The sequence below is a fragment of the Mytilus californianus genome, unplaced genomic scaffold, assembly GCF_021869535.1.
Source record: "Mytilus californianus isolate M0D057914Y unplaced genomic scaffold, xbMytCali1.0.p SCAF_13, whole genome shotgun sequence".
In the NCBI taxonomy this organism is placed as follows: Eukaryota; Metazoa; Mollusca; class Bivalvia; order Mytilida; family Mytilidae; genus Mytilus; species Mytilus californianus.
In genome coordinates, this window is record NW_026262615.1 from 6,632,558 (window position 1) to 6,920,915 (window position 288,358).

Below are 288,358 nucleotides of genomic sequence, written 5' to 3' on the forward strand. Positions count from 1 at the left end.
GAATAGTAGTGTATAGTGAGATCATTGCATAATAAGAAAGTTTGTTATCGATACTTCAATCTTTAATTAAATATTAGAAAAGATACAGGCAGAATCTTTTCTCAACCTTGGATTGTTTATGTCTTGTTGAGTTTGTTTTTCTTTTCTTTTTTTAAATTTAAATGAAAATTAAAAAAAAAATAAAAACTAAATAGGACAATAAAATACGAAATTATAATTGACATGATTGATTAAGTAAAAAGTGTGAAATCAATTTTTGTTTCGGTGAGAAAAGTTTTATAAATAGTATAGTAGATATTTAAGGTCATTGTGAATCCTCCCTTCCTTATGTTTACATAAACAATGAGAAAAAGACCAATCGGTGGATCGCTACAAAGTCTAGTGACTTGTCAAAAAGAACCAACATAAATATTGTCTTTGTTGAATTGATGCCGCCATTTCAATAACAATAAGTTAATGCTACTTTATGTTAAACGTGTGTTATAAATTATGATATAATGTGTTACATTAGGTAAATATGCATACATTTAAAACATGCAGTAGTATTGATCAACTATTAAGCGAATTTGTGTACCAAAACACACATACAGATTTGTCAAGCACTAAAATTTTCATATCTTTTGTATGCTTTCAGACGTAAATGTATATGCTACTACATTGTACTAGCACATAAAGATTTGTCAAGCACTAAAATTTTCATACCTTTTGTATGCTTTCAGACGTAAATGTATCTGCTACTACATTGTACTAGGGACGTACGGCTAATCGATAAATGTCATGAATTATCAACGTATCAGACACAACAGACCTACAAATGCTGAACTTGTTATGTGCAGAAGATACTATATTGTATTTTAACTTCCCTTCTTCCCTGTTCCACCACTTAAAACAAAATAATGAATAATACGTCTGATGCTTACGAAAAGTGTGTAATATTTCTATGATGTGTGCATTCGTCGAACATTCCTTAAAAAGTGTACCAGCACGCGCATACAGGTCTTTGTTTAAAAAGGCTATTATAAGGATACAATTTTACGATATAATTTATTCCACCTGACATATAGAAATTAAAAAGGATTTAAAATTTAAAGAATGACACAACAATGAATCAAATGAATTAAACACAAACAAAAACAAGTCCACATATTTACATAAAGTATTACGAAACACAACCAACATGATAAAGAGATTCGGACCCATATACTGAAAAGGGTGCCCCCTTGCTTCTGTAGAAATCCTCATCATATCGTCATTTTGTAATAATTGGTAATTGTGAAAATAAGATTATGTGTTCGATAACAACGAGAAAAAGATGCATGGTCGATATACGACAGATCGAATATAACCTATGTCGTCCATAAACCGTTTGAAGAATTGTTTTTAACTTTATCATAAAGAACATATGGTTCAATAGTTAACTGGTAACCAGCAACCCTCTATCAGAGAAATCCTGGTAAATAAAGATTAGTATACCGGTGTTCAAATGAAACACAAACCACTGAATTGAGTATAAAACAATATATATATATATATATATATATACATGGTTTCCATTTACAAGGATTATATTTAAATCAAATACGAACAACATAATGGGAAAATTCACAATGGAATTATCTCAAGTCATAATATTGTCGTACATCTTATTTTGGTGTTGGTTTAACTTTAACTTGGTTAAAAAGATATGACTGAGACATTGGTTTTCAAGTAATACTGGGTTAACAACAAAAAAAAATTATTTGATGCCCACAATATTCCATTGTTAGTAAGTACAGGGATCAAAAGTGAGTCGGTCACTTCATGTTTTGGCATCTAATATCTCGAAATGCTAATGTTTGACGGAGAGAGCTAGATTCACCTACTTATTAATTGAACCGATGTAATATATTTTATAACAATTAATATCCAGTTATTATGATGGTTTTCAATATATAGCCCTTTCATTGTATTCCTGCATTTAAATGACCTATGAGTAGTAACTAATTTTAGTCTTAGGTCGTTGTTTTTTTTTTTATTTTCAACTTATCACTGAAAAAGCAGCAATCATTCTTAACAATTAGTTTGTAATTAACACGCTCATAATATCATATCTATATATACATACTTTGAAAAGTACACGTACTCATAAAGAGCATATCCAACCGAAATAAAATGAGAGGGATAATTATTTTGATGAATAATACATGTACGCTGATTTGCCTTATTAAAATCAAGGCTAAAATACGGAATGTATTAAAATGTTTCGTGTATGTGACTGTGTGCATGCGATTAAGCGCCGGCTGTCGTTTGTGTGATTTTAAAGCAGTTGAGAAGAACTCATCATTAATACAAGGATTTAATGTTGTACGCAAGTGGTATACAAAAGACTCATCAGCGACGTTTGAATCAAAAACTATAAAATAGCCAAAAAAAGTACGAAGTTCAGGAGCTTTGCGGTCACAAAATTCGGACAGGTTTTGCCAAAAAGAGCTAAGATAATCTTTTCCTGGGGGCCGAAAACCCGTAGTATTCAAACAATTCAAAATTCAACTTGATCCGTCAGTAGATTATTTTGATAATTGGTTTAAAATTGATAAAACATTAAGAGTTGTCAGTTTGTCTTTTACTTCTGAGCTTTGAATGTCCAATTGGTGTATTCCGCTTCTCTTTTGTCGCAATATTTGAAAGACACTTATACAATTTATACTTTTCAGCATTTTAATAATATAAAAGTTGATTGAAATCCTGAAGATTCAACACTTTTTTTTTATTAAGCGTTATAATACATATGGTCTTGGAGGTGGTTTTTAATGGATTTTGTTTGTGTTCCTTTTTTATTCCGGTATTTTTTCGTATCTTATAATGAAGAATTTATAAAACCGTTTTGTTAGTCAAATGGTTGGTTACCAATATAACTAAAATAGAACAAGACTCGGAGTAATAATAATGTGTTCGGGTAGGTTGCCATGGCTACCTGTGGACTGTAACCTTGTGAACTAGCACATTCAAAATCCTACTCAGCGTGTTGGTCTAGTACAAAGCAGGGTTAATATTTATATAACATTAACATGTTCTCGTCCTGAATATGCATTTAATTTGCGGAAGGACGTAAATAGCCATTCATCATCATCTTCATGATCATCATGATCGTCATTATCATCATCATAATCATCATAATTGTATGTTTTATTTCGGTTGATGTTACATGAATTATCTGTTCATTAATTAAAGATAATTGAAACTCTTTCATTCCTGAAAACTATAAGTACAATAAAAAAGTACTTATTTTGATCTTTCTATAGATAATTATAGTTTAAATTACAGCGTACATAGATAGAAATGTTAATTTGTGTTGCTATTTACACTAGTAGTTCTAGACAATAAAATAATATATCCAGTAACTACTCACACTAAAAACGATTTAAGAACCCACTTAAATATTTTCGTTCTTGACCATTTACACTACAAACAAATATGACAACCAATCTTCATTAAATTTGATTGCAAAACAATATAATATTTAAATGTATTTAACCATTCAAATTAATAACTAAATGTTTAACATGAAAGAACAAACTGTTCTTCTTTAAGTTTCATGTATGAAGCAGATATAAAGCAGACATTTTGATTTATACAGTATCAGTTCAACAACAGAATTGAGACGGGAGTATTCACAGTATGAATTCTGCTTCATATAAGTATCAAATCTAGTCGGTCGGTAGGGGTGGACAATAAGTACTAACTGGAATACCAAGAAATAAATTCACCAAATTCACCAAATATGTTATCAATTAAGAATCCAGCAAAAGGTGTAGTATATGTTGAAATTACAATTTTTAGATTTTAAATGACCGAAACAAGAGATGTGTATCTATGATTCTTGTTTGCAGAAAAGATATGAGAATATGTACAATGAGGCTGACGATTTTTCATTTGAGAATAGGGAAAAGTAGTATATATAGCGTAAAAATTAAATGGTATCGATATTACTGGAAAAAGCTGTTATGATTATGATTGGTTAATTTAACATGTCATTGACACCAGATGGACGACCTCAATCTAGAACATATGACAAACGTGATGAATTCAACTTCCCAATCGTTAACTTTTCATTCCAAGCAGTAAAATACCCTCTGCGATACCGTATGGCATGCACTTATTTCAATCAATACCATGCACAATATACGTTCCTCATAATTAAGGGTAGTGCTGCGGCAGAGTATTCAGTAAAAGCAACTAAAATCGACACAATATACGTTATACGGTTACCATTACAAATAGAATGACCAATACTACTTGTCTGTGTTTTAACTTACTAGTGGCATGTGTCTGTGGTCTTATAACTATAGATAATGGAAAATGAAAACAACATTTTATACATTTCATGAGTCCGAAGCGCGCTTTGGGATTGTCTTCATCGGGAACGCTCAAGCCCGATTAATAGTTTAATAACGTTCAAACCTATGATTGCGTTAGATAAAAACTGCAATTTTTATACGTGTGCATGCAAAACAAATTTCTTGTTAGAGGGGTCTAAATACAGCACAAACAACATTTTCCAAAAGACCAAAAAAGTGAAAAAGTATATTTTAACAAAACGCATTTGACTAACAGGTCGAACAACAAATGTTCTTAAACCCTGTTGACTGTCATTGGCGATTGCCAAATAAACGGATCACCGATGTAATAAATGGACCTTAATTATAAATTTAATACTAAACAGAAAACAATAAACTTGCGGAAAAGATGGTATACCGCAAACAAAAGGTGCAAAGGTTTTTGTACACCATATCCGGATTTCGACAATTAATGTCTCTTCAGTGATGTTAGGAATTGAAAGGGTATTTGGAAAGCCATACAATTTACCTATATAACTAGCACTTTGCACTCAACCTTAGTTAATGAGTGACTGCTGTAACGAAAGAAGTTTTATAATTCCACAGTTTGGCCGAATCACTTTTTATCACGTGTGAAAAGAGATATTAGAATATCACAGTGAAAACGGGTTCGGTACAGAATATAAACCTGTACAGTCGCGTAACATTAAATTTTTAACTGCCTCAAGAAAAAGGGATAGTAGAAATTATGTTTTCTCTCGCTGTTAGATAATACAATACATCATTTATTAGCTTCATTGTACTAACAGTGGCGAGTTCTTGAAATTCACGTTTAGATATATATATATATATATGATGTACTGTCATTGAGGAAACGGTGCTTCAGCGGCAGGAGTATTGTCGTATATAACGATTTTCCACTATTTTTCGAGTTTTGCCTCTACTCTTAAAAAAATCTATAATGGATATGTAGAAACTATGTACTTAGACTTTTTCAAAGAAACCTCTTACTTGTTACTATTGTCCTTCAGCATGTGTAGTTGATCATATTATACTGTCATAGTGATATGAAAATGTTTTATGGGGGTTATGTGACTTAAATTAGAGCAATAATAAACTTCACTAAACAAGTTGTACGATTACCGTCACGAATTGGGTAAACGATACAACTTGTATGTACAATGTATATGGCTATTAACGATACAACTTGTATGTACAATGTATATGGCTACAGTCCTTGGATGGTGTAAACTTCCCTCTCACACCATACACCATTACACCATTCACCATATACCATTACACCATACACCATACACCATTACACCATACACCTTGTGCCATTACACCATACACGTTACACCTTTGCACCATACACCTTACACATTACACCATACACCATTCCCCATTCTATCTACACGATCCGAAATTACCCATAATGCAATTAAATTTCAAAGAAAGCGTGCGACTACAAAATTATTTATTTGATTTAAAAAACGAATTTTGATCACAATATTGTAAATTAATGTATAAAATTAAAATCTCCGTGGTCATGCCGATGATGGTTATATAAACAATACAGATTAAATATATATACATGTATTTGTAAATAAAGTACGCATAAAACCGCGATCTGCCTATCTATAAATTAAAAACGATATTGGTTACAATGCTATTATTATCGGTTTTAACATGTATCGTAAATCTTATAAACTTGGTTTTCAGATAAAATCGACAAACAATGCCAAAAATGAATACTTCAGGATGACTGGTACATGTAAAACATGTACAACAACATTATTTTAAGCATCAACCAAAACTGACCATATTTGCACTTATAATTATAAAATTGAGAATGGAAATGGGGAGTGTGTCAATCTGTTAATTTATATAGGGTTAAAAAAATTTGGAAATATTTTTGCCCTCCTTTTATTAAAAATATTGTCTCGCTACAAAATTTCAGTAATTTTGATACCTCAGGCTGACTCATATAACAAAACTATTTTAAAGTATCAAACAAAACTGACCATATTTGCACTTTATTATGTAAATCTTTATAGCGGCAGCCGCATAGTAAATCAGCAATATTTTGATGTCAGGATGGATTGTATAATACAAATGACAGCAACATTGCAATACAATGATAACAAAATCTTGTCCGCTTTAATTTAGAGTGCCAGCATTTCATCTCTGTATTCGTTATATAAAACTGTCACTAAAGTCAGTATCAGTATCTGTATTTCCCACTTCCATGACTTCTGAATATGGACGGGTACATCACAGATTCCTTTTGGGCTATTGTGTGATGGGTTGGTCTGTGCATAAATTAGTCGTGCTTGCTGAGGTGTGATGATTTAAACTCAGTAGTTCAGGATGGTTTGCCGGTATAATAAAACTATTCCACCTCATCATCCAACAGTGTGACTGACATGACAGATTTCATTTGTACTTTATAATGAAAAGTATGAGAAGTTCTCTTCTAGGAAAAGTATACTGTTAGTATATTATGTCGGTTGGTTGATTTTGTTGGTGGCTAAATATCAAGTGGCAAATATTTCATTCCGTTTCACATAAGTATATTTTTTCGGACGTTCAAGATATCATTTTATAGTAAAGACAAATCTAACGAAATTGACGAGATTGTTCATAATTATACAACACCTTATGTGCAATAACACTGTACAATTTTCCTTTGAACATTTTTTGGAAAACAGAATCGTAAATCCAAGGCAAACATATATAGGTGAATGACGATAAGATATTTATAAAGAGACTGTCAAAAGTGGGGAAGGAAGCAACTTTAAAAATGATGTTGATAACCCGTGATATAAAAATACTGTTCCGATGCGTGGATAACCTTTCTATCCGCCTTCTAGTTTAAATAAAATCCTTTCTTTTATGATAACTGCATGTGATCACAAGTGTGTAATTTTAGAGCCATTGTTTAATGTAAATAAGAATATGAAAAAAAAAAGATTTTTTAATATGTGTATATTAAATATATATGACATAGAGTCTAACGAGTAAAGTAATTTGCTTTACTGGGAAAAAAGAACAATAGGATTATTATTATTGTTTATGTTTACAATCCGAAAAATTAAAATAAAATGAACTTCAGTTTCAACCAATGAAATGTCGTACACCATTCATTCACACCATTCCCGATCGCACGTTACACAATCACACCATTCCTCATACACCATTACACCATTCCCCTTACACCATACACCATAGCACCATACACCTTCTACCATTGCACCATATGCCATACACCATTACACCATACACGTTATTTTGGGAAGTTTACACCATCCAAGGGCTGTATTAACGATACAACTTGTATGTACAATGTATATGGCTATTAACGATACAACTTGTATGTACAATGTATATGGCTATTAACGATCAACATGTTTTTTGAGGTCTAAGATTGTAAAATGAAAAAAAATTACCATAATTTCTGTACATATATCGATTCTCTCGTTTTCCCCGTCGTGACGTTGTAATGGAATCGGAAGTGCTGCTGTCACCTCTCCTCATAATCGATGACTTCACGGTCTTATGTATAGTCTTTTCTTTTAAAGCTCACTATGTTTCATGCAAAATCTTATATAAATCAATCAATAGGATAACATAAGACCAATTGTGTCCAAAAAAATTGATGGATGAATGGCTGGTAGTTAAATGTCCAATGCCTGCCAAGACGTTTTCTGCTTGAGAAAAAAATTATACGAAAAGGTACCACTAATATTGCATTGTGCATTGAGCATTGTTAAGATTGATGATGGGCCACCGATTCGGAACACATACACAGTTTGCATCAACAATTAAACAAAAGGAATAATACGATATGATGCATTTCATCTAGTACACACCACATACAATCAGTATTTCATCAATAAGATACTTATAAGAATTCGATATCGATGTTATCAGATGTTGATCCAATTGCTATTTAAGAAAATCAAATAACAGCTAAAGTATCAATTATGATACTTATATATCGACATCGATCTAGGTTTTTTGAAATATTATTGACGATTGACTGATTTTTTATTACTGTGTGTAATTGTAATCATTTCTTTCATCTAGTTGTTACGTGGAAAATGTGATCACTAACCTCAGAAAAAACCTAATGCATTGTAACATTTAATGGATCAGTTAAAAATATTTAAAGTTTAAAAGCACAATATTCTTGACATAAACAACACTATGAGAAAACAATCACCAGTCATTGCGTAGTGTGTGTTCGTTTATAACATTTTTAATGCAACATATGCAACATATGTGAGCTCCCTTGCACCATACCTATCAATTTATTGGAATATCTATATCGAGAAAATTGTTTGATATATATGTTTGGTGCTTATGGTTATCATATTGTTTTCACATATCACACCTTTCACCTTTTTAGATTAGTTTTCATGAAAAATAAAGTGCTAACAAAGATATACAAAAAAAGTGTATAAAAGACCTATTGATACCATAATCCTGGTATAAATGATGAGTTATTTACAACCACTTGGTCGATGACACTGCTGGTGGAGTTTTTATTCCCCCGAGGGTATCACCAGCCCAGTAGTCAGCACTTGACAAGAATTATCATTGACATGGTCATAATGATAAATTAACTGTTTACAAAACTTTGAACTTTTGAAATACTAAGGCTTTTCTACCACAGGAATAGATCACCTTAGCTGTATTTGCTAAACTTTTTGGAATTTTTGGTCCTCAATGCTATTCAACTTCGTACTTTATTTGGTCCTTTTAACTTTTTTTGATTCTAACGTCACTGATGAGTCTTTTGTAGACGAAACGCGCGTCTGGCGCAAATACAAAATTTCGATCCTGGTATTTATGATGAGTTTATTGATACATCTACAGAATGACTTCTTTTCCTTGGTGTTTCTGCGCATTAGATAAGAATAATAGGCAGTGGATGATGACATTATTGTTGCACTTTCATAATTATACTTTAATAAATTTGAAACACTCTTCCAAACTTTGACTTCAACCACCATCATGTTTATAAAAAACAGTCCTGCCAGGTCTTATTGTTGGATACTTAATTCACCACTGTACCAATTGTCAAAATATCAAAAACATAAAAAGAAGAAAAAGAAAACACTTAAAATATAAAATGAAACATTACAGGGACCATAGATGATGGAACGTCACTGTATAGATTTAACTCTAAGTTATTAGCTGTTTGGAAAATTTCCAAAGTTAAAAAGATTAGTGGTACCATAGAGTGAAATAATGTAAACATTTTGAGTTGATACCAAAATGATAAGATACTGCTTTAAATATGACAAAAATAGATGAATACAGGCCCTTAGCAAGGAATTTTCAGAGAGGGTAATATAGATGGTTCCCATCCACTTTTATAATATAAATAAATATAAGTTCGACTTTTATAACGTCCTTTAAAAAAAGAAATTCGTACAATTGCCCAATACTCAGTTGTTCAAATGATTGGTCTACTTTCTCGATTATATTGACACTAACGATATTTTCTTCTAAATTAATGTCGGCATTATATAATATCGTGACCTTATGTTGGTATCATTTTTTTCAGGAAATAACATATTATTGCCATACTTTGTTTTTAAAAACACAATACCCTTGCATTGTGTCCTGACATTTTATGATATTTAAATATGAAATATTATTGATATTTTTCAGTCAGAATTCATCACCCTTCTGCATGATCAGATAGCATTTTATAAATGTCATATATATTAAAATGTATGATGCGTATATTTTTATGCATCGTCATCCTTTTTAAATCGTCATGACAAAGCATTGTTGAAAGTCATAAGCAAATGAACATATAAGTATTAATCCAGTTCAATTTAGAACAATTTGTTGACTTTTTTCATCATAACAGCCAAAGTCAAAATTTGATACATATTGAGGATGAGAACAGGTTAAGATACAGATCAAAAAAGAAGGTTGTGTACAGTGGCTGAAAAAAAAATGGCAGGAGTGAATTTTGTCAGAAGAAGGGAACTTAAGATTGGAATACAAATAAGCCCTGTAACGGTTAGCTACAAACATTTTCCCACCTAGATCACTAACACGCAGAACAAAAGGCATTCTCCCAACATTCCAACATGACGTGTTTGCCTTTGGATATACTTTTAGACACACAATGAGAACTTCACCCAAAGCATTGATATATATAACTGTCTGACAAAATAATTCCAAGTAACGAATGAAGTAATGGATTAACTATGATAATCTTTAAAACTAAATACCATTGACAACTCAAATGATATATGTGATGACTTCTAAGGTTAGATTTAAAACCCATTCAATTTTGACAGATCGCATTTGTTTATATATATATTAAGTTATCAGAATATATATTTGCATATGATGTATCAATATTGAAATTGAATACTTGTTTCTAGTGTTAAAAAGCTCAGTTCTCAATGAATTATGCATTTGATTTATTCAAAGTGTTATTTTTCATTGTTACAAGCCTACTTTGCCATAGTTATATATTATCTTTATACATACTAAAGCTCTGTAACAGTTATATATTCTCAGATATTTAATTTACAAGCTAATGTATTACCATACCTTTCAATTAATCTGTCAAACCTGCAATTCAACAGCTAAAGGGAAATTACTCAATTCACAATACAATGTTGTTGACGCTTTTGTTGCATTGGAATATAAGATTCAATATTTAGTACTCGTTTCATAAATGCGATGAACTGAGATTGATTTACCATATTAGCATTTTAAAAGACCCGGGTGTTCTATATACTACGGACACCAGGACTGTTGCAAACATTGGAAACACTAATCATTTCGCACATTTGACAGGAAGCTTTACTAATAACTTAACCTACTGCTTTATATAACATGATGATTGTGGAGGTACATCTTAAATTGTTGAAAATAAGTTTGATGGTCAGCACCATGCATTGACGTGTCAACTCATAAAAAAGAAACGTTTTCGGTGTGTTAGATCTTCAGATACAAGACAAGTCGTCTCATCATTAGTATTACAGGTGGCGCTTTTCTCCTATTTTCCTATCAACGCACAATATCTCGTGTCGTTTTGTTTTTCATGCGATTCTCTCAGATTTTTTATCTTGATTTGTATATTAATCGTTAAAATTTGAGCATTGATATACTTATGTTGTGTGTATTTTTAAGTTTTAATAAATTAATATTTATTGCATTATGTAGGTCAGATTAATAACGGCAAAAAACCATCTACACGAAGTTTGAAATTCAATACAATTTTAGGGTTACTCCCCTTTGGATGGTAATACAAAATATTGTTCTTTTATCTTAGTGTATCTATTATCTATGATACTTCCTATTATGTTATTTTTCAATATACTGTGTACATACTGAAAAATGTGAAGCTGGATAATCGATTCTCATCAGGTAAAAGCAATTATACAGGGGTCCTTAGAATGTAACCTAGGCGTCTTTGATATTTATGTATCAGGAAATGCTTGAAAAAACATATTTGTTTTTGTTAAAAAGGTAGATAATCGGTGTTGATAATAAAGATAGCCTATATTATAAACTCAAAGATCAATTACAATATCTTACATGATCTTGTAATCGTTACAAACAAGTACTAATACAAATAATTGCATACAAACATATATCTTTTTTCATTCATGTATATTTCAAACCTAAGAAAAAAAATCACGTACATATGAGTATTTAATTTATAATACAGTTCATTCATTTTTTGAACAGATTGAAGTAAACGTTAAACACGACGTTTTGGAACTTTTGCTTCGCAATGCCCTTTAACTTCGCATTTGATTTTAGCACGCAATAGTTTTGATTAAAAAACTACTGCAAATGAGTTTAATGTAGGTGAAACGCGCGTCTGGCGTTCTCTGTCTGGAATCGTCATAAGTTGAAACAAACATGGTTTACCGATCTTTTCAGGGCTTGACATGTTTTTAAAAACAAACATTTGTAGATTGTTTTAAGTATCATGTTAAGGCTTCCTGTTTGCATGTGTTTTCCAAAAACACTTATTACATATATTGTCTGCTAGACATCTTTTTTGCAAGGCTTGGTGTGTTGTTCAACAATTTGTGCTTATTTCCTGAACATTTGCTATGCTGTTTTTGTTATTTCATTGGTACCTTGTTTTATTGTCATACATACTGGAAACAAACAATTGTTTACTTTACTTATGGTTCAATGAATGGTTTGTACTTTAATCATATGTGTTAATCCATTAAACATGACGCTATGTCTAACTGATGATATATTACTAACTATTTTTATACTTACAGAGTTTTGAAAATTTACAGTATATTGGTATTGGTATATACTGTACAAAAACATGTCAATATATCAACGTACTTTAATTTTAGATGTAACACATTTTCTGATTGGCTGAACGTTTTTGTCTATAAGCTCATACACGAATTTTGTCATGTGGCCTTGACGTCATCAACAATTGGTCATGATTTACTCTTTAAAGATTGAATTAAGATTTAAATCATAAGGAAGGACTGTAATACTTTATCTGTCTTTATTCGAAATAACCTTAAAAAATTTGGCGCACACTTTTAGATAACCCGCTACTCATGTTATTCAGTGTTCACCGCATTTAAAAAAAAAATTTCATAGACAGAAAAAAATATTACAGTCATTCTTAAATAGTTTGATCATATAACTCTTTCACAACTTTTACTATTACTAGTCAGCTTATGCTGGGCTTATATTCAGTTTACAAAAAAAAATCATTGATAATAATTTGACAGTTGTTATATAATATAAACAGAATTAGGATATAAATATTGAAATATGTTCACTGTAGGTCAAAGGACTGCTTTTTGTAACCAATCCGAGATAAATAAAGTTGCGGATAAAATGAAAATTGATAGATTCATTAGTCATTAGGCTGGTATTTGACTGTAACTGTAAGTATGGTAATGTCGAGCTCTGCAGTTTGATGCTATAAACAAATCTTGTTATGATTGTAGAAGTTTATGGCGTATACCTACATAGAATACCACTAATCTAGTTTGTATTCCTCTTATTTGAAGAACAGGCTAATTGAGATGATCAACGATACGACATTTACAAGTTTGTGTGATATTGTGCAGCCAAACGCCTTGTTGCTTGTTTTGAGTCACTATGTTTGTTTTATAATGTTTCAGTATATGATGATGTAATCGGCATTAATTCAAAGTGCAGTTATTGTTTTTATTGAGGGTCCAAAAGGTTTATCAAAATGAGAAAAGTTTTCCGGTCCTAGAATTGTGCCTTGTGGTACCCCAGATGTAGCACCATTTTATTGTCCTCCACCAGTCATGACTGTTAAGGTACATGTTTGTAGAAACTCACCAATCAATGCTGAGGTATATTTGTCTTCGTTCTACGATTTTTATTTGTTCAATAGTTTTTTGTAAAGGACTTTATTAGATCTAATGACGCCTTTATATAGAATATATGTGAATTGGTTAATTTAGCGATTTGAAATTAGTTGCCCTCTCTCGAAAACATGACAGGGAAGTGTTCGGTAAGACAGGGTTAACAGCAAACACATAGTCAATGTTCAATATCATGTGTTACAGAACTTTTCGATAGGTTTAGAAGAGAAAAAAAAAGAAAACAAGTTCATTTAGATGATCGAATATTTAAGTCATTGAGCAGAAGAAAAATCAAAAGCTCATGTTCAGAATAATATACAAAAACATTTGACTGAAAGTTAGAGACACCTGATTACGTATATATATATATATATATATATATTAGTAATTTATTAACCGTAATAAGATTTATATAACAGTTGGTACCTCCTCTAAGTGTCATGTTGATAATTAAATGATAATGGATTTCCCATTTAAAGGTGTCTGATTTAAAGTATCCCAATCATTCTTACATGTTAAAACTGTAACGCAATAAAGTTATATTAGAGAATTTAAATGCTTTTTTTCTAAAAAAAAGAAGATGTGGTATGTTTTTCAATGAGACAAATTTCCAGCAGAGACCAAATGGCGCAGAAGGTTAGCTGCAATAGGTCACCGTACGGCCTTCAACAATGAGGAAAAAAAAACATATCGCATAGCAAACTATGGGAGGTCCTAAAATGACAAATGTAAAACAATTCAAACGAAAAAAACAACAGCCTGATATATGTACAAACATAATAAACGAAACACAAATATTATTTATACAGTATAAAAAAAAGCCCAATAAATTACAAGCTCCTGACTCCTAACAAACAAAATGAATCTATACCGATAAAAACAATACTCACAGAATAAAAGTGTTTCATTATAAACTTTTAGAATAAGATGTTTTTTTTATTAATCATGTTAATCCTGTTGTAGTAATTTTTCTACTGATTAAACCATACTAACATATGTAACAAGTAATTCAAAATGTGAAAAAGTCCGCAATTGTTTTGGAACTATAAGTTGTGGAGCTTCAAAATGTTTTAAGTATATTTTATTGGTTCAACTCGAAAAAACGTATTATAAGTTCACATCATTATTGAAAAAAAAAAAATAGATCTGACCTTAATTTATGACAGACTTAAGTAAGACTAAATTTATAAACAATTAATGTAAAAGAGAATGCCAAAAATTTAACAATTTATTTGGCCTGCCGAAATCTTATTATGGGTGAAGTTTGTTGCTAAGTAAATCAATGTATCAAATCAATTAAAAAAGTTACAGTGTCATGGATGCAGCTATGGCATACATTGTAATGAACTATTTGCTTTGAGACAATTATGAACCTTTTTCACCAATGTTGCTTACAGATCATTAGGACAATATATATCACACCTCCATTTCGAAATTCTGCTAACTAAATTTGATTCAAATTTCCCGAATATAACTATTGCTAATCATTATCTTTATTAAAACATTTATGTTTTTCTCCAGTAAGAGTTACATGTAGTGACATATGATCAGACGCAACATAATTATCAACAAATTTATTGACCAAACCAATCAAAATGATGAATACATAAAAAAAAAAAAGAAATTGAAATGTACAATGTGTTTTTTATTAATGTTCTTGTAAATTTAATGTCTAAAGCTTGAACTAATAAAACCGATATACATCAGGTGTTTCACGTTGAAAAAGTTCACGCACTTAAAAAATGTTACAAAAACATAAATACACTGTTTATAAAAACCGCCACAATATATGGACGCTATCTATGGTCTGAATGTTGATTGAGGATTTCAATTAATTAAAAATAATATTTGAAAACGTATTAAATAAATGTACGTCCATTCTGTACTCGTATGCTATTATGAAATTTTTGACGCAAATTTAGTAGGTATTGGATGTGTTTTCGATTTTATATACAGTGTTATATATTTATGATCTATTTAAATACATTTATAATATCGTTTATGAACTGTCATTAGGTTAAGGCGTGAATGTCTGTATATGACCTAATTCCAAACCTGACAAATGACGTCATATTTAATCCCAGGAGGAAGGCAATAATTATATCAAAAGGAAAAAAAACGTGTGATAACACATGTATATAGTATTACCTTCCAACTATGTTTGGCTTCCTAGATTATTCAAAACAAGCCATCTACATTCATAAAACTTTATTTTATATTTGCATTAAAAAAATGCTAAATAACACATATTTTTTGTTGTTTTTGCTGTTGTTCTTACGCTTGTTAAAACATCGTTTTACATTTTTCAATGTTGGGTCCTTTTACAGATAACGGTTTATAGAGTGTATAAAAACGACCCGGCTGTTCCAAGGATTGTGGCAAACATCGGAAACGTTTGTCATAAAAAAAGTATAAAAAATAAATACCGAACTCCAAGGCAAATTTCAAAAGGGGGAGTCCATAAATACTTACAAAACCAAACGCTATCAATCAAAGCAATATTCCTGACTTGGAACAGGCATTTTCCGAAAAACATGTTGGGTAAAACCTAGTGTTATAGCTAGCTAAATTTTTAACTTATGTGACAGTTGTTTATATTTCCGTGATATTGACCAAATTGGGTGAGAAACCCAAACAGACATAAGAGATTAATGTGACGACAATTAGGATTGTGTTGAAAAAGTAAATAACAAAAGAACCGAACTCCAAGGAAAATTCAAATCGGAAAGTCCCTTATCAAATTCCAAAGACGTAAATGTTGAAAATTATTTTAACACAACACAAGTTTGATCGTCACCATCACACATTGGTGTGGTAACTAAAAAACGAAACGTTTTTATTGTCTTAGATCTTTGTATACCAGATAAGTCATCTCAACTTGTGTATAACATACTGAGCTTATCCCATATTGTGAAATTTTATTTGAATGTTGATTCGCAAGAAAGATGATGCTTGTTTAGGCAGAATACGCTTACCCTTAAACACACAGGGTCTTGCTTTGTATTTTGGTTCATACGATTCTCTCAGATTGATTTGCAAATATTTGTTTGTATTTTAATATGGTTGACGAGATTTGAAATTCGACAAACATCGATATTCTTCAGTTTCACCTTCTAAAATTTACTTTTTATAAATAATACGTATTGCATTATCAAGTTCCAATTATAACCTAAACAAAAAACAAACAAAAAAACATCAGTATGAAGTGTGAACCGCATTAGTGTTTAATGGGATATCCCCTCTGGTTGTATGGATGTGTTTGAGCTTGTTGTTTTCATACAATTACGTCTGACGAGACATCTTTGTTTCAAGACTTGGTTTGTGGTTTGAGGAAATGCTTTTTTTATGAACATTCACAATGGCTTTTTGTTGTTTTATTGTTGCGCTTGTTATCTATTTACATTTAAAGTAAAGAGAGTGTATAAAAACGACCCGGCTGTTCCAAGGATTGTGGCAAACATCGGAAACGTTTATCATCAAAAAAGTATAAAAAAACAAATACCGAACTCCAAGGCAAATTTCAAAAGGGGGAGTCCATAAATACTTACAAAACCAAACGCTATCAATCAAAGCAATATTCCTGACTATACAACAATGGTTGACTAAACATATTGTTTAAGGAATAGTATGTACTAAAGCCTTTTGTGCTTACTTTTTGAAAATTAGGCTTTAGCTTAATGTTGGTCTTTTTTAATACTTACTAAGTTTTAAACATATTCAGTATATTGTGTAACATGGATCATTCTTTGTCCCTTATGGTATATCAGATGTTACCCAATCATTTCAAGCATTACTGTCACATAACGCTTCTGTAGATCCTCAACAATACATTCTAAGGTACTTTTGTTTTCGCCATAGAATTTTAATTTGTAGAGTTGTCGTTTGTCGACATAACATGGTAAATAAGTTGAATTGAATAGTTTATCAGATTTTAACTGAATAGCAATGCCAAGGAAAACATTATCAGGGGGAAACAGTTCAGTTAGAGTTGTTAACAGATAATTGATAGTCAATGTCGCATGTGCTTAAATATCGTCGATATGTTTTAATTCAATGTTTTGTTTTAAAATTGCATATAATCCTTGAAAAGAAGAAGAATATCAGAACAGAAGCAAAGATTATCAAGTATAATCAAGATAGAAAAAAATCCTTTGCCGGAAAGTTGGAGACACCTCATTACCTATATATAGAAACGTATACATAGATGTGTACAGCAGTTGGTATTTCCTCTAAGTGTCATGTTGATAATCAAATGATACTGGATCTCCAATTCGAATGTGTCTCTTTCAAAGTATCACAAACATACTTAGTGTGAAATCCGAAACGTAATAAAGTTATATGTGAAAATGTAAATGCTAATTTTTATTAAATAAGAAGATGTTGCATCATTCCTTATAATACAATTCGTCACCAGTGAGCAAACAGCATTGACAGTCAGCATCTATAGGACATGGTACGGCCTTCAACAATGATAGTACCGTTATTTCAAAAAAACTATACAAGGCCGGTAAATGACAATTAACTTTATGAATCATCTTTCAAAACACCACTTTTATTTCTATACATATATTTCCCGTTGATCACATAAAACAGTCCAATGAATGCTCTATATTATACCTCTGGGTCCTGATAAGTTTTTTGCATGAGTACACGTTTAATAGAGACCTGTTTAGTATTAACCTTTTTTTCATGTTCAAACCAAACCGGAGAAATAACAATAAGGCGATATGGTATGTTTGCCAATAAAATAACTAGTCATAGAGTAAAGGGCAAATATTTGAGCTATCTTAGATCATCGTATGGCCTTGACAAATGAGGAAAACCCATCCTCATCGTAAGCTATTCGGGACCCAAGTGACTAAATGTGACACAGTGCAAAATATAAAAACAATCTCGTGATATATACTATAACCATGATTATAAGCGTCTGCTCTATATTTTCTTACCACTCAAATATTTACTGATAATTTAAAGATGTGAAATTGATAGATCAAATTATGACAGTTGTTGAAACAGACTGTGTATTAGAATGACTTACTTATGAATAGTATGATGACTACAAACTGCAATATAGCAAACCGCTGTGTAGAAAAGAGTGACAATTTAAACTCTGTATGTGTATCTTAAACTTTGAATTACATGATGACACAAATAAAATGGATTCTAAAGTCTCAAAGTAAACCGGACATTATTATTCTAAATGAGGATAAACTAAGCTATGGTAAATGTTTTTCGTTACCATGTTTAATGAATCGATTCAGAACAAAATTCTGAAAAAACTTTTTAGTAAAGTGACACAAGCAAAAATGACACACTTGTTTTTAAGGAACAGTATGGTCTTATTACAAATTGCAAACTGTTATGCTCTATATTTTATTTATGTAAAAGTACAAGTCATGCTATTGATGGTTTGCCTAACGAGTATTTTATTGAATTCAAGAATATGCAGCTGCAAATGACGAATAAATAAGCTAACGGTGTGTTGTCGTCTTAACCAATAATGAAACGTATTCGATTGGAGCCAGTCTTAAAACGTTATATTTTTATAAGCAAAATAACTTCCTTGAATGCTATTTAGCTGAACCTTTACCATCATTAAACAAGGTGTGATGACAAAAACATTGTTTGACAAGAAGAAACTTTATTCCTGATTTGTTGATTATACATAAGTATTTGACATTATTTACCAATTAATTGGTAGCATAAATCGTTCGAAATATATATACAAGATAAATCACTGTCTTTTTTTAAGTCTGTGTATTGAACAATGTTCAAATGTGAAATTATGCATTACAATAAATGGGTTTTATTATGATTGTTTTCAATGAAAACGTTGGTTTAATGGAAGGGGATGTATCGTCTCCCATTTTGTTTGCTATATATTTTAATGATTGTGCGGTGGTAGTTTATAAATGAAAAGTTTTATGCTATAGAGTTGAAAGAGTTAAGTTTATTCTTATTGATGTTTGCCGATGTCATGTTTTTGTTCGAAATAAAGAAAAATTAAGGCAACAGTAGTATACCGCTGTTCGAAATTCATAAATCGATTTAAACAAATCCGGGTTACAAACAGACACACACAGAAACGAACTATAATATAACAATGGCCATTTTCCTGACTTGGTACAGGACATTTTAAGAAAAAAATGGTGAGTTGATCCTGGTTTTGTGGCTAACCAAACCTCCCACTTTTATGGCAATGTTAAATATAACATTAAAATGACAACATTACATGACAGGACTACAATACAAATAAATGGGAGAACATATAGGACAGAGAAACATACGAATAATAGCTAACAAAAGGTACCAGGTTTAAAATTTAATACGCAAGACGCGCGTTTCGTCCACACAAGACTAACCAGTGACGCTCAGATCAAAAAAGTTCGAAAGCCAAAACAAGTACAAAGTCGAAGAGCATTGAGGACCAAAAGTTCCAAAAAGTTGTGCCTAATACGGCTAAGGTTTTCTGTCTGGGATAAGAACATCCTTATTATTTAGAATAATTTAAACTTTTGAAAACAGTAAATTTATAAAAATGACTATATAATAGATATACATGATAACACCGAAGTGGTGACTAACTACAGAATAAAAACGGATACATAAAACAACATAAACTAGTACATAAAAATTCACAGTCGAGTTAGCCAAAGAGATCAACGCACAAAGTGACGTCACATTTGAATTTCTAAAAATTTCCCCAAAATAGGATAGAATTAGGATATAATTCAAGAGTAGGTTTGTAATACTCATATACCATTTGTTAATAACAATGAAAATTACAATACTAATTAATATAAAATTGTGGTAGTAATCAGATGATTAATTGTATTATCTAGCTATGTCGGTGTTTCTTCTAAATCAAACTGTAAACCAACTATATCGTATAAATTTAGTTGACCCAAACTAAAATCTAATAAATGAACTGGATGATTAATTATCTTTACCATAACACACGAATACAACAGAAAAAAATAAGATTTACAACTACAAACGATAAGACATTTGACAACATCCGATGAGGATAACAAATATAACATCAAAACTAAATCCATGAATTTTGGATAGAAAAGTACCGTGACACGTCTTATAGCAATGCGAATTCACACTCAGCAAAACAGTCACAATCGGGAATAAGTCACGTTCGGTAATTCAAAGATCAGACGACGTAATGTCAAACCACAATCTAACACGTGGTAAAATGTCCTTAGTTAGTTTGGACAAAGACACATCGTATGGATCAACCAATTTGTGATGGTGTCCGTAAAAATTACGGAGTGTCATTTTTAATCTGTCCTCCTCATAACTTTGTTGGAGCAGTTTCTGTGTTAGGAGCACACTCCTGTATATGAAGTCCGTATAGTGTGAACAAGCACGAGAATAACGTATCAATTGAGATATGTAAACACCATACGAAGGGGCAGAGGGTATGTTACTGCTGAGAAATGGGAAACTGATAATTGGGAAGTTGAAATCGTCCCGTTTATCATAGATTTTCGTGTGAAGTCGTCCATCTGTGTCAATATTGAGGAAAAGATCAAGGTATGAAGCAGTCCTTCTAGTATCAGTAGTATCCTTAATTTCAAGTTCACTGGGATATATGATATACGAGTACAAATACATATCGGCCAGTAGGGGTGCACAATTAGTACCTATTGGAATGCCGACTGTCTGTTGAAATATAAATCCTCCAGACTCAACAAATATATTGTCGATCAAAAGTCCAGCATTTTCATAATATCATCTTCAGTATATTTTCTGGTAGATTCAGTGTGGTTCTTTACAAAATATGAATTATTGTAACCCAAAACAAAAAATTTGTATCTACGATTCCCATTTTTATAGAAAAAGCTCTGTTTGATGAGATGGTGAAGTCGATCTTTCAACTGAGCATGGGGAATAGTAGTGTAAAGCGTAGAAAAATCAAAAGTCTTTATGTTGCTGCAAAATTGCAAAGATTGTGATTGAAGATTAAGCAGTAGATCTTTCTAATTTTTGAGAATCTACATCTGGTTAACACCACTGGTAGAATATATCTCATCACAATATTTTTGAAACCCATCTTTAACTGTAAAGTGTCCAGTTCTTGTTCGTCTGGTTCGCGCTTTACCCATTTTCTTGCAAAGTCCTCAACTGCACCCATCAGTAACCTGAAGTTCTTTTTCAAGTTGATGGGCTGGGGAATTCTATATTTTGGTCCCTTGGCTAACAACTCTCTTAGTTGTTCATTGGTAACGATGCCAAGGTCGCCAGTAATAACATGACCAGCAGTATTGCGACGATGCACATGAGCAATCCGGAGCCTTGGATTTCACATCTTAGAGGTTAAAGGCCTCTAAAACCCTCTTGTGGTTGAAAATATTGGATGCAATAGACTGGGTGTAAGTATAAGAAATAACAGGTGTAGCTTTATTTTTGAAGTAATCAAATATAGTTTTTTGTACAGATTTCTGGTGGAAAATATTGCTTATATTTACAGCATCTAAACCTATATTGGCGAATTCTACCTTAAAAAACTTACGTTTTTCCTAATTTTTTGATGTAGTCGATACGGGTTTGAATAGTCTATGGTTAGCAATGTCCATGATTATTGCAACTAATCTATATTTGTCGTAGACTTTAAATGCGTTATCTAAAAAGTAAAATAACGAAAAAACTAAACTCCAAGGAAAACTCAAAGCAGATAGTCCCTTATCAAATGACAAAATCGAAAGCTCAAACACGTCAAACGAATGGAAAAAACTGTCATATTCCTGACTTAATATGGAAAATGTACTGCGACCTAAGATTGTTCTCGCATAAACTAGCTATTGAAAAGAGCTGGTACTCAAATGTTAAAATAAGTTCTAGAAATGCATGCTATATTATTATGTTCAAATTTACGTGAATGCAATTATAATACGGGTTAGGGTTTTCTTGTATGTATTATAATTATTATAATAGTAATGTACTGCTGATCTAGTAATTAAAGGATTTGTGATAGAACATGACTGATTATCCTCCTTTCTATACATGATTCACGTAGTATTCAACACAGTGGTATGACTCTTTTCAACTCCTTGCTTTGATTGGCTTTTCAATTGTTTTGATTCAAGCGCCACTGGTTATTGTGTAGACAAACCGCTTGTCTGGTGTACCAAATTATAGACATGGTAACTTTTATCGTCCCTGATGAGTCTGTGGAAGACGACTCGCTTGTCTGGCGTACAAAATTTAAATCCTAGTAGCTATGACGAGTTTTTTTTATTAGTTTTTATACTATAGTAGTCTCAGATTCTAGAAAGAACATCACAACATATAAGTACTGAATATCATGGAATATTCTCTTTTACAGAATTGTTGTAATGTATTCAACATTTTGTTTTTAAGAACAAAGCTAAAATGGTAGTGTTTTGTTTGGGCCGGATATGCATTAAAGCAAAAAATAGGTTAAAAAAAAATCAACACCAGAAACAAATGTTGTTTTTATTTTTAATCTCGGACTTGACATTATGATTTTAAACTTTATTATAAACAAACAAGTAAATAAAATTCAAGAAATACTCCAATTTCTACTGTAGATTGGGACAATCACTGTGGTCAACAAATATGAAATTATCTGGATCAACACCATTAGTTCTGAGCAAAAAATATATTTTCTGTAAGGTGGACTTCTTCATTGGTTTTGCTCTGCGGGATAAAATCAATGCGGTCTCTGTAAAAGTCAGGGAAATTATTCTTTTTTTTTAATTTTTAATTTATAATCATTTCCACTATATAATACGATTCAGAATATAATAAAAGAATTGTCTAACCAATCATATGCTTTGTTTCATATATATAAGACGAAAGACTACTTACAATCTAATCTGCACTATCTATCCGAATTCACTCTCTCACACAGATTCTTGTTGACATGAGACTAGAATTCGTTAAAAAATGTTATAGAACACTTACCGTTAAAAGTTAACAAACATCACTGAAGTTTCATTTTACCGTTCAATGTCCATTTAGATGGGAACAATTTGTATGAAAAAAAAACTCTTAATCTATACATTTTATTTCTATGAAAGGTTCATTACAAAGTAGGCTTTTGTTCGCAACACACATATCTGATTCCTTAAGGACATGTGTTTGGTAGAAGGAGCACTCATATGTTGTCTGTAAAAAGTTAGTTTTTGGAGAGACATGTCTGCTTGTGTTATGTAACCGTGTTCGCATCGACAACATTTTTTTACATGCCACATGTGACTCAAGATCTGCTTACCATTCTGAAGCACCTGAGATCACCTGGTTTTGATGGAGGTCGTGTCGCTCAATATTTTTTCATGCGGTGTTTTGTATATTGTTGTTTGTCCTTTAGCCCTTTTAATAGTTTTTGCCATGGCTTTGTCAGTTTTTTTTCGACTAATGAGTTTAAACGTCCCTTTGTTATCTTTCGTCTCTCTTATAAAACATAAAGATGTCTGAGGCAACATTTGATTAATGAGTTGTAATTCAAATGGATAGAATATTTTGTAGACTGATTGTCGGTTTGTTTTGGCCATGATGTTGTTTGTTTTTCTGAGACCTACGGTTTGTCCCCTTGCTATATTCTACCTATATTTCTTTTTTATAAAAATGTGTTATTAATTATTATCATTTATTACAGATAACGTTGACAAACATCGGCTCTTTGAGGAACATGCGGTCTGCTATGTGTAATAAAAAGGAAATTTAGTTTCAGATAGCTTTAATTACATATAAATTGGTTAAATTGCAGTAATACGTTTGGTTTCAGGAAAATGATAAAGGTATGTACAGTCAAATTGGTCTTCTATTGTCTAAATGTATGACCGATTTGAACAAGCATATGTTAAAAAGATGTTATACCGTGGCGGCTGATTGGATGTGTAGCAAGAATGCAGTTATTCCTAAAGGAAATGTTGTGCTTCCCCCACTAAAACAATAAATTATAGTTTAAATTTTATATCAGTCTATGTGTGTCTTTATATTCACTTCAATTCATAAGTTTGTATATACGTTTGGAAAGGTTCGTTTTTTATTTTAATTGTCAAAATACTTCATGAATTTTTCATGCATAAACAAATCATTCTGAAATATTTTTGCTTCAGCTCCTTTTGTACGTCATAGACATATGCATACCTAGACTAGTTTGCTCTCCTCCACCATCTTCACACGCATACAACAAATGAAAATTGTCGTATTGCATCTGCATAAGAGAAGCGAGATACCGCGGCGTAGCTGAAACGAATAAGGTAATATGCAGTTATATCATATGTAAAACCAAAGTACATTCGTATAGCGATACACACAATTAATATTACATAATGCATATTTTCAGATATACAAAAAAACAAACAAAAGTAGGACCGAGGCAATTACAGATATTAAGGGAAATGTAAATTTCTCAAGAGTTTATCAAGGAGAGCCTACTAGCTGTTTTAGTCATTCAAGAGCATATAAATTTTTGTTGTTCATCAGTTCATTAAATTTCAATGAATTTGTTTGGTTTGTATGTTTGTTTTTCAATATAGGCTTATGTTTACCATAAAATACAGAAAATGTAAAAATATAATGAAATTCATACAAGATATTTTTTTCTGTTACAAAGTAAACATTTTCTATTTTCTCTTTGTAATATGTTGCCATCTTTCAATTTCAATAGGATATTTATGATTCCCCCTTCTAAACACAAAGTTGTAAAGTATTTGTCTTCTAAATATTTTAAATGATATTCAAATTCACAGTTTTATTTATGAATATGATAGTTGAGTACTTTTTGGTGATTCAAGTACATTAGCATCTTTGCTAGCCAAGGGTTACGATCCACTTACCTCCTCTCCACCCTTGGCGGATTGAGATAGAATTTCGGAGACACAAGGTCATGATTTTCATTGGTTGCAGTCTAAACTCGCTGCATCCAATCAAAAAGCGCCTATAGCATGATCACGAATAAATGTAGAAAGTGTATGTAAACAATTGCCACGTGCTTATTTTGCAACAAGTCTTTACATCCCTAAACATACGACTATATTTAGTGACAATTTGAATGTTTTTAATCGACTTATAGAAGTTCCTGTGTGTGTTTCTTGCACAAATGCATGAATGTCAACGTATATTTTCGTTTCCTGCTTTACCAAGTGTGTAGAATCTAGACGCTTCAGCCCTTGGATGGTGTAAACCTCCCAAAATAACGTGTATGGTGTAATGGTGTATGGCATATGGTGCAATGGTAGAAGGTGTATGGTGCTATGGTGTATGGTGTAAGGGTAATGGTGTAATGGTGTATGAGGAATGGTGTGATTGTGTAACGTGCGATCGGGAATGGTGTGAATGAATGGTGTACGACATTTCATTGGTTGAAACCGAAGTTCATTTTATTTCAATTTTTCGGATTGTAAACATAAACAATAATAATAATCCTATTGTTCTTTTTTCCCAGTAAAGCAAATTACTTTACTCGTTAGACTCTATGTCATATATATTTAATATACAAATATTAAAAAATCTTTTTTTTTCATATTCTTATTTACATTAAACAATGGCTTTAAAATTACACACTTGTGATCACATGCAGTTATCATAAAAGAAAGGATTTTATTTAAACTAGAAGGCGGATAGAAAGGTTATCCACGCATCGGAACAGTATTGTTATATCACGGTTTATCAACATCATTTTTAAAGTTGCTTCGTTCCCCACTTTTGACAGTCTCTTTATAAATATCTTATCGTCATTCACCTATGTTTGCCTTGGATTTACGATTCTGTTTTCCAAAAAATGTTCAAAGGAAAATTGTACAGTGTTATTGCACATAAGGTGTTGTATAATTATGAACAATCTCGTCAATTTCGTTAGATTTGTCTTTACGGATTATAAATGATATCTTGAACGTCCGAAAAAATATACTTATGTGAAACGGAATGAAATATTTGCCACTTGATATTTAGCCACCAACAAAATCAACCAACCGACATAATAGAATAACAGTATACTTTTCCTAGAAGAGAACTTCTCATACTTTTCATTATAAAGTACAAATGAAATCTGTCATGTCAGTCACACTGTTGGATGATGAGGTGGAATAGTTTTATTATACAAACCATCCTGAACTACTGAGTTTAAATCATCACACCTCAGCAAGCACGACTAATTTATGCGCAGACCAACCCATCACACAATAGCCCAAAAGGAATCTGTCATGTACCCGTCCATATTCAGAAGTCATGGAAGTGGGAAATACAGATATTGATACTGACTTTAGTGACAGTTTTATATAACGAATACAGAGATGAAATGCTGGCACTCTAAATTAAAGCGGACAAGATTTTGTTATCATTGTATTGCAATGTTGCTGTCATTTGTATTATACAATCCATCCTGACATCAAAATATTGCTGATTTACTATGCGGCTGGCGCTATATAGATTTACATAATAAAGTGCAAATATGGTCAGTTTTGTTTGATACTTTAAAATAGTTTTGTTATACGAGTCAGCCTGAGGTATCAACACTACTGAAATTTTCTTGCGAGACAATATTTTTAATAAAAAGAGGACATGCTGGCTATCTAGCTTGATGGGGAAAAATTTTGTTGTCATTGTATTGCAATGTTGTTGTCATTTGTATTATACAATCCATCCTCACATCAAAATATTGCTGATTTACTTTGCGGCTATATGCTGATTTACTATGCGGCTATATAGATTTACATACATGACATAATAAAGTGCTAATATGATCAGTTGTGGCTGATGCTTTAAAATAATTTTGTTATACAAGTCAGCCTGAGGTATCAAAACTACTAAAATTTTCATGCGAGACAATATTTTGAATAAAAAGAGGACATGCTGGCTATCTACATGTAGATTGATGGGGACAAATTTTTGTTGTCATTGTGTTGCAATGTTGCTGTCATTTAATTTGTATAATGCAATCCATTCTGACATCAAAATATTGTTGTTTACTTTGCGGCTATATAGATTTACATAATAAAGTGCAAATATGGTCAGTTTTGGTTGATTCGTTTAAATAATTTTGTTATACGAGTCAGCCTGAGGTATCAAAACTACTGAAATTTTGTTGCGAGACAATATTTTGAATAAAAAGAGGACATGCTGGCTATCTAGATTGATGGGGATAATTTTTGTTGTCATTGTATTGCAATGTTGCTGTCATTTGTATTATACAATCCATTCTGACAATAAAATACAGCTGCTTTACTATGTGGCTATATAGATATACATAATATTAAAAGTGCAAATATGGTCAGTTTTGGTTGATGCTGTAAAAAAATTTTGTTATACAAGTCAGCCTGAGGTATCAAAACTACTGAAAATTTCTTAACAGACAATATTTTGAATACAAAGAGGACATGCTGGCTATCTAGATTGATGGGGACAAATTTTTGTTGTCATTGTATTGCAATGTTGCTGTCTTTTGTATTATACAATCCATCCTGACATCAAAATATTGCTGATTTACTATGCGGCTATATAGATTTACATAATAAAAGTGCAAATATGGTCAGTTTTATTTGATACTTTAAAATAGTTTTGTTATATGAGTCAGCCTAAGGTATCAAAACTACTGAAATTATTGCGACACAATATTTTGAATAAAAAGAGGACATGCTGGCAATCTAGATTGATGGGGACAAATTTTTGTTGTCATTGTGTTGCAATGTTGCTGTCATTTGTATTATGCAATCCATTCTGACAACAAACTATTGCTGATTTACTATGCGGCTATATAGATTTACATAATAAAATGCAAATATGGTCAGTTTTGGTTGATTTGTTTAAATAATTTTGTTATACGAGTCAGCCTGAGGTATCAAAACTACTGAAATTTTGTTGCGTGACAATATTTTGAATAAAAAGAGGACATGCTGGCTATCTATATTGATGGGAATAAATGTTTGTTGTCATTGTATTGCAATGTTGCTGTCATTTGTATTATACAATCCATCCTGACATCAAAATATTGCTGATTTACTATGTGGCTATATAGATATACATAATAATGTGCAAATATGGTCAGTTTTTGTTGATGCGTTTCAATAATTTTGTTATACTAGTCAGCCTTAGGTATCAAAATTACTGAAAAATTGTTGCGGCTATATAGATTTACATAATAAAATGCAAATATGGTCAGTTTTGGTTGATTTGTTTAAATAATTTTGTTATACGAGTCAGCCTGAGGTATCAAAACTACTGAAATTTTGTTGCGAGACAATATTTTGAATAAAAAGAGGACATGCTGGCAATCTAAATTGATTGGGATAATTTTTGATGTCATTGTGTTGCAATGTTGCTGTCATTTGTATTATACAATCCATTCTGACAATAAAATATAGCTGCTTTACTATGTGGCTATATAGATATACAAGATATTAAAAGTGCAAATATGATCAGTTTTGGTTGATGCTGTAAAATAATTTTGTTATACAAGTCAGCCTGAGGTATCAAAACTACTGAAATTTTCTTACGAGACAATATTTTGAATAAAAAGAGGACATGCTGGCTATCTAGATTGATGGGGACAAATTTTTGTTGTCATTGTATTGCAATGTTGCTGTCATTTGTATTATACAATCCATCCTGACATCAAAATATTGCTGATTTACTATGCGGCTATATAGATTTACATAATAAAGTGCAAATATGGTCAGTTTTGGTTGATACTTTAAAATAGTTTTGTTATATGAGTCAGCCTGAGGTATCAAAACTACTGAAATTTTCATGTGACACAATATTTTGAATAAAAAGAGGACATGCTGGCAATCTAGATTGATGGGGACAAATTTTTGTTGTCATTGTGTTGCAATGTTGCTGTCATTTGTATTATACAATCCATTCTGACAACAAAATATTGCTGATTTACTATGCGGCTATATAGATTTACATAATAATAAAATGCAAATATGGTCAGTTTTGGTTGATTCGTTTAAATAATTTTGTTATACGAGTCAGACTAAGGTATCAAAACTACTGACATTTTGTTGCGTGACAATATTTTGAATAAAAAGAGGACATGCTGGCTATCTAGATTGATGGGCATAAATTTTTGTTGTCATTGTATTGCAATGTTGCTGTCATTTGTATTATACAATCCATCCTGACATCAAAATATTGCTGATTTACTATGTGGCTATATAGATATACATAATAATGTGCAAATATGGTCAGTTTTTGTTGATGCGTTTAAATAATTTTGTTATACTAGTCAGCCTTAGGTATCAAAATTACTGAAATTTTGTTTCGAGACAATATTTTGAATAAAAAGAGGACATGCTGGCAATCTTAATTGATGGGGATAATTTTTGTTGTCATTGTGTTGCAATGTTGCTGTCATTTGTATAATGCAACCCATTCTGACAATAAAATATAGCTGCTTTACTATGTGGCTATATAGATATACATAATATTAAAAGTGCAAATATGGTCAGTTTTGGTTGATGCTTTAAAATAATTTTGTTATACAAGTCAGCCTGAAGTATCAAACTACTGAAATTTTCTTACGAGACAATATTTTGAATAAAAAGAGGACATGCTGGCTATCTAGATTGATGGGGACAAATTTTTGTTGCCATTGTATTCCAATGTTGCTGTCATTTATATATACAATCCATCCTGACATCAAAATATTGCTGATTTACTATGCGGCTATATAGATATACATAATAAAGTGCAAATATGGTCAGTTTTTGTTGTTGCGTTTAAATAATTTTGTTATACTAGTCAGCCTTAGGTATCAAAATTACTGAAAAATTGTTGCGAGACCATATTTTAATTAAAAAGAGGACATGCTGGCTATCTAAATTGATGGGTATATTTTTTGTCGTCATTGTGTTGCAATGTTGCTGTCATATGTATTATACAATCCATTCTGACATCAAAATATTGTTGATTTACTATGCGGCTATATAGATTTACATGATAAAGTGCAAATATGGTCAGTTTTGGCTGATGCTTTAAAATAATTTTGTTATACGAGTCAGCCTGAGGTATCAAAACTACTGAAATTTTCTTGCGAGACAATATTTTGAATAAAAGAGGTCATGCTGGCTATCTAGATTGATCAGGACAAATTTTTGTTGTCATTGTATTGCACTGTTGCTGTCATTTGTGTTATACAATCCATCCTGACAACAAGATATTGCTGATTTACTATGTGGCTTAATAGATATACATAATAAAGTGCAAATATGGTCAGTTTTTGTCGATGCGTTAAAATAATTTTGTTATACAAGTCAACCTGAGGTATCAAAACTACTGAAATTTTGTTGCGAGACAATATATTGATTAAACTAGGACATGCTGGCAATCTAGATTGATGGGGACAAATTTTTGTCATTGTACATGTTGTTTTGCAATGTTGCTGTCATTTGTATTATACAATCCACCCTGACATCAAAATATTGCTGATTTACTATGCGGTTATATAGATCTATATAATAAAGTGAAAATATTATGGTCAGTTTTGGTTGATGAGTTAAATAATTTTGTTATATGAGTCAGCCTGAGGTATCAAAATTACTGAAATTTTGTAGCGAGACAATATTTTTAATAAAAGGAGGGCAAAAATATTTCCAAATTTTTTAGCCCTATATAAATTAACAGATTGACACACTCCCCATTTCCATTCTCAATTTTATAATTATAAGTGCAAATATGGTCAGTTTTGGTTGATGCTTAAAATAATTTTGTTGTACATGTTGTACATGTACCAGTCATCCTGAAATATTCATTTTTGGCATTGTTTGTCGATTTTATATGAAAACCAAGTTTATAAGATTTACGATACATGTTAAAACCGATAATAATAGCATTGTAACCAATATCGTTTTTAATTTATAGATAGGCAGAACGCGGATAAATTTGCATTACAAGCAAAGTTTTATGCGTACATTATTTACAAATACATGTATATATATTTAATCTGTATTGTTTATATAACCATCATAGGCATGACCACGGAGATTTTAATTTTATACATTAATTTACAATATTGTGATCAAAATTCGTTTTTTAAATCAAATAAATAATTTTGTAGTCGCACGCTTTCTTTGAAATTTAATTGCATTATGGGTAATTTCGGATCGTGTAGATAGAATGGGGAATGGTGTATGGTGTAATGTGTAAGGTGTATGGTGCAAAGGTGTAACGTGTATGGTGTAATGGCACAAGGTGTATGGTGTAATGGTGTATGGTGAATGGTGTAATGGTGTATCGTGTGAGTGGGAAGTTTACACCATCCAAGGACTGTACCGTGTTTTACCTCCAAATTGAAGTGCTACCATTGGTCAAGAATAATGTATTCGCAATGGGCGTGACTTTAATCTACCGATAGATGGCGCAACATTGTTATCACAAATGTTGGCTTAATCTGGCAAGGGTGGAGAGGAGGGAGGTGGATCGTAACCCTTGGCTAGCGAAGATGGTACATTAGTGGTCCATTTCTGTTTTAACTTATTAGCTAAATTTTACCAATATATAGGCAAAATGTACACTAGTGTATGCGTAATCTAAGGTCTTCAATAAACAAAGAAATAAGTATAACAATAAGTCATTATTTGTTAAAGGAGAAAGGTAATAATATTATGTATTTAGCAAATCAGTGTTGTATGCATGTTAATTTGTATCAAAGTAGAAACATTAATTTCATAGCAGACAATTTTCTTATTTAAGTCAATCATTGCAGATTGCACAAATTGATGAAAATAATGGGGTTAATTTTGAATATGAGGTTGAGTGGGAGAGTAAAAATGGAATGAAAACAAAACTATAGTTAATTTAGCTTACACTCAAGTGTTCCCTCAAAAGTAGACAGTCCTGGATTACTTGGATCTGGTATAATTTTACCAACAAACACATCTTTAAAGAACTGATTAGTACTGTAAATAAACAATGCCTAAACATTTAACTAAGATACAAGTACAAACACATGCAAAGAACAACTATATTAATAGAAAGGGAGTAGATAACAATAAAGCAAAACCATAAATCGAATGCAAATATGACTTTATATATTTATTGGCTCTTATTATTAACACATAAATTTTAACAAATAGATACTGAATTTAGAAGTTGTATATATTTATCAACTTCACAACAGAAATGTATTTTTGTACTCGATTTCATTAGGCTGAACGTCTATACTGATCGATTCGCAATTCTACGAAAGTTTCACATGATGGTTGAATTTATAAAGCCAAAGTTTTTTTTTCTCAACTTTTTAAAGATGTTTCATTTTGTAGAAGATCCTTTGCACCCATTCAACATTACTTACTGTTTTACCATATGCGTGGCTTTGATACTTGTCACTTGACATAATTACATGTTCATTATAAATTTGACTGCCAAGGACCAGATGCGCAGATCGACAATCAATATTTCTTCGGCGATGCTTGAGGCTAACATATTTGAAATTTAGAATTTAATACTTCAGTTGAAGAACAAATCAAACGAAAATGACTTAAAAAGAAATGAGAAGATGTCGTATAAGTGCCAATGAGACAACTCTCCATCCAAGTCACAATTGCAATGAGAAAAAAATAACAATTATAGGTCAAAGTACGGCCTTCAACACGGAGCCTTTGCTCATACAGCACAGCAAGATATCAAGGCCCCAAAATGACTAGTGTAAAACAATTCAAAAAGGAAAACAAACAGTCTAATCTTTAAAAAAAAAAACGAGAAACGAGAAACATTCATAAACCTCAACAACAAACGACAACCACTGAACAACAGGCTCCGGACTTAGGACAGGTGCATACAAATGCAGCGGGTTTAAACGTTTTAACAGGCGCCTACCTTCACCCTTACCTGCAACAGTAGTGTAACAAAGTCAAGAAAAATCCAGACAAAGGAAAAGAGATTTGCATTACGGAGATATGAAAATTTTAAACAATTTCCCAGTTTAATTAAGAAAAAAAAATACACCCACTTCAAGTCAAATTCATTAAAACGGACAAACTCAAGCGCTATCAATCAACAGAACAATTGAAAATCAACTCCAAACCACCGTCTTGTATGGTAGTTGTTTATAGTTCAGTTATATTGACAAAATAAGGTTAGAAACCCAAACAGACCATGCAGACATAATAGGTTGATATTACAATAATTGGACCCAAACAGCAAAAACTGTATAAACATTCATCACAGACATACAACATAACTGTCTTAAAACGCACACATTAATCTAACAAAGACAATAATATCCGTATTTTAATGTAGAATATTATAACCTGAAATCTTGTGGGATGTATATCAAGTGGCGTAACATGCTTTTGCAGTCGGTGCTGGTGAGTAATGTGTGGCAAAATATGCTTAAATTGTCAAAATATTGGTGGCAAAATATGCTTAAATTGTCAAAATAATGGTGGCATGACATGCTTAACCTGTCAGAATGGCGGATGGTTCATGCGTTGCATGAGTTATGCGTAACAAAAATTGAATCTCGCTGTCAACTTGACAAATGATTCTTACGCAACAAAAATGTCATTTGTTTTAACTCTCTTATATTTTTGTATATCTAAATTTTTTTGAACTAACACCGACACTACACTTCTTAGAAATGATTCTTACGCAACAAAAATGACGATATAACAGACGATTTATCCACGACAGGAAATGTTAACGACGGTAATGAATCTAGTCTTGTATGAAGTTAAACAATTTCATTTGTTTCAGGTTCAACCCAACATTTTTTTCTTATAATGTCCTGTACCTAGTCAGGAATATGGCAGTTGTTATCTAATAGTTCGTTTATATGTATGTTGCGTTGTCGTTTGTATTTTGTTGCACTTCAGTGTTCTGTTGTTTCGTTGTTTTCCTCTAATAGTTGATGTGTTTCCCTTGGTTTTAGTTTGTAGCCCGGAATTATTTTCTCTCAATCGATTAATGACCTTTGAAAAGCGGTATACTACTGTTGTCTTTTTTTAACTCTGGTATAATTTTTTTTTTATATCTATTTCTTTTTAACTTATACCGACACTACACTTCTTAGAAAGTATCTGTTAAAGTGAAATACTCACAATGTGTTTAGCCAGGAGGCAAACACACTTATAGTACCATCACTGTTTACTTCTTTTATTTCCGATATACAGGTCTGATTCTGTAACCGTGGATCTCTTTCTGGGAACTCACTGATTCTATACCATCGACCTTCTGTCTTGTATTAAAAAAGAAATATGTTTGGTTTTGTATCTGAAAATTACGACTACAATTTTGAGGTCTTGGATAGAATAGGATGTTCACCGTTCCGGTCACTTTTATACTCTCTCCTTCTCTTATCCTATCTAATAGGTGAAATTACATTTAGATACTCGATGTAAAAAGAAACATCTGACAGAGATGAATAACGATATCCTACTGTAGCTATGTCTCTTATTGGAAAGATTCGAAATGACGATTATCGGTAGAGAACATATCTAACATTATCACTGTCAGTTTTGTTTACATTAATATACTCCTACGCTCATATAAGAATATTCCCGTCATACAGACCTAATTTATAAGCCTTTCCTTTCATTTATAATCTTATCGAAAGTTGTAGGGATTCGTTTTCTTTTGATTATATATATACTCAGCTTAAAAGAAGTCCGAGTACGATGTTAGAATAGGTAACAAAAGAAACTAAGCAAAATTCTGATTTTTATTAAAATGCTCATTTGGTTAGGTATATGATTTTTCTAAATCAGATTATGAGGCAAAGTGGTGTATAGGGTAGAAAAATCAAAACTTTGAACAGTTATATTTGGAGTGAGTCTTGGATGATGCCATGACGCTCATTCCAATTAATAATTGACGGGGGATATATTTAGGCCCTTTCCTAAAAAATTAAATAACACTCGATCCTGGACTATGTTAAGGTGTCCAGTTATAGCATGGGTACTGGGGCCATACATTTATTTGGCAGATTCTGGCGCGTTATCCAATATCCATTTTTTTTCACTCCACAAAAATTGATATCCACGAAAATCACAGAATCCACAATAGTATATAAAAAACGCAGAAACTTATTAGTTGAACAACTGTATCACTAGCCTGTCAACACTGATGTTTTGAGTTCTAATCCCGCACGTGGCAGGTGTGCTCGACACTAATCTTAATTGACTAGGATTTTCCTACCGAAGGTAGGCCATTCTCTCCAGGCATTCTGTCTTCCTCTACCAATACAAGCTGACCGCCATGAAAGTTGTGTTAAAAAAACAATCAATCATTCAATAAAAATCAAATTTTCTAGCCTAAGGGAACCGATTCAAGCAATAAAAAGATAAAGCTTTATTGTCGATCAGCGTGAATTTATAAATGCTGACACCAAGACAGCTTACACGATTTTATTCCGACATCGGAGAAAACGCCTTGATTAATGCTCAAATATCGAATGCCTTGTAACCAGTAGCTACTTGATAATTTTAGACATTGTTAGTTTGATACAATTATGATACGCTGAACTGTTATATACAATTCGTCTGCAAAATATATTCAATTATGCTTCATTCATTTTTATAACAAAGTTTCCTTCAAAAATATACATGTTATTTACATGTTAGAAATCTATTTAACACGAAGTTAATATCGTATTATGTTAACACGAATGCGCAGGTTATTTTCATTAATCCGACAAAATATGTAAGTAAGATGTTTTTATCATTGATAACAACATATATTTCGCATTTAATATATCTGTTATTAAGTGCAACATAATATTTTACGAAAATAAGAAAATAAAATTGTAAAGGTACATTGTATTTTCAGTGCTTTGTCATAATGTCTTACTGAAGCCTAACGACATGAAACATACTACGACTTTAAAAATCATTTGCCAATTGAACTTTATGTAAGCAAAAAACATAGTTTAAAATCTATCTATCATGTATGTATGGTAACAAATGTCAGTTATCTGTAAGTAGTATCATTAACACACAATATGGACTATACGTCTATAAGACATTAAAATAAATAATAAAAAAAAAAAAAAAACAGAAGAAAAAAAAAAAAACAGAGAGATTTCTGTTGTTTAGCTTTGGTCCTCAACAATATACAAGTGTATATGCAAATTGTCATGGTCCTGTCTGATCATCTCCCAAATGAAAAAAAACATCATTAGTTCAACAGTGTTATGACGTACTTGTTATATTGTATTGGTGTACACATGGTGATATATCGTTATTTTATCTACAGTAAACAATTCGACAAGACATCAATATGCCTAAAGCAAATTACTAAAGTGGAGTAGGTAATTGTTTTTATGTCAATTTTGTCAAATATCTCCTATTATGATCACGATTGGTACATTCTAAGCTTTGATATGTTTAAGATGTGTGTGTGTTCTTGATACACTTAATTCTAGGAAACCCCTTTTGATGCACAACACGTTAACACATAGGAAGATACACATACCAAGCCGACATACCTGTTTATTTCTTTTAAATTCATGCCATCCCCTACATGTATTTTCTAATTGTATATCATTTGTTTTCTGATTGAAAACAAAATTACGGTTTTGAAGATTCTGTCACTTTTATTGTAATACCTTTATTATAATGACAAAATCGATCTTACCTTTTTCCAATTGACATGGGAAACAGTCTTCACATTTGGACATCCCCCGGGTCTTGTAACTTGTCCAGACGAAGATAATATGCAGAGCAAAACGCTCACCAATTGAAACAGAAACATCTCTAGATTAATCAAGGTCATATTACGAAGAAAACACTTACAAGTTGATATTCTTTTGTGTTTATATGTAATAGTTTTTACCTATAAACGAGTGTAAGTAACATCTTGTTCAATAATGTGATTAGTACTGTAAGAAGGGACGTAATATAATTGATCGATTGTTAACATGCTTTTTCAACTGTGACTTTAAAAGAAAATATACACCAGTATATGTACCTTTTACCGTCTATCTAAGTTCATAATCTAGAACCATATTAAGATTTATCTTTTATTTATAAAATGTTCATGTAATCGTGGTAATACTGTAAAATACTAATTTTTAATGAAAATAAACATGATAAAATTTAAACAATTTGTAGATAATGCACAAGTTGACACTACTGGTGGTGATATCTAAAGTTTATCTATGCAGCACTTGTAATATGAAATTTGGTAATGATAGCATATTTTGTTATTTTTTGTGAAATATATACACAACTTTTTAAACCTTTCTGTTATGTAATGCTTAACATATGGTGGAAATGGGAGAAGTTCAAAAATAGAAATCTGGAATAGTTACGTTTTTGAGAGATCCTATTTGAAATCGTTCCTATGTTTTCATAACACAAATATCGAGATATGATTGAAGCAGAGCTGCTCGTTTGAATGTTATCCTTAATGACATATCCTTAATGGCATATTTACTGGGATATATGGAATACAAACACTTATATATTTTTTTGACATACAATGAACAGTCGGGTACTTAGCGAATTCAATAATAATATGGAATGCCGTTATTAAAGTTGTATAAAAAAATCCATCATATTATGAGATTAAGAAATATTTCGGGTAATTTTATTCAAGCCATCAATTTGGAAAATTTTGAATTGCATATTAACGCACGCAAAAACAAATTTGATACGTCCGGAAAATAATTTGTCTAGACACTGATAATCAGTTTCGACAATTCGGACGTGCTATTGTTGTGATCATCTAATAATAATAGTCATCCGAAAACTGTCGTTATTTCCACCTAACAATAAATGATACATCACACCTGTTTATTTTTCATAAAGAATGATGTACAAGAAAGGCAACTCGTGTTGTCATTTTCAATTAAACTTGTTTTCGTTCATGAAATATAGAATTAATCTTTAGAAAATTTTAATGTTAGTGTCGTTATATGGCAGGTGTTATCACATAATCGTTTCTATGTATGTTGGCGTTTGTTTTTGTAGCAGTTTCAGTGTCTCTGTTGTTCCGTTTTGTTTCCTGTTTTAGCTGATGTGTTTCCCTCAGTTTTGGTTTGTGACTCGGATTTGTTTCAGTTAAATCAATTTATGACTATTGAACAGCGGTATACTACTATTATATAGATATAGGAAGATGTGGTATTAGTGCCAATGAGACCTTTATTTACAATTCATTATTCTGGTATTTAGTATCAGATCAACAACAATCTATAGTTTGTGTATGTCATACCAAAACATTTGTTTATGGCAAATATTGTAATTTAAAATTGAGAATGTATATGGGTAATGTGTCAAAGAGACAACAACCCGACCAAAGAGCAAAAAACAGCATGAAGCCACCAATAGGTCTTTAACACAGCGAGAAAATCCCGCACCCAGAGGCGGGCCTCAGCTGGCCCCTAAACAAAAATGTGAACTAGTTCAGTGAAAATGGACGTCACAATAAACTCCGAAACATATAATGAACTAAGATTAAAAAAAAACATACAATACCAACAAAGGCCAGAGGCTCCTGACTTGGGACAGACGCAAAAATGCGGCGGGGTAAAACATGTTTTGTGAGATCTCAACTTACTGAACACATATCGTAGGTCTGAGTACATAATTATTTCTAAGTGTATTTCTGTAAGACAATAAATTCAAATCTTAAAAATCACACATATTTCATCTAAACGCATTTTTACAGCGTAATGTCCTTCTTTTGAGTCAATGTGTCTATTTAGTTTATCCAAATTGTTTTATTTAATCAGGAACAATTTCGAGCTTGTTTAATTGTTAAGACATATGTCAATTCATTCAATATTGGATCAAGATGTATTATTGCATTGTCCTTTAAGTTTCGCTGTCTACACATATAGGCCCTTGTTGTGAATAATGTATAACATGCAATTTTTCTCATTGATCTTTCAAATTTATTTCTTAATAATGTTATTCATAAAGTGGTAAGAAGGGGGGAAAAATTACAGGCAAAACAATTTCGATTAGGAATTTTAAGGCAAAATACTTATTTTGTCCACTTGAAAAAGGAACACAACTAGTTTGGTGAAGCTGTCAAACTGAATTATTGACCCCCTTAGCATCAAATTGTAAATAAGGTAAGTTAACGCTGGAAGAATTTTCTATACTTTTGATATAATTTGACACAAAAGAAGGACATTACGCTGTAAAAATGTGTTTTAGATGGAGCATGTATGATTTTTAAGATTTGTATTTTTTGTCTAAAAGAAATACACTGAGATATAAATATGTACTCGGGCCCAAGAGATGCATTCAGTAAATGTAGATTCTGTACTTTCCTGAATGGTTGCTGGTATCAATTCGTCAAAATGAATTAATGTACAGAATTTACATCTCTATGAAATGTGAGGGGCTTTGCACATAAAAGTTGAGTTCAATCATAAACATTTTAATAAATCTGTAAAACAAGCACCTAACAATGATAAGGATACTTGTGTCATTTCATATATTTAAAAGCACTTTTATTTTCTTCTGAAGTATAGTAAGTGCTTCAAATACATCCCTTATATCAGACTAAAATTATATGCAAGTTTCAACTGAAACGTGAACAATCTGTGCATCAGACCATACTGTCTGCCAAAATGTATTGAATTCAAGAATCCTATTGCATTCAGATATCTTGTTTCATAACATCGTAGCACAGAAATGAGCAGAAAAAAACCCATCATATTTCTATTTCTTATATAGCTTCTGTATGTAATTTATATTTAAATATGTGTTACGGACTATTGACTTTAAATAGTTTCCAGTCTAACAAGGCCTTAGACCATACTATACTCATGTAGTATGTATTTGTAACTTTATTTTCATTTAAGGTACATTAGATATATATGAAAGATTTATTTTGTACCAAAATAATTTTAAAATTGTTCAATTGTAGGAAAACAAAAACATGTTCATATAAGACCCCCCCCCCGCCTTTTCTTAGGCGCATGCTCATATAAATTTTACTTTTAAACCAATGTAATGAATCTGATACACCAAACGAGCGTTCAGTTAATTTTAATACATGATTCATTATATAAAAGTGCATTTCAAAAGCAATTTTTTTCAAAATCTAAATAACTAAATATCTAAATATCTTAAAAGTTGAAATTATTTGATTTGAACTGTCAAAATGAACACCAAAAGTTCTAAATTAAAATGGTCATATTGTCTTTAATATATATCATATTGTCATGAAACTCTGCCAACTGTCTTATCGTTCCTTTATGCTATGAAATTAAAGGTCAAATTCACACCTATAGGTTAGATGATCTAAAGTGATTATTCGTTCAGGACATGGAATTGTTGTTATTTCAATCAAGTAAATGTTGCACACTGACCGACTTAAATCTTAATTGAAATGCAATAATTATAAAATTAGAAGATGTCATATAACTGCCAATGAGACAACCCTCAACAAGAGACCAAATGACATAGACGTGAACATTTATAGGTCACCGTACGGCCTTCAACAATAAGCAAAACCCATATCGTAAAGTCAGCTTGAAAGACCCCAAAAGGACAGGTGTTTTCCATTTGTTTGATACGTTTTAGCTTTTCATTTATAAGTTTTCCTCGTAGTTTTTTTTTTTTACTTTTTTTTAACTCAACACTGAATAAGACATCTAGATAGTATCATAATGCAACTCATAAAACAAAGACATACACTGTATATGTCTAATTCAAAATATTTGTTTATTATAGAAGTCTACTAAAATACATTTGTGAGCCTCTATTGTAGATTTGGGCAATTGCGATGGTCAACGAACACAAACTTATCTGGATCTACGCCGTTACTTCCTAGAAGACAATATACATTATCTAGCTCAGATCTCTCCAATGGCTCTGGTGTACGTGAGAAAATAAATGCGGTCTCTACAATTACAGTTAGACAGATTACATTAAACGTTTGTAGTGGTTTATTGTATCAAGAATATAATCGCATGTTAAAATGATTTAAAAAAAAAGAACATTTTATTTACTACACGTGTGTTTGTTTTATATGTTTATTGTCGTTGTACTAAAAAAAAAATAAAATTGAAAAGTTGTAGCTAACTTTTTTATATTTTGACATTGTGTTTAAGATAATGTGCATGTATTATTTCCTTGTTCAAGTCAGTGGTTATCCTGTTGGTACCTCCTCTTGAGGGTTTATTGTTGTATTTTTAGTTTGAAGAAATACAGCGTGGATACATGAAGTTAATGGATCTGTATACTCATGAACATGTTAGAATGGTGTTACCTCAATTTTTAGCGCCAGTATCAAGAAAAGCTATCTCAACCGTGCGTCGATCATTGTAGGTTGTCACTGTTTTATGATTCATGTTATCCCTTCTATCAATTACTTAACAATTTCACTCTATATGATGCTTTGACAGTAAGAAATTCGCTAACGAATCAAAAATATCATGCGTACAAGATGGCCGCTGAGCTGATAATACTGTGAAAAGTCAGCTCCCAATTTTTGCAATATTGTGAGCAGTTTAAATGTTTGAAATGGATTAATTTTATGGCCAAGAAGAAGTTTTTGAAGTGATACATCCATTGATATGCTTTTTGTGTGATATATTTCAAGAATATATGAAATATTAGACATATTAGACTTTTTCAAGGATTTTATTGTGTAAAATTGAATGATTGGATTTATCTACAATAGACTTGTATAATTATATTGTGTGCACTATGCCTGGAGGTAGTAACCCTTCAAATAGACTTTCAAGTCAATCAGCAGATCAACAGAAACAAGTAAAAACTGTTCAGTCTTTATTAACAGCTAAAAAAGATAAAGATAAAAATAAACAACTCCCTAAGAGAACTCGCTCAGATGTGTCAACAGATTCTAATACTAGTATGGATTTATCAGGGATAATTAATTTTCAAAAAGACCCTGATCAAATCAAGTTAAGCCTCAGGGATATTACAACAAAAGATGATCTGAATGAAGTAACAAAAGACCTTGTCAAAACAGCTGACCTTGAGAATATGGTTACTGGTATTGTGAAAAATCGTTTTAGTAAATTTGAATCCACTTTAGATAAAAAGATGAATGAAAGATTGAATAAAATCCAAACAGAAATGCAAGAAAAAGTGGAGGCCTTATCAATTGAAAATGAACATTTGAGAAGGAAGATAGACCAAAATGAAGCCAAAACATTATCGATTAGAAAAGAACTGTCTGAAACAACAGAAATTGCTAAAGTAACAAATATAAGCAGTAACTATAACGAACAATACTCCAGAAAGAATAACATAAAGGTATATAATTTTCCATGGAAAGAGTTGCAAGATCTCCGTCAAGAGTTTATACAAATGGTAAAGTCGGACTTAAACATAACACTGCATGACCGATATATTGTAGCCATTCATCGTTTACCTGCACAGCGAGAACCAAGACCATTAATCGTAAGATGTTTTAATACTGACATAAAGAGGAGTATAATGAGAAAAAGAAAAGAACTAAGAAATAAAGTAAAATTTGTAGATGATGTTACCATCAGAAATATGGCCCTTATAAAAAGACTAGAGGATAGTGGAAAGTTTGATCAGGTGTGGTATTTCAACTGTGGCATGTATGGCAGAACTGATAATGGTCTCCAAATGAAGTATGGGTTGTATGATGACATCAACAAAAGACTGAGAGAAGAGAAGTAACTCTGACATTTTGGAGGTTAAGAAATATACATGTACTTTGTAGATTCAGATTACTCAATACTGAAAGAAGGGAGATAATTCTAGTTACCTTTTAAAAAAAACCAAATATTACTTAAAGCTTGTATATTATTTTGAAATTGTTCTGATCTGACTATATGTTATTTCAAACAAAATAAGATTTATTAAGATAGTTGAGTGAATATTTAACTAAACAGAGAAAAAAGTTGCAAAAATTTAAACTGCATCATTACATTGTATGCAGAAAACAGTAAGAATGCTTGTTGTCCTGATACTGTTTATAATTTTTTATCTAATCACTTTTTCAAATTATTGTTCTTCCTTTTTTGATTTTTTGGTTAAAACAAGATACTTTCTCAGTACAAATAACCCATCTGATGAATATTGCTTTTATTTTATTGTATTCTTTTTGGAATTCACACAAAATTATACTCATAATTGAATGGGCTCTTTAAAGATATTATCAGTTAACTGTCAAGGTCTAGGTGACATAGAAAAGAGAAGAGATGTATTTAATTTTCCTAAGTCTAAAAAATGCAACATCTTTTGTATTCAAGATACACATTTCACAAATGAAAGTGAAATGAATATCAAGACCATGTGGGGCTATGATTGTTATTTTTCAACTTTCTCGTCAAACTCTAGAGGAGTTGCTGTAATGTTCAATAATAATTTTGAATTTAGGGTATTAAAAGAGAAGAAAGATGTAAATGGTAATTATCTAGCATTAAATATTGTTATAGACAAGGAGAGAGTAACACTTCTATCATTGTATGGTCCTAATTCAGATAATCCTAATTTTTACCATCTTATTATGTGTATTATAGAAGATTTTGGAAATGAAAACTTTATAATATGTGGTGATTTTAATCTTGTATTGTATCCCCATATAGACTATTGTAACTGTATACATTAATAACCCTAATGCTAGAGATAAAATTTTAGAAATCATAGATCAATGGAGCTTTATAGATCCTTTTAGGGAACTTTTCCCAGACTCGCGTAGATATACATGGAGAAAAAGAAGCCCTTTAAACAAGCTAGGTTGGATTTTTTTCTTTTTACAGATAACATGTTAACAAATTTACTAAATTGTAAAATTGAACCTAGCTGTCGCTCGGATCATTCTTTTGTAATTTTAGAGCTACAATTCAACCCATTTATAAGAGGTAAAGGACTGTGGAAATTCAATAATTCCTTATCATATAATCAAGAATATGTAAATATTGTAAAAGAAAAAATAATTGATGTCAAGAAACAATATTGTGCACATGTTTATGATTTGGAACATATTGATGACATTTATGATGAAAATTTACAACTTACTATAAACAAGCAATTATTTCTTGAGACTTTATTGATGGAAATCAGGGGAAAGACGATTTCGTACGCAAGTTTTAAGAAAAAAGAAAATGATAAAAAGGTTCTTAATTTACAAAGGGTAATTGATTCATTAGATGCAAATTTGAAGGAAGAATTAATAAATCAATTAAAAAAAAAAAACAAGAACTGGAGGATATAAGGAAAGAAAAGATGAAGGGTAAATTAATACGTTCAAGGGTCAAATGGATTGAAGAAGGGGAAAAGCCAACTAAATATTTTTGTGGTCTTGAGTCAAAAAATTGTACTAGTAAAATTATACCAAAAGTTGAAACAGAAGATGGAAGGATTATAATAAAGCAATATGATATTTTAAAAGAAACAAAAGTATTTTATAAAACACTTTATAAAAATAGGGATTGTAGTTTAAATGGCTGTAAAATTGAACAGTTAGAAAATGATTAAAAAATTTAAAATTTGAAAAAATGATAGAGGATGAAAAAAATAATTTAGAAGGGGAAATAACTATAGCTGAGGCAGGTTTAACATTACAAAAAATGAAAAATAATAAATCTCCTGCATCTGACGGTTTTTCGACTGAGTTTTTCAAATTTGTTTGGAAAGATTTAAAATATTTTATTATAGAATCTCTAAATTATGGATTTCACATTGGATCATTATCAGTCACTCAAAAACAAGGCATTATCACATGTTTGCCAAAGGATAATAAGCCACGGCATTTTCTGAAGAACTGGCGCCCCATTTCATTATTAAATACAGTTTATAAAATTGGGTCAAGGGTGATTGCAAGTAGATTTAAAAAAAAATTAGATAAACTTATTAATTTAGATCAAACTGGTTTCATAAGTTGGCGTTATATGGGAGATAATATCCGACTTATATATGATATTTTGCAGTATACTGAAGAAAAAGATATCCCTGGTTTATTACTGTTGATAGACTTTGAAAAAGCTTTTGATACAGTATCCTGGGATTTTCTTTTAGCAGTTCTGACTTTTTTCAATTTTGGAATTCGATAATCAATTGGATAAAAGTATTTTACAATTAATAGCTCTGCAGTCATTCAGGGTGGAAATTTATCAGCGTTCTTTGGTATTGGACGAGGCTGTAGACAGCGGGACCACTATCACCGTACCTTTTCATATTATGTGCAGAGATGTTGGCAATAAAGGTAAGAGGTAATACGAAAATACAGGGTATGGAAATTTCTCAAGTTGAACATAAACTATCTCAGCTTACAGATGACACTTCACTGATTTTGGATGGAAGTGAAGAATCTATGGAAGAAGCTTTATTAGAGCTTGATTGGTATGCAAAACTTTCTGGACTAAGGATAAATTTTACAAAAACTCAAGTGGTATGGATTGGAAGTAAAAAAATACAGTAGAGAAATGTTATGCCAGAACAGAAATTTATCATAGGGGTCAACTTCTTTTCGGCTGTTAGGGGTAAACTTCGATATTGATCTTGAAAAATTTTTAAACTTAAATTATACTGATAGGTTTCTTCAGATAAAAATATCATGCGCCCGAAGCACGTATTTATCTTCACCAAGAACGCTCAAACCAAATCATTTGAAAGCAAAGGAGCTATCAACAATTATGTTTTGTTGGTTTTACTCTGACTTAAAATGACTGCAGTATGTCAGCCTCAAAAAACAATATGGCATGCATATGTTGGCGTGGAATAGGCGAAAAAAGGGGGACGGGTATTGAGCCAATAATAATTTGTATGGGCAAACAAAACACATTTTAATACATCATAGGACATCCGTTTTAGTCTCATCTCCACACTGTTGTCTACTCTAAACCTGTTCAAAAGCTTCCGAAAGTCACCACTATGTGTAAGTAATTTCTTTGTATCGGAAGTTGTTGTACTTATCCTTCAATAATATCAATTCCCTCTAACTTCGAATTATCTTACGATACTGGTTATTATATTTATCGCTATTTACGAACCTAAACTATCTTGCCGTCCTTTACCATCTTCACAACCATAGAGCAAATGAAAGTTGTCGTATTGTACCGCCATTAGAGAATATTGATACTGCGGAACAGCTGAAACATAAGATGCAATGTCCAGTTGGTAAATCTATTTTAGATGATTGTTTTCAAAGATATACTTTTAAGAAACCGTAACAAGATTGTAAGCAATTAAAACATCATTCAGAGTTGGCACGAATTCGCATTGTAAATGATTTTAGTCTTAGACGATCATTTTGGATCTTAATAACATGTGCAAAGTCTGAACTGTAAGTTATCAAGTCATGTTTACTTTTTCAGTCAATTCACAATCATATCGACTGCGTTTAATTCAGTATTGTTTAGACAATTCGCTTCCAATTAATACAGAACTGTTCAGTAGATTTTCAGACAATTTGATATATTGATAATGTGTGAAGGTAATCAACTAAAACCGAACAGTCTGAACCTAGACTGAATAGATCGCGATTGACTGCAAGCGAATTGTCTTAACAGTACTGAATTTAGCATAGTGAACAAGTCTGAAAATTGACTGAAAGACTGAAATAATGTTATAATTTAAGAACTGTTTAAATCCAAATGACCAGATCAAAGTTGGTCTACTAGTGTCGTTTTCTCTTTGGTGTTCAGAGTAAAGTAGGCATAACAATTTCTTAATATTCTTCAAGTAAATGATGACATCGTATCATTATTCCGTAATTGAAACTAGTAACAAGAACAGAAATAAAGTATCAACATTATGTTTCAACTCACAGTCAAGAGTTCCGTCAAACGAGGCCATTCCTGGATTTTCTGCATCAGGTATAATTCTACCAACAAACATATCTTGAAAGAATTGACTAGTACTGTGTGTCATTAAATTCATAAAATATGATTCAATATTGAACAAAAAATTATTTTAAGATAACAAGAAATTAGTTTACTCATAGAAGTTATACAATTGTGTAAGAAATTGCTTTAAAGACTAGAGCGCAACAATTATCTGTATGATACACATAATTTATTTACAAGACAGACCGCCATATAGAAATGAAAAAAAAAAAAACTCATAAAAAATACCAGAATTATAATGATGTACGCCAGACACGCTTTTCATAAACTGAAGACTCATCAGTGACTCTCGAATAAAATCTAATAAAAAATAGCAAAACATAGTACAAAGTTGAGGATCTCTGAGGGCAAAAAATGCCGAAAGATTTCGCCAAAATTAATACCACTCAGATTAAACTACCACTAGGAAACAATGACTGGAAATCAACATGTTCAAATTACATACTAAAATTGGACCCGACCCATGTGAATGGATTTTTCAAATCATTAAAGAGAATCCTTCCATTTCTGGATATAGTTTATTTTGCATGAGAACAATTCTAGTTATGAAAAACATGAATATAAAATGAACTATTTTTACAGTATATACAATGTCATTGTACAATATCAGTTCAAGCTCAGTATGAAGCTTTTTAATGAAGATAATTATAAGAACATACAAAACTGAAATACCATTTCAGAGCACATGGAGCAATAGCTGTGTATTCCTTTTTCATATAATATTTAAAAGTTAGCATGGGTTTGCTCAATATTAAAGGCCTTCCGGTGACCTATAGTTGTTAACTTCAACGTCAATTGATCTCTGGTTGAGAGTTGTCTCACGGGATCAGTGTATTATGCTGTTTTATGCAATAATACTTTAAGTTTTCATAGCTTTCTCTGTGTGTGCATTCAATTTTACACATTGGTCCGTCAATTCTATATCTTCACGTGATAGTTTACTTACAATGTGTTTAGCCAGGAAGCAAACACACTTATAGTACCATCATTGTTTACTTCTTTTATATCTGATAAACAGGTCTGATTCTGTAACCGTGGATCTCTTTCTGGGAACTCACTTATTCTGTACCATCGACCTTCCATCTTGTATACAAAAAAAAATCAATGACAGTACAATATATCTCCTATCTTCTATGCAAGGTGTTAAAACTGGTATTTAATCACCCTTAATTGATTATGATAAACATGATGTTCACAACAGTTTAGAGCAGATTCAAAGGTTTGAAGTACAAGATTTCCGGGTTTAACAGGTATTTTGTAAAAATTTGCTATTTTGCATACAAGTTCTGTTCAAATGCACTCCACGATATCAGCTTTGTTTCTGTAATGATTTGACAGTGTCTGTAATGTAACTGAATATTCTCAGTAGACTTGTCATGCTTCTTTCAACCTGTTTAGTTTTACTTATAGACATATATTATACTTACGGATTTTATTTCGAATTGAGTTTTATTAGAGATATTGCCTCTGGGTGCTGAAGCTACCTTTTATTCATTCAGGAATGACTAAAAATGCACACTTTTGTTTAGAAAGTCACACAGAAGAAGCCCGTTTAACAATACGGGGAAGAACAGAACTAATGTCCCCAATATTGACCTCAATTAGAGGAACATAACTATAAAAGGAAGTAAAAATAACCTGTAGGCGCTGTTAACGAACATGATGCGTTTTAAGTAATTAAATGTGCATAAACTTTTATCCATTAAGTTCTTAAAGTAAACGTCCTGAAAAGTTATGATGACAGATGATTTAGGTATCGGAATAATGAATATTCAATGACGAAATTTGGGATTTACAAACGCATTTATTTATAAAGTGCACACATATTAGAGTGGTGCTGAGTAACATTTAACAACCTATATGAACACAAATTATGTACTTAGTTTACAAACAGTTCTTTGTTTTTGTTCGTAAAATTCTATATAAAATTGCAATGAAATTAGTTTAAAATTTATTTAAATGGAAACTTGTACTTTATGTTTTGAATTTGTCTTTGAAGTTCGACAGTTCAAAGAAGCATGTCATTACAACTCATAACAGTCGAGGAATAACAGTTTAAGAAGTAGATTACCAAACGACATTTGATACGGTGATTTAAATGGATTTATTATGAAAACTATATAGAGCAGAACATTTTGAATTTCAAATCCATTATAAACTTGTTAAACAGTTCATGAAGGAAAAGAGGAAATGTAATTATTACCTTAAAAAAAATAAAAATAAAAATAAAAATAAAAAACGTAAAACGTTAATTTTTTTCCAGATAAATAAAGGCTTGTATACCGCTGTTCAATAGTCATAAATTGATTTAACTAAACGCCAACATACATAGAAACGGAAATTTTTGATAACAACTGCCATATTTCTAACTTGGTACAGGACATTTTAAGAAAACAATTGGTGAGTTGAACCTGGTTTTATGGCTAGCCAAACCTCCCGCTTATATGGTAATGTTGAAATACCGCTAAAATGACAACATTACGTGAAAGGAATAGATTACAACTAAACGCAAGAACACTCAGGACAGAGACATACATAAATAAATAATATAATTGAGGTTATATAATATTGCAATACAACTGAGCGTTTTGTTGAAAATGAAATCTAATTGATCAAACGTTGCACATAATAACAGATCTTCAAAATATTTCTTGTCGTTACTAGTTTGGGAATATCAGTTTGAGAATGATTATAGATTTATAAGAATACCCATTTTATGACAGAATAAAATATTAGAAAATGTGATGTACAATGCACCTATGTAAAAAATAGGAAGAACAAGATGTTTTACTAAACTTGTTATGTTTATTTTTTATTTTGAACGGCGTTTGTATCACAATGACATGACCTCCATCAGACTGGAAATGTCATATAGGGTCACATATACTATTTGTTAATTTTGAAATGGTTTTATCATGTCTTCTTATTACTTAACCTATTTTCAATGTTTGTCTTTGATCACATAAAAAAAGTCTTGAATGTTTTACGACATTGTCTACAGTGTATTAGTCGTTTTAATCAGCGATATTCTTTACAAAATAACTAAAAACGAATACTTTAGAAAATAAACGTTACATAAATTATACAGTCATACAGATACATTTTTTTCAACCTTAAATACCTGTATTTCATCTAAAATATCTGACAAGTATATCACTTGATAAGTATCAAGTGTCTAGTCGGAGTTTATTTGGTTCGCTAATTGTAGATCACACTTTGACTTGGTTAAAATACATAAACACTATTATATTATACGTACGTCTATTGACAGGGTTATTGATTTTTTTGAAACACGGATTTAAAAAAATGATATAATTTGCAAATGGTACTTCGACCTTTTTTTTATTTACTTTCTGGAATACTTTTGACAACATTTGAATATTCCTTTGGTATTTGTTGGCTTTCTTTCAAAATGCATTAATAATTATGATTACGATTTCCCTAAAAGGTTTGACTAAATGCATATTAAATGTAACGACAGGAAATTAAAAGGATTACTATCATATGCATATGATGCCTTACAACTATTATAATTATCACCAAAGTTTGTAGATTTTCTAGTATTTTAATTGTTAGCAGACACAACCACTAAAATAAATATGGTCACCTTGCTTTATATGTAAAATGCTTCAATTTCAAGTTTGTATAGTCCCTTCGATATTTTGCATTCGAGCATCACTGATAAGTCTTTTGAATATGAAACGCGCGTTTTGTGTACACAATTTAAATTCTGGTATCTATGACGCGTATATTGGCTTAAGATCACATACAGTGATAGTCAGTTAATGTCCTATTTTAACTACTCTTGTTGTGGTGAACACATCAACATGCCTTTAATTGAACATAAGAGCGTAGTGATTCCTGTAACCTAAGATTTATCAAATCATGTACTTATGACTTGAGATACGACGAGAAATGACCCGTTTTTAAAATTTCCTGCAAAATTTTTATCATTCAAAATTATCTGTCAAAACAGTGACACCTGAGTGATCACCAGTCATTCAACTTTTGTTTGATCACTAAAGTATTCAACATATTTCAAAACATATATTTATTTATAGCAACTATTTTGTTCTAAATATGTACTATATCTGGTATGTTCTTTTTTACCGTTCTTTAATAAGTGGTGTTACACCTAAACAATTCTTTTTTAAACAATATAAGTCCTACCTTATTCCAATTGACATACGAAACAGTTTTCACTGATGGACAATTCACTGAGTCTTGAAATCTGTCCATAAGCAGAGCTTACGTAAAGCAAAACGATAACAAATCGGAAGACACACATCTCAAGTATTTTAAACAGTTACTGGTTGAATAACACAAGGTGAGTCGACGTTATGTTGAAATGATAATCATACAGCGTGAAAAATATATATTACAAAATTATGAGACCTATAAATGTTTTCTTATGAAAAATTTGACGAAGTTATTAATGTAGTGATTAAGTATTATTGCACTGTGATGAGATAGATGTGAATCTAGTCAAACATCTGACTTAAACGAGATATATCTCTATAAAGGACTTTTTTTATTTTTAAATTAAAAAACATAATGTTTATGTTTTTGCTTGTTTGTAAGTGTTTAACTCTACTTTCAGCTACAATAGCTGAATCAAGGAGACCAATCTGTATTGGTGGAGTAAATTCAGGAATGAATCATCGACCGTCTGCAGGAAACACTCTCATTGTCCCTTAAAATAGGATTTAAAGAAACCTTGCCACAACGTTAGAACTGACAGAATCCTTATAACTGTAGATGAACAAATAAGAACACTAGCCTTCAGCTATTGAAGCTATGAAAAAAAGTTAATTGGATAAGAAAAAAATGACGATTTACACTGTAGGCTCTGTTAGGAACCTATACTGTCTGTTTTAGTTGCTCGCCCAATTTTGCCAATATAACATAATTATAAAACACTGTCATACAGGTAGGAGGTTGAGCTAGATATAAAACAAGGTGTTACCCACCAGTGTCTTAGAAAAATACATATATCAAGTCAGGAAGATAACAGTTGTATTCCATTTGTTCCGATGTTTGACAAAGTCTTATGTTTGATTAAGTCAGTTTTAAGGATTTCTCTATTTTTAATTTACCTTGTAGTTCTGTATTTTTGTAACTAGTATTTTACTAAACAAATAAATAATTTATTCACAGGAAATTGATGATCTACAATATGATTTTCGTGGATTCACCTAAACCAAAAAAATACTGATAGCTTTCAAAAAGAAGTAATGAGTTTTGAAAGTGATGCAGAACACCAAAAAAAGTTAACAATAAACACAGACAATAATACGGAGGAACTATGTCGATTTTTGTAAATATACATCGAAATAGAAGTAGTGGAAATTTAACTGAAAACATTACAGAAGAGCTTTTTGAAGAAGAACAAAAGGCACATGATGCCGTTTTTTCTGGAAAAAAGTTATATACAATTTTCAGCTTGAGAGTAACTGCCATTCAGCTCGAAGTTGAAGAAAGATATATTCATGTTTTAAATGTTGTGAATGGAACTTTAACTTATAAGTGATGCTGTGATTTAAAAAAAAAACTATATCTGAAATAACATCAAGATTAAAATGAAACAAATCTTCTTCTAATAGCAATATTAGAAGAAAAAATGTTCCCTATAATGCTTTAAAATACAATGATATAAACCTGGTTGTTCGTTTCCTTGATGGTTTCAATATCAACGACAAAAAGACGAAGAAATGATAAGGGATCCATATTCTTGTTGTTATTTGAAACTCTCACAACAAACTGCTCAGAGTATAGTACTTAACTGTACTTAACTATGCTTAACTGTACTTAACTGTACTTAACTCTACTCAATTTAAGTCTCGACTTTTCTTAATAAGTTTTATCTAGTACTTGATAATCTTATAGTCTGAAATTGTCTTGACAAATGCTCGACCAGTCTCGACTCAACATCGACCTGTCTCGTCCAGTCTTGACTCAGTTTCGACCAGTCTCAACCTGTCTCGATCAGTCTTGACCTGTCTAGACTCAGTATTGATTTTTAAATTTAGTCTTTTCTGGTCTGAATCAGCCCAACTAACTCAATTATTATATATATTGATCTTACAAAATTCCAGGTTATTTGGTAGTCACCTATTCATGTTTTTATAACATTTTCAAATCAACTTGGATTTTCATAAAACTTTACAGCTTTCTCAAAATTTATAGGTATCTATTTGAATTTAGTCAAAACTGAAAATTTTAGCTTTTTGTTACCTATTAAGTTCTTATTTTGACAGCAATACACCAAACTACCAAACAACCTGGCAATCTGTAGGTTGCACTTTGCAAATACAGCTGTTTCACAAACCACGCCTCTTTTTGGGAGATATATAATTTTCATAGATATTTTGTTTTGTTTACGTACTGGTTCCACGATATGATCTCTAGGTTTCATGTCATAGAGACATAACTTGGGAATGTTACTAGTATAAATGCACATGGTAGGCGGTGGAATTGAATTCTGAGAAAGACCTTAAGTGAAGTGAGGGGTAATCCAGAATTTTAGTATAAGTTTAAACTCTTAGAAGTTCGAGGCATATAAATGTTGAAAATATGCCGCACAGACCTATGTTTTGACCTTTGAATAAAAAAGTAGTGCATATCAACTTGCCATTCTAGGATAAACTTCACATTAAAAGTGGCACAGTTTTAACCGTAAACGGAGTCCCTATGGGAAATTGCATTGTCTATATTAACAGAAATGCAACCTGAAAGATAAATATATAACTGAGATAGCCGTATAGTTTTTATAAAAATCCAAGTTGATTTGAAAAAGAAATAAAACATGTGACTATCTGAATTCAGTCCGATCTGAAAATTCTAGCTTTTTTTGTTACCTATTAATAGAATCCTTTAATTTGAAAGCAATAAACCAAACTACCAAACTACCTGGCATTCAGTAAGATCAATGTATAATTGAGATAGCTGTAGAGCTTTATGAAAATCCAAGTTGATTTGAAAAAGCTACAAAAAGATTTAAAGGTGACTATCTGTATTTAATCAAAACTGAAAATTCTAGCTTTTTATTACTTACTAATTAAATATTTTGATTTGACAGCAATGAACCAATCTATCAAATAACCTGAAATTTTGTAAGATCAATACATAATTGAGTTAGATGGGATGATTCAGACCAGTCGAGACTTAATTTAAAGGTCAAGACTGAGTCTCGACATGTCTAGACAGGTCGAGATTGGTCAAAGTTGAGTCGAGACCGGTCGAGCATTTATCGAGACCATTTCAGACTATACCAAGATTATCAAGTTCTGAATCAGACTTATTTAGTTAAGTCGAGACCAGAGCCGAATACAGTTAAGTACAGTTAAGTACTGTCGAGATTATGTCGAGTCTTGTTAAGTAAAATCTGTGCGCGATCTTTCTGGTCGAGCACAAAATATTGTCTTTGACGAGATTGCAGTTTGTAGTGTCTGTTAAACTGACATTTTCAAATACAAGTCAAAATGACAATTTTTTATTCGGTTTACTAGTATATACTTCGAACATTATGCACAACATAGTTAGTTTAACCAGGTTAAGATGGAAGTTCAATTCATGATCCTAACGCAGTCATTTCAATGCTTTGCAACTACTAAACAATTCATGATCCTAACGCAGTTGTTTCAAGGCTTTGCAACTAATAAACAATTCATGATCTTAACGCAGTTATTTCAATGCTTCGCCACTACTAAACAAATTACTGACACAGTGAGAGGGAAAACAGATCTGTTTAGTCATTTCAGTGTCTCGCCACTACTAAACAAATTATTAATACAATTCATGATCCTAACGCAGTCCTTTCAATGCTTCGCCACTACTAAACAAATCACTGATACAATGAGAGGGAAAACAGATATGTATAGTTATAAGGAAACTTCAACGTTCCAACTTTCTCCTTATTATCCTGGACGTATAGTTGGTAAGAAAACCAACAATTATGTAGAAATTAGAGAAAACTAAATTTGAAGAAATGTTCTCCTGTGATTTTCATCTGGTTTCACCATCTGCCGGACTAAGTTCCGAAAGGCTGGAATCATTTCGTAATACTTGGACAGCTACGTTTGCCTAGCACAGCAGATAATATTTTCCCTATCATGTTTTTCAGTTAGAAAGCCTACTGGAGGGAAGAATTCATGTCAAAAAAGAGCATGCGTTGTGGGTTATTTCATATATACGGAATGCGAAAAACAGTAAACTTACAAATAAATTATAAGTTCAATGCAATTTCATACATACGTACCACTGAAATATCGATTCCTTCTGGGATTAAACACTGAAAGGATGCACCAAAGCAGTAGTTTTGATAATAACTATCCACGAGAAGCAAGCTGATGATGGTTTACCCTAATACACCTTTCTTTCGTCTACACAAAACTCATAAGTAGTGCTCTATTCAAAAGATTTTAAGGACAAAAACCAATACCAAAATTGTTTAGTATTAAACAGAAAAGTGTCAAATCTTGCTGAAGCTTTGTAAGTCGGGGAGCAGAACAACATTGAGTGTATTTTAACATTAATTATGTTAATTGTTGGGGAAAATATCTTATGCTATTATATCTTCCGTATATGTCCTATAATTCTATACATAGCCAAATCTGCAAATAAATACCCGGTATAAATTATTTTGACAACAACACTATATAATTTTTTCTTAATTGTCAATTTTCTGAAATTGTTAAGAAAACAACAATATGAATTTGTTTTCACACATGTCATGAATATGCCGATTTATTCCCGATTGTCCCACTTTTCAAAATTTTAGAGTTTTGATTGTCCCACATGAAAAGTTTTGATTGTCCCACATTATTTTATGAAGTAAAATGTTCTTAGATAAACAATGTAACTGTTGTTTGTTTTGCTAAATAAACAAGAATTAATTTATTGCACATTTAATATTAATTTTATAGAAGTATAAAATTTTTTTTTTAAATCATTAGATTAATGCACTTTTGATTAAAAAAAATTTATTTCTGATTTATGAAATATATCTACCGTGTTACGTTATTTATATAACAAATTTCAATCCCGTAATTTTAATTACATTTTCTCTATAAAGTTTTTGAATAAATAATGCATGCAATTTAAAAAAAAAAGGTATAAACTCATTTACATTCTACACTTTACACGAACTTGTTGATGGAGAGATTTTTCCCGAAGTCTTTACAATTTTACTAGGGAAGTCAGAGGACATTAATTAATACAACATTCTCTGCACTATTGAAGACTGCTAACACCCAACGTCAGATTCACCTGAACCTAACAACTTCCTTTTTTTGATAACGAAGCTGTTGTCTAGAATTCTGCCAGATCAGCCTTCCTAAGAATCAATATCAAAGGTTGTTTTTCCAATATTCCCAGTGTCTTTGCCATAAAGTGCAGTCAACAGGACTCGTCACCAACTATAAAGAAGAACCAGACTTCCATAAAAAAATGTGGTATGATTGCTAATGAGACAACTCTCCAAAAAAGACTAAATGACACAGAAATTAACAACTATAGGTCACAATACGGCATTCAACAATGAGCAAAGCATATACAGCAGAGTCAGCTTTAAAGGTCCCATATGAAAAATGTAAAAAAAAAAATGCAAACTAGAAAAACTAACGTCCTTATTTATGTACAAAATAATGAACGAAAAACAAATGTATTACACATTAACAAACGACAACCACTGAATTGCAGGCTCCTGACTTGGGACAGACACATACAGAACGTGGCGGAGTTAAAATTATTTGAAGGCGCCAATCCTCCCACTAACCTGGGACAGTGTTGTAACAGTACAACATAAGAATAAACTAAATAAATAAGTTGAAAAAGGCTTATCTCATCAGATGGGTACAGACAGAAATACATCTAACAAATCACAGAGTGGACATGGACGTGGACGGCTACTTATACATCCCCACAACAAAGACACTAAGTACAGATCTTAGAGTATTCGCAGTTACTGACAGCTAGTTCAAAGCCAATAAAAACTAATTAAAAAAATCATGCATCTAAGACTAAAATTTTATGATTTCATATTATATTCAATTGTACCTACTACATGTATGTGCAAAATATAATATGTAAGTATTATTATTTGTTCATGGTTTTTGTCATATTTTATAAGTTACAGTGATTAGTTACCTGTAATTAACTGATACAGACTATAAAAACAAATTAATCACTATCAAAACAATTCCCAATTGTCCCACAAACATATTCCCGATTGTCCCACAAAATTTCGTATATGTAAGAGAATGATAATCCCTTTCTTCATGATTAAGTACGAGCGTTAGCGAGTACTTATCATAAAGTAAGGGATTATCATTCTCTTACAAACTTAGAATATTGTAAAGTGCTCAAGGCTCAAATGATCTATTCAAGAATTAGTTTCATTGTCAGTGCAATGTTTATAATTGATGCATGACTTCGTTTTTGGGCATGTCATTTATGGATTAGTTTTAGTGATGTAAGGACTTTCATATCATTTGGGAAATAGTTTTTTTTTTAAAAAGCGTTATAGATATTAGGTGACACAACAGTAGAAAGAAAAGGTAGGAATTGGATATGTTTCTTGATTGTGAGTATGAATGTAAATCATGTAATATTTTAGTGAGGAATTATCCTTTTTTTATTTACAGTTTAAATCAATTAATACATTTGAGTTACAACTAAATTTTATTACACAGCCAATATTTTGGTCCGGCTTTTTACATCAAGTAATATTTCATTATTTCAGGGAAATGTTAAAAAATAATGCCTTTAAAAGTTTTTAATATGTTCAAAATTAAATTCCTGTTTTTTTTTATATAAATATTGGAAATAACTATTCTTCCCAACCACTGATCAAGTAATCAAAGTTTTTGAAACCTAAACATTTAGGTTATTTTTTTATCTGAAAGATTTTTTTTCTTATTTTGCTTTGCTTTTGTATTGTTTAATTTTTTTAGTAATTTGAAGTTATTAATAGTTTCATAATAACATTCACGGTACAAATTTTACTGCACCAGTAAACTTCAACTTATTTTGAGATTTTTGTTTGTTTCACAATTGAATTTGTAGTCAGTTTCAATCACTGTGTGATAAATCCTTCCAATCTGATAAATGTGCTTCGGGGCAGTTGTAACTCATTTATAGAAACTCTTTGTTTTGAACTGTAAATAGACCCAAATAATAGAATAATCCCTTACTAAGAACATGATTTACATGCATTCTTCACAATTAAGAGGCATCCAATCCTACAATTTCATTGGTCGAGAGCACTTTGCTATATTCTAAATATTATTGTGCGACTTTGCCCCCAGCAGAGCTATAGAAAAACAGTACATTACGGTTGTTACACGGACACTTTCTAGATGATACACAGACACTTTTTAGTTGTTACACGGACACTTGTTACATGATACACTGACACTTTTTAGTTGTCACACGGACACTTTTTATGCATAGAATCACTCGTGCATAATCAGTGAGTTCATGGGCACTTTAAATTTCAATTAGATTTGAACTTTTTGTTTCACCGACATATTTCCTGTCTTTTTTATTAAAATATTTACGTTGGCATCAATAACTATTTGTTTTCAAACAATTCCAGTATATTACTATTCATATCAGTACACTAAGGGATTGGCCATTTAACTTCAAAAGGGGGGTTATTGTTTTTTCCTACAAAAATATTCTGATCCGCAATTTTATGGAAAAAAAAAGAATATTGTGGTCAAGCAGATAACAAAATAATGTTCTGATTCCTGATTTTCCGAATACCGTATATAATAGTGCTAATTTCGAAAAAAAAGATATTTGGGTGATAGTGTTGAAAAATTAAATAATTTTCTTACTCAGAAAAAACATACACCCTTTTGAAGTTGAATGGCTGGTCCTTGGGTGTACTTTTCTCAATATATGGACATGAATAGTATTCTGGACAATGCTGAAAGTAAAGAAATGCTGGTACCGACGTTTATATTTCAATAAAAAAGACAGGATATATATATCTACATTGATATTTTGATGTCGTCCCTAATTATGCAAATATGCGGGAAATCGTATGCTCTATAATGATCCAAAAGGAACAAAACCCCAGAAAGAATTTTGTCGTTGCCAAATTGTTGAAGGTCCGTCTGTACGTTAGTGGTATGACCAAAATCGCTTCTACCAAATTTGCTTCTCTTGGGAGCATATAGTGGTCGTCTATGCAGTATCTACATCCTTACTCTTATATTAATAACACTGTACATTACAGGTACACTATGTTTGTAGAAGATTTTGATGATTCATGCACAGCAGAATTCAGATGAAATTTGTGATAAGGTTAATATTTACATTCTATTGATGATATAAGGGGATGACCGTTTTTGATATGTTGAAAGAAAAAGGGAGGGAGATTGACTATTTATTTTCATCTGTTGGTACTCATGCTTTTTTTTTATCTTCGAAAAATTATTTTCAATTTTGTACACTATATAAAAATAAGGAGATGTGGTATGATTGTCAATGAGACAGCTATCCACCAAAGATCAAATCAATTTACGAAAAAAAAAAAAACAAATATGACAGACAAGAACCAACATCAACCACTGACCTACAGGCACATAAGAAATATGGCGTGGTTAAGCATGTTTGGAGGCGAAAACCCTCCCCTTACCTGGGACAGTGGTGTAACAGCACAACACAGGTACAAGATAATTATGCATATTCAGAAACGAAATACAAATATGAGAAACACCAAAAAATGACAACTGCTGAATTACAGGCTCCTGAATTGTGACATGCACATATAGAATGTGGTGGGATTAAAGGCTAAGACTTAAATATCAATCAGAACACATCCAGCAATCGATGGATTTAGTGTAAAGACGTCATTATCAGTCAGAGAAAAGCGTGACCTGTGTACACTATTGTTTCCCGATAATTATTGTCAATTTTTTGTTAAAAATTGGTCCTCTAACTCTCATTCTCAAGCACCAAAAATTAAATTACATGTAAATGAATAGATATGTGATTGTCTACAGCTTTTTAGACATGCGAAAGCAAGCAAATCCAAATGCAGTATTTGGTTCTTTTATTTAATCTATCCTTTTTTAACATCCCTGTGACCGTTAAACAATTTCCTATCAAAAAAACAGTAACAACCATAGAACTAAAATTTAATGAACCAAGCCCACTATTTTCTTTTACCTTATTATTATTTTAATACTTTCAAATGATACAAATATGAATAAAAGGTTGTGTGGGGTAAACAAAAATATGACAGCAACCCAAAAGGTTTCTAGTAGTCAGCATACAATCTTCCATAAATCTAGAGGCAAATGTTTATACCATATGCAAAGTTCTAAATCACCCCAGAGTCCAAAATGAAGTTAATACATTTTGCCTGATAACGAAGATATAATGACTAGTCAGAGATTATGTACTTAATGAAAGATTACAAGAGGTGGAAGATATCTTCTGACAGGTCGATGTCTCAGCAAAGTTCTGATGGGTACAACATTTGCAGAAAAAAATTCTAATAGGTCAATTTATGCCATGATTGCCCATCCACCCTTTATGAGCAGAAACTCTACATCTGATAGGTCTTAATTTTTATAAATCTGATAGGTAGTTTTTCATGATGTATTTTCTGATATATCAAAAAAATCTCCCCTACCAATATAACCTGGAATGGCCAATTGTGTGTTGCAGAATATTATCATCCCGCCGTGTGCAATATTATTTATTTACAGTTCTTACCAGGCCAGGATATTTATTTTCAAACCCCCCCCTAAAAATTAGTTAAGTTGTCAAGATTTCCTCATCTACCTAGCTCATCTAATTATATTATTATATCAGATGTATATAAATGGCATTATATCTGTCTTTTGTATAAATAATACGCTGTATTTATTCTAAAATCTCAATATTTGAAATACAAGGTATATTTAACGGCTATAGGCAACCTTATGTCCTTCCCACACACCCTCTCCTCCAAAAAAAAGATAAACAATTAAAAGACCAAATTGCTTCCCTACTCCTTACTCCATCACGCTAACCCCTACCCCCACTAAGTTTAAAAGTAACGAAATAACGAGAGAGAGATAGAGAGTGTTTCTTTGTATGTAATTGTTCAATTATGTTTTTTCCCTATTTGGAACACTTACAGTTAGGGTACGGCTATTTAATATTCGTTGGGTGGGTGGGGGATGGTAAGTAGGACTGATCATTTATATTTATCGGTTACTACGAATCCTTTTTTTATTTAATTTGTTTATATTAGTTTCCTGCCGTCTGTTTTGCAGAAAAATATTTTCAGTCCGTCTTGTGCAAAGTTCTTTATTTTCAGCTCATGTACCAACCAAAGTTTATCATTTTCCAAATCCTATACCCCCATAGAACTTTGGTGGATAGTTGTCTCATTGGCAATCATACCCAATCTCCTTATTTTCATATTTCTTGTAAAATATGTATGTTGACAGACACAAGTTTATTTCATGTTGATTGTTTAACGTCCATTGGCAAATCTTTCACACATGTTGGGACGAAAACATATTTAACACTTTTTAAGGATATAAATAATACATTTGGAATCTCAAAATCAATCACTTCTGGACAATTTTCTAGGTTTAATAAAGAAGATTGCAGTTTATTGCTGGATACGTTAATAGTCTCTCTAAACTTAAAGAGAATATGTTTTAGGTTGTGATGAAAAGATATGAACCCATTGTATATGTCCCATGTATTATCATAAAGACTTCCAATTAAATTTGAATATGTATGTGAAAAGAATTAATCTCCAAATGCGGGTAATGCATAATGCGGTCTTATAATCCTCATGTCACAAAGTCATTTGAGCGGAAATGTCTGATTTACTATATATTTTCATTTTCATTTTCATTTTTTTTTCTCTTATTCTTTGACAAAATGATATGTTTTAACAACTGCAAACCACAGTCATTTTCTTCTGTCAGTAATACCAGGGGAAGGATTGTTGTAATAGAACTATAAAACAGTGACAGTTTATTTGTCCTGAAACTAAAAGACAAGACAAGACAAGACAATACACATCACATACTTTTAACTTATATACATAAAAACAGATGTATTATATCCTATTCGCTTATTGAAATAATGGATTTGTGTAATGTGGCAAACATGATATGCATAGCAGGTGAAGAAGATGTTAATATGAAAGAAATATGAATTTTTCTTTCTCCAAGACCGATACGATGAGTTCAATTTTAAGGTGTTTGTTAAGGCCGTTAGTTTTTAGCTCACCTGGCCCACAGGGCCAAGTGAGTTTTTCTCATCACTTGACGTCCGTCGTCCGTCGTCCGTCGTCCGTCGTCGTTAACTTTTACAAAAATCTTCTCCTCTGAAACTACTTGGCCAAATTAGACCAAACTTGGCCACAATCATCATTGGGGTATCTAGTTTAAAAAATATGTCCGGTGACCCAGCCAACTAACCAAGATGGCCGCCATGACTAAAAATAGAACATAGGGGTAAAATGTAGATTTCGGCTTATATCTCTAAAACCAAAGCATTTAGAGCAAATCTGACCGGAATAAAATTGTTTATCAGGTCAAGATCTATCTGCCCTGAAATTTTCAGATGAATCAGACAACCCGTTGTTGGGTTGCTGCCCCTGAATTGGTAATTTTAAGGAAATTTTGCCGTTTTTGGTTATTATCTTGAATATTATTATAGATAGAGATAAACTGTAAAAAGCAATAATGTTCAGCAAAGTAAGAACTACAAATAAGTCAACATGACCAAAATGGTCAGTTGACCCCTTAAGGAGTTATTGCCCTTTATAGTAAATTTTTAACCATTTTTCGTAAATTTTTGTAATTTTTTACAAAAATCTTCTTCTCTGAAACTACTAAGACAAATTTAACCAAACTTGTCCACAATCATCATTAGGGTATCTTGTTTAAAAAATGTGTCCGATGACCCCGCCCGGGAACCAAGATGGCCGACATGGCTAAAAAATAGTACATAGGGTAAAATGCAGTTTTTGGCTCATATCTCTGACACCAAAGCATTTAGAGCAAATCTGATGAGCATACAATTGTTCAATAGGTGAAGATCTATCTGCCCTGAAATTTTCAGACCAATCAGGCAACACGTTGTTGGTTTGCTGCCCCTGAATTGGTAATTTTAAGAAAATTTTGCAGCTTTTGGTTATTATCTTGAATATTATTATAGATAGAGATAAACTGTAAACAGCAATAATGTACAGCAAAGTTAGATCTACAGATAAGGCAACATGACCAAAATTGTCAATTGACCCCTTAAGGAGTTATTGCCCTTTATAGTCAATTTTTAACAATTTTCATAAGTTTTGTAAATTTTTGTAAATTTTTACAAAGTATTTTCCACTGTAACTACCGGGCCAAGTTCATTATAGATAGAGATAATAGTAAGGAGCAAGAATGTTCAGTAAAGTAAGATCTACAAACACATCACCATCAACAAAACACAATTTTGTCACGAATCCATCTGTGTCCTTTGTTTAATATGCACATAGACCAAGGTGAGCGACACAGGCTCTTTAGGGCCTTTAGTTTTGTTGAATTATTTTGTATATGTCATTTCGGGGCCTTGTGTGGTTTACAATGCAGTATGGGTTTTCCTCATTGTTGAAGTCCGTACGGTGACCTATAGTTGTAACTTCTACATCATTTGGTCTCTGGTAGAGAGTTGGCTATCATATTTTTATCTTTCAATTTTTATATCGTTAACCGAAATAGGTCAAAATAAACTGTGTTAATAAAAGCAGAGATGTATAAAGCTGTATACATATACGGTCAAAGTGTATGAACACAGGTTGTACATGGATTGGAAAACAGTTAAATTTGTAATGTAGTTAAAGAAAGGTTTAAAGAAAAATTAAAGACTTTAAGCTTTTGTTTGTTTGATGCCAGTAGGTTAAGCAACAATTCCAAAAGAACATAGACAAGATAGAGATGGCAAACGTTGTGAAATTGTTAGATGATGAAGAACACGTTTTCCTTTACTGACAAATTAGTAACTATAGCCAAAAACTTATAAACGAGATTAAAAATGAGATTTAGTGCATACATGCAGTTGTTATTAATGTAAAGTGTTTTGATATTGACACGTACGTTTTTTGTGTTTTTATTTGGGTTTTTTTTGCGGTGTGTCTATTGTAAAGGCAGCCGGAGGAATAGGTAAAGATCTCAATTTTTCCGACCATCATCCGTTTGCGCATGCGCAAATGTTCAATATCAGCAGCAATATCATGTGACGCGAAAAATATTTCGGATGATGTGTAGGATTGCAAACGTGCATATGCAATGAACGTTTGGAGAATTAGAGATCGTGTATTATATAAGGATTTCCTAAAGAAAATTACAGAGAATTTGATTGCTTTAAAAACAAATTTCTATAGGACTGACTACAGAACAATAGCGTATGCATGTAAACTGAGAGGAATAAAGCGTGATATCAAACTGATTTTGCTGATTTTTACCCCATTACCTTTATCTGTATCAATAGAGGCAAAACACACAAAAGAAACAATTAACAGGAAAACGACTTAATCAAATATCCTTGGCTGCAATATTGGTAAGTTCTACTACAAGCCTTAGGGAGATCTATGAACGTGAACTAATATGCCTTGGCTGGGAAAATTAACCCAGCTTGAGGGAAAATTCCCATTTTTTTTTATTTTAGTCTGTTTTATTTATGTTCTAAATAAAAAAAATATTATACTTTGCTATTGTAACATGTGTAAACACAATCTTACTTTTGGGGCGTTTAACATGTGCCTAACTTTTCTCTTATTGTCTATGTGTTAAAATATTCGAACATTTTAAATAAAATATCGTGCAAATACATTTGAAAAAATCATTGGAACAAAACTTCAAGGAAATCTTAAGTTCGGGAACTTCTTTAGGAATCATAGATATCCATTGAAGCCATAAATCACTGGCACGACTCATTACCTTGCATAAAATTCATAGGTAGAACGTAAAAAGAGGATACTCATTTTTGGCCAAGCCAGAACGATATCTGAATATGCGATATATTATGAATAAATTCATTTGCATTTTCATTGGTTTTTGTGAATGTAAATGTTTTTGCCAAGTGACTTTAAGTCAAAAGTTTCTTTGCTGCATATCGTTGTTGATATTTCTTTTGATCTCTCTTGACATTTGTTTTTAAATTTACGAAGAATCGATGTGTTCCAAAGAACAGCCAGTAGAAAAATGAATTACAGTTTTGAGGAGTTTATTCCCATGGTAATTCTGATTTTATCTTAGTTTTTTTTTCTTCTTAAAAACCACTCTCCTCCTAGAAAACTCATCTGTTGAAAGAAAAGGAAGTATTAGAGACTTTTCAATTTTGTAACGCATTTACATATTATTGTTTCTAAAATTACTGCTTTTAGATTATAAACCTTTCTGCATAAAATGATTTAGCACACGTCCAAATTAAAGGATGTAATATTCATGAAGCATATTCATTTAGGTATACACATAATTGCTTATTTCTCGCACTCAATGTATTTAGATATTTGAGTTTGCAATGCAAAACGCTTTCAAATAAATTCTTAAATGTGGATTTCACGATTTTTCCGACATGCTATTTAACATGTTATATAACATCTAAACATTGAACATCGGTTGTAGAAAAAAAAACTATTTTTCTGTTCAATTTTCAATTTTAAAGTTCAGCTTGGGCATTAGGCTTCTATATGTTCTTCCTAAAGTCACTAAAATATTTTAAAACAAATTGTTTCAGTGATTGATTGTTATTTATTTCTCAATGTCCAGTGACAAATATTGAGAGTGAGTTTTTTTTTGTTTTTGTTTAAGACTAGCTATAAACTAAACAGAAACATGGTACATCTTGGTATCAAATTATTATATATGCTCGTTATAATCTAAAATTGGAAGGACGACGAGAAAGCCTATTTTCAATATAAAGACATATGCAAATATTAATCAACAATCAAATGCTGCACTCAACATTCAAATAAAGATAAAATAACCCAATACAATATTTCAAAAATAGCGTAGTAGTATTGTCTCAGATAAGAAAAAAAGGAAGAAATTTATATATTTTTCGACAAAAAAAACCCCGCAACAACAATGAAAACACTCTATTCTTCTTTGGTGATAATAATTAATGTATTAAGGTGGTACCCAACACCTTGACTAATATTAATTTGGCTCGTTTAATTTTCATAAAATTTTGACAAAATGTTTACTTTGACCCTTTGACAAAAATATAAAAATTTCAAAAAATTTGACCCAACCACTTTATCAGAAAAATTTCATTGGTTATATAGCAGTTTGACAAACACTTATTTTGATCACTGAGAAGCCTAATATTTCCTTAACAATACAACGTTATTAAAACGTATAGCTGATTTTTACAGAGTTATCTCCCTGTAGTGTTAGGTACCATCTTAAACAAAAACGGTTTGTTCTGTAACACCAACATTTCACCAATAGGATCAACGGATTATACAACAAAACATATAATGGATATAGTTTATGCGAATGGGACAACAATATTTAACATTTAAAAAAAATATGTATTTCCCATAGATTAAACTATCAACACATTACATTTGTGTTTCAAAAAACATGAACGATACAAAAATTGAAGAAACGTAAAGAAGATAGGAAAATGAAAGCCTGTTATACCATTTTCTGTTTGAAATTTTAACTTATTATAATAAAAAGTTGTCTTTTTGGCGTCTAAGAAAGACAACTCAACTTGGTTCCTATATTTAAATAAAATTATGAAATTTCATAATATTATGGTATTTCCTATTTGCCTCGACTGCAAAATGACGATTAATACAATTTTTTTTTGCATTTTTGCCAGCTATCTCAAAAACTATATTAGATAAATGGAAACTTTAGATAGTAAAAATGATCAGCAAGACAAATTCTACAAATAAGTGGGCTTGACTGAAATTGTTAGTTTACTCTTTATTGAAGATATTGCCCTTTAATAAAAATTTTCCCCATTTTTGCCTATTTTCTTGAAAACTGTAATAGATATATAGATAGACACTTTAAGTAGCAATAATGATCAACAAGACAAGATCCACAAATAAGTCATACTATCCAAAATCTTCTGTCTACTTGTTATTGGAGTTATTGCCCTTTAATGATATTTTTTAACATTTTCGCCTATTATCTTGAAGACTATAATTTATAAAAAGAAACTTTGAAAAGGAAAAACTATCAGCAGAATAAGATCTTCAGATATGTCAACATGACTGAAATTTCAGTTAAATCTAAATAGAGAAATTCCCATTTAATAATGATTTTTACTAAAAAGTGGCTATTGTTCAAGATTCAAGTGAGCGACACAGGCTTTTCAGAGACTCTAGTTTTTTAGGGGTCCCTGTACTTTAAGGACAGGTAAGGGTTAGATGTAAGAGTAAGTGCAAGTGTTAGGGTTAGAGAGGGGTTAGATTATGGTTAAAGGATAGACTAGAATAGAATTGGTTCAGAAGTTTCAGAGGAGAATGTTTTTAAAGTTAGAAAACATGATAAACAAGTTTTGTAAAACTGTGCTTTAAAGGGCAATAACTCCTGAAGGGGTCAATTGACAATTTTGGTAATAAAAACTTATTGCAGATCTTACTTTGCTGAACATTTTGCTGTTTACAGTTTATCTTTATCATTAATAATATTCAAGATAATAACCAATAAAATGCTTTGCTGAGCGCAGCCTGATACGACCGCAGATGTTGAACCCTGAACAGTTTGGGCAAATTTGGACACAATATTCAAGCTTGATACTGAATCTCTTATAACAATTTGAAAAGAAATCCCCCCCCCCCCCCTATCTGGGCACTTAAATATTTCTTCTTGAAACTTTTCAAAATTTGAAATTTGAAAAATATAAAAAAAAAAAAATATGAACTCCTTAAAAAACTTGAACCCCCCTCCCCCTTATAGGAGCAATTAGCTGCAAACTCAATCTCAGCCATCCCTTTGTATTATGGAACCTTGTAGTACAATTTAAGATAGATCCATACACTTTAACACAAGTTATTGTTTGGAAACTAGTAAAATGCTTGTTTTTGGCCCCTTTTTATCCCCAATTCCTGCATGTTTAGGGCAAATACCCTCAAACCCAATACCAGTATTCCTTTTGTGATATGGAACATTGTGGTAAAATGTCAGAGAGATCCATACAATAACACACAAGTTATTGTCCGGAAACTACAAAAATGCTTCTTTTTGGCAACTAATTCCTAACCTATTGGTACCATGACCCCCAAAATCAATCCCAACCTATCTATTGTAGTAATAAACCTTATGGTAAAATTTCATAGAGATCTATCTACTTAAACTAAAGTTTTTGTCTGGAAATCAAATGTGTCTTCGGACGACGAAGACGACAACATCATTGCATAATATGAACCCAAATAAATGTTTGTGGTTGTATAAAAACTGCAAAATGTCATTGAACTACCAATTTAGTGCCAGCAACTCAACAATGGATTCATCTGAAAATTTCAGGGCTGATAGAACTTTACCTAATGAACACTTTTATCCCATGTCAGATTAATATTTGCTCTCAATGCTTTGGTTTTTGAGGCATACGCCAAAAACTGCATTTCACCCCTATGTTCTAATTTTAGCCATGGTGGCCCTGTTTTTTGACGAAACAGAACATAAAACACAAACATTAATCTAGATACCCTAAGGATCATTTAACTTAAGTTTTGTTTGAATTGGTTCAGTAGTTTCAGAGGAGAAGATGTTTGAAATAGTTTACACTGGACGAACGACGACGATCCACACAGATGGATGCCAATGCAAGTAAGTGGTGGCAAAATCTCGCCACTCCTTTGGAACGGTGAGTTAAAAATGACATAGGGTACAACTTGATTTATTTCACTTGACTGGGCCGCTCATCATTGACCAGTCAATCTGTAGACAGGTGTTTTGGGATATACTCATCAATGAGGTGTCAAATTTATATGGTCATTGAGTCGGTTAAAATATGTACACTAAACACTATATATGAGTATTCGCAAAGTAAATAATGAGAAATGGGGTCAAAGTGTTCATAAGGTAAAGTTCTATCAGCAATGAAATTTTCAGATGAATCTTATAACCCATTGTTGGGTTGCTGCCACTAAATTGGTAATTTTAAGGAAATTTTGCAGTTTTTGGTTATTATCTTAAATAGTATCAATGATAAAGATAAACTGTTAACTGCAAATATGTTCAGCAAAGTAATATAAACAAATAAATTCAATGACCAAAATTGCCAATTGACCCCTTAACGAGTTATTGCCCTTTAAAGACAATTTTTCACAATTTGTTCATCTAGTTTGCTAACTTTAAAAAATCTTCTCCTTTGAAACTGATAAATCGATTTCAGCCAAACTTGGGCTGAATGAGTTTCAGATAATCTAGTATATTTTTTTTATTTTATTTTCTTGTACGTCAAGAAACATAGCCACTATGGCTAAAATGGAACATAGGGGTAAAATGTATTTCTATGCTATTGAAGAAAATATGACAGATACAAAGAACATCTCAATGGAATTTTTAAGCCACTCATTAATATATATTAAAAAGCAAAAATAATCATTGATGAAAGATTTAAGCAAAAAATTACAGGTGAGCGATTCAGGCTCTTGAGAGCCTCTTGTTTAAAGTAAGCAAACTAAATGAACAAATTCATGAAATTGCGAGAAATTGATTTCAAAGGGCAATAACTCCTTAAGGGGACAATTGACAATTTTGGTCATACGAACTTATTTGTAGATCTTACTTTGATGAACATTTTTGCTGTTTACAGTTTATCTTTATCATTAATAATATTCAAGATAATAACCAAAATCTGCAAAATTTCCTTAAAATTACCAACTAAGTTTGTTGAAATAGTTTACGACAACAAGGACAGACGAACGATGACGTCAGTAACCAAGTGATGGCATAAGCTTACATTCAGGCCTTGGTAATCTAAAAAGAGAAAAAAGCAAGATGTGGCAAAGGTAAACAAAGGTGAAAAATGTTTTGAAATTGAAACAAATCCGATAAAAAATTATGTACGGTTACGGTGTTCACTTCAGATTTGCTTGTTTTTTTCAAAGATTATAAAAATTATCATGATGCAAACATCAAAGTGATTATTAACTCAATGATTAGATACATTGTATAATTAAAAGTGATTAATAATGATTAATATGAACTGTGACAAGTGTGTGTTTATGCAATCCCAATTTCTTAGAAATACTGGCTTATAAAAAAAAAAAAAAAAATGACATCAGTATCACAATGTCAGAGTCAGTCAAAGTTAAAGTCCTTCAAAATGGAACCTGATGACATTGAATCATCTGAACCAAGTAAAAGACCCAAGAGTCAATGACCCACTACACCAAGAATTGATAGACATAGAAAGATCTTCAGAAACAACAACTTTAGTCGCTACACCAACTAAACCAAACAAAGAGAGGAAATAACAGTCGATATATGTTGTAATAAACAATAACTTAAGAGATCATAACTTTTATTGATATAATAAAAACTAACTATCCAACACGCGTCGTTTTAGTTTTATTTCATCATATTAAGACACAAAAAATTACATGTATCCTGGACTCATCAAAATTTATTGGGACTCACCATTTCTAAAAGTGATGAGTCTCAGGACTCACCATGAAAAATTCCTAGTGAGAACCCTGACAACACAGAATTGGTTATTTGATTTGAATTTATATTCAATTTTTTGCTATTGTGCAATACACTATGCTGTTGCAAATCGACCCCCCCTCCCCTAAATAAAATTACCCCCTTTTTTTTAGTACACTATGCTGTTGCGAATTGACCCCCCCCCCCAAAAAAAAATATAAAATTTTACATCCCCCTTTTTGGGCAAAAATAATATTTGAAATCTTGAGGAAATAAAATCCCCCCCCCCCACATTCTCTGTTTTAAATGTCGTGATACCAATATACGACCACAAAATTTTGTGCGGTCGTATGAAAAGTTATATTTGGGGGAGGTGAGCTTAAAAGACAAACAAAAGATTTAAAATTAATCCCATTGAAATTGGTTAACAGATTCATGAGGTTCGTATTTATTTTCAATTGACAAATGATTGCAGATTTTTTGTTATTGCACAATACTGTGCTGTTGTGTGCAGTAATGTGCTATTGAAAATTTCTTGCTATTGCATCTATTGTGCAATACTTTGCTGTAGCACAATTGAAAATTCTTTTCTGTTGTCAACTTGTGCAGGAATTCAGGAGTCTGATGAAGTGTTTTCAAGACCATCAATTCATGGTATATAAAATAAACAGATGTACATGTACATGTAAATAATTGCAGAACCAAAAGCCGCTTTACTAACTGTCGATGTTAATCAGACAGAAACGTTGATACTTAATGTCAGACAGAGAGTGCACGTCAACATTAATTACTAATTTCAAAGTATGCATTACTTAATTCTTGATATGAAAATGCAAGGATGTTTTTTACGCCTCCATGCCTAGCTTTCTCAATTTTCCTTTTTGTTTCTTAATAAATTTGTTTATCCAGAAATTTGGACGACCAAATTGCCTTGTCTGCCTCATCAGTAGTTATGGCCCTGATACATGTACATTCACTATCTTATAAAGCCTAGTCATGTAGAAATGCATACAAATTTAAATAAGATTGATTGCTTGATTAGTGTTTAATGCCACTTTCTGTTTCACCACTATAGTGCTATTTTGTGGCAGTCAGTCATTATTGGTGGAGGAAGCCCCAACCTTCAGTAGGAAAACAGACATGCATGCTTTGAACTCACAACCTCAGTGTTGACAAGTGACACAGTAGTGTAGACCACTCAGACACTGACCAAAATTAACATCAGAGGAAATAGGAGAGAAAATCTAGTGTGGACCTGAAACAAGTCCCCAATTGAGTTGAGGTCTCCAGTTGCTAGTGTGTGTGACCAATACAACCAAAGTCCCTATTTACTAGTATATTTTACCAATACAACCCAGGTGCAAAGGTTACAGAAGTTTAAAAAGACAGTGCATTTACAAATGTATGATTAATTTTTAAATATATATGTGTGTATACGTATTAACATCAATTCTGATGCACAAAAACGAGGCGTTAATTTATTAAAATCCAAATATATATGAAAGCTACAGGTATCATGAAAATAAGTACCATCCCTCAGTTCTATGTATACATGTTGTTATATAATTTTAAATCATGGTTAACATGGTTAAGGTCAGGAAAAAGAGCTGCACAAGCAACTTAAAATTTTTAATTTAATATGGATCAGTCAGGTTTTCAGAGAAAAAAATAATGTCTTACCCAGAGCTCATTAAGTTTTTTACTCCTCATTTTTTTGGCAATTGAGTGAAATATTTTTTTCTTTTGAATCATCAGTTTAAGTTCATCCCTCAGGCAAAGATTGAATTGGGGTTTTCGCTCCAATATTCCTGAATGTATTGTTTTTTTTTTTTCATCATGACTTTTAAACTCTGGGTAAAATTTATTCATTGTCATGTGTATGATGATAAATGTTACCAAAATATTCTCCATGTAAGCAGCAAAACAGTCACTATAAATATTTGATCAGGGTGATGCACATGATCATGATGATGGATAATTATTTCATGTCCAGTGTCATTGCACACAGAGTTATTACTCCACGAGTGAATTATTAATCATGTCAATATGGATGACATTTCTATATTCCTCAGAATATGTTTCTGTTTTCAGTATTTAAATAAACTACCTTCTTTGGCACGGGATGTACTTTTTCTACCTCTTCTATATTGTGTGTTATAAAAACACGAAAAAGAAAATTCTATGAACAGGTGCCGATTGTCTATCAGAATACAAAATTTTAGCCAGGGACAAAAGATTTAAATTCCAACAGGGACCAAGTTCTGATTCTCCAACCTTATGGCTACACTAACATTTACGTTAATGTAAGTGAGTGAGAATGCCCAAGTAGTTACAATTAACGGACGGACGGACAGACAGACAACAGTATACCATAGAACGTCAAGTAAATGGGCGTAAAAAAAAACATATGAATTTGACCTCGCTTGTTTGAAATAAGTACGATCAAATGATGTACACGAAAGTCATTTTACATTTTACATGAAATAACAGTCTCTAAGACGCATAATTTCTGTTTTTATTGTAACGGTAAACCCTTCATGATAATTTGTAGACAAACATTTAACATGTTCAATTTCTAAGCCCTGCAGCATTGCTATTATTTTACTTTAGAGGAACCTTTAGTTAGACACAAGTCATAATATACTGATATACACCCATACAGAAAAGTTGAAATAAAGTTGGATCTCGAAATTAAAGGTTAGGGTCAAATGTGAACAGGTCAACTAACAACAGGGGAATGTATCATGTATGTCTCAATATATAGCTATATATAGCCAAGCCTCAAGAAAACTACATAATCCTTAATTCCTAGAACTACACCTACAATTCAAAAACAATACAAACAAAAGTTGAAAAAAAAAAAAGAAATGAAAACAAATTGAAAAAAAAGTTAAACAAAAAATTTTTTTTGAATGTTGAATGTTGAAATCGAATGTTGTATGTTGAAAATGAATGGAACAACCCCCCCCCCCCCCCTCAAAAAAAAAAAAAAAAAAAAAAAAAAAAAAAAAATTTGAATGTTGAATGTTGAATGTTGAATATTGAACCAACTTGACATCCGTCAATTCAATTGATTAAACATGTTAAAATGTTATCATATATCAGTTGAAGCTAATAATCATGATAAAGGTCTGTTTCACTTTGTGGTTGTGATGCTCAGAATCGTGTGAAAGTGCTGTAAACATGATAAACAGATAAAACAAGTCTTCGTTTGGTTCATATCGTTTGCATTCAACGTTTTTTTTTCACGGTTCACTTAATCTAATCTAATTAAACTTATCTTAAAACCCCCATTGTAGAGGAACCATATTTCCAAATGTATAAAAAAGAAGATGTTGTATGATTGCCAATGAGACAACTCCACACAAGAGACCAAATAACACAGAAATTTTAAACAACTATAGGTCACAGAACAGCCTTCAACAATGAGCAAAGTCCATACCGCACAGTCAGCTATAAAAGGCCCCGAAAAGAAAATGTAAAACAATTCAAACGAGAGAACTAACTCTGACAAATCATGATTAGATAATTCGACAAATCACGGTAAATTGTTAACCAATTGATGCTAACTGTTGCCAAAAATAACCATTTGACGCCTGACAGTAAAGCCAAACGGCAATCTTGCCCAAGTATTTGGACTACTATATACAGTGCTGTTACTCCCTCCACCATTCGGTATCTGATGTGTGCATGTTTACAATGAAATCCTACACCCATACAACTTGGGTAAAAGGATAGTTTGGTGCTCTGTTTCCAGAAACCACTCACTTATAGATGTTGAGATATCAGAATCGCTTATTCTTCTGCCAGATAATGGCCACAATCAACAAACTGATTATACTGCCATGATTTGGTGCGCAACAGAACCACCCCTCCCCCCAAATTATTCGCACTAGATTTATTACTGTCCAAATACCATCTTGTAACGGGCTATAAGAAATTGATACAGCAGGCGTCATGTAAGCAGGTAAGGCGTTCTATTTATACTAACCATAACTGTTAATATAAACAAAAAAATATCCAATCACCGTTGAATGCAAACAGAATCCAAACATGCAAACAGCAAACAATATGAACCATGTGAACCGAACGAAAACTTATACTATAGGATTAAATCATGTGATTAAGAAGAAACAATAGCAAAACATCCTACCAATTGTTCCAAATACAGTTTCGTTTGAACTGAAAAATATAAAAAACAAAAGAAGGAAACCAGCGAGAAAAATGGTGTGCACCTGTAAGCTGCCATTTTCCTTGTGAGGTCATGACCTAAAGGCATGCTCAAGAAAATATAAAGTTTATTTAATCTGTTTAAATATGAGACGCCAAAGTATTGTGAAGTTTAATTTTTCGTTTTGATAACATTTTTTTCTTGCATATTTCCTAGAATGTTTGAATATTTAATTTCTGCGGGAAATCACGCAGGTGCGTTCATCGGTTACGTGTAACTTTGATGTCAAATTGTGTATAAATATGTGTCAAACGTCACATGCGAATGGGGACCTAAATACATACTGTGAAAATGAGCATTTAACGCAATGTGAATCCCTGGAACATTACTTTTTGGCAATATTTAAGAGCTTTAGACCCAGGAAGTCTTTCTGTGACCAAATATGATCAATATTTAAGACAACAAAGAGGATTTTGTAGTGGGGACCCGAGTCAAGTCCCCACTAGAGTAAGAGTCCCCACTTGCCCTTTGGTGTAACCTATGCAAGTCCCCAGTTCAGTATGTGCGTCGGTACACACACACACACACAAACACCCCCCCCCCCCCCCCCCACACACATATATTTAAAATATACTTTTGGAAAATCATAGGTTTGAACGCTGTTTTCAATTAAGGCTTGTTTATATTTTTTCGTTTGGGCTTGTATTACATTTGCCTTCGGGTTTATATGATCCGTTCATCCTATTTTGACTCTTCAAAATTCAAGAGTCTATCCTAAATTGAGGTAAATTATATGGCCTTCCAAATACCGTCTCGATTCCTAACATCACTGAAGAGACATTAATTGTCGAAATCCGGATATGGTGTACAAATGTTTTCACCATTTGTGTGCGGTATACCATCTTTTCCGCAAGTTTATTGTATTCTGTTTGGTATTAAATCAATAGTTAAGATCCATTTCGTTTATTGGAAATCGCAAATAGCAGTCAGTAGGGTTTAAGAATATCCGTTATTCCACTGGCTAGCCACGTTATTACCGGTGACCTCAACATTGTCTATAACACTTCTTTGCGAAATGTGTTATCCAAATGTCCGAAATATCGCGAGTCTAAATCCATCAATTGGACATACAACATAAAAATACTGATGGATTCAGTCAAAGGATTATGCCAGACAATGGGCTAAACGCGAAAAAGAAGACATAGACACTCTTTTCGAATGGATTAAGGCTGTGTGGTCGTTGATACAAATCGGAATTAAGAAACTGAATAGGTCTATCAATACCTATGCTACGTCAATCTTTAAAGACCCAGATGTTGCAAAACACTTGTCCTACCTTCATGACAAATATGTTTTTGTCCCCGCAGATAAAGCCCCAAACAACATCGTTTTTGTGTGTAAATCTCACCACATAAACTGCTTGATAAATGAATTAGGAACTTGGAAATTCAACATATACCCTCACGACACTTACCAAAGAGGAAATCCTGATTAATCATAGGTCTGTTCTATGTTCCTTTGAAATTTCAACCAAAGATGAAGAACTGGATCTTCCATCACTGTATTGGATACCTAAACTACATAAGAGTCTTTACAAACAATGGTATACTGCTGGGTCTTCTAAGTGCTCCACGAAACCTCTTTCTAAATTATTAACATCTATTTTATCAACAATCAAAGCCGGGCTTCAAAGTTATTGTGAAACTGCCTATTCTAGAGGTGGCGTGAATCAGATGTGGATACTAAAAGATTCCAAAGATCTTTTAGAGTACATACAATCTAAGATTCTTTCATATTACAATAGTATTAAACATTTGACCTTTCTACACTTTACACAAGTATACCCCATTCAAAACTAAAATACAAATTGAAAGAGTTGGTATTGCCTTGTTTCATAAAAAGGAATGGCCAAAGTAAAAACAAGTATCTTGTCTTAGGGAGGGATAAATCCTACTTTGTAAAGAATCACTGTGATTCAAACAAAAAATTCTCTGAAACTGACATTATCAAGATGCTTGATTTCTTGATTGACAACATATTTGTAACGTTTGGAGGAAGAGTTTTTCAACAGACTGTCGGCATTCCAATGAGAAACAATTGTGCCCCTCTTCTTGCCGACTTGTTCCTTTATCATTATGAGGCTGACATCATAGAGGAACTTCTGAGGAAGAAAAAAGAGAAGTTAGCAATATCCTTAAACTTTACTTTCCGCTATATATATATGATATTCTCCCACTAAATAACTCAAATTTGGTGACTATGTTGAACGCATCTATCCCATCGAACTAGATTTAAAGGATACAACAGATACAGTTAAGTCTGTTTCATATCCTGACGTCCATCTAGAAATTGACAATGAGGGTCGGTTGAAAACAAAACTTTACGACAAAAGAGATGATTTCAGCTTTCCAATTGTGAACTTTTCATTTCTATGTAGCAACATTCCGGCTGCGCCAACATACGGAATATGTATCTCCTAATTGATACGATATTCCCGGGCTTGTTTTTCCTATCATTATTCCCTTGAAAGAGGGTGGCTGCTTACAAGGAAGCTATTAAACCAAGAGTTCCAAATGGCGAAGTTGATATCATCCCGTCGTAAATCTTACGGACGCCATCACGAGTTGGTTGACCGTTATGGAATAACCGTTTCACTGATGATATCGGATATGTTCCCCTTCCCTTTTCACAAATGCGACCTACCGAATAAGACTATTTACCGGGTTTGTAATAACATGAGCATTACGAAGGTTGCCACATGTGGAGCAGGATCTGCTTACCCTTCTGGAGAACCTGAGATCACCCCCAGTTTTTGGTGAGGTTCGTGTTGCTTAGAATTTAGTCTTCTATGTTGTGTCTTGTGTACTATTATTTGTCTGTTTATCTTTTTCTTTTTTTAGCCATGGCGTTGTCAGTTTTTTTTCGATCGATGAGTTTGACTGTCCCTCTGGTATCTTTCACCTCTCTTTTCGATCTGCTAGTCAAATGCGTTTTGTTCAAATATACTTTTCCACTTTTTTGGTGTTTTGGAAAATGTTGTTTGCGCTGTATTTAGGCCCATCTACCAAGAAATATGTTTTGCATGCACACGTATAAAAATTGCGGTTTTTATCCAACGCAATCACAAGTTTGAACGTTGTTTTCAATTCAGACTTGTTTATATTTTTCGTTTGGGCTTGTATTATATTTTCCTTTGGGTTTATATGATCCGTTCATCCTATTGCTACTCTTTAAAATTCAAGAGTCTATCCAAAATTGATGTAAATTATATGGCCTTCCAAATACCGTTTCGATCCCTAACATCACTGAAGAGACATTAATTGTCGAAATCCGGATATGGTGTACAAGTTTGTGCACCTCATGTTTGCGGTATACTGGTAAGTTATTAAGGGAGGGATTTCGTTAAAATAAATTACTTTAAACATTCACTAAATTCTTTCATAGATACAAAGATTTGATTAGTAAATTTGGCTGTTCCTGTAGAAAACTTATTACAAACGGTATTTCACATCCTAAATTTTACGGTAATGTTGTACTAAAAGCGCGAAAATCACTATGTAATCCATGTAAACTCATCGAACCTTTAAACAAACTTATTAGTAAAGGTTATCTTATAAATGTTGTAATAAGATCTTTGAATATTGTTTACATTGGCACTGACATCGATTTTGTCATCAACGAATTAAAACATAACTAAATTTGTATTCCTTTCGAATGTTTTTTTTTATGTATAAATACACATCCACGTTCATTTTTATGTTTAGAGATTACTTTATCTATACATAACATTATACAAATTTACTATGAGGTTATATCCTAACTATCCTGCTGCCTGTCGATACTTTTATTTTAGCATTGCACTAGTCATGACTTCTTTGACTGTCCATGGCGTTAAAACACTAGATCCCTTGGTTGTGTTTTAATTGATTTTAGTCTCTTATGCATGATTGTTTAGTATTAATTGTGTTTGGCTTTAAACTAGCTTTCAGTAACTGCGAGTACTCTCAAATCGTACTTTCGTGTTAATTTGACATGTAGACATAATTTGTAATGCGTTTTTTTTTATTCAATGTTTACTTAGTTTGTGATATATTTCGTCTCACTATTTTTAAAATGTACCACCTTTGATAAGTATTTAGTATGACGATAAATGTTCACTTCTGTACTCGTACTGTTAAAAACAAATGTATCTATTTTGTAAAAAATATTTCCGTACTCTTAACAACAAAATTATTATAGTTAAATTTACCTGTGTACGATATTTTATTTATCGCCATTTTGTCCTAGGTAAGAGTTGTCTTTTTGACATTGTTATTCATCTTTTTTAGTAATATTGTATTTATATTGTGTCATAGATCAAATGTACTCGTTCAGTGTATGTTTACTTGTTTTTGTTTATATGTCTTTTTTGATCGATTTAAATCATTTCAATTGATATTTTATAGTGTGTCTTTTTAAGTTGTAATGCTACACTACTGTTTCCTGTTAGGGTGAAGGTTGGCGCCTGTTAAAACATTTAAGCCAGTTGCATTTGTATGCACATTTGTTTGACACTAGTCATTTTGGAGCCCTTTCAGTTTACACAAAAACACTGTTGTGCTGAGGTCAAAAACAGCATATTGAACAGGGCATACAGCATGTTACAGCAAAATCCCCAATTTAACATTGTTCATGCAATAGTTGTTAATTGATAATTTAACAATTGTAGCCTTTGGTTGAAGTCCATACGATGTTATATCGACCTAGAGAAGCTTATCGACCTCGGACCTCGTCCTTAGTCAATATACTTCTCTTAGGTCGATATCACCTCGTATCGATCTCATACAAAGGCTATAATTGTATAATCCAAAAAATGTTCTAGTTTGTTAATTTTATTGAATTTGATGGTTTGTTCTGCACTAGATAGGTAGACATTATATTATCTAGCTCTGTCAAATTTTAAATATGACCAGAGACATATATTAAAGCACATGTGTATATATGTCTCTGATATGACAATTGCGGGAAATCGATGTATAAAATGCTTGTAAAATCGCAAATATTGCAGTACGGTAATATTTTGTATTTCTCAGTTTAAATATAGTATAAAAAAGAGGGGGCTGATTGTTGTACCCACCAATTTCCCATTATTTGACGTTTAATTATATATAAACCTTTTCAAATATTAAATGCGCAACCAAATCTTTGTTTCCTTGTTTGATTTTTGTAATTTATGTTTCCGAAGGCAGTTGATTGGATATCAGTTTAACGTAGGCCTGGCTTTTTCCACAGCTATCCTTTTAGACAAACTTGTGTTTTTATAGACACGTGCTATACTTCTCGTATAGGCTGAATAGAGAATAATTGGGAGAAAATAAGAATAGAGAAAAATGACATAAAAAATTAAAGAATACAGAAAAGAAGGACACCCCCTTTCCACACCCTCATTAGAGCGTTTTGATTACTTTAAATATAAAAATTATAATAAATTAGAGTTACATCGTGGAACGTCTTAACACTGATTTTTCTGTTTAAAAATTATCAAAGCAATACTTATAAGTTTTTCTCGGCACGTTTAATACTTCAGAGAGAGTATGTCATGCGTGATCAATGCTTATTCGAGAATTTCTGGTCATGTTGGTCAATTTTATCTAATAAAAAAGTTTTGAAGATGAATGTTAAATTTGATTGAAATCCGGATTTGACTTTTTTATGTATGTTGGCGTTTGTTTTTGTAGCAGTTCAGTGTTGTCTGTTGTTCCGTTATTGTCCCTCGGTGTTGGTTTGTGACCTGGATTTGTTTTCGCTTAATCGATTCATGACTATTGAACAGCGGTATACTATTGTTAACTTTATTCAAGATTATTTTCAGCAGTGATATACAGTTTTGAAATGTTGAAGAAAACAAACCTTTTATTAAGGGATGCATAACTAGTATTTTTTTTTTTAAAAACCGAGGCGAAAGATACCAGAGGGACATTCAAACTCATAAGTCGAAAATAAACTGACAACGCCATGGCTAAAAAGAAAAAGACAAACACACAATAGTACACAAAGCACAACATAGAAACTAGAGACTGAGCAACACGAAAAATTCAAGTGTTATAAGAATTAGGGCATCTTGTCAACAGTAATACACTAATGTTGCATTGTTGATCTTAAAGATTAGAGGTGATGTGTGACTGTTATATACACATAGTGCAAGCTTGCTATAAACACACACAAACAGTGAGTTTCTTAGAAATATCAAAATATGTCAAACAATCAATTTTTTTGCAGACCTTGTTTAATATTTTTTTTTCTGAGACATAATATATATGTTAGTGTAATAGTCCCATGTTTTTCGTTTTGTTTATTTTAAATGAAGCCATTTGACAAATTTGACATATCTACATATAGTCAGGAGAAACTATTTTACGTGTCATTTCATTTGAATGCTAAAAAAGAGTAAAAGACAAGACCCTGATACCTCTCTTTGTTAACAAATAGGGGGGGGGGGGGTCGAGATAATCCCCCCCCCCCCAATCAAGGGTGATACAACACTTATCCTTTAATATAGATTATTCTTCGTAATAAATGATGATATTTCAATAACCTATTTGTACTTTATGCCATAATTTTACTTGGCCAGGAAAATATCAGCATTGTTTTCATTAGATTAATAGGTTAAAGTTTTTTGTGTAAATCAATTTATTTTTTAATTTCAGTTACTTTAAGTTTCGTTTTCTGTCGGTTTTGACCTATTCATTATGTTTGATAAGTAAGAGTAAGATTTATTTTAAGATCTATATGAAAGCCTGCTGCTCATATCACAAAAAAATCTTACGAGAAAAAATACTCGTAAGTCACAGAGCATTTCAGTGTAACTTCCGATCAATTTTTATCGTAATATTTTTGTGAAAAAATGAATTTCGGAATGCCTTTCATCATTGTTGAATAAATGGTAGTAAGAACTTTAGCAAGAAATTTAGTTGAACATCTTGACGACCCGGTGTCATATGGTATTTTGAATCCCATTGAAAATTGACCCCGGGGTCAAAATACCGCTATGGTAAATTGAATCCCCTCTGTATGGAAAATTGATGCCCCCCCCAATGGTAAATTGACCCCCATGTTATTTTTTTCCTTCTAAATAATTATTAGAACATGATACGTTATTTTAAAGCTTATTGTAGATTGAAAATCAGACATACAAAAAAGGGAGGTCAATTTTCCATGGTAGGTAAAAAAAAACAAAACCACATGGCTTGGTATAAGTGCTCTGAAGTCTTTACCAACATAATTTCAATCAAAATAATATTGAAGCATCATAACTAGACTATGTAGCTTAAATGCTTTGATTATTTGAAATCCTAACATATAAAGGAAGTTAAATTTTCCATGGTAAACAAGGGGGAGGGGGTCAAGTTTCCATGGCTCAGTAAAATAGTCAAACCATCTTTTTCAACATGTTTTATATATACCATATATTTATTAGAGTATTAAAACTTTGAAAAGAAGTTTAAATGATTTGATTGTTGATATTGGAGATGTATAGACAAGAGGGTTCAATTTGCCATGGCAGGGGGTCAAAATACCATGGCTACGTAAAATTGTTAAAAAAATCTTTTCCAACATGTTTCATATATACCAAATACTAGTCACAGCATTATAACTATGTAATATAGTTTGAATAGATATTTTTTTTTTGAAATTTAAGGTGTATAGGACGGGATTCAATATACCATGGCAGGGGGGTCAAAATACTATGGATAGGTTAAAATTTTGAAACGTCTATTCCAGCAGGTTTAATAGATAACAAGTACTTATTGGAGTATTATTACTACATGTATGTAGGGGGTTCAATATACCATGGCAGAGGGGCCAAAATACCATGACTAAGTACACATTTTAAAACATCTTTATAAGCATGTTTAATACACACCAACTACTTATTATTACTATATGTAAAAAAGTTAGAATAGCTATTATTCTTGCAAATGGAGGTATATAGCTTTTCTAACTCCCTAACATAGTAATAATACTACAATAAGTAGTTGGTATGTATTAAACATTCTTATAAAGATGTTTATAAAATTTTACTTAGCCATGGTTTTTTTACCTCTCAGCCGTGGTATATTGAACCCCCTCCTATACACCTCCAATTTAAAAAAATATAGCTTTTTAACTCCATTTCATAGTTATAATACTCCAATAAGTTGTTGGTATGTAATAAACATGCTTATAAAGATGTTTGAAAATTTTACTTAGTCATGGTATTTTGACCCCCCTGCCATGGTATATTGAACCCACTCCTATACACCTCCATTTTCAAGAATTATAGCTATTCTAACTCTTTTACATAAAAATAATACTCTAATAAGTAGTTGGTATATATTAAACATGCTGGAAAAGATGTTTGAAAAATTTTACTTAGCCATAGTATTTCGACCCCCCCTGCCATAGTATATTGAACCCCCTACTATGCACCTCCAATTTCAAATATTATAGCTATTTTAACTCCTTTACATAGTAATAATACTCCAATCAGTAATTGGTATGTATTAAAAATGCCTATAAAGATGTTTGGAAAATTTTACTTAACCATAGTATTTTGACCCTCCAGCCATAGTATATTGAACCCCCTACTATACACCTCCAATTTCAAATATTATAACTAATTTAACCCCTCTTAATAGTAATTATACTCCAATCAGTAATTGGTATGTATTAAACATGGCTATAAAGATGTTTGGAAAATTTTACTTAACCATAGTATTTCGACCCCCCTGCCATGGTATATTAAACCCCTTACTATACACCTCCAATTAAAAAAAAAACATAGCCAACATATTGTACATTTAAAAATCTGCAATGCTTTTGACTAAAACAGGAGGGTTCAATTTTTCAAGGTGGGGTTCAAAATAACATATGGGAAAAATTACCCCGGGGGTCAAAATACCATGCGGTATAATGACCCCGGAGTCAATTTTCCATATGGTATTTTATCCCGGGTTCACTTTTCAGGGGGTTCAAAATACCTTATGACACCGGCTATATGCAGTTTTTTTAAAGGTTTTTTGGAAGTTTTTTACCCAATATTTGGACTGAGCTTTTTATAGTCCTTTTAATGTTAATACTAAAGGAGAGAAGGTCACGTTTTTCATTTAATGAAATATTCCCCTTCGTGAATGATGATATTGCATACATTAGTTAGACGAGAGCAACATGTGGATGATTACCTGCTTATCCATCCTTTTTTTGCTTTTTGCAATGGCATTGTCACTTTGTTTTTCGACTTATGTGTTCGACTATCCTTTTGGTATCCTTTGCCTCTATTATACACTCAAAATAATGATGTTACCATATAAAAACAACAGTAAATGACTGTGTTGGCTGTAACATCAACACATTTGTCGTGAAGAGAGGATACAGCATGCACAATGGATTTTTTGAAAGGATTAAAAACCCATGTGCTCATTTTATTCGTAGAGTTTGAATCCCCTTCTGAATGCACGACTGAATAGCTCTGATCTATTCAGATAAAGTGTATAGTTTTGGTTCACTTGGGTCTCATTTTACCATCAACTACACCCATCAGTAATTTGGAGTTACTGAAAGTTGAAAATAAGTATACCTCCTGGTTGTGAATTATATGTATTTGGTATTATGAATCATTTGCCTTGATCATTCGATATTTATATGGCAAAAAAAATATGGAAACATGTACTATTAAATTTATACCCGCATTTATTGAGAAAAAAATCACATATATCAATTATTCAAATACAAGTTGAAAATACCAATGAATATTCCCACAAAATATCACCAAAAAAATGTAACATGTAGCTAATGTATATCCCACAAAATATCATCAAACGATATAACAAAACGTTTATTCTCACACACTTTTACAAATTTAATGTCATACATATTATTAATAAACAGATGCAATGCTATAATAGGTGGTCCAATAAAACTCATCTAACCTAATAACTGAATTCAAGTTTACCTCCTGGTTGTGAATTATATGTATATGGTATTATGAATCATTTGCCTTGATCATTTGATATTTATATGGAAAAAAAATATGGAAACATGTACTATTAAATTTATACCCGCATTTATGGAGAAAAAAATCACATATATCAATTATTCAAATACAAGTTGAAAATACCAATGAATATTCCCACAAAATATCACCAAAAAAATGTAACATGTAGCTAATGTATATCCCACAAAACACCCTCAAACGATATAACAAAACGTTTATTCTCACACACTTTTACAAATTTAATGTCATACATATTATTAATAAACAGATGCAATGCTATAATAGGTGGTCCAATAAAACTCATCTAACCTAATAACTGAATTCAAGATTACAACATACAAGTAAGACTAAGTAAGTTTGCACTCGAGAGAAAATAAACCACACAGATTGTATCTAAGATATCGAAAGTTAAAATTTCAAACGAAAGCAAAGAATGACTTTTCCAACAATGATGATGATAAAATTCAAACCATGTTAGAATTGTCCCTCAGTTTTATATAAGAATGAAATCGATCCACTTTGTTTTTATTTTTTCCAATCAAACTTGTCCCTTCTTTTTTGGTTCATGGCTTTCAATTTACGCAGTTTTTTTCCTGGAAGAAAAAGAATAAATAAATGACCAGCCGCACTGTCTTACATGTGTGATATTTCGACTGAGTGTGGATTAACATGGTGGGTGATATATCAATGTCGTAATAAATTCAAAATTGGAAAATAATATTAACTTCATTGACACAACAATAAACTGATGACAAAAAGATATGTCTCGCCTGTAGGCATAAAAGTCAGAAATAGACAATCTGATGGACAGTAACATTGCTTATTATTTCAAAGTCATTTGACCATGATCTTGTGGGCAGGGCCTTTAAATGATCACTAACTTAGATGTACAGACAGTAATGTAACTATATAGACAATATCATTGTCTATTGTAAGCAGTTCTTAGCAATCTAACTTCAGCAGAAAACTTAACATTGAAAATTCATAATTAATTCAAAGTCGCTGAACCATGACCTAAGGGCCAGGGCCTCAAAATAGTCGTCAAACAGATATGTACTGATAGTAATGCAACCTTATATTAAATATAATTGATCTATCACAAGTAGATCCTATCAAACTATGTTAAGTAGAAAAGTTAACATTTAAAATTGTTAGTTCATTCAAAGTCGCAGAACCATGACCTAGGGACAGGACCTCAAAATGGCCGTCAAACTAATATGTACTGATAGTAATGCAAGTTTGTATTAAATATCAATGATCTATCACAAGTAATTCCTTTCAAACTAACTTAGGCAGAAAACTTAACAATTGTTGACGCCATCGTTGCCGTCGCCGGAAATGCAATCCCTATATTTCGCTTTCCGCGACTTTTATCACAGGCGAGACAAAAATTGTATGCACTGGCTACGGTTACCCGCGAAAAGTAACAATAAAAAAAGATTATTTTTACTTCTGAGACTAATTCCTGAAATTTATTTCTGGAGAGGAATCCAATTTCATACGGAATCTGCAGGTAACAATAAAATATTTTTTTATTGTTACCGGCAGTTATAGTTACTCACAAAATTTTACATTTGCAAATCATATTTTTTTTGTGTAGCATCTGGATACTTTGTACGTCTTCCTGTCATTGCCCCGTATTCTTTGGTTAACATATTTGAAAAAAAAAATTGAATAGAAATTATTTAATGAACACAGCAACATTTATACATTTATACATAATAAGAAGTATTATAGCTATTTATTTTGGTGGCACTTCTGGCACATCGAGTATATAGCCTTAGTTGACACTTTGAGGCCAACACATCTTAGGTGGTACCCTGATACCTGTTGCAAACAATAGATTCATATATATGGAAATGAATACCACACACTAAGCAATTCCACTCTGCTGTGTTCTTCCTCTGCTATATCTGTTTTTTTTTTTGCATTTTCCATGACTCATTAGAAAAATATTCTATGATTCTATTGAGATTAATGTTTTCGTCGAGCAATTTCGTAGGAAATTTCTCAAATGAAAGAAATTGTTCCTCTGGGGTTATAATCACAACTTCTTCTATATAATTGAACAGAATTTGCATCTTGGAATTGTTGAAGTTTATAATTAAAATTTTTAAAAGATATAAACTTTTCACTGACCACAAATTGGACAGTTTGCTCATTCGAGTAACGAATAGTGAGCTGCTTTAATCGACCACCCTATGGCAATAATAAACGTCATATTGGTCAATTTATCTGGAAGTTTAATCATTTTTAATGTTACATCATAATTTAATTGTTTAAATTTATTTCCTAGATTGCTCGCAAATCAAACATTTTTTTAGACCAGTGCCTACCTGAATATATTTTGCGGGTAATAATTACTGCAGGTAACAATAACACATTATATTATTGTTACCTGCAATTTCCGTATGAAATCGGGTCCCACTTGGTAAAATATCTCGGCAAGCAGTATCAATAGTAACAATAATTATTTCTTATTGTTACTTTTTGCGGGTAACCGTAGCCAGTGCTAACATTGTATTAATGTCGACCATAACTTCTGGTTGTCATAATGAATGAAAAGATTATGGGGGAAATCTACCTGATTTATTGTCCAAATTGTCTACTGATTTGTTGTTGGATCCTTTGTTTGAGTGACGGCATGATTCTGTAAAAAGATATGAACAATATACAATCTCATTGACTCAAGATTTCGCTAAATACAGTGAGACTTTTATAGACCCATCTTGACTATCAGTAATTGTTTTATAAATAAAGGCAATAGTAGTATACCGCTGTTCAATAGTCATCAATCTATATAATAACTGAAACAAATCCGAGTCACAAACCAAAACTGAGGGAAACACATCAACTATAAGAGGAAACAAAACGGAACAACAGAAACACTGGACTGCTACAAAAACAAACGCCAACATACATAGAAACGGACTATGTGATAACAACTGCCATATTCCTGACTTGGTACAGGACATTTTAAGAAAAAATTGTGGGTTGAACCTGGTTTTATGGCTAGCCAAACCTCCCGCATATATTGCAATGTTAAACATACCGCTAAAATGACAACATTACGTTACAGAAACACAGTACGAATAAATGCAAGAACTTTCAGAACAGAGAAATACGTAAATAAATAATTAAATAGTACATTTCAACATGCAAACCACAGAATAACAACAAACACCTAATGTCACATTAAACTTTTTTCTTATTTGGATAGTAATGGCATATCCTTGAATTATTCTATTAAACCTATTAACAACTTAAACAAACTTAGAATGATAAATGCAAGCGTGAAATGTTGTATGGATACCTGTCTAGTAAGGAAGACTGAGTGTATGTTACCCTGTAGCTTTTTTGGTTTATTTTTGTTTTTTGGTTGGGAAAATAGATTTATAAATACTTTTCAGAATAACAGTATCAATTTATCATGTTAGCAAAAATCAGCTTCAGCTTTGAAATAAAGATGTTTACCACCGGGTCGATGACCCAAGGGTATCACCACGCCAGTTATCAGCACTTTCATGTTGACATGATATATAAATAATTTGTTCATTTTCTGTCAATTCATGATTCAGGGGATTTAATGAAATAAGTGATTTTTAAATCACTCATTTGAGTAGCAAATTAGAAATTCTGTGATTTTGTAGTTTTGCCAAAAACACACAGGTTGAGATTATATCTAATTATTTGAAAAAAATAATAAAAAATACTGTTAGGTAGCATTGTTTACGCCTTCTATGCAATCATTCTTCTGTAAATTCTAAAATTGTTGAAAATAATGCTACAATGAAGGCTTTACATAATGATCTTATACTTTCCAAACAGATTTTTCCCATGAGTGGGCGTATTTTTCTGTAAAATTCAAGGTTTCGGTTTTTAGATAATGTAATAAAATTTTACTGTTCGCTATAAAAAATTAACTGTTCGGGGATGTTGAAAATACCGTGTGTGTGTGTGTGTGTGTGTGTGTGTGTGTGAGTGGGGGAGGGGACAGTTAAGAAAACACAAGTATGATATGAGTGATTTTCATGTCATTATCCCATTTTCAGTACAGGGTCATCATCTGACATGACAGATCATCCTATCAACACAGATGTTGTTTTTGATAAATTTAACATCATAATTAATTCCAGGATCATGAATATTATATATGTAAAGCTACTTAGCCTAGTGATTTAAATGTACTATTTAAATAGGTGATTGATAAAGAAGACTACTCTTACTTGCAGCATTTCTGGAGGAAATGTTACTTGAATAAGTGATTTAAAGAAATATTATTGCCCTGACTGTTTATTGTTTTTGAAATGTTGAAATTTTTGGAAACGCTAAGGTTTTTTGATTGCCTTAACCATATTTGGTACTTTACTTTTTTATTCCCTTTACCATGTATTTGATCTTAGCTCAAAACTGATTTCATTCAAACGCTACAGATGAGTCTCACGTAGAAGAAACACGCGTATGGCGAAAAAGCCTTACATCTTCAATGTTTTTTTTTTATTCTGACTTCACAGAATATAATGATAGATTTAACAGGTTTTAATAAGTTCTAAAAAGAAGTGTTCCGCTCTGGTTAACAATTAAATTATAAGGTAATGTTGATTTTAATCTGATGTATTTAAAGAATTTACCTGGACATTTTCCTAAGTTGCAAAGTGATGTTTCAGTTCTGGAACCAACACATTTCAGTCCATCGTCAGACGGTGGGGGATTGTCACATGTTCTGGTTTTCACTATCACACCATCTCCACAAGTAACAGAACATGAGGAGTTGAACCAAAGGCTCCATCCTTCATTTAAAAAAGATGAAAACAAGAAGTTATCAATCTAATACTGTTGCAAAAATATTGAACAATTTTTCACTATTAGCAGTCAGTTTGGTTTAATTTTGTCATCATAAATTGAAAACCTCAATTTTGCATAAGTCATTCCCACAAAACAATCATTTGACCTCATTTGAATACTCATGCATGCATCATACTCATAATTTTACCTTTAACTTATTTAGGAATTATTAAGTTCATTAGTGAAAGATATTGGTCTTAAGCTTCTTCCCTTGTTTAACCTTTTCTTTTCTAGCAATCAAAGTCAGACTGCAGTCACACCACATGAAGTTTTGTAAGTTGGAAATAGGTTTTTGCATGGTATCAATCAAAAACGACAGTTAGCGCCAATTTGGATAACTTGAATTTACCGGAATTGACCTTTTTATTATGATCAGCAGTAGTTATCCAATTTTCATTAATTTCATGTAGTGTAAATGTAACCTTATAGGTATAAAAAAACTAATCCTATCTTTCCTATATATCAAACATGTAAGGTATACTATATAGAAAAAAACAAACTGTGTTATTCAGTTGTTTAAGATTGTGTCTGCTAAAAAATGTAAGTCAAAAGTTACTTAATTTGGTCAATTAAAATTGTCGGTAAAGAGAATGAGGCTCTAGTCAAAACTCCAACTTAGTGTCTTACTGTTTTTCTCACCATCACAAGTGTGACTTAATAAAAAAAACTAAAACCAATTTAGCAACCAAATTTACAAAATTAATGACATACAGATATGGAATAAAAAATGGACATGAGGTATGTATCGAGAATGTTAAATGTTCAGGCACTTTCACAACAAATCTGAAAAAAGAAATGGAAGCATGTCTAAGATATTTATTTTTATTTCAGATAGTTGCTACAGTGGTCAAATTGGAAATGAATAGATTGCATATACACAAAATATGAGTAAATTTCATCATTTATTAAGAAATCTTTTTAACTGCTTACCTGGAATTATGCAGCCTGTCATGTTAAAATTGCGAATATCTATGGTGGTATTCAAACCAGTACATGTTCCTATGTAAACAAGGTTTGTTTGATTTGATGCCCATTCTTTAAAATCAATCATGCGGCAGCATATGAATTGGTTTCTGTTCATATTCCTTAAATATTAAATTAATGTAAGGTTAATTTCTATGTCATGTACATATCCATGTGACTTCTGCTTTTTCACACTATTGCGAAACAATTTGAAATCTCAAGGGGAAGAAATATATATAAGATACGGCAACAACATGGAATTATAGAAACAACGACAAAGTATCATGTTGTTTCTACAGATATTGGCAAAAAGAGATATAAATCATCAAATCAAAATAGGTAGAGCTTTTAATTAAACATTAAGCAAGGCATTTTATTACGTAAGAGGAACAACTGTCATACAAAACAAATGCTTACAACACAAATTATTATAATTATAATTCTGTTTTCGAGAACAGACCTTCTGGTAAATTTATTAAGAAGTTACCCTGAAAAGTTCTATAAGAAAATCAATAGTCATGAATGAAAATCTGAATTAGAACACTGTTGCTAAAATTACCAAAAATTCCAAATGCCGTTCTCCGTGTATTCAAAAGATAAATATATTTTTCTTAGAACTGATATTGCTTGAACAGCAATATTTGATTATTGAACGACATTAAAAGTTAAATAAAGAAGTACAAATGAATTGTGCGTAAACAATAAAATGATGGTAAACCTGCTGCGTTGTTTGCACACAAGAATATTTTGAAGAACATCAGTTATATATGTGCATGATTAGATATGCAATACAATCTACCATATGATAAGGTAAACATGATAAGTCGTAGATAAACTTAAGACACTAATACTCAAATTATCAAAAAAATATAACAAAAATACTGAACTACAAGGCAAGTTCAAAAAGGGGAAGTCCATAAAATCAGACAAAATCAAACGCTATCAAACAATGGAATAATTAAAAACAACTGCCATTTTCCTGACTTGGAAGACAATCATGTATCATGATTGAGTAAGAATATATTCAATCAAGACAATGGTTCTTGAATTACGCAAGATTTCAAAGGCTTACCTTGAAATATAGAATGAGATTAGGAGTAAAATGAGTATGTACATTATAGATATAATTAATATTGAAGTCAAATGTCACATTCGTGGTTTGAAATCACCACTTCAGTGTTGACAGGCTTGTGATACAGTAGATAAATAAGTTAGACTACCCGGTATCCCTTAAATGTATAGACGAACATCAACTATATATGATCGTTATAGGAATATGATAAAATAAAGGCTAAGGTGATAGTCATCACACTTACAAAAGTCGAAGCTTTGTGTTCGATGATAACAGACCAACTGGTAAACTTACTTCTATGTAACAACTTGTTTAATCAAGACAATAATACTCAAATTACCAAAAGGAACTCTAGGAGAAATTTTGAAATATTGAATACAATTAAAAGTTAAATAAGCATGTAAGAAAGATATGTTTTAGATAATAAAATGTTGATAAACCTTCTGAGCTATTGGCACAGAAGAATATTGAAGAACACATGGTACATATGAATGAGGTTAAAAATTCCATCAATAATAGATAAGTTTAAGTCTGATATGAATATAAATTACACTAACAAATATCTAAGATTTGTGTTGTTAGAAATCAGACCTTCTGGTAAAGTTACTAACTTTTTTTCGTGTAAATACCTGGAAGGAATTCAAATATCTTCATTTTGTAAGAACATGTTAAATTAAAACACCAATACCGAACTTATCAGAGGTTACCAAATTCGATCTTCTTGTATTCAAAAGATATATTTTTCTTGAAACTGACATTGTTGATGCATTTTTATAATCTTTAACTGCAACCTTTAAATAATGAGTGACATTTAAAATAAGATTAAGTATGCACAATTTTAAGGAAGTTTGCGAACAAAATGAAATGAAGATAGACCTTCTGAGTTGTCGTCACACGAGTATATTGAGGAACATCAGTTATATATGTACGTGGTTATATAAACAACACAATCTTTAATAAAATAAAGTCTGTGATAAACATTTTTCACAATTACAATTTTTTTAACTTGGTGTTTGATGATAACATTCTAACTGGTAAACTTTCCTTGTTGTCTTTGGCTACAATTTTTTTTATTAAAATCAAGCATCTTAATTATGTAAGAACATATTCAATCAAGACAATTATATTCAAATTACCAAAAGGAGTTGTAAGATTAATTTTGAAATATTGAATAACATTAAAAGTTAAATAAGAATATAAAAAGGAAGTTTTCATAGACAATAGAATGGAGATAAACCTGTTGAGCTATTGGCACACATGTATATCAAAACCACAGGGTACATATGAACAAGGCTGATAAATCTACACAATAATAAATAATTTTAAGTCTGATATAAATATCAATTGCACGTACAAATATTGAAGATTTGCATTAATATTAATAGACCTTCTGGTCAACTTTCTAAATTGTTATTCAGTAAATATCTAACAGAAAATCAATGATCATGAACATACTTAATAAACCTACTCATATTCAAATTGCCAAACATTTCAAAGGTCTATATTCTGTTATTGAATGGATCAAATATATTTGTCATCCACCTGATGTTGTTGATATAATTTTAATTGCTTAAAAATTCAACATTTACTATTGACATAATTAAAATAGAGTGATGACAAAACTGCTCAGTTCTCGGCACATAAGTATATTGAAAAACATCAGATATGTGTGTACATGATTATCTATATAATATCATCTAAAATAAAATAAAGTCCGAGATGAGCATAGTTCATACTTACAATGTATTAAGATTCGTGTTCGACAAAAACAGATCTTTTGGTAAACTTTCTAACATGTTATTAGTTAAATCTCTGGAAGAAAATCAAGTATCATGATTATGTAAGAACAGGTTACATTAAAGCACTGATACTGAACTTACCAAAGATTACCAATTTGATCTCCTTGTATTCAATGAGTGTATACTGGTGATAAACCTGCTGAGCTATTGACTAACAAGTATATTTAAACCCCTTCATATAGGAACATCATAAAAAATAATCCAATATAATATTTTAATAATAAGTGTAAGTCTGGCATATTGAAGATTGGTGTTCAACATGTTCAATGTTAACTGACCTTCTGGTAAACTTTCTAACTTGTTATTCATTAAATAACTAATAGAAAATCAAGGATCATTAACACACCCAATTTATCTTCATATATTCAAACTACCAAACATTTTAAAGCTTGATCTTGAGTTATTCAACCGATCAAATATATTTGTCTTCCACCTGATATGATAGATAAAAAGGAATTCTAAGATTAATTTTGAAATATTGAATAACATTAAAAGTTAAATTGGCATATAAAAAGGAAGTCTGACATATTGAAGATTGGTGTTCAACATGTTCAATGTTAAATGACCTTCTGGTAAAATTTCTAACTTGTTACTCATTAAATAATTAATAGAAAATCAATGATCATGAAAATCCTTAATTTATCTTCTTATATTTTCATTACCATACATTTTAAAGGTTGATCGTAAGTTATTCAATCGATCAAATATATTTGTCGTCCACCTGATATGATAGATAAAATTGGTATTGCTTTAAAATTCAAACATAAAAAAATGAACTGAATTAAAAAAGAATGATGGCAAAACTGCTGAGTTCTCAACACACAAGTATTTTGAAGAAAATCAGATATGTGTACGTGATTAATTATACAATATAATCTAAAACACAATTAAGTCCTAAGATGATCACAATTCATACATACAATGTTTTAATTTTTGTGTTGTTAGAAAACATATGAACGAGGTTAAGAATTCCACACACTATTAAATAAGTTTAGGTCTGATATAAATATCAATTACACTTAAAATTCTATAGGATTCATGTTGAACAGAAACAAATCTTCTGGTAAAGTTACTAACTTGTTATGCCTTAAAAATCTGGAAGAAAATCAAATATCTTGATTGTGTAGGAACATGTAAAATAAAAACACTGATACTAAACTTACCAAAGAATACCAATTTGATCTCCTTGTATTCAATAAGTTTATAATTGTGATAAACCGACTGAGCTATTGGCACACAAGTATATTAAAACCCCTTTATATAGGATAGGAACATGATCAACAATAATCCAATATAACCTTTTAATAAGTTTAAGTCTGACATATTGAAGATTTGTGTTCAACATGATCAATGTTAACTGATCTTCTGGGAAGTTTTCTAACTTGTTATTCAGTAAATATCTAATAGAAAATTGATGATCATGAACATAGTTACTTAATTAACCTACTTATATTCAAATTACCAAACATTTCAAAGGTTGATCTTCAGTTATTCAATGGATCAAATATATGTGTCATCAACCTGATATTGTTGATGTGATTTTCATTGCTTTAAAAATCAACATTATTGAACGAAATTAAAATAGAATGATGACAAAACTACTGAGTTCTCGGCACACAAGTATATGTAAGAACATCAGATGTATGTGTACGTGATTAGATATACAATTTAAATAATATAATATGTAAGAAAAAGTCTGAGATGAGCATAAATCATACTTACAATCTTTCAAGTTTTGTGTTGCTAGAAAACAGACCTTCAGGTAAAGTTATTAACTTGTTCTGGCGTAAAAATCTGAAAGGAAGTCAACTATCTTGATTTTGTAAGAACATGTTAAATTAAAACACCGATACCGAATTTACCAGAGATTACCAAATTCGATCCCAGTGTATTGAAAAGATGAAATATATTTTTCTTCAAACTGACATTGTTGATGCATTTTAATAAGCTTCAACTGCAATCTTTAATCAATGAGTGACATTGAAACTAACATTAAGTATGCACAAAGGAAGTTTGCCAATAAAATGAAATTAAGTTAGACCTTCTGAGTTGTCAACAGACAAGTATATTGAGGAATATCAGTTATATATGTACGTGATTATATAAACAACACAATCTTTCATAAAATAAAGTCTGTGATAAACATTATTCACAATTACTTGTAACTTGGTGTTTGATAATAACAGACTACCTGGTAAACTTTCCTTGTTGTCTTTGGTTACAATTTTGGAGTATAATCAAGCATCTTAATTATGTAAGAACATATTCAATCAAGACAATTATATTCAAATTACCAAAAGGAATTCTAAGATTAATTTTGAAATATTGAATAACATTAAAAGTTAAATTAGCATATAAAAAGGAAGTCTGACATATTGAAGATTGGTGTTCAACATGTTCAATGTTAAATGACCTTCTGGTAAACTTTCTAACTTGTTACTCATTAAATAATTAATAGAAAATCAATGATCATGAAAATGCTTAATTTATCGTCTTATATTTACATTACCATACATTTTAAAGGTTGATCTTAAGTTATTCAATCGATCAAATATATTTGTCGTCCACCTGATATGATAGATAAAGTTTGTATTGCTTTAAAATTTAACATAAAAAATGAACTTAATTAAAAAAGAATGATGGCAAAACTGCTGAGATCTCAACACACAAGTATTTTGAAGAAAATCAAATATGTGTACGTGATTAAATATACAATATAATCTATAACACAATTAAGTCCTAAGATGATCACAATTCATACATACAATGTTTTAATTTGTGTGTTGTTAGAAAACATATGAACGAGGTTAAAAATTCCACACACTATTAAATAAGTTTAGGTCTGATATAAATATCAATTACACTTAAAATTCTATAGGATTCATGTTGAACAGAAACAAATCTTCTGGTAAAGTTATTAACTTGTTATGCCTTAAAAATCTGGAAAAAAAATCAAATATCTTGATTGTGTAGGAACATGTTAAATCAAAACACTGATACTTAACTTACCAAAGATTACCAATTTGATCTCCCTGTATTCAATAAGTTTATCATTGTGATAAACCTGCTGAGCTATTGGCATACAAGTATATTAAAACCCCTTTATATAGGAACATGATTTGCAATAATTTAATATAATCTTTTAATAAGTTTAAGTCTGACATATTGAAGATTGTGTTCAACAAGTTCAATCTTAACTGACCTTTTGGGAATTTTTTTAACTTGTTATTAAGTAAATATCTAATAGAAAATCAATGATCATGAATATACTTAATTAACCTACTTAAATTCAAATTACAAAACATTTCAAAGGTTGAACTTCAGTTGTTCAATGGATCAAATGTAATTGTGATCAACCTGATATTGTTGATGTAATTTTCATTGCTCTAAAATTCAACATTATTTAAGGAAATTAAAATAGAATGATGACAAAACTACTGAGTTATCGGCACACAAGTATATGTAAGAACAGCAGATGTGTGTCTACGTGATTAGATATACAATTTAAATAATATAATATGTAAGAAAAAGTCTGAGATGAGCATAAATCATACTTACAATGTTTTAAGTTTAGTGTTGTTAGAAAACAGACCTTCTGGTAAAGTTACCAACGCGTTATTCTCTAAATCTCTGGAAGACAATCAATTATCATGATTATATAAGAACATGTTACATTAAAGCACTAATTCTGAACTTACTAAAGATTATCAATCTGATCTCCTTGTATTCAATAATTCTATAATAGTGATAGACCTGCAGAGCTATTGGCACACAAGTATATTAAAACCCCTTTATATAGGATAGGAACATGATTTGCAATAATTTAATATAATCTTTTAATAAGATTAAGTCTGACATATTGAAGATTTGTGTTCAACATGATCAATGTTAACTGATCTTCTGGGAAGTTTTCTAACTTGTTATTCAGTAAAAATCTAATAGAAAATTGATGATCATGAACATAGTTAATTAATTAACCTACTTATATTCAAATTACCAAACATTTCAAAGGTTGATCTTCAGTTATTCAATGGATCAAATATATGTGTCATCAACCTGATATTGTTGATGTGATTTTCATTGCCTTAAAAATCAACATTATTTAACGAAATTAAAATAGAATAATGACAAAACTACTGAGTTCTCGGCACACAAGTATATGTAAGAACAGCAGATGTGTGTGTACGTGATTAGATATACAGTTCAAATAATATAATATGTAACTTAAAGTCTGAGATGAGCATAAATCATACTTACAATCTTTCAAGTTTTGTGTTGCTAGAAAACAGACCTTCAGGTAAAGGTCCTAACTTGTTTTCGTATAAATATCTGAAAGGAAGTCAAATATCTTGATTTTGTAAGAACATGTTAAATTAAAACACCGATACCGAATTTACCAGAGATTACCAAATTCGATCTCCGTGTATTGAAAAGATGAAATATATTTTTCTTCAAACTGACATTGTTGATGCATTTTTATAAGCTTCAACTGGAATCTTTAAACAATGAGTGGCATTGAAACTAACATTAAGTATGCACAAAGGAAGTTTGCCAATAAAATGAAATTAAGGTAGACCTTCTGAGTTGTCAACAGACAAGTATATTGAGGAATATCAGTTATATATGTACGTGATTATATAAACAACACAATCTTTCATAAATAAAGTCGTGATAAACATTATTCACAATTACAATTCTTGTAACTTGGTGTTTGATGATAACAGACTATCTGGTAAACTTTCCTTGTTGTCTTTGTTTACAATTTTGGAGTAAAATCAAGCATCTAAATTATGTAAGAACATATTAAATCATGACAATTATATTCAAATTACCACAAGGAATTCTAAGATTAATTTTGAAATATTGAATAACATTAAAAGTTAAATTAGCATACAAAAAGGAAGTCTGACATATTGAAGATTTGTGTTCAACATGTTCAATGTTAACTAACCTTCTGGGATGTTTTCTAACTTGTTATTCAGTAAATATCTAATAGAAAATTGATGATCATGAACATAGTTACTTAATTAACCTACTTATATTCAAATTACCAAACATTTCAAAGGTTGATCTTCAGTTATTCAATGGATCAAATATATTTATCATCAACCTGATATTGTTGATGTGATTTTCATTGCTTTAAAAATCAACATTATTTAACGAAATTTAAAATAGAATAATGACAAAACTACTGAGTTCTCGGCACACAAGTATATGTAAGAACAGCAGATGTGTGTGTACGTGATTAGATATACAGTTCAAATAATATAATATGTAACTTAAAGTCTGAGATGAGCATAAATCATACTTACAATGTTTCAAGTTTTGTGTTGCTAGAAAACAGACCTTCAGGTAAAGTTACTAACTTGTTTCCGTATAAATATCTGAAAGGAAGTCAAATATCTTGATTTTGTAAGAACATGTTAAATTAAAACACCGATACCGAATTTACCAGAGATTACCAAATTCGATCTCTGTGTATTGAAAAGATGAAATATATTTTTCTTCAAACTGACATTGTTGATGCATTTTAATAAGCTTCAACTGCAATCTTTAAACAATGAGTGACATTGAAACTAACATTAAGTATGCACAAAGGAAGTTTGCCAATAAAATGAAATTAAGGTAGACCTTCTGAGTTGTCAACAGACAAGTATATTCAGGAATATCAGTTATATATGTACGTGATTATATAAACAACACAATCTTTCATAAAATAAAGTCTGTGATAAACATTATTCACAATTACAATTCTTGTAACTTGGTGTTTGATGATAACAGACTATCTGGTAAACTTTCCTTGTTGTCTTTGGTTACAATTTTGGAGTATAATCAAGCATCTTAATTATGTAAGAACATATTCAATCAAGACAATTATATTCAAATTATCAAAAGGAATTCTAAGATTAATTTTGAAATATTGAATAACATTAAAAGTTAAATTAGCATATAAAAAGGAAGTCTGACATATTGAAGATTGGTGTTCAACATGTTCAATGTTAAATGACCTTCTGGTAAACTTTCTAACTTGTTACTCATTAAATAATTAATAGAAAATCAATGATCATGAAAATCCTTAATTTATCTTCTTATATTTACATTACCATACATTTTAAAGGTTGATCTTAAGTTATTCAATCGATCAAATATATTTGTCGTCCACCTGATATGATAGATATAATTTGTATTGCTTTAAAATTCAACATAAAAAAATGAACTAAATTAAAAAAGAATGATGGCAAAACTGCTGAGTTCTCAACACACAAGTATTTTGAAGAAAATCAGATATGTGTACGTGATTAAATATACAATATAATCTATAGCACAATTAAGTCCTAAGATGATCACAATTCATACATACAATGTTTTAATTTTTGTTTTGTTAGAAAACATATGAACGAGGTTAAGAATTCCACACACTATTAAATAAGTTTAGGTCTGATATAAATATCAATTACACTTAAAATTCTATAGGATTCATGTTGAACAGAAACAAATCTTCTGGTAAAGTTACTAACTTGTTATGCCTTAAAAATCTGGAAGAAAATCAAATATCTTGATTGTGTAGGAACATGTTAAATCAAAACACTGATACTAAACTTACCAAAGAATACCAATTTGATCTCCTTGTATTCAATAAGTTTATAATTGTGATAAACCTGCTGAGCTATTGGCTCACAAGTATATTAAAACCCCTTTATATAGGATAGGAACATGATTAACAATAATCCAATATAACCTTTTAATAAGTTTAAGTCTGACATATTGAAGATTTGTGTTCAACATGATCAATGTTAACTGATCTTCTGGGAAGTTTTCTAACTTGTTATTCAGTAAATATCTAATAGAAAATTGATGATCATGAACATAGTTACTTAATTAACCTACTTATATTCAAATTACCAAACATTTCAAAGGTTGATCTTCAGTTATTCAATGGATCAAATATATGTGTCATCAACCTGATATTGTTGATGTGATTTTCATTGCTTTAAAAATCAACATTATTGAACGAAATTGAAATAGAATGATGACAAAACTACTGAGTTCTCGGCACACAAGTATATGTAAGAACAGCAGATGTATGTGTACGTGATTAGATATACAATTTAAATAATATAATATGTAAGAAAAAGTCTGAGATGAGCATAAATCATACTTACAATTTTTCAAGTTTTGTGTTGCTAGAAAAAAGACCTTCTGGTAAAGTTATTAACTTGTTATCCGATAAATTTCTGGAAGGAAATCAAATATCTTGATTATAGATCATTTAACACTAAAACACTGATACTGAACTTACCAAAGATTACCTACTTTGAACTCCATGTGTTCAATAGATAAATAAATTTTTCTTTAAACTGACATTGTTGATGCAATTGTTTAAGCTTTACTGCCACCTTTAAATGTGAGCGGCATTTAAAGTAAGATTAGTATGCACAAAGGAAGTTCTTTGGATACCAGAATATGTCTAATATACTTAATTAACCTACTTATATTCATATTACCAAACATTTCAAAGGTCTATCTTCAGTTATTCAGTGGATCAAATATATTTGTCATCTATACTCATAATTTATTAGACATTAAAATCATTTGATTGAACACCATAATAAGATTGATCGACATAATAATGGACTGGACTACATGTCAACTGTAAAACAAAACGAAATCCCGTCCAACATCTGAAAAAGGGAATGTTTAAAACATGCCTCATTAAAACTACCATACTCCAATGTAAATTCAAAAATTCATAAGATGTTCCGAGGAACCTTGTGTCTCGCGATTGCTGCTGTCAGTCTAAAAGTGTAATGATGACATAAAAAGTGATAGCCTAGTCAATTTAGCTCTAATATTACTCAACCTGCAATTAATTGCAACACAAGATTTGTTTAAGTGTAAATTAGAACATAGACTTGTACTAAAAACATATAATAAAAATCTACATTATCATATTTTGAGGAAAAGGTTATTTTGGTGTGAAATATATGGTTTTTAGAGAACAAAAATACGGAAAACTGGAAAAAATTAAAAACAGTTATTTATGGTTACATTTTGAGACTTATAGCTTGGTGAAGAAGATAGGACACTTTATTTTTTTAGTGTATTATGTAGCCCTTTATTTATCATTGTTCGTATTAAAGTAATTTTGAGGTGAAATGCGTGATTTAGAGAAAAAACGCTGAAAACTGAAAATGATGAAAATCTCAGTTGTTAATGGTTAAAATGTGTGAAATGTGATCTTCAAAGACAGAACATACTATTTTATGCTTATTATGTGAAGTCCAATAGTTATTTATATTAATATTTGGGTAAATTTGACTGAAATTTATGTTTTTAGAGAGAAAAACCTCGAAAACTGAAAAAAAAGCTCGGTTATTGTTGTTAAAACTTTTGATGTGGGATCTTTATAGAAAATACGACATATTATATATTCTGTTTATATTATGAAGAAATGTAGTTATTAGTATTTAAAAATGGTAATTCTTGGGTAAAATGTGGTTTTTAGAGAAAAATTAAAATAGGAAAAAAATATTCATGGTTGAAAGTTTTGAAATATGATCTTAATAGAAGATAGAAAATATTAGCTTATGTTTATACATGTAACGTCACGGTACTCAAATTGCACTGAGTACCCAAATTGCACCTAATTAGCAAAAATAGTAGCGGAAGTCTTACAATGTTTTGTTAAGAGATTAAACAATTGGTATATTTATGATTTGACATTATGCACATCTTTCAATATAGCTAAATATGTTCAAATATACACAATACGTTCACTTTCACAGTATATTATCAACAGATGAAGCATCCACTGGAAAACCTTATTCTACGGAAACTTTGCCATGCGGCATCCACAAAAAGTCAATTTTCAAAAATGAGTCATTTAAACTATGTAACAGGCATCCATTTCTATAAAAAAATTAATAGTAAGCAAGGAATGTTGTCAAATTGTTCCAGATTAAACTAAAAACCAGTTATTTGATTTTACGGAATGATATGAATTTTAACATGGATGCAATTTGGGTACTTCTCAGAACATAATCCTGGATCGTTTGGAGGTTGGTTCAAACCCATTTTTATGATTAAAAATGAATTTAAAACTAAATTGGTCGAACTATATAATAAATAAGAATACATGCCCTAAAAATAAACACAGAAAGGACACTTTTGACTGAATCATATATAAACGTAGGTTAAAAAACTGTCAAAATAGGTGCAATCTGGATACCCTCACATTATATGTATTCTTGTAGTTATCAATAACAATAGTGATATAATTTTTGTGTGAAGTATTTTGTTTTCGGAATAAATTACAAAAAAACAATTAAATTGCAAATCTTGGTTATTTCTTAATTTGAATAGGGTAAAATAGAGAATGGAAAGCAGGAACGTGGCAAAGAGAAAACAACCCGACCAACAGCAGAACCCAGCCCAAGGCCACCACTGGGTCTTCATCGCAGCGAGAAAATATGGCACCCGGAGGCGAGCTTTAGTCGGCCCTTAAGAATAATGTATACTAGTTCAGCAAAATGGACGCCACACTAAATTCCACAACATTCAAATCAACCAAAATTATAAAAAAAAAAACACACAACACTAACAATTGGCTAGAATTTCCTGACTTTGGACAAACGCAAAAATACGGCAGGGTTAAACATGTTTCGCGAGATCTCAACTCTCCCTCTATACCTCTAACAATGTGGAATAAACAAAAACACAGCAGTACGCGCAGTAAAACCAAGATAAAAAGAAGTAGGTTTTGTTGAAGTTTGGACATTTTATCTCATGTTTCTGTGATAAATTTATAGTAATTTTGTAGGTATAATAAACAAAAAAATGTTTAATTGTGGTTCAAAAATTACTTAAAATTAGTTGATTTTTGTCATAATAATTGCTGAAAGAGTTATTTCACTAGTGTCCTTGCTTCACAATTGACTGTTGTCCTTTTGTTTTGTATTTTTTCATTAGCTACTTTTACAACATTTGAATTACTAGACGAGTGACATTAACCATAAAATTTTATTTTTAATGCATCCACTTAACATACGGCTAAATCATATACCATTCGAAAACACATCATCTGCACAAACCTTTTTTGCCCGGTCGTCAAAAATTCGTATGGTGTAGTTTCTGTCAAATCGCAACGAAAGGTCAAGTACGGACAACTTCTAATTTTACAAGAAGTCAGCATGTTTTGCATATTCTGTCTTCTGAATAATGATATTTTGTATGTACATATGGAAATCTGTTAGAACAGATGTTAATAGTAACTTATCAAAAGCACTTTGAAAAATTCATGTCGGATTTTTAATAAATAGCGCTGTTTTCCAGAAATTCCATTGAAAATGACAAAAATGCATGAAAATCAAATTTTATGTCTGTGATTCAACTATTATTTACCATAAAACTAAATAACATATTTCATTTAGTGCTAAGGGTGTTTTTGACATCATTAAATTACTGCAATTACGCTTCTTGTTAATTAAACAGCCAATTATAACAACCGTGCAGTTGCCCAAATATCGCCATCTGCAAGAAAATAGCTTCTTTAGCTGTTCTTTGTTATAACAATTTGTATGTAGTCGATATTATGTTGAAAAACACAAATTTTAAAACTGCAAAAATGTTAAAGGATAGAATACACAGAAAATTCGTGCATTTAGGGAAAAGTTTGGGAGCGAAACTTTGATAATTCAATATTTCAATATGTGTATGTTTTCTTGGTTGATTATACTGCATCTTGCATTGAATGAGGAAGCGAAAACTATTATAAGCTAGCCACTGAAATGGTCTTCATGCCAGGCCAATATATTTAATCCTATCCAGCTACGTAATCTCTTGTAAATACATTGAGACCCTCGCAATTATATTTACTTACATTAATTTTTGAATTGGGAAATCTAGCAATTCGCAATAACAATACATACATTTCCATTAATCAAATTTACTCCCTGAATAGTTTACACATAAATACATTTTAATATAAAGATGATTGATTGATTGTTGGTGTTTGACGCAATTTTCGGTTTAGAACTTTTGGCTTCTAAAGTATTTTGAGGCGATCAGTTTTCAATGGTTTAGGCCCATGGAATGCCCATGGAATGCCCAAGGAACCACCAACCTTCGGAAGGAAAACTGCCAATCCCCATCAACAATACATTAGTTATAGCTATTAGTATCAAGGACGAAGTTACTGTGTAGGTGTCACAACACAAATGTACCAATCAGCATTGATCACCTTTTGTAAAAGTAGGCAACCTCTAACCAAACACAGTAGTGTTAATGTTGATGTTTACTTCAGCTAAATGTTACAAGTAAAGTTTTCTTAATAGAAACAAAAATATAAATGCATTTGAACCACTTTTATTTCAAATTTAATTGGCCATGATTTTGCATTACTATTTCAATGTAGGTTTGCCACATAATATTTTCATTTTAGGCATTTAAAAAAAAAGAGCATGATCTACTATTTAAGTAGATAATCTATTAAGCATTGGTTGATCATTGGCATATTAAAGATAGTACGTGTATATTAAAAATACATATGGTTAAAATGAAGTTATTTTATTCTAAGATATCTATACAATTGTGAAAAATGAAAAAAATTGTGGTTGAATTTATCCAGTTTTTTTAATCGGTTTTATGTAATCTGATCTTAAATTATGTTCGTGAATATTTATTGTGCACTGAGCCCTCTGTTATTGATCTGACAGCGACTTTTTGCGATTTTCTCACTTTATTTTCATATTTTTCAGTTCAAGTTTCTAATGGTGCGAAGATCTCACAACAATAATAAGTGATTTAAGTTGACATGAAAAAAAAACCGTACAAAATGTTATGTATCAGTGTTAAAACATGGGTTTAAACAATCTGATTAAAATTTAGATCAATCACGACTCGCCTGCCCATATATCGTGTGATAAAAACAAAATCATAGAACTAAATTTTAATAAGATTAGGGTTAACTTAATGAGATAGCTTGAAAGCAGGTATGTTCTGGTAAATTTAAAGCGATTACCGTTTTTAGCGCTATTTGAATATGTCTATTATGAAACAAATCCCTTCACGTATAACCTCCATATGTGCACTTTGAACTTCCATAATTCTGCCAAGCAATGTCGAAGGAATATTGCTCTTTACAATTTTGAGAATAACATATGGATATGTGAATGGAAAGAACAAAAGAAAAAAAGGACATAAGGACAAGATGATTCCTACATTTCCGCTATATCATATAAAGATAGATAGAGATGGAGAGAGAACTACGAGGTCTATCACAACTGTTTTCCAATCGTTTGATGTGTTTCAGCTTTTGGTTTTGATATGTGATAAGAGACTTTCTGTTTTGAAATTTCACTTGGAGCTCGGTAATTCATGTTGTTTTACTAACTTATTTTTTGCATCAATATCTGAGTTTTAAGTTCTGTTGTCTTTTTTCGCTCAGCTTTGATTTATGGTTTTCTTTTCTTTGATTGAAAGAAGGGATAAAATAATATGAAGGCAGTCTCAAACCATGGTCGAAGAAAAACAGACGACAACATGACCATGGCGAAAAAGTAAGACAGACAAGCAAATCTTCTCAAAACACTATACCGAATTGTATGAACAATACGTAAACCAGTACGGTGATTACAGTTGTTCATGAAGGTTATTTAATCTTAATCAATCTGAATTATTAATTTTCAGTCATATTTAATAAAACAACTAACAAAGTATATCATAATGGGTTAACATAAAAAAGAATTCGCCGAATTTGACATTGAAAATCGCATGGTACAGACATTTTTCTTTCGAACATTGAACGAGCATAATCTTCGTAACATGTCTTTTCACATCGGGAAACTAATTTTTACCAAATATACTTCTTTTATTCTTTAAAGTTCTTCCATAACCTTTTTTTAAATATGGTTGATCATCACCTGCCGATATTAGCAATATTATCTAGCAAAAAAAAAGCTAGATGATCCCCATTTGCAGATGGTGTTTTTTGGGGCAACTACCAAAGCTTCATTAGAAGGCTGCATCTGGACCTACATCATATTAATTGCAGTTTAAAATGACGAAAAATTTCCTCGGTCCATAAACAATAAATCTATTCTATTTTTGACATACAAATATTCAAATGTCAGAAAACATTAAGATTTTATTGCAATTTTATCATTTTTTGGAAGTTTTTTCAAGAAATGCCATTTTTTGTTAATATAGCGCAATCAACATTTAAGTTTGCACTTGATTTGAAATCATGGTAATTTGTTTTATAAGGTTTAGATCAATTTTAGGGAATAAAATGCCATACAAGTACCTGAAAATGGCATTTTGTGTAATTATAGCAAACATTTGGAATGCTCGGTTTAGACCTTTGACCTTGGTTTAACGAAAATTGCACCGTACGAATTATTGACGACTGGGCAAAAATGAAAGTACAGATAATAAGCTTTCGAATGATGTGTAATATAGCCGTATGTTAGGTGGGTGCATTAAAGTCGTTAATTAAGCGTCTTTTTGAAAATTGTCACTCGCCTATACATAGTGTCAAAGTTAAAAACAGATCACGTGATTGTAGTTTTTTTTTTCTTTATCGGTTGCTAATTTTATTAAGCAAGCTCTGTCAATATCAACGTTTAATTTCAGAAATATACGGTTTTTAGATTTGGGAATATATTCTATTACACTGAATTAGCATGAAATATAGATCTTATATTGTTTAAAAGCAATTCCAAGGACAGCATTGTCAATACGAATATGAGATTGCCTCAAGTTCTTGAATTTAAAACGTAATGGTACCAAAGTAGTCCAATTTTAGATGTTGAATATGAGATGAACAGGGAAAATATTATCTTACGAAATTCAGAGACAAAGATATGCATTCAGTGGTCAGTTGATCAAATACATCCACGCCATTTTGACTCTGGTTGATAGCTGCCCTGATGGAAAGCATACCACACCTTCTCATTTCTATAGTGTGGGGGTTTTCGGACAAGAAAACATTAGGCAGTTCTGACAGTTTCCTTAGGAAAAAAATGTCAGAGTGGTACAAGGAATTTAATACAAATTTAATGTTGGAGTATTTAAACGAAAAAAAAAAAAAAAAAATAGTAAACATCTTCATTAAAGGGCATTAACTCTAATAAGGGGCCATCAGACGATCTTAACCATGCTGATTCATTTGTAGAACTAATCTTGCTGATCATTTTTGCTATATAAAGTTTCTCTCTATCTATTATAATTTTAAGATAATGGGCAAAAATTTAAAAAGTTATTGACATTTTGGAAGTAAATGTACAATAAGTAAATTTCACAATTCCAAATGTTTCTGCCCTTGTCAAATTTTCTCTTTTTATAGTGGTTTTCAAGATAATAAACAAAACTTGCATTTTACACCTATGTTTTTTTTAGACATGTCGGCCATCTTGGTTGACAGGCAGCGTCATTGGCAACATTTTCTAAACTAGATACCCTTTAAAATGAATTTGGCCAATTGTGGTTAAGTTTGGATCAGTAGTTTCAGAGAAGAAGTATTTAGTAAAAGCTAACGACGACGGAGGACGGACGAAAATGTTGAGAATAATAGGCAAAAATAGAAAAAAAAATAAGTCAATTTTTCAGATTAATACGGAAAAGAAGAAATAAATATTTTCAACATTTTGCTCTGAATACTGTATTTTGGTCATAACAAAGCTTCTGTCCAAATTTCCCACAAATCTATGAAGCTTTCACGAAGTCATTGATGACTGACGGTAATTACTTGTTAACTGTAAAACTAGAGGCTCGTCTGCATCTTCAGCAATAGCCACTTTTAAGTAATAAACATCATTAAAAGGGAATAACTCTATTCAGAGATAACTAAAAATTTTCAGTCATGTTGACGTATTTGTAGATCTTATCCTACTGGTAATTTTCCTTTATAAAGTTTCTATTTATCTATTATAGTTTTCAAGATAATAGGCAAAAAATACTAAAACATGTTAAACATTATCATCAAAGGGCAATAAGTCCAATAACGAGTCGACTGCAGATTTCTGCCATGTTTTGGCTTATTTGTGGATCTTGTCTATCTGATCGTTTTGTGTTATTTGAAGTTTCTGTCTATATAACTATTATAAATCGAGATAATAGGTAAAACAATTCTAAAATGGTAAATTCATCCTTTAAGGGCAATAACTCCTATAAGAAATCGTTTGACAGTTTTGACGTGAATGACCAATAGTTAGAGCTCAACATTCTGAACATTTTTGCTCATGTCAGATTTTCTCTATTTATAGCGGTTTTCCTTATAATAGGCAAAACTTGCATTTGACCCCTATGTTCTTTTTTTAGCCATGTCAGACATCTTGGTCGGCTGGTAGGGTCATCGGACGAAGTTTTAAACTACATACTCTAATAATGATTGTGGCTAATTTTGGTTAAATTTGGCCAAGTAGTTTCAGAGGACAGGATTTTTGTAAAAGTTAACGAAGATGGACGACGACGATGACAGACGAAAAATGACGAGGACGGACATCAAACCCCAAGTGATGAGACAAGCTCACTTGGCCCTTCGACCAGGTGAGCTAAAAAATAAGTTGATTTTATCCGTAAAATACGGAAAAATGAAAATAAACGTATTCAAAATTTTGCCCTGGATACTGTCCTTTGGTCATAAACAAGCTTCTGTCCACATTTCTTAAAATTCAATAAGGTTTGAAAAACTTATTGATGACTGAAAAACTTTCACTTCAGACTAAATTTGAAAGTAAACTGTAAAAAAATAGTTCTATTTATCAGTAAAATACGAAAATATTTAAAAAATTTTGCTCTGGATACTTTATTTTGGTCATAAAGAAGCTTCTTTTCCATTCCTAACATTCCATTAAGGTTTGACAAAGTTAATCATGTTATTGATGTCTAAAAAACATTAACCACAGACTTAACCTAAATGCTGACGCCGACGCCAATGACGGAATCGAGGATCGCTATGTTTCAGTTTCGCACAAAATGTCGCAGGCTCGACAACAAGGGCAAGTTTATGCAACATGACATGTTCAAGCGATCTGACTACTATATCAACTAACGGAACGTCAGGAAAATAATCTCACCTGACATGAACAATGCAAGTAAAATCTCATCTCATTTCCGATTATTGGATTGTCCTAATATAGCAATATTCATTCAATAATTCATATGACATAATGATCCTTATTTATTGCAGTTTGAATATTGTTAAACAGAATAATAAGTAATTAATTGTTCATCTTGTCTCTACTAGAAATATTCCGACAAAAATAACAACAAAATTAAACAAGACGTAAATTGAAGATAAACAGAAAACACCATGGCAAAAAGAAAACACGAGGAAAATACAAATGATCACAGATATCTAAGAGTATAATAAAACAAATCCCAAAACAGGGGGGATGATTTTTGACGACCTGAAATGTAAAGTAAGTTTCCCATTTATAACACGGTAAATTTAAAAAGGGGAAAATTAATTAAACCTGACAAAAATCCAACGCTCAACACTATCAACCGACGAAATGAATTGAAAACAACTGTCTTTCCTCGATGAAAGAGAGTTCATAAGTCACGAACAACAAACTGGAGACAACGGACATTGTAAATATGATAACTACTTACATGAATGTGTAGTTATTTAAAATCTGTCTATTATCACTTTTTAAAGTAATTTCTTACTGCATTATCATTACGGTAAAAACCTACTTCATTGCCCGTGTATCAATACTTACAAGATTATAAGGGATGTTAAACCAGAAAGCGCATTTGTTCTTACTGTTGTTAAGTTATTTCTACGAAGACTTCTGAAAGAATGAAAAATAAATGATCATAGGACTTCGTTCAATATACATGATATAAGAACGATATTCCATATTCTGATATATAAAACCTACATCTCTTTAACATTCCGCAGGTCAAAACATTCTAAAGCATTTGCACAAAAAATTTGGTAAATCTTAAAAAAAAAGTTGTGAATAAGGAATGAAGCTTTAGTGAAAATTAATCATAATTTAATGAATCATTTGGTGTGGACCAGTAAAAGGATAGACCAACGATTGCATGAACTACATTTGAATGTATGAAATGAAAATACGAAGTCTATAGAGTAGACAATATTATGATAGACTATCATTTAATTGTTAAGTCAAGACAGTTTGCTGATATTTTACACAATTAGAACCATTTTGAAAAAGTGAAAGAAAACGCCTGACAGTTAACAACAATTAGTATTTAGATGCAAAGTATTGGTAGTTCGTTAAATTTTGGGATATATTTTTAGTCGTGAATGAGGTACATAAAAAGCTTATAGGTATAGATAGAAATCATCATCATTGATGAAGATCATGTATACAATAGTGGCATGATAATAGTAATAAGTGCCCGTGGAATATTGGCAGGTCGATAACTTAACGCGTTTGATATATCATAGATAATATCCTTTACCACGTCCATTTCTTAAAATTTTCCTGCGCTATACACAAAACTGTTCCCAAACGAAAACCTGATTGTCTAATTAAAGCAGGAAAATTAAATCGAGAATTTCCGAAAACCAGCAAGTTCATTTAAAATCCAAACCTGGTCGGACAACTATATTTTCCATGCAAAGTCACGATTTGATTAAAACATATGTAATGAATAGTACTTACAAAATTGTTGTAGTTGAAGAAATATCTGTATGCGGTATTTCATCAAAACTCCTTCCGGAACAATCAATTAGTGTACCAGTACATGAACAAGATGAAGGACATCCATTAACTAAATCCCCTTTCAACAGGCGTATAAACAACATAACTGCAACTGACATCAACATTTTATTAGATGTGTTCGTTTTGCTCGTTTACCTTGATATATCTGTAATATACAAAAAAAAAATAATGTCAAATAATATAGCCTATTGCCAGAGAGTCATTTATTTTTTTAATAAACAATCATGAATTTTCAAGATAAGACAAAATGTAAGAAATAGAGAGAAATTACCATTTCAAAAATTTTCCTTTCCTTAATTACACTCTATCAGATATGTGTCTCTTTCTTTTATGATATCAAAAGCGATGAGAAGGATACCAAAGGGACATTCAAACTCATAAGTAAAAAATTAACTGGCAACGCCATGGTTAAAAAAAAAAAAGATAAACAGACAAACAACAGTACACAAAAATAAAAAAACCAAAGAATGAGCAACACAAACCCCACCAAAAACTGTGGGTGATCTCAGATACTCTACAAGGATAAGCAGATCCTGCTCCACATATGGCACCCGTCGTGTTGCTTATGTTAATACAAACCTGGTGATAAGTTTAGTTCGGTGTGTCATATCTGGAGAAAAGGTGACAGGATTGTAGTTACAACAATAGGAACATATCCGTTGTCATTTGTGAAATGGATATTCCATATAACGGTCAAACAACTCGTGATACCGTCTGTAAAGTTTAGGTAGGGACTATATCAACTAATAGGTTTCTTGTGAGCAGCAATCATTGATCAAGGAAAGTATGATAGGAAATACAAGCCATGGAAATTGTATCAACTTGGAGATATATACATGTACTCCTACAAGACATGATTGTAAGAGGATGCTGTTAAGAAGTCTCTCGAACAAATCATAATAAGAATAATCCCTTAAGGACTCTCCCTATTAAAAAAATTATGAAAACAAGTTCAAGGTCAAATTATGACCTTGCCCATTTAACCTTTCAAGAGCCATATGTTCCCATGGTCATTACTGAAGACCCTATGTGTCTATCACTAACTGTTCTCAAGATATAATCATTTGAAAATAACAAAAATTAAAATATTATAGGATTCTATAGTAAACCCCTCCTTTCTTTTGGCCCCTCAAAGTACCCCTTTATAAACGCTATTGCACAAATAAAACCCTGATTGTTCCACTAGACATGTTAGTCTTGCATATTGTGGAACCCTAAATTAATCTGACAAGCGGTTTTGGGGAACGGGTGCAGACAAGTTCAAATTCAAAAGTAGTGGAAGAAGAAGGAGAAGTTCTAAGATGAAGAGGAAGAAGAAGGAGAAGAAGATTTGCAATTTTGAGAAATAGCAGATGACACCCTCGTCTCCCCATTATCAGAGTAACGCTAGCCATAGTTGCTGTAGTTTCAATGGTAACATAGTGGTTCAAAATTATTGTCAAAATCATCCAAAACCTGTATATAGGCGACTTTTTTTTTGTATAAAATCAGTTGTATTGGGTTTGATGTAATATTCGTTAAGACAATGTTGCTTTAAAGTATTTTTTGCCAATTGGTCAAGGTATAACTTTCTATCTGTTTCCATGACAATGGGGGCTTTTTGGAATATCTGAATATTGTCGGTACCTCAACATACCACAGGCAACATTTGCTACACCTCTTTCTGCAAATTTTCAAAACAGTTGGAGCATTTTAATATTTAACACATTTTTGCTGTTTCCATGGTCGATCGGGTGACATAATAATGATAAAAAAAACCGAAAAACAAACGGAGGAACAGCAATATGTCACCCGACATTGTTGATCGGATGATATAATAAGAAAATAGAAACGTAAAATAACAATATGTCACTCCGTTGAGGGTGCCATTAAAAAGAAACGTAGAATAACAATATGACACCCCAACTCTGTTGAGGGTGCAATAACTATAATTTCTATTGTAAGCAATAGCAGACTCACCCCTGCCAGATGAAATTCATGAATATATGAACCATCATGAATGTTCATAAAAGTGCATTAAGTTATTTCATGAATTAAGCTCATGAGCAGTTCATAAAATGCAGTTCATGAATATTTTCAGAACCTTCATGAACTGTTAGTCAGTTCATAACGTTCATAAATTGTTCATAACACATGTTCATGAACATCTTATCAACTTTAATTAATCAATCAATAGAGAAAGTTCATAAAATAATTAATAACAGATGTTCATGAACATTTTTCAAACTTTTATGAAACACTAATTTCATAAAGTTAAAAAAAACTTTCAACTTCAACTTACACAATTTAATTCAGATGCTTTATTTGTTATAGGAGCATGTCTTATTCTTCTCCCAACGATGAGTCCATGAGTCCTAGACTCATGAAAATTTGTCTGGACTCATCATAACAGGCGAGTCCAAAGATGTATCGAGAATGTAAAACTTTTTTTCATTTTATTTCTAAAATTTTAGAAATAATTAAATTTGATGTCAATTACTTGCTCTTTTTTGTCAGTGAGACTGGAATAAAAAATATATAGCAAAACAATTTCATATTCTAGCTGTTTAACTTGCCTTGACCAAAAATGATGAATTCCTCACAGGACTCACATTCCAAAATCTATAGTGAGAACCATGATGTCTCTTTAGCATGTACAGTGTCTTAATGTAGTTTTATAAGTATATATATATATATATATATTTTAGAATTTATTTTTTAGTTTATTTGATTTGGTGTGGAGATTTATAAAACAAATAGCGGCAATAACTATTATTCAAACGTTTATACCTGTCATTTATCTTTTATCTTTCCCTTTCATCACAATCATGCAACTGATTTCCTAGGGATTCAGAACTAATTTGGCTGATTCATTACATTTCTAAATGTTTCGTTTAAAAGGCATTACCGGTACAGAAATAAGGCATCAAATATATATTTACAATCATCCTGGACTTTATGGCCCAGGACTGACACGTTATGGATCCGGGTTTTAATTGATTAATTTTTTAGTCAATCTTCTTATTATTATCCAGGTCTTCAGAAGGACAAAACAGCCACATATTTACAGTTTTATTCATGAAGAAAGAAAAATAAAACACGAAAAACAGAACTTAAGAAGAATTTCAAGGTATAAACTTATTTTCAACTTTTCAAGAAATCATAATGTTTCCTGTGGGGCTTAACGCTACATCAACCCCACCCCCTCCTTCCTCTCGAAAACAAAAACAACAAACCCAAAACAAACAAAACAAAGACAAATACAAAATCAAGACAATTTTTACATATAGCAAACAAAACAAGGCAAAAAGAAAAGATTGTGAAATTCTCGTACTGCAATAGCTTCTGTTGAATGTGAATGCATGTATGTAGGCTTAAAGAATGTAAAATACTCCTACTCCTATAGTTAATGTTAAATGTTTATATGTTACTGCACGTATGTGGGCTCATTTTGTCACACTGGAATGTACAGACTACAAAAAAGCAGGAACTTAAACATAATATTTATGTTCTTGTCGTGCTCATCAAGTCCATATCTATTTTTATACTGCTTATATAATTATCGTGTATACATCTTGTCTATTTCTTTTATTTAACTGTACACCATTCGATCTTTTAATTGACTGAATGATTGTTAACTTTAATGCCACTTTCAGTACACTTGGCTATATCATGCCCGCCAGTTTTTGTTGGTGGAGGGAACCGGATTGCCCGGAGAGAACCACAGGCCTTTTGCCAGTAAACTGACAATCTTTGCCAAACTTAAGACTGAAGACGAATCCAGATGCTTCGTGGCAGGTTCGCAACCTCACAACCTCAGTGATACAGTATAGGAACTACTTAGACTAATTGGCCATCAAGATCCCTAGATGTGTGAGAACTTCGGAATTTATAGCACGGACAATATCAACAACAGACTGAAATTTTGACCAATTAAATTTTCAGATCTTTTTTAGAAGAAAAAAAAAATAATAACGGTACAATCTTACATTCATTTTATTATCAGTATAAATGCAATATGGTTGAAGTTATATGAAATGAAAATAATTGAACAATAGAAACATTATTAAAATTTTATACAATTGTTTATACTAATAATTTTTCATCACAAATTAAAAAGAATAAAGAAGTTATAGATAAATTCACGTAATATAAAAAACAGTCTCATCTTATTAGTAGATAACACAATAGGAAGAAATGAAGGCCTTAAATGTAGACCTAAGTGAAATATACACTGCTAGAAACTCAGACAAACTTGCTATTTGCTGATAGGATACTAGTTGTTATATAGTGAACATAAGGTAATATATAGAAGTAATATGCAAACTAAATCGAATTGATTAATAATCAAAAATGTAAAGTAAAGGAATGCTGAAGCTGTATTAAAGATATACAGAAAAGAAAATACGGTGAGAAAAGAAGTCTACACTATCAATAATAAAAATGATAGTATTGAAACGGTTATTATCTTTTATTAATTTTCTTATAGGGAGAATACTAAAGTAATCATTGAAATATCATGCCAAAAAAGACTATAAAAGTGATGAAAACAGACATAAGTGGGGAATGGCACTTGATTCATTCTTGGACAAATAAAAGATATGATGTTTTCAAACCAACAACATTTTAGGAAAAGTAAAAATTAAAAGTACAATCTATAAACAAAGACTTAGATGACAAATGGCTAGTACGATGCAAGTAGCACTACGTAGATCTTATGTTATGTTTAATTATTCAATATGCAAATATGATTTGAGGACGGGAAAAAAGGCCAGAATGCCTAAAGATAGCACAACAGTTCAAACGCATCGTCGTCTGTACATGTTAGAAGGGAATGATGATAGATTCTATAAAAGTTAGTTACTATAAGAACAATATAACATGTAAATGTATAACTGTACTTACATTATAATAACGACCACAACTGGAGAAACCTGATCACACAACCGTACACTTGGAGGAAGATTTCGTAAATAACACGTAGGTAAAGATGGAATGTTCAATATAAACGCATGAATGGTGCAAGTATGTAACACATGTTAACTGATGATTCAGTGGTTTAACATGAAAAATATTTTTATCATCTTTTTTTAGTTTAGAAAGAGCGTTTAGTACAAATATAAAATAACGATATGAAAATAAAATATTTCTATGTAAAATCTTGCAAATATTTGTTTATTAAAGCACGTATTGACTTGAACGTTCATAATAAAGAATTTATATTTCAATTTAATAAATCGTTAATTCATCAAATAAGACAAATTGTTTCAATCTATTTTGTCACGGCTTCTCAAGTGAATTAATATCAATGTTGAAAATGTTTATACTATCTAGAATTAAAACAAAAAAATCAAACCCAACCATACACATACGGAAAAAGGGAATGATGAGTTGGTCATCTATCCCGAAATCTATACAATATTTTATTTTAAAGAATATGTGTACCAGCTTTTATAGGCTATCAAATATATTTTGCATAGAGTTAGTACCAAATCATTTTAGATTCTATGCATATGACAACTTTGTCAAATCAGCAAGTTTTATCAAAGTTCACATCTACAATTTTCCTATATTGATTGAGATTCACATGGTGGGTGATGCATACATAACAGAAGACGCTTATCCTTTCGATGCACCCGGTTTTGCTCCTTTTAGACCTATATACAAAGAGATGAACAAAAGAAATTGCTTTCGCAGTTGACTCCTTGGCATAACGGTTTCAGATTCAATTTGATAAGTTTCAAAAAAATCGCATGGGTTTCCTCGGAATCCTGGCTTCGCCTGTGATTGCTGCTGTCAGTATAAAAGTGTTATGTTGACTTTAAAAGTAAGTCCATTTATCAGTAAAATACAGAATTTAAAAAAAAAAAATCAAACTTATCTTTTAGGTGCTATTATATTTCATTGTGTTCAAGATTAGCTTCTGTACAAGCTTCACTCATTTAAAGAGTGAGTCTCCTAATTATATCGGGAACATTTGGCTTGTTAGTAGATTTTGTCTTGCTGCTCAATTTTGCTAATTTAAGTCTCTTTCTATCTATTTTGACTTTTATCATACAAGGCAAAAACGCAAAAAAAAGTGAAAATCATCAACAAAGGACGATAACTCTAATAAGGAGTCGACTGACGATTTCAACCATGCAGACTTACTTGCAGAACTTCTCTTTCTGATCGTTTTTGTAATTAAAAGTGTGTCTCTATCTATTATAGTTTTCAAGATAATATGCAAAAATGAACAAAAAAATGGTAAAATGTTTCATTTAAGAGCAACAACTTTGATAAGAAGTCGTCTGGCAGTTTTGGAATATATGGACAATTGGTAGAACTCAACATTCTGAACATTTCTGCCTTTGTTAGATTTTCTCTATTTATAATGGTTTTCAAAATAATAGCCATGTCGGTTATCCTGGTTGGCAAGTTGGCTCATCAGTTACATTTTTTAAAACTAGATACCCAATGATGATTCTGGCTAAGTTTGGTTAAATTTAGCCTAGTTGTTTCAGAGAGGAGAAGCTTTTTGTAAAAGTTAACAGACGACGACGGACGCCAAGTGATGAGAAAAGCTTACTTGGCCCTTTGGTCAAGGTGAGATAAAAAGGTATATCTATAATTTCCACAAATTGTTAACGAGAAGAGTAAACGCGTGATTTCTAAGTGCACGTGCAGGTAAAGATGTAAAATCTAGTAAACGCGCGTTTATATGTAGTTAACTACTGACTAAACTGACACAAAGTAAACGCGCGTTTACCCGAGTAGACATTAGAAATTTCCATTTTGACTGCGTTAACGTAATTGTAGTAAACGGGCGTGTACTAGTAAACGCAAAAACAGTAAAATAACAAAAATACCGAACTCCAAGGGAATTTCAAAACGGAAAGTCCTTTATAAAATGACAAAATCCAAATGTAGTGCATTTGTGTAACGTGTAACAGTTTTAGGACTGTGAAGAATGGACAATTTTCATTGTCTCTTCCTTTTTCGTGCATGTATGTAGGGATCTGTTCACCTGACCTTTGATTATCTTCGTTGTTTTTAAAATTCCTGGACTGTTGTTGACATTAATTATTTAATTAATGCCTAATACTTGTTGTTATATGTTAAGTTTCAATTGTTTTTCACAATTTAAAAACAATGTGTATAGTGTGTTCCTTATTACAAGTGTGTTCTTTAATTTCTAATTAAAATGTCATGTATAATGCAAACAGACTTCATATTTGTATTTTGATAGATACAGATCAAAGGGTGTATTTATTATCTCACTTCAAAATGGTGATTAGTAAAACACAAACTATTTTGCTTTTTACTTTAAAAAGTCTCAACAGACAGTGCATGCTTGCATGTTTATGTAAGGCTCCCCTTAATTCGAAAATCTCAATTTTCAGGCACAGGCTCATATAAATATGACTTTTGAATAATTGTGATAAATTTGATAAATCAAATGAGTGTTCAGTTGCTTTTAATATCTAATATATTATATCTAAGAGCATTTAAAAAGCAAATATTTGCAATATTTAAATTTTTAAAGCCCAAATCTTGATAGTTGAAATTATTGGATTTAAACGTCAAAATTAAACATCCAAATTTCAACATGAAAATAGCCATAGTTTCTATGATATATATTCTATAGCCATGAAACTTCGCTAACTATCTGATCAAATATAGTCCCTAGTGTGGACAGTGTATAACTTGCAAATTTTGTTCATACACTTTCCAAATTTATTTCTTTATATTTTATGCATGAAATATAACGTAAAGGGATGAAATTACATATTAAAAAAATTGGGTGCTGAATCTTTATGTTAAGTAGTGATTTGGTCCAGTTCAAAAAGGTCAAAAACTATTATGTCTGAAGCTGCCTAACTGAATTTTAGACTCCCTTAACATAGAATTGTCAATATTTTGAGTTAGAGCTGGTAGACTTTTCTATAATTTTATATAAGATGGCTAATGCTTATACAACTGCAAACCAATTTGCATTGGTCTACCACTAAGGCCAGGCTAAAAAATATAAGTTTGCCCTTACCCAACTCGTCAATAAGACACATGTGTAGGTAAGTAGGTTTCATTTGTTTTTGTAAAGACAAAAAAACCTCCATTAAATCTTTCTACTCTTCCTGTCATATAAGCGAACTTCAGACACATAGTGTGTCCTTTTGATATGAAATTACTGGTATATTATTTAGAGCTTTTTCATTTCTCATCATCAAAATAGCTTAGGCAGGTAGTCCAAAATTATGTACTGAAATAGGGTTTGAAACGAGACAAAATATCTTTTATTGTTATTACAAAACACTATTGCTAGAGTAGGGATTTTGCAGTTAAAGCTTGGTAATAATAATTTTCAAGATGCATTACTTTAATATGATCAAATATAAAACGTTACTTGTTAATAAATATATGAATATATTTATATTCAAATTCTTTGGCAATAGTTATTATGACCAATCTGCTATCATCAGGGTCCAACTGTCCATTTTATGTTATAGTCTTTAACCTTTATCTATTAAGCATGTCTCCTTGACTTATATGTTTGCTATAAGCAAATAGTAGTGCAACATTGAAACCTTATACATATTTCATGTCAAACTGTAATAAATTCCAGTGTTATATGGTATAGTTTTGTTTGTATGCCCCTGTTGTAGCGGAGGGGGCATTAAGTGTTACCCTTGTCCGTCCCGAAAATTTGTTTCCATTCTCTAACTTTAGTTTGCCTTAACCAAATGTTATAAAACTTATAAACAACGCTTAAATTATTAACACAAAACACAGATTTTCGAAAGTTCGAAATTGGGTGGCGTCACTTTTGCCGTTCTTGAGTTATGCCCCTTCATAAGTGGAACAATTGCTAAATCTGTCGTTTTCGTTCTCTAACTTTAGTTTGCCTCAACTAAATGTTATGAAACGTATACTTTTAATTACAAAACGGTCTTAGTTACTTGAATGCTGCATCTGTATGTGGAAGTTGATATATACATATTTTCAAGCCTGGGGCATCTGTGGCCCATAGACACATTTAGTCAGGGGTACTGCTTGTACAAGAATTTTTTATTTAGTTGAAGAAGTAAATAATAATATGCTTGTATAAGTAAATTTGTTATATTCATATTTTTCTTATAAAGTCTGAATAATCTCCCCTTGCTTTTCTCAAAAACAAAAAATACTTGTATTGTAATTTTGTTTTATAATCCCGAAAATTCTCAAGTTTAAAAATAACCTGTACAAGTAGTACCCCTGACAGAAATTCCCCATTTATTTGTATTTTATATATATGGGTTATATTCTAAGTTATTAAAGCTAAAGGAATATTTTCTTTTTCCTTTTTATTTTCTATGCTGCAATAATTATGTATTGCAGGTCAATTGATAAAGAATCACTAATATTATCATTTATTTCAACATTATCATAACTTGTATCTAATAATTTCCATTTGAACATTATTTAGATTATGTATTAATGTTTTGGTTACTTGTTTCTTATCTACTGTATTGCGTCCCATTTCATGAATCCAATGTTCTCACCCTAAGGGATTTTGTAGGCAAGTCCAGGGACATTTTTAGTCACGATGAGTCCAGGGACTCTCCATTTTTGGTCACGATGAGTCCAGGGACTAACAATGTTTGCCATGAAGCATCCAACAGTGGAAAGACAATAAATATCAATGCCTTAATTTATGATCTAATTCTTTATTACAAAATAAAGTAAGAAAATCAAATCAAAATAGCATTATTTTTCATACTTTCATTTGACTTTTGCTTTGAAATAATGATAAATAGATTCAGCTGGTACAATCTTGATGCATCTTTGGACTCTTATTTAGTTTAGAAAGTTGTGAGTCCTATCAGATTTTCATGATTCTAGGACTCATGGACTCGTCTTAATAAGAACCCTGAAATCCTCGAAATGCATACTGTGACAGCTGTTATGATGCAGACATAGAAAAGAATTTGTCTTGTTAATGTTGATAGTTAGTCCATTTTGCCTGACAAACTTAAACCAGACTGTATCAGTATATTAACTGCAAAATAACCTAAGTCTTTTTATCAGTAAAATACGGAAAATGAAAAAAAATATTTTCATTATTTTGCTCTGGATACTGCAATTTGGTCATAAACAAGCTTTTGTCCATATTTATAAAATTTCATAAAGTTTTGACAAAGATATTGACTAATGACTGAAAACTTTTGCCGCAAACTGTAATAGAAATCTTTTTTTATCAGAAAAATACGGGACAAAATATATTCATGATATTCAAAATTTTGCTCTGGATATTGTGTTTTGGTTATGAATAAGCCTCTATATAATGATGGAAAATTGTATACTGGAAAATGAAAGTAAAATAAAGTATATAAACTAACATAAATAAATGAATCAATAAATAAAATTGAATTATATTGCATTGCTAAAGTTTTGAAACAAAATAGGTGACGTAAGATTAAGTAATAAATAGTTTCGTCTTTTTGGTAATAATATAGTTAATCTCATTTCTAGAGTTCTTTTGATCATAGCTATTAATGTGACGTTGAGAAATAAATTAAATAAACTTTCATCTTTTCAAAGAATTAAAATGTATATACTTTGCCGTAGGAAAAGAATACTTAAGTGTTTCTATTTTTTTTTAATTTAGGCCAATGATCTAAATCAGTATTGCAGTATTTGAAGATTTTATATTAAATGGCATTATACAAATTCAAATCGAAATATTCATTATTTGCCAGAAAGGAAAGAAAAAAAAAACCAAAAAAGCAAACAAAAAGCGAAAAAGCAAAACAGCAAAAAATCAAAAACAAAAGTTAGAAAAATTGAAATAAGTGGGATGTTAACTGTTTGCGGTACTCTAAACTAAGATTTGTAACGTGTAACAATTACTACATATAGAATAGATGAATTAACAAAAGGCCATCTTAGTACATATTGGCTAAACCATGACTCAAGATTTAGAGGTGTATAAAGTATTTTAGAACAGAATTAAACAATTTTAGTACAGATGTTAATTCACGGTGAGATAAATAAAAAATTAAACTAAACAAGACGGATGCTATTGCGGTAGAAAAATCATATAACGGCTTTCTATACGCTCGCCATCCTCAAATATCTTGTATTTACTTAAAACCCTTAATGTATAGAACTACTATATCGGCCCGGTCATAAAAGAACATACAAGAAAGTAGTACATATTTCATACAAAATAGTTTCTACGCATATAGCTATAACTTTGTCCATAAGTAAAATATTTTGGTTATGAAAGCCTTTAAAGACTTTGGATAACTATAGGACCCTTGTTGAAAGCCTCTTTTGAAAATTAAAAAAAAATACATATTTGTATGTTGAATCTTACCAGGAAAAGTAAGAATAATGTAAAGTTCGACATAAAATTACGGTCACATTATTTGAACATAGGATAATGATTATTATTTTTAATTGACTGGGTAAAAAGGCCGGTGCTATTTCCCATCCGGGCATTTTCATGAATAAAAGGACCTGGGACAAGCTTTCAAACCTATTTGGAGTTGGTAAAAACTTTGCCGTTGGGAAATGTACACAAATACGGAAAAGTATTCCCGTATCGGTAGTTGATAGGTAACTTAGACTTTATGTGGTCAGTGAAGTTTTCAGGTGCGCTTTCCCAAACATGTGTTCTTATGAGTTAAAGATATAGATAATAGCTTTCAATCTAACCATCTACGGTTAAGAACTTTGCCTTAGGGAAACGGGAGGATAGCAATTCCTGCCACCAACCCTGTGCTAAAAATTTAGAAATATGGTATGATGTTGTGAGCTTCCAGAGCACTTTCCCACCCGGCCATTTTCATGACAAGCTTTCAAACCCACTAGAAGTGGGTAAACTTTGCCGTAAAGAAATGTACACAAATACGGAAAAGTGTGCCCATACCCGTAATTGATAGTTAACTTAGACTTTGGGTGGTCAGTGAAGTCTTCAGGTGCACTTTGCCACCCAGGTATTCATTTAAGTTGAAGATATATATACTAGCTTTCAATCTAACCACATTTACGTGGTTCAGAAATTTGCCGTAGGGAAACAGGACCATAGCAATTCCTGCCACCACCCCTGTACTGAAAAATATGAAATTTTGTATTATGTTGTGAGCTTCGGTGCACTTTACCATTCGGGTATTTTCACAAATAAAAGGACCAGGGACAAGCTTTCAAATCCATTAGGATTTTATAAAAAATTTCCGTTAGGAAATTTATACAAATACGGAAAAGTGTGCCCATACCCGTAATTGAAAGGTAACCAAGACTTTAGGTGGTCAGTGAAATCTTCAGGTGCACTTTCCCACACATGTATTCATATGTGTTGAATACATAGTTAATACCTTTCAATCTAACCACATGTACGTGGTCAAGAACTTTCCCGAAGGGAAACGGGACGATAGCAATTCCTGCCATCACCCCTGTGCTGAAAAATAAGAAATTTTGTATGATTTTGTTTGCTTCAGGTGCACTTTCCCTTCCGGGCTTTTTCATGAATAAAAGGGCTGGGGACAAGTTTTAGAACACACTAGGAGTGGATAAAAACTTTGCCGTAAAGAATGTAGACACATAAGAAATTTGTATTATTCGATACAAAATTAAATACATTGAAGCAGTAAGTTCATTAAAAGATTTTTTTTATCAGACTTATGCTTAAAATATAATACTTATGGCAGTTACTTTGTTGGCAGAAATTTCTTGTATCAAAAGTGACATGGATTACTTCGAGCTGATAGCTCTTTGAAGGCAATTTCTTCTGTCAGATTTAAACCTAAAATGGTATATTTAATCTAAGCCGTTAGTTCGTTGGAAGAAATTTCTTCTATCAGACCTATAATTAGATCTAAATTAAAACACATGTAGCTGTTAGTTCGTTCTGTGAGTAACACAATAAAACTAGGAACTGGTCAGATGTATCTGTATGTCAATTTATCATGAAATCACATGAAATTACTTGACATTTTGGCATCAAACAGCATACATGTAGTTTACATTTTCTAATTAAAAATAAACAATGTTCAAAAGAATATATAATTGCATTACCTGTTCTCAGAGACACCCAAAATGTTAAAGCGTTGAAATACAATATTGTTATGAGGAAGTAAATGTATACATGAACACATGCTGATTAATCAATTTAAGTTATGACAGCTGTATTCAAAAATTGATCATTGAAAATATTTACATCATTTGTTGCAAAAATCAACTGAGCATGTCTTTCTACAAGTTTAAAATCACTGTACATGTACAGGTTCATAATGTTCGTAATCACAGAGGTTGTTTAACACTTTGAATTTTGTTTGAACTTACGGAATTTTCCACCTGCTATACAATGTAGGGTCCCAAAAGGATTATTTCCTACAATTCACATCAGTCAGTTATATTGATGAGGACAATTGCATGTAACGCTTTGTATTATCAATATTATGAATAAAACGAGAGTTGGATTCGGGTCAATAAGACAGCAACCCATATTTATATTTATTTAAAATGAAAACAAATTACCACTTTACTTCCAATAAAATTATTTATTTTTGTAATGAATGTCATATTTATTAATTGTTTTTCATATATTAAATATTCAACCCAGAGCAATGATAAACTTTTGACATTGTAGTTTTGAACCATTTTTCAGCATGTATTATTAACTAGATTTTCATCAATTTTTAAATGGTGGTAAAGATTAAATGACTGTTTGAAAATAGCTCCAGTACATAAAAACATTCTGGAGTTACATTGTAACCTTACTCTATCTAATATCTTATTCAATAATATCTAGATGACAATTGCAATATTTGTAAATACAAATGTATATATTTAATTTAATTTACATAATCAAATAAATTGTTCTTGTGCATGAACTGTCCTACATGTAACTGGTGTCTAATACATTTATTGGTGGATGACAAAATGTACCACATAAACGCCATTACTGCAATTCAACCAATATAGTTATCAAGAAGTTTTAAAAATGTATTCAAGCTACTATACATGTGAGTAATATGATATACGGGTACGTTATAACTACCATAGATGGATGTCTGTGAATATCATGTACATCATAGAGCACAACACCCAGTGCCGTGCCTTTGATATTTCACTGTGACTACATGGTACTCAGTGGGTAATATTCTCAGTTCTTTATTTATATGACTTGATTACCAGTATATATTAAGATAAAAACAAAATAATTTCAGTTAGTGGTCGAAATAAATGATAACATTATAACAACTGTTTTAAAAGGAAATATTCCAAATTCATATTTTGCCGAAATTATCACAAGATGTCCTTGAATAGAGAGGCTTGAACCTTACATGAATGTAGTTTTATAGTCTAGCTGATTTGTGCATAGTTTGAGAAGAATTGTGGGTTTGATGATAAAGCATGAAACTTTGCACAATTGTAGATATATATTTTTTAGTCAATTTTAGCTATGGACCCAGTGGCACTCTGAAAAATCCAATATGGCGGCCATTTTCAAGATGTCTGTCAATCAGTCCAAATTTTACCACCATGTATGAATTACAGCGAATAGTATTCAAAACCAAATCTTTCAATGCATATCAAATGTAATCCAACGTCCCTAGTAAGTCCTAAGGTTATATAAGACTTTTCATTTTTTTTCAAAATGGCGGAAAATTTTAAAATGACCACCAAAAATTGCAAATAACCAACACCAAGAGAAGGTTCTACTGATATTTATTTCTTCGATCGTATTGCAGGTTGCGGTTCAAACAATATTCTAGGAATTGCGTTTCCATGATACATGGATGCTGCTTACAACACAATTTAATCAAAGATCCCATAAATGGAAACATTCAAACGTTTTTACGCCATCAGCATTTGTTTGACAGTGAAGTACCATCCGAGTCACAAATGTTAATGGATATGTTCCACTTCTCCTAGCCAAAATCCTTTCTTTTTCCTCGATTGTGGATCAAAATGATCAAAAAATACGCTTAACCACCGAATGTCTACTTGCAATAAGTAACAGCACGCGTTCTACCAGTTGACAAGAAACTACACACCCTTCTGGAACACCTCAAGGTTTGATGAAAAGGGACTCATGTTGTTTATGCTTTCAATGTTGTGTACATGCATGGAAAACCCTATTTCATTTCAAACGCTCACATTTGGTCAAGTTTTAGATAACATGGTTTTTACATGATTCTAATGGTTAGAAAAGAGAAACTAATAAATGAACTATTATGACCTTAGCTGTATTTGGAAAAACTGTTTGGAATGTTAGGTCGTCAATGCTCTTCAACTTTGTACTTTATTTGACCTTTTTAACTTTTTTTTATTCGAGCGTCACTGATGAGTTTTTTGTAGACGAAACGCGCGTCTGGCGCAAATACAAAATTTCAATCCTGGTATCTATGATGTGTTTATATATATGATTATGCCTAACTACTGGATACGACTCATCAATCTATCTAAACAAGAGCACCTAGGTAGGTGTCACTTGTGGATCAGGAACTGCTGACCCTTTTTGAGCAACTCAGATCATTCCAGTTTTAAAGTGGGGTTCTACTTGCTTAGTTTTTAGATTTTTGTATAGTAAATTTCTTGACTGCTGTTTGTCGTTTTTGCGTTTTTTATCCATGTTGTTATCTGGTTTTGTTTTACTAATGATTTTTGAGTGCCCAAGTATCTTTTTCATCTTTTTTATCGTGTAGACAGCAACATATTTTCACAGCAGTTTGATAAATGTTTCTTAAGGACAGCCAATTTAGTCTTTGTCCCACTCTCCACCACATTTTAAACAGCATCGTACATAACATCATTGTCCTCTCGCATGTTTATCTGCCGTGACATCCGTTTCTATCTTTCAACAACATTTTATTAGCCCATTACAATGCTGATACCTTTGTGATAAATGTCCAATATGATATATGCCATTCACATTAACTCGAAGTAACACTCTTTGCAAAAGGCCGAATCATTCCCTCCCGAAATCTTTCATATGCTTTGAAAATATTGTTTGTTTAATTCTAACCCGTTCCTGGTGTAGTGCATCATTTGTCGAATTGATTATTTCAGAGGTGAATTGAAACTTGTTAATTACTATAGCCAATTCTGGACAAGACACCATATTTAAATGCTGTACTTGTGCGATACTGACGGTCAATCGGATTGCCCAACCTACTGCTTTTAGAGGTGTGTAATTCTACTCATAAGCTTCATCTACATTTATCATTTTCAAATTACGTTTGCAAAACTTGAACTATATAGTTAAATAGCATAATATTGCGCAGGATTACTTTAAGCCATAATTTGGATGGAAAAATGTAAAGAACTAATGAATAAACAGTATAAAGAAATCTTTATGCACACTTCAAAATGTCCAGTTCAATCTTTAATGTTACAGACAAGTTGTGCAGAAGTGAACTCAATTTCCCTCTCATTACTCCATTATTTGAATGTTACATAGTTCTCACCAGAGTCTCGTTACTCAGTAAAATGTATGTCAGGATCTTTTCATAAGCATAAGAACTACACCTTTTGTAACCTCAAAAACAATAAACAAAAAGCAAATATGAGAAATAACAAAAAAACACTTTCACTCAATTACAGGCTCCTGACTTGGGACAGGCACACATGGAATGTGGCGGGGTTTAACATGTTAGAAGGTGCAAACATACCCCTAACCTGGGAGAGTGGTTTAACAGTAAAACATAAAAACAAACTATAAAAATCAGTTGAAAAGGACTTACAGAAAAACATGTCGAAAAAACGCAGACCGGACGTGGCAAAACACAACGTATAGATCTTAGAGTACTCGAAGTAACTGATAGCTATGGACATGCATGGTGTTGTGAACGTAGCAAGGTGCGTTCGATTCAAATCCTAATTGACTAAGTATGCAAGTTTTTCTCCACGAGGTTGGTAATTTAAATGACTGTCCGTTATAAATCATTTTTACCTTTTAAATAATAGAGACTTTCTTAACTCGAAACTCGACACTTCCAACTCGCAAATCTACTTTTTTCAAATCGCAACTCGACTTTTTAACACACAACTCTACTATCGTGACTCGCAACTCGACTTGTCTAACTCGCAACTTGACCTTCTTTAATCGCAGCACAACTTTAGGCAAAAACACACGTGTTTAAAAACGACTGGAGGGAAAAGATTCCGCCGTTTTTTAATCATTCTTTTGAATCGAAAAATTCTAGTTCTTTGCTGCAAATCCTCATCTTCAAAGGCATTGACAGTTTGTTTTAAGAGATATTCTTCTCGTATTTCTTTGTTTAATGACTTGTGACGTGTGAACCAAAAAGATAATTGATAACTGCATACGAAATTCCAATGATGCAACTATTTTCTCCGTAATTGTGCAGTGTGTGATAGTCCGCGCGAAATGCACTCGTTATTATTCAATTCTATTTTTACGATTATTTGTTTACGAAATGTAAAGTTATCAGATCATACCGGTTCTGTTAATGTTGCAGTGTAAACGCACTAGATTAAATAAGATCGATCTCGATCGATCTTGCTTGTGCAAATGTAACGCGAACTGGTCTTTTTAATATCGATTCAAATAAAGATCAGTTCAACTTCGTACAAGTGTAAACGGGGTCTAATATTTTTAAGAAGACGTGTTTCATGTGGTATGTATTCCGTGACACAAATTCAATGTTGAATCAAATACTTATTATAAATATTATACTTGTTTCCTTCAAATTTAATCAATACTGAATGGTAATAACTGAGGACAATCAATAACAAGCTTTTATAGCCGACCTTAGGGTATTTTGTTCTCATTGTTGAAGGCCGTACGGTGGCTTTTAATTGCTTACATCCACTTCATTTGGGCTTTGATGGATAGTTGTCTTTTCAGCAATCATACCACAATTCCTTATTTTTATTTTGTTTGTATCCATATTATTTTAAGATAAGACATGATGTTGTTAATTCTTTTTTGCTTGTTTTGCTTATTTTCATTTTAATTTTTCGTTAAATCATTTTGACTTTTCTTTTTCGTCATGTTTTAATTTTGTTTTGTTTTGTTTTTTGTTTTTTTTTGGAAAAGGTGGGGGGGAGGGGGGGATAGTTTATTTTTTTCATTATTTTTTACAAAACCTTGACCATTCTAATTTTTAAAATAGAAAAAATTTACTTCGCATATATTGCATATTTTGTTTGAATTCCATTATAATAATATATTATTCTTTAAAGAAAAGCATAAATTTGTTGAGTAAATAAATTATTTATACTTAACTCTTACTATTGCATTACAATTTTTATTAAGTTATGTGAATTCAAGTGTACAGAATATCCTGCACAGTACCTCCAACTATTTTTTTATAAACAAAGGGAATTAACCCTTATCATGCATCTATAATGACAATATTTCATGAAGTTAGTTTTCGAGCGAATCTTTGTCGTATTTGATCAAGTAAATATGTATTCGAATTTATAATCTGATTAATTGACAATACTGGATCGTGATCAACGCAACCATTACGTTCGTCAGTGTAAATATTTTAGCAGAAATTGAAAGTTTAACGGACTGCATGATGATGTGAACAGTGAATATATAAATCTAACGTTACGGCGCTTTTTTTTGGTTCTTTTAATGCTGGACCTTGCCGCCTATGACGCACTGGCGCCTCGTCAATTCGCAACACATTTACATAAACTGGACATTGTTGTAAAGATAACATGTTGTAGATTGCGAGGAGCGATGGATCCTTGGAAAATATGTGAACATTGGGTATCTTTTCGGTGGAAAACGCTACATTTTGTTGATTTTCCTCAAAATTAGACACCTTATTGACGAAATTGGATTAGGATACCTACACAATTTTACTGTTCTCAACTTCAGGATGATGCATGCAAAATTTTGATGTCTGTTTACGTTTCTATAAATAGCGCTAGGTCCCGATAGGATATTAAATTGTTGCATATGATAGCGAAAGATAAACGTTGTGGATAATATTACCGATTTTCACATTGTTATGAAATATAAATACAAACAGGTAAAGTCTATAACTTTAAGCCTAGTTTGAAGAGCTAAAATTCATGTTTCCTGTGATATTTTATTTTTTACTGACATCGAATGAAAAAGTTTTTTTTTTGTAATTTTTTCCAACGTCGATAACACCAATTATGCATTACGGCAGATATGAGTTTATTGACGTGACGTTCCCACAGAGTCCCTACTGCAGTCATTCATAGATAAATAAAAAAGATATATCGTAACATTACATCCAATCAGAGCGCTCCTAAGTTGACTTCCTTCACCTGCCTTGAGTACACAAAAGGCCAACCTAAAGCCGGGAAAATGTAATACTACTTTTTTCCCTATACTGTGACATAAAGATATAAAGAATTCTTATGACACCATCAATGCAATACTGAGTTATTGTGAAAACTTGGCTATAATAAATACTTGTATGTCCCCATTACTTAAAGAAACATGGACCATTTTATGTCCCCACCCCTACATGCTGGTTTACCTCTTTCTGTACTTCTTTCAGATATGGCTTAATAAACTACCTGTATCCAATCATATCTTATCTTATTTAAAAAAAATAGTGCACAGTACCATTTAAACGGATAAAAATGACAGTTCCATTCAATTTGTATTAATTTTATCCTAAATTTACAACATAAGCACAAATTCAAGATTTTTCATCCTAATCTCCATTCCATGCTTTAGTATATGCCATATTGTGGTTCAAAATTTCAGAGCTTGTTATACAATTCATTATTCTGTCTTGACATGATAAAAAAAAAAAAGATGTTAGACACTTAAAACGTTAAATATGCAAAAAACTCAGCTGTAAAGTTGCCTTTGTGGCCTGTATTAATCTATGAAAAAGCTGAATTATGTGCCTTGGGAGTATCCATTTCCACCAATAGTTCTTTCAAACAGTAGAAAATGAAAAATTATATATGCTTGATATAATAAAAGATAGAAACTACAAAATGAAGCACACTATTGAAATATTTGCTGCATGAACTGCCAAGAATGAGAACAATTCTTTACACAGGAGAGTATAAATTCTATCTAAATGTAGCCTCAATTAGGCCTCTTTTTTTTCTTAGAAGGACAATTTTAACACTGAAAATGCTTCTATTGTGACCAAATATTGCCTTACTCCATAAACAGTATAAACTTAACCAACCAATTTCCAATTTTAATAGATTATGTCTTGAGAATTACTCAAGTGATACATTAAGGGAATTACACAGCCAAAAAGGCAAATATTTCAGTAAAAAATATTTGTTGCAACTTGAATGCTGGTGTTTCCAATTGAATTAATCATTGTGAAAGGTGAAAACAAATACAAAAAAACTAGAGTTTGGTGCATTTTATACAATATAGTTAATATTGAAATCCTAGAATAAAGTTTTATATCAGTACCCATCAATTTGACTTACTGTGATGACTCAGCACTTTTCTCACGACAGTATTGGTTTCAGTGAAGAAATTTCTATTCATGGTGATCAAAATCAAATGTACTAATCAAAGGCTTTAAAATAGTACAATACAACTGAACTCTGATTTATTTTGATTTCCCTTGCTATTTTCGGTATACTGTGACATAAAGATATAAAGAGTTCTTATGACACCATCAATGCAATAATGAGTTGTTGTGAAAACCTTGGCTATAATAAATACTTGTATGTCCCCATTACTAAAAGAAACATAGATCATTTTATGTCCCCATCCCTTCATGCTGGTTTATCTCTTTCTGTACTTCTTTCAGATAAGGCTTAATAAATTATCTGTATCCAATCATATCTTATCTTATTTAAAAAGAAAAGTAAACAGTACCATTTAATCGGATAAAAATGACAGTTCCATTCAATTTGTATTCATTTTATCTTAAATTTACAACATAAGCACAAATTCAAGACCTATCATACTAATCTCCATTCCATTTTTATTATATGCCATCATGTGGTTCAAAATTTCAGAGCTTGTTATAAAATCATTATTCTGTCTTGAGATGATAAAAAAAAAGATGTTATACACTTAAAACGTTAAATATGCAAATAACTCAGCTGTAAAGTTGCTTTTGTGGCCTGTATTATTCTATGAAAAAGCTGAATTATGTCCCTTGTGAGTATTCATTTCCAACAATAGTCCTTTCAAACAGTAGAAAATGAAAAATTATATATGCTTGATATAATAAAGTATAGAAACTACAAAATGAAGCCCTATTGAAATATTTGCTGCATGAACTGCTAAGAATGTGAACGATTCTTTACACAGGAGAGTATAAATTCTATCTAAATTTAGCCTGAATTGGGCCTCTTTTTTCTTTTTTCCAGCAGCGATCCGTCCGATGACGGAAACAATATCCGGACGCCTTTAGGTCAGACCACCAATTAAAAATCCCTATCTGTTCAACCAAATTTTGCAATTTTCACAGCTTTATAATTATTATTCCTTAAGTTTAACTTCATAGAAACCAGGTATATCCTGAATTGTACATGTATCACCTTTCTACATGCCAATTGTCAATCTACTTTTAAAGACTTATAAGAAAAATCTGACCTTAGTAACACAGGTACTACCAAAATAACTCCTGGTTTTCTGTAAATCTTAAATTAGTATACTATGGAGCGCATTAATCCTGAATTTTTAATGCAAACTCATATACAAGTAAATTTTGGCTCAAAATTGTCTAAATATATTTCTCTTTCACCAAAAGTTTCATTTCTGGAAATTTGTTGGTTAGTTTAAGTAAACAAGGACATCAAAAGCACTATTTTGTGTCAGGGTAGGGCTACTTTTACGTTCTAAATTGGAGTGAGTAATTGGTGGTCTGACACCTAAAGAGCAAAAAAAATTGATCAGAAATCTTTTGTTTTGCTTTATTCTTAATCCTTGGTCAATTTGTAGTAAAATAAAATCCTATCTGAGCATAATGCGACTTATATTACAAAATTCACAGCTCCATTTAAACTGACTGTAATGTATGACTTTAATAGAAAATACTTGAACATTTTATTTTGCACTACGGGAACATAAACTTTCGTTATCAAGATCAGATTTGGTTGATTTTTCCTTGTTTCTCCTACTGCATTCCAGACTTTCCACAATTTTTTCAATGAGTTTAGTACAAAATCCAAGGTATTGAAGAGTCAAGGAATATTGACCACACCCCCCCCCCCCCCTTTTTCCCCTTTTTTTCACCAGGTGTCAGTAATGGGATTTTTAGTTGATCAAAAGTGCAGGTATGGTCATTAAACTGTTTTATTTACTATCAGTCAATAATTTAAAGTAAGAAACTTGAGACAATAAATGCCTTAAATCTTCATGACGACAATTTTTTGGGGGTAGTAAACAACCGTATGTTTTAATGTTTAATACCACAGAAACAACTTACTGTGCATTCATAACAATTTAGGACTTTTTTTTTTTAAATGAAAGCATATTGTCAGGGTGGGAAAAGCTAAAAATAGCACAAATTCAGGTTTAAGGCTCTAAATTTGCAATATGTGACTTTTTGCCAAAAAAAGATTGAAATGTGGTTACTATCATTTCAAATGATCAGTTAGGTCAGACCACCAATTAAAAATCCCTATCTGTTCAACCAAATTTTGCAATTTTCACAGCTTTATAATTATTATTCCTTAAGTTTAACTTCATAGAAACCAGGTATATCCTGAATTGTACATGTATCACCTTTCAACATGCCAATTTTCATCCTACTTTGAAAGACTTATAAAAAAAATCTGACCTTGGGAACACAGGTACTACCAATATAACTCCTGGTTTTCTGTAAATCTTAAATTAGTATACAATGGAGCGCATTAATCCTGAATTTTTAATGAAAACTCATAGACAAGTATATTTTTGCTCAAAATTGTCTAAATATATTTCTCTTTCACCAAAAGTTTCATTTCTGGAAATTTGTTGGTTAGTTTAAGTAAACAAGGACATCAAAAGCACTATTGTGTGTCAGAGTAGGGCTACTTTTACAAACGTTCTAAATTGGAGGGAGTAATTGGTGGTCTGACACCTCAAGAGCAAAAAAAGTTGATCAGAAATCTTTTCTTTTGCTTTATTCTTGATCCTTGGTCAATTTCTAGTAAAAAGATCCTATCTGAGCATAATGCGACTTTTATTACAACATTCGCAGCTCCATTTAAACTGACTGTAATGTATGACTGTAATAGAAAATACTTGAAAATTTCATTTTAGACTACAGAAACATAAACTTTCAATATCAAGATCAGTTTTGGTTGATTTTTCCTACTGCTTTAAAGACTTTCCACAATTTTTACAAAGAGTTTAGTAAAAAATCCAAGGTATTGAAGAGTCAAGGAATATTGACCCCCCCCCCCCCCCCCCCCTTCTTTTCACCAGGTGTCAGTAATGGGACTATTAGTTGATCAAAAGTGCAGTTATGGTCATTAAACTGTTTTTATTTACTATCAGTTAATAAAATTTAAGATAGAAAACTTTCATTTGAAACAATAAATGGGATTGTGGTGAGTTTATGCAGTGTTTACATTAGGCTATGTTATCTGCTAAATACATGGTATGACGCAATGATATAAGGGGTAAATATCAAATAATTTCATTAAATCTTCATGACGACAATTTTTTTTTTGAGTAGTAAACAACCTATGTTTTAACGTTTAATACCACGGAAACAACTTACTGTGCATTCATATCAATTTAGGACATTTTTTAAATGAAATCATATTGTCAGGGTTACACTACCCCTTATGAAACTGAATTGTTTGCCGCAAACTTGCAGCAGACTTGCCGCAAGCTTGTGGCAAACAAAAAGTTTGCAGGAACACAGAAAATTGTGTTTGCAGATGTTTGCCGCTAGCTGCAAACTTCCGGCAAACATTGCAGCTTTTTGCTGCAAGCTTGCGGCAAGTTTGCAGAAACATCAATGTTTGCCGTAAGATTGCCAGAAAGTTAGGATAATTAAGAATGTTTGCCGCAAGATTGCAGAAAACTTTGACCATTTTATATGTTTGCCACAAAATTGCAGAAAACTTTGACCATTCTATATGTTTGCCAGAACATTGCAAGAACTACACAATATTAACTGGGCATGCCTAGTTGGCAATTCCTGGAAGCTAACAATTTGAAATTGTGACTAGGTCATGTTGATTGTGTTTGGAAAATGCATTTCACATATAAGAGATCAAGGAGGCATTTTGGTTCAATGATATCAATATGTAATTTTGTAAGTACAAATAATTCATAGAACAGCATGTTTTGATAAAATAATTAATGTCACATCATACATAATTAAGTAAGCAACTATATATATATGTGTGTGTTTGAAAATCTTTAGCTACATGTATTATAAGTTTGAATTTTGTAATTGATGTACTGTACCATGTTTATTAAAATTAAGTTCAATTTTGTAATGCAATTATTACCTAGCTTTATACCCGATACACACTTAAGATTTATTCTTTTTTCATTTCTTAATTACAGGTATATGATGTCATTTGAGAATGACCCCTGTCCCCTTTGTTTGCAAGAATTCTTTCAATGACTGTTTGTATACAGGCAGGAATTCTTTTAAAAATGTTGCTGTGTAATTTGAAAGAGCTAAATTGAATGTGTCTACACACATGACATTAATATATGTGTAGTTCCTGCAAGTTTGTCGCAAGTTTGCAACAAACATTTGCCGCAAGCTTGCAGCAAACAATTGCCGCAAGCTTGCCGCAAATCTAATTTGCATAATTTTGTTTGCAGCAAGCTTGCCGCAACCTTCATTTGCATGGTAAAATGGTTGCGGCAAGTTTGCAGCAAATGTTTGCCGCAAGCTTGCGGCAATGTTTGCTGCAAACTTGCGGCAAATGTTTGCCACAGGGCTTATTTTTCGGTAAGGGACAAACCATTGAAAGTCTGAAATGGCCTATAGTTGTACTTGACTGTACTGATTTTTACTCGACCAGTCTGAATTGGTCTGAAATTTACTTGATTATACTTGACTGTAGTCTGAACCATACTTAACAGTCTGAACTTGTACTCGACCACACTCGACCAGTACTTAACCATTTTATTTGCGTCTCAGCCATGCTCGACCTAGTCTGAACAATGCTCAAACTAGTCTGAACCATACTCGACCTAGTCTGAACCATACTCGACCTAGTCTGAACCATACTTGACCAAGTCTTAACCAACCGAGACATATTTTTTGTATCTATCTATTGTATTTCATCAATTTATGAACTGTTTTTAACAGCTATTTCCCCTGGCTAGAAATTTGAACAACAATTTGAAATTTAAAATGTATTCAATATGGCATTGAAACAAAAATTTCACAATAAACATAATATAAATTCAACACCATATTCATCAACACTTACATATATATATCACCTTTAAAATAAAAATAAAACAAGCTGATCCAATAATCTTAAAACTGAATTGTGACTAATATTTTTAATGTTATTCAAATTTTTTGAATGTTTCAGATATATTTTATCATGTTTATGGTTACTGGACAATTTTCACCATTTACTTAAGCCTTGTATAGATTTATGGTGTCAGTTGAGTTTAGTTAATAATGCAGTGAACATTTTTTTTATTAAAATATATTTAGAATAGTATATAAAGCAACTTAATAAATTTAAAAGATCACACCTTTGTTTTGTAAAACCAAGAATTTAGTATAATCATGATAATAGAACTTCCGTAGCAATCCTTGATAACCATTTAAAAAAGGAAATGTGTTCCAAAGTTGCAGAAAAAATTTATTTCAATTAAATTTAAATAACTTTTGTCAAAATTAAAGACATGGCATACAAGAAGAACTTTAATAAGGTTTAATCACCTCAGTACATGTGTGTTTTACAGGTAAAAAGAAAGCCCTATTTTTCTTAAACTCGTGTATTACTTATCTAGTGAATTCAAAAGGCCTTGCGATTTAAGTTTTACAGGATGTTGCAATTTTTACTGAATGTTAATTAGAAATTAATTCTCTCTGACCAGGTGTGATCTTTTTAATGAGTTTGACCCAAGCAGGAGGTATTACTTTATACTTTACCACTATTCAGAATTTTTTTTTAATTTATTTCTTTAACTTTTTTATCCTTTTTTGATATATATTATATATAATATATCCAAATAAGAATAGATATATTTCTAATATAAGTTTAAACAATTTCAGTGATTTTTTGGCTGTTGTTAACTCATTAAAAAGATAATTATATAACTTTTGTATGTAACCATGAAACCTATGTAGGAATTTAGGAAAATTTAGTTTAAAAAAAAAACACACATGCCAACCAAGAAGCACCTTAGTAAGGTTTTATTACCCTCAGTAAAGGTGTGGTTTTTAGGTAAAAGAATATTTTTTTTAAAAAAACTCTAAAACTTAAAATTAATACAATTAAATTATTATATAAGATAATTTGGTTTACTATCTCTATTTGATAAATCTGAGAATCATGTAAGGATGTAAAAATATGTTTTTATATATATCTTTATTTTATTGTGGCTGTTATCATGTCAGAAAAAAAGAAATTAATTTTAACAGCTAAAATTAAATAAAAATAGAGGTTCTTTGGTCAAGTATGGTTCAGACTGGTCGAGTATTGTTCACACCTTTGGTCGAGTATGGTTTAGACTGAAAAAATAGGTCGAGTACAGGTCGAGAATGGGTTAAGACTGTTTCAGACTGGTCGAGTAATAGTTCAGACTATTTTCAATGGCAAAGATATAGGTCAAGTACAAATCAGTACGGTCGAGTATGGTTAAGACTGGGGTCGAGTAATGTCGAGTAAAATTCAGACCAATTCAGACTGGTCGAGTAAAAATCAGTACAGTCGAGAACATATATAGGCCATTTCAGACTTTTACTGGTTTGTAGTGTTAGAAAAGCTAAAAATGGCACAAATTCCGGTTTAAGGCTCTAAATTTGCAATATGTGACTTTTTGACAAAAATAGATTGAAATCTGGTTACTATCATTTCAAATGATCGGTTAAGACAAAAAAATCAATTGTTTTCTGATTTTGGGGCTTCACCGCTTTTCGCTTTAAAAAGCAAAAAAAGTTGATCAGAAATCTTTTGTTTTGCTTTATTCCTAATCCTTGGTCTATTTGTAGTAAACAAAAATCCTATCTGAGCATAATGCGACTTATACTACAAAATTCACAGCTCAATTTAAACTGACTGTAATGTATGACTTTAATAGAAAATACGTGAAAATTTCATTTTGGACTACAGAAACATAAACTTTCAATATGAAGATCAGTTTGGTTGATTTTTCCTTCTTTGTCCTACTGCTTTAAAGACTTTCCACAATTTTTACAATAAGTTTAGTAAAAGTATCCAAGGTATTGAAGAGTCAAGAAATATTGAAACCCCTCCCCTCCCCCTTTTTTTTTACCAGGTGTCAGTAATGGGACTATTAGTTGATCAAAAGTGCAGTAACTGTTATGGTCATTAAACTGTTTTTATTTACTATCAGTCAATAAAATGACTTGACATAAAAATCAGTTGTTTTCTGATTTTGGGGTTTCATCGCTTTTTGCTTTAAAGGTGTCAGACCACCAATTAAAAATCCCTATCTGTTCAACCAAATTTTGCAATTTTCACAGCTTTCTAAATATTTTGCCTTAATTTTTACTTCATAGAAACCAGGAATATCCTGGATTGTACATGTATCACCTTTCTACATGCCAATTTTCAACCTACCTTTAAAGACTTATAAGAAAAATTTGACTTGGGAACACAGGTACTATCAAAATAACTCCTGGTTTTCTGGAAATCTTAAATTAGTATACAAAAAAAGTTATATGTTTTTCCAATAGGGTTCTATATTATTAATTGTGTTGCACAATGACAACCAACCCGAGCATTAGGAGTGTTGTTTATTTAATGTTTAGTTTTTTATGTCAAGACGGGCATGGAAGAGACACTTTTTGCATTAATTACCAAAGGATTATGATAGAATATGTTCCACATCTTTGATTTTGGATACATTTTGTAGCTAGGAGAGGAACACATAATAGGTTCATTTTTTCATGATGTGATTTTTTTTATATGGGAGATGATATCTGAGAACATGTATTTGCTTACTATTTGTATGGTTTTATTTATATTACTTTGTGGTGGATCATCAGTATCATAAGTAAAAGATTCTGTTTAAATGTCGAAATTGTTTCTCAGATTAGAAGACATTTAATGGTTTTTAGTAATGACAATGCCTGACATGATGCTTGGGGCTAGATGAGCTAGAAAGTAAACCTCTGTGTTATTTTTTATTAATTCATTGAAAATATCTCCTCTAAAGCTGGTCAAAGCAAACAAGAATTTTGGTCTTTTTTTTAACATTCTGAATGATACTTTACACTCAGAACTGAGTCATCAGTAGTCAGTAGAGATGTATAAAACTAAAGTGTAACAAAACAACCTAGCATCATATTGCTAGTAGCACGAGTAGCTTTGTTTGGTAAATTTGTGCTTTTCTTTTAAATTTGGCTAATGTACAACAAATGTTTGGTTCAAATCTAAATAAAATGCTTTTGTCTCCCTATTACTTACATTGTACATAAAATGGATACTACTTTGACAATTCCTTGTATACTATGGAGCGCATTAAGCAGTCCAGGCGAATATTTTTATTTGTAATATTACTCAAACTTATAATATTACGACAAATAGTAACATTACAGCTCTGTGTAATATAAGGCCTATATTACAAAAAGACGTAATAATCAATATTACGAATATCTGTAATATAGTTTTTCTATATTACGAATATTTGTAATATACGATTTAATGGTTATTTCGTAAATTTCGACTTATCCTCTCATGACATCAAGTTGTCTCTCTGAAAGAAATACATACGGTAATTATTTTAACATAATTTTGACAAACTGTAAATTAAAGATACAAGTACTAGGGCAAAAATGCCACACATGTGTCACGCATGTACCTAAAAACGCATGTGTCACAGGTGTGTCACATGCGTAATACACATGTTTCTTGCCACGCATGTGAATCATGCGTGGTACACATGCGTTCACATGCGTAATACACGCATGTGAATCGCATGTGTCAGAAAAACACCTGTGTCACGCATGTGTTGGAAAACGCATGTGACACATGCGATATTTGCATGTGTAACACATGTATAGTCAAACGCATGTGTAACGCATGTGTTACACAGGAAAATTTTGTTGATGTGAATTTAAGTTAAATTTTTCACATGAATTTACGTTAAATTTTTCATGTGAAATTCACATGAAAAAAAAGTAAATTGTGTCCAAGTTGAAAAAAAATAACATCAAAATTAAAACTTGTTTATTAACATCTAATACCTTGCAAGACATATATTCCATTGAAAATCTTATTTTACTTTTAAAAAAATTATTTTCACATGAAACCCCCCTTTTTTGGAATGATCAATGCATTTAAATGGGGAAACATAATTGGAACCCCCCTTTTATCCTGTGTTGGGACCCTCCCCTTTTAAAAATGGCTGGATCAGCCCCTGATTATCCTTAATTGTCACCATAATAAATGGTATTTTATCCAATCAGCTTAGGAAAATAATCACAGTAAAAAAAGGCAAAGTAAATAAAATTGCAAGGTATCCGGTCGTTCCGTCCCCGAACCGATCCGGCCCTAAGTCGATCCGGCCCAAAGTCGATCCGTCCCAAGTCGATCCGGCCCACGTCGATCCGTCCCTACGTCGATCCGGCCCCATAATAAAATATGAATAAATTATATTGACTTTGGAGGTTTTTGTGACAAATTTTAACAGTATAAATGGAATTTGTAAAAAGTATCGTTGGTGGATGACAACAGGTAAGTGAAGTATTGGAGTACCAGTCAAAGAATTATTTTACATCGATACGAAAATGAGTGTGATAGTGTCTGTTTGTATACAGCTTCAACATATTTTAATATGAAGTTATTTTCCATGATAACTTTGAATGTCATGGCGATTTTTATTTTATTTAATTCACACACAGAATAGCTAAATAAATATTTACAGTCCAATGGAACCTATAAAATTTAACTCATCATAATGACTTGTTTAATCAAATCATTAGTCTATAATTGGTTTGTTTATTCAACAATTGTCTAATGATTGTGAACTAAGGTAATGCCACTCGTAATCACTTAATTCCATCAAATCCTGATTGATTTAATTTCAATCAGGTAACATCAGAGGCTTCTATAATACATGTTTTTTTTTTTGTTTTTTTTTTTGTAATATCGAATATAGTCAATATATTCTTTGAAAGTTGACAATATTTTGAATAGTTGTGTGTAGATAAAAAAACAAGTTATATGAGTATCCATTATTCTTTACTGCAAGATAATAACAAAATAATTACACTGAATGCACATTTTCATTCTCTAAAATATAATATCAGCATTACTATAATATAACAATAAATTCATACACACTAACAAACACACTATCTCTGACACTCGCATTAATATATATATATAACTCTTAAATCATTTACACTAACAGTTACACTGTCACTTACATAATATAAAAGGGGTCACACTTGCAGCACTACAATAACATATACAGTAACTATCATACGCAGTACATATATAATATATAGAACAACTAACAGCACTATAACTGTTCAAGTTGATGAGCTCACCAAGAACAAACGCACTATATTATTCTAAACATAAAGAATACTCATTAAGCATTTACTAAATAAATGTTATATAAACATATAGATTGTAGCCACATATGCACTAACATAATACAAGTCATACAGTTTACTCAAAGTCAATTAAATCACTCGCTGTCAGTGTTTTCTTCTGGTTCTGGGTCTGGCACAGGAATGTCGTACATGTGTCCGACGGCACGAAGGAAGAAGGAGGTGGTGATGGTACTGTCTTGAAGTTGCTCATATAGTGAAGAGAGGCGTCCCTGTGACCGTTGATACTTGGTGCGTTGCCAACGGGCAAGACTCTGTTCATCTACCACTGTGACGCACTTGCCGAAAAATGAAAATTTTTGCCAATTTTTTTTTACCGTACACCTTTTTTAATAAAATTCATAAACATTTATGAATTACAATTAATATATACCTCCATTTTTTTTATTCCTTGTAAATATATTTTTTATTGGGCCGGATCGACTTTAAATATGGGCCGGATCGACGTTGGGCCGGATCGACGTTGGGCCGGATCGACGTGGGACGGATCGACTTGGGCCGGATCGACGTGGGGCCGGATCGACATGAAAGCAATTGCAATAATTGTCAGATATGGGTCCAGGATCCTTAAAAAAAAGTGAGACTAGACTTGTAAAAAGTCTCTCTCTATATATAATTCCTAAAGGGAGTAGGCCAGGGGATTCTGTGAATCATCCCCCTTCCCCCATAAAATGTTCTTCTTATTTGAACAATTAAAAGTTTAATCTTTAAACATTTATTTTAATTAAGATTTTCATTGGTATTTCTTTTAATACATATACACAGGTAAAAGAAGTATGCATTCATATTGGGAGAATTTGGTGTTAATTGCAGATCTTTTGATCTTCACCACTTTGAAAAAAAATGATTTAGAACTTGGAATATCTAGATGTGTTGTGTTGTGTTTTTGTTATTTTTGTTTGAATAACTTTCTCAAAGGTGTGTTACAATAACCTTACATCTCTTTTTATTCCTATATATCTGCCAACTATCTTAGACAAAAGACAGACAGATACACCCAGTAGATATATTTAAGTCTTAGGTGCTTCATACATATTTTATTTAGTATTTTCTTATTTGTAACCCTTGTGTTACAAAAATGACTGATTGTATGTAACATTGACATTGGGTTGTACAAGTGTAAATTTAAAAATTACCTGGTTTGGTAGTTCAAACAAACGTGACCAATTAACATTGTCAATACTTGATTGTTGACCATTCTGATTATCTGTCCAAGTACAAAACTATGCTAACAATATAATACACATGAGCATATAGAAAGTACTTGAAAAGTTTCAGAGTGTTTGGGGTAGTCTGTCCTGTTCAAAACGGCTCATAAGATAAAGGGGAAAGCAACACTATTATCGTGTTTAAATCACGACAAACAATAGTCACTACATACTTTCGTCCCTTTAATTTTTAGGCTTATACAATGTACAGAATAATATACCATTATAACTTTATCCTACATTTCTTCATCTTTGGTGTGGAATAAAAGCAAAGGATATAATTACCTGCTTATATTTTACTTGTGTTTCAAGCAAGCATTTGGTGGGTTGAGAGGGGTTTACTGTAACGGCGGTTATAAACTTACATAGGCGGATCCAGGGTGGGGGGCCCGAGCCCCCCTTTCGTGGGAAAAATTTGGTTGATTATATAGGGAATCACTGAAGCATGACTGGAGCGGCCCCCCTTAGGTCAGTCAGCGGGCCCCCCTTATGAAAAGTTCTGGATCCGCCACTGACTTACCACCACCCACGTGCCACCACATCAGTGTCCTGCAGGCACTTGCCCGCAGGTGGTGTCAAAAGTTACATGTGCTTGTGTTTTTTCAAAGTTCATAAAATGTGGAACAAATGTCCTCAATTTCTCTATTCTATTTATAAGGGGAACATAAATATCAATGATCAGTGTTGGAGCTGGGACTATTGTATAATAGTCTCCATAATAGTCCCAGGTTGGAGGCATTAATGTGATTAATACCATTGTGAGGGTACTACTGGAAAGAAGTTGTTTAAGAATAGATCAACCAAGGATTTGTTTATTGGATCAACGGTGATAACATTTTACAGAAATTTTCATAAGGGGGCCCACTGACTGCTAAAGAGGGGGCCTCCCTAGTCATGCATCAGTGATTCCCGATATAATAGATCAAATTTTTGCCACAAAAAGGGGAGGGGCAGGGTGCTCTAAATCCGCCTTTATGTGCAACACGAACCTCCAAAATACATGGATGAACTCAAGTATTGTGAATGATAAAGTTAGGAACTTTCTGCTCAACATGTGGCAACCTAGGTTTGAGTATACATGTAATTGCCAACTTGAAATTAAGTAAGTAAAACTTTGATTTGATTCGCCATATTGGCAAACATGTGAAGATAAGATCAGGTGAGCTTTTCGTCGAATATCATGAGGAGATAGTGTTAAAAATATTTGCATAGTTCATGAGTTGAAAATTATAAAACAAAATATATTGTTTAACCTTGGACAAAAAGATCAAGTCCAAAACTGGCTGTTATTTGTGTAGGCTACCTTAATCTTGAAGAGTATGCAATTCTAAATCAAGGAGGCGGTAGGCAATTTCCTAATAATATTACAAAAGAACTTGTCACAGATTCTTAACTAAACGTTTATCAGATTAGTAAAATTTCTAATTCACTGACATCTGTTGGACATAGATACTCAAATTGCAGAATCTTATTAGTAATAAAAAAAAATCTGTGTTTTCTGTGACATCATTTTGAAAAATATATGTTTATATTTTATTTATTACACTCTAACTGTATAACATTTAATTCTCCTCTGATTAGAATTTAGAGTAATTATCGTTTGTCAATTTTCCAAACTTCCCATGCCCCCCTCAGCAGAGTTATTTAATTCTGAATGGAACAAAATGTGAATGAGTTATAAATAATATATAAATGATTGAATATTCTTTATTTAGTTTTTCTTTATTCTCAATTCTTCCAGAGACATGTATATGCTCTGAGAATAATGTCTTTGCATGATTCTTCATAAAATTAATTAAGTATACTCAGTTATTCTCTATGATCCTTCTTTCTATATTTTTGCTTTTTAACTATCTATATATTTTTTTTGTGTCCTTATTTAAATCCCCATTCTTGATTCCAGACTAACTCTCATATATATACGTAAATGTACGAAAGCTTGGCACGTCGAATACGGAAACCCGGAAATCTTTTCACCGTTGTAGTTTTTATACTATGACGCAAAATCCATGGACGCTCGTCTGCTGCTGAATTCATGTTTTAAAAGAATGGACAAAGATAGTCAGATAGTTGATACAAAGACCTTTGATTTTTCAAACTGATGGATCAAAAAGTTATTATAAACAGATATATTGAAATGGGTTAGTAACTTACATTGTCGATTAACTGAATCCGGGGAACGAAAGTCAACGCAACGAAAGTGTTTCGTTTTGATGGATTACGTACCAACTTATTGTACTTGGAAAGCGCAATGAAATGTAAATATAATCATGCGCATTTTTAGGAAGATGCTAGTGCTATACTTTTCACGAAAAACCATTTGACTTTATCCATGTCATGCATGTATAAACCCGAAAATCAGTCAAAGATTGGCAAAAACGGAAGCAAGTCAACTCGCTCCATTGCAATTGGCAAAACGCCCCATTATTTTAAAATCGCTCCACTCTTGTTTAGGGAGCTACCATTTGATTTTTATGGGAGAGGGGGCTTTGACGGAATTTGAAAAAATGCGGGACAGGAGTTTTGAGTAAAAAAATAAAAGCCAGGACCGAAAAGAATGAATAATAAACTGTCAGGACAGATATTACAACTAAAAACAATGCAGGATAACTGTTCATAACATTTTCATCCTAGCCCCGCCCCCCCCCCCCCCCCCCCCCCACCAAATCAAGTGGTAGCTCCCTTCATACCAACTTGCTTGCCCCACATTAAAAAAAATCGCCCCACTTGTGAAAAGGATTAAATCCTGTTAAATATACAATGTAGTCCTGCCAACAGTGGCAACTTGCCTAACTTGGGTAAAATCCAAATGAATATAATCATGATAATATATAATAAATATATTATAAACAGATAAAGGTCTACCAACTCGCCCTATATGTACTTTAAAAAAATGAAAACTCATCTACCCAGAATTAAAAAAAAAAATTGAAATTTAATATATGATATTTATTGAATTTAAATGATGTTTCACGTCTTAAAATATAATTGTAGATTCATTATTTACTATTATTTAATTTATGTATTTATTGGAAAATAACTTTATTCTTGCATTAGCTTAGTTATTTGCAAAATAATTGCAAAGAAACCTGTTAATTGTATCATAATCTATCTGATTGTTTTTTAGCCGACTCAAAATCATGCTGTTAATTAGGGCCCCCTGTTGTACATGTACTTAGGAATCGGACACCTCCAGAAGATGAAAGATCTACTTTACATGTACGTAATGTAAATATAAAAATAAGAAAATGTGGTATGATTGCCAATGAGAAAAGAGAGGAATTGGTAAAAGTCCGTGAAAATTCACTTGTTTTCCAATCCTAATAAAACTGTCATATTGTAATGTTTAAATAACCTAATTATTTTCAAAATAAAATCTTGTTTACACTAATGAGAAAAGACAACTCTCCATCAGAGATTAAATGACATCAAAGTTAACAACTAGAGGTCACTGTACCAGTCTTCACGCTGAGTGGCAGCCCAGGCAGCCCAGGCAGCCCAGGCTTGTAATATTGCTCTCGGGCCTGTAAAAATCATATCTACAAGCCAACAGAATCTAACCAAAAATTTTCAAAAATTGAGCTCCGGGCCTGTAGATTTAGCAGTTCATCGTGAAGACTGCTGTTCATCCTTCAACAATGAGCAAACCCCATACCATATAGTCAGCTATAAAAGACCCCAAATGAAAATGACAAATTTGTAAAATAATTCAAACAAGAAAACTAGCAGACTAATTTATATACAAAACAAAGAACAAAAAAAACAAAATATGATACACAGCAACAAACGACAAACTGAACCACTTAATTACAGGCTCCTGACATGGGACAGGCACATACATACAAATATGTACAGGATGGGGTGGGGCTAGACTAGTAGTTTGTGGTGCCGAACCCACCTCCTAAACTGGTATATTGATGTGAAAAGGGCTTAACTCGTCAGATCTATACAAAGTAGAAAGACATCTAACAAAACCACACACAAGACGTGGTGGGTACTTACACATCCCCACAACAAAAAAGACCCAAGTTCAGATCTGAGAGTACTCCCAGTTTCTAACACCTAGTTCAAAGCCAAAAACAAAGTACATTGTACATGTACAATGTATTTACCACCAAACCTTGCCTGGTTTAGTCCATTTCTCAGATACTACCTTATATAAAATAGTCCAACTTTTGGTGTAATTTAAACAACTTTGAATGACTTAAAATTTCAAAGTATCATGATTATTAATAACTTAATCCCCAAAGATTGGCATTATAAATCATGACAGATTCAGAGATCCTGTAATATATACTGTACATGTAATCACTTTTGTTCATCCCTTCATTCAAGGGTCATATGGAATTTATATGATGGATTAGAACATTAATAAAATGATTAAATACTTTTTTGTAGTCATTTTTTTTTCAGGGAAAGTTTGTTGGTCTAGTTTTAAAAGATCAAAGCAAGCCAATTTTGCCAGATCAAAATATTAAAGGCAATTTTGGCAGATACATTGTATTATAACTTCATTTTATTAAACATTATTTATTTTAGCTTTTTCAACGAAAGTACAATTACTTTGAGAAGTAGGAGAAGCTAAGCAACAGGACAGAATTCATTTGAGGCATTGCTTTCTAGATTATATAGTGGAGTCATAGATTGTCCTATTGATTTATGTGGATATGAGGAGCAGTAGTCAATGAATAATTTTGTGATGAGAGGTATGTAATAAAAATGATAACTATGTTTGAATAATTTTTTCTTGTCAGGCTCTGTACATGCAGTTTCGAAGATTTTTTTAAAAGTTTGAGGTCAAAGAGTTTAAAGTTTGATTCTTGTAATGTTGTGGGCAAGTTCGAAAATTATCCATGTTAGAAGTAACAAATTAATTTTTTTTACAGGTCATTTTTATAGAAAATTGCATTCAAAGCTCTCTTAATCGCTTGTTCTTTTTTGTCTAGCCACAACAGTTATGAAGCTGTGACTTAGGCATGCTGTTTTCAATAGAGGCATAGTCGTAAAAAAATTGTTGATATTCATGATGATGAGGTCAGTTTAAGGAAACCAAGAAATAAAACCTTTGCACCTTTTGTTGGCGGTATACCATCTTTTCCGCAAGTTCATTGTTTTCTGTTTAGTATTAAATTTATAATTAAGATTTATTATTACATCGGTGATCCGTTTATTTGGCAATTTATACAGGAATAATGTCACTTTGAAATGTATGAGTTAGAAAGTAAGTGCTATTAAAATTTAGGTTTACAGAAGTTATTCCGTGGAAATATATATTGTTTAATGTAATGAAAATTGCATTGCAAGCAATCCCAAACAGGTCTACATTCTCTTTTAGATTATTTATGAAAATGTTTAAAAGAAAAACCATATTGTATACTACAGCAAAAAAGTTTTGAGGTTGTATATTGCTATCAACTCGTTCGAAGACATTTGGTTTCCGGACAATAACTTCAGTTTAAGTGTATGAATGTCTATGAAATTAGATTTAAAGGTTCAATACCACATAAGGAAGGTTGGGATTATTTTTGGCGTCATGGTTCAACCAGTGTAGGAATTAGGGGCCAAAAAAGGCCCAAATCAAGCATTTTTCTAAATTCAGGACAATAACTTGTTTATAAGTATTTTAATTGCTATGAAATTGTAGAAGGTTAAGTTTCATTTGGGGGTATTTGCCCAAACCATTCAGGAATTAGAGACCAAAAAGGGTCTAAAACAAGCATTGTCAGACTGGCCTATATTATTAATTGATCATGATAAGTTGTTCTCGTTTAGAATACATAAAATATTTGCCTCTGGACATTAAAATAAGAAAAAAAGTCAATCAATTTATGTTTTTGCATTATCAGAATGACTTTGCAAATATATAACAATTAAAGTATGTTGTATCCTTGGAGCTTTTTCAATGACCTAGCATATAAATATAAAAAGATGAGGTATGATCCTCAATGTGACAACTATCAATTAATAGACCAAAGGACAAAGATGTAAACATTTACTGGTCAATGTACAGCCTTAAACAATGAACAAAATCAATACCATAAAGTAACCTACAAGGATGAAAAATATAAACTACATACAGTAATGGCAGACAGCAAACAACATAAGAACCAACTTTCAAAATTAGCCAAAAAGGACTGGATTCATCAATAGGTCTTATAATAAAAAAGGTGCAAAAAACATGTTTTCCCAAACTAAAATATCTATCAGTTTACATTCAACAGATTTAGTGTAACAATGTTTCACAGTTTGTCATTTTATGCAGTCTTAAGAAAAGTATGACTGTGTAATGTCAAAATATTCAATATATCAAAAGGGTATAAAACCTATTTCTCAATGCAAGGATGTACAGACAGACAAGTGTAAAACTTGATGCCCCCTCCGTTACACCAAGGGCATAAAAAAGAGATGCACAATGGGACTATGTCGGAAGTTTTAATAAATTATGAATTACATGTTTATGCAGAAAAAACACATACAAATGTGTGTTCTTGTGTGCAGATATAACTAATTCCATGTCAAAATTCCATGTATGTTTGACAAAGTTGTTGATATCCAAAAAACATTAAAAAACTTTAAATGGGGATTTTCCAGTTTTGGGACAATAACTCAAAATGTGTTCACCAAATGGCAAGAAACTTTTGTGACTTGTTTGTATCTATTGACATAAGCTCCCTTTCGATTTTTATAAATTTAAGATTTTATGTTTCCAAGTTGTGGGGTTATATTCATTTAAAATAGGGAGATTTTCCAGTTTTCAGACAATAACTCAAAAATGCTTACAGCAGTTTTCATAAAACTTTGGTGAATTGTTTATATTTATTGTCATAAGCTCCCTTTTGGTTTTTATTAATTTTAGATTTTATGTTTCAGAGTTATGTGATTTTATTCATAAAAAAGGGGAATTTTCATATTTCAGACAATGCTTTGAGCAGTTATCATGAAACTTTGGTGACTGGTTTATATCTATTAAGAAAACCTCCCTTTAGTTTTTCATGAATGTCTGATTATGACATTGAAAAGTTATTGAACTTTATTCTTTGAATAAGCGATTGGTGTATCATGTGCTCATGGTGCAGCTGTCTATTTATTTTGGGCCAGGTTTTCAAATTGGTCTACATGCAGGGGTTAAAATTTGCATTAAAAAATAAAAGGTCCTGGAGTATTTGAAATTTTCAGTCCAGTGAAAGGTCCTCCATTTTTTTTGTCAACATTGAAACCATTCTGAAGCGTACGAAAGGTATAAATAAAATGTACTTCTAGAATTTTATGTTTGACATCATGAGTACGCATATGACGTCACATTGTTTAGTTGCTAAAGACAATGCAAAATATTTGTTAAATGGTATTTATTTTAATATGCTGCATTAGAAAGTAGATAACTGTATTGTATTTTAAGCTTGGCCTTCATTAAACTTTATTTTACCATAGGGGGATCCAGGGGGGGGGGGGGGGGGGGGCCCCTTTTGTGGTAAAAATTTGGTTGATTATATAGGGAATCACTGAAGCATGACTGGAGTGCCCCCCCCCCCCCCCCCCCCCCCCCTGGATCCGCCTATGGTAAAATCAAGTTTAATGAAGGCCAAGCTTAAAATACAATACAGCTAATTGTTTGCAAAACTCTTTGAATACTTATTATAGTCTTGCATCCACATGCTATTAATAAAGTACTGTTTTCTCCCTTTCAGCTGTACATTGTATTACAACAAATGGACAGAGGAGTTGACTATTGATAGTGACTGATAATGGACTGGAGTAACCTAGGGTCCAATGACTCCATGCCTGACAGTCCATGTGTACATGTATGTCAACAGCCAATTCTAAGTAACCTTAAACATATATATACAAAAGACCTAAAATAATAGTATGTGCATCTATGGGAGGCTTATATGTCACTGTTATCACACAGTGTTGTGTGGCTTCATTACTGATTAGAGACTAATCAGATTATTCTTTACTTTAAATTCAAATATAATGTACATGTACTCAATGATTATGACTTGCCTTCATTAACTTGTAATAATTATGATGCAGGATCCAACAAAAGTATTTTTTTTTACCTACATTTTATGCATCAGTCTCGCTGATTTTTTAAGTACCTTGTAAATGTATATGGATATATGTATGAATTTAGTTGTAATACTTAGTTTTGAGCCTTGCACATATATACATCATTGTACATTGTCATAGAAGTTAAAATTACTTTGATCGCTGTCAGACAATGACAGAGTGTTTTGAAAATTGCTTCATAATGTTGATCAGATTACCTTATTTAATTAATAAAATGTTATTGTCACAGATTGAAATTTTTAGTATTTTATAAATAAGGTCTTACAATGTATGGTAGGATTGTCAATGAGAAAACATTCCATTAGTCAAAGAGGATGTAAAAAAATTTAGGTCACTGTATGACTTTCAACAATGAACAAAACCATACTACTGTAAAAGCAGAAATTTTCGTGGAGGATTTAATTTCGTTTATTTCATGGAAAGAATATATCCACGAAATTAAAACCCCCACGAAAATTTAACCTACATATAATATCACTTCCATTTACTGGAAACCACGAAATTAAATCCCCATGAAATCTTGTAAAGAGACAAAACCACGAAATTTTAACCCCACGAAAATTAATGTTTCTACAGTATATAGTCAGCTGTAAAAGATCCTGACAAAGTGAGCAACAATCCAATCCAGAAAACTAGTGATGTTCCAATTACCATGTGCAGTATTGGTTATAATATAAAAATATCACTTGTTTTCTCTCTCTTTGCCAAGGGATAACTGTATTCCTAATTTATTCTTATTGGAAAGCAGACTGCATCAGGTTAAGATTTTATATGATAATCAAAGGAATTTTAATTTTCAGAATTAGCTCCTCAGATGTAAATGGAAGGGAAGCTATATACATTATATGTTTAAATGAAATTAACAACAGGATTAGATATTGAGGAGATCCTATAGCTACAGTATATATAAATGTTACTGGTATGTATTTGTTACAGTATTTAATTTCCAAATGGTATAACAAAAATACTGAATTCCAAGGCAATTTCAAAAAAAACGTAAGGGTTCCGCAGAACCCAGTGTCTCGCCTTCTTTTGCTGTTAATTGCATCATTTTCTCATCACTTGGCGTCCGTCGTCGTCCGTTAACTTTTAAAAAAATCTTCTCTGAAACTATTGGGCCAAATAAAACCAAATTTGGCCTAAATCATCCTTAGGGTATCTAGTTTAAAAAATATATCCGTTGACCCTGGCCATCAACCAAGACTGCCAATATTGCTAAAAATAGAACATGGGGGTAAAATGCAGTTTTTGGCTTCTATCTTTGAAACCAAAGCATTATGAGCAAATCTGACATGGGGTAAAAATGTTCATCAGGTGAATATCTATCTCTGTTGAATTTTCAGACGCATCAGACAACAGGTTGTTGGGTTGCTGCCCCTGAATAGGTAATTTTAAGAATTTTTTTTTCAATTTTTATACGACCACAAAAAATTATTGGTATCACGTTGTCGTCGTCGTCGCCCAAAGACACTTGGTTTCCGGACAATAACTTTAGTATTAGTAAATAGAAATCTATGAAATTTAAACATAAGGTTTATAACCACAAAAGGAAGGTTGGGATTGATTTTGGGGGTTATGGTCCCAACAGTTTAGGAATTAGGGGCCCAAATAAGCATTTTTCTAGTTTCATGACAATAACTTGTGGAACAGTGTATGGATCTCTCTGAAATTATACTACAAGTTTCCATACCACAAAGGGATGGTTAGGATTGGCTTTGGGGGTTATGGCTCAAACCATTTAGGAATTGGGGGCAAAAAAGTGAGAAAAAACAAGGGTGTCCTGGTTAATGGACAATTACTTAAGTACAAATTACAGTGTAAGTGAGGTAATTCAAATACATCTTGGAAATTTGAATTGAAATTATGACCATAACTGAGGGAAAGATTTTTTTTTTGGAAAAAGGGGTGGGGGGGGGGGGGGGGGACAATTTTTTCTCCTCAAGATTTCAGAAATCAAAATCAAAAAGAAAATCCTTCAAATTTTTTTTTTTTTTTTGAAAAAGGGGATGGAGGTCAATTCGCAACAGCATAGTGTATTACACAAAAGCAAAATTTTGAATATAAATTCAAATCATATAACCAATTCTAAGTTCTTTGACTACAGTTATTCTGTGTCAGAAACCTATTATGTGTCAAATATTGAATTGCAATCCAAATTCAGACCTGTATCAAGCGCGAATATTGTGTCCATATTTGCCCCAACTGTTCAGGGTTGGACCTCTGTGGTCATATCCAGCTGCGCTCGGCAAAGCAATTTATTGGTTATTATCTTGAACATTATAATAGAGATAAACTGTAAACAGCAATAATGTTCAGCAAAATAAGATTCACAAATAAGTCAACAGGATCAAAATGGTCAATTGACCCCATAAGGAGTTATTGCACTTTAAAGTCAAATTTAACAATTTTTTCGTAAATTTTTGTAATCTTTTACAAAAGTCTTTTCCTGAAACAAATGAGACAAATTTAACCAAACTTGGCCATAATAAGCATTAGGGTATCTAGTTTAAAAATAGAACATAGGGGGAAAAATGCAGTTTTTGACTTATATCTTTGAAACTAAAGCAAAAGTATATCGGTTGCATTATTTCATGCATCAATTGTAAAATAAAAAAAATATCAGGTGAGCGACACATGCTCCTTGGAGCTTTTAGTTGGTATTGTAATTTAAATGAGGTTAAGACATGTAAGAAAGGGGCTTGAAAAATGAGGAATTGTGTTTCTACAAGCACTTAGTAATCTAGATCTATAATACTAAAATAACAAGGTCCAATTTGTGAGCCGGCATGACATAAAAATGACGATTCAAAGAATTCAACTTTATTTATAACTTATATATATAGGACAATGGTGTTGATTAAAAATTACACCATTCCAGGCCCATTTGTTTTCCACATAATTATTACTACAGATAATTAACAAGTTCTGGGTCGAAGGGTTCAAAAAGAAAGATTTTGAAAGCAGAGAAAACTGTGCACCTAATGACCAGCATGACATTATTAGATGACAAAACGAAAAATCTTAAAATTCAGGCTAAAAATAAGGCTAAGGTACTTTGCTTCAGTCACAACACCATGATGTCCCGGAGTATTCTAGTATATATTATATATACAGGTAATGTGTAGTACACATGCATGAATAGAGTTAGTTTTCATTATTACGGTAATTTATGTTGATAAAAATGAGAGTATGTAGTATTATTGCCAATGAGACAACTATCCACCAGAGTCCAAATGACTGAATGTTAGCAACTATAGATCACTGTATGAACAGCTTTCAACAATGAGCAAAACTGATACTGCATCTAGCAAGCTATAAAAGGTCCTGAAATTACAGATGTAATACAATTCCAATTTACGTAAAAGACATTAAACGAAAAATAAATATGATAAACAACAACTATTATAATCCACTCCAGTTGTTCACACGATATATATATATATATATATGTAAGTTTGGTAAATCATTGGAGATTAAATTGATGTTATCATTTTTTGCCTGATTGGTAATCCAATATTTGATGTATGCTTTACAAAAAATATATGCTGTTTTTGTCTCGCTTGACGGAGTCAAAAAGCGAGGCATAGGTATGCTGTTTCTGGCGTTGGTGACGACAGCGGCGTCAACAATGTATGAGTTTGTGATTAGGTCTAGTTTATAGTGAACCACAAGTAGTAAGTCAAAGATATTTGGTATGCAGTTGTATTAGTATTGGCACATCTCATAACCATGGAGATTATTTGGCCCCGCCCCCTCAGTTATGGTTTATTGACTTAATTTGAAATTCTTGCTTAGTCTTCATGTATTAGTTTGTGATTAGGTCAGTTTATGGAGAACCACTAGTGGTAAGTTAATTATGATTGGTATGCAGTTGTATAAGCATTGGCATATCTCATTTCCATGGAGATTATTTGGCCCCACCCTCTCAGTCATGGTCTATTGACTTTTAAATTTTTGCTTAGTTTTCATGTATTAGTTTGTGACTAGGTCAGTTTATGGGGAACCACTAGTGGTAAGTTCATGATAATTGGTATGCAGTTAAATACGCATTGGCATATCTCATTTCCATGAAGATTATTTGGCCCTGCCCCCTCAGTCATGGTCTATTGACTTTGAAACTTTTGCTTAGTTTTCATGTATTAGTTTGTGATTAGGTCAGCTTATGGGAAACCACTAGTGGTAAGTCAATGATATTTGGTATGCAGTTGTATTAGCATTGGCACATCTCATTACCATGGAGATTATTCCCCCCCCCCTCAGTTATCATTTATTGACTTTAAAATTTTCTTAGTTTACATGTATTAGTTTGTGTTTAGGTTTTTTAAAGGGAACTACTTATGATAAGTCAATGGTATTTGGTATGCGTTATATTAGCATTGGCACATCTAATTTCCATGGAGATTGTTTAGCCATGTACCTTTAGTCATGGTTCATTGACTTTGAATATTTGCAAATCTTACATGTTAAAGTGTTGCTATTTTAATTTCAACATTTGCATTATCGAAATTACTAAAAAGCGAGACATATCTCTGTGATTACAGTTTTTTTTTTTATTACCGCTACTGTATTCCAAGAGTCTGATGGCTGATAATGTATTACAGGATTTTATCATTCAAGCAACATCTTAGAAGGATAAGTGCAAATGTATGAAGGAAGCCTTGGGTACAAATAGCAATTACAGCAATTACATGCAGGAGAGAACTCTTAACATTACTAACAGACATGTAGTCATTATATGGGAATGGTGTATTCAAGAAATCTAAAACACATGGAATTAAATATCGTGTATATTTTTTCAACCACAAGTACTCTCAGAATATAATACAATTCAAATTCAAATTATTGTGCCAACATGACAATTACAGTCTAAAAATGGAAAATGCATGTATTAAACTGATTTTTATATAAATATTTGAAATAACAAGAATTTTTAGTTTATTGTGCAGCCAAACTTTGAGATCTTCTAATGGTATATGCCTGTTGTTTGTCAACATTTGTCTTCTTTTTGCCTTAACCTTAAGATTGGTGTTAAAATGAAAAACTGAAATAGATATATGAAATAAGAAGGAAATGGTTGTAAATAACAGCAAGACTTTCAATATGGTATATCAAAATATATTTCACAGAACTTTCTATTTCAGTTTATTAATACAATGAGATATGAGGTATAAATAAATCAGACAGCTACACAACAAAAACACATGAAAAGCATTAAGGTGCTAACATACAGTCCTCAACAATGAACAGGTGTCTAAACAATGTCATGATCTACTTAATTAACCAGAGTCTATACCAATCAAAGAGCTGCCATCAACACCAAATTCTTTAAATATTTTTTTTTATTAGGATGAGACTTAGACAACCACTGAAAAGGTTCCTGGCTTGAAACAGGCACAGGAATATGTGGCAGGGTAAAATACTTTTTTTCTTCAAAACTTTCAAAAGAAAAATTGGCATCTTTTGCAAGTAAGACTATTTCCATAATGGGATTGGATTGTCTCATGGCTGATAACCACAAAATGACTTGTACATACATATTAAAAATGAAATATACATTAGTGCATACATATTCTATAAATGAATCACCAATCCTTACATGACTTTTAAAAAAAGTATTGAGACTTGAACATAACCGAAAAAATTCTAGGAGTGAACTAAGGTGACCTGGATATTTGCTTGCCTTCTTTGTTTTATTGCATCTTATCTCTTGCATTGGAGATATTGTGAGTTGGGAGTTGATAGATAAATATTTTTTGTATTGTTTAGGATCAAGAAAGTAAAATATAATGGAAGTATGAACACATAGTCAAGACCAAGAAGAATATTTATATATCAAAATAGAATGTGTACTAGATTAGCATTAACTTATCTAAAATATGCTCAAATACTGTGAATTTGTGTGATTGATGCTCAATTCACCTTAATTTCATTTTGCCTGTGTATATATAGAGAAAACACATGTATAACGCATGTGTTAGAAAAATGTGTTAGAAATTGCATGTAATTCACATGAGAACTGAGAAACATGTCAACAATCATGGTAATTGGACAAATAGGAGGACATTTTGAAAAATATTTAATACAGGCACCATGCCTTTTACATGTAGTAATCACGCATGTATCACAGGTGTATTTCCTTACGCATGTGCTTCACATGTGAAACGCATGATCACATGTGTGTATCATGCGTATCACATGTGTTTTTCACACATGTGTCACATGCGTGGCATGAAACGTCTCTTTCACATGCGTGTGACACGCAAGTGAAACGCATGTGTCACGCATGTACACATGTGTGGCATTTTTGCCAGTGTATAATATACAAAATGACGATACAAAAGAATCTCAAAGATAAATTTTGGACATATAAATTGAAATCAATTGTTGGAAATAATGGTTATGTAGCAGATAATTTCCAACTTGATATATATTTGATGTTTTTTTATTAACGACAGGTGATGCATTTATATACCACTAATTATTGTGTTAGTTGTCTTTAAATGAAACATGCATCCTACCTTGTTCCAATTTAGTTGACACATAGAGTTTACAGACGGACATCGAGCAGGTCTTAATATTTGCCCACATATAGTGCCTATATAAAACAAGCATATAACTTACTTATAGGAGAACATTTCCTGATCTACCAGTGTATCAGTCGAAATGTAAAGATACAGTTGAAATAGATATCTCGAGTATACAATCTTACTAATGCACGTACAATCTATCTTTCCTAAAAACATGAAACGACATTTGTCTTTTTCCGTGTTTGCATCTCATTATTCAACCTTTATTATGATGATACATGTAATTATGTGTTCATTCATTTTGCAAACTTGAGCAATCAAAACTTGTACGGACTTTTAACTCTAGATTGAAGTCGGTAATAATACAGCACATAAAAAGAAGATCAAATGAAACCATATTAATAAAAAAAAAAAAAATTGTTTTGCACTCAGATGCTCCGGTAAACTATTGTTACTCCATTCACTACAAAAGTCAAAAAGTCTGAAAAGACCAGTTTTTGTCTGAATTTGCATGAATTTTTACTCGACATTCTTAATTTGTCTGAATAATTTTTAAAAATTCTTGACATAGTATGAATTTGTCTAATAAGGTTCTTGATTTTTCTTGACAAGTGTCTTGACAGTATGAACATTGTCTTAAAATTTCTCGACACTTCCTGTATCATCTGATAAGAGTCTGGATTAGTCTCGACCAATTCTTGACTGTCTTAAATTTGTCTCGATCTGTCTTGACATATTCTTGACATTCTTAATAATGTCTGAATATGTCTCGACATATTCTTGACATTCTAAATAATGTCTGAATATGTCTCGACACATTCTTGACAGTCTTAAATATGTCTTGACACTATCTCAATAAAAGTCGAAGGTATTGACAAACAGCATTTAGATTTTTGCCGTTCGCAAAACTGCCAGTCAAATTTGCTTTACTAAAATAGGTGTCTTGTATCTCTTTTGGACCCCACAATTCATCTTTTGGGTTTGTGTGGCTAAAAAAAGAGGGGGGGGGGGGGGGGGCTTTCGTTTAGGTCAAAAAATTTGTTCCCATCTTGATTCAAAAACCTTATTCATTTTTTAGAATAACCCCAAAACATTTTTTATTCAAATTTGTGTGTTGAATTTTATAATTTTTTATCAAAAATAAAATATTTGTGATAACTCCTTCCTGAAAAGAAAAAAATGTTTAGATCTATATTATGCATGTCTGTTTGAGAACCATTTCATAAGACCGATGATTTCTATAGAAATCATTGATGGGACCCATTATAAATACATTTTTTTTATTATTCCTGGAGTAGATAATAATTTTCTTTTAATCTTTGGGAATTATTCAATTTGTTTTTATGTTAAAATAATTAACTTCATAATTTTGATGAAGAAAATCCATTTCAATTCAATTTTTTTTCATCAAAATGATGATTTCATTTTCATCTATCAACAAAGTGGCATGGTCGGTCAACTGATAAGTTGTATGGCTGATTACAGGTAAAGCAATAACTTCTATTTGACAGTTGCTGTACTCTGGGGTGTGGAATACCTTAATTTTATGGGGAACATCCTGTCCATGTGTAATACTTAATATATTCCAACAGATGACATTACACAAATTTTTCTTCTGTTAAATGAATGATTTGTATATCATCATAATTTGCTATTTATATAAACCACATTTTGGTATAATAATTATTTACCTTATCAACATTGAATATTATGAATGTAGAATGAAATATGTCTACAGTATGATTGGTTTGAATCATTTAATTTATAAGATTTAGGAATCAAAATTTGTAATTATTTAAAAACCCACATTGAAATTGTTTTATATCAACACACCTACATTTAAATTATTTTATACTTTAGATTTCATAGCCATATTTGCATTTGTAAAAATATTTATATACCAAAATTTTCAATTATTTTACATGCCCAACTTTTATTTTTGTTGTAAAGAAGTGTAACTTGAAACAACAGTATATCATATAAAGAGAAACAAAGATTAAAGTTATATCATGAATATTGGTCATGATTTGTAAAACTCAGAACTGTCAAGTAAATTTAAGACACGATTCAAAATGTTCAGAATATGTCAAGCCATACTGAGAAAAAATAAGAATGTCGAGAATATGTCGAGAAATTTCAAGACAGTATTCAAATGTCAAGAATTTGTCAAGAAATTTTAAGACCATATTCAGAATGTCGAGAATATGTCGAGTAAATTTCATACAAATTTAATATAAATGAGAATTTGTCAAGAAAAATTAAGACACAAGTCATACTTTTGGAGAATGTCGAGTAAAAGTTCATGCAAATTAAGACAAAAACTGGTCTTTTCAGACTTTTAGACTTTTGTAGTGATTGATAACTGGATAATATCCATCATGTTTTCTATGACTTGTAACAATTTTTTATAAGTTTTACATTAATGTTGTTGGTATTTACCGCCACTTTCAGCATTCTTTGCTATATTGTGGCGGCCATTTTTGATAAAGTAGAACTCTGAATTTTTCGGAGAGAACCATCGATGATCGAAAGGGAAATTGGCGATCTTAGTCAAATAATATAAAAGTCTAATGCAACTGCACCAAGCCGTTTTGGAACTAACAACCTCAGTGTTGACGTTCAAGTCTTGAACTTGTGGCGGTTAAAGTAATACAGCAATTTCAAAACGCACAGGCAAAGTCACCTCATGTTTAAGTATCTGTTTATGGTATAAATTTGGCAACAACGGAAAGCAAATAAAACCCGATTTTGTAAAAGGCACGCGTAATAAGTAATGTAGCGAAGTGAAACATGTTGTAATATTTGTGAACATAATGTGTTGTTACTTGAGAAAAACAAGTTTTAAATCTACTTATTTTTGTCATTTAATGTCCAAGATCAATATTCAGATGTAAATTTGCATACTTAGGATTATTTATTTTGTAAGTTATTACATGTCGTTGGATGAAAAATGATTTTAATTCAATTGTATTCCGGATGCATTTTTTCAAATCTATTAAAGATGCATTGTTTCGAATTCATTTTAAATGCACTATTTCAAATTCATTTTGAATGCACTATTTTAAATTCATTCAAAATACATTTCAAATTATAGTAATTATCATAAGCCTATATATAAACATCCAGCCAACGTTTAAGTGAAAGCAGATGCAAAGCTTTATTTGTATGGCCCTTATCATTATCTTTAAATTAATGTTTCATATATTTTTGTTTTGTATATTTATATATAGTAAAAATTTGTTTAGACTTATTTCAATATCTTTACAAAAAACTATGTTTCCTTGTATTGCTTTAAATACTTTTCGTATGTTTGAAATTCCACGTACTTTCCTTGTTCTTTGTAATAACGCAATAAATTAGCAACATGTATATTTCCTGCTCTTTTTTTAAGACAAAAGAAAAAGACAAGATGGATAATATGCTTTTAGAAAATCAGAAACAAATATACCTCTTATTTGTTTTTAATATTTAAAATTAATGGAAATATAATAAGAGCAAAGTTAAAATTGCAAGTCGAAGGGAAGAAAAATAATACATTGTTGTTGTAATCGCGAAAAAAAAAATCATACAGAAAAAAATATATCAAAATTGTAAAATGTAAATTCAGAAATTATTGCGTGCATTTATTATTGCGATTTTGTCATTTTAGACCAAAATGCGATTATTACTTTTGCGATACTGAGAAAGACTGCTCTACTTTCATTTAAAAAAAATCCGAAATGCGATTTTAAATTATTGCGATTACAATCTTGGTGCATTTTTCGCAATAATATAAAAAAAAAATCGCATTAATTTCCGAATTTACAGTAACCAAATCATTCATGATCTAAGTGCGATTCTTCGAGAACTAAACCTATATAACGAAACTGTATATAAAAGTTCTGTAACCAAAAAATGAGGATAACGCAACATTCATAAATGAAAAAAAAACTTTATTACTAAACTGGCTTAGACAAGATTAATTACTGTGAGGGTCAAATTACATATGTACCTTACATGAATGTAAGATTAAGAAAATAAGAAAATGTGAATTCATGGAGATTTGATACATATATTAAAAGAAGAAGATATTCCAGGATGGTTATTACTTTAAAAAAGATTTCTACATGGTCGAATGGTCCTTTATTGAAATTTTTTTTTAAGGGTTTGGCCTCATACTTTGTAAATGGGTAAAATACTCTTATACAGTGACGTTCGATTTTTCAAGTTAAAAAGATAAATAAATTACGAAGTTTAAGAGTATTGTGGACTTAAAAGATTTTGCTAAATGCAACTAAGGTAATTTATTCGTGCGGTAAACATTCCTTAGTTTTTCGAACAATTAGGTTTTTAGGGTTATTCTTAGGGAAAAGCATGTTTTGTTTACGTGAGACTCCTAAATGGCACTTGAATCGCAATAGTGTGATAGTCAGAATCAACTTCGACACTGAATATCGAAATTAAATAAACAATCGAAAACTTATGCACGAGTAAGTCTGAAATCTTTTATTCTCGATGGTAAGCAAACCTTATTTTTTTTCTTTCGAAAAACAAACATTTCATCAGCAGTAATTTACAAAAATGTCTAAGTTTAAACATTATATGCATGAATAGTAGTGTATAGTGAGATCATTGCATAATAAGAAAGTTTGTTATCGATACTTCAATTTTTAATTAAATATTAGAAAAGATACAGGCAGAATCTTTTCTCAACCTTGGATTGTTTATGTCTTGTTGAGTTTGTTTTTCTTTTCTTTTTTTAAATTTAAATGAAAATTTAAAAAAAAAATAAAAACTAAATAGGACAATAAAATACGAAATTATAATTGAGATGATTGATTAAGTAAAAAGTATGAAATCAATTTTTGTTTCGGTGAGAAAAGTTTTATAAATAGTATAGTAGATATTTAAGGTCATTGTGAATCCTCCCTTCCTTATGTTTACATAAACAATGAGAAAAAGACCAATCGGTGGATCGCTACAAAGTCTAGTGACTTGTCAAAAAGAACCAACATAAATATTGTCTTTGTTGAATTGATGCCGCCATTTCAATAACAATAAGTTAATGCTACTTTATGTTAAACGTGTGTTATAAATTATGATATAATGTGTTACATTAGGTAAATATGCATACATTTAAAACATGCAGTAGTATTGATCAACTATTAAGCGAATTTGTGTACCAAAACACACATACAGATTTGTCAAGCACTAAAATTTTCATATCTTTTGTATGCTTTCAGACGTAAATGTATATGCTACTACATTGTACTAGCACATAAAGATTTGTCAAGCACTAAAATTTTCATACCTTTTGTATGCTTTCAGACGTAAATGTATCTGCTACTACATTGTACTAGGGACGTACGGCTAATCGATAAATGTCATGAATTATCAACGTATCAGACACAACAGACCTACAAATGATGAACTTGTTATGTGCAGAAGATACTATATTGTATTTTAACTTCCCTTCTTCCCTGTTCCACCACTTAAAACAAAATAATGAATAATACGTCTGATGCTTACGAAAAGTGTGTAATATTTCTATGATGTGTGCATTCGTCGAACATTCCTTAAAAAGTGTACCAGCACGCGCATACAGGTCTTTGTTTAAAAAGGCTATTATAAGGATACAATTTTACGATATAATTTATTCCACCTGACATATAGAAATTAAAAAGGATTTAAAATTTAAAGAATGACACAACAATGAATCAAATGAATTAAACACAAACAAAAACAAGTCCACATATTTACATAAATTATTACGAAACACAACCAACATGATAAAGAGATTCGGACCCATATACTGAAAAGGGTGCCCCCTTGCTTCTGTAGAAATCCGCATCATATCGTCATTTTGTAATAATTGGTAATTGTGAAAATAAGATTATGTGTTCGATAACAACGAGAAAAAGATGCATGGTCGATATACGACAGATCGAATATAACCTATATCGTCCATAGACCGTTTGAAGAATTGTTTTTAACTTTATCATAAAGAACATATGGTTCAATAGTTAACTGGTAACCAGCAACCCTCTATCAGAGAAATCCTGGTAAATAAAGATTAGTATACCGGTGTTCAAATGAAACACAAACCACTGAATTGAGTATAAAACAATATATATATATATATATATATACATGGTTTCCATTTACAAGGATTATATTTAAATCAAATACGAACAACATAATGGGAAAATTCACAATGGAATTATCTCAAGTCATAATATTGTCGTACATCTTATTTTGGTGTTGGTTTAACTTTAACTTGGTTAAAAAGATATGACTGAGACATTGGTTTTCAAGTAATACTGGGTTAACAAAAAAAATTTGATGCCCACAATATTCCATTGTTAGTAAGTACAGGGATCAAAAGTGAGTCGGTCACTTCATGTTTTGGCATCTAATATCTCGAAATGCTAATGTTTGACGGAGAGAGCTAGATTCACCTACTTATTAATTGAACCGATGTAATATATTTAATAACAATTAATATCCAGTTATTATGATGGTTTTCAATATATAGCCCTTTCATTGTATTCCTGCATTTAAATGACCTATGAGTAGTAACTAATTTTAGTCTTAGGTCTTTTTTTTTTTTTTTATTTTCAACTTATCACTGAAAAAGCAGCAATCATTCTTAACAATTAGTTTGTAATTAACACGCTCATAATATCATATCTATATATACATACTTTGAAAAGTACACGTACTCATAAAGAGCATATCCAACCGAAATAAAATGAGAGGGATAATTATTTTGATGAATAATACATGTACGCTGATTTGCCTTATTAAAATCAAGGCTAAAATACGGAATGTATTAAAATGTTTCGTGTATGTGACTGTGTGCATGCGATTAAGCGTCGGCTGTCGTTTGCGTGATTTTAAAGCAGTTGAGAAGAACTCATCATTAATACAAGGATTTAATGTTGTACGCAAGTGGTATACAAAAGACTCATCAGCGACGTTCGAATCAAAAACTATAAAATAACCAAAAAAAGTACGAAGTTCAGGAGCTTTGCGGTCACAAAATTCGGACAGGTTTTGCCAAAAAGAGCTAAGATAATCTTTTCCTGGGGGCCGAAAACCCGTAGTATTCAAACAATTCAAAATTCAACTTGATCCGTCAGTAGATTATTTTGATAATTGGTTTAAAATTGATAAAACATTAAGAGTTGTCAGTTTGTCTTTTACTTCTGAGCTTTCAATGTCCAATTGGTGTATTCCGCTTCTCTTTTGTCGCAATATTTGAAAGACACTTATACAATTTATACTTTTCAGCATTTTAATAATATAAAAGTTGATTGAAATCCTGAAGATTCAACACTTTTTTTTTGGTTAAGCGTTATAATACATATGGTCTTGGAGGTGGTTTTTAATGGATTTTGTTTGTGTTCCTTTTTTATTCCGGTATTTTTTCGTATCTTATAATGAAGAATTTATAAAACCGTTTTGTTAGTCAAATGGTTGGTTACCAATATAACTAAAATAGAACAAGACTCGGAGTAATAATAATGTGTTCGGGTAGGGTGCCATGGCTACCTGTGGACTGTTACCTTGTGAACTAGCACATTCAAAATCCTACTCAGCGTGTTGGTCTAGTACAAAGCAGGGTTAATATTTATATAACATTAACATGTTCTCGTCCTGAATATGCATTTAATTTGCGGAAGGACGTAAATAGCCATTCATCATCATCTTCATGATCATCATGATCGTCATTATCATCATCATACTCATCATAATTGTATGTTTTATTTCGGTTGATGTTACATGAATTATCTGTTCATTAATTAAAGATAATCGAAACTCTTTCATTCCTGAAAACTATAAGTACAATAAAAAAGTACTTATTTTGATCTTTCTATAGATAATTATAGTTTAAATTACAGCGTACATAGATAGAAATGTTAATTTGTGTTGCTATTTACACTAGTAGTTCTAGACAATAAAATAATATATCCAGTAACTACTCACACTAAAAACGATTTAAGAACCCACTTAAATATTTTCGTTCTTGACCATTTACACTACAAACAAATATGACAACCAATCTTCATTAAATTTGATTGCAAAACAATATAATATTTAAATGTATTTAACCATTCAAATTAATAACTAAATGTTTAACATGAAAGAACAAACTGTTCTTCTTTAAGTTTCATGTATGAAGCAGATATAAAGCAGACATTTTGATTTATACAGTATCAGTTCAACAACAGAATTGAGACGGGAGTATTCACAGTATGAATTCTGCTTCATATAAGTATCAAATCTAGTCGGTCGGTAGGGGTGGACAATGAGTTCTAACTGGAATACCAAGAAATAAATTCACCAAATTCACCAAATATGTTATCAATTAAGAATCCAGCAAAAGGTGTAGTATATGTTGAAATTACAATTTTAAGATTTTAAATGGCCGAAACAAGAGATGTGTATCTATGATTCTTGTTTGCCGAAAAGATACGAGAATATGTACAATGAGGCTGACGATTTTTCATTTGAGAATAAGGAAAAGTAGTATATATAGCGTAAAAATTAAATGGTTTCGATATTACTGGAAAAAGCTGTTATGATTATTATTGGTTAATTTAACATGTCATTGACACCAGATGGACGACCTCAATCTAGAATATATGACAAACATGATGAATTCAACTTCCCAATTGTTAACTTTTCATTCCAAGCAGTAAAATACCCTCTGTCATACCGTATGGCATGCACTTATTTCAATCAATACCATGCACAATATACGTTCCTCATAATTAAGGGTAGTGCTGCGGCAGAGTATTCAGGAAAAGCAACTAAAATTGACACAATATACGTTATACGGTTACCATTACAAATTGAATGACAAATACTACTTGTCTGTGTTTTAACTTACTAGTGGCATGTGTCTGTGGTCTTATAACTATAGATAATGGAAAATGAAAACAACATTTTATACATTTCATGAGTCCGAAGCGCACTTTGGGATTTTCTTCATCGGGAACGCTCAAACCCGATTAATAGAAAGTCAAGGAGCTATAAGAATCGACAAAATTGAAGAACTATATGAACAACATGGATATAGAATAATAGGTGACTTGATAAATGAATTATCATTAGTTGATTTTGGCTATGCACTAGATTTTAGTAACTGTGAGTACTCTCAGATATGTAATTTGTGTCTTTCGTATTTTCTTTTGGTTTTTTGTGCTTTGTATTGTTCTGATGAGCTAAGAGCTAAGCCCTTTTCACTGATTTTTATATTTTGTTCTTAAGTTGTACAGTAATACCACTGTCCCAAGATTAGGTGGAGGGTTTTGGCACCAGCAAACATATTTATCCCTGCAACATTCTGTATATGTCTGTCCCAAATCATTAATTAGTATCTCGGTGGCAATCGTTTGTTGCTGTTTTTCTTATTTGTTTTTCGTTTAGTGTTTTGTACATAAACCAGTCCGTTAGTTTTTCTCGTTTCATTTGTCATGTCGGGACATTTTGTAGCTTACTTTGCGATATGAGTTTTGCTCATTGTTGAAGGCCCTTATATTATCTGATGTATTTTATATATATATATATATATATATAGATACAAGTCTAAATTGAAAACAACGTTCAAACTTATGATTGCGTTGGATAAAAAAACGCAATTTTTATACGTGTGCATGCAAAAAAAAATTCTTGTTGGAGGGGTCTAAATACAGCACAAACAACATTTTCCTAAAGACCAAAACAGTGAAAAAGTATATTTTAACAAAACGCATTTGACTAACAGGTCGAACAAAAACTGTTCTGAAACCCTGCTGACTGTCATTGGCGATTGCCAAATAAACGGATCACCGATGTGATAAATGGACCTTAATTATAAATTTAATACTAAACAGAAAACAATAAACTTGCGGAAAAGATGATATACCGCAAACAAAAGGAGCAAAGGTTTTTGTACACCATATCCGGATTTCAACAATTAATGTCTCTTCAGTGATGTTGGGAATCGAAACGGTATTTGGAAAGCAATGAAATTTACCTATATAACTAGCACTTTGCACTCAACCTTAGTTAATGAGTGACTGCTGTAACGAAAGAAGTTTTATAATTCCACAGTTTTGCCGAATCACTTTTTATCACGTGTGAAAAGAGATATTAGAATATCACAGTGAAAACGGGTTCGGTACAGAATATAAACCTGTACAATCGCGTAACATTAAATTTTTAACTGCCTCAAGAAAAAGGGATAGTAGAAATTATGTTTTCTCTCGCTGTTAGATAATACAATACATCATTTATTAGCTTCATTGTACTAACAGTGGCGAGTTCTTGAAATTAACGTTTAGATATATATATATATATGATGTACTGTCATAGAGGAAACTGTACTTCAGCGGCAGGAGTATTGTCGTATATAACGATTTTCCACTATTTTTCGAGTTTTGCCTATACTCTTAAAAAAATCTATAATGGATAGGTAGAAACTATGAACTTAGACCTATCAAAGAAACCTCTTACTTGTTACTATTGTCCTTCAGCATGTGTAGTTGATCATATTATACTGTCATAGTGATATGAAAATGTTTTATGGGGGTCATGTGACTTAAATTAGAGCAATTATAAACTTCACTAAACAAGTTGTACGGTTACCGATACGAATTGGGTAAACGATACAACTTGTATGTACAATGTATATGGCTATTAACGATACAACTTGTATGTTCAATGTATATGGCTATTAACGATACAACTTGTATGTACAATGTATATGGCTATTAACGATACAACTTGTATGTACAATGTATATGGCTATTAACGATCAACATGTTTTTTGAGGTCTAAGATTGTAAAATGAAAAAAAAATACCATAATTTCTGTACATATATCGATTCTCTCGTTTTCCCCGTCGTGACGTTGTAATGGAATCGGAAGTGCTGCTGTCACCTCTCCTCATAATCGATGACTTCACGGTCTTATGTATAGTCTTTTCTTTTAAAGCTCACTATGTTTCATGCAAAATCTTATATAAATCAATCAATAGGATAACATAAGACCAATTGTGTCCAAAAAAATTGATGGATGAATGGCTGGTAGTTAAATGTCCAATGCCTGCCAAGACGTTTTCTGCTTGAGAAAAAAATTATACGAAAAGGTACCACTAATATTGCATTGTGCATTGAGCATTGTTAAGATTGATGATGGGCCACCGATTCGGAACACATACACAGTTTGCATCAACAATTAAACAAAAGGAATAATACGATATGATGCATTTCATCTAGTACACACCACATACAATCAGTATTTCATCAATAAGATACTTATAAGAATTCGATATCGATGTTATCAGATGTTGATCCAATTGCTATTTAAGAAAATCAAATAACAGCTAAAGTATCAATTATGATACTTATATATCGACATCGATCTAGGTTTTTTGAAATATTATTGACGATTGACTGATTTTTTATTACTGTGTGTAATTGTAATCATTTCTTTCATCTAGTTGTTACGTGGAAAATGTGATCACTAACCTCAGAAAAAACCTAATGCATTGTAACATTTAATGGATCAGTTAAAAATATTTAAAGTTTAAAAGCACAATATTCTTGACATAAACAACACTATGAGAAAACAATCACCAGTCATTGCGTAGTGTGTGTTCGTTTATAACATTTTTAATGCAACATATGCAACATATGTGAGCTCCCTTGCACCATACCTATCAATTTATTGGAATATCTATATCGAGAAAATTGTTTGATATATATGTTTGGTGCTTATGGTTATCATATTGTTTTCACATATCACACCTTTCACCTTTTTAGATTAGTTTTCATGAAAAATAAAGTGCTAACAAAGATATACAAAAAAAGTGTATAAAAGACCTATTGATACCATAATCCTGGTATAAATGATGAGTTATTTACAACCACTTGGTCGATGACACTGCTGGTGGAGTTTTTATTCCCCCGAGGGTATCACCAGCCCAGTAGTCAGCACTTGACAAGAATTATCATTGACATGGTCATAATGATAAATTAACTGTTTACAAAACTTTGAACTTTTGAAATACTAAGGCTTTTCTACCACAGGAATAGATCACCTTAGCTGTATTTGCTAAACTTTTTGGAATTTTTGGTCCTCAATGCTATTCAACTTCGTACTTTATTTGGTCCTTTTAACTTTTTTTGATTCTAGCGTCACTGATGAGTCTTTTGTAGACGAAACGCGCGTCTGGCGCAAATACAAAATTTCGATCCTGGTATTTATGATGAGTTTATTGATACATCTACAGAATGACTTCTTTTCCTTGGTGTTTCTGCGCATTAGATAAGAATAATAGGCAGTGGATGATGACATTATTGTTGCACTTTCATAATTATACTTTAATAAATTTGAAACACTCTTCTAAACTTTGACTTCAACCACCATCATGTTTATAAAAAACAGTCCTGCCAGGTCTTATTGTTGGATACTTAATTCACCACTGTACCAATTGTCAAAATATCAAAAACATAAAAAGAAGAAAAAGAAAACACTTAAAATATAAAATGAAACATTACAGGGACCATAGATGATGGAACGTCACTGTATAGATTTAACTCTAAGTTATTAGCTGTTTGGAAAATTTCCAAAGTTAAAAAGATTAGTGGTACCATAGAGTGAAATAATGTAAACATTTTGAGTTGATACCAAAATGATAAGATACTGCTTTAAATATGACAAAAATAGATGAATACAGGCCCTTAGCAAGGAATTTTCAGAGAGGGTAATATAGATGGTTCCCATCCACTTTTATAATATAAATAAATATAAGTTCGACTTTTATAACGTCCTTTAAAAAAAGAAATTCGTACAATTGCCCAATACTCAGTTGTTCAAATGATTGGTCTACTTTCTCGATTATATTGACCCTTACGATATTTTCTTCTAAATTAATGTCGGCATTATATAATATCGTGACCTTATGTTGGTATCATTTTTTTCAGGAAATAACATGTTATTGCCATACTTTGTTTTTAAAAACACAATACCCTTGCATTGTGTCCTGACATTTTATGATATTTAAATATGAAATATTATTGATATTTTTCAGTCAGAATTCATCACCCTTCTGCATGATCAGATAGCATTTTATAAATGTCATATATATTAAAATGTATGATGCGTATATTTTTATGCATCGTCATCCTTTTTAAATCGTCATGACAAAGCATTGTTGAAAGTCATAAGCAAATGAACATATAAGTATTAATCCAGTTCAATTTAGAACAATTTGTTGACTTTTTTCATCATAACAGCCAAAGTCAAAATTTGATACATATTGAGGATGAGAACAGGTTAAGATACAGATCAAAAAAGAAGGTTGTGTACAGTGGCTGAAAAAAAATGGCAGGAGTGAATTTTGTCAGAAGAAGGGAACTTAAGATTGGAATACAAATAAGCCCTGTAACGGTTAGCTACAAACATTTTCCCACCTAGATCACTAACACGCAGAACAAAAGGCATTCTCCCAACATTCCAACATGACGTGTTTGCCTTTGGATATACTTTTAGACACACAATGAGAACTTCACCCAAAGCATTGATATATATAACTGTCTGACAAAATAATTCCAAGTAACGAATGAAGTAATGGATTAACTATGATAATCTTTAAAACTAAATACCATTGACAACTCAAATGATATATGTGATGACTTCTAAGGTTAGATTTAAAACCCATTCAATTTTGACAGATCGCATTTGTTTATATATATATTAAGTTATCAGAATATATATTTGCATATGATGTATCAATATTGAAATTGAATACTTGTTTCTAGTGTTAAAAAGCTCAGTTCTCAATGAATTATGCATTTGATTTATTCAAAGTGTTATTTTTCATTGTTACAAGCCTACTTTGCCATAGTTATATATTATCTTTATACATACTAAAGCTCTGTAACAGTTATATATTCTCAGATATTTAATTTACAAGCTAATGTATTACCATACCTTTCAATTAATCTGTCAAACCTGCAATTCAACAGCTAAAGGGAAATAACTCAATTCACTATACAATGTTGTTGACGCTTTTGTTGCATTGGAATATAAGATTCAATATTTAGTACTCGTTTCATAAATGCGATGAACTGAGATTGATTTACCATATGAGCATTTTAAAAGACCCGGGTGTTCTATATACTACGGACACCAGGACTGTTGCAAACATTGGAAACACTAATCATTTCGCACATTTGACAGGAAGCTTTACTAATAACTTAACCTACTGCTTTATATAACATGATGATTGTGGAGGTACATCTTAAATTGTTGAAAATAAGTTTGATGGTCAGCACCATGCATTGACGTGTCAACTCATAAAAAAGAAACGTTTTCGGTGTGTTAGATCTTCAGATACAAGACAAGTCGTCTCATCATTAGTATTACAGGTGGCGCTTTTCTCCTATTTTCCTATCAACGCACAATATCTCGTGTCGTTTTGTTTTTCATGCGATTCTCTCAGATTTTTTATCTTGATTTGTATATTAATCGTTAAAATTTGAGCATTGATATATGTTGTGTGTATTTTTAAGTTTTAATAAATTAATATTTATTGCATTATGTAGGTCAGATTAATAACGGCAAAAAACCATCTACACGAAGTTTGAAATTCAATACAATTTTAGGGTTACTCCCCTTTGGATGGTAATACAAAATATTGTTCTTTTATCTTAGTGTATCTATTATCTATGATACTTCCTATTATGTTATTTTTCAATATACTGTGTACATACTGAAAAATGTGAAGCTGGATAATCGATTCTCATCAGGTAAAAGCAATTATACAGGGGTCCTTAGAATGTAACCTAGGCGTCTTTGGTATTTATGTATCAGGAAATGCTTGAAAAAATCATATTTGTTTTTGTTAACAAATGTAGATAATCGGTGTTGATAATAAAGATAGCTTATATTATAAACTCAAAGATCAATTACAATATCTTACATGATCTTGTAATCGTTACAAACAAGTACTAATACAAATAATCGCATACAAACATATATCTTTTTTCATTCATGTATATTTCAAACCTAAGAAAAAAAATCACGTACATATGAGTATTTAATTTATAATACAGTTCATTCATTTTTTGAACAGATTGAAGTAAACGTTAAACACGACGTTTTGGAACTTTTGCTTCGCAATGCCCTTTAACTTCGCATTTGATTTTAGCACGCAATAGTTTTGATTAAAAAACTACTGCAAATGAGTTTAATGTAGGTGAAACGCGCGTCTGGCGTTCTCTGTCTGGAATCGTCATAAGTTGAAACAAACATGGTTTACCGATCTTTTCAGGGCTTGACATGTTTTTAAAAACAAACATTTGTAGACTGTTTTAAGTATCATGTTAAGGCTTCCTGTTTGCATGTGTTTTCCAAAAACACTTATTACATATATTGTCTGCTAGACATCTTTTTTGCAAGGCTTGGTGTGTTGTTCAACAATTTGTGCTTATTTCCTGAACATTTGCTATGCTGTTTTTGTTATTTCATTGGTACCTTGTTTTATTGTCATACATACTGGAAACAAACAATTGTTTACTTTACTTATGGTTCAATGAATGGTTTGTACTTTAATCATATGTGTTAATCCATTAAACATGACGCTATGTCTAACTGATGATATATTACTAACTATTTTTATACTTACAGAGTTTTGAAAATTTACAGTATATTGGTATTGGTATATACTGTACAAAAACATGTCAATATATCAACGTACTTTAATTTTAGATGTAACACATTTTCTGATTGGCTGAACGTTTTTGTCTATAAGCTCATACACGAATTTTGTCATGTGGCCTTGACGTCATCAACAATTGGTCATGATTTACTCTTTAAAGATTGAATTAAGATTTAAATCATAAGGAAGGACTGTAATACTTTATCTGTCTTTATTCGAAATAACCTTAAAAAATTTGGCGCACACTTTTAGATAACCCGCTACTCATGTTATTCAGTGTTCACCGCATTTAAAAAAAAAATTTCATAGACAGAAAAAAATATTACAGTCATTCTTAAATAGTTTGATCATATAACTCTTTCACAACTTTTACTATTACTAGTCAGCTTATGCTGGGCTTATATTCAGTTTACAAAAAAAAATCATTGATAATAATTTGACAGTTGTTATATAATATAAACAGAATTAGGATATAAATATTGAAATATGTTCACTGTAGGTCAAAGGACTGCTTTTTGTAACCAATCCGAGATAAATAAAGTTGCGGATAAAATGAAAATTGATAGATTCATTAGTCATTAGGCTGGTATTTGACTGTAACTGTAAGTATGGTAATGTCGAGCTCTGCAGTTTGATGCTATAAACAAATCTTGTTATGATTGTAGAAGTTTATGGCGTATACCTACATAGAATACCACTAATCTAGTTTGTATTCCTTTTATTTGAAGAACAGGCTAATTGAGATGATCAACGATACGACATTTACAAGTTTGTGTGATATTGTGCAGCCAAACGCCTTGTTGCTTGTTTTGAGTCACTATGTTTGTTTTATAATGTTTCAGTATATGATGATGTAATCGGCATTAATTCAAAGTGCAGTTATTGTTTTTATTGAGGGTCCAAAAGGTTTATCAAAATGAGAAAAGTTTTCCGGTCCTAGAATTGTGCCTTGTGGTACCCCAGATGTAGCACCATTTTATTGTCCTCCACCAGTCATGACTGTTAAGGTACATGTTTGTAGAAACTCACCAATCAATGCTGAGGTATATTTGTCTTCGTTCTACGATTTTTATTTGTTCAATAGTTTTTTGTAAAGGACTTTATTAGATCTAATGACGCCTTTATATAAAATATATGTGAATTGGTTAATTTAGCGATTTGAAATTAGTTGCCCTCTCTCGAAAACATGACAGGGAAGTGTTCGGTAAGACAGGGTTAACAGCAAACACATAGTCAATGTTCAATATCATGTGTTACAGAACTTTTCGATAGGTTTAGAAGAGAAAAAAAAAGAAAACAAGTTCATTTAGATGATCGAATATTTAAGTCATTGAGCAGAAGAAAAATCAAAAGCTCATGTTCAGAATAATATACAAAAACATTTGACTGAAAGTTAGAGACACCTGATTACGTATATATATATATATATATATTAGTAATTTATTAACCGTAATAAGATTTATATAACAGTTGGTACCTCCTCTAAGTGTCATGTTGATAATTAAATGATAATGGATTTCCCATTTAAAGGTGTCTGATTTAAAGTATCCCAATCATTCTTACATGTTAAAACTGTAACGCAATAAAGTTATATTAGAGAATTTAAATGCTTTTTTTCTAAAAAAAAGAAGATGTGGTATGTTTGTCAATGAGACAAATTTCCAGCAGAGACCAAATGGCGCAGAAGGTTAGCTGCAATAGGTCACCGTACGGCCTTCAACAATGAGGAAAAAAAAAACATATCGCATAGCAAACTATGGGAGGTCCTAAAATGACAAATGTAAAACAATTCAAACGAAAAAAACAACAGCCTGATATATGTACAAACATAATAAACGAAACACAAATATTATTTATACAGTATAAAAAAAAAGCCCAATAAATTACAAGCTCCTGACTCCTAACAAACAAAATGAATCTATACCGATAAAAACAATACTCACAGAATAAAAGTGTTTCATTATAAACTTTTAGAATAAGATGTTTTTTTTATTAATCATGTTAATCCTGTTGTAGTAATTTTTCTACTGATTAAACCATACTAACATATGTAACAAGTAATTCAAAATGTGAAAAAGTCCGCAATTGTTTTGGAACTATAAGTTGTGGAGCTTCAAAATGTTTTAAGTATATTTTATTGGTTCAACTCGAAAAAACGTATTATAAGTTCACATCATTATTGAAAAAAAAAAAATAGATCTGACCTTAATTTATGACAGACTTAAGTAAGACTAAATTTATAAACAATTAATGTAAAAGAGAATGCCAAAAATTTAACAATTTATTTGGCATGCCGAAATCTTATTATGGGTGAAGTTTGTTGCTAAGTAAATCAATGTATCAAATCAATTAAAAAAGTTACAGTGTCATGGATGCAGCTATGGCATACATTGTAATGAACTATTTGCTTTGAGACAATTATGAACCTTTTTCACCAATGTTGCTTACAGATCATTAGGACAATATATATCACACCTCCATTTCGAAATTCTGCTAACTAAATTTGATTCAAATTTCCCGAATATAACTATTGCTAATCATTATCTTTATTAAAACATTTATGTTTTTCTCCAGTAAGAGTTACATGTAGTGACATATGATCAGACGCAACATAATTATCAACAAATTTATTGACCAAACCAATCAAAATGATGAATACATAAAAAAAAAAAAGAAATTGAAATGTACAATGTGTTTTTTATTAATGTTCTTGTAAATTTAATGTCTAAAGCTTGAACTAATAAAACCGATATACATCAGGTGTTTCACGTTGAAAAAGTTCACGCACTTAAAACATGTTACAAAAACATAAATACACTGTTTAAAAAACCGCCACAATATATGGACGCTATCTATGGTCTGAATGTTGATTGAGGATTTCAATTAATTAAAAATAATATTTGAAAACGTATTAAATAAATGTACGTCCATTCTGTACTCGTATGCTATTATGAAATTTTTGACGCAAATTTAGTAGGTATTGGATGTGTTTTCGATTTTATATAAAGTGTTATATATTTATGATCTATTTAAATACATTTATAATATCGTTTATGAACTGTCATTAGGTTAAGGCGTGAATGTCTGTATATGACCTAATTCCAAACCTGACAAATGACGTCATATTTAATCCCAGGAGGAAGGCAATAATTATATCAAAAGGAAAAAAAACGTGTGATAACACATGTATATAGTATTACCTTCCAACTATGTTTGGCTTCCTAGATTATTCAAAACAAGCCATCTACATTCATAAAACTTTATTTTATATTTGCATTAAAAAAATGCTAAATAACACATTTTTTTTGTTGTTTTTGCTGTTGTTCTTACGCTTGTTAAAACATCGTTTTACATTTTTCAATGTTGGGTCCTTTTACAGATAACGGTTTATAGAGTGTATAAAAACGACCCAGCTGTTCCAAGGATTGTGGCAAACATCGGAAACGTTTGTCATAAAAAAAGTATAAAAAATAAATACCGAACTCCAAGGCAAATTTCAAAAGGGGGAGTCCATAAATACTTACAAAACCAAACGCTATCAATCAAAGCAATATTCCTGACTTGGAACAGGCATTTTCCGAAAAACATGTTGGGTAAAACCTAGTGTTATAGCTAGCTAAATTTTTAACTTATGTGACAGTTGTTTATATTTCCGTGATATTGACCAAATTGGGTGAGAAACCCAAACAGACATAAGAGATTAATGTGACGACAATTAGGATTGTGTTGAAAAAGTAAATAACAAAAGAACCGAACTCCAAGGAAAATTCAAATCGGAAAGTCCCTTATCAAATTCCAAAGACGTAAATGTTGAAAATTATTTTAACACAACACAAGTTTGATCGTCACCATCACACATTGGTGTGGTAACTAAAAAACGAAACGTTTTTATTGTCTTAGATCTTTGTATACCAGATAAGTCATCTCAACTTGTGTATAACATACTGAGCTTATCCCATATTGTGAAATTTTATTTGAATGTTGATTCGCAAGAAAGATGATGCTTGTTTAGGCAGAATACGCTTACCCTTAAACACACAGGGTCTTGCTTTGTATTTTGGTTCATACGATTCTCTCAGATTGATTTGCAAATATTTGTTTGTATTTTAATATGGTTGACGAGATTTGAAATTCGACAAACATCGATATTCTTCAGTTTCACCTTCTAAAATTTACTTTTTATAAATAATACGTATTGCATTATCAAGTTCCAATTATAACCTAAACAAAAAACAAACAAAAAAACATCAGTATGAAGTGTGAACCGCATTAGTGTTTAATGGGATATCCCCTCTGGTTGTATGGATGTGTTTGAGCTTGTTGTTTTCATACAATTACGTCTGACGAGACATCTTTGTTTCAAGACTTGGTTTGTGGTTTGAGGAAATGCTTTTTTTATGAACATTCACAATGGCTTTTTGTTGTTTTATTGTTGCGCTTGTTATCTATTTACATTTAAAGTAAAGAGAGTGTATAAAAACGACCCGGCTGTTCCAAGGATTGTGGCAAACATCGGAAACGTTTATCATCAAAAAAGTATAAAAAAACAAATACCGAACTCCAAGGCAAATTTCAAAAGGGGGAGTCCATAAATACTTACAAAACCAAACGCTATCAATCAAAGCAATATTCCTGACTATACAACAATGGTTGACTAAACATATTGTTTAAGGAATAGTATGTACTAAAGCCTTTTGTGCTTACTTTTTGAAAATTAGGCTTTAGCTTAATGTTGGTCTTTTTTAATACTTACTAAGTTTTAAACATATTCAGTATATTGTGTAACATGGATCATTCTTTGTCCCTTATGGTATATCAGATGTTACCCAATCATTTCAAGCATTACTGTCACATAACGCTTCTGTAGATCCTCAACAATACATTCTAAGGTACTTTTGTTTTCGCCATAGAATTTTAATTTGTAGAGTTGTCGTTTGTCGACATAACATGGTAAATAAGTTGAATTGAATAGTTTATCAGATTTTAACTGAATAGCAATGCCAAGGAAAACATTATCAGGGGGAAACAGTTCAGTTAGAGTTGTTAACAGATAATTGATAGTCAATGTCGCATGTGCTTAAATATCGTCGATATGTTTTAATTCAATGTTTTGTTTTAAAATTGCATATAATCCTTGAAAAGAAGAAGAATATCAGAACAGAAGCAAAGATTATCAAGTATAATCAAGATAGAAAAAAATCCTTTGCCGGAAAGTTGGAGACACCTCATTACCTATATATAGAAACGTATACATAGATGTGTACAGCAGTTGGTATTTCCTCTAAGTGTCATGTTGATAATCAAATGATACTGGATCTCCAATTCGAATGTGTCTCTTTCAAAGTATCACAAACATACTTAGTGTGAAATCCGAAACGTAATAAAGTTATATGTGAAAATGTAAATGCTAATTTTTATTAAATAAGAAGATGTTGCATCATTCCTTATAATACAATTCGTCACCAGCGAGCAAACAGCATTGACAGTCAGCATCTATAGGACATGGTAAGGCCTTCAACAATGATAGTACCGTTATTTCAAAAAAACTATACAAGGCCGGTAAATGACAATTAACTTTATGAATCATCTTTCAAAACACCACTTTTATTTCTATACATATATTTCCCGTTGATCACATAAAACAGTCCAATGAATGCTCTATATTATACCTCTGGGTCCTGATAAGTTTTTTGCATGAGTACACGTTTAATAGAGACCTGTTTAGTATTAACCTTTTTTTCATGTTCAAACCAAACCGGAGAAATAACAATAAGGCGATATGGTATGTTTGCCAATGAAATAACTAGTCATAGAGTAAAGGGCAAATATTTGAGCTATCTTAGATCATCGTATGGCCTTGACAAATGAGGAAAACCCATCCTCATCGTAAGCTATTCGGGACCCAAGTGACTAAATGTGACACAGTGCAAAATATAAAAACAATCTCGTGATATATACTATAACCATGATTATAAGCGTCTGCTCTATATTTTCTTACCACTCAAATATTTACTGATAATTTAAAGATGTGAAATTGATAGATCAAATTATGACAGTTGTTGAAACAGACTGTGTATTAGAATGACTTACTTATGAATAGTATGATGACTACAAACTGCAATATAGCAAACCGCTGTGTAGAAAAGAGTGACAATTTAAACTCTGTATGTGTATCTTAAACTTTGAATTACATGATGACACAAATAAAATGGATTCTAAAGTCTCAAAGTAAACCGGACATTATTATTCTAAATGAGGATAAACTAAGCTATGGTAAATGTTTTTCGTTACCATGTTTAATGAATCGATTCAGAACAAAATTCTGAAAATTTTTTTTAGTAAAGTGACACAAGCAAAAATGACACACTTGTTTTTAAGGAACAGTATGGTCTTATTACAAATTGCAAACTGTTATGCTCTATATTTTATTTATGTAAAAGTACAAGTCATGCTATCGATGGTTTGCCTAACGAGTATTTTATTGAATTCAAGAATATGCAGCTGCAAATGACGAATAAATAAGCTAACGGTGTGTTGTCGTCTTAACCAATAATGAAACGTATTCGATTGGAGCCAGTCTTAAAACGTTATATTTTTATAAGCAAAATAACTTCCTTGAATGCTATTTAGCTGAACCTTTACCATCATTAAACAAGGTGTGATGACAAAAACATTGTTTGACAAGAAGAAACTTTATTCCTGATTTGTTGATTATACATAAGTATTTGACATTATTTACCAATTAATTGGTAGCATAAATCGTTCGAAATATATATACAAGATAAATCACTGTCGTTTTTTAAGTCTGTGTATTGAACAATGTTCAAATGTGAAATTATGCATTACAATAAATGGGTTTTATTATGATTGTTTTCAATGAAAACGTTGGTTTAATGGAAGGGGATGTATCGTCTCCCATTTTGTTTGCTATATATTTTAATGATTGTGCGGTGGTAGTTTATAAATGAAAAGTTTTATGCTATAGAGTTGAAAGAGTTAAGTTTATTCTTATTGATGTTTGCCGATGTCATAATTTTGTTCGAAATAAAGAAAAATTAAGGCAACAGTAGTATACCGCTGTTCGAAATTCATAAATCGATTTAAACAAATCCGGGTTACAAACAGACACACACAGAAACGAACTATAATATAACAATGGCCATTTTCCTGACTTGGTACAGGACATTTTAAGAAAAAAATGGTGAGTTGATCCTGGTTTTGTGGCTAACCAAACCTCCCACTTTTATGGCAATGTTAAATATAACATTAAAATGACAACATTACATGACAGGACTACAATACAAATAAATGGGAGAACATATAGGACAGAGAAACATACGAATAATAGCTAACAAAAGGTACCAGGTTTAAAATTTAATACGCAAGACGCGCGTTTCGTCCACACAAGACTAACCAGTGACCTCAGATCAAAAAAGTTCGAAAGCCAAAACAAGTACAAAGTCGAAGAGCATTGAGGACCAAAAGTTCCAAAAAGTTGTGCCTAATACGGCTAAGGTTTTCTGTCTGGGATAAGAACATCCTTATTATTTAGAATAATTTAAACTTTTGAAAACAGTAAATTTATAAAAATGACTATATAATAGATATACATGATAACACCGAAGTGGTGACTAACTACAGAATAAAAACGGATACATAAAACAACATAAACTAGTACATAAAAATTCACAGTCGAGTTAGCCAAAGAGATCAACGCACAAAGTGACGTCACATTTGAATTTCTAAAAATTTCCCCAAAATAGGATAGAATTAGGATATAATTCAAGAGTAGGTTTGTAATACTCATATACCATTTGTTAATAACAATGAAAATTACAATACTAATTAATATAAAATTGTGGTAGTAATCAGATGATTAATTGTATTATCTAGCTATGTCGGTGTTTCTTCTAAATCAAACTGTAAACCAACTATATCGTATAAATTTAGTTGACCCAAACTAAAATCTAATAAATGAACTGGATGATTAATTATCTTTACCATAACACACGAATACAACAGAAAAAAATAAGATTTACAACTACAAACGATAAGACATTTGACAACATCCGATGAGGATAACAAATATAACATCAAAACTAAATCCATGAATTTTGGATAGAAAAGTACCGTGACAAGTCTTATAGCAATGTGAATTCACACTCAGCAAAACAGTCACAATCGGGAATAAGTCACGTTCGGTAATTCAAAGATCAGACGAAGTAATGTCAAACCACAATCTAACACGTGGTAAAATGTCCTTAGTTAGTTTGGACAAAGACACATCGTATGGATCAACCAATTTGTGATGGTGTCCGTAAAAATTACGGAGTGTCATTTTTAATCTGTCCTCCTCATAACTTTGTTGGAGCAGTTTCTGTGTTAGGAGCACACTCCTGTATATGAAGTCCGTATAGTGTGAACAAGCACGAGAATAACGTATCAATTGAGATATGTAAACACCATACGAAGGGGCAGAGGGTATGTTACTGCTGAGAAATGGGAAACTGATAATTGGGAAGTTGAAATCGTCCCGTTTATCATAGATTTTCGTGTGAAGTCGTCCATCTGTGTCAATATTGAGGAAAAGATCAAGGTATGAAGCAGTCCTTCTAGTATCAGTAGTATCCTTAATTTCAAGTTCACTGGGAGATATGATATACGAGTACAAATACATATCGGCCAGTAGGGGTGCACAATTAGTACCTATTGGAATGCCGACTGTCTGTTGAAATATAAATCCTCCAGACTCAACAAATATATTGTCGATCAAAAGTCCAGCATTTTCATAATATCATCTTCAGTATATTTTCTGGTAGATTCAGTGTGGTTCTTTACAAAATATGAATTATTGTAACCCAAAACAAAAAATTTGTATCTACGATTCCCATTTTTATAGAAAAAGCTCTGTTTGATGAGATGGTGAAGTCGATCTTTCAACTGAGCATGGGGAATAGTAGTGTAAAGCGTAGAAAAATCAAAAGTCTTTATGTTGCTGCAAAATTGCAAAGATTGTGATTGAAGATTAAGCAGTAGATCTTTCTAATTTTTGAGAATCTACATCTGGTTAACACCACTGGTAGAATATATCTCATCACAATATTTTTGAAGCCCATCTTTAACTGTAAAGTGTCCAGTTCTTGTTCGTCTGGTTCGCGCTTTACCCATTTTCTTGCAAAGTCCTCAACTGCACCCATCAGTAACCTGAAGTTCTTTTTCCAGTTGATGGGCTGGGGAATTCTATATTTTGGTCCCTTGGCTAACAACTCTCTTAGTTGTTCATTGGTAACGATGCCAAGGTCGCCAGTAATAACATGACCAGCAGTATTGCGACGATGCACATGAGCAATCCGGAGCCTTGGATTTCACATCTTAGAGGTTAAAGGCCTCTAAAACCCTCTTGTGGTTGAAAATATTGGATGCAATAGACTGGGTGTAAGTATAAGAAATAACAGGTGTAGCTTTATTTTTGAAGTAATCAAATATAGTTTTTTGTACAGATTTCTGGTGGAAAATATTGCTTATATTTACAGCATCTAAACCTATATTGGCGAATTCTACCTTAAAAAACTTACGTTTTTCCTAATTTTTTTATGTAGTCGATACGGGTTTGAATAGTCTATGGTTAGCAATGTCCATGATTATTGCAACTAATCTATATTTGTCGTAGACTTTAAATGCGTTATCTAAAAAGTAAAATAACGAAAAAACTAAACTCCAAGGAAAACTCAAAGCAGATAGTCCCTTATCAAATGACAAAATCGAAAGCTCAAACACGTCAAACGAATGGAAAAAACTGTCATATTCCTGACTTAATATGGAAAATGTACTGCGACCTAAGATTGTTCTCGCATAAACTAGCTATTGAAAAGAGCTGGTACTCAAATGTGAAAATAAGTTCTAGAAATGCATGCTATATTATTATGTTCAAATTTACGTGAATGCAATTATAATACGGGTTAGGGTTTTCTTGTATGTATTATAATTATTATAATAGTAATGTACTGCTGATCTAGTAATTAAAGGATTTGTGATAGAACATGACTGATTATCCTCCTTTCTATACATGATTCACGTAGTATTCAACACAGTGGTATGACTCTTTTCAACTCCTTGCTTTGATTGGCTTTTCAATTGTTTTGATTCAAGCGCCACTGGTTATTGTGTAGACAAACCGCTTGTCTGGTGTACCAAATTATAGACATGGTAACTTTTATCGTCCCTGATGAGTCTGTGGAAGACGACTCGCTTGTCTGGCGTACAAAATTTAAATCCTAGTAGCTATGACGAGTTTTTTTTTATTAGTTTTTATACTATAGTAGTCTCAGATTCTAGAAAGAACATCACAACATATAAGTACTGAATATCATGGAATATTCTCTTTTACAGAATTGTTGTAATGTATTCAACATTTTGTTTTTAAGAACAAAGCTAAAATGGTAGTGTTTTGTTTGGGCCGGATATGCATTAAAGCAAAAAATAGGTTAAAAAAAATCAACACCAGAAACAAATGTTGTTTTTATTTTTAATCTCGGACTTGACATTATGATTTTAAACTTTATTATAAACAAACAAGTAAATAAAATTCAAGAAATACTCCAATTTCTACTGTAGATTGGGACAATCACTGTGGTCAACAAATATGAAATTATCTGGATCAACACCATTAGTTCTGAGCAAAAAATATATTTTCTGTAAGGTGGACTTCTTCATTGGTTTTGCTCTGCGGGATAAAATCAATGCGGTCTCTGTAAAAGTCAGGGAAATTATTCTTTTTTTTTAATTTTTAATTTATAATCATTTCCACTATATAATACGATTCAGAATATAATAAAAGAATTGTCTAACCAATCATATGCTTTGTTTCATATATATAAGACGAAAGACTACTTACAATCTAATCTGCACTATCTATCCGAATTCACTCTCTCACACAGATTCTTGTTGACATGAGACTAGAATTCGTTAAAAAATGTTATAGAACACTTACCGTTAAAAGTTAACAAACATCACTGAAGTTTCATTTTACCGTTCAATGTCCATTTAGATGGGAACAATTTGTATGAAAAAAAAACTCTTAATCTATACATTTTATTTCTATGAAAGGTTCATTACAAAGTAGGCTTTTGTTCGCAACACACATATCTGATTCCTTAAGGACATGTGTTTGGTAGAAGGAGCACTCATATGTTGTCTGTAAAAAGTTAGTTTTTGGAGAGACATGTCTGCTTGTGTTATGTAACCGTGTTCGCATCGACAACATTTTTTTACATGCCACATGTGACTCAAGATCTGCTTACCATTCTGAAGCACCTGAGATCACCTGGTTTTGATGGAGGTCGTGTCGCTCAATATTTTTTCATGCGGTGTTTTGTATATTGTTGTTTGTCCTTTAGCCCTTTTAATAGTTTTTGCCATGGCTTTGTCAGTTTTTTTTCGACTAATGAGTTTAAACGTCCCTTTGTTATCTTTCGTCTCTCTTATAAAACATAAAGATGTCTGAGGCAACATTTGATTAATGAGTTGTAATTCAAATGGATAGAATATTTTGTAGACTGATTGTCGGTTTGTTTTGGCCATGATGTTGTTTGTTTTTCTGAGACCTACGGTTTGTCCCCTTGCTATATTCTACCTATATTTCTTTTTTATAAAAATGTGTTATTAATTATTATCATTTATTACAGATAACGTTGACAAACATCGGCTCTTTGAAGAACATGCGGTCTGCTATGTGTAATAAAAAGGAAATTTAGTTTCAGATAGCTTTAATTACATATAAATTGGTTAAATTGCAGTAATACGTTTGGTTTCAGGAAAATGATAAAGGTATGTACAGTCAAATTGGTCTTCTATTGTCTAAATGTATGACCGATTTGAACAAGCATATGTTAAAAAGATGTTATACCGTGGCGGCTGATTGGATGTGTAGCAAGAATGCAGTTATTCCTAAAGGAAATGTTGTGCTTCCCCCACTAAAACAATAAATTATAGTTTAAATTTTATATCAGTCTATGTGTGTCTTTATATTCACTTCAATTCATAAGTTTGTATATACGTTTGGAAAGGTTCGTTTTTTATTTTAATTGTCAAAATACTTCATGAATTTTTCATGCATAAACAAATCATTCTGAAATATTTTTGCTTCAGCTCCTTTTGTACGTCATAGACATATGCATACCTAGACTAGTTTGCTGTCCTCCACCATCTTCACACGCATACAACAAATGAAAATTGTCGTATTGCATCTGCATAAGAGAAGCGAGATACCGCGGCGTAGCTGAAACGAATAAGGTAATATGCAGTTATATCATATGTAAAACCAAAGTACATTCGTATAGCGATACACACAATTAATATTACATAATGCATATTTTCAGATATACAAAAAAACAAACAAAAGTAGGACCGAGGCAATTACAGATATTAAGGGAAATGTAAATTTCTCAAGAGTTTATCAAGGAGAGCCTACTAGCTGTTTTAGTCATTCAAGAGCATATAAATTTTTGTTGTTCATCAGTTCATTAAATTTCAATGAATTTGTTTGGTTTGTATGTTTGTTTTTCAATATAGGCTTATGTTTACCATAAAATACAGAAAATGTAAAAATATAATGAAATTCATACAAGATATTTTTTTCTGTTACAAAGTAAACATTTTCTATTTTCTCTTTGTAATATGTTGCCATCTTTCAATTTCAATAGGATATTTATGATTCCCCCTTCTAAACACAAAGTTGTAAAGTATTTGTCTTCTAAATATTTTAAATGATATTCAAATTCACAGTTTTATTTATGAATATGATAGTTGAGTACTTTTTGGTGATTCAAGTACATTAGCATCTTTGCTAGCCAAGGGTTACGATCCACTTACCTCCTCTCCACCCTTGGCGGATTGAGATAGAATTTCGGAGACACAAGGTCATGATTTTCATTGGTTGCAGTCTAAACTCGCTGCATCCAATCAAAAAGCGCCTATAGCATGATCACGAATAAATGTAGAAAGTGTATGTAAACAATTGCCACGTGCTTATTTTGCAACAAGTCTTTACATCCCTAAACATACGACTATATTTAGTGACAATTTGAATGTTTTTAATCGACTTATAGAAGTTCCTGTGTGTGTTTCTTGCACAAATGCATGAATGTCAACGTATATTTTCGTTTCCTGCTTTACCAAGTGTGTAGAATCTAGACGCTTCAGCCCTTGGATGGTGTAAACCTCCCAAAATAACGTGTATGGTGTAATGGTGTATGGCATATGGTGCAATGGTAGAAGGTGTATGGTGCTATGGTGTATGGTGTAAGGGTAATGGTGTAATGGTGTATGAGGAATGGTGTGATTGTGTAACGTGCGATCGGGAATGGTGTGAATGAATGGTGTACGACATTTCATTGGTTGAAACCGAAGTTCATTTTATTTCAATTTTTCGGATTGTAAACATAAACAATAATAATAATCCTATTGTTCTTTTTTCCCAGTAAAGCAAATTACTTTACTCGTTAGACTCTATGTCATATATATTTAATATACAAATATTAAAAAATCTTTTTTTTTCATATTCTTATTTACATTAAACAATGGCTTTAAAATTACACACTTGTGATCACATGCAGTTATCATAAAAGAAAGGATTTTATTTAAACTAGAAGGCGGATAGAAAGGTTATCCACGCATCGGAACAGTATTGTTATATCACGGTTTATCAACATCATTTTTAAAGTTGCTTCGTTCCCCACTTTTGACAGTCTCTTTATAAATATCTTATCGTCATTCACCTATGTTTGCCTTGGATTTACGATTCTGTTTTCCAAAAAATGTTCAAAGGAAAATTGTACAGTGTTATTGCACATAAGGTGTTGTATAATTATGAACAATCTCGTCAATTTCGTTAGATTTGTCTTTACGGATTATAAATGATATCTTGAACGTCCGAAAAAATATACTTATGTGAAACGGAATGAAATATTTGCCACTTGATATTTAGCCACCAACAAAATCAACCAACCGACATAATAGAATAACAGTATACTTTTCCTAGAAGAGAACTTCTCATACTTTTCATTATAAAGTACAAATGAAATCTGTCATGTCAGTCACACTGTTGGATGATGAGGTGGAATAGTTTTATTATACAAACCATCCTGAACTACTGAGTTTAAATCATCACACCTCAGCAAGCACGACTAATGTATGCGCAGACCAACCCATCACACAATAGCCCAAAAGGAATCTGTCATGTACCCGTCCATATTCAGAAGTCATGGAAGTGGGAAATACAGATATTGATACTGACTTTAGTGACAGTTTTATATAACGAATACAGAGATGAAATGCTGGCACTCTAAATTAAAGCGGACAAGATTTTGTTATCATTGTATTGCAATGTTGCTGTCATTTGTATTATACAATCCATCCTGACATCAAAATATTGCTGATTTACTATGCGGCTGGCGCTATATAGATTTACATAATAAAGTGCAAATATGGTCAGTTTTGTTTGATACTTTAAAATAGTTTTGTTATACGAGTCAGCCTGAGGTATCAACACTACTGAAATTTTCTTGCGAGACAATATTTTTAATAAAAAGAGGACATGCTGGCTATCTAGATTGATGGGGAAAAATTTTGTTGTCATTGTATTGCAATGTTGTTGTCATTTGTATTATACAATCCATCCTCACATCAAAATATTGCTGATTTACTTTGCGGCTATATGCTGATTTACTATGCGGCTATATAGATTTACATACATGACATAATAAAGTGCTAATATGATCAGTTGTGGCTGATGCTTTAAAATAATTTTGTTATACAAGTCAGCCTGAGGTATCAAAACTACTAAAATTTTCATGCGAGACAATATTTTGAATAAAAAGAGGACATGCTGGCTATCTACATGTAGATTGATGGGGACAAATTTTTGTTGTCATTGTGTTGCAATGTTGCTGTCATTTAATTTGTATAATGCAATCCATTCTGACATCAAAATATTGTTGTTTACTTTGCGGCTATATAGATTTACATAATAAAGTGCAAATATGGTCAGTTTTGGTTGATTCGTTTAAATAATTTTGTTATACGAGTCAGCCTGAGGTATCAAAACTACTGAAATTTTGTTGCGAGACAATATTTTGAATAAAAAGAGGACATGCTGGCTATCTAGATTGATGGGGATAATTTTTGTTGTCATTGTATTGCAATGTTGCTGTCATTTGTATTATACAATCCATTCTGACAATAAAATACAGCTGCTTTACTATGTGGCTATATAAATATACATAATATTAAAAGTGCAAATATGGTCAGTTTTGGTTGATGCTGTAAAAAAATTTTGTTATACAAGTCAGCCTGAGGTATCAAAACTACTGAAAATTTCTTAAGAGACAATATTTTGAATACAAAGAGGACATGCTGGCTATCTAGATTGATGGGGACAAATTTTTGTTGTCATTGTATTGCAATGTTGCTGTCTTTTGTATTATACAATCCATCCTGACATCAAAATATTGCTGATTTACTATGCGGCTATATAGATTTACATAATAAAGTGCAAATATGGTCAGTTTTATTTGATACTTTAAAATAGTTTTGTTATATGAGTCAGCCTAAGGTATCAAAACTACTGAAATTTTCTTGCGACACAATATTTTGAATAAAAAGAGGACATGCTGGCAATCTAGATTGATGGGGACAAGTTTTTGTTGTCATTGTGTTGCAATGTTGCTGTCATTTGTATTATGCAATCCATTCTGACAACAAACTATTGCTGATTTACTATGCGGCTATATAGATTTACATAATAAAATGCAAATATGGTCAGTTTTGGTTGATTTGTTTAAATAATTTTGTTATACGAGTCAGCCTGAGGTATCAAAACTCTGAAATTTTGTTGCGTGACAATATTTTGAATAAAAAGAGGACATGCTGGCAATCTATATTGATGGGAATAAATGTTTGTTGTCATTGTATTGCAATGTTGCTGTCATTTGTATTATACAATCCATCCTGACATCAAAATATTGCTGATTTACTATGTGGCTATATAGATATACATAATAATGTGCAAATATGGTCAGTTTTTGTTGATGCGTTTCAATAATTTTGTTATACTAGTCAGCCTTAGGTATCAAAATTACTGAAAAATTGTTGCGGCTATATAGATTTACATAATAAAATGCAAATATGGTCAGTTTTGGTTGATTTGTTTAAATAATTTTGTTATACGAGTCAGCCTGAGGTATCAAAACTACTGAAATTTTGTTGCGAGACAATATTTTGAATAAAAAGAGGACATGCTGGCAATCTAAATTAATTGGGATAATTTTTGATGTCATTGTGTTGCAATGTTGCTGTCATTTGTATTATACAATCCATTCTGACAATAAAATATAGCTGCTTTACTATGTGGCTATATAGATAAACAAGATATTAAAAGTGCAAATATAATCAGTTTTGGTTGATGTTGTAAAATAATTTTGCTATACAAGTCAGCCTGAGGTATCAAAACTACTGAAATTTTCTTACGAGACAATATTTTGAATAAAAAGAGGACATGCTGGCTATCTAGATTGATGGGGACAAATTTTTGTTGTCATTGTATTGCAATGTTGCTGTCATTTGTATTATACAATCCATCCTGACATCAAAATATTGCTGATTTACTATGCGGCTATATAGATTTACATAATAAAGTGCAAATATGGTCAGTTTTGGTTGATACTTTAAAATAGTTTTGTTATATGAGTCAGCCTGAGGTATCAAAACTACTGAAATTTTCATGTGACACAATATTTTGAATAAAAAGAGGACATGCTGGCAATCTAGATTGATGGGGACAAATTTTTGTTGTCATTGTGTTGCAATGTTGCTGTCATTTGTATTATACAATCCATTCTGACAACAAAATATTGCTGATTTACTATGCGGCTATATAGATTTACATAATAATAAAATGCAAATATGGTCAGTTTTGGTTGATTCGTTTAAATAATTTTGTTATACGAGTCAGACTAAGGTATCAAAACTACTGACATTTTGTTGCGTGACAATATTTTGAATAAAAAGAGGACATGCTGGCTATCTAGATTGATGGGCATAAATTTTTGTTGTCATTGTATTGCAATGTTGCTGTCATTTGTATTATACAATCCATCCTGACATCAAAATATTGCTGATTTACTATGTGGCTATATAGATATACATAATAATGTGCAAATATGGTCAGTTTTTGTTGATGCGTTTAAATAATTTTGTTATACTAGTCAGCCTTAGGTATCAAAATTACTGAAATTTTGTTTCGAGACAATATTTTGAATAAAAAGAGGACATGCTGGCAATCTTAATTGATGGGGATAATTTTTGTTGTCATTGTGTTGCAATGTTGCTGTCATTTGTATAATGCAACCCATTCTGACAATAAAATATAGCTGCTTTACTATGTGGCTATATAGATATACATAATATTAAAAGTGCAAATATGGTCAGTTTTGGTTGATGCTTTAAAATAATTTTGTTATACAAGTCAGCCTGAAGTATCAAAACTACTGAAATTTTCTTACGAGACAATATTTTGAATAAAAAGAGGACATGCTGGCTATCTAGATTGATGGGGACAAATTTTTGTTGCCATTGTATTCCAATGTTGCTGTCATTTATATATACAATCCATCCTGACATCAAAATATTGCTGATTTACTATGCGGCTATATAGATATACATAATAAAGTGCAAATATGGTCAGTTTTTGTTGTTGCGTTTAAATAATTTTGTTATACTAGTCAGCCTTAGGTATCAAAATTACTGAAAAATTGTTGCGAGACCATATTTTAATTAAAAAGAGGACATGCTGGCTATCTAAATTGATGGGTATATTTTTTGTCGTCATTGTGTTGCAATGTTGCTGTCATATGTATTATACAATCCATTCTGACATCAAAATATTGTTGATTTACTATGCGGCTATATAGATTTACATGATAAAGTGCAAATATGGTCAGTTTTGGCTGATGCTTTAAAATAATTTTGTTATACGAGTCAGCCTGAGGTATCAAAACTACTGAAATTTTCTTGCGAGACAATATTTTGAATAAAAGAGGTCATGCTGGCTATCTAGATTGATCAGGACAAATTTTTGTTGTCATTGTATTGCACTGTTGCTGTCATTTGTGTTATACAATCCATCCTGACAACAAGATATTGCTGATTTACTATGTGGCTTAATAGATATACATAATAAAGTGCAAATATGGTCAGTTTTTGTCGATGCGTTAAAATAATTTTGTTATACAAGTCAACCTGAGGTATCAAAACTACTGAAATTTTGTTGCGAGACAATATATTGATTAAACTAGGACATGCTGGCAATCTAGATTGATGGGGACAAATTTTTGTCATTGTACATGTTGTTTTGCAATGTTGCTGTCATTTGTATTATACAATCCACCCTGACATCAAAATATTGCTGATTTACTATGCGGTTATATAGATCTATATAATAAAGTGAAAATATTATGGTCAGTTTTGGTTGATGAGTTAAATAATTTTGTTATATGAGTCAGCCTGAGGTATCAAAATTACTGAAATTTTGTAGCGAGACAATATTTTTAATAAAAGGAGGGCAAAAATATTTCCAAATTTTTTAGCCCTATATAAATTAACAGATTGACACACTCCCCATTTCCATTCTCAATTTTATAATTATAAGTGCAAATATGGTCAGTTTTGGTTGATGCTTAAACTAATTTTGTTGTACATGTTGTACAGGTACCAGTCATCCTGAAGTATTCATTTTTGGCATTGTTTGTCGATTTTATATGAAAACCAAGTTTATAAGATTTACGATACATGTTAAAACCGATAATAATAGCATTGTAACCAATATCGTTTTTAATTTATAGATAGGCAGATCGCGGATAAATTTGCATTACAAGCAAAGTTTTATGCGTACATTATTTACAAATACATGTATATATATTTAATCTGTATTGTTTATATAACCATCATAGGCATGACCACGGAGATTTTAATTTTATACATTAATTTACAATATTGTGATCAAAATTCGTTTTTTAAATCAAAAAAATAATTTTGTAGTCGCACGCTTTCTTTGAAATTTAATTGCATTATGGGTAATTTCGGATCGTGTAGATAGAATTGGGAATGGTGTATGGTGTAATGTGAAAGGTGTATGGTGCAAAGGTGTAACGTGTATGGTGTAATGGCACAAGGTGTATGGTGTAATGGTGTATGGTGAATGGTGTAATGGTGTATCGTGTGAGTGGGAAGTTTACACCATCCAAGGACTGTACCGTGTTTTACCTCCAAATTGAAGTGCTACCATTGGTCAAGAATAATGTATTCGCAATGGGCGTGACTTTAATCTACCGATAGATGGCGCAACATTGTTATCACAAATGTTGGCTTAATCTGGCAAGGGTGGAGAGGAGGGAGGTGGATCGTAACCCTTGGCTAGCGAAGATGGTACATTAGTGGTCCATTTCTGTTTTAACTTATTAGCTAAATTTTACCAATATATAGGCAAACTGTACACTAGTGTATGCGTAATCTAAGGTCTTCAATAAACAAAGAAATAAGTATAACAATAAGTCATTATTTGTTAAAGGAGAAAGGTAATAATATTATGTATTTAGCAAATCAGTGTTGTATGCATGTTAATTTGTATCAAAGTAGAAACATTAATTTCATAGCAGACAATTTTCTTATTTAAGTCAATCATTGCAGATTGCACAAATTGATGAAAATAATGGGGTTAATTTTGAATATGAGGTTGAGTGGGAGAGTAAAAATGGAATGAAAACAAAACTATAGTTAATTTAGCTTACACTCAAGTGTTCCCTCAAAAGTAGACAGTCCTGGATTACTTGGATCTGGTATAATTTTACCAACAAACACATCTTTAAAGAACTGATTAGTACTGTAAATAAACAATGCCTAAACATTTAACTAAGATACAAGTACAAACACATGCAAAGAACAACTATTTTAATAGAAAGGGAGTAGATAACAATAAAGCAAAACCATAAATCGAATGCAAATATGACTTTATATATTTATTGGCTCTTATTATTAACACATAAATTTTAACAAATAGATACTGAATTTAGAAGTTGTATATATTTATCAACTTCACAACAGAAATGTATTTTTGTACTCGATTTCATTAGGCTGAACGTCTATACTGATCGATTCGCAATTCTACGAAAGTTTCACATGATGGTTGAATTTATAAAGCCACAGTTTTTTTTTCTCAACTTTTTAAAGATGTTTCATTTTGTAGAAGATCCTTTGCACCCATTCAACATTACTTACTGTTTTACCATATGCGTGGCTTTGATACTTGTCACTTGACATAATTACATGTTCATTATAAATTTGACTGCCAAGGACCAGATGCGCAGATCGACAATCAATATTTCTTCGGCGATGCTTGAGGCTAACATATTTGAAATTTAGAATTTAATACTTCAGTTGAAGAACAAATCAAACGAAAATGACTTAAAAAGAAATGAGAAGATGTCGTATAAGTGCCAATGAGACAACTCTCCATCCAAGTCACAATTGCAATGAGAAAAAAATAACAATTATAGGTCAAAGTACGGCCTTCAACACGGAGCCTTTGCTCATACAGCACAGCAAGATATCAAGGCCCCAAAATGACTAGTGTAAAACAATTCAAAAAGGAAAACAAACAGTCTAATCTTTAAAAAAAAAAACGAGAAACGAGAAACATTCATAAACCTCAACAACAAACGACAACCACTGAACAACAGGCTCCGGACTTAGGACAGGTGCATACAAATGCAGCGGGTTTAAACGTTTTAACAGGCGCCTACCTTCACCCTTACCTGCAACAGTAGTGTAACAAAGTCAAGAAAAATCCAGACAAAGGAAAAGAGATTTGCATTACGGAGATATGAAAATTTTAAACAATTTCCCAGTTTAATTAAGAAAAAAAAATACACCCACTTCAAGTCAAATTCATTAAAACGGACAAACTCAAGCGCTATCAATCAACAGAACAATTGAAAATCAACTCCAAACCACCGTCTTGTATGGTAGTTGTTTATAGTTCAGTTATATTGACAAAATAAGGTTAGCAACCCAAACAGACCATGCAGACATAATAGGTTGATATTACAATAATTGGACCCAAACAGCAAAAACTGTATAAACATTCATCATAGACATACAACATAACTGTCTAAAACGCACACATTAATCTAACAAAGACAACAATATCCGTATTTTAATGTAGAATATTATAACCTGAAATCTTGTGGGATGTATATCAAGTGGCGTAACATGCTTTTGCAGTCGGTGCTGGTGAGTAATGTGTGGCAAAATATGCTTAAATTGTCAAAATATTGGTGGCAAAATATGCTTAAATTGTCAAAATAATGGTGGCATGACATGCTTAACCTGTCAGAATGGCGGATGGTTCATGCGTTGCATGAGTTATGCGTAACAAAAATTGAATCTCGCTGTCAACTTGACAAATGATTCTTACGCAACAAAAATGTCATTTGTTTTAACTCTCTTATATTTTTGTATATCTAAATTTTTTTGAACTAACACCGACACTACACTTCTTAGAAATGATTCTTACGCAACAAAAATGACGATATAACAGACGATTTATCCACGACAGGAAATGTTAACGACGGTAATGAATCTAGTCTTGTATGAAGTTAAACAATTTCATGTGTTTCAGGTTCAACCCAACATTTTTTTCTTATAATGTCCTGTACCTAGTCAGGAATATGGCAGTTGTTATCTAATAGTTCGTTTATATGTATGTTGCGTTGTCGTTTGTATTTTGTTGCACTTCAGTGTTCTGTTGTTTCGTTGTTTTCCTCTAATAGTTGATGTGTTTCCCTTGGTTTTAGTTTGTAGCCCGGAATTATTTTCTCTCAATCGATTAATGACCTTTGAAAAGCGGTATACTACTGTTGTCTTTTTTTAACTCTGGTATAATTTTTTTTTTATATCTATTTCTTTTTAACTTATACCGACACTACACTTCTTAGAAAGTATCTGTTAAAGTGAAATACTCACAATGTGTTTAGCCAGGAGGCAAACACACTTATAGTACCATCACTGTTTACTTCTTTTATTTCCGATATACAGGTCTGATTCTGTAACCGTGGATCTCTTTCTGGGAACTCACTGATTCTATACCATCGACCTTCTGTCTTGTATTAAAAAAGAAATATGTTTGGTTTTGTATCTGAAAATTACGACTACAATTTTGAGGTCTTGGATAGAATAGGATGTTCACCGTTCCGGTCACTTTTATACTCTCTCCTTCTCTTATCCTATCTAATAGGTGAAATTACATTTAGATACTCGATGTAAAAAGAAACATCTGACAGAGATGAATAACGATATCCTACTGTAGCTATGTCTCTTATTGGAAAGATTCGAAATGACGATTATCGGTAGAGAACATATCTAACATTATCACTGTCAGTTTTGTTTACATTAATATACTCCTACGCTCATATAAGAATATTCCCGTCATACAGACCTAATTTATAAGCCTTTCCTTTCATTTATAATCTTATCGAAAGTTGTAGGGATTCGTTTTCTTTTGATTATATATATACTCAGCTTAAAAGAAGTCCGAGTACGATGTTAGAATAGGTAACAAAAGAAACTAAGCAAAATTCTGATTTTTATTAAAATGCTCATTTGGTTAGGTATATGATTTTTCTAAATCAGATTATGAGGCAAAGTGGTGTATAGGGTAGAAAAATCAAAACTTTGAACAGTTATATTTGGAGTGAGTCTTGGATGATGCCATGACGCTCATTCCAATTAATAATTGACGGGGGATATATTTAGGCCCTTTCCTAAAAAATTAAATAACACTCGATCCTGGACTATGTTAAGGTGTCCAGTTATAGCATGGGTACTGGGGCCATACATATATTTGGCAGATTCTGGCGCGTTATCCAATATCCATTTTTTTTTACTCCACAAAAATTGATATCCACGAAAATCACAGAATCCACAATAGTATATAAAAAACGCAGAAACTTATTAGTTGAACAACTGTATCACTAGCCTGTCAACACTGATGTTTTGAGTTCTAATCCCGCACGTGGCAGGTGTGCTCGACACTAATCTTAATTGACTAGGATTTTCCTACCGAAGGTAGGCCATTCTCTCCAGGCATTCTGTCTTCCTCTACCAATACAAGCTGACCGCCATGAAAGTTGTGTTAAAAAACAATCAATCATTCAATAAAAATCAAATTTTCTAGCCTAAGGGAACCGATTCAAGCAATAAAAAGATAAAGCTTTATTGTCGATCAGCGTGAATTTATAAATGCTGACACCAAGACAGCTTACACGATTTTATTCCGACATCGGAGAAAACGCCTTGATTAATGCTCAAATATCGAATGCCTTGTAACCAGTAGCTACTTGATAATTTTAGACATTGTTAGTTTGATACAATTATGATACGCTGAACTGTTATATACAATTCGTCTGCAAAATATATTCAATTATGCTTCATTCATTTTTATAACAAAGTTTCCTTCAAAAATATACATGTTATTTACATGTTAGAAATCTATTTAACACGAAGTTAATATCGTATTATGTTAACACGAATGCGCAGGTTATTTTCATTAATCCGACAAAATATGTAAGTAAGATGTTTTTATCATTGATAACAACATATATTTCGCATTTAATATATCTGTTATTAAGTGCAACATAATATTTTCCGAAAATAAGAAAATAAAATTGTAAAGGTACATTGTATTTTCAGTGCTTTTTCATAATGTCTTACTGAAGCCTAACGACATGAAACATACTACGACTTTAAAAATCATTTGCCAATTGAACTTTATGTAAGCAAAAAACATAGTTTAAAATCTATCTATCATGTATGTATGGTAACAAATGTAAGTTATCTGTAAGTAGTATCATTAACACACAATATGGACTATACGTCTATAAGACATTAAAATAAATAATAAAAAAAAAAAAAACAGAAGAAAAAAAAAAAAAACAGAGAGATTTCTGTTGTTTAGCTTTGGTCCTCAACAATATACAAGTGTATATGCAAATTGTCATGGTCCTGTCTGATCATCTCCCAAATGAAAAAAAAACATCATTAGTTCAACAGTGTTATGACGTACTTGCTATATTGTATTGGTGTACACATGGTGATATATCGTTATTTTATCTACAGTAAACAATTCGACAAGACATCAATATGCCTAAAGCAAATTACTAAAGTGGAGTAGGTAATTGTTTTTATGTCAATTTTGTCAAATATCTCCTATTATGATCACGATTGGTACATTCTAAGCTTTGATATGTTTAAGATGTGTGTGTGTTCTTGATACACTTAATTCTAGGAAACCCCTTTTGATGCACAACACGTTAACACATAGCAAGATACACATACCAAGCCGACATACCTGTTTATTTCTTTTAAATTCATGCCATCCCCTACATGTATTTTCTAATTGTATATCATTTGTTTTCTGATTGAAAACAAAATTACGGTTTTGAAGATTCTGTCACTTTTATTGTAATACCTTTATTATAATGACAAAATCGATCTTACCTTTTTCCAATTGACATGGGAAACAGTCTTCACATTTGGACATCCCCCGGGTCTTGTAACTTGTCCAGACGAAGATAATATGCAGAGCAAAACGCTCACCAATTGAAACAGAAACATCTCTAGATTAATCAAGGTCATATTACGAAGAAAACACTTACAAGTTGATATTCTTTTGTGTTTATATGTAATAGTTTTTACCTATAAACGAGTGTAAGTAACATCTTGTTCAATAATGTGATTAGTACTGTAAGAAGGGACGTAATATAATTGATCGATTGTTAACATGCTTTTTCAACTGTGACTTTAAAAGAAAATATACACCAGTATATGTACCTTTTACCGTCTATCTAAGTTCATAATCTAGAACCATATTAAGATTTATCTTTTATTTATAAAATGTTCATGTAATCGTGGTAATACTGTAAAATACTAATTTTTAATGAAAATAAACATGATAAAAGTTAAACAATGTGTAGATAATGCACAAATTGACACTACTGGTGGTGATATCTAAAGTTTATCTATGCAGCACTTGTAATATGAAATTTGGTAATGATATCATATTTTGTTATTTTTTGTGAAATATATACACAACTTTTTAAACCTTTCTGTTATGTAATGCTTAACATATGGTGGAAATGGGAGAAGTTCAAAAATAGAAATCTGGAATAGTTACGTTTGTGAGAGATCCTATTTTAAATCGTTCCTATGTTTTCATAACACAAATATCGAGATATGATTGAAGCAGAGCTGCTCGTTTAAATGTTATCCTTAATGACATATTCTTAATGACATATCCCTAATGACATATTTACTGGGATATATGGGATACAAACACTTATCTATTTTTTAACATACAATGAACAGTCGGGTACTTAGCGAACTCCATATTAATATGGAATGCCTTTATTAAATTTGTATAAGGAAAATCCATTATATTATGAGATTAAGAAATATTTCGGGTAATATTCTTCAAGCCATCAATTTGGAAAATTTTGAATTGCATAATAATGCACGCAAAAACAAATTTGAAACGTCCGGAAAATAATTTTTCTAGACACTGCTTATCAGTTTCGACAATTCTGACGTGCTATTGTTGTGATCATCTAATGATCATAGTCATCCGAAAACCGTCGTAATTTCTACCTAACCATAAATGATACATCCCACCTGTTTATTTTTTATAAACAGTGTTGTACAAGAAAGGAAACTCGTGTTGTCTTATATGTTATTTTCAATTAAACTTGTTTTCGTTCTTGAAATATAGAATTAATCGTTAGAAAATTTTAATGTTAGGGTCGTTATATGGCAATTGTTATCACATAGTCCGTTTCTATGTATGTTTGCGTTTGTTTTTGTAACAGTTTCAGTGTTTCTGTTGTTCCGTTTTGTTTCCTCTTATAGTTGATGTGTTTGCCTCAGTTTTAGTTTGTGACTCGGATTTGTATCAGTTAAATCAATTTATGACTATTGAACAGCGGTATACTACTATTGCCTTTATTTACAATTCATTATTCTGCACACATAAAAATGAAACGTATAATGGTATTTAGTATCAGATCAACAACAATCTATAATTTGTGTATGTCATACCAAAACATTTGGAGTTCATGGCAAACATTGTAATTTAAAATTTAGAATGTATATGGGGAATGTGTCAAAGAGACAACAACCCGACCAAAGAGCAAAAAACAGCATAAAGCCACCAATGGGTCTTTAACATAGCGAGAAAATACGGCACCCGGAGGCGGGCCTCAGCTGGCCCCTAAACACAAATGTGAACTAGTTCAGTGAAAATGGACGTCACAATAAACTCCGAAACTTATAAATGAACTAAAATTCAAAAAAACATACAATACCAACAAAGTCCAGAGGCTCCTGACTTGGGACAGGCGCAAAAATGCGGCAAGGTTAAACATGTTTTGTGAGATTTCAACTTACTGAACACATATCTTAGGCCTGAGTACATAATTATTTCTAAGTGTATTTCTGTTAGACAATAAATTCAAATCTTAAAAATCACACATATTTCATCTAAACGCATTTTTACAGCGTAATGTCCTTCTTTTGAGTCAATGTGTCTGTTTAGTTTATCCAAATTGTTTTATTTAATCAGGAACAATTTTGAGCTTGTTTAATTGTTTAGACACATGTCAATTCATTCAATATTGAGTCAAGATGTATTGTTGCATTGTCCTTTAAGTTTCGCTGTCTACAAATATAGGCCCTTGTTGTGAATAATGTATAACTTGCAATTTTTCTCATTGACGTTTCAAATTAATTTCTTAATAATGTTATTCATAAAGTGGTAAGAAGGGTGAAAAAATGACAGGCAAAACAATTTCGATTAGGAATTTTAAGGCAATATACTTATTTTGTCCAGTTGAAAAAGGCACACAACTAGTATGATAAAGCTGTCAAACTGAATTATTGACCCCCTTAACATCAAATTGTCCATAATGTAAGTTAGCGCTGGTATAATTTTCTATACTTTTGATATAATTTGACACAAAAGAAGGACATTACGCTGTAAAAATGTGTTTTAGATGGAGCATCTATGATTTATAAGATTTGTATTTTTTGTCTAAAAGAAATACACTAAGATATAAATATGTACTTGGGCCCATGAGATGCATTCAGTAAATGTAGATTCTGTACTTTCCTGAATGGTTCCTGGTATCAATTCGTCAAAATGAATCAATGTACAGAATTTACATCTCTATGAAATATGAGGGGCTTTGCACATAAAAGTTGAGTTCAATCATAAATATTTCACTAAATCTGTAAAACAAGCACCTAACAATGATAAGGATACTTGTGTCATTTCATATATTTAAAAGCACTTTTATTTTCTTCTGAGGTATAGTAAGTGCTTCAAATATATCCCTAATATCAGACTAAAATTATATGCAAGTTTTTCACTGAAAAGTGAACAATCTGTGCACCAGACCATACTGTCTGCCAAAATGTATTGAATTCAAGAATCCTATTGCATTCAGATATCTTGTTTCATAACATCGTAGCACAGAAATGAGCAGGAAAAAACCCCAGCATATTTCTATTTTTTATATAGCTTTTGTATGCAATTTATATTTAAATATGTGTTACGGACTATTGACTTTAAATAGTTCCCAGTCTAACAAGGCCTTAGACCATACTATACTCATGTAGTATGTATTTGTAACTTTATTTCCATTTAAGGTACATTAGATATATATGAAAGATTTATTTTGTACCAAAATAATTTCAAAATTGTTTAATTGTAGGAAAACAAATACATGTTCATATAAGACCCCCCCCCTCGTTCATTGAAAATCTCTTTTCTTAGGCGCATGCTCATATACATTTTACGTTTAAACCAATGTAAAGAATCTGATACACCAAACGAGCGTTCAGGTAATTTTAATACATGATTCAAAAGTGCATTTCAAAAGCAAATTCTTTCAACATCTAAATATCTAAATATCTAAATATCTTAAAAGTTGAAATTATTTTATTTGAACTGTCAAAATGAACACCAAAAGTTCAAAATTAAAATGGTCATATTGTCTTTAATATATATCATATTGTCATGAAACTCTGCCAACTGTCTTATCGTTCCTTTAGCTGAGGTCATGCTGAGTGTTATTTAATTTTTACATGGCTTTTTATTCTATAATCTGTTTAGCGATTGATGCTATGAAATTAAAGGTCAAAATCACACCTATAGCTTAGATGATCCAAAGTGATTATTCGTTCAGGACATGGAATTGTTGTTATTTCAATCAAGTAAATATTGCACACTGGCCGACTTAAATCTTAATTGAAACGCAATAATTATAAAAATTAGAAGATGTCATATAACTGCCAATGAGACAACCCTCAACAAGAGACCAAATGACATAGACGTGACAACTATAGGTCACCGTACGGCCTTCAACAATGATCAAAACCCATACCGTAAAGTCAGCTTGAAAGACCCCAAAAGGACAGGTATTTTCCATTTGTTTGATATGTTTTAGCTTTTGATTTTGATTTTTGATAAAGAACTTTCCGTGTTAAGTTTTTCTCGTAGTTAGGTTTTTTTTATTTTTTTTTAACTTTTTTTTAAAACAACAATGAATAAGACATCCAGCTAGTATCATAATTCAACTCATAAAACAAAAAAATTGTATACATACTATATATTTCTAATTCAAAATATGTTTTTATTATAGAAGTCTACTAAAAATACATTTTTGAGCCTCTATTGTAGATTTGGACAATTGCGATGGTCAACGAACACAAACTTATCTGGATCTACGCCGTTACTTCCTAGAAGACAATATATATTATCTAGCTCAGATCTCTCCAATGGCTCTGGTGTACGTGAGAAAATAAATGCGGTCTCTACAATTATAGTAAGAAAGATTACATTAAGCGTTTGAAGTGGTTTCTTGTATCAAAAATGTTATCGCATGTTAAAATGATTTTAAAAAAAGAACATTTTATTTACTACACATGTGTTTTTTTTTTATGTTTATTGTCGTTATACTAAAAAAAAATACAAATTGAAAAGCTGTAGCTAACTTTTTTAGTTTCTTTTTTATATTTTGACATTGTGTTTAAGATAATGTGCATGTATCATTTCCTTGTTCAAGTCAGTGGTTATCCTGTTGGTACCTCCTCTTGCGGTTTATTGTCGTATTTTTAGTTTAAAGAAATACAGCCTGGATACATGAAGTTAATGGATCTGTATACTCATGAACATAGAATGGTGTAACCTCAATTTTTAGCGCCAGTATCAAGAAAAGCTATCTCAACCGTGCGTCGATTATTGTAGGTTGTCCTTGTTTTATGATTCATATATCCCTTGTATCAATTACTTAACAATTTCACTCTATATGATGCTTTGACAGTAAGAAATTCGCTAACGAATCAAAAATATCATGCGTACAAGATGGCCGCTGAGCTGATAACACTGTGAAAAGTCAGCTCCCAATTTTTGCAATATTTTGAGCGGTTTAAATGTTTGAAATGGATTAATTTTATGGCCAGGAAGAAGTTTTTGAAGTGATACATCCATTGATATGTTTTTTGTGTGATATATTTCAAGAATATATGAAATATTAGAAATATTAGACATTTTCAAGGATTTTATTGTGTAAAATTGAATGATTGGATTTATCTACAATAGACTTGTATAATTATATTGTGTGCACTATGCCTGTAGGTAGTAAACCTTCAAATACACTTTCAAGTCAATCAGCAGATCAACAGAAACAAGTAAAAACTGTTCAGTCTTTATTAACAGCTAAAAAAGATAAAGATAAAAATAAACACCCCCCTAAGAGAACTCGCTCAGATGTGTCAACAGATTCTAATACTAGTATGGATTTATCAGGGATAATTTATTTTCAAAAAGACCTTGATGAAATCAAGTTTAGCCTCAGGGATGTTACAACAAAAGATGATCTGAATGAAGTAACAAAAGACCTTGTCAAAACAGCTGACCTTGAGAATATGGTTACTGGTATTGTGAAAAAACTTTTTAGTAAATTTGAATCCACTTTAGATAAAAAGATGAATGAAAGATTGAATAAAATCCAAACAGAAATGCAAGAAAAGGTGGAGGCCTTATCAATTGAAAATGAACATTTGAAAAGGAAGATAAACCAAAATGAAGCCAAAACATTTTCGATTAGAAAAGAACTGTCTGAAACAACAGAAATTGCTAAAGTAACAAATATAAGCAGTAACTATAACGAACAATACTCCAGAAAGAATAACATAAAGGTATATAATTTTCCATGGAAAGAGCAGCAAGATCTCCGTCAAGAATTTATACAAATGGTAAAGTCAGACTTAAACAAAACACTGCATGACCGAGATATTGTAGCCATTCATCGTTTACCTGCACAACGAGAACCAAGACCATTAATCGTAAGATGTTTTGATACTAACGTAAAGAGGAGTATAATGAGAAAAAGAAAAGAACTAAGAAATAAAGTAAAATTTGTAGATGATGTTACCACCAGAAATATGGCCCTTATAAAAAGACTAGAGGATAGTGGAAGGTTTGATCAGGTGTGGTATTTTAACTGTGGCATTTATGGCAGAACTGATAATGGTCTCCAAATGAAGTATGGGTTGTCTGATGACATCAACAAAAGACTGAGAGAAGGGAAGTAACTCTGACTTTTTGGAGGTTAAGAGAAAATATATATGTACTTTGTCGATTTAGATTACTCAATACTGAAAGAAGGGAGATAATTCTAGTTACCTTTTAAAAAAAACCAATTATTACTTAAAGCTTGTATATTATTTTGAAATTGTTCTGATCTGACTATATGTTATTTCAAACAAAATAAGATTTATTAAAATAGTTGAGTGAATATTTAACTAAACAGAGAAAAATATTGCAAAAATTGAAACTGCATCATTACATTGTATGCAGAAAACAGTAATAATGCTTGTTGTCTTGATACTGTTTATAAATTTTTATCTAATAGTTTCATCACTTTTTCAAATTATTGTTTTTTTCTTTTTTGATTGTTTGGTTAAAACAAGATACTTTCTCAGTACAAATAACCCATCAGATGAATATTGCTTTTATTTTTTTTGTATTCTTTTTGGAATTTACACAAAATTATACTCATAATTTAATTGGCTCTTTTAAGATATTATCAGTTAACTGTCAAGGTCTAGGTGACATAGAAGAGAGAAGAGATGTATTTAATTTTCTTAAGTCTAAAAAATGCAACATCTTTTGTTTTCAAGATACACATTTCACAAATGAAAGTGAAATGAATATCAAGACCATGTGGGGCTATGAGTGTTATTTTTCAACTTTCTCGTCAAACTCTAGAGGAGTTGCTGTATTGTTCAATAAAAATTTTGAATTTAGGGTATTAAAAGAAAGATGTAAATGGTAATTATCTAGCATTAGATATTGTTATAGACAAAGTGAGAGTACAGTCCGTGTAACGTAAAAGTTAACAATACGAACGATGCCCGAATCATGTACGGACGATGCCCGAACGATGTACGTACGCTTCCCGAACGGTGTACGAATGCAAACGAAACGCTGACCGAACGTTGTACGGACGCTGAACGAATGATGTACGAACGAAACCATATACCATAAACCATACCATAAACGATAACATAAGCGCCCTTTTATTGTACATCGTATGGTTTTGCGTACATCGTTTCATTAAGCGTATATCGTATCGTTTAGCGTATTAGCGTACATCGTTTCGTTTAGCGTACATCGTTTCTCGGCGTGCATAGTTTCGTTTAGCGTATATGTTTTTTTTTAAATATAAAACATGAATGGTGTTCTGTTTAATTTTTTTATATAGGTGATAATAGGCGTAAAATTTAGATTGGATGCATGTTTCAGTTTTTAATTAATAATTTAATAAATTATAATTTGGGCTGACTCTATGTTGATCCAAAATTATTTACATAAAACGTTTGAAAAATAAACACTGAAATAAATTTAAACAAATTAAAAGATACGATTATGAATTTTGTTAGCCGTAGAAATACGTACTTGGTGAATGTGCGAGTAAACTGCAGTCTGCATGGTATTTAGTCAACATTTTTTGAAAATAGCCCAAGGTATTAACATTATTTTTTTTACCTAAATGAACAAATGATTTAAGATGGAATTCGGAATTAATCTAATGTTCTTACAAAAGTTTATTTGGGGTCTTAAGGTTGACCTTTTGTCCAAAAGGTTTGTTAATTTTTTTATGTATTCTCTTTTATCGCATGTATTTTAAAATCGACTGAATAGCAGTTGTATCCATATATCGTAATTAAACCAATTTTTTTAGATTATAGATTTTTTTTATTCATCTATCAAATCAGTCGAAAAAAAACAAATATTCGAGAAATTTCAAATAAAAACAATTACTCGTTATGTGCCTCATCAACCCTAAACATAAATCCCTACCGATGTACATACGATTGTGTATTGTTTTAACTATAAATGCACTTGACTTTAAACTATCATCAACAATTGTCCGGCAAAAAAACTAGACCCTATATTCTTTAATTTTCTTATACCATTTTCCTCTGTTCTTTATTTTTCCCGTTATACTCTATTCTAATTTTATATTTTTTTTTCTTTATTTTCCTGTATCTATACCTCCTTTATTCGGAGCAACCCCACCCTAAATATACATATGATACACACGGTCTATAGGTCATCGCTTGTGCCGTGATACATGTTTGCATAACAAAGGATGTCCTTGTTCATATTTATAACATTTTAAATGTCCTCCTAATAATACATATAATAGTTGCCACTGGACATTAAACAGCTAACTCTAAATTCATCCGTCATATTCTTAGTTTTGTTATAATGTGTAAATCACACAACATGATGAACAAATAATTATTGCAGATTTTCACTGCCGAAATAATGGGAAATAATTGTAAACAAAACCACTCAATCACATCCCTACGCCACAAAGTCTTTTCACATGTAAATAAATTATTTTCATAAATCTATTTCAAAATAATTTTAAACAATTTTAAATCAAACGGTCATTTTTCTTATTTGCCAAAAAAAACAACAACATCAAACAGTTATTTTCTTTTCTTATTTTAAACAGATCGATTGTTTTCAATGGTCGGTGCCTGACAGCATCTATAAAATCTATCACCATGTTTGCCAATAAGAAAGCTTCATAGAACAGGAAAACAACAATGTCTTATAGAAATACTTCCAGGCCATATTTTCCAATTTCTGTTGTAATGTGGTTTAATGCAAAAAAGGTAACTCCTGAATACTGATTTGTACCCATCAAGCATTTGGGGTTAATAACAAATCTATGGTAGTCTCTTTTTCTTTACTCGCAAAGTATTCGACTAAATCATGTTTTATTTATGAAAATTGCTCATTGCTGACGAATGTTAAATATTGATCCCTAGATTTTCAATTGTTTAGTTGTTAGGTTACTGTCTGATCTCGCAAACCTGACATTTTATGGTCATTATGTTTTGCATCCAATTGCACCAATTTATTAAAAAGATATTAACGCGACACCGTACGAGAGTCGTTACTTTACATAAACTACTAGTATTTTTTTTTCTATAACGAAATACGAAACCACTTCTCGCAATTCGCTTTGGGGTAATTGTGCTTCTCTTTTGACAAAATATGGCCTTGTCTCAAAAACAAAAAGTATAATATAATATAGAGTAATATATAAAACTGGACTAGAGTGAAGAGTTAGGAAGTAGGAATTCCTAATTTTAATTGAATGTTCTAAATCTTTGTGTATTTCTGATAAATGATTGTACAGACTCAAAAAAGTCTTTGTTTTGCTGAAATGAAAGGTCACCGTCACCAGCCAATAGAAGCAAAATGGATATAGTAGATCTTTCTAATTTTGAAAACAATATTTCTGTTGCTTCGTTGATAAAAGGGCACTTAAAAAATAATGAATACTATCCTCAACAGGATGGCCACAACTGCATGCGGGATTGGGTTTAATATTAATAAGGTTTAAATCTGCATTTGAAGAACTGCACCATATTTCTCAACTGTGTATCAATGATATTAAGATTTCTATCACCACAACTGAACTAGGAAGTGCGTACTGTGAATAAATTATTATACTCAGTTTACTTTTGCTTACAACAATTTATCACATACATGTATAATACCACGTTAACAATTAGGCCCGAGAACACAGTTATTTCGTAGTGCATTTCTTTTAGACAATAAATTCAAATTAAAAAAATCGCACCTGCTCTATCTCAAGAAAGATTTTTACAGTGTAGTGTACTACTATTGGGACAAATAATATCAAAATTATAGTAACTTCTACCAGCTCCAGAGGAGGGGCGACAGCCTTAGGTGCTGTGTGCAAATTTTTGTAGGTCACGTGGTACGATTTTAGCGTCTCTCGACAATTTTGAATCTGGAAAAGATCGATCTGTTCATGTTTTTATATCAAATATACTCTCTTGCACTCGCAGAAAATATAGAAAGTTTTGAAATAAAAAGATTAATCAATGATAGAAGATCACTTTATATGAAATATTTTCTTTATGTTTTTTTATCTTTTAAGTAAATTCTATCAATAAAGAAATGCACTGTAATGGCGGGAAATTTTATTCGATCTCTGCGAAATCACGAGGCACAGATTTTTGTAAATTTTACAAATGTCAGCATGTGAAAATCATTCAAATTTATGCCAATTAAAGAACACTATTCAAACATTCTAAATCTTCTTAAGTCTCCTTAAGTCTCCAGCCGTTGCTTTGTAATAAGTCGCTAAAATATGATTTCCGGTAAGTAAAATATCAATAATATTTCACGGTCAAATCCGCTAGTAATTATGTTATTTTAGGCATATAAACTCTTATATGTATTTTAATCATTTTGAAAACAAAATGAAAATTTTGTCTTATGAATAACCATCATGATAAATATAGTTTTTTTTCATAATTGAATCGTGCATTATTTGTGTATTGGATTGCTTAATTGCCTTCTCTCTAGTGTTATCTCTGTTTTGTTAACTGACAAATGACGAAATAATGCAATATTTAAAATTAAGTATTTTACAAAACTTTGTCCCGATTAAAAACTTAAAACCGATTGAATAAATTGAGAATTCAGTGATTATCGATGTCGAAATTAGCCCTTGGTAATAAACAGTTAGTTTGGGTATAAATATGTTTATTGTCAAGAAATAACTAACAAATTTGTTTATTATGTATGTACTAAGTATATGTATATTGCATGATCAGCCCTCCTGTATATTACTTGTTTTTTTTAATTGATTCAACAAATTTCGTTTGTCCAGGTGTCATTAACGGTGATGTCAACACCACGAGTAGTTTGATATAAATGACACAATACCACCGCGACCGATCGATAATAGAAGACAAATCTGCGTGCCGTGTGCAGAGTGTCGTTCCTCCTTTATACCAGCTCTAACTCAAAATATTGACAATTCTGTGATAAGGGGGTCTAAAATTCAGTTTGACAGCTTCAGACGTACTAATGTTTTACCTATTTTAACTGGACCAAATCACTCCTTAACATAAAGATTCAGCACCCAAATTGTTTTAACATGTAATTTCATCCCCCTTCTTGATATTTCGTGCATTAAATTTCAAGAAATAAATTGGGAAAGTATATCCAAAAAAAAATGCAAGTTATACACTGTTCACACTAGAGACTATATTCGTAGGGTGACGGTGTTTGACAGTCTGAAGGAGACAGCATCAAGGATTTAATAACTAAAAGGCAAAGCTTTTGTTGTACTCAATCTTACTTTAAGTTTTCTTTATTATATTTAATAGATATATATCCGAGATACGATAATGTAGTTTTCTTTTTTATATCAAACCTGATCATCTATGATATATATATGGAACTTTTTAACGACCTTGGCTGGCTATACAGCCCTTGCACGGTCGGTTCATCTATGATGATGATGGGAGTTTTTAACGACCTTGACTGGCTATACAGCCCTCGCACGGTCGGTGTGCAAATGATGTCATCTATAATAACAGATGGAAGTTTTTAACGACCTTGACTGGCTATACAGCCCTAATCTATAATGGGATATTATTCCACTTTTTATACATATTGATAGTTTAATCAATATCTGATTGGTTGAGACTATCCCACGTGTCGTTGAACAAATCTTCATATTCCATTCTGAGGATCATATTCCCCTCTGAAATGTCGGGATAACATCGTGTAACGTTACGCGCGGTTAATGTACATAACGTTTTGAACTTCTTATTCTTCTTATTCTTCTTAAAATAGCGATAGCAATAATCATTATCATGTTCAAATTTATTTCAGACGATAAAACAAAAAGACTTATAATTAAATTTTGATCCGTACTGTTTATCAATGGGTATGTCGTGTTTTGTTTAACTTATAAAAACAAGCGGATAAGAAAACAAAATGTATGCAAAATAATATTTAATGTATTGATAGTAAACAAACCATAGGCAGTGGAATAAAACATTCATTTCCCTTTGCTTCGGGAGATATGAAGATTTGCTCACCCTCGAAAAATCAGAGTTCCCTCGGGCAGAGCCCTCGTGAAATATGAATATTCTTGGGTGAACAAATCTTCATATCTCCCTCAGACACGGGAAATAAATGTATAATGTCTAATGAGAGAATTTAACCAGAGACTGAATAACGTAGAAATAACAAATTAAAGGTTACTGTACGGCCTTCAACAATGAGCAAAATCCATACAGCATATTAAGATATTAAAGAATCCGAAATGACAAATGTAAAATGCACTCAACACTGTTCAAACATCACCGCACGTCAAACTTTGAACAACAGAAAAACTTGATTGGACATTGGTGACAATTTGTCACGCCCTCATGAATTGGCGTACATGTACGTCCTATCAAATACCTTCAGAAAGCTTCCACTGAAATTATTTTACACACAAGTAACTGTGTATTTTACTGATTTTCTTAATAAAAAAAAACAAAATGTATTTTGCGTTAAATGTGCAATGAAGCCACGGATTCGTAATCTTCAAAAAATAGTTCAGAAACGGTTGATAAAATGTGGAATGTCTGAATAGAAATATAACAATTATGTTCAGTGCGCGTTTATAAAACGGACTCTATTTGGACATTTTAAGATACTATAAGTACTTGTTTTCTGTGTATAGAATTTTAGAGGTCAATACGACTTTTCATAAGTTGGATTTTCAATTTTAATAAAAAATGAGTTGGGTTTTCTTCTTTTCTTTAAATTTATATCATGATTTTTTGATATTTCCCATTATCTTCTGAATATTTTTTAAGATGAATAATTTAAAATTTGTATACCAAACATTTTTAATTTTACTCTGCGTTTATAAATAGCATTGAAAGTACAACATCTTATAAACGATAAACATTGATAGAGAGTTGTCTCATTGGCACTCATACCACATCTTCCTATATCTATTAACAATCGAAACCCCTGAAATATCGTCTCATGACAAGCACGAAAAAATGGCGAAACTGAACTTCCAACAGCGGGCGATGATTTTTAATTATACAATATTCTTTCAATGGATTTTTTAAATGCAATGTAGAAATTATCAATTAAGACATTTTTTATCCCTTTTGAAATTACTTAATCGAATATGAAGTCACATGCACGAAGAAGTTTGTCTGACGTGAAAATACGTAAGTCCCATATCTCACGGCTACATGGACACACACAGTGTACTGATCTTAATAATATATTAATGTTTGCAAATTCGTTGTAAGAAGAAAGACCTTTTAACTTTATATCACAATAAGCATATCTAAAGTAAGTCGTCACGTAGCTCATTTATGAAGAAATGTCAAACTGCCAATACTGCTAGTTTGTACTCTATTGTCGGAGGACAACTGATTCAAAATAAGGGAGCTACCATTTATTTTTAGGGGCGGTGCTGGGGGCTAAGGGTGGGGGGGGGGGGGGGGGGGGGCTAGTATGAAACTTGAAAAAAGGGCATGACAGGAGTTTAGAGAAAAAAAGGAAGGATGGGCATCTTGCCAAAAAGAAAAAGGCATGATGACTTTATGTAAAACAAGTCAGGAAAAATTAATAACTAAGAAAGGAAGGACCGAATAGAGTGTAAAATAAAAAAGCAGGACTATATTTACATTGAGTTTACATTTATAGAAAAATGCAGGACATCATTTTTCATCATATTACGCGTCATTGATAATCTGATCACTACAACGTTTTTACAAAATATTCGTTCCCGTGAAAACTAAGATTTGTTAAACTTTCAAATTTCATCGAGGTCTCTTCTCAGGATATAACGGCCATCTGTATGTTGGCTTTAAGGTCGACAAGATAACAGGTCAATATATTAATGTATTCAAGTGAATTTAAGATTTGTTGCAATTCTAAAGTACAATGGGTAAATCAATCTTATCTTTGATGTGCCACATGGGCATCCCTATAAACATGATAAAGTAAGACAGTCCATGCGTGACCCATAGCATTAGATATTTTATGCAGTTCATTGGATATTTTCTATCACAATCCAGGCAAGCTAATAACCTATATTATTTACGTGTCTGAAGACGAATTTGTATAAAACATTGTGTTTGATTTTAATTTCTGAAAATTAAACTTAACTCTAGAACAGACCATTTATGAACATCGGGTTGGGACTTTTTTATGTGTTTGAATTCGGTTTTTACACGTATTAAACTCTGGAATATATGATCAAACTTTTCGGGATTCGGGAAAAAATGCTTCAGCAAACACTCGTGAGGAAAACAAATAAAAAGAATCATTCTGTATCATAATTTTAATTTGTTAAATATTTGCAACTCTTAAAAAGTTTCAAAACCAGCTGATTTTTTTTGTATTTCTTCATATTGAATAACTTTAAAAAAATAGGCAGTGTGGCGGATTTACCGGGGGCACAGGGGGCACGTGCGGCCCCAAGTCCAGGTCACCAATACATTTTCTAACATGATTATATTGCTACTGAATCTGCTTATCAAGAGTGGAAATTAATCACAGCTAGATTTGACTTCTTAACTAGCCGTTAATTAACCCCAGCTTCAACATGCGTGATTATGACAAGTTATCGGTGGGTCTGTAAATTTTGACACGTGTGTGTAATGTCTCATTTAAAAAGATTTGATCAAGGAGGTTATATGAGATCTCATATAACCTCCTTGATTTGATGTACATGTTGATTGGAAAAGTACGAATATTTTTATTGGTTTTTAATACAATATCATCCCCTGACCAGGAAAGAAATTACTAACCAAAATCTGTGTTTTAAATAAATATGTACAAATAAATGTTTAGTGCCAAGAATATAAGTATCGATGTATGGGATATGTCTTCATAACAAAATTCTCACATTATCATTTTTATAAACTAAATGTCGTATTTTCTTTTCACTACTATTTTCAAAGGAAACCAATAATTTGTTTAAAAAAAACTGTCCCCCCACTCTTTCCACAAAAAAAGAATTTGGTTGTCATTGTTTCTAATTAAAACGCAATTGCATTTTATAGAAGATAATCTGGAACTAATACGTTTATCTATTAGTTCCAGCATACAGTAATATGACTGTATATTTTTCCTGTTTCAGTTACAATGTACGTATATGTATGAGGCTAGGAAAAGGTTATCATTTATGAGGATATGAATGGGGTCAGAGATATATAATATTTGTCGCTGATGGGGTTTAAAGAACAGAGACTCATGGGACCAATAGATTTAAATAAATATAGATAACAGAATAAAGAGGTGATTGTTTGTTGCTTAACGTCCAGTGGCAAAAATTACATGTATGCTTAGGACAATTATTAAACAGATTGATTGGCAGAAGAATAAAGAAAACTGAAATGGTAGAAAAATAAAAGATATAGAACTATAGAAACGATGATCTGACTCCCCCCTCCCCCCCCCCCTCCCCCCCCCCCCCCCACACCACCACAACCATTTTTTATCAAATTCGAATACTGGGAGCTATCTGAAGTCAGTTCATAGGACCTCAGGCGTGGCAATCCATCACTTTTATCCAATCAACTGTCCTTAATAATAAAGATTGGAGTGCAATTGTGTCTGTATCAAGTTAGATAAATATAATCATATTTCTGGACGTACATATGTCGGGGTTTAGGCTATTTCAGTCGATAGAAATAGATGAAAAAAAAAAGAATTTTTCTGGTTATATCTATTTATAACTGAAAAAGTGGCATTAAATCGTAGAGGCAGTCCCTCTTTATGTGAAGAATAGAACATATTGAGCTTTCTGGATTTTCTTCTGTCCACTAGCAAATGTGGGCCTGTACCACTGAAAATATATAACTTCCGGACTAGAAAACACGGACAACCCAGTTACTAATCTTCCTGCTTCCAACTAAACGTCATGTTCTAGATTGTCGGAATCTTGTTGAGTACAGCCATCCCATAACTCACATGCATATTCCATAATTAATCTTATAAGTGTTAAGTTTATACGATTAAGATACTGATTTCTAGTCAATACATATTTCAATTCTTTTTAGAAATTTAATCTTGTGCTTGCACAATTTAAAACGTTTTATATATGTGTATAGAATTTACCATTGGAATCAAAAGAAATCCCTAAGTGTTTATGATAGGAGACAATTCTACTACTTGATTTTGAAGTTCTATTTTAATATCATCTGGGGAAGAATTACAGGAGAATAGCATAGTAATTGTCTTGTGAGGATTAAAATCAATAAGCCAATCTTTAGACCATGCTGCAATTTGTTCTAAATCGCTATTAAAGACATCCTCTATTGTGTAAGGACTATAATACTTAAATTAGAAAGGGATGTTTCATCAGCAGACAATCGAGTTAGACTTATCAAATTACCAGCTATCTCATATACATCAATTAGGAATAGTACGGAACCTAATACAGAGCCTTGTGGAACTCCTGCATTAGTATTCTAAAAAGGCGAATATGAACTTGAAACAAAAACGCTTTCTTGAATATTTGAAATATAACTAATTAAGTGATTAAATATACTGACTGACTTTAAAAACGCAACACTCATTTTGTTGATTTTTTTTCCCACATCATGTTTGATTCTCATACAACTACTGTTCATGCTTACCATACTTCTTTCTCTTAAGAAAAAATCAACATCTGACTTACCTGTGGTTATTGAACATACCGGATTTTTGAAGTCGCACGAATTTCGTAAAGCGAAATTTGAAACCCATAAAAGATTTTTTTCAGTTTGTTTTGCTTCGTGAAACAGTTCTTTTAATCCTTGGCCACACTTAAATCAGTTAAAAAATGTTGCATCTCCATATTGCCAAGACTGAGGAATAAAAAACTAAATCAGCCCATAAGAATACTGCAAACAAGAAAACGTGAACGTGCTGCAACCATACAGTTTGACTTCAGAAACCCGTCTTACTGTCCTTCCGACATCGATACAGGTAGACAGGAATTGTTGCTTACCATCAATGACCAGATCATCATGTAGTGACAATGCAACGTCAATAGAATTTGATTACGCAACGTCATTTGCGAGACATGTTTACGGCCGCAACGTCAACTGCTTATCAAATTGTCGAATGCCATTGCACACAGATTCATGTCATAAACGTTTTCCATAACCTGAACTGCCAAAGATTCCACTGAAGAAAAACATTTAAAGCCCTGAAGTTTCAGCCGCATAATTGCCAAAACCCATTGTAATGGGTGGAACAACCGCATATTCAGAAGGTGTAAAACAGAACCCAAAACATGTGGAACAGAATTGGTTGATCTTTCTGACAATAATTTTGGCGTTTGTTACAGGCAGTCATTGCTTTTGACAGTGCCACATTCATTCAAAAATTTAAAAAGAATAATCTAGTGTTGCGTTTCTAAAGTCGGTCAGTATACATTTTAAATACAATTTTTTCAAATACTTTTCCCACTGTTGATAAAAATGAGATTGGTCTATAATTTGAAATCAGTGATTTGAAGCACAAATAAATTTTCATACATTGTCAGATCAAAATATCTTAAAAACCCCAGTCCAGAGATACCGTATACATTCGACTGAATATACCAATTCGATAATTTTACATTCGAACTTGTTACGTAATAAGATCTGTGTCCAGGTAAAAAGAACCAGCAGGTGATATATATTCTTAAGTGTTTATCACCTTCCATTATACATCTGACGATGACATTTACCTTTAGGGCCATTTTGTTTGAAATATCATTTTAAAGGTAAACTGATAAGCATAACGTCCTCGCAATTTCTTTTTCAGATCCAGGGACACAGATGTCAGAATGAATAAGAAAACACTAAATTCTTCAATAATATATTGTAAAATGGACAGCAAGCACATTTGATAGACTAGTGTACTAATAGATTTTCTTGTGTATTTTCTATGTTCTGGAAACTTCAACATCCTATCAAAAATACTTAAATTAAAGTCTTAAGTTTAATTAAATGTTTTTTTTTTAAATATTATTTGCAAGGCTGCATGAACATTGCACCTATCGTTTTCGTATATTTCTTTTCCGCCATGCATAAGTTTAATGTTTACTGTGACTTCTATAATGCTTAAAAAATGATGCAATTGTATTATCAATCTAAAAATATTAATCGTGAACAACAACCAAAATAAATTATATATTAAACGACTAAAGCAATTTAAAATTCTAAAGGATATTGTTACAATATTGCCAAAAACTGAGACTACTATAGATATAAGAAGATGTGGTATGAGTGCCAATGAGACAACTCTCCATCCAAGTCAAAATTTAAAAAAGTAAACCATTATAGGTCAAAGTACGGTCTTCAACACGGAGCCTTGGCTCACACCGAACAGTAAGCTATATGAAGGGCCCCAAAAATTACTAGTGTAAAACCATTCAAACGGGAAAACTAACGTTTGATGGGATGTCTAATCTATATAAAAAAAAAACTGTTATAGTAGTCTCAGCCGAAAACAATACGAAATTGATAAGCAAGTATGACTAACCAATCAAAAAATTTGTTGTTTGGGATTATTCATGGTTGACTAGTTCTATATTAACCAGTGGCACGTGTCCTAATTATTAAGAAAAGGGACAGAAAAGTATTAAACAGAAATAACCGGTTTTTCAAAACCATATTTTCAAAATTAACTGCATGATTTAAACAGCTTAAAAGTGTTTCATTTATTTTATCTGTGTGCGTATACGAAAAATTGATAGCAAGATAAACTTCAATGTACATGAATTACGAGTATTAGATTTCTTGTGAAATTGATCGATGAGCGGCTTTTTACAAATACCGAAAAAAAGAATACTGCGTAAACGTCAATTAATGGACAAGCAACCCAACGAGAAAAATAAAATTTAAGAGGCATCTATAACTAGTTTTGAGTTGGAGAAATCATTCAATGCCATATGATTCTATTTAGGTTTCTGCGTTTTTCGATTTACGAATAAGTCAATAAAAAAAAAATAAGTAATTGAAGCCAAAAAAGAAGACACAAAACATACATGAAATAAAGTAATAACATATTAAGTTTACAAATACGTACCTAGGTGCATTTAATAAAGCAACATTTGAACTTATTATAGAAAAAGGAGAAATTAAATGGAAACATAATGCGCGCTGTTAAATCATGCTTTGCAAGGCTGTTTAGAGATGACTCGTGCACAATCATTTTGAATGGTGAATAAGATCACATACATGCATTAAGCACTCAGAAACTAGCCCGTAAATAGCTAGGAGGAGGGAATCCAGTTATTAATTAAATATCAAAACGGTGTGCAGAAATACCGCAAAGGACTTCTTAGTGCACTAAGACCAACGTGTTTGCACTAAGGACACTAAAACGATGTTTTAAGACCACAAAGAACATGGATAAAAGAAGATATGAGTATATAACTCATAAATATAAAGTTTGGTGTGAATAGATTTTATTATTTTGAAGTTAAATGACTTTGTAATCAGCGCGTGCCACTGGTACAAATCCAGGATAGTTTAAGAAAGTTTTTAAAAAATTTAAAACTTCTAACCACAGAGTGAAAATAATGTTAGCTGGCAGAAAAACTCCATTTATAAATAAAATACGATTTATTCTACAAAATTTACTTCTGGATACTATTTTGTGATCATAAACAAGCTTCTATCCAAGTTTGGTAGAAATCCGGGATATTTTAAGAAAGTTATTTAAATTTCAAAAACTTTAACCACAGAATGAATGTAATGTTAACTGAGAGAAAAAAGTCCATTTATACATGTAAGTAAAACACAGATAACCAGGATTTTTTTTCCAAACTTTACTTCTGGATACTATCTTATGATCATAAACATTCTTCTGTTGGTAGAAATCCTGGATAGTTTAAGAAAGTAATTAAAATTTCAAAAACTTTAACCACAGAGTGAGTATGTGGATGTCGCTAGCCGACGCCGACGACGGAATGTAGGATCGATATACGTCTCGCTTTTGCGACAAAAGTCGCAGGCTCGACAAAAATGTAATAAACTGTTATACTTTGAACAGTCATGTGTATCTTATGTGCTGGTAAACAAGTATATACATTCTAAAATATTTTGTAATAAAAAAATACTAGAGAACTATAAAAAAGTGAAGTTTACAAACAACCAAGAGAAATTAAAAGGAAAAAAAAAATAAAAATATAGAACATACATTATTACATTGAACTAAAAAATATAACAGTCAGAAAAACAAAAGAAATACGACAGTAACAAACAGACGAAAAAAATCAGAGACAATTGAAATATCATAAACATGTTAATTTAAAATACAAGCGGATTCAAAACGGTTCAAGGTTGAACGAACATGAATTGCTTTCGATTACACAGGTGACAATCAACAGAGGGTGGCGCGTGTCGATACAACATTAAATAAATTTATAATTACCGGGTACTAAAGATATGATTATAAAATTTGAAATTGTATTCCTTCTATATGCCATGTTTTTTGTGTCAATTCTATCATTCCATCAGGACTGGTCCTTAGTGCAATATTTTGTTCTTAGTGAACAAGTAGAAATACCGCAAAGGGCCTCCTCAGTGCACTAAGAACAACAATTTGCAAATAAGTCTATAACATTTGCGCAATTACATGCTTGTTTTATTGGCGCAAATGAATGCTGCAGTTTTTAAAATAAAGTGATACGAAAAAAGAATTAGCCTAATTAATTTGCGGCGCAAATTAATTCTTTTTCATCGAAATTGGATATCGGCCTTCAAAACACCGTGTGTACACTAACAAAACAGTATTCATCTTTTACGCTGTCTAGCCTGAGAATAAAAGTTTTGGCAATTTGTGTAGGATTTTAATTTTAGAATGTAATGAACAAGTAAGAAGATCGTTAAAAACCTTAAGTGATTTGGAAAATGAGCTATGCACGATAAAAGGAAATAGTTTGGTGCGTCGATATGATTTTCATAGAGGCATGTGATATTTGTAAAATTTAAAGTCTTTCAATAACAACCATTTGTGGAAGTGGTTATTTCGATCCTTCAAATATGCGTAAAATAATTAAAATTTATATTATTTAGTCTCTTTCATATATACAACTGCAGTATGTTTATAAATACTGTAGATTTGTATTTGATCATCGATTGCATGCATAACGTCCAGTGACAAATATTTCATGTATTCGTACACAGAACAAATCAACAACTTTTAGAATACAATTGATTGGTTATTTAAGGTAAATGATTTGCGTTAAAATTGGTGAAACTTGGCCAGGAGCTTACCTCTAAAATAAAGAAATATAAAAAACGGTAGAGTTATTTTTTTAATTCTGTATTTTACTCATACATGGACTTAAGCACTGTTTACAGTCAAAATAACAGTTTTAACACCGACAGCAGGAATCACAAGCGACGCTGGTTCCATAGAAGTCTTCAACGAATTTTTATATATCCCTGGCAATTTTCGGTTTATATCAGACTGTGACATTGAGGGGAACAAATACCATGGATGTCTTGTCTTTTCTTTAAATACATTTAAATATAAAACGTGTATCTCATATAAAGCCTCATTTATAGAACATTATATATAATTTATTGTTTCAAGGAAATATTTGGTGGAGGAGAGAGAGAGAGAAAGAGAGAGACTTATTTCGCGGTATTTCAAATTGGTCTCATGTTATTCATGTCAAAATGTGGTGTAAGGAAATGTTTCCCCTTCGTTTTATATAGCAGGGTATTCTATAATGATATTAGTTGCAGATTTTTTTTCTATCGGTAAGATATGGTTTACAGTTCGAAATCTACGTTAAGTTATAGTACATTTAAAGTAAGTTTATTGCATTGCTAAACGTTTCTCAATCAAGATAAAACGTTTACAACCAATACTATTTTTACGACTAAATATGTTTTATGTAAATAAATAGTTCACGTTTCAATTAACTAAGGTTATTGTATAGGTTAGTTTTTTTTTTAACATTTTATAAGATCGAATTTGAAATGATTCAAAATCACAAAAAGACATCAAGAACTACGCAGTTAGTATGAAACAAAATATATAATAAATAAGATAACTTATTTGCTTTAATTAACAAGTGAAATGTTTCCAATCCAATCTTTCCAATCTAATATAGTCCAAAGGGTGACAAAAGGATATAAATATGGTCACTAAAGGTTTTCTCACGGCTGGCAGTAAAAAAAAAACTTGCCAAAGTGGGGGCATCCGTTTGGTTGTTTGGGATATACTAGTACGCAACCAACTTTCAATCAATCCAAACTAATAATTGTTTTTTTTTTATCCCGCATCTTTTTATATTAATTTATTTTAACTCAAAATAATAATTGAAATAACTTTCTGAAATAAAACCCTAACATATATCAGACGCTTAACAAAACGATATACCATACGATAGATGAAACGCTTAACGATATCATATACTATACGATAAACGAAACGCTAAACGCTAAACCATACCATGTACCATACGACAAATAAAACGCTTAACGATAACATGAACCATACGATATACAAAACCCTAAACGATGACATTTACCATACGATGAACGAACGATGAACGAACGCTGACCGAACGTTGTACGGACGCTATACGAATGATGTACGAACGATGACCGAACTCTATACGAACGATTCCCGAACGCTGTACGTACGATTCCCGAATGAAAAAAGTGTTAACTTTTACGTTACAGGGACTGTAACACTTCTATCATTGTATGGGCCTAATTCAGATAATCCTAATTTTTACCATCTTATTATGTGTATTATAGAAGATTTTGGAAATGAAAACTTTATAATATGTGGTGATTTAATCTTGTATTGTATCCCCATATAGACTATTGTAACTATCTACATATTAATAACCCTAATGCTAGAGATAAAATTTTAGAAATCATAGATCAATGGAGCCTTATAGATCCTTTCAGGGAACTTTTTCCAGACTCGCGTAGATATACATGGAGAAAAAGAAGCCCTTTAAACAAGCTAGGTTGGATTTTTTTCTTATTACAGATAACATGTTAACAAATTCACTAAATTGTAAAATTGAACCTAGCTATCACTCGGATCTTTTGTAATTTTAGAGCTTCAATTCAACCCATTTATAAGAGGTAAAGGACTGTGGAAATTCATTAATTCCTTATTATATGATCAAGAATATGTAAATATTGTAAACGAAAAAATAATTTATGTCAAGAAACAATATTGTGCACATGTTTATGATTTGGAACATATTGATGAAATCTATGATGAAAATTTACAACTTACTATACACAAGCAATTATTTCTTGAGACTTTATTGATGGAAATCAGGGGAAAGACGATTTCGTACGCAAGTTTTAAGAAAAAAGAAAAGGATAAAAAGGTTCGTAATTTACAAAGGGAAATTGATTCATTAGAAGAAAATTCTAAGAAAGAATTAATAAATCAATTAAAAGATAAAAAACAAGAACTGGAGGATATAAGGAAAGAAAAGATGAAGGGTAAACTAATACGTTCAAGGGTCAAACGGATTGAAGAAGGGGAAAAGCCAACTAAATATTTTTGTGGTCTTGAGTCAAAAAATTTTACTAGTAAAATTATACAAAAAGTTGAAACAGAAGCTGGAAGGATTATAACAAAGCAATATGATATTTTAAAAGAAACAAAAGTATTTTATGAAACACTTTATAAAAATAGGGATTGTAGTTTAAATGGCTGTAAAATTAAACAGTAAGAAAATGATTTAAAAAATTTAAAATTTGAAACAATTGAAACAGGATGAAAAAAAAAATTTAGAAGGGGAGATAACTATAGCTGAGGCAGGTTTAACATTACAAAAAATGAAAAATAATAAATTTCCTGGATCTGACGGTTTTTCGACTGAGTTTTTCAAATTTTTTTGGAAAGATTTAAAATATTTTATTGTAGAATCTCTAAATTGTGGATTTCACATTGGATCATTATCAGTCACTCAAAAACAAGGCATTATCACATGTTTGCCAAAGGATAATAAGCCACTGGCGCCCCATTTCATTATTAAATACAGTTTATAAAATTGGGTCAGGGGTGATTGCAAATAGATTTAAAAAAGTTTTAGATAAATTCATTAATTTAGATCAAACTGGTTTCATAAGTGGGCGTTATATGGGAGATAATATCCGACTTATATATGATATTTTGCAGTATACTGAAGAAAAAGATATCCCTGGTTTATTACTGTTGATAGACTTTGAAAAAGCTTTTGATACAGTATCCTGGGATTTTCTTTTAGCAGTTCTGACTTTTTCAATTTTGGGAATTCCATAATCAATTGGATAAAAGTATTTTACAATAATATTAGCTCTGCAGTCATTCAGGGTGGAAATTTATCAGAGTTCTTTGGTATTGGACGAGGCTGTAAACAGGGGGAACCACTATCACCGTACCTTTTCATATTATGTGCAGATATTTTGGCAATAAAGGTTAGAGGTAATACGAAAATACAGGGTTTAGAAATTTTCTCAAGTTGAACATAAATTATCTCAGTTTGCAGATGACACTTCACTGGTTTTGGATGGAAGTGGAGAATCTATGGAAGAAGCTTTATTAGAGCTTGATTGGTATGCAAAACTTTCTGGACTAAGGATAAATTTTACAAAAACTCAAGTGGTATGGATTGGAGGTAAAAAAATACAGTAGAGAAATGTTATGCCAGAACAGAAATTTATCATGGGGTCAACTTCTTTTAGGCTGTTAGGGGTAAACTTCGATATTGATCTTGAAAAAACTTAAATTATACTGATAGGTTTCTTCAGATAAAAATATCATGCGCCCGAAGCACGTATTTATCTCTACCAAGAACGCTCAAACCCAATCATTTGAAAGCAAAGGAGCTATCAACAATTGTGTTTTGTTAGTTTTACTCTAAAATAAAATGACTGCAGTATGTCAGCCTAAAAAAACAATATGGTATGCATATGTTGGCGTGGCATAGGCGAAAAAAAAGGGACGGGTATTGAGCCAATAATATTTGTTTGGGCAAACATAACACATTCTGATACATCATAGGACATCCATTTTAGTCTCATCTCCATACTGTTGTCTACTCTAAACCTGTTGTAAAGCTTCCGAAAGTCACCACTATGTGTAAGTAATTTCTTTTTATCGGAAGTTGTTGTACTTATCCTTCAATATCAATTCCCTCTAACTTCGAATTATCTAACGATACTGGTTATTATATTTATCGCTATTTACGAACCTAAACTATCTTGCCGTCCTTTACCATCTTCACAACCATAGAGCAAATGAAAGTTGTCGTATTGTACCGCCATTATAGAATATTGATACTGCGGAACAGCTGAAACATAAGATGCAATGTCCAGTTGGTAAATCTATTTTAGTTGATTGTTTTCAGGGATGTACTTTTAAGAAACCGTAACAAGATTGTAAGCAATTAAAACATCATTCAGAGTTGGCACGAATTCGAATTGTAAATAATTTTAGTCTTAGACGATCATTTTGGATCTTAATAACATGTGCAAAGTCTGAACTGTAAGTTATCAAGTCATGTTTGCTCTTTCAGTCAATTTACAATCATATCAACTGCGTTAAATTCAGTATTTTTAGACAATTCGCTTCCAATTAATACAGAACTGTTCAGTAGATTTTCAGTCAATTTGATATATTGATAATGTGTGCAGGTAATCAACTAAAACCGAACAGTCTGAACCTAGACTGAATAGATCGTGATTGACTACCAGCGAATTGTCTTAACAGTACTGAATTTAGCACAGTGAACAAGTCTGAAAATTGACTGAAAGACTGAAATAACGTTATAATTTAAGAACTGTTAAAATCCAAATGACCAGATCAAAGTTGGTCTACTAATGTGGTTTTCTCTTTGGTGTTCAGAGTAAAGCAGGCATAACAATTTCTTCTATCATTATCATTATTCCGTAATTGAAACTAGTAACAAGAACAGAAATAAAGTATCAATATCAACATTATGTTTCAACTTACAGTCAAGAGTTCCGTCAAACGAGGCCATTCCTGGATTTTCTGCATCAGGTATAATTCTACCAACAAACATATCTTGAAAGAATTGACCAGTACTGTGTGTCATAAAATTCATAAAATATGATTCAATATTGAACAAAAATCATTTTAAGATAACAAGAAATTAGTTTACTCATAGAAGTTATACAATTGTGTAAGAAATTGCTTTAAAGACTAGAGCGCAACAATTATCTGTATGATACATATGATATATTTACAAGACAGACCGCAATATAGAGATGAAAAAAAAAGAACTCATAAAAAATACCAGAATTATAATGATTTACGCCAGACACGCTTTTCATAAACTGAAGACTCATCAGTGACTCTCGAATAAAATCAAATAAAAAAGAGCAAAACATAGTACAAAGTTGAGGATCTCTGAGGGCAAAAAATGCCGAAAGGTTTCGCCAAAATTAATACCACTCAGATTAAACTACCACTAGGAAACAATGACGGGAAATAAACATGTTCAAATTACATACTAAAATTGGACCCGACTGATGTGAATGGATTTTTCAAATCATTAAAGAGACTCCTTCCATTTCTGGATATAGTTTATTTTGCATGAGAACAATTCAAGTTATGAAAAACATGAATATAAAATGAACTATTTTTACAGTATATACAATTTCATTGTACAATACCAGTTCAAGCTCAGTATGAAGATTTTTAATGAAGATAATTATAAGAACATACAAAACTGAAATACCATTTCAGAGCACATGGAGCAATAGCTGTGTATTCCTTTTTCCTATAGTATTTAAAGATTAGCATGGATTTGCTCAATATTAAAGGCCTTCCGGTGACCTTTAGTTGTTAACTTCAACGTCATTTGATCTCTGGTTGAGAGTTGTCTCACGGGATCAGTGTATTATGCTTTTTTATGCAATAATACTTTAAGTTTTCATAACTTTCTCTGTGTGTTCATTCAATTTTACCCATTGGTCCGTCAATTCTATATCTTCACGTGATAGTTTACTTACAATGTGTTTAGCCAGGAAGCAAACACACTTATAGTACCATCATTGTTTACTTCTTTTATTTCTGATAAACAGGTCTGATTCTGTAACCGTGGATCTCTTTCTGGGAACTCACTCATTCTGTACCATCGACCTTCCATCTTGTATACAAAAAAAATCAATGACAGTACAATATATCTCCTATCTTCTATGCAAGGTATTAAAACTGGTATTTAATCACCCTTAATTGTTTATGATAAACATGATGTTCACAACAGTTTAGAGCGGATTCAAAGGTTTGAAGTACAAGATTTCCGGGTTTAACAGGTATTTTGTAAAAATTTGCTATTTTGCATACAGGTTCTGTTCAAATGCACTCCACGATATCAGCTTTGTTTCTGTAAGGATTTGACAGTGTCTGTAATGTAACTGAATATTCTCAGTAGACTTGTCATGCTTCTTTCAACCTGTTTAGTTTTACTTATAGACATATATTATACTTACGGATTTTATTTCGAATTGAGTTATATTAGAGATATTGCCTCTGAGTGCTGAAGCTACCTTTTAATCATTCAGGAATGACCAAAAATGCACACTTTTGTTTAGAAAGTCACACAGAAAAAGCCCGTTTAACAATACGGGGAAGAACAGAACTAATGTCTCCAATATTGACCTCAATTAGAGGAACATAACTATAAAAGGAAGTAAAAATAACCTGTAGGCGCTGTTAACGAACATGATGCGTTTTAAGTAATTGAATGTGCATAAACTTTTATCCATTAAGTTCTTAAAGTAAACGTCCTGAAAAGTTATGATGACAGATGATTTGGGTATCGGAATAATGAGTATTCAATGACGAAATTTGGGATTTACAAACGCATTTATTTATAAAGTGCACACATACATCAGTGGTGCTGAGTAACATTTAACAACCTATATGAACACAAATTATGTACTTAGTTTACAAACAGTTCTTTGTTTTTGTTCGTAAAATTCTATATAAAATTGCAATGAAATTAGGTTAAAATTTATTTAAATGGAAACTTGTACTTTATTTTTTGAATTTGTCTTTGAAGTTCGACAGTGTAAAGAAGCATGTCATTACAACTCATAACAGTCGAGGAATAACAGTTTAAGAAGTAGATTACCAAACGGCATTTGATACGCTGATTTGAATGGATTTATTATGAAAACTATATAGAGCAGAACATTTTGAATTTTAAATCCATTATAAACTTGTTAAACAATTCATGAAGGAAAAGAGGAAAAAGGTAATTATTACCTTAAAAAAAATAAAAATAAAAATAAAAATAAAAAACGTAAAACGTTAATTTTTTTCCAGATAAATAAAGGCTTGTATACCGCTGTTCAATAGTCATAAATTGATTTAACTAAACGCCAACATACATAGAAACGGACTATTTGATAACAACTGCCATATTTCTGACTTGGTACAGGACATTTAAAGAAAACATTTGGTGAGTTGAACCTGGTTTTATGGCTAGCCAAACCTCCCGCTTATATGGTAATGTTAAAATACCGCTAAAATGACAAAATTACGTGAAAGGAATACATTACAACTAAACGCAAGAACACTCAGGACAGAGACATACATAAATAAATAATATAATTGAGGTTATATTATATTGCAATACAACTGAGCGTTTTGTTGAAAATTAAATCTAATTGATCAAACATTGCACATAATAACAGATCTTCAAAATATTTCTTGTCGTTACTAGTTTGGGAATATCAGTTTGAGAATGATTATAGATTTATAAGAATACCCATTTTACGACAGAATAAAATATTAGAAAATGTGATGTACAATGCACCTATGTAAAACATAGGAAGAACAAGATGTTTTACTAAACTTGTTATGTTTATTTTTTATTTTGAACGGCTTTTGTATCACAATGACATGACTTCCATCAGACTGGAAATGTCATATAGGGTCACATATAATATTTGTTAATTTTGAAATGGTTTTATCATGTCTTCTTATTGTTTAACCTATTTTCAATGTTTGTCTTTGATCACATAAAAAAAGTCTTGAATGTTTTACGACATTGTCTACAGTGTATTAGTCGTTTTAATCAGCGATATTCTTTACAAAATAACTAAAAACGAATACTTTAGAAAATAAACGTTACATAAATTATACAGTTATACAGATACATTTTTGTCAACCTTAAATACCTATATTTCATCTAAAATATCTGACAAGTATATCACCTAAGTATCAAGTGTCTAGTCGGAGTTTATTTGGTTCGCTAATTGTAGATCACACGTTGACTTGAATAAAAAACATAAAACACTATTATATTATACGTACGTCTATTGACAGGTTATTGATTTTCTTGAAACACGGATTTTAAAAAATGATATAATTTACAAATGGTACTTCGACTTTTTTTATTTACTTTCTGAAATACTTTTGACAACATTTGAATATCCCTTTGGTATTTGTTGGCTTTCTTTCAAAATGCATTAATAATTATGATTACGATTTTCCTAAAAGGTTTGACTAAATGCATATTAAATGTAACGACAGGAAATTAAAAGGATTACTATCATATGCATATGATGCCTTACAACTATTATAATTATCACCAAAGTTTGTAGATTTTCTAGTATTTCAATTGTTAGCAGACACAACCACTAAAATAAATATGGTCACCTTGCTTTATATGTTAAATGCTTCAATTTCAAGTTTGTATAGTTCCTTCGGTCTTTTCCATTCGAGCATCACTGATAAGTCTTTTGAATATGAAACGCGCGTTTTGTGTACACAGTTTAAATTATGGTATCTATGACGCGTATATTGGCTTAAGATCACATAAAGTGACAGTCAGTTAATGTCCAATTTTAACTACTCTTGTTGTGGTGAACAAATCAACATGCCTTTAATTGAACATAAGAGCGTAGTGATTTCTGTAACCTAAGATTTATCAAATCATGTACTTATGACTTGAGAAATGACGAGAAATTACCCTTTTTTAAAATTTCCTGCAAGATTTTTATCATTCAAAATTATCTGTCAAAACAGTGACACCTGAGTGATCACCGGTCATTCAACTTTTGTTTGATCACTAAAGTATTCAACATATTTCAAAAAATATATCTTTTTATAGCAACTATTTTGTTCTGAATATGTACTATATCTGGTATGTTCTTTTTTACCGTTCATTAATTAGAGGTGTTACACCTAAACAATTCTTTTTTAAACAATATAAGTCCTACCTTATTCCAATTGACAAACGAAACAGTTTTCACTGATGGACATTCACTGAGTCTTGAAATCTGTCCATAAGCAGAGATTACGTAAAGCAAAACGATAACAAATCGGAAGACACACATCTCAAGTATTTTAAACAGTTAGTGGTTGAATAACACAAGGTGAGTCGACGTTATGTTGAAATGATAATCATACAGCGTGCAAAATATATATTACAAAAATATGAGACCTATAAATGTTTTCTTATGAAAAATTTGACGAAGTTATTAATGTAGTCATTAAGTACTGTGCATTAATGATTTTTTTTTCAACCGAAATTATTGCACTGTGATGAGATAGATGTGAATCTTGTCAAATATCTGACTTAAACGAGATATATCTCTATAAAGGACTTTTTTTATTTTTAAATAAAAAAAAAATGTTTATATTTTTGCTTGTTTGTAAGTGTTTAACCCCACTTTCAGCTACAATAGCTGAATCCAGGAGACCAGTCTGTATTGGTGGAGTAAATTCCGGCATTAATCATCGACTGTCTGCAGGAAACACTCTCATTGTCCCTTAAAAATAGGATTGAAAGAAACCTTGCCACAACATTAGAACTGACAGAATCCTTATACATGTTATAACTGTAGATGAACAATTAAGAACACTAGCCTTCAGCTATTGAAGCTATGAAAAAGGTTAATTGGATAAGAAAAAAATGACGATTTACACTGTAGGCTCTGTTAGGAACCTATACTGTCTGTTTTAGTTGCTCGCCCAATTTTGCCAATATGACATAATTATAAAACACTGTCATACAGGTAGGAGGTTGAGCTAGATATAAAACAAAATTTATAGGTATCTATTTGAATTTAGTCAAAACTGAAAATGTTAGCTTTTTTTTACCTATTAAGTTCTTATTTTGACAGCAATACACCAAACTTCCAAACTACCTGGCAATCTGTAGGTTGCACTTTGCAAATACAGCTGTTTCACAAACCACGCCTCTTTTTGGGAGATATATAATATTCATAGATATTTTGTTTTGTTTACGTACTGGTTCCACGATATGATCTCTAGGTTTCATGTCATAGAGACAGAACTTGGAAATGTTACTAGTATAAATGCACATGGTAGGCGGTGGAATTGAATTCTGAGAAAGACCTCAAGTGAAGTGGTAATCCAGAATTTTAGTATAAGTTTAAACCCTTAGAAGTTCGAGGCATATAAATGTTGAAAATATGCCGCACAGACCTATGTTTTGACCTTTGAATAAAAAAGTAGTGCATATCAACTTGCCATTCTAGGATAAACTTCACATTAAAAGTGGCACAGTTTTAGCCGTAAACGGAGATCCTATGGGAAATTGCATTGTCTATATTAACAGAAATGCAACCTGTAAGATAAATATATAACTGAGATAGCCGGATAGTTTTTATAAAAATCCAAGTTGATTTGAAAAAGTAATAAAACATGTGACTATCTAAATTCAGTCCGATCTGAAAATTCTAGCTTTTTTTGTAACCTATTAATAGAATCCTTTAATTTGAAAGCAATAAACCAAACTACCAAACTATCTGGCATTCTGTAAGATCAATGTATAATTGAGATAGCTGTAGAGCTTTTCGAAAATCCAAGTTGATTTGAAAAAGCTACAAAAAGATTTAAAGGTGACTATCTGTATTTAATCAAAACTGAAAATTCTAGCTTTTTTTGTTACCTATTAATGGAATCCTTTAATTTGAAAGCAATAAACCAAACGACCTGGCATTCTGTAAGATCAATGAATAATTGAGATAGCTGTAGAGCTTTATGAAAATCCAAGTTGATTTGAAAAAGCTACAAAAAGATTTAAAGGTGACTATCTGTATTTAATCAAAACTGAAAATTATAGCTTTTATTACTTACTAATTAAATATTTTGATCTGACAGCAATGAACCAATCTAATAAATAATTTTGTAAGATCAATACATAATTGAGTTAGATGGGATGATTCAGACCAGTCGAGACTTAATTTAAAGGTCAAGACTGAGTCTAGACATGTCTAGACAGGTAGTGATTGGTCAAAATTGAGTCGAGACCGGTCGAGCATTTATCGAAGCCATTTCAGACTATACCAAGATTTTCAAGTTCTGAATCAGACTTATTTAGTTAAGTCGAGACCAGAGCCGAATACAGTTAAGTACAGTTAAGTACTGTCGAGATTATGTCGAGTCTTGTTAAGTAAAATCTGTGCTCGATCTTTCTGGTCGAGCACAAAATATGGTCTTTGACGAGATTGCAGTTTGAAGTGTCTGTTAAACTGGCATTTTCGAATACAAGTCAAAATGACAATTTTTTATTCGGTTTACTAGTATATACTTCGAACATTATGCACAACATAATTAGTTTAACCAGATCATACATTCTGTCAAAAAGGTCAAACTAAATACAATTTTACATAATTGAACAAAATGCAGACACTTAGACTTGTTGGTTGTAGTATTTATTTCAAAATCCAATTGTTTATATAGTATGATAAGATAGACATGAAAGTCTTTGTTTTTAAGAAGGTTACTACTTCTTCCCTTAGTTTATTTATTTTGTATTTACATTGTGTCATAGGTCAAATTTATTTGTTCAGTGTATGATGAATGGTGTTAATATGTCCTTTGATTGAGTTAAGCTATTTCAGTTGATATTTTATAGTGTGTCTTTCCATGTTGTGAAGCTACACTATTGTTTCAGAAATAGGATGAAGGTTTGGTACCATTAAAACGTTTAAACCCGCTGCATTTGTTTGCACCTGTCCTAAATCAGGAATCTGATGTTCAGTAGTTGTCGTTTGTTGATGTGGTTCATAAGTGTTTCTCGTTTCTCGTTTTTTATATAGATTAGACCGTTGGTTTTCCCGTTTGAATGGTTTTACACTAGTAATTTTTGGGGCCCTTCATAGCTTACTGTTCGGTGTGAGCCAAGGCTCCGTGTTGAAGACCGTACTGTGACCTATAATGGTTTACTTTTATAGGTTTTGACTTGGATGGAGAGTTGTCTCATTGGCACTCATACCACATCGTCTTATGTCTATAAGATAGAAGTTCAATTCATGATCCTAACGCAGTCATTTCAATGCTTTGCAACTACTAAACAATTCATGATCCTAACGCAGTTATTTCAAGGCTTTGCAACTACTAAACAATTCATGATCTTAATGCAGTTATTTCAATGCTTCGCCACTACTAAACAAATTACTGATACAGTGAGAGGGAAAACAGATCTGTATAGTCATTTCAGTGCCTCGCCACTACTAAACAAATTATTAATACAATTCATGATCCTAACGCAGCCCTTTCAATGCTTCGCCACTACTAAACAAATCACTGATACAATGAGAGGGAAAACAGATATGTATAGTCATAAGGAAACGTCAACGTTCCAACTTTCTTCTGATTATCCTGGACGTATAGTTGGTAAGAAAACCAACAATTATGTAGAAATTAGAGAAAACTAAATTTGAAGAAATGTTCTCCTGTGATTTTCATCTGGTTTCACCATCTGCCGGGCTAAGTTCCGAAAGGCTGGAATCATTTCGTAAAACTTTGACAGCTACGTTTGCCTAGCACAGCAGATAATATTTTCCCTATCATGTTTTTCAGTTAGAAAGCCTACTGGATGGAAGAATTCATGTAAAAAAAGAGCATGCGTTGTGGGTTATTTCATATATACGGAATGCGAAAAACAGTAAACTTACAAATAATTTATAAGTTCAAACAATGCAATTTAATACATACGTACCACTGAAATATCGATTCCTTCTGGGATTAAACACTGAAAGGGTGCACCAAAGCAGTAGTTTTGATAATAATTATCCACGAGAACCAGGCTAATGATGGTTTACCCTAATACACCTTTCTTTCGTCTACACAAAACTCATTAGTAGCGTTCTATTCAAAAGATTTTAAGGACAAAAACCAATACCAAAATTGTTGAGTATTAAACAGAAAAGTGTCAAATCTTGCTGAAGCTTTGTAAGTCGGGGAGCAGAACAACATTGAGTGTATTTTAACATTTGACGAACTGTATATTAAAGATACAAGTATAATATACAAAATGACGATACAAGAGAATCTCAAAGATAAATTTTAGATTAACCAACGTTTGAGCTATTGGACATATAAATTGAAATCAATTGTTGGAAATAATGGTTATGTAGCAGAGAATTTCCAACTTGATATATATTTGACGTTTTTTTTTTATTAACGACGGATTATACATTTATATACCACTAATTATTGTGTTAGTTGTCTTTAAATGAAACATGCATCCTACTTTGTTCCAATTTAGTTGACACATAGAGCTTACAGACGGACATCGAGCAGGTCTTAATATTTGCCCACATATAGTGCCTATATAAAACAAGCATATCACTTACTTAAAGGAGAACATTTCCTGATCTACCAATGTATCAGTCGAAATGTAAAGGTACAGTTGAAATAAATATCTTCAGTATACAATCTTACTAATGCACATGCAATCTGTCTTTCCTAAAAACATGAAACGACATTTGTCTTTTTCCATGTTTGCATCTCATTATTCAACCTTTATTATGATGATACATGTAATTATGTGTTCATTCATTTTGCAAACTTGAGCAATCAAAACTTGTACGGACATTTAACTCTAGATTGAAGTCGGTAATAATACAGCACATAAAAAGAAGATCAACTGAAACCATATGAATAAAAAACAAATTGTTTTGCACTCAGATGCTCCGGTAGACTATTGTTACTCCATTGATAATATCCATCATGTTTCCTATGACTTGTAACAATTTTTTATAAGTTTTATATTAATCAATTTGTTGTTGGTATTTACCGCCACTTGCAACATTCTTTGCTATATTGTGGCGGCCATTTTTGATAAAGTAGAACTCTGAATTTTTCGGAGAGAACCATCGATGATCGAAAGGGAAATTGGCGATCATAGTCAAAAAATATAAAAGTCTAATGCAACTGCACCAAGCCGGATCGGAACTAACAACCTCAGTGTTGACATTCAAGTCTTGAACTTGTGGTGGTTAAAGTAATACAGCAATTTCAAAACGCACAAGCAAAGTCACCTCATGTTTAAGTATCTGTTTATGGTATAAATTTGGCAACAACGGAAAGCAAATTAAACCTGATTTTGTAAAAAGTCACGCGTAATAAGTATTATCCCCGGTTTAGTATATTTCTAGGATTTTGATTGGTTAACGCACGTCGTTACAAAACCCATAGCCCCTGGGTGTTGCTAACCCATATACACGAACGTTGCTATCCATTACACCGGGGAACTTCACGCGCGTTTTCCTTAGTTCCATGGTTGTTCCTTGTGGAATATCGAATTCTGTAGATTATCCATAATGTCTGTAATTAAATATTTAATCCACTAACGATTTTATCTTAGCATGCCGATCATTTGCACTCATTTTAGTAAATGCATCACTTGGCTGCCGCATTCTCAATAAATGGGACTACTGACCTAGCTATGCAAATGACCCACGCTGACGTCACACCGTCTATGATGTAACTCTCACAACATTGAGCGCCAAATTCGACACATTCCTGTTTCTCTGTCTCTGCATTAAAAACGACTTATACTTGACTACCTGTAGGGCTCTACCAAAGGTAGTACCCTACACCCTGTTAAAAATATGTCAAATTCCCAAATTTCAATAGAACATTTTTAAATAATGAAAAAAAACGTTGCTTTCACGTTACACTGTGTGGTCGAATTTCTCTAAAAATCGCCACATTTGGACTAAGACCGGGGATAAATTCGTTATCTACGTTCATATCCGTAGATATGGATATTTTAACACCCTTCAGTACCCTGTACACCATTCGGCTTCGCCTCAAGATGTACTTGGATACTGCAGGGTGTTAAAATATCCATATCTACGGATATGAACGTAGATAACTTATAATGTAGCGAAGTGAATCATGTTGTAATATTTGTAAACATAATGTGTTGTTACCTGAGAAAAACAAGTTTTAAATCTACTTATTTTTGTCTTTTAATGTCCGAGATCAATATTCAAATGTAAATTTGCATATTTAGGATTATTTAATTTGTAAGTGATTACATGTCGTTGGATGAAAAATGATTTTCATTCAAATGTATTCCGAATGCATTTTTTCAAATCTATTACAGATACATTGTTTCGAATTCATTTTAAATGCACTATTTCAAATTCATTCAAAAAACATTTCAAATTATAGTAATTATCATAAGCCTACATATAAACATCCAGCCAACGTTTAAGTGAAAGCAGATGCAAAGCTTTATTTGTATGGCCCTTATCATTATCTTTAAATTAATGTTTTATATATTTTTTTTTTGTATATTTATATATAGTAAATATTTGTTTAGACTTATTTCAATATCTTTACAAAAAACTATGTTTCCTTTTATACCTTTAAATACTTTTCGTATGTTTGAAATTCCACGTACTTTCCTTGTACTTTGTAATAACGCAATAAATTAGCAACATATATATTTCCTGCTCTTCCTTTAAGATAAAAGAAAAAGACAAGATGGATAATATGCTTTTAGAAAATTAGAAAAAAATATACCTCTTATTAGTCTTTAATATTTAAAATTAATGAAAATATAATAAGAGCAAAGGTAAAATTGCAAATCGAAGGGAAGAAAAATAATATAGTGTTGTTGTAATCTCGAAAAAAAACATCATACAGAAAAAAATATATCAAAATTGTAAAATGTAAATTCAGAAATTATTGCGTGCATTTATTATTGCGATTTTGTCATTTTAGACCAAAATGCGATTATTACTTTTGCAATACTGAGAAAAATTCCACTCCATTCATATACAAAAAATCCAAAATGCGAGTTTAAATTATTGTGATTACAATCTTGGTGCATTTTTCGTAATAATAAAAACATCGCATTAATTTCCAAATTTATAGTAATCAAATCATTCATGATCTAAGTGCGATTCTTCAAGAACTAAACCTATATAACGAAACTGTATATAAAAGTTATGTAACCAAAAAATGAGGATAACGCAACATTCATGAATGAAAAAAAAAACTTTATTACTAAACTGACTTAGACAAGATTAATTACTGTGAGGGTCAAATTACATATGTACCTTACATGAATGCAAGATTAAGAAAATAAGAAAATGTGAATTCATGGAGATTTGATACATACATTAAAAGAAGAAGATATTCCAGGATTGTTATGACTTTAAAAAAGATTTCTACATGGTCGATTGGTCCTTTATTGAAATGTTTTTTTTTAAGGGTTTGGCCTCATACTTTGTAAATGGGTAAAATACTCTTATACAGTGACGTTCGATTTAAAAAGCTAAAAAGCTAAATAAATTACGAAGTTTAGGAGTATTGTGGACTTAAAAGATTTTGCTAAATGCAACTAAGGTAATTTATTCGTGCGGTAAACATTCCTTAGTTTTTCGAACAATTAGGTTTTTAGGGTTATTCTTAGGGAAAAGCATGTTTTGTTTACATGAGACTCATAAATGGCGCTTGAATCGCAATAGTGTGATAGTCAGAATCAACTTCGACACTGAATATCGAAATTAAATAAAAAATCGAAAACTTATGCACGAGTAAGTCTGAAATCTTTTATTCTCGATGGTTAGCAAACTTTTTTTTTTCTTTCGAAAAACAAACATTTCATCAGCAGTAATTTACAAAAATGTCTAAGTTCAAACATTATTTGCATGAAAAGTAGTGTATAGTGTGATCATTGCATAATAAGAAAGTTTGTTATCGATACTTCAATCTTTAATTAAATATTAAACAAGATACAGGCAGAAACTTTTCTCGACCTTGGATTGTTTATGTCTTGTTGAGTTTGTTTTTCTTTTCTTTTTTTTAAATTTAAATGAAAATTAAAAAAAAAATTAAAGACTTAATAGGACAATAAAATACGAAATTATAATTTAGATGATTGATAAAGTAAAAAGTGTGAAATAAATTTTTAGTTTCGGTGAGAAAAGTTTTATAAATAGTATAGTAGATATTTCAGGTCATTATGAATCCTCCTTTCCTTATGTTTACATAAACAATGAGAAAAAGACAATCGGTGGATCGCTACAAAGTCTAGTGACCTGTCAAAAAGAAGACAAACATAAATATTGTCTTTGTTGAATGGATGCCGCTATTTCAATAACAATAAGTTAATGCTACTTTATGTTAAACGTGTGTTATAAAGTATGATATAATGTGTTTCATTAGGTAAATATGCATACATTTAAAACATGCAGTATTATTGATCAACTATTGACCGAATTTGTGTACCGAAAAACACATACAGATTTGTCAAGCACAAAAATTTTCATATCTTTTGTATGCGTTCAGACGTAAATGTATCTGCTACTACATTGTACTAGCACATACAAATTTGTCAAGCACTAACATTTTCTTATCTTTTGTATGCTTTCAGATGTAAATGTATCTGCTATTACATTGTACTAGGGACGTACGGCTAATCGACAAATTGCATGAATTATCTACGTATCAGACACACCAGAGCTACAAATGATGAATTTGTTATGTGCAGAAGATAATATATTGTATTTTAACTTCGTTTCTTCCCTTTTCCACAACTTAAAACAAAATAATGAATAATACGTCTGATGCTTACGAAAAGTGTGTAATATTTCTATGATGTGTGCATTCTTCGAACATTCCTTAAAAAGTGTAACAGCACGCGCATACAAGTCTTCGTTTAAAAAGGCTATTATAAGGATTCAATTTTACGATATAATTTATTCCACCTGACATATAGAAATAAAAAAGGATTTAAAATTTAAAGAATGACACAACAATGAATCAAATAAATTAAACACAACAAAAACCAAGTCCACATATTTACATAAATTATTACGAAACACAACCAACAAGATAAAGGGATTCGGACCCATATACTGAAAAGGGTGCCCCCTTGCTTCTGTAGTAACCCGCATCATATCGTCATCTTGTAATAATAGGTAATTGTGAAAATAAGATTATGTGTTCTATAACAACGAGAAAAAGATGCATGGTCGATATACGACATATCGAATATAACCGCTGTCACCTGAAAGTAATATGTAACACAACGGAGTATTAAATACCCATGTCGTCCATAAACCGTTTGAAGAATTGTTTTTAACTTTATTATAAAGAACATTTAATTCAATAGTTAACTGGTAATCAGCAACCCTCTATCAGAGAAATCCTGGTAAATAAAGATTAGTATACCGGTGTTCAAATGAAACACAAACCACTGAATTGAGTATAAAACAATATATATATATATACATGGTTTCCATTTACAAGGATTATATTTAAATCAAATACGAACAACATAATGGGAAAATTCACAATGGAATTATCTCAAGTCGTAATATTATCGTACATCTTATTTTGGTGTTGGTTTAACTTTAACTTGGTTAAAAAAATATGACTGAGATATTGGTTTTCAAGTAATACTGGGATAACAACAAAACAAAATTATTTGATGCCCACAATATTCCATTGTTAGTAAGTACAGGGATCAAAAGTGAGTCGGTCACTTCATGTTTTTGGCATCTAATATCTCGAAATGCTAATGTTTGACGGAGAGAGCTAGATTCACCTACTTATTAATTGAACCGATGTAATATATTTAATGACAATCAATAGCCATTTATTATGATGGTTTTCAGTATATAGCCCTTTCATTGTATTCCTGCATTTAAATGACCTATGAGTAGTAACTAATTTTGGTCTTAGATCGTTGCTTTTTTTTTGTTTTTATTTTCAACTTATCACTTAAAAAGCAGCAATCATTGTTAACAATAAGTTTGTAATTAACACGCTCATAATATCATATCTATATATACATACTTCGAAAAGTACACGTACTCAGAGAACTTTCGGAGCTGCAAAGGATTGTACAGATGCTGTTTTCTCCCTGATCTACTGCTATGCCATCTTTGTTGATAATATGGTCAAAATACTGTACATGCGAATTGACACACAATTTAGTTTTATAAATAATACTGCTTTGATTAAATAGAACTCCTAAGTGACAAAGGTGTTCTTCAAAGTTCTTACTGTAAATTAAAATGTCGTCTACATAAACTACATAAAAGAGCATATCCATCCGAAATAAAATGAGAGGGATAATTATTTTGATGAATTATACATGTACGCTGATTTGCCTTATTAAAATCAAGGCTAAAATACAGAATGTATTAAAATGTTTCGTGTATGTGACTGTGTGCATGCGATTAAGCGCCGGCTGTCGTTTGCGTGATTTTAAAGCAGTTGAGAAGAACTCATCATTAATACAAGGATTAAATGTTGTACGCAAGTGGTATACAAAAGACTCAACAGCGACGTTCGAATCAAAAACTATAAAATAGCTAGGAAGTTCAGGAGATTTGCGGTCACAAATTTCAAACAGGTTTTGCCAAAAAGAGCTAAGATAATCTTTTCCTGGGGGCAGAAAACCCGTAGTATTCAAACAATTCAAAATTCAACTTGATCCCTCAATAGATTATTTTGATAATTGGTTTAAAATTGATAAAACATTGAGAGTTGTCAGTTTGTCTTTTACTTCTGAGCTTTGAATGTCCCATTGGTGTATTCCGCTTTTCTGTTGTCGCAATATTTGAAAGACACTTATACAATTTATACTTTTCAGCATTTTAATAATATAAAAGTTGATTGAAATCCTGAAGATTCAACACTTTGTTTTTTGATTAAGCGTTATAGTACATATGGTCTTGGAGGTGGTTTTTAATGGATTTGTTTGTGTTCATTTTTTATTCCGGTATTTGGTCATGTCTAATAATGAAAAACACTAATTGCGTAATTAGCTCGCATACAACAAATCTCGTTATTGTTACACTAGGAACCGACATTTATATCCTCTATTTCAGTTCTTATTTCGAATGATCTTTTTCAATCAGACATATTTATAAACCAATAAGTTAAAAAACCAATACTCCTAATGTAAAACTTCTTAATTTCTTACTCTGCGATTTATAAAACCGTTTTGTTAGTCAAATGGTTGCAACGTCAGTGGTTACCAATGTAACTAAAATAGAACAAGACTCGGAGTAATAATAATGTGTTCGGGTAGGGTACCATGGCTACCTGTGGACTGTTACCTTGTGAACTAGCACATTCAAAATCCTACTCAGCGTGTTGGTCTAGTACAAATTAAAGCAGGGTTAATATTTATATAACATTAACATGTTCTCGTCCTGAATATGCATTTAATTTGCGGAAGGACGTAAATAGCCATTCATCATCATCTTCATGATCATCATGATCATCATTATCATCATCATAATCATAATAATTGGTTGTTTTATTTCGGTTGATGTTACATGAATTATCTGTTCATTAATTTAAGATAATTGAATCTCTTTCATTCCTGAAAACTATAAGTACACTAAAAAAAGTACTGATTTTGATCTTTCTATAGATAATTAAAGTTTAAATTACAGCGTACATAGATAGAAATGTTAATTTGTGTTGCTTTTTACACTAGTAGTTCTAGACAATAAAATAATATATCCAGTAACTACTCACACTAAAAACGATTTAATAACCCACTTAAATATTTTCGTTCTTGACCATTTACACAACAAACAAATATGACAACCAATCTTCATTAAATTTGATTGCAAAACAATATAATATTTAAATGTATTTAACCATTCAAATTAATAATTAAATGTTTAACATGAAAGCACAAACTGTTTTTCTTTAAGTTTCATGTATGAAGAAGATATAAAGCAGACATTTTGATTTATACAGTATCAGTTCAACAACAGAATTGAGACGGGAGTATTCGCAGTATGAATTCTGCTTCATATAAGTATCAAATTTAGTCGGTCGGTAGGGGTGGACAATAAGTACTAACTGGAATACCAAGAAATAAATTCACCAAATTCAACAAATATGTTATCAATTAAGAATCCAGCAAAAGGTGTAGTATATGTTGAAATTACAATTTTAAGATTTTAAATGGCCGAAACAAGAGATGTGTATCTATGATTCTTGTTTGCAGAAAAGATACGAGAATATGTACAATGAGGCTGACGATTTTTCATTTGAGAATAGGGAAAAGTAGTATATATAGCGTAAAAATTAAATGGTATCGATATTACTGGAAAAAGCTGTTATGATTATGATTGATTAATTTAACATGTCATTGACACCAGATGGACGACCTCAATCTAGAACATATGACAAACGTGATGAATTCAACTTCCCAATTGTTAACTTTTCATCCCAAGCAGTAAAATACCCTCTGCGATACCGTATGGCATGCACTTATTTCAATCAATACCATGCACAATATACGTTCCTCATAATTAAGGGTGTTGCTGCGGCAGAGTATTCAGGAAAAGCAACTAAAATCGACACAATATACGTTATACGGTTACCATTACAAATAGAATGACCAATACTACTTGTCTGTGTTTTAACTCACTAGTGGAATGTGTCTGTGGTCTTATAACTATAGATAATGGAAAATGAAAACAACATTTTATACATTTCATGAGTCCGAAGCGCGCTTTGGGATTTTCTTCATCGGGAACGCTCAAACCCGATTAATAGAAAGTCAAGGAGCTATAAGAATCGACAAAATTGAAGAACTATATGAACAACATGGATATAGAATAATAGGTGACTGGATAAATGATTTATCATTAGTTGATTTTGGCTATGCACTAGATTTTAGTAACTGTGAGTACTCTCAGATATGTAATTTGTGTCTTTCGTATTTTCTTTTGGTTTTTTGTGCTTTGTATTGATCTGATGAGCTAAGAGCTAAGCCCTTTTCACTGATTTTTATATTTTGTTCTTAAGTTGTACAGTAATACCACTGTCCCAAGATTAGGTGGAGGGTTTTGGCACCAGCAAACATATTTATCCCTGCAACATTCTGTATATGTCTGTCCCAAATCATTAATTAGTATCTCGGTGGCAATCGTTTGTTGCTGTTTTTCATATTTGTTTTTCGTTTAGTGTTTTGTACATAAACCAGTCCGTTAGTTTTTCTCGTTTCATTTGTCATGTCGGGACCTTTTGTAGCTTACTTTGCGATATGAGTTTTGCTCATTGTTGAAGGCCCTTATATTATCTGATGTATTTTATATATATATATATATATAGATACAAGTCTAAATTGAAAACAACGTTCAAACCTATGATTGCGTTGGATAAAAACCGCAATTTTTATACGTGTGCATGCAAAAAAAAATTATTGTTAGAGGGGGTCTAAATACAGCACAAACAACATTTTCCAAAAGACCAAAACAGTGAAAAGTATATTTTAACAAAACGCATTTGACTAACAGGTCGAACAAAAACTTTTCTGAAGCCCTGCTGACTGTCATTGGCGATTGCCAAATAAACGGATCACCGATGTGATAAATGGACCTTAATTATAAATTTAATACTAAACAGAAAACAATAAACTTGCGGAAAAGATGATATACCGCAAACAAAAAGAGCAAAGGTTTTTGTATACCATATCCGGATTTCAACAATTAATGTCTCTTCAGTGATGTTGGGAATCGAAACGGTATTTGGAAAGCAATGAAATTTACCTAGTATATAACTAGCACTTTGCACTCAACCTTAGTTAATGAGTGACTGCTGTAACGAAAGAAGTTTTATAATTCCACAGTTTGACCGAATCACTTTTTATCACGTGTGAAAAGAGATATTAGAATATCACAATGAACACGGGTTCGGTACAGAATATAAACCTGTAGAGTCGCGTAACATTAAATTTTTAACTGCCTCAAGAAAAAGGGATTGTAAAAATTATGTTTTCTCTCGCTGTTAGACAATACAATACATCATTTATTAGCTTCATTGTACTAACAGTGGCGAGTTCTTGAAATTAACGTTTAGATATATATATTTCTCTAATTCTTCGTCAATTTATCCCTTTCTGCACCCATTGTATAAAAAAAATTTAATCAACGTGTGGTTCGTTTGATCTCAGTTCTTCATTGGTTAAAATCCGATTATGACTTAGAATTTTCTTGCTTTCCTCTGAATTTCCTGTTGTGACGGCATGAAAAAAGGCGACCATGCCTGATGACGTCACATAGAAAGAACACATCTTTTTGCAGATCATTCAAAAAGAAGGAAGAAGTTTGCCTGCATATTGTTTGAAAATCATTAGAGAAACAGATTCCACCACCAAATCTCGTGTAATACGATATTTATCCACTCTCGACAGTTAAATTTTAAATATTTAAAACGCTCGGCGAGCCTCGCGTTTTAACTTTGAAAATTTAACTGTCTCGAATGGATAAATATCGTATCACACTCGATGCAGTGGTAGAATCTTTATATATATATATATGTAATGTACTGTCATTGAGGAAACGGTACTTCAGCGGCAGGAGTATTATCATATATAACGATTTTCCACTATTTTTCGAGTTTTGCCTCTACTCTTAAAAAAATCTATAATGGATAGGTAGAAACTATGTATTTAGACTATTTCAAAGAAACCTCTTACTTGTTACTATTGTCCTTCAGCATGGGTAGTTGATCATATTATACTGTCATAGTGATATGAAAATGTTTTATGGGGTTTATGTGACTTAAATTAGAGCAATAATAAACTTCACTAAACAAGCTGTACGGTTACCGTTACGAATTGGGTAAACGATACAATTTGTATGTACAATGTATATGGCTATTAACGATCAACATGTTTTTTGAGGTCTAAGATTGTAAAATGAAAAACAATTACCATCTTTTCTGTACATATACCGATTCTCTCGTTTTCCCAGTCGTGACGTTTTAATGGAATTGGAAGTGCTGCTGTCACCTCTCCTCATAATCGATGACTTCACGGTCTTATGTATAGTCTTTTCTTTTATGCTCACTATGTTTCATGCAAAATCTTATATAAATCAATCAATAGGATAACATAAGACAAATTGTGTCCAAAAAAATTGATGGATGAATGGCTGGCAGTTAAATGTCCAATGCCTGCCAAGACGTTTTCTGCTTGGGAAAAAATGAAACGAAAAGGTACCACTAATATTGCATTGAGCATTGTTAAGATTGATGGTTGGCCACGGATTCGGAACACATATACAGTTTGCATCAACAATTAAACAAAAGGAATAATATGATATGTTGTATTTGATCTAGTACACACCACATACAATCAGTTTTTCATCAATAAGATACCTATAAGAATTCGATGTCGATGTTATCAGATGTTGATCCAATTGCTATTTAAAAAAATCGAATATCAGATAAAGTATCAATTATGAAACTTATATATCGACATCGAACTAGGTTTTTTGAAATATTATTGACGATTGCCTGATTTTTTTGTATTACTGTGTGTAATTGTAATCATTTCTTTCATCTAGTTGTTACGTGATCCACAACCTCAGAAAAAATCTAATGCATAATAACATTCTATGGATCAGTTAAAAATATTTAAAGTTTAAAAGCACAATATTCTTGACATAAACAACACTATGAGAAAACAATCACCTGTCATTGCGTAGTTGTGCTCGTTTATAACATTTTTAATACAACATATGCAACATATGTGAGCTCCCTTGCACCATACCTATCAATTTATTGGAATATTTATATCGAGAAATATTTTTGATATATATGTTTGGTGCTTATGGTTATCAACATTGTTTTCACATATCACACCTTTAACCTTTTTAGATTAGTTTTCATGAAAAATAAAGTGCTAACAAAGATATACAAAAAAGTGTATAAAAGACCTATTGATACCATTATCCTGGTATCTATGATGAGGTTATTTACAACCACTTGGTTGATGACACTGCTGGTGGAGTTTTTATTCCCCGAGGGTATCACTAGCCCAGTAGTCAGCACTTGACAAGAATTATCATTGATATGGTCATAATCATAAATAAACTGTTTACAAAACTTTGAATTTTTGAAATACTAAGGCTTTTCTACCACACAGGAATAGATTACCTTAGCTGTATTTGCTAAACTTTTTGAAATTTTTGGTCCTCAATGCTATTCAACTTCATACTTTATTTGGCCCTTTTAACTGTTTTTGATTCTAGCGTCACTGATGAGTCTTTTGTAAACGAAACGCGCGTCTGGCGCAAATACAAAATTTCAATCCTGGTATCTATGATGAGTTTATTGATACATTCACAGAATGACTTCTTTTCCTTGGTGTTTCTGCGCATTAGATAAGAATAATAGGCAGTGGATGATGACATTATTGTTGCACTTTCATAATTATACTTTAGTAAATTTAAAACACTCTTCTAAAATTTGACTTCAACCACCATCATGTTTACAAAAAACAGTCCTGCCAGGTCTTATTGTTGGATGCTTAATTCACCATCGTACCAATTGTCAAAATATCAAAAGCATAAAAAGAAGAAAAAGAAAACACTTGAAATATAAAATGAAACATTACAGGGACCATAGATGATTGAACGTCACTGTATAGACTTTACTCTAAGTTATTAGCTATTTGGAAAATTTCCAAAGTTTAAAAAGATTAGTGGTACCAAAGAGTGAAATAATGTAAACGTTTTGAGTTTTTACCAAAATGATAAGATACGGCTTTAAATATGACAAAAAAAGATGAATACAGGCCCTTAGCAAGGAATTTTTCCAGAGGGTAATATAGATGGTTCCCATCCACTTTTATAATATAAATATAAGTACGACTTTTATAACGTCCTTTAAAAAAAGAAATTCGTACAATTACCCAATACTTAGTTGTTCAAATGATTGGTCTACTTTCTCGATTCTATTGACACTAACGATATTTTCTTCTAAATTAATGTCGGCATTATATAATATCGTGACCTTATGTTGGTATCATTTTTTCAGGAAATAACATATTATTGCCATACTTTGTTTTTAAAAACACAATACCCTGGCATTGTGTCCTGACATTTTATGATATTTAAATATTAAATATTATTAATATTTTTCAGTCAGAATTCATCACCCTTCTGCATGATCAGATAGCATTTTATAAATGTCATATCTATTAAAATGTATGATGCGTATTTTTTTATGCATCATCATCCTTTTTAAATCGTCATGACAAAGCACTGTTGAAAGTCATAAGAAAATGAAAATATAAGTATTAATCCAGTTCAATTTAGAAAAATTTGTTTATTTTTTTATTATAACAGCCAATGTCAAAATTTGATACATATTGAGGATGAGAACAGGTAAAGATATAGATCAAATAAGAAGGTTGTGTACAGTGGCTGAAAAAAAATGGCAGGAGTGAATTTTGTCAGAAGAAGGGAACTAAAGATTGGAATACAAATTAGCCCTGTAACGGTTAACTACAAACATTTTCCCACCTAGATCACTAACATGCAGAACAAAAGGCATTCTCCCAAATTCCAACATGACGTTTTTGCCTTTGGATATACTTCTAGACACACAATGAGAACTTCATCCAAAGCATTGGTGTATATATAACTGTCTGACAAAAAAATTCCAAGTAACGAATAAAGTAATGGATTAACTATGATAATCTTTAAAACAAAATACCATTGACAACTTAAATGATATATGTTATGACTTCTAAGGTTAAATTTTAATTGAACCCATTCAATTTGGACAGATCGCATTTGTTTATATATATTAAGTTATCAGAATATATATTTGCATATGATGTATCAACATTGAAATTGAATACCTGTTTCTAGTGTTAAAAAGCTCAGTTCTCAATGAATTATGCATTTGATTTATTCAAAGTGTTAATTTTTATTGTTACAAGCCTACTTTGCCATAGTGCAGATGTTCACGTTTTTTTATTTATTATCTCTATGCATACTAAATCTCTGTAACAGTTATATATTCTCAGATATTTAATTTACAAGCTGATGTATTACCATACTTTTCAATTAATCTGTCAAACCTGCAATTCAACAGCCAAAGGGAAATTACTCAATTCACAATACAATGATGTTGACGCTTTTGTTGCATTGGAATATAAGTTTCAATATTTAGTACTCGTTTCATAAATGCGATGAACTGAGATTGATTTACCATATTAGCATTTCAAAAGACCCGGGTGTTCTATATAATACGGACACCAGGACTGGTGCAAACATTGGAAACACTAATCATTTCGCAAATTTGACAGGAAGCTTTACTAATAACTTAACCTACTGCTTTATATAACATGATGATTGGGGAGATATATCTTAAATTGTTGAAAATACGTTTGATGGTCAGCACCATGCATTGACGTGTCAACTCATAAAAAAGAAACGTTTTCGGTGTGTTAGATCTTTAGATACAAGACAAGTCGTCTCATCATTAGTATTACAGGTGGCGCTTTTCTCCTATTTTCCTATCAACGCACAATATCTCGTGTCGTTTTGTTTTTCATGCAGTTCTCTCCGATTTTTTATCTTGATCTGTATGTTAATCGTTAAAATTTGAGCATTGATATACTTATGTTGTGTGTATTTATAAGTTTTAATATATTAATATTTAATGCATTATGTAGGTCAGATTAATAACGGCAAACAACCATCTACACGAAGTTTGAAATTCAATAAAATTTTAAGGTTACTCCCCTTTGGATGGTAATACAAAATATTGTTCTTTTATCTTAGTATATCTATTATCTCTGATACTTCCTATTATGTTATCTTTCAATATACTGTGTACAAACTGAAAACTGTGAAGGTGGATAATCGATGCTCATCAAGTAAAAGCAATTATACAGGGGTCCTTAGTATGTAACCTAGGCGTATTCGGTATTTATGTATCAGGAAATGCTTGAAAAAACATATTTGTTTTTGTTAAAAAGGAAGATAATCGGTGTTGATAATAAAGATAGCCCTATATTATAAACTCAAAGATCAATTACAATATCTTACATGATCTTGTAATCGTTTCAAACAAGTACTAATACAAATAATTGCATACAAACATATATCTTTTTTCATTCATGTATATTTCAAACCTGAGAAAAAAATCACGTACATATGAGTATTTAATTTATAATACAGTTCATTCATTTTTTGAACAGATTGAAGTAAACGTTTAACACGACGTTTTGGAACGTTTGCTTCGCAATGCCCTTTAACATCGCATTTGATATTAGCATGCAATAGTTTTGATTAAAAAACTACTACAAATGAGTTTAATGTAGGTGGAACGCGCGTTCTCTGTCTGCAATATTCATAAGTTTTTAATAATAAAAAAAGGTGAAACAAACATTGTTTACCTATCTTTTCAGCTTGGCAAGTTTTAAAATAAAAAATTGTGATTGTTTTTAAGTATCATGTTATGGCTTCCTGTTTACATGTGTTTGATCTTGGTATTTTTCAAAAAACTGATTACAAATATTATCTGACTAGACATCTTTTTCAAGGCTTTGTGTCTCGTTCAACAATTTGTGCTTATTTCCTGAACATTCGCTATGGTGTTTTTGTTGTTTTATTGGTACGTTTTTTATTGTCATACATACTGGGTACAAACAATTGTTTACTAAACTTAATGTTCAAGGAATGGTTTGTACTTTAATCATATGTGTTAACCCATTAAACATAACGCTATGTCTAACTGATGATATATTGCTATATTATTTTCATACTTACGGATTTTTGATAATTTACACTGTATTGGTATTGGTATGTACTGTACAAAAAAATGCCAATATATCAACGTAATTTAATTTTGGATGTAATACATCTTCTGATTGGCTGAACGTTTTTTGTCTATAAGCTCATACACGTAATTGTGTCATGTGACCTTGACGTCATCAATAATTTGTCATGATTTACTCCTTAAAGATTGAATTTAGATTTAAATTATAAGAAATGACTATAAAACTTGATTTGTCTATTCGAAATCACCTTATAAATTTTGCGCGCACTTTTTAATAACCCGCTACTCATGTTATTCAGTGTTCACTGCATTTTTCAGATTATTTTTTTATAGACAGATAAAATATTACAGTCATTCCTTAAATAATTTGATCATATAACTCTTTCACAACTTTGACTATTACTAGTCAGTTTGAGCTAGGCTTATATTCAGTTTACAAAACAAAATCATTGGTAATATTTTGACAGTTGTTGTATAAGATAAACAGAATCAAGATATAAATATTGAAGTATGTTCATTGTAGATCAAAGGACTGCTTTTTGTAGCCAATCCCAGATAATTAAAGTCGAGGATAAAATGAAAATTGATAGATGCTTTAATCATTAGGCTGGTATTTGCCTGTAACGGTAAGTATGGTAATGTCGAGTTCTGCAGTTTGATGCTATAAAGAAATCTTGTTATGATTGTGGAAGTTTATGGCATATACCTTTATAGAATACCACTAATCTAGTTTGTATTCGTCCCATTTGAAGACCAGGCCAATTGAGATGTTCATGAACAGACAAAGATGGTACTGATGATGTGTCGATGATACGGCATTTACAAGTATGTGTGATATTGTGCAGCCAAACGCCTTCTTGCTTGTTTTGAGTCACTATATTGTTTCAGTATGTGATGATGTAATCGGCAGTAATTTAAAGTGCAGTTATTGTTTTTATTCAGGGTTCAAAAAGTTTATCTAAATGAGAAAAAGTTTTCCGGTCCTAGAATTATGCCTTGTGGTACCCCAGATGTAACACCATTTTATTTGGATTGTACTCCTCCAGTCATGACTGTTAGGGGACTATTTTGTAGAAACTCACCAATCAATGCTGAGGTATATTTGTCTTCGTTCTACGATTTTGATTTGTACAATACATAACTATGGCCCGTAGAAAAGGTGAATATCCAAAATTGTCAACACGAGAAGGTTAACAATTTTTAGGGTTTTTGTTCCTTCATCGCTTTTTAGGGGCCACAATTGTTTTATTATACCGAACTAACAGTGAAAGGGCATTTTGAACCATTGAAAAAGCACGTACCTTACAAACACAAACACAAGTTAACTATTGAAAAATGAATTTGTGTCTTTGAATTTCTCGTATGTACAACAAAGGAAGAATCTTTTTGTAAAATATTGATGGCCCTGAAAAGGACCGTTTTTAAGAGATATCACCGGCACTAATTGCATGTCCAAAGCCTTGTTTCCTCGTCACTCCATAGGCTTCCCTTACAACGCGAACGTTGCCATTTTGTTTACTTATGCCTGTGACGTCATTTTCATGGGAGATAACTTGTGTACCAATTAAGAAACCCAAAAGGTTATTCGCCGGTGAATAATAGGGTTATTCACCGCTGGTGTAAATTTTTAGGGTTATTTGTCCTTCCTTGCAATTAAATGAAAAATATCTGAATTATTCCATGTCACGTGATAACGTTTCACCAAATAGAATTCTTTATAATATATGTAAGGTATAATAAAAGTCTTTTGTAAAGAACTATATCAGATCTAATGTCGCCATCGCATGGAATATATGTGAATTGGTTAATTCAACGGTTTGAAATGAGTAGCCTTCATTAGAAAACATGACAGGGAAGATTACTTCTAGGTGAAAAGTGTACGGTTAGACAGGGTTAACAGCAAATACATTGTCAATGTTCAATATCATGTGTTCCAGAACTTTTCGATAGTAGGTTTAGAAGAGAAAAACAAATCATTTAGATGATCGCATATTTAAGTCATTGAGCAAAAGAAAAATCAAAAGCTCATGTAAAGAATAATATACAAAAATCATTTGACTGAATGTTAAAGACACCAGATTACCTATATATATATCTTAGTAATTTATAAACATAAAATATATTTATATAACAGTTGGTACCTCCTCTAAGTGTCATGTTGATAATTAAATGATAATGGATTTCCCATTTAAAGGTCTGATTCAAAGTATCACAAACTTTCTTACATGTGAAAACTGTAACACAATAAAGTTATATTAGAGAATCTAAATGCTATTTTTTTCTAAAAATAAGAAGATGTGGTATATTGGTCAATAAGAAAAATCTCCAGGAGAGTTCAAATGGTGCAGAAGGTTAGCTTCTATAGATCACCGTACGGCTTTCAACAATGAGAAAAAAAATCCATATCGCATTGCAAACTATGGGAGGCCGTAAAATGACAAATGTAAAACAATTCAAACGAAAAAAAAACCAATGACCTGATTTATGTACAAAACAATCAACGAAACACAAATATTATTTATAAAGTAACAAAAAAAAAAACAAATAATAAACTACAAGCTCTTGACACCTAACAAACAAAATGTGATGGCGCGCTAGCAAACATGTTTAACACTCTTTTAACCTATTCATGTTATTGTAGTTGTATGGCAGCACTACAAAAGGATATACAATAAAAATAAGGTACATATATGAGAGTAACTGAAAGCTAGTTCAAAGCTAATAAAAACTTATTAGCAAATCATGTTTCTAAGACAGAAGTATCAACCTCTACTCGTTCATCTTCCAACGAATTAATTGTTGAGACATCATTAACAGTCATGACCTTCTGCATTCCCAAAACATAGGTTAAAAGGTTTGGCAGACAGATTGTAGGAACGTTAATGTGCATATGTGTATAACAATAATATTTAATTGGGTTAAAAGCTATTAATAACAAATTCAAAATTTATACCGATTAAAACAATACTCACAGAATAAGTGTTTCACTGTTACCTTTTAAAATATGTTTATTTTATTAATCGATAATTTAACCGGATCGTCAATAAATTAGCCGGCTCAGTTAACAATATCGCCGTAAAATTAGGACGTGCTTCACGTTGTAGAACTTTTTCTACAGGTTCAACAATGCTAACACATGTAATGTAAAATGTCAAAAAGTCCGCAATTGTTTTTGAACTATAAGTTTTGGAGCTTCAAAATTTTTGATGTTATTGGATCAACTCGAAAAGACGTATTATTAGTGCACATCATTATTGAAAAAAAATTAGATTTGACTTTACTTTATGGCAGGCTTATGCATGTTATGATAGATTAAAATGTATAGAAAATAATGTAAAAGACAATGCCAAAAAATTAACAATTGATTTGGAATGCCAAAATCTTGGATGATGTATGTTGCTTATTAAGGATGTTCGCTCCTCTTGTTTTTGATGTTTGTGTCAGATATTCGGAATCCACTTGTTTCATCCATGTAGTGCCATTAAAAATTTTGCCCGCTAACCCCTACTTTTCTTTTCATAATTTTATAACATATAGTTTAAAAAGCCATATTTGATAATCTTATAAAATCCTTGTTATTTTTTCATTGTTTTTGAGAGAAAAAAGGTGCCAATGTTAAATGTATGAAAAATCTGGAGAGGATAATTTCCCGCCAAATGTGACCATAGAAATGCTTATTTTTGCAAAATAAGAAGATGTTGCATCATTCCTTATAAGACATTTGTCACCAGAGAGCAAATGGCATTGACAGTTAGCATCTCTAGGACATGTTACGGCCTTCAACAATGATAGTATCATTACTGCAAAGCAAACTATACCGCGAAATGACAAGTGTAAAGCACTTAAAACAACAAAGGCAAAATGTACAGATATGAGAGTACTCGCAGTTGCTGCAAGCTAGTTCAACTCTCCCCTTTGGACAGCGGTGTAACAGCATAGCATAAAACCAACTCTAAAATTCAGACGAAAATGGCTAAACCCATTGATACACAGCAACAACAAAAAACCTACAAAGATACATAAACACAATGTACAAATCTGAGAGTACTCGCAGTTGATATAAGCTAGTTCAAAGCTAATAGCAACTAATAAGAAAGTCATATATATTAGACTAAAATATCAATCAGTACTCATATAAATTCAAATGAATTTTGGATAAAGACGTCATTAACAGTAAGAGAAAAACACAACCTTGTGCAATACCAAAATACATGTTTAAGATAGAAAGACCGTGAATGCCCTTATTCGAATTGTAAGGAAATACAATTTAAATGAGTTAAATTAATGTTTGTATGAATTAAATGTATAAAGATTGCCCTAATAAAAACGTAGAATAAAAATACCAAACTCAAAGGTAAATTCAAAAAGGGGAAGTCAATAAAAAATTAAACATCAAACGCGATCAATCAACGGTCACATTTAAAAAAGATAACGTCATATAATGAAACAGATAAATTTCTGGTAAACTCCATGGAATACGTTTACGCATTTAACAAATGATATAATTTTTTTAAACTACTTAATCTTTTGGCGTGATACGGTATATCTTTGCTCTTGTTTTAGTAGGATTCATCATGAAAATTTTTATTCATTAATGTTTCGTTCATTCCATATTTATTTGCATGTTATTTTAAACTCTTAATTTTTTAAAACATTGTTCATTCAATGATTCATTGTCCTTGGTTTTAAGCCTGAATGGCTGAAAAAAATTGGATATGACCTTTAATTCAAACCAACAAACAACGTAAAAGTAAGATGATAAAGACATCTGTGATATCGAAGAAAAAATTAACGTTGTGAAAACATGTGTATCTGGTATCATATTCCTACTATGTATTGGTTCCTAAATTACACAAAAAATAAGTATTGTAAAATATTTTAAATCTGAGTCAATAATATGTTACTATTCACATGTTACTATTGCTCTTACACATGTTAGATAAATCATTTAAAATATCGTGACCAATTTTATGCTAATAGAGGTATCGTGTGGTGTAAACAACTCTTTGGAATCGTGGAATTTCAGCGTTTGATGTTTTTATGTTTTATGGACTAGTCCTCTTTGAATGTGCCTTGAAGTTTTGCATTTTTTGTTGATATTTTTGTTCAAAATTTTACAATACCTTTGTACGATATCTTACACAACTTTTGTGCGATATCTTACAATATCTTTTTGCGATATCTTACAATACTTTTGTGCGATATCTTAAAATGTTTTTGTGCAATATCTTATAATACATTTGTAGTTTCAACAAATGAAAGTCAGTTTACCTTGGTTGAAAGCTATGCCGATCTATTATCTATAATTCCAAACCAATTCTCAGAAATGCTTACAAAAATGGCCATTCTAACTCTACCGCACAAACTTTTGGCAACGAGATAACCGCTAAAAACTCTCCATGACGTTAAAACACTAAATCTCTGGGACGGTTTTTAGTTAATCTCAGTCTCATTTGCATGATTTATTTTTCGTGGGCTTTTACTTAGCTTTAAATAACTGCAAGTACTCTCAAATCGTACTTTCGTGTTGATTTGACCTGTAAATACAACTTGTGATTCATTTTTTTTATTCAATGTTTACTTATTTTGTGTTATATGTCGTCCCATCGTTTTTAATATATACCACCTTTGATCAGTTTCTAGTATGACGATAAATTTTCATTTTTGTTCTCGTACTATGAGCAACAAATTTATCTATTTTGTAAAAATATTTCCAAACTCCATGTACTCCTTACAACAGGATTATTTTATTTACTAGTTACCTATATACGTTATTGTATTAAACGCCATTTTGTCCAAGGTTATAGTGGTCTTTCTGATAATGTTGTACATCACCCCCCCCCCCCCCCCCCCCCCCTTTCTTTTAAATATTTCATTTGCATTGTGTTGAACATCAAATTTCTTCGTTCAGTGTATGTTTACTTGTTTTTGTTAGTATGTCTTTTGATTGAGTTTAGCCATTTAGATTGATATTTTATAGTGTGTCTTCCTATGTTGTGGTGTTACATTCAGGAAAGGGTGAAGGTTGGCGCCTGTTAAAATGTTAAAACCCGCTGCATCTAGTTGCACCTGTCCTAATTCAGAAACCTGTTATTAAGTGGTTGTCAATTTTTGATGTAGTTCATAAGTGTTTCTCTTTTGTCATTTTTTATTTAGATTAAACGGTTGTTTTTCCCGTTTGATTTTCTTTACACTAGACATTTTTGGGGCCCTTGATGGCTTGCGGTTTTGTGTGAGCCAAGGCTCCATTTTGAAGGCCGTACTTTGACCTATAATGGTTTACTTTTTGAAAATGGTGACTTCGATGGTGAGGTTTGTCTTATTGGCACTCGTACCACATCTTCTTATATCTATTTGGAATATAATGCTATGTTCTGTATAATACTCGTTGACAATATTTTATTACAGAAAATAATCCTGAATGGTCTTGTGTTAAATGTTGACTCAATAGACTAATATATTCTGTATGATACCGTAGTACCACACTAATCTATTTCAGTGAAATGTTTCTAAAATTTATGTGGAAAGATCTTGTTGTCATTAGAGTGATTCACTGTATATTATACTGAAAATAATCCTGAATGGTCTTGTGATAAATGTTGACTCAATAGACTAATATATTCTGTATGATACCGTAGTACCACACTAATCTATTTCAGTGAAATGGTCCTAAAATTTATGTGGAAAGATCTTGTTGTCATTAGAGTGATTCACTGTGTATTATACTGAAAATAATCCTGAATGGTCTTGTGATAAATGTTGACTCAATAGACTAATATATTCTGTATGATACCGTACCACACTTATCTATTTCAGTGAAATGTTCCTAAAATGTATGTGGAAAGATCTTGATGTCATTAAAGTGAATCACTGTATATTATACTCCTCCTCGCAACATTGCAGCATTAACATTTTCCCAAAATGATGTTTAGATAGAATTTGATGCCAAAAGTATAATCTCTTCTGTATAATACTCTTAAACACAACATTATCGACACAGATACATTTTCTTTAACAGGTTTTCGGATAGATGTTGATGTCACAAGACTTATCTATTTTATATAATATTCAACCTCAACACAATCATGTTGCAGAGAGATTTCCTAAAATTATCATTGTAGATTTATCAATCATGATTTCAACAGAATGATTTATTCTGTATTTTACTCTTACACACAATGCATTTGCATATATATTATTCTGAAATTGCCTTTGAATAGATTTTAATCTCAGCATTTTGTTGTTTTAGTCTTTATAAATCATTGTGTAGTAAAGACATACAGTGAAAAGAATACACCAATTTTTCCTTGCTTAATTATATCACTGGGCATTAATGTGGAGAGATAGATCGCAAACTTATTGGTGTTCCAATAGAAACAATTTCTATATTGCTACATACTTTGTAAACATATCTACAAAAAAAACCCATTCTTCTTGCACAAAAATAATATGTAATATAGAGTAGCTGTATGTATCTGTGAGCATTCTGTTATGCTGTATATATATTTCTTTTACTTTTTAAGTTGTGTAAAATTTATTACCCGAAAAACCTCTTCAAGTTAATATCGGTTCATGCGATCGTCATTGCGTTACTTTGAAATAATTATAACTTTAAACAAGTACATAGTCAAAACCTTGCAAATGCACAAATTGTATTTATCCTATGATTGAGTCATAATGCAAATTGCAAAAAATGAGGTTTTATGATATTGTTTTCTTCTGTAGATATGTAAATTTAAGATATAATACCACCAAATCATAAAACGTTACATTCAGTTTAACACGAAAATGGGTCGAAAACATATTCCTTTGAATTTAACTTTTTAGAAGTTTTCGTTGCAGAAAAATTGTAAGAGTCATAAACATATAGCTTGACAAAAGGTAATTTGTTTTTAATTTGGTGTTTCTGTAAAATGTTTTTGAATCTTGAGGTTACATGGTTACTAATGCTTTTACACAAAAAAAGGGGTTGAACGTTTGATAAGTTAACTTCCAGTGATGATTATTATCTTATATGCAATAAAATGATATGTAAAATTTTGTCTGTAGTACTGGACAGGATACAATTTAAAAAGTATTTCTTTTTTTTTTAAACAAAGATAAATTCTGCACAATTTTTTGAAAAGTGCCAGTCTAACAAAGATTAATAGGGGAAAATCAATTGTGGTATTACTACTTAAATCAAATAGTTTTGCGAACAAAATGCTCTTCTTCTTGGTTATATCTTCCAACAGTCTTGATGAGAGCGCTACCAATCATTCTATATTTTACCACGGGATGGCCCTTATACGAAATATTTTATCACGAACAAGAGCGAAGGGTAAGATATCATCATAAAGGGACAATCCGTGGTAAAATCAATATAAAGCCAAGCCCTTATGAATTATTTCTATTCCAATAGGACAAAGAGAACAATTCTTTTGTTTCGAAACGCTTTAGGTGAGGGTAAATGTTTGCTGTTCCCGTAATTGAACATACTATCAATATTGACGTAAAATACAAAGAAAACTGGAAATGTGACATGCTTACATTTTTGACAATAACATACTAAGACTGGTTTGTACAAAGTGATTGATTATCTTAATCATATTTCGGAAAATGGATTTTCGTCGTAAAATATGCTGATCCTCAACGTTATGGATTAGTTTGGCTGTTCCAATCCTACTCCCACGTTGTATGCTTTTTATGAATTAATTACTCGGTGTCAGACGTTTCACATGACGTCATTGAACGATGACATAAGGATATAAGCATTCTACTGAAAAAACACGCAAACTGAATTCGCCAAAACATGAAAACATCAACAAACAATGATTAGAATTTGTTGAAAGCAAAAAATGTAGAATAACAAAAATACCATAATCCAAGGAAATACAGTTATTTTTTGATGTAGGAAACGGTGAATTTAGCCTGGTATTATATCAAGTTAAACCTCTCACTTGTCAGACAGTCGTATAAAATTCCATTATATTGACCACCATGTGATGTGTGAACAAAACAAACAGACATAATAGATAAAAGTGTCAAATATTGGGGTACATCAGTCAACATTGTGTTACAATCATAATCGCTCTAAAACAAGCACATATGTCAACAAAGATATAAAAAAAGACCCATTAACAAAGCACATTAGCAAAATCGAAAGACAAGAATACAAAAATTTACAATATAATCTTAATCACTATTCACTATAGAAAAAAACAAATATGTAAAAACAAGGAAAAACAAAAAGACACATAGACAAAGCACACAAGCAAAAACAAAAGATAGGAAAACAAAAAATTTTATGCCATAGCACAATTTCGGGATGTATAAGTTCCGAGCCACGTTAAATGGATATTAACTAAACAAGACTAAACAGTAAAAGTTATAATTAACAAAGAACAATAAACACGTTACTAAGATGATAAACAACGTCAGTACCTAGAATATATACCTCAAGAACATCGTGTATCATTTGTAAAGCTGATGCAGAATTTATCAACAAGGTCTATGTATCTTCCGATGAACTTATTTAGAGTAAGGGTGAGACGTTCTTTGACAAAACCCTGGTTCAACAACTTTCTGCTCAGAAACACTGGTGACGTTTTACAAAGTCTGAGTAGCAGCTGCAAGCTCTTGAATACCGAATGAGTTGGGAAATGTATATCTCATATGCAGGTGAAGTTGGTATATTGCTACTAGGGTGGGGGAAATTGATAATTTCTAAATTAAAATCGTCTAGTATGTCATAGATTATGGTACTTGACCGGTATGTCAAATTGGTAGTATAAATCTAAAAATTGAAAGAAGAAGTTGTTTCTATCGTTTCTCTAATTTCTAGTTAAGGAGGATATATCAATGGACATCGATCAGAAAAGTTGAGATTATTAATAGAAAAAACATCATCAATATATCTAAATGTTAAATTAAATGATCTGGCTTCTTTGATCTTCTTGTTTTTGTCCAGGGTCCAAAGGAATTCCGACTCATTTGAAAATAAGAAAAGGTCACCAAGGAGATGCACACAGTCCGTTCCCATTGGAATGCCGATAATTTGTTCAAATAATCTACCTCTAAATTCTAAAAAGCCAAAGCCTCTGGTTGAAATCATTGAAAAATGTAGTGTCCTTGTTGATCAGATTTTCCACCAGGAATCCTGCCAATATTGACCATTATCTTAACAAATATCTTCGAACAGCAAATCTATTATACAGTTATTGTTTTTATTTTGATAATTGTGGATTAGAAAGTTAACTTTGATAACATTTTTCAACAATTTGCGTGCATTCTATATTTATATGCGTGTTTTACGTGATCTAAATTTTGTAATAAATCAGATGATTTTGTATTACTATATATAACTAGCTACATATCCAGTTTTTGAGGAAAATTAAACAAACATATGTTAATTTGGTCATGGCGTTTTTTCTCGGTTTTTCGTGTGATTGAAAAAATGATTGTATATATCTTTTAACTCAACTAAACAAAACGTCAATAATTCAGTCTTTGGAGAAATTATCAAAATACTAAAGCTGATATACTAAAAACGTAGGATATGATTTTTTACACTTTAGACTGGAAGTACCAACAACATGCCATTACTTACCAGTAAAAGCCGGAAATGAGTAGTATAGGTATGGGATTGTACTGGTTTTTACGCGATCATTATGAATTAGTCTGGTTTTTACTCATACTACTCGACTGTAGCCAGAACAATACTTCAGAGTCTAAACTTTTACCTGACCTTTTCCAGACCATTTCTAGACCATTGCATAGAGTCTGGACCATACTAAACTAAATTCCTTACAATAATCGACAAAACACGAAAGTGATGTAACGGATTATGACAAACAGTTGTATGGTTTGATATTGTTTTCAAATTCATTCTTCTTTATACACCTACATAATACTAGCATATGTAAATAAAATGCTTATTCTTACATCCATTATGTCCATGTTAGGACAAAAGTAATTCAAAGAGCCAATCATATGCTAGTAAATATGCAGAAACACCACGAAACAAAATCAATGAAGAAAAACAAAACAGAACCGCAAACAAGAAAATCAGCATCGAGCAACTTGTGGTCTATAAAGTCAAAATTTGAGATGTCGCAACTTGCCAAATTTGAATCAATCTTAAGTCCTTTCGATGGTTTTAAGGACACACTCGCTAGTTTTTTTTTTTATATCGTTATGGAATATCCGTGCCTACGATTGAAATATCACAGAATGAAACTTATCACCGAAATAATACAAATCATTAGCAGCATGGAGGGTACTTCTTATGATTCAGGATCTGCTCACCCTTCCGAAGCACTCAATATTACCCCAGTTTACGATGCGATTCGTATTGCTCAATCTTTAGTGTTCACTCAAGTGTTTGTCGACTTGTTTTGTTGTCGTCTTTCATTGTTTTTTGCCAATTAGTATATTTATTCTGTTCCATTTTTAGGTGCGTATTTAAGCATTCATTGTTCAGACAAAAACAATATTTTCTATAACTGATGAAAAAAATAGATGATGGTTCTTCAATTAGAAATTTAAAAAATGTATATTTATACATGTATGTGTGTATAAATAAACATTTCAGTCCCTCTTTTCGATCAGTTTAGAGAAATCTATCGCATATATTTTTTTTTATCTACCTAGTGAGTAATTCTTATTTAAATTGGTCATCTTAATTGTGACTAAATATAAAACGATACAACTATACAATCTAGTTAAATTAAGATGAGAAGTTTGTTTATACATATTACTTCTATTCTATGGAAACTGTCATTGGATTCCTCAGCTTTCATTACCAAAAATGGTATAACATGATTTATGACATATGTAGTAGCTTTCGAGTCATTAGTCTTTGTCCAACAATCTTGTTTGGCTTTTTTGTTTGTTAACTTTTTTTAAATGCATTTGTCTATTTTCCATTATTCAAATTCAAATCATGTTGTCAGTGTCGTGTCAGTGTTGACGATGTATCCGACTGTTGTATTTAGTTTTCCTTAATACTCTGTCTTGAACTTTTATAAATTTATGAATATATATAAGGTTTGATGAATAATTTTCTGCGTCAGTAATAGAAATTATAATAACAATTTGTTTTTGTTAATTTCAAACAAACATGTTGTTTTTCTGAGGAATACACATTTTATACTGCTACATACAACATACAATTCAAACGTACACTTTGTATTCCTTACATCTATTGCAACAAATGTTATTGAAATACAAGTGAATATGGACAACTCAAACCAAACGATTTACACAACTAACATAAAAACATCAATTGCTATTAGAAATTTATCAAAACAGTATTTTGGTGAACATTGAAAACGACGTATTATGCTTATTTCAATCTTTTATGTCGATGTGCGTCATCCATGATATAAAAATTCCATATATCAAAAAAAAAGTTTTGTTTTTGTTATTCTAATTATCAATAACGTTGAGGGCGTCTAATGATTAAACCTTTGGAAGCTTGACGTAATTATTTGGCAACGTTTTATAATATAGGTCATCGGATACGGTGGTTAATAGCAGTCGCGAATCAGAAAAATATATAACGCCGATATTAAGCAAGCAATGATAATGGTAAACATGTGACAATAAACCATCCATCCAGACACACAGCCTGAGAAGCAAAGAAATTGATGGGAAACTTCAACTTACAGATATCCAAGCATTCTCTTGACAGGGCATCAAAATGGAACTAGATAGTGTATAAAAGTGATAACATAAAAGTGTATTTAAACGCTGATAAATGGTTTGAAAAATAAAATGTATTGTCGATTGACTAAAATTGACGTATCATCAAGGTTTCCTTAACATACATCCAGTTACATATATCTAATACTACAAAATTGACATTAGTAAATTTTAACATACATTGTTTGAACCAAAAGTTAAACCATCTCCAAACAATAAGGTCGTTTTTTTCTCATTCATTACTATTTTTCATTTTTTCACACTCTATTATTTACGTTTTGAAAGAAGGCAAACTTTCTTGCCAACTAGTTTTCAATTCACTTAAACATGTTTAAGATATACATTGGTTTGTCGTTCCACTCTAGCTATGAACCACCTTGCAGTGAGTATTATCAATTCATATGCCATAGTAAACTTCAAATTAAGAATGTTACCAAAAGTAAAGCTTTGGTTCATATCTTTAAATTGGTCTTGATACTGTCACAGATGGACGATTTCGTTACACACGTGATGATTTTAGCTTCTATTTAGCAACTTTCGATTTAGTCACAGTAACAAGCTCAATGACACACTGCCCCATCGTACGGCGTACATATATCTCTATAAATACGTTATGCTCAAAATCTTTAATTTTATGAACTTTAAACAGTACTATTAAACTATAAATAAATAAATATATAATTTTTATAAAGGAATTTAAACATTGTTATAGGATATTACGATATTGTTTTCTTTTTCTTGTTACAGCAGGAAAATACGTATGTTGACCCCATACTTTCTGTTGATTTTTAAAAATCATTTTATAAGTAGAGGTGGAATATACTTATGTAAGCAGTCTTTATCATATTTGTAACTTTAAACATTATATCGTCTACTGATTCACTGTTTAATCCATACAGAATGCGTAAAATTCTACCCAACTAGTACCTTGAATTCAAGCTGCCTGACTTGTTAATTTTTTTTTTCTTCAAATTTTTGAACGTATATGCAATACATTTTGACTAGAAGGAAAACATCATTTTCGTTTAAACTCCAATACCACTTTCACAATTTTTAAACTATGTTTGATGTTTTATATAAATGTACGTCATACATGATATTTTCATCTTATATTTAGAGACAGTTTTTTTCTTTTTTCATTGTGTGTAACATTGAGGGTATGTATTCAAATGTAAATAATGAAATTTGACGTCTTTGCCTTAGCACAGTTTTAAAATATAGGCCACGAGAGACGAATGTCAATAGCAGTTACGCATAAAAAAAAACCAATGACGATATTGAGCAAATAGTAATAACGAATACTAATATAAAATTGACAAATTCAGTAGAAAAGATTGGGCTTTGATGAGTGTTCATGGAATTGCTTCGAAATAGAACTAAAAAAATGTGAAATATAAACGCTCATGAAAGGAATGCAAATACTTATAATAAAGAATTAGATTTATTTCTCAATACTAATATATGTTCCTGGTATCCGCATTTTGTTGTTTGGAAAGAAAATAAATGATTTGAATCAACTTTAACATGGTAATGTGTCTAGTGAGAATACTTGTAGACATTGTATTTCTTATGATTTGTTTAGCTATGTCATGTATGTTCTGTCATTCAAAAATCGTCTTTGCAGTAGGTGATTGCATCATGTCTATCACAGCGAACTGGAAATTACGGATATGTCCGAATTTAGAAGGTTTGCTTTTTGATCATTTTTCTGATATTGAAGAAGATGGCATATATAAAGCTAGATTCGATGACACGCGTTATGATCTTAGCCTTATCATTGTCAACTGTTTTATCTCTCAGCCCAATCACATGGCCTTTATCTTGTTTATGTATGTAGAATAATACCTTTCGCTCTTTTATTTTTACATAATACGGACTTCTTCAACAGGGTCGTAGTTCTTACACAAAAAGTGTTCAAGTATGATTATTATGTAGAACGACTGAAATTGACATGCATGCGAATTGTTTGACAAATACGTTGTGCTGTGTTGGGGGCTCATGTCTGTCGCAAAATATTATTATCTTCATAGATTTGATGATGCAGGATATTCACTGATCGTAAAAAAAAGGTACATTAATATCCTTATCCCAATGATATTAAATACTGGGTTAAACTAAAATTGATGAAGTTGTTGATTTCAAATTTCTTATTTAGCAAATCCAAATACCATGGCAAAAAGTTCTAAAAAAAGCATATAAATGAGGTTATGAACTTGAAATGAAGGATACTACTGATACTAGAAGGACTGCTTCATACCTTGATCTTTTCCTCAATATTGACACAGAACGACGACTTCACACGAAAATCTATGATAAACGGGACGATTTCAACTTCCAAATTATCAATTTCCCATTTCTCAGCAGTAACATACCCTCTGCCCATTCGTATGGTGTTTACATATCTCACTTGATACGTTATTCTCGTCTTTTTTTATTGTGACAATTTAATTGAGTGTGAATCTGCATAACGGGTGATCCTTGCGTAATAGGTCTTACATTGTCAATGCATCCGGTTTTCCTCCGTTATTCTCGTGCTTGTTCACACTATACGGACTTTATATACAGAAGTGTGCTCCTTACGCAGAAACTGCTCCAACAAAGTTATGAGGAGGACAGATTAAAAATGACACTCTGTAAATTTTACGGACACCATCACGAATTGGTTGATCCATACGATGTGTCTTTGTCCAAACTAACTAAGGATATTTTTACCACGTGTTAGATTGTGGTTTGTCATTACGTCGTCTGATCTTTTAATTACCGAACGTGACTTATTCCCGATTGTGACTGTTTTGCTAAGTGTGAAACCGCATTGCTATAGGACGTGTATTTTATTTTGATGTTATATTTGTTATTCTCGTCGGATTTTGTCAAATGTCTTAACGCCTTTTCTGTTATATTCGTGTGTTATGTTAAAGATAATTAATCACCCCCTTCATTTATTAGATTTTAGTTTGGTTCAACGAAATTTATACGATATATTTGGTTTACAGTTCGATTCAGAAGAAACACCGACATAGCTAGTAAATACAATTAATTGTCTAATTACTACCACAATTTGATATTAATAAGAAATGTAATTGTCATTGTTATTAATACATGTAATGTCAGTATTACAAATCTAATCTTGAATCAATCGTAATCCTATCTTATTTTTGGGAAATATTTTTACAAATTAAAATGTGACGTCACTGTGTGTGTTTTTTTAGAATTTCAAATGTGACGTCACTTTGTGCGTTGAGGCTTTGGCTAACTCGGCTGTGTATTTTTATGTCTTGGAATAAGTTGTTTTATGTAATGTATCCGTTTTTATTCTGTATTTAGTCCCCACTTCGATTTTATCATGTATATCTATTATATAGTCATTTTATAAAATTTACTGTTTGCAAAATTATAAATTATTCTAATTAATAAGGATTTTCTTGTCCCAGGCAGAAAACCCTGGCCGTGTTGGGCGCAACTTTTTGAAAGTTTTGGTCCTCGGTGCTCTTCAGCTTTGTACTTGTTTTGGCTTTCAAACGTTTTTCATCTGAGCGTCACTGGTTAGTCTTGTGTGGACGAGACGCACGATTGGCGTATTGGATTTTAAACCTGGTGCCTTTTGTTGGCTATCATTCGTGTGTTTCTTTGTCCTATATGTTCTCCCATTTATTTGTATTGTAATCCTGTCATGTAATGTTGTCATTTTAATAATATATTTAACATTGCCATACAAGCGGGAGGTTTGACATGCCACAAAACCAGGTTCAATCCACCATTTTTTTCTTAGAATGTCCTGTACCAAGTCAGGAAAATGGCCTTTGTTATATTATAGTTCGTTTCTGTGTGTGTTACATTTTAATGTTGTGTTTTTGTTGTGTCGTTGTTCTCCTCTTATATTTGATGCGTTTCCCTCAGTTTTAGTTTGTAACCCGGATTTGTTTTTATCTCTATCGATTTATGAGTTATACTACTGTTGCCTTTATTGATGCCTCGACAATGCTGTAAACTAAACAAAGTTATTTAATGAAAGTTAATACATGAAAAAAACCCAAAATACCAATCAATGAAAATACAGGATACTTATGTAAGTTGTTGTTACAAAAGATGATGTATGTTATGAAATAAAGTTCAACAAATCGTGACACTTAATTTAATATTAATGTTTTTTTACAAATCATCAGTGTAGGTATTGTAGCTTTGATGTGTAATCATCATATAGTTATGAAATATAGTGATCTTGAGAGAAACTGAAATGAAGAAATAAGATTCAGGTGACAGTAATTATTGATGTTAAAATTTCGTATTTCGTGTAAAAATACACAAATCAAGGTATCAGACAAAACCATCGGGACGCGCATGATACTAACAAAAGCGCGTTATAATGTATATAAGTGTTTTCTGTTATGTATGCAACATCCGCCATCCAACAAAAAGAGAACCAATCGATATCAAATTGACAGTTCAAACTTTCACATTGAAGTGATAATTTGGTACATAATGATTGAATTTTTAATCTTTATGAAAACAAATATATAAAAAAAGTAAAACGATGTCAATAAACTAGCTATCAACCTAGTAAAATGCAGGATTCTTATATAAGGCGTAGGTGGTTGTTTTTAGAGTTCATTCATAGGCAAGTCAAAAAATTAAAAAAAAAAATATATAGGTCCGTGTGCTTATTTTTCCGTACTGCAGCCCTATATTGTTCATAATAATGGCTAATTGATAACAATCTGCCTTTTCCAGAAATCAGTATATGTGCATTTAAAGAAACAAAAAGCAATCATTCAAATAAGTATGAACATTATTTGTTTAATTAATGCTGAAAAACATGTCATTGTTTCATTTTACACAAACATATTTGTAAACAAGTCATTTCTCAAAGTTATTTACCTACTTGATTTCACAAAAAAACAAGAGAGTACGGTAAAACATATGACATCCAACAAAACTCTTTAAATCATCGTTTTAAGATAACAAGAAATTTACAATAGTTTCTGAAATTTTTCATTAGGTCTTATTGTTGAAATTTATAAAGAAAAAAGTATAGGTCCGTGGGCAAAACTTTGAATTAGAGCCGAAAAATTACAAAAAGTACGGGAAATAAATAATATTCAACTGAATTCTTTTTAATGCACATTTTAAAACAACAATAAATTAATAATTATTTCAGAAATTGTGTATTACATCATATTCTTGAAATTTATAAAGAAAAAAAGTATAGGTCTGTGTGCATAATTTTGAATTTGAGCTAAAAATTTACAAAAAGTACTGTAAATTGTAAATCACTCAACTAAATTCTTTTAAAGGCACCTTTTATACTAACAAGAAATGATCATATATTACAGAAATTGTGTATTAACTCGTATTCTTAAAAAAAAGAAAGATTGGTATGAACAAATTTTGAATGATGCCTATAAAAACCTAAAATTTTAAATAAAAAAGTACGGGAAAATCTTTAAATTTTGACTTTTTTCCTCTTCATTGTTAATAAAAATAATCAAAGATCACTTTTGTGAGTAGTAATTTAAAACTTATCTTAAATAATGAATAATTAACATGAACAAAACTTCTATTGAGTATATTGCTTCATTTCAATACAATAATTGTACTATGATGGTGGTCATAGAGATTTTTTAATTTGATGCCATACTTACAAGTACATAAGTTATGAGTAGTTTACTTAGCAGAACATTTCAGTATGAGTTATAAGTCTAGTAATTAAATAAATAAAATTGAGAATGGAAATGGGGAATGTGTCAAAGAGACAACAACCCGACCACAGAACACATATATATACTAGTTCAGTGATAATGAACGCCATACTAAACTCCAAATTGTACACAAGAAACTAAAATTAAAAATAATACAAGACTAACAAAGGCTAGAGGCTCCTGACTTGGGACAGGCGCAAAAATGCGGCGGGGTTAAACATGTTTATGAGATCTCAACCCTCCCCCTATACCTCTAGCCAATGTAGAAAAGTAAACGCATAACAATACGCACATTAAAATTCAATTCAAGAGAAGTCCGAGTCTGATGTCAGAAGATGTAACCATTCATGTTGCAGTAAGAGTATAACATTGTTCTTCAATGACCATTCCTTGTCAGAAATGCAAATCATCAAGGTTTGTTCAAAAACAAAGCTTTAACATATATTAAGTAAGATAACTCTTTGTCAAAGAAAGAGGGACGAAAGATATTAGAGGGACAGTCAAACTCATAGATCGAAAACAAACTGGCAACGGCATGGCCCAAAATAAAAAGACAAACAAACAAATAATAGTACAGATGACACAACATAGAAAACTAAAGACCAAGCAACAAGTGTGATGTATTTATGAACAAGCAATAACAATTATTTGTAACTTATACGCATAATTAAGTCCCAGCATAGGCAACAGTATAAATGAAATCTGATCCTGATTTAATAATACATGTATGCACACATCATTTATTTGACACTAGTATAAACACCCTAGGTTGAATAAAGTTTCTAACTTGCAACAGACTAACCCAACGGTATAAGGAGTTGAACAAAACCATGAAAGTTCATAAAGCAGAGTTCAACAATTAGTTTTTTTGCAAGTTATTGAACAAAATCAATTGTAAATTTACAAATCCCCTGGCAAAATAAACAAATTCGCACTAATTAAATGTTGTTATGCCAATCATATCCCAACTGATGATTTTAAATATGGGCAAATAGGAAGCAGGTGTCCGACAGATTTGAAAAGTGCATACACATTATTACTCATCATTGTCGAGTTGCTGAACAAGTACGAAGTCAGGTTATTCATTAGTACTTGAAAAAGTAAGACGCAAAGTTTCACGTTCATTCAAGATATTTTGAAATTCAGAAGGTAGATAACCAACAAATCTGAAAAATGCATTAGAACTCATCACTGTAAGCTGCTGAACAAATATAGTCATTCCATTAAACGGTTTCTCAGAAAGCAAGACAGAAATTATTATTGGACTATCGGACGGACAAGGTAAATGCAAAAAAGCCCACACTGTTATGGTTGGCGTATTAAACAAATTTTTACATTGAAAAATTGTATCATAATTTCCTGTCAATATGCACGTTTACATTGTATGTCCTTATTATCTACAAAGTTTCATGAAGTTCTGTTGTGTGGTGTTAGAGGAGTTGCGATGACAAACTGTTGCAGTAGTATATTTAGGCCAATAAGTGCAAAGGGGCATAACTCCTAGAAAAAAATTGAATCATAATTTTCTGTCAATATGCACATCTACATTGTATGTCCTTATTATCTATAAAGATTCATGAAATTCTTTTGTGTGGTTTGAGAGGTCAGTTGGAATGACAAGAACAGGACTGACGGACTGACAGATGGACAGACAGACAAACAGACTGACTGGTCAAAAACGTTATACATTATGCAACAATTGCGTGCGGTATAAGAGCAATTAGCCAGGCACCATAGGTTTCCCATTGTTTTTATGTTGATCATTCCTATTGATATCAGGAACTTGCAATTTTGTGAAGAATTCATTACATTCTAAAATTTGATAATGTGCATACTGTTATATTACATACATAAATATTAATCAATCTGCAAAATTGTAAGATTTCAATGTTGTAAAAACTCTGAAACTGTGTTTATTATCTTCTGAGAATTTGTAACACGTACACCTGACCCACAGCTCTCTGTGAAAATATCTCTTATCCCTTTTGCACCATTCCTTGAAAAGGCTAACTTCAAAGGCTTCAAGGAAAGTCCACTCTTGGCAATAATTTGTGCCATACTTATACCATGCAATCATAATTACATATATTGTGGCCTATAATAAAATCATTATGTGATTTATCAAGAAAAGAAATAAAATCGTTCAAACATTTTTTGATACCAACAGCTGGCATAACATTTCCTTTGAATAAGAGCTGACCATTCTCAAACGTAATTCCTCTGATTTTAGCGGCCCTCGGTGTTACTTGGCATGATGGTAATACAAATGCAGTATACATCTCCTCATCCCTTTTGGCAGATAATTGTACTATGTGCAATGTTCTACCGGCAAAGATTTTTTTTATCATAAACATAGAAAAAATATGTGTTGCATAATAATAATAATTGTATTAAAGCCATATATGAATGACATGTGATTATATATCAAAACTAGTATAAATTACTTAGAACAATTTTGAGATATTGTTGACTGTTATAGCAGACCTTACTATTTTTTTTTATCTTTAACAAATTGTTGAAATGCAGCAAGTTTGTTAATGGGTGCTATCAACAAACATACGTTCGAATAGAGTCGACACTACAGAACACTTGACCTTTGAAATTGACTGCTGACCTTGATAAAAAACCTAGGGCATTCTATAATAATCTGTCTTCATAATGATTAGGGATGTATTCTTTCGATACATATAGAATAATACATAGCAATTAAAATCCGAATCGCATGCTGTATCACCATAAGGAACCAATATCAATCTGGAGGGCCGAAGGTCCCGGGGGTTTATATGGGGAAAGTGGTAATACAGCATGCGATACAGATTTTGACATGTATTGATCTGTTTATCATATATTGACATGTATTGATCTGTTTATCATATATTTTGATAGAATCAGATTCATGTTTTATAACAGATCCGTTCAGACATTCCAGGATTAGGGTGTATATTCCCTTTCAATTCGGATCAAGGAATATAGCCCTAAGCTGAAAATGCAACATTATATTCCCCGTCTAAGACCGAAACAACATTAAATGTTTTACTGCAAGATCAACATATAATACTTACTAAGCCCAGTAGCGTCTAGGTCAAAATATATTCTAGACAAATTTGGAGGCATGGACTGATTGGTCACCGTTTGAACTGGTGCAGGTATTTCTGTTATATCCGGTTCAGGTCCTAATGCTGTGCTCTCTTCATAACACACAACTTGAAGTATTTTGGTGCTGTGAAAGAGATAAACAGATGTATAAAAGTATATAATCTTTAGTCATGATAGTAGGATGATAATAGATTGATCATTCAAATTTTAAATCTACAGCAAATATTTGCAAAACCCATATTATTACAAATATATTTCTAAATAAATGGAGAATGTGTCTATGGGCCACAGATCCCACAGCTGTAAATATGCATGCGTTAATGTACTAATTATTGGCATTTTATTTCTTTTAAAAGTTAAGGAAATATATTTCTACGTTTGGTTGAGGCAAACTAAAGTTAGTTTTCTCGTTTAAATTGTTTTACATTTATCTTTTTGGGGCCTTTTATAGCTGACTATGCGGTATAAGCTTTGCTCATTATTGAAGGCCATACGATGACCTATTGTTGTTAAATTCTGTGTCATTTGGTCTCTTGTGAAGAGTTGTCTCATTGGCAATCATACCACATCCTCATTTTTATAATAAGAGAATGGGAACGAAATATTTATCAAATTTTCTATTTATAACTAAGCATAGCTCAAGAAAGGTAAAAGAGTTACCAACCAATTTCTTACTTGATCTGTGTTTTGTGGTAATAAGCATTGTGTATAAGTCTTAACATTTGGATGAGGCAAACAAAAGTTGGAGAACGGAAACTTATTTTTATGATGTAAGACTTATCATTGAATCAATTATGGCACAGACACAGAAGACGTTTTAATTTGCTTCAGTAACTTAAACAGGCAAACAACAGAAACGAATAAATACAGTATCTTTGGCAATTCATTAAAAACAAAATTGTATCAGTAAAAATTCACATTCTTCATTTTATTTTTTTTTAATTTTTTCTCATGCAATTTACACCTAGAACAGCATTAGGTTTACTCATTTCTTGCATTGCATTTAGGATGGAGATACTGTTTTCTATTTAAAGTTAGCAATGCTGAAGTTAACTTTGGTTTTACTTTAGCAAATATTTGTTAATTTAGCTCCACTACTGCATCCCTGGTTAACTCAATTTGTAACAATAAAACCAGTTTTTGACAATGAAATAGATTTTAATTAAATGCTCAGGAAGTCTACTACGTGAAATTTAATTTTTCTAAATATAAAAAAACTCATAGCAATAAGTCTGTTCATTTTTGCGGTTTGTTTGATTCGGCATCATATCTGTCAACTTTAATGAGAGATTCTGACTCATGCATTTTTAATGAATTATAAAATTAAATATTATACCGCTTTGACTTTAACTGGATTCTATGTAGTTTTGCTTTCTTTGTCACTGCTATTGCCTTTCTTTTCTTTGCCTGTAAGTCCCGTAATGTGATTATTTTTTTTTGTGTTGACCCCGGGTGATAGGCCTGCAGATACATTAGCCTGGAAAATGAAATATTATATAAAAGAATATATGTTCATTTTAATCTTGTGTCATATAATTTCGTCAGTATTGCAATGCATATATGTATTTGTGTAAATTTATTAATTTTCATTGAAGTTTATTGCCCAACATTTCAAACATAAGAGTAATAAAATTTCATACATATTGAAAGAACAGTTATTAAGAGAACTTACATTGTTAAATGAAGAACTTTGATAATGAAAAAAATATTCCATATCATTCAACAAGCCATGCATGATTTTCAACACATTATAGAAGAGGGACGAAAGATACCAGAGGGACAGTCAAACTCATAGATCGAAAACAAACTGACAACGCCATGGTCAAAAATAAAAATACAAACAGACAATTAATAGTACAGACGACACAACATAGAAAACGAAAGACTAAACAACACGAACCCCACCAAAAACTGAGGGTGATCTCAGGTGCTCCGGAAGGGTAAGCAGATCCTGCTCCACATGTGGCACCCGTCGTGTTGCTTATGTTATTACAAATCCGGTAAATAGTCTAAGTCGGTAGGTTACATTCGTAAAAAAGGAAGGGTATTGTAGTAACGACATAAGGAACATATCAGATATCATATGTGAAACGCTTATTCCATAACTCGTGATGGCGTCCGTAAATTTTACGAAGGAATGATTTCAACTTCACCATTTGGAACTCTTGGTTTAATAGCTTCCTTTATAGTTGTCACATTAAAGCAGTTTCATATATTTTCAGAAAAAAAACATATTCTAAAATTTATTGCTGTATTTAATCAATAGAAAAGAAAAAAAAATTAAATATAAAAAGTTAACTATTTTCATTAGCCACTCTTTCTAAGAATCGTGCACTTTTGTGTTTTGAATTCAAAAAGATATAATCCAAATTCAAAACCAAACATTGGGTAATGCTATGTCTTGGGAGAAAAAAAAATACAAAGAATGCATTTCAGTATATTCTGTAAAAGGGGAGAGAGCTTGAACAAATATTTTACAATAAAATGCAATGTTACCTTTAATACCCTGATACATCTATGACACACAACTGACAATTCTAAGGAACACCTAATAAACATTTTTTTTTAATTATAAATAATTCTAACATAGAGACTGCATGAAACTTAGATAGAGTGACATTTAAATAACAATGCCCCTTCTTTCTTTTCTGGATAGTACTGGACATTTAACAGATGCTAAGTAATGACATTAAATACATGGCCTTATAATTTGTGTCAGTGAACAGAAGCACAAAGAAGAAATTGTATGTCAATTCAATTTTGGAACCAACTGCATGCATTCATAAAAATCAAAACTGAATTTTCTTACATCAACTGTGAATATGTGACCTCTATTTTTTTGGACAACACTTGCTGCTATTCTGTAACCTAGGCTTCCTGAGCCACCATAATATTTGGACTTTGGTGCCTTCGAAGCAACAGTTTTATTGAAACTCTCATTTCCTTGAATATTTTCTAAGTTGGCAAGCTTATGTGAATGTTCAGCATAATTTTCGAAAATTTGTTTCAAAGATGCCTGTAGTGCCTTATCAGACAACGGTTTACCATAAGGCAATGATCTCTACTTACGTCTAGTCACTTCAACAAACCTACACCAATCAGTAATACAGTCACTGTGGTCTCCAAATGGATGCTTAGCCAATGCTGGCAGACAAAAAATTTCTGGTTGACCTTTTCCTTGTGCAACCAAGAAATTAAAGCATTTTACGACATAATTTATCACTTTAGTTGATAATGATTGATGTTTATTTTTTAAGTCGTAAAGTTTTTTACCGCGTGTTTTTTTTTTGTGTGATTACTAATTGACAGCTTTATTATGTTTTTATCTACGTTAGATCTTATTCTAGCAATTGTAGTAGAGTCTTCTTCACCAACAATAGTACAGATGTTCGTACCTTTTAATCTAGCTTCTCTGACTAGGTCAATTACCATATCTGGCTTTTGCACTCCCACCAAATTTTTTCCTGCATTGAAGAACCTTTGGTATTGTTCCTTTTATACTGGCTACCTCACATATACTGCAAGTTTTTGACCTCCATTTATAACCAAGTATTTTGCGTGACTTTGCTCCAATCATTGAACAATGTCCTATTAAAAAAAGATATTGAAGCTTGATATTCATGATGAAGGCTCTATAGCATTATATAAGTTAAGGAAATCCTTCATTCATTTTAACCTAAAATAAATTCTTTAATAGACATATACAATCACAAAAAAATTCCAAGTTCAAGAATTGGTATGAGTGGGAAGTAATTTCAATTAGCTTTCTTCAGAGAATAAATGTTTATGGTTAATGACTAATGAAGATAGCTTATGTTAGAAAACTTATATTAAATATGATTTATCAAAACTAACAAACAATCAAGATTCATTACTAAATTAAACCAACATATCTGAAATATGAAAATGAGGGAGTTGTCTCTCAGTTTCCAAATCTAGCTGGATATCATCAGAATGTTGGAATGGCGGCCCAGTTTACATATCCTGCATGGCCATTATTTAAAGCCAAATCAAACAATCTTTAAAGATGTATAAGTGCAAAGTGCAGATTTATAAGTCCCAGAAAATGCACTATAAACCAAGTGGTTGGTCAGAAATAGGTCCGGTTCATGTATGCACCAATCTATCAAGATTTAACTGTACATTTAAAGTTTTTATTTTATGTAGTACTCATTAGTATTACTTAATGCAACTTTACTGTTGATATCCCAAATTCTTCCATGCCGCTTGCCAGTTGGTACATTTTTTAGGTGCTTACAATTTTGATTCATACACATAACGTTAAGAATGGATCCTAAACCACACTCATTATCGTTACTGCATGTTTTAAAAGTAGAGGAAGGCCCCATAATTTAAAGTCCAGATTGAAAGATAAAACCCCCAACTCAATAACTCTCCTGCCTTTTCTCCACTCATCCTTATCTGGAGTAATATTTACATCATCTTCGTCAATAACTTCTTCGGGTATCACGTTTGATATGTCTGGTGTTGAATTAGGTGTACGAAAATTGGAGGCATACGGGTGGTCCAACTTCAAATTCTGATTAAATATCCGTCTGATCTGCCCTTTACTAATAGCTTTAAGTTTCCTTTTGTTCCTCGACGAATTAAACCCAAACTTAAGCTTCCCCATTCTTAAAACGATATTGAAAATTCAAGTATGTAAATAGTTCAAAAACTTCCATCGGCAATGTAAACAAAAAACCGGAAGTTGCGAAAATGTACGCATCAAATGCCGATTAACTTCTTATTTATCAAAGAAAGATTTAGGAGAAACCTGAGAACTAAAATAAAGCCTTTAATTCTTTTTATTGTTGATAAAACTATAGATCTTTTTACGACAAATCATTCTTATGGTGCGCCAACTTTGCCAAAATCGTGACAAGCGAACATCCTTAAGCAGTCTTTATAAAAGTTTATATTGACATTTTGTGAAAAAAAGTATAATAAATATATCGAACTACATTTTTGTACCAGGCAAATTAATAAAAGCAGTCCATAAAAACTGACAAAATCAAACGCTATCAATCAACGAAAAAAGTGAAACAATTATTGCCATATTCCCGACTTGGTACAGGATTGTGAAAATGGTGAGTTAACCTGGTTTTATGCAAACCATAATTTGAAATCAAACTTATGTCATGTCCATTCAGGTCATTCTTAAATTGATACATTAGAAGCAGATATAGTCAGGTTGATTTTGTATTTTGATGGAGGTCTTTCTGTTTTTAATTTTCCTTGGAGTTCGGTATTCATGGTATTTTTGTTATTTTATTTGTTACACCTTATGTAAGAATCCTTCATTTTACTAGGTTGATAGCTAGTTTATTGACATGGTTTTACTTTTTTAAATTTGTTTTCATAAAGATTAAAAATTCAAACATTATTTACCAAATCATCACTTCAATGTGAAAGTTTGAACTGTCAATTTGATATCGATTGGTTCTCTTTTTGTTGGATGGCAGATGATGCATACATAACAGGCAACACTTATATACACTATAACGCGCTTTTGTTAGTATCATGCGCGTCCCGATGGTTTTGTCTGGTACCTTGATTTGTGTATTTTTACACGAATTACGAGATTTGAACATCAATAACAACTGTCACCTGAATTTTATTTCTTCATTTCAATTTACCTCAAGATCACTATACTTCATAACTATATTATGATTACACATCAAAGCTGCCAGACCTCCACTGCTGATTTGTAAAAAAAACATTTATCAATTAAGTGTCACGATCTTTCGTAACAACAACTTACATAAGTATCCTGTATTTTGATTGATTGATATTTTGGGTGTTTTTCATGTATTAACTTTCATCAAATAACTTTGTTTAGTTTACAGCATTTTCGAGGCATAACCTCATTTATATGCTTTTTTAAAACGTTTTGCCATGGTATTTGCATTTGCTAAATAAGAAATTTGAAATCAACAATTTCATCAATCTTAGTTTAACCCAATATTTAATATCATTGGTATAAGGATATTAATCTACCCACTGCAACAAATTTGTTCTACTAAAAGTATGTTATTTCAATTATTGGCCGCTCTTTATGTTGACTGCTGTACCCCTATTATTGACATTTTTACCTATTGTGTCTGTTTGTTTTGTTCACGCATCGTTGTCTAAATGAAATTTGATGCGACAGTCATTCAAGTGAGAGGTTTAGCTAGCTATAAAAAAAGGTTCAATCCACCATTTTTTACATAAGAAAATGCCTGTACCAAGTCAGGAACAGGACAGTTGTTATCCATTCGTTTGATGTGTTTTTGATTTTGCCATTTGATTAGGGACTTTCCTTTTTGAATTTTCCTCGGAGTTCAGTAGTTTTGTGATTTTACTTTTACAATGTGCATTGAGACATTATACCATCTTATTACAAAATCAGTTATTTTCGTGTTATTTTTTTCCATTAAGGTGGTACATAACACTACAGGGAGATAACTCTTTAAAAATCAGCTGAACGTTTTAATCACATTCTATTGTTAAGGAAATATTAAGCTTCTCAATGATCAAAAGTAGTGTTTGTCAACTGCTATATATCCAATGAAATTTTTCCAATAAAGTGTGTGGTTCAAGTTTTTTGAATTTTTTATATTTTTGTCAAAGGGTCAAAGTAAATATTTTGTTAAAATTTTATGAAAATTAAACGAGCCAAATTAATTTTAGTCAAGGTGTTTGGTACCACCTTAAATAAGTATAATTCAGTTAGTGTCAAACTAAATAGTGAGACACAATGATTAAAATTCACTTGAAATTAGAGAATCAATGTTTCGATACTTTTCTCATATCCAAAAAAATCAACAAATCACTACGACGTTCAAAATATAAAGCATTACACATTAAACAAATTCGAAGCAAATGTGAGATTACAATCCACCAGAGACCATAATTCATGAGATATAGAAACTCTAGGCAATTAGATGTCCCTTCAAATCAAAAGAATAGGATTTACGTACACTAAGCTATAACTAGAATATCTAGAACAAATTAAAATTTGGTACCAGAATTGAACATCGGTAAACTACTGTCGACTTAATTAATCATTATACGCTTTGTTTGAAATATTTAGATGACAGTGCTGTAAAAATGTAACATTGTTATGTTTTATAATGTCACTAGCATATACAAGCGATATTTTTATAAAAATACCTTCCACCGATAAATATCAAATGTGAATAAAACAGTCTTCATATTATCGAAGCACCTTATATTGGTTTATTATTTTTATATTTTTTCATTACCCGAGATCATCAACCTTTTCACAATAGTCCATTGTTGCAACAGATAATAACAAAAATACCGAAACTAGAAAAGCAAAATATAAGATCCTGCAAAAAGCAAACTCTAGACATAATAACAAACTAAACGACTAGAAAACAAATGTCATATCTGGGTACTTGCAAATCAGTACATTCATAGTTAATCATATCAACAAGCAGTACACATTAAACAAACTAAGGCAAATGAGAAAAATTCCAATCAGAGACCATATGTCATGAGATATAAAAAAAACTATAGGCATTTGCATGTCCTTTCAAAACAAAAGCGAAAGCTATAACATACACTCAGCTATTACTAGAATATGTATTAAATGCCCAGTCAAGACAAAAATGAAACTTTGGTACCAGAATTAACCATTGGTAAACTGTTGTCGGCTTAATTTATCAGTATACGCTTTAATTGACATTTAAAAATATTAACTCTGTTGAAAAGTAACATGGTCAAATAGTATCACTAGCATGTACAACATACATTTTTAATTGCTTTACACCGATAAACATCAAATATAAAAACAAATTTTCATATTGTCGAGCAACTTCTATTGTTTTTTTTATTTTTATAATTTTTCATCACCTGAGATTAACTACCTTTTAACAATTGTCCATTGTTGCAACAGATATAATAACAAAAATACCGAAACTAGAAAAACAAAGTAAAAGAACTTGCAAAAACCAAACTCTAGACATAATAACAAACTAAACGACTAGAAAACAACTGTCATATTTCTGACTTAGTACTTGCAAATCAGTACATGCATAGCTAATCATATCAACCATTATACATGCAAAATGTCAAAAACATACAATACAATGTACATGCAAAGCTTATTTGAGCCGTTCTCTGTAAACATAAACATATTAGATTTTTGTGAAATTTTGCTACATGAACGCTTAGTAATGTAGCAATAAAACGGTTCTTTCGAAACATACGGTTGTTTTTTTTGCCATTGTAAACGTACGACTCGTTTTAACAGAGTTTTAAAATATATATCTTTGTAATGCAATTTTTTTTACATATCGCACAGACAGAATCCTTCCCAATTCATATTGTAAAATACATCATAGCTTTTATATGCAGAACATAAGATATGTGTTATTTAGAATAGGAAAAAAATATACTCTCGATCATGTTGGAATAATTTGCTATCGCAAACTTAAAGTTCCTATGAAATTTTTCTTTACCGTTTATTTCAAAGTGAATGTAGAATACTTCGAAATAAACTCAATATAGATACCAGGATTGAAATTTTGTATTTGCGCCAGACGCGCGTTTTGTCTACAAAAGACTCATCAGAGACGCTCCAATCAAAATAAGTAGTATTGAAATTTTGTATTTGCGCCAACGCGCGTTTTGTCTACAAAAGACTCATCAGAGACGCTCCAATAAAAAAAAATTAAAGTACATAGTGCAACAGCAGACACACGAATTGACTTGTCAGTTTAATACCACCTACACTACAAATGAAAGGTCTATACAGGTCTATGTCAGATGTCAACGTTAAATAATACTCATCCTATAGCATCATTAAAGTTTGCATCTTGTGTTAAATAGCCAAAGCCCAGCTAAAACATGTAGCGTAGGTGGTCAAGTGGTACTTTGTAGATATAACATTGTTTAGCGAAATTTGGGACGAATTATATATATATGTATATTATGGTGTCAGCCCTGTATAACTATTCGTTATCCGATGTAGAATATCTGTCATTAAGTTGTCACATGTTAAGGCGTGTATAATAGAATTTAAATTTGATGTGGCAGCATGGTTATTGACATTATCATCCTTTACGACAAAATAGCTAATATGAAAGTTACACCATCTGCTTGCCCCTATACATGTCATGTAATGTGCTACAACACTAGATAAATCCGACGAGGAAAGGCATTACATCGACCAACAAAAGCTATATTTTATGTACCCTTTGTGGTCAAGTGGTCTAGGGCGCTGGACATGGTGCAGGTGGTGTTGTCACGGTGTCATAGAAGCGAGGATTCGAATCCCGATGATGGAAGAACAAATCTTTGCTAACACAAATTTGAAGATCTAACATTGATGCTAAACTTGAGATCATTTATAAAAATGCGGTTATATATACACATTATGCCTTATCGTGATAACTTTTTCTGACATTTAAATAGTTTTAATATTGCTAAAATCTATTGAATGTCAAGACTTTAACGTATTTATAAACCTGACATCTAATGCACAGGTGTTTTATAAAGTTAAAGATAAAAATACCTAAATTAACTATAGATATGAATTAATATAGAAGAACACAACTGAGCTTACCACATTGAGGTACTATCATTGCACAATAACAAATATTTCTTTCCAGCTGCTTCTTAAATGTAAAATATTGTATGAAAACTTAGTTACTGATTGAAAGTATTTCTTTATATATTTTTTTTTATAAAACGGAAGAAAAACTTTGAGGACAGTGTTTCCCTAGTTAAACTATTTATTGCAAATTTGTAAATAGTATGTAAACGGATAATTCGTAAGAACTTTAGACCCTACTATTATAAAAATATGTGAAAAACAAGTGTTTCGTAAACAGTATGCTATTTGGTTGAAAATGTAAGGTTTACAAAAATGTTTCAACATTTACAATGTTTGCGGTTTATTAATGTTCTTCAACTCCGTACTCTATTTGGTCTTTTGAACTTTTTGATTCGAGCGACAGTGATGAGTCTTTTAATTTGTAGACAAAACGCGCGTCTTGCGTACACAATTATAATCGTTGCATTTATGATGAGTTTAGTTCAAATGTTTTGCTATAATGTCTGACACCAGTGAAAGACAAGTAAGTATCAAATAAACTCATCATAGATACCAGGATAAATTTTGTATTTACGCCAGACGCGCGTTTCGTCTACAAAAGACTAATCAGTGACGCTCGAATCCAAAAAAGTTAAGAGGGCCAAATAAAGTACGACGTTGAAGAGCATAGAGGACCAAAATTCCTAAAAGTTTTCTCAAAATATACATTTTCCCCTTTTAGTTATGAAAGAACACACATATTTTTCATATCTAACCATTTTAGGGCTTTTAGTCATTCGCCTTTTAATTATTCAATTCACCAAATTTGTTTGCTGGTCATGCAGTGTAGAAGATACAAACATTGTGTACAGTTGTGCCCATTTGTAAAACAAAATCTGATAGTATATAGATACCCTTTCGGGCAAAATTTCTTCTGAGCTCCTTGTAAGACAATGTATATATGATAACAAAGTCAAAACCTCTGTCTTAATTTTAAATTGGGCTCCTAGGGACTGTTTGAATACTATATTCAAATGTATGCATTCTCTGTAAATCGATATGTGTTGACGTACACGTGAATATGGGACTTTGATTCGTGTACGTAAAAAATGTAATAACAAAAATTCAGAAATTCCAAGTTTAATTTATCAAGTGTGGAAGACTACTGAAATGGACATTTGTTATGCCAGTTGTGTTTACATTTCCAACACTTCAACCCGTTCACGTAAATCAGTTATTATTCAGTGAGACTTAAGCCCTTCTTTGACATTTATGTAGTGGAAAGTTTTTCAAAATTCTGGCACTTCAACGTATAAAACGAATCAAGGATATTTAGGGTATAACTGTGAACACGGACGTAAATGAGAGGATGATCAGTTTGTGTGCTGGTGTTTTTACACTTTTTGTAGCTATAAATGAAAACTGCTAGTATCACTCAAAATAGAATTAAATTAAATACTAATAACATTAAAGATATGACATCATAAAATATAGTTGAATAATTTTTTGTAGCTTTGAATTAATTTCGGAAACATTTTGGTGAAATTTTGTGACCACCACGTGTTTCTAACAACAAAAGTACATATTATCACAAAGAAAAAGAATGTTATGGACTAGTGTTACCTTTGACAAACTTTGTATTATATATTTATATAGTATACTAATTTGTAAGTTATTCAAACAAACAGACAACAATCATTGTATTTTATAAACATACTGAGATAATTTAAAAAAAATCACGATAACACTTTATGAATTGTATTGCGCTCGAAGAGCTTTTCTTAATTTGCCAGGATCAGGAACGCTCGATCATTAAATTTCAAAGCCAGGGATGTGAAAATACGTAGACAATTTAAAATCCAAAATAGGGACCTACATTAACACAATTCAATTAAAGTCAACTTTGCCTAAGAGATTTAAACTGCAAGGATATTCAAATGTTCAAATGTGTTCGTGTTCATTTTCCGGTTTAACATATGTGAAATATGTAACATACATACCATGCACCGAAACATTTGTTTTGTAGCAACAAACACTTTTTAAACAGCTTACCATTTCGTTGATATCACCCAAATGATTTATTTGAAATTAACTTATAACTTACAAAAAAAAACTAACATAAAACTTATGTCAAACAAACGTCCATTATTTGATGGAATTCGATGTTTAGTTAGCATATAAACGTTTAGATTACATTTTTTCACATATGGTATAATATGGGTAAATACTCTGACATACATACAGATATACAAAACAAAAAACAACAAACAAACGTGAAACATATGTATTGATTCTGTATTTATTGTATGATGATATAATTTTGATTTTCTGAAGACAATTTGTTACTATTTTGTTACAAAACACTTTTAAAGGTCTTTTGCATAAATTGAATATCTAAAAACTACAGTAAATTTTTAATAACTTTTACAAAACCAATGGATATGACTTTGATAATTTATATTTTGAAATATTTATTACAATTTAAAACAAGTAATATCCTAATGCGGTTTTTTTTAATTTGTTTTTACCATCAATTTGTCGGTTTCTCTTTGACTTTTTTAGTCTATTCGTTTATCTATGCCCATGCGACCATCACCAATGCCCTCCACTAGTGCCGACCTTTCTTCATCCCTATTCCATGCCCCTGCTCAGTTTGCTCTCCATGTTATTGTCTTATCTTTCTATTCCAATCTGGTGTGTAACAAAGAGCTATCTTCATTAAGAAAGTTTTCTCTTGCAATAAATGATGGCCAAGCCATTCATAACGCCTTTCTTTAAATACTGCTCGTATGTCTCTCTGTGATGTTAATTTATAAAGGTCTTTATAATTTATGGTTTTTGTCCAGAATATCTTGCAGAAGTAACGTAAACATTCTCTCGCTTTGCTGACACTTACCATTATATTTTGACAAGATACTTAAAATATCGATCACTTCTTCAAAATTTCCCAATTTAGTGTAATGTGCAGTTTAGCAGGTTTATAAACTGGACTAATATTCATTGCCATTCTTGTGTTGATGATTAACTCTACTGATAGAGTAGTCTCGTGAAGTCTTGAAGTTTTGTTCTGTATATCTTTTCGACGACTTAATTTTATTAAAAATATATATCGTCAGCATGATTAGGATCTTCTAAACAATGTGTTCTTTACGCAGAATTTCATTTGAAGCATATATTGTTCCTCACGCCGCTGGTACACTTGTTTTTTCTATCATGATTTCCTTGATAGAGGGTTGCTCCTGTCAAGGAAGCTATTAAATCAAGACTTCCAAATGGTGAAGTTGAAATCATCCCTTCGTAAATATTACAGACGCCATCACGAGTTGGTTGACCGCTATGGAATATCCGTTTCACAGATGATAGTAGTTATGTTCCTTATGTCATTACTACTATCCCGTTCCCTTTTCACGAATGTGACTTACCGAATTAGATTTATTACCTGGTTTGTACTAACATGAACAGCGAGAAGTGTGCCACATGTGAAGCAGGATCTGCTTACCCTTCCGGAGCACCTGAAATCACCCCCCCCCCCGCGTTTTGGTGGGGTTCGTATTGCTTAGTCTTTATTTTTCTATGTTGTGTTTTGTGTACTATTGTATTTCTGTTTGTCTTTTTCTTTTTTAGCCATGGCATTTTCAGTTAATTTTCGATTTCTGAGTTTGAATGTCCCTCTGGTATCTTTTTATTCCCTCTTCTATAGCCGTTTAATACTAGTAAACTGTCTTTAAATTTGTATCTGAAACTATCAACAAAGCTAAGAGAAAATGTATGCAGCTATAAAATAGTTCTATGAATTGTATCATTAGCTTTGTGCACAGAATGCAAATTTTACAGGACCCTTCGTATACTTTTTCAAAAGATTTTAAAAGTTAACAAATATTTACGAATGTTTATTGATAGACGACTACCTATTACTTATGATACTGTTATGAGATTATTTTGAGCTACTCCAAAGGTCTTCATTGACAGCTCTGATTTATTTGACGGAAAAGAAAGAATATGGTTAAACCCACCTTTACTGTTTTGTACTATTGCTTTTTAATTTCTACTGTTTTAATTATTAATGTATCTTTCTCTTTTAGGGATAAAATTTCAACGCATGTCATTTTGCTATTTTTCCTTAAAATTGTTCTTGTATTTTATGTTTTTATTCAACTGTATAATACTTGAAAAGATATATATGACGTTAGTTTTGTTTCAAATTATAATTCAACTATATATATGTTGCCATGTAGAACAAATGTCAGTTAAACAGAATGGGGTTCATTGTGTATGTATGCATATACACAAGTTTTAACTTGTTTCGATTATATCAAATGTTATCCAATGTTATTATCATTAAACCAATATACAGATGAGAATAAATAAGCAAGTATAATAAGCCTTTAGTAAGCCATTGAAAATGAAAAAAATAGTAATCCTTGTAAAAAAAAGTTATATTACAATAATATTGAACTGAAAGGGACGTTTAAAACGGAAAGTTTAAACACTTCAAACAAATAGAAAACAACTATCATATTCCTGACTTGGTACAGGCATTTCCTTATGTAGAAAATGATGGATTAAACCTGGTTGTATGGCTATGTAAACCTCTCACTTGTATAACAGTCTCATAGAATTCAAGCCTTTCATGATTATTTCAATTATATTGATAATCGAACAGGCTAATATAATATGGACACTTAAGGGCAGAAAAGTAACTTGTAATGTCCCTGAGACGTCATTAACATATCACAATATACATGCATTTTATCAAAATTAACCGTAAGTAATACGCTGTTTTTCAACCATTTTCTACATAAGAAGATGCCTGTACAAAGTCAGAAATACGACAGTTGTTATTCATGCGTTTGATATGTTTGAGCCTTTGATTTTGCCATTTGTTTATGGACCGTTTGTTTTGAATTATCCTCGATGTTCGGTATTTTTGTTATTTTCCTTTTTGATCAATGTATGATAACACAACAGCTGTACCAAAAAGATAAACTTATTTGTGAATTATTTTTTGTAGCAAATTATTTGTTTAGGACAAGCTGTTGCTCAGATCTGAATATTAATGATAATACATTGTATCTCTAAATAAGGCTAGTTTTGCAATTGTTACTGTTTGTGCTAAACAAAGTCAGAACTTTGAAGTTCTAATTCCAAAGTATAAGGCGATATTTTAGAAATACAAATGGAGATGTTCGACAGATCTCTTATGATGCTATTTGGTAGATTAATTTTTTTTTATGAACTCAAGGGGCCAACAAAAATATATAATAATCATATCTTTTCCTTTTCCTTTAATGTGAAACCTGTGATCAATTCCTAAAACTAACCTGTTTAACCTTGCGCGACGTTTGTGTGAACAAGATTAAGATATTCAGTTAAAACATTTTTTTTTCTTTTATTCTTTCCACTATTTCTTCTTTATATTGTGTAAATATATGGGGTACTTCACAATAAATAAAATTTTCTTTGTATTCGTAGTAGTTTTTTACTGATGACTATGTCATTAATAACTATGCATACCCTCTTTATAAATATAGGTTAATACATAGTCTGGCACAAATCAATATAGTTTAACTTCAAAAAGGATATGATTTGGGAAAATCTACATATCAAAGATGCGAGCAGCTCCTGGGAATACGGCTACTTGAAGTTAACACCTTTTAACAAAGAAACCAAAAATCGCAACTATGGATAGAAACTTAAAGACGGCAAGAGAACACGAAAGAAATGATCAGAATAATTGTCTGCTTTTATATGAAGAATTACAATAAAACCTATTGAGTAAAGCTTTTTTCAAACTTCCTATGTTCAATTTCTTGAACAGCTTAGGGAAAAGGTTCGGTACTACCAACATGTATTATTCCAACCCGCCACATTCGTAATTTGACTGTATAATGCCAGGAACCTTTAATCTGGTCCATCATTTTTCGTTTTGCGTTCATTACCCTTGTATTAATCATGCCGTTGTTGTCCTTTTCGGATTTTATTAAATTTTGCAAGAGCTTATTGTACAGAATAGGCTTTGTTTTTTTTAAGAGATCATAATCTTGAAAAATAAACAAAAAATTAAGACTGATAATCAACTCCTCCTCTCGTTTGTTTTAACAAAATGGCCAGAGCAGATTGTTGGTTAATTGAACAAAGGGATAGCACATACATCAAACAGTGCAGAGTTTCAAATTAGTATTCACAAAGATAACAAATTTCTTCAAAACTTTGATTTGTTTCAGCATTTTCATATTTAAGAAAAGACTTGACATATATACGTTTTATGGGGTTTTCATTTTGTCGAGTAATACCAATCATTTTTAAAGTGTTTAGGAAATCAACCAAATTATCTAATTACGTGTACAATCTTATTGTGTTTAAATAAACAATTGAAGATAAGACTAAAATGTACAAAAAAATATTACTATCACAAATGGAGTGTAAAGAGAGCAAATTGACATAACTAAAAGATATATTATGGTGAATTTCTCCTCCAAAACAAAATGATAAAATGTAATAAATACACTTTTGATATAGTCTCAATATAATTACTAATTATGGGACTCGTCTTAATGCATCAGTCGAGCTAGAAGCACTGAATAGATTGATATCTACCAGTTTCAAACTGAACTGTCACTTAAAAATGATATTTTTGGAACTTTATAAAAAATACTATATAATGGATTAGGCAATACTAAAATATTATTAACAATATACATATATTATAGACAGAGAACAAAAATGTAAAGCGGACAAGTTGAAAATATTTAGAATTATAGATTGATCGTATAGAATTTTATGATTGACAAACATTCATATATCATAGACTATAGTATGAAAGAGAGTGTAATTCTACTAGAACTCCGGTGTAGAAAGACAGAATCACCAGGGCAATAACAAATTTTAATTTGCAAAAAATAGATTCGTCTTAACCATTTGTTGAGGTCAATAACGCGTTGAAATATAAAAATAACCACAGCTATTTTTCGAGAAAGCTGAACTCGCTAACCCCTGGCTTTCAATGCTTGCTTCTATGGTTTAATCAAGTAATCTTTCACATTGTTCGGTCTATGGGCAAGTCGTTATTATTCTAACATTAATATGTTGCATGTAGCTGACATTATGAAAAAAAAAATATCCACCATTCTTGGTATCATGCTGAGTGTCCAAAAACAATAAAGTGAGAAGATGATAAGAAAAAAATGTTTGTACTTTCGGATGTGTTTGCAAAACGTGTTATTAATTACAGAGTATCGATCTAGCGCAATGTACTATTGTTACTGATTTCTTTAACGTTCTAAAGTGTTTTTTTCTAAGATAGTAGCACCCAAATTCCAAGTTGCCGCTAAGAAGACTACTTTGCTCAATACAAATACTAGCATATGGAACAAATCTCCGTGATTTTAAAAGCTTTCACGTACAAAAAACGCAAGCGACAATGTTAAGTCTTCATTCGATTCGTACTAAGTAACTTATGTACAAGTGTTAAATATCAACGTTTTGATAAACAGGTTGGCTGCATCACACAGTGTTACATGCAATGATTATCTTTACGGTCCAACAACTGAAAATATTGCAAATATTCGTCTTGTTGAATACACAAACATGAAAACAAACAGGCAGGTGCATAAATTAACCGTTAGAGCATTCGAATGGGTTCCTCAAAACATGTTTGTATATTTGATATAAATAATGTACAACACAATAACATTATGTTGAATATACAAATTACCGCATCTTAACTAAATACGTGACATCATCTACACTATGCATAGGCAACTTACATGATGCTAAATGAACAAAGATCAAACTTTTAATCGTGCACAGGCATGAAACGAAAACATTTGTTGAAATACAAAATTAACCACACCTTTGTTTAAGACATCTAAACTCACTAACCAGTCTGTTCTATACTTGCTTTAACAATTTGAGTCGAAAATAATTGAAGTGACCAGGGGCGTAGCTACCTTCATAATGAAGTGGAATCACAAACTAAAGGGCGAGGGGTCTGGGGGCCTTAGGCCCCCAGTAGGTCCAGGGCAAAGCCCTGGTTGGAGGGCCATGGGGGGGGGGGGGGCGAAGTCCCCCGATAGCTCCGCATATATAGCGTTTCAAAACAATCACAACCGAAATAAAACTTGGACATTTTTGTTGTGGTTTTTTGGTCAACTACGAATCGAATGAAGACTTAACATTGTCGCTTGCGTTTTTTGTACGTGAAAGCTTTTAAAATCACGGAGATTTGTTCCATATGCTAGTATTTGTATTGAGCAAAGTAGATTTAAAAAAAATAAACAATAAACATAAACACAATAATATATGTGGAGTTTCTGTTAGCATAAACATCATGGATACCAAATACTTGGTGGACACATTCTCATATATTTTGCTTAACATATATATTTAGATGTTTAAAAATTTTGTGGGTAAACTCTACAAGAGAGAGATGAGAATTTCGAATTTTACGTAGTTAGGAATATTCGAAGTTGAAATTAATGAACTTTTTCAGAGGAAATAGTACTTTGATCACGATCTTTATCATGATCTGCCTTTTTAATTAGCCAGCTAATTAACAAATGCATATGCATTCGACCAGTTGTATGGCAATATCTAGATGTTAACAGTGAAGATACGTGTAATAAAAGTTTGGTGTATCTTTCGAACAAGAATCAGCAGTTTAGTGTCCTACTCGGACAGACAGTTCTTTTAAAAATTGAATGACCTAATAGTCCAGTAAAACGAGTTAGAATTAACAATTTATTTAAATGGCTTAACAATCAACCATTCGTATAGCCGGCCCATATAGAAAAGACTTCGAATTATCGAATCTATATAAAAGATTTTTTTTGTAAAATAAATAAAAACGTAAAACATGTACTGGAAAATGTGTACTTTTTTTTTTATAATAGCAGCAGTTCCAACTTCTTATCTACTAGTAAACGGAAACTATTGATTGATTGAATGGTTATTAATGTCCGGTAGCAAATATTACATGCACACAGGAGAGATACGTTGACATGATGTGAAAATGAACTATTCGTGTTGTCAAGACCTACATACTTAGTCAATATTGAACTAGTTCAAAAGGTAACAGTCATTATTCCCGGATCGATACGAGTTGAAGAGTCTTCATTCTAGTAAGATGTGTGCTATGGGGCGAAGCGGAAAATTATAATTTTCAAGTTTTTTTGTTAACCCTAAAGGGGTTATGTTTTGTTTTTTTTTGCACTCAAAGCGAGTATACGGTATGGTTGTGCTACCAACAACTAT

General features: G+C 31.5%; 2 protein-coding genes and 2 long non-coding RNA genes across 10 annotated transcripts; 1 reads left to right on the top strand and 3 right to left on the bottom strand.

Annotated features, from left to right (window-relative positions):
• Nucleotides 1-23,141: 23,141 nt before the first annotated feature.
• LOC127723086 (apolipoprotein D-like) lies at nt 23,142-228,610 on the bottom strand. Of its 5 annotated transcripts, none has more exons than XM_052229525.1 (9): nt 228,469-228,610; nt 225,250-225,386; nt 224,228-224,319; nt 223,467-223,565; nt 37,244-37,362; nt 34,711-34,847; nt 32,477-32,568; nt 24,815-24,913; nt 23,142-23,384 (listed from the first exon to the last, which is right to left on the bottom strand). In XM_052229525.1, exons 1-9 carry the CDS (start codon nt 228,583-228,585, stop codon nt 23,242-23,244), a joined length of 1,035 nt encoding a protein of 344 aa, XP_052085485.1. In that variant the 5' UTR covers nt 228,586-228,610; the 3' UTR covers nt 23,142-23,241. The 5 variants fall into 5 exon arrangements, with proteins under 5 accessions (XP_052085485.1, XP_052085487.1, XP_052085486.1 ...); XM_052229527.1 differs by lacking the exons at nt 34,711-34,847; nt 37,244-37,362 and adding exons at nt 195,799-195,935; nt 198,331-198,449; XM_052229526.1 differs by lacking the exons at nt 32,477-32,568; nt 34,711-34,847; nt 37,244-37,362 and adding exons at nt 193,566-193,657; nt 195,799-195,935; nt 198,331-198,449.
• Nucleotides 41,212-47,423, bottom strand: LOC127723094 (uncharacterized). Its single transcript, XR_007991853.1, has 3 exons — nt 47,343-47,423; nt 46,566-46,664; nt 41,212-41,472 (listed from the first exon to the last, which is right to left on the bottom strand). It is a non-coding gene; the product is annotated as an uncharacterized LOC127723094 (long non-coding RNA).
• LOC127723091 (ectin-like) lies at nt 85,291-91,151 on the bottom strand. Its single transcript, XM_052229538.1, has 4 exons — nt 91,003-91,151; nt 89,859-90,017; nt 87,812-87,877; nt 85,291-85,820 (listed from the first exon to the last, which is right to left on the bottom strand). Exons 1-4 carry the CDS (start codon nt 91,121-91,123, stop codon nt 85,753-85,755), a joined length of 414 nt encoding a protein of 137 aa, XP_052085498.1. The 5' UTR covers nt 91,124-91,151; the 3' UTR covers nt 85,291-85,752.
• LOC127723093 (uncharacterized) lies at nt 145,275-156,362 on the top strand. Of its 3 annotated transcripts, none has more exons than XR_007991852.1 (6): nt 145,275-145,694; nt 146,564-146,655; nt 147,976-148,142; nt 151,122-151,235; nt 152,304-152,422; nt 156,105-156,362. It is a non-coding gene; the product is annotated as an uncharacterized LOC127723093 (long non-coding RNA). The 3 variants fall into 3 exon arrangements; XR_007991851.1 differs by having other exon boundaries at nt 145,275-145,577; nt 151,122-151,257; XR_007991850.1 differs by having other exon boundaries at nt 145,276-145,577.
• Nucleotides 228,611-288,358: the final 59,748 nt, after the last annotated feature.

What these genes read in the sequence shown, in the direction of transcription:
- LOC127723091 (XM_052229538.1), bottom strand. Translation starts at nt 91,123, where the DNA reads ATGATTGATTTTAAAGAATGGGCATCAAATCAAACAAACCTTGTTTAC. An exon ending in GACAGGCTGCATAATTCCAG is followed by an intron (nt 90,018 to 91,002) that starts GTAAGCAGTTAA and finishes TTTTAAATGAAG; the next exon opens with GATGGAGCCTTTGGTTCAAC. An exon ending in CAATTTGGACAATAAATCAG is followed by an intron (nt 85,821 to 87,811) that starts GTAGATTTCCCC and finishes TTTTTCTTCCAG; the next exon opens with GAAAAAAACTGCGTAAATTG.
- LOC127723086 (XM_052229525.1), bottom strand. Translation starts at nt 228,585, where the DNA reads ATGTGTGTCTTCCGATTTGTTATCGTTTTGCTTTACGTAATCTCTGCT. An exon ending in CCCATGTCAATTGGAAAAAG is followed by an intron (nt 34,848 to 37,243) that starts GTAAGATCGATT and finishes TTTTAATACAAG; the next exon opens with ACAGAAGGTCGATGGTATAG. An exon ending in GCCTCCTGGCTAAACACATT is followed by an intron (nt 32,569 to 34,710) that starts GTGAGTATTTCA and finishes GTTTATTTACAG; the next exon opens with TACTAATCAGTTCTTTAAAG.